The sequence below is a fragment of the Nesoenas mayeri genome (assembly GCF_963082525.1).
Source record: "Nesoenas mayeri genome assembly, chromosome: 5".
In the NCBI taxonomy this organism is placed as follows: Eukaryota; Metazoa; Chordata; class Aves; order Columbiformes; family Columbidae; genus Nesoenas; species Nesoenas mayeri.
This window is the reverse complement of record NC_137548.1, coordinates 5,299,219-5,587,576: the sequence shown is the minus strand read 5'-3', so window position 1 is coordinate 5,587,576 and position 288,358 is coordinate 5,299,219. Positions and strand designations below refer to the sequence as shown.

General features: G+C 43.1%; 6 protein-coding genes across 16 annotated transcripts; 2 read left to right on the top strand and 4 right to left on the bottom strand.

Annotated features, from left to right (window-relative positions):
• Window positions 1-25,513: 25,513 nt before the first annotated feature.
• DACT1 (dishevelled binding antagonist of beta catenin 1) lies at window positions 25,514-34,435 on the bottom strand (the record flags this gene model as incomplete). Its single annotated transcript, XM_080345638.1, has 4 exons — window positions 25,514-27,372; window positions 29,827-29,982; window positions 31,611-31,743; window positions 34,091-34,435. The coding sequence occupies 4 exons, from the start codon at window positions 34,433-34,435 to the stop codon at window positions 25,514-25,516; spliced, it is 2,493 nt and encodes an 830-aa protein (XP_080201764.1).
• A 43,047-nt stretch (window positions 34,436-77,482) lies between these two features.
• KIAA0586 lies at window positions 77,483-156,643 on the bottom strand (the record flags this gene model as incomplete). The annotated part of the gene is made up of 32 exons (XM_080344591.1): window positions 156,201-156,643; window positions 154,186-154,265; window positions 153,048-153,117; window positions 151,746-151,806; window positions 150,905-151,082; window positions 150,287-150,520; window positions 149,590-149,758; window positions 148,941-149,108; window positions 147,753-147,873; window positions 145,667-145,811; window positions 144,157-144,198; window positions 142,533-142,756; window positions 141,210-141,282; window positions 140,638-140,889; window positions 140,045-140,219; window positions 134,653-134,841; window positions 132,444-132,631; window positions 131,102-131,209; window positions 130,035-130,115; window positions 123,356-123,552; window positions 122,345-122,463; window positions 121,647-121,831; window positions 119,060-119,219; window positions 118,248-118,494; window positions 117,173-117,420; window positions 116,606-116,682; window positions 114,639-114,773; window positions 112,844-113,024; window positions 109,693-109,829; window positions 104,576-104,663; window positions 83,641-83,706; window positions 77,483-77,628 (listed from the first exon to the last, which is right to left on the bottom strand). Exons 1-32 carry the CDS (start codon window positions 156,472-156,474, stop codon window positions 77,483-77,485), a joined length of 4,818 nt encoding a protein of 1,605 aa, XP_080200717.1. The 5' UTR covers window positions 156,475-156,643.
• Window positions 156,644-156,701: 58 nt separating this feature from the next.
• TIMM9 (translocase of inner mitochondrial membrane 9) lies at window positions 156,702-165,092 on the top strand. The gene is made up of 4 exons (XM_080344590.1): window positions 156,702-156,821; window positions 161,365-161,433; window positions 161,764-161,859; window positions 164,577-165,092. The coding sequence occupies exons 2-4, from the start codon at window positions 161,395-161,397 to the stop codon at window positions 164,709-164,711; spliced, it is 270 nt and encodes an 89-aa protein (XP_080200716.1). The 5' UTR covers window positions 156,702-156,821; window positions 161,365-161,394; the 3' UTR covers window positions 164,712-165,092.
• Window positions 165,093-173,872: 8,780 nt separating this feature from the next.
• Window positions 173,873-225,777, bottom strand: ARID4A (AT-rich interaction domain 4A). Of its 4 annotated transcripts, XM_080346254.1 has the most exons (25): window positions 225,642-225,777; window positions 224,818-224,889; window positions 223,458-223,568; window positions 220,962-221,027; window positions 219,965-220,055; window positions 208,019-208,098; window positions 207,818-207,912; window positions 207,073-207,205; window positions 204,375-204,454; window positions 202,860-202,936; window positions 200,980-201,146; window positions 192,513-192,585; window positions 190,293-190,387; window positions 190,048-190,145; window positions 188,476-188,704; window positions 185,632-185,882; window positions 183,651-183,848; window positions 182,408-182,492; window positions 182,042-182,243; window positions 181,768-181,830; window positions 179,553-180,683; window positions 178,797-178,901; window positions 177,392-177,607; window positions 177,034-177,180; window positions 173,873-175,581 (listed from the first exon to the last, which is right to left on the bottom strand). In XM_080346254.1, the coding sequence occupies exons 2-25, from the start codon at window positions 224,821-224,823 to the stop codon at window positions 175,478-175,480; spliced, it is 3,903 nt and encodes a 1,300-aa protein (XP_080202380.1). In that variant the 5' UTR covers window positions 224,824-224,889; window positions 225,642-225,777; the 3' UTR covers window positions 173,873-175,477. The 4 variants fall into 4 exon arrangements, with proteins under 4 accessions (XP_080202380.1, XP_080202381.1, XP_080202382.1 ...); XM_080346255.1 differs by lacking the exon at window positions 181,768-181,830; XM_080346256.1 differs by lacking the exons at window positions 207,818-207,912; window positions 208,019-208,098; window positions 219,965-220,055; ... (2 more) ...; window positions 224,818-224,889; window positions 225,642-225,777 and having other exon boundaries at window positions 200,980-201,138; window positions 207,073-207,133.
• A 3,265-nt stretch (window positions 225,778-229,042) lies between these two features.
• On the bottom strand, window positions 229,043-251,490 carry PSMA3 (proteasome 20S subunit alpha 3). 8 transcript variants are annotated; one of them, XR_013922184.1, is made up of 13 exons: window positions 251,391-251,490; window positions 249,728-249,810; window positions 248,482-248,605; window positions 247,564-247,665; window positions 247,364-247,437; window positions 246,737-246,809; window positions 245,749-245,814; window positions 242,239-242,285; window positions 239,909-239,976; window positions 239,708-239,772; window positions 239,037-239,128; window positions 232,906-233,023; window positions 229,587-229,665 (listed from the first exon to the last, which is right to left on the bottom strand). XR_013922184.1 is itself a non-coding variant. In XM_080345352.1 (12 exons), the coding sequence occupies exons 1-11, from the start codon at window positions 251,409-251,411 to the stop codon at window positions 239,084-239,086; spliced, it is 768 nt and encodes a 255-aa protein (XP_080201478.1). In that variant the 5' UTR covers window positions 251,412-251,490; the 3' UTR covers window positions 229,043-229,665; window positions 239,037-239,083. The 8 variants fall into 8 exon arrangements, 6 of the variants coding, with proteins under 6 accessions (XP_080201478.1, XP_080201480.1, XP_080201477.1 ...); XR_013922185.1 differs by lacking the exon at window positions 229,587-229,665 and adding an exon at window positions 229,677-229,834 and having other exon boundaries at window positions 230,078-233,023; XM_080345352.1 differs by lacking the exon at window positions 232,906-233,023 and having other exon boundaries at window positions 229,043-229,665.
• A 15,514-nt stretch (window positions 251,491-267,004) lies between these two features.
• On the top strand, window positions 267,005-274,849 carry TMX1 (thioredoxin related transmembrane protein 1). Its single transcript, XM_080345486.1, has 8 exons — window positions 267,005-267,161; window positions 267,290-267,405; window positions 268,631-268,676; window positions 269,192-269,320; window positions 270,683-270,728; window positions 270,816-270,917; window positions 271,963-272,032; window positions 272,696-274,849. The coding sequence occupies exons 1-8, from the start codon at window positions 267,019-267,021 to the stop codon at window positions 272,872-272,874; spliced, it is 831 nt and encodes a 276-aa protein (XP_080201612.1). The 5' UTR covers window positions 267,005-267,018; the 3' UTR covers window positions 272,875-274,849.
• Window positions 274,850-288,358: the final 13,509 nt, after the last annotated feature.

Here is a 288,358-nt window from a genome sequence, read left to right as displayed (position 1 = left end):
GATACAGCATCCCTGAGGAGGCTGAAGTCACAAGTGCTCCAGCTCAGCCAGAACACACGTAACCGAAGCATTATTGATATGTCGCTCGCCGAGTAGAAATCTCTTTCCAAATTACTATAGTATTTTTAGAAGGAAAATTTTTCACCCAGTGTTATCAGAGAGCTGCTAAGAACAGGCAATCCTGGGTACCGCTGGGTAGGGCAGGATGGTGCAAGACATTCTTTCAAACCAGATGCAGGAGGAAACTTCTTCATTTCTTTCCATCCTCATCACGGGACAACTCCTGACAGTACACTTGTACTTTAGTATCCAGATTTCACACTATGGGACTCCAGCCATTCCCTTTAGAAAGCTATTTAATGCCTTAATAGATGTCCTTATCACACTTCTCATTTTTTGCTACCACACCATTGTTTTCTTCATTATCTCTCTCACCACCTAAAATATCCCTTCTTCCTCACCAGCACTTCAGGCTTTCAAATGACTGGAGGCTCTTACCTAATCTCTCTCTTACTCCTCATCCCATGTCGAGACTGGTGCTTAGCTAAACTATGCACATAGCTCGCTGTCAGCATCGCCACATCAATCAGTCTCTCCAGCTCCAGCACGTTGCCAGGGCTATTCTCTGAATTCCTGCCACTCGTCACCATGTCCCCACGGGAGGGTGCCAAGAAAGGGACACGGACCCTCTGGGTGGGATCAAACTCAGCAGAGAAGAACTTGCAGCTTATGTTCTCCCCAGCACAGGGCATCTGGACATACAACCTAGCCCATTGACCAGCAGTTCTGCTACTGTCTCCTAAAACTCATCCTTCGTATGATCTTCCACTGAAATTTCTCCATTCTTTTTCCAACTTCCCCATCTCATTAAAGAGAAGGTTATTTGTAGCCTTCTTATTTAGGTTAAGTATTTCCAAAGCAAGCCTTCATCTCCTTTGTTGCTTGTTTCTCTCGGTTCCTCCCAGTTCCACAGCAACTGCAGGTTTGACTGTGCTGCATTTAGCACTGAGATCATTTACAAAGGCAGTATGTTTGGCCAGATTTACCACTAATGCTGCCTGTAACCCAAGAGGCACCTCTTTCATCCCAGCCCCACATCCTCCTTAAATTCTGGCTGTCAATACTGATATCAAGGGCACATGGAGGCAAAAAGAGTTGAGTCACTTTTAACTCAGTCTTGATACATCTCACCCTTCGGGGAACTGGGGCAATCGCTGCCTCTTTTCCCATTCCCCATGACAACACAGACTGGTGTTTCATCAGTGGTGTGACCACAGTCATGGTGCACAACAATGGCCACCTTGTTTGCAACGTTGGCCATCCTGGGGGCTGCCTGGGCAGCAGAGACCCTGTGCAGGGCAATACCCATGACTAGCAGCATCAGCCTCGCCAGCCTCAGGACTTTTGTGGCCGTGACGAACTTTGAGCTGGCTTTCAATTTATGTGAGCTGCCGTATCCGTGCCACTTTGAATTGCCTGCATGAGTAAAACACCCTGTCAAGCGGGAATTCACGGGGATTGCAGTCAGTCATATTACAGCCCATGACAGATTTAATTGCAGATTAGAAATTCTGTAGCAGCAATATTACAGAAGGCTTGAAATCCTAATTGTTTCCTGTGTAAGGTAGGAGCTTAATTTTATTTTTAAACTCCTAAGTGCTGACAGCCAATATTTTGGTATGAAAAAGCTAAGGAAGCAACTGCTACCTCACTGTGAACAGGTAACAACTTCCAGAGTTTAATCTTACACCTTAATTTGTTCTTAATATTCGGATCGTGGCAGCAGCCAGGAGGCATCATCAAGCTAAGTGCTCCTTTGTGTCAATACACAGCAGTAGAAAAATTCTCCGCCCAAATGAGCTGTGATTGTTGTATCTGCTGGAAGAAAGCCACGCTCTCTCTTGTGCCATACTAATGCACTTTTAGCAACAGAACTGATTAGGATTCCTCGTTTGGATTTGCTCGGATCTAGCTTGGTTGGTTTTTTAATCTTCGAGATAAGCTGTGGATAGGGAATTAGCCATTTAGATATAAATGCATCGCTGGGAAACAGTTTGCCAGCACCCGCTATGAAATGACTTCAGTGTCTGATCTGGCGAGCGGCTGATAGATAATGAAGTGATAATGAGGGGTCTGGGGGTAGAGGGGGGATTTTTGGCTTTCAAGAAGCACCAGACATCTTTGCCTGATTGTGTCTTCACTAGCACAGAAATTGAGAGTGCTGAAGAATGTGTGCTAGGAGTTAAAATAAGCACCCTCCACTCTTCTCAGATTTAAAATGATGCTTGAGAGGGAAATTACAGAGCCAACACAGGCACAGGGAGCATTGCTGGGGCTGTTTGAATCTCACGGCTCTCCTGTGCTGTATTTTGATACGGCTGCCTAATGAAGTCTGGCAGGACGTGTGTCCTTTCCGTCTCGGCGAGGCTGACAAGCAGCATCACACAGGCGAGAGACACCAAGTCTCAGGTTTAATCTGACAACAAGCTTCTCCCATCTGAGTCTGCAGCACCTGACAAGGGGAAATGCTCCCCAGCATGTTCTCATCTTGCAGACAGCAAGGAGGTCAGGTGTGCACCTTCCAGAAGGCTTTTTCCTCCAAAATAATTCTTTTTTTCCCAGTCCTAAAAAAGCCTGACTTAGCCACCCATGGTCGGTTGCCCACCACGTGGTGGCAAAGCCTCTCGAGGCTGAGTAGGAGCCAGAAGTGACACTACATGACGATGCACCCAAGATGCCACAAACTGCTGTGACCCCTCTCCCACACAATGATCACCCCACTTTCTCCAGGGATGGCCTCAAACTGGGGAGCAGCACAGACACACAGACCGCAGCCTAAAGGTCTCGGATCCAGAAGCACTGGCCACACTCCGCCTGAAATCGATGTCCTTTCTAATTCTCATGGATGTCAGAAAGATTTATCCAGAGAGATCTTATTTTACAGCCTGTGTCTTTTGGTGTGTTTGCTCTTTCAGCACTCCAGGTTCACAAGCTACTGCACCCTCCCCAAACCCTCTCTCACCCAGGCTGGAGGGCTATAAATTATAACAACCTGCCATGCATTCATCTATGGTCCTGTCCATCATCTGTGCGTGGCATTAACCCTGTGAAACTTGGTCACCCAGATCTGCATTTCCCAAGCTTTGAATCCTTATCCCTCAGACAGCCAAAGAATGAAGCACAGAGAGCAGCCGGCATTTCTAAAGAAAACTTGATGGCTTTCTGACACCCGACACATGCAATTCCCAACAGAGTTAATTGAAGCTAATTCCTCAAAGGCTGAGATGAGAATATCCCCATAAATTATGTTCCTGCTTCATTCCAGGCAAGGACAGCATAAATGCATTACACACAACCCCCCAATTTACAGTATTAAAACTGGCAAGTCAATCAAGGAAACAGCATAAAGTCACTTGAAAGCTGAAATTCCTTTTCAGCCTCACTCCATCTGTACTGTAACCTGAAAGGTTGATTTTTTAAGGGCATCTTTCATATTTCCATGCACAGCAGGACTCATTCAGCAAGAGAAGAGCCTTCTCCATGGGTGTGACATGTTTGGGACAGCAGAGCCCCTGCTTGGGCAATGTTGCTGGGGTGCAAGTTTTCAAGATCATTATTGAGGCAGCTTTTAGACCCTTGGGTTTCCAAGACACAGAGAAAAACAGCAGGACCGAGGACACTACGTCTCTGCTGCCATCGCAGAAAGCCAGCACTGAGTATGGGAGAGGGCACACATGCACAAAATCTAACCTATGACACTGCTACTGTCAATCTGCTCTCATTAATAGAGAGTTATTTTTAAATCCTGTGTTTTTTGGACATGGTCCTAATGACAAGTTATTTTTAAATGGCATTTTAAAGAAATAAGCACGTTTTATGTTCATATCACTCTTTTAAAGACTGAAATATCACTGAATTGTACTTTAGGGATTATGCAAATTAAAGCCAGATTCAATAAAAACTGCCCAGCTTCTGTGCTGCTCAAAATCAGAAGGACTGAAAATATGATTATGGGAACTTTTACTGCCTTGCAGAAGGTCTGGAGATGTAAAAGTTGGAAATGGTTTGAGCTGTGGTCTATACTCAGCTAGTTATCTGTTGCAAGATGTATGAGTGCCTCATGTTGGATATTGGGAAAATAAGTACCCATGAGAAGCAAAGGTGAAAAGCTTAGCGCAGATCAAATAGAAAACCTGTGACAGAACCAGGATCTTGTGAGTCCCACCATGGCTTAACCCCAAAGACATGCTATAACCTGATATAGAATAAAGAATAAGACTTCAGTGTCTTATGCCATATTATGAATGTTTTTTAGGGCAATATTGCTATCTCACTTTTTCATTTATAAGGTATCTGAGACATGCACTATTTGGCAATTAACGTTTGCACCAAGTTCAAGTCCCGCTATGGTGAATCTGCAATAATTCTCACTGGAATTCATAGACTTTAGGGGCCCAGGGAGACCTTAACAACTGTCTCACCTGACCTTCTGCATAACGTATAACACAGTTTCTGCCTCAAGCCCATAACTCCTGACTGAGCTGTGACCCATCCTCAGGGAAATATGCAGACTCGACATAAAGACTTAGAAGATGGAAAATCCAACTTGTCCTTGAATCGCTGTTCCAAGGTTAGTTGCCTTCCTTGCTCCGAGTCCTCCAGCTCTAATTAAGCTGACTCTCATTTCCATTGTAACCTTTTCTGCTAGAATGAAGCTTCACCTCCTATTAGAAATTTCTTCCATAAACAGGTACTCGGAAACCACAATCAAGTCATCTCCTAACCTCTTTGATCGGTTAAACCATGGGGCTTACTGTGTAATAATATATTCACCACCGGCTGCATTGTAGGTCTGTACGTTCAGTGATGTTGCTGCTCTCTAATGAGCAGCAGTTGCCACAGGTCAGCTGAGGTTCAGTAAACGTCCACGCAAATGCCCTGAGCTAACACAGGATTATCTTTATATCTATAAGACAGCTCAACAACAGCAATGAGCTCATATAAATTCTTATATTTTCCTCTGATTGTTTTGGAAAGAATAATTCATGACTGAAACGCTCAAGTCAAGAAGTGTTAAATGCATTGACACAGCATCCCAAATATATTTAAATAAAGCAGTATTTACCTATAAGAAAATATAGTGGCTATTTAAACACAGTTTTTAAAGATTAAATGGTAAACATCGTGTTACCAGTTCAAATTCACAGAAAATAATCCACTTTAGGAAAACTCTTTTTCATTTTCACAAATGAAAGGTTGGAAAAATATTGTTCATCAATGATACTTAAGCAATATAATGTTCCATTCCTCCCTTCTACCCGAGAGGTAATGTTAATCCTTTTGATTTATTCACCGCTCCTTAACTAATACAGTAATAAATGGTATTGACAATTGAACTCCCTTCTGTAAGAAATTCATTGAATTTGCAGCACCTACAGTAAGAAATGCCTTCACACTCCTGACAGGAGATCTAAATAAAATTAAAGAGCTGAGAACAAAGGCTGCAGAAAAATCAGATAGGCATAGCTGATTAGGAAATGTGACTTGCTTATATGGGGGTAATTTTTGTATACATCTAAGGCAGCATACTGCACATAAAAATGTGAGGGGGGCTTCTTCAGTTTAAACACACGAATCTTCAGTTCATTAGCTTCCTAACATAGAGATGGCTGAGCTACTGACCACTGCACAGCACTGGCTTTGAAAAGGCTGGCAAAGACCTGAATCAATTTAATCTTATTAAAATCCAGAGCAGCTTAAAGATATTATCCCCAGTGACTTACTGATGGCTCAATTGCTGCTACAATCTATGCAAGGCTTCGAGTGATGAAACTCTATTAGTTCCTGCCTTGTCTCTCCTTTTAAAAACGGTTTCAGAGGTTACTGCTATCACCGGCCCATCAGTGCTCAAAGGAAATACTTTCAAATGCAGAACTAGAAATGTCTCCTCTTGCACTACCAGTATGTAATTAGGGGAAAGCTGCATTCCTTTCAGCTGTACACACAAAGTCACACAAAGCGTTTTCTAGAAATGGACTTTGCCAGGGTCAGACAGCAGTAATCAGCTATAACTCAAGAGCATTCAAAGGAATTAATATCGATTGCAGGTTATGAGCTAATTTAGTCATTCTTCTAAAAAGAAATAAAAAGAAAGAAAAAGATTAGAACCCCGCTCTTGTTAAAAACAGAGCACCTGGCCCAGCAGAGCGCTGCCAGCCTGCCACAAAGAGCCGCCTATTACACCCCTGCGGTGCGTATGCAGCAAATCCACAGAATCAGCAATAGCTCAGGATGAGGCACCAACCCAGGACCAAGTTCATACTATTTAAACACTGACCTATGATTATTCTCAGGCAACAGCAGCAAAAAGCAGCCGAGGGTTTGATTACTCAAAGAACACAATGTCACGCAATTGCACGACGATAATTATAATGGCCCTGAACTGCCAGGGCTGTGTCAACCTCCCTCTAAGCTACATGCTTTAGGAAGGGAGAAGATATGGACTATCAGGATGAAATCCTCTCCTCGGTGGGGAGAGGTGCCTGTGTAATTTAGCACAGCCGCCTTTCACTTGGTCCAGCAATGCTAAGCAAACACAGTGGCCGCAATCAGCAGGGTAAATTGTCAGCTTTAATAATTTTGAAGTGTGTCCCAAGCAAACCACCTCGTAATGAAACGATGTTCGCTCTCAGCTAAACTCACAATCCCACACAATGTGACCACCAGGAGCTGCAGCACAACCAAAACCTGTTGGCTTTTTACAGGCACTTATTCAGTTGTCTTTCAACAAGCACTAAGCAGTTTGTGTTTGTACCCTGTTATTTATCAAATCTGGTTCAAGAAGGAGCAGGATACAATGTCTGATTCAAATTATTCCCCCTAGAAATGGTCAGTTTTTACCCATAATGAAAAGAGAGGATTCCCAGTGCCAGGAGGGCATAGCTCAAGTCAGAGTAATCCCTCTGAAATCTCCCTGCAAGGTGATGAAAGAACAGGAGTTTTTCTGATAAAAGGTGCAATTCTCAGCACAGTCGTCATCTCTCTGCTCTGTGGAAGGATTTTTAGTCTGCAAGGAGAGGAATAACATGTCATAAACAGCAAGACATGGAGATATTCACTCCCAGCGCAACATGACATTGTCTGGAAAACTTACAGAGGAAGGTCCTGTTACAGAAAATTTGAATATTTTAGATGGGAGAAAGAAAACGCAAGCCATAGTGTTACAAATGAAGAGCTGCCCAAAACATTTCAGTTCATCAATTTGTTTCTTAAAAGGACTCAGGTGCTGAAGAAGTCATGTTGCTGCTTCTATGGAATGTTACCCATTCTGCAGAGATGTAAATCAAAATTAAAAAGGGGAGTGATGCAATATTTTCAGCCACCCATGAGGTTTCTCCCATTGAATTTCTTTGGAGCTCAGTAGTCAGAGAGGGAACAAACGTGGAGAGCGAAATTTGGGACATATTTTATCAGGAAAGGTAAGCACCAGAAGCATATGGCGGGGAAATAGATGGTCTGAGGTGTTAAAAATGACTCTGCGAAGCTAAGGACCTCTGTGCTGGGGTCTGCTGATCAGCCTGCAGGATGTGACACTCCCAAGTGAGGGGGAATGGCAGGAAATTAAAGCCAAAGAGTTTTCTGGCCACGCCACTGTCACCTCCACAGTCAGAGCATGACCAGACCCAGTTATCTCGGGATAATGTCCTGAGTTACCAGTGACACACAATGGCAAATAGAAGCAAAACCACCCCTGTGACTCATAAAATTTACAAAGGGGGTTTCTCATCTCCTTATTCTCCAGAGAACTTAACCCATCTTCTTTGCTTATTTTCATTTGTATCTCAAGGCCAGAGCCAGCCTGTTCAAGTCCTATGCTGCACCACTCACCATATAGCAAATAGTTTCACTCCCACTCTACCAAGTCCGCAACCATCTCACTTTCTTCTTCTAGAAAGGAGATAATTTCACAGCCAGCGTTCTGACTGCTTTACAGTCCCTAACAAGATTTAGACTGTTCCATGCTTTACCTCTCTGACGACATGGCAGGCTCTGCCAAGAGGAAATCTTCAAAGGACTTTGCATAATGTCATAGCAAAGTTGCAGCAACCAGCCAGATCTGGACTCAGGATCTCCCCTGATGTTATTCCTCCCCTCTGCTGCTGCCCAGGGAAGGTTTTGCACTCCTGATATTGTTTTTTGCTACAGAAGAGTGCCTGAGAAAACAAGCTGCAGGGTGTCCCAGACCTCCCAGCTCCCATTCCTTCCACAAAAATCTGGAATTTCCAGATACGTTGTGAAGCTGCTGCAACATCCTTTTGCAAGACGAGCAATCTGAGGCAGATCAAGGAATCACCCTACACAGATGCTTCTTTCCAAATACCTAGTGCTATCGTCCAAGTCTTTTAACTGAGTCCAGCGTCCTCTTGGTGATTACCCAAGGCTTTGTTAGACATGCAAATGAGACACTCATCTTGGATCTTCTTAGATGAGGACTTCATGATGCGTTCCCTGCCTTACAGTGACAATGGAAGATATTTTCTTGCTTATACTGGAGACTTGCTGAGTGTGCATAGGAGAGCAAGCCCTCAGAAACCAAGGTTTTGAGGAGCTGACAGCATTCCCGACTGACAGCGCTCCAGCTCGCCTGTTCAGCGAAACCACTGTGAGCAGTAGTGAAAAGCAGGCAGGCGGCCAACAGAGATTGCTGCCTCCTGTGCTTGTCTTCACCTTCCTTTCCTCCTGCAACCTCACTTATCCTTCCAACCAAAGCTGTAGGCTTCAGGCTGGGGTTTGCTGCCTCTTCATACATTGTTAATCTGACTTCCTAAAAGAAGACACCAGTACAGTGCCAAGTAAGGCAGAAAGTGCAGTTGCCACTTCAGAATCAGCATCTAACGTACCCAGTAGCATCCGAAACACTGGATTATCCCAACACTCCTGCTAAGAATTAGTTTTCCAGCTAACTACTGAGAAATGCTGACATTGCGAAACATATTCCCTGGTGGATTATTGCAATCAAGTTATGGGTATGGCACTGTTTAGTAGCATTTATTAGGTGATGTAATTTCAAATAGTTTAAACATTATCAATGAACAAAGCCGGCAGTTACTAGGTAATAACCTGGACCCACTAAATATTCACTCTCTCCCTGTATTATTCATCCCCCTACACCAACATTTTGTGATTCTAAACCATTTTGTTAGGATGAAGGTATTCTGCAGCTGTAGGAATGGGAAAATCAGGGATCGAGAGATGGAAAGGGGGTAGTAAAGAAGGAGCAAGTACTCAGGTAACTCATGGGCAAGTGGCAGCTCAAAGGCTGAAAATGACAAATCTATCATGGAAGTGTTTGCAAAACACCTTCCTGGGACGGAGCCTTTGCCAGGACAAACCACACTGGAGCTTCCACCGACCTGCCAGCAGCCAAGGAGATGCAGCTCTGGCCCAAAGTGATGAGACAGCCTCAAATCCCAGTTGCTCTGCGTGGGCAGCAGGATCCACACACCCAGTATTGTGCAGAGGAGATAATTCCAGCCCCCAAAGCAACACAGCCTGCCTAGCACCCACACTAACAAAACTTGCTCGATGCTGCTAAATTCTGCTCATTCCAGAGCCAACATCAGCTCTCCACTGCACAGCATCTATTTGCTCAAAAAAAACCAAGACTTAAATGCCAACACTTATATGTTTTGAGGCTGTGATGGGGTCCCCCATGCTGCATTTGAGCATTATTTGCACATGCTGTTGTGTTTTGCTAAACCATTGTGCTCATTTCCAAGAGGATCCCACGGGGGTAAGGAATTAGCCTGGGGCATGGGAAAGCTGAGCTTCATTCCTTGATCTGCCACAGAAACCCCAAGTGCCACTGGGCATATCACTCAGCGCTTGCACTTGGGTCTCCTAACTGTAAAATAGGGATAGGAACCCTGTGAGGATGTTGGCAAGAAGATAAAACGTATTACCATCTGGGAGGTGCTGCGATGCTGTGATAAGAGGGGCCATGCAAGAAACTTGGACAAACAGTTTCAAAACTGTCAGCTTTTTGGTGCTTTCTCATCCTACACTCGATGTACTCTGTGATTTCACACTGCCAGCTTCAGTCTTGTTTGCTCACAGCTTCCTAAGCTTTAGAGGTTTCCAGCCCAAATAACAGGTCTTCCCTCAAATTGCAGAAGGTTGTGAGCTTTACAATGGCAGTTTGCACCCTCTGTTTTAAAGAGGGCAAGCAGAAATCTCCATAATGCTTTGAGGCCAGTAAACCCGAGGCTTTGCACTTGGAGCACAATAACATCTGTGTCTTTTCCCAGTTCTGTCTCATCCACCACAACATTCATCCTCAGAACACACTACCAAGTGAAGCCTTTTCCAGGAATGCCACGTCTCTAATGATTTGCAAGCTTTGTTTTGCCCACCAGCACTCCAGCAGACTTTTTAGGAGCTGGAGTGAGAATTATACATAGTCATTCCTCAAAAGCCCTAGAAAAAGAAACCAAATCCTGTAAATACTTTCTAGGATTGGTGGTTTAAGCTTTCATAGACACTGAAGAACTATGAGATTACATGAAGTCACTGCAGGAAGATGTAAACACAAAAAAAACTCCATTGCATTTCAAAAGATAGAGTACTTCTAAGGCCACAGCATTCTAAACAGGATTATCTGATGCCAGCACTGTTTATTTGGTGTCTGAGGTCTCACATGCAGGGTAGCCACAGCTTATCAGAGAAGAGTTGTCACCCATTTAGAGAGAAGCTTTAAGCTAACAAATTCCTGCACTATGGAGATACCAGCCACATGTGAAAATGGGGACAACCATACTCATTTTCCACCAGGAAAAGCAGTTGCCAGCATCCCTACCTCCTTCCTCAGGATTAATGCCAATCAAACAGCACAAGGAACAAATAGGTGAGCCAAGCAGGAGTCCTAACATCAGTATTCCAGCTATCCAATGTGCATATATACACAGCTAAACACTTACTAGATTCAGTAACTTCAAAGTGCCACATTACCTGGCTCAATTAACCTCCACTTCCACCCTATTAGAGGATGCTTAAGAAATAAGAAGCTTTCAGTCATGTTCAGCAACACAGTTTTCAGGCACACTGGGGTACACCACGCACAAATTCAGCAAGAAAATGGTGTGAACGATTTTTACAGTTTCTTAAATGACTCTGCTGATGGGCCAGTGCCATTCTGCAGACTCATATAACATCAAATACCCTTCTGTCCCATTCAGAACATGTGAATCACGCTTAAATAAGCCCTTGTAGCTTGTTCCTTGATATTAACCGCGGAATTGTGTTGACATATGAAGAGTCAACTCACGTTGTGTTGCTCAGCATTTACCCTGTGCCAGCTGGGTGCATACTTGGATAATTCTGTCTAAGTAGTTACAAAAACAGCAGAACTTGGGAGAAAAGGCTCCTGCGAAGTCTGGCACCATTCCAGTTCACCAGCTAAACGCTTCCATCTGATATTCAAAACAGGCAGGTGGAAAATTATCCAGAGACACACCATCATGTTCTGCCCGAACAAATGCAAGAGGGGCTAAAATACCACTTTGGACAGTAAGTCAATTTAAATTTAAGTGTTTTCCCATCGTTCCTCCAGTTTTTCTGGAAGATGCACAGGCTGTTGTGCTGTGGAAGAGACCTGTGTGTCTAAGGGTTTGGAAGGGGGGGTGTTAATGTGTTTCCTCCTCACTCAGGAGGATTCAAAGGGAGTCCAGCTTGTTTGACCATGCCAGCCTGTCATTTTATTCCACCAGGCCTCCAATGCAAATAAAAAATCACCCAGTGGGTTTCTGGGGCCTGCTCACAACTGCGTTATAACTAATTACTCACAAAGCCACGATGATGCTAAGCAGAGCCTGCCCAAAGCTGTGTCTCACCTGACATCCATAAAGTAAACACACCTTACAAACACTGATCCCCAAAGTCAACTCCTCTCACGATGAGATGGGTTTTGCTCTCACTTAACAGGAGACATATCAGATGTAGTTCTTACAAGGTATGATCTCCACACTCAATATACTACCAGCCTCACAAGTTGCAAAGAGTCAGCAGTCATGTCAGTGCTTCTGACATTGCAATGTGCATTAGAAAGACGTATTAGGCTATATTATAAACAAACAGGCTTTGGTACAAGGAGCCGTATTTCAATTACTTAAGCCCTAATGCCAATCTTGGTCTGTTTCAGAAGCAAGATAATACAGCGCTCACATAGTATGTTATCCTTGCTTTTCAGTAGCCATAGATAAGTATCATTATGTCACTGTGAAAAAATGCACTCAATTATCCTACGTTGTTATTACTTAATCTACGTTTCAAAAAAAAGCTTTAGACTGAAAAGATGTTAGATAAAGGATAAGTATTGCAGATAAAGGCATTGCTTCACTGAATATATGCTGTAAAAGCATGAGCTGTGGTTGCACACATTTAAATGAACAAGGTTCCTCTCAGCACATTCCCATATTGGCAGAATCACAGCCACAACAGGCTGCTTGCACAAGAAGGTGGTTGGAGTGTCAAGAGCAAAATGCAGAGGTGGGCTGGGGAAGGAGCCTGCTTCATGTAGGAGAGAGGCTTTGCAAAGACTTCTGAAGCGCTTGGCATGAATCTCCTCCCCGACACATGGAGACTGAGTCCTTGCTAATATATATCACCACACATATAAGCAAGCTGCATATGGCATGACTGGAGGTGATAGTCCAGCCTGAGGCTTTCTTATCTGGGAAAAGGATCTGTATTCAGAAGAGCGTGGTCACCAGATTCCTGTTCTTTGCACGGTCATCATCGAGAGGTAGCAGGACTCTTTGGACACTCGTGTTTGGATTACAGCTGCAACCCCGTGTCAGTGCCATGTACTTTAATGGTCCCAGAAAATGAGTCTGGCACTCTGAATTGACGACAAATTGATTGAAACCAGATGTTGCAAAAAATGCCTTTTCCAAGTTCAGTGGCACATGAATGGTCTTAGCATGCCCCTGGATAATCTGACTTCTGCGCCCCAGTCTGCTGCAATAAACTAATTGGGAGGATAATATTTTGTCTCCGCATTGTGAACTCCTTGGGGAAAGAAGCTTTTTAATTGCATACACAGCCCATGACCTGCTAGGCTCTAAATCTCACTGGATGATGTGCAAAGTTATAGCAGGACCTCAGCTGAACACCCTGAGCTCATGTTTCTGTCTGGATTAGTAAAACTTCAGACTACTAAATTGTCTGTATTCTTCAGGCATTGCTGGGAGTTTGGTTTCCCCACTGAACTAAGCTCCTTTTTTTGGCATAGTCAAGAGAAGACAAACAACATACCATAGGTGCAAAAGCACAAAAGTAAAAGCGGCATCAAGCTATTGTTTGGCCAAACCAGCAGACACACTGTGGCAATATTGGCTTTGCAGGAGAGCAGAGAGGGCCAGAGCTTGCACTCATCACTTTGCAGTCCTCATTAGAACAGATATATTTACACTGGCTTCACCTAATTAACACACCCTGCCAGACCCAGCCTTGCACTCTTCAGACTGCACATGCAGAGCAAGACCCCAATTTGGTCGGCTTGTACTCCACAAGGCAGATAAAAATGACCTCAAAAGCCAAGCTTGATTCATGAACTGACATTAGATGTTCCCTGGCTGGATAATTGATTGATCCTGTTTACCTTTGGCACTGCAAGGCATTTAACATCAGGTTGGGAGAAGCACAGCTTTGTAGTTGTTATTCTAATGGGCTTCAAGACAGAGCTATTTGTTTAGGAGCATGATAAGACTTTTCAGACCGCTGGGTCCCTGAGCAAGGCTCTGCAAGTCTATAGGAGCACACACAAAGTCACAGCATTAAGTAATGCTCTGCACAGTATTACTAAGAAAACCTGCTCCTGTTATATTTCCCTGTCAAAATTACAAAAAGCCCAACAAATCCTATAGCATTCAGCTCACATCTGTCCCAAAAACTGGGGGAAGAAGGCTGCAGCTAAGGTATAGAAAAGGTTAGGAGCAGACTCTCCTGGTGACTAATGCATCCAAGATAAACATCTAGATGCCCGCTAAAACACACAGTATCACACGGTAGATTAAAGGCTCGTTCAGAGATTTTGCAAGCAGCTGGTGACTCCTACCCAGCCATCTGCCCAGAAAAGGCCTCCAACGTGTCAACCAATCCATTTCCCGCCAGTGCCACAGGCTGGGTGATACCGATCTCTGCTGCGTTTTGTTATGAGAGCTTTGATGTAGGAGTCTCCTCCTCAGCCGCAGCCCCCTTTAGGGAACAAAGCTGTGGTCTAGTTGGGCTTTTCACCAGTTGTCCAGGTATTAGGTTCTTTTTCCCAGCTTTGGGGCAATCCAATCACTAACCTTTTCCTGTGACCTTTTGCAGGGAACCTTCTGCTCGTGGCCATCTGCCTCCTCCCCTCTTTTCTTTTAAAGCATTCACCTGAGCTTCACAGCAAGCAATTACACACACACTCTGGTTTGCATCAGTCACAAAAGCTGTAAGCCTCCAATTAACCACCTCATGCCTTTTAATGATCCAACGCTAAACAAGGAAGAGAATTAGAGGGAACATCCTCAGAAGTGGTTTGCAGCAGGACAGAGCAGTCTTTATTACTGTTTATATAAGGGTAGCACCTAGGAAACTCAGCTAGAGGCTGTGAAAACAAATACAGAACATGGGGAAATGATTTAATACGGAGAATTCGTAGTCTATAGGACAAGGCAGAGTAGGTGGATGAGGTTTAGTGTAATGAGGAGAACACAACAATTTTCTAAGAATCAAAATGACCTGCCAGCATCCTTCATTTGTCACTGCCAAGTTCCTGTATCCTCCCTCCTTGACACTACTTTAAGAGTGGAAATGCTGCAGAGGGCTAAAATAGCAAAGACAAATGCATCTTTGACTCCCAGAAGACCCATGCGGCAAAATGCAGGGAACATGTTGTCCCTGTCTTCAAAAGATAGCTGAAGATACTGCACCTGCTCAGAAGGTTTCAGGCAAAACAGCATTTCAGGTGAATTCACCAATTCAGCAAAATCTCAACAAGGTGAGTCAATTTTGCCCAGGTTCCCATGAAACTCTCACAGGGCTCCAAACATCAGAAACCTGCTGAGTTTCCTGCCTGGTCACCCATCTGGTTCCTCCACCATTCAGGTTTCCAGGGCCCTGAGGCACCCTGCTGCCAAATAGGCTGCTTCATGAGAGGGGATTTCATGGCTCCCACACCTCTCAGTTTGGGGCGTCCCAGATGTTCGACCATTTCAGGGAGGAAACACAAGAGCACACACAGATGGAAAGACCATGAAACCCAGTGGAGAGGCTCAGTGCTCCAGAGATCAGCTCTTGAGACAACCCACAGCACAAGCTGCTATACTATCCGCTTTTGCAGAATTTCTCCCTGGTTGTGTTTTGCTGCACTTTGGAGCTAATTTGGTCTAATTTCATCAAAACTAAGCTTCTTCCCAAAACAGAATCAAAGTTTTAAACCCATTCCTCGCAGACACCTTCACATGGCAGCTGCAGCCGTTCCCCTCTCAACAGCAGCCTCTGCACATCATTCCACTTCCAGCAGCTCTCAGGTCAGAAGCAGAGAGCTGTATATCCTGTACAGCCCACCAGAAATACTGCGGGGCTATACAAATCAGTCAAATCTAAATTGCCTGATCTGGAAGGCAGATAATACAAACTACCTTACAGTCCCACGAGCTCCCCAAGGGAGGAGAACAAGGTAAAATCTCTGTAATTTATCCATCAGCTTCTAATGGAAATATTTGATCTGCATGAGGACCACACACCTGATACTGTGAGTGACTACAGCATCGTGTGCTGAGCCCAGGGCTCAGAGTGGTTCATCAGACTCACAGCAATTAGGAGAAGAGTTTCACTTGGAAAAGTTACCGCCTATATGACTTTTTCTAGAAAAAGGGGGGGGGGGGAAAGGACAGATTTTGGAAAGATTTGGACAAGGCAATACCAAAATAAAAGGAACTGAAGGATACTTAAAGTACATGAGAGGTTTCTTGTTCTGCTTTGTATAACACTGGACACATCTCACTGCTCACAGACCAAGAGGTAGCAGCAGCAGCTGCTGTGCACAAACACCTTTGCTTACCTTCTTCAGTCAACAACAGGCTCCCTTGGGAGCCTAATTCTATCTATGCCATGAGAAACACGTTTCCAGAAGTCCGAGTTGTTCCCAAAGACATACCTGCAATGCGTCAAGCAAGCACTGAGGCTCCTCCTTGGGATGCTGTGAAAGCTGAGAGCTCCTGATCACACTGTGGGGAAGTTCTCCTGGGAAACATCTGTGTGAGACACTGACACCAGCTGTAGGGTTATGTGGGGCTTGAGCAACAAACCATCTGTCAAGACCTGCTTATTAGGGTGTTTACTCACAAAACTGGCCTTTTCATCAGTGCACCATAAGTGGTTTCTGAAAGTAGTCCTGACCACCAAGAAAACAGTCTCAGAATCAACAGGAACAAGACTGGATCCGGCAGCCAGAGGAATGAGTTTCTAGCACAATGACTGGCTACATTTTGCCCAGCTTCACAGCTCCCATTTGTCCATTTTGCTATCCCTCCTAACTGTAGATCAGTACATTATTTGGGGTTTTAGATTAATATCAATGAGGATCCTTCAGCAGGACAAAGGGGCTTTTGTTTCTTTCCACCGTGCAAAAGAATTGACTCTCTGCTATACAGTAGGTGATTTATTATTTTTACAACTTTTGCTATGTTTCCTGTCTATATCATTACACTTGTGCTGAGAAGTTAATAAAGGAGAGAAACACAACAGAAAGAAAAACCAGCTCTCCACTCACCTTTTTTATATAATATGAAATTCATTGCTTACTTTATATTTTTGTAAGGGATCCACAAAGTTTACTTAGACCAAACAAGTCCCCACAGCTGGACGACTTCAGACAAGAGTCAACTGGACAGAGGACAAAAGTTAAATAATCTCGCTTTAGTGGCAAAGAAGAGGGAAGGGAGGAAGGCTCAGAGCACCTACATTACCATGTACATGAGCCCAAGGGACTTGCCCAAGGGACTTACCCAAGGGTGACAATGGGCATCTGAAACATGCCCAGGGGATGACACATGATCTGAATTAAAGGTCAATGGCTCAGCAAGAAAAGCCTCTCTCAGAGCTAGGACCATATTTCAAGAGCAGCAAGTCTTACCGTAGATCAACACAGGAAAAAGAAAGCAGCAGGGACCACAGCAGAGATCACTATCTCTGTGACAGGGAAGGAGTGGGGATTTAACAGTAATAACAAACATTTCTGAGAGTGCTTCCTCCTCTCCCAGCAGGACCATCTTCACCCTAAGCACTGATGGGCTTCAGGTGGGATGAGTCAGATCCAAACCTCACAGTCCTGATATCCTTGTCAGAAAAATCTTTCGGGGCAGCTGGAATTGTGCAGATACAAGGCTGCTCCAGGGTGTCCTGCACAGTGTTGAAGAGAGTGGTGTGTTGCCTTGATGCGTTGTTCCACACAAGCCCCTCAGAAGACATCTGTGAAAAATGGGTACGTTGCAGATGAGAAGGGGGTAGGTCCCCTCCCTTCCAAGCAACTGAACATCAAGGAAAACATTATCATGAGGTGTTTGACAGGAGACACAAGCCAGAACTTCAGTTTCACTCAGCGCTTGTGCTTTAATGCCAAGCCACAATTTATTTCATTAAGAAGAAGAAAAAAGCAGTAACGGAAACACTTACCAGGATGAACAAGCTGTCTGCTGTGGCCTGGAGGCATGAAGGTGGATTAAGCAATAGCAGAGCTTGGGATATGCAGGTCAATGGCCAGCGCTCCCCTTGACCTCGATGGCCACTGGGTGAGATGGCTGCTTGTGTCATGCAGCCAGGTGCTGCTCCAGTGGTTGGTTCTATGGCCTTTGCAAGCTGCTCCAACAGGATTTACCAACTGTTCTCTTATCAAACCTGATGGATTTCCTCTCCCACTCCTTTCCCAGCCCTTGCCCTGCACTGGGAGATACGGAGCACAACACAACATTGAGGAGTGTCTAAAAAGGAAAGGTCATCACCATGATTTTGCCTTCCGAGGCTCTGGAATTTTAGCAAACTCCTACTCTTTCCTGATTTCACCTTCCCGAGAGAAGAGAGACCTCAGGAAATCATGTCAGTCAAGAGTACAGGAAAGAAAACTGTAATGAGATATAGGTCTAACTCGCAGAAACGCTGGGAACGTCTCATTTTACAGTGGGCCCTTCCAAAAGGAAACCAACCCACTGTAAATAATGTGTCTGGGAAGAGAAGACAAACTTTTAACCCTTTCTGTGCCTCTACTGTTTGTGCAGGCAAACCATGACTTTCCTTGAAGCCAGGCAAAGTCTACTTCTCTATGCTTCCTAGTTCTCCAGCGCCAGGTAGCCCAGAGATCCCTCTGTTTTGCTAATCCCACTGCTTGAAACTGGCATTTAAGTAAGATTAGCCAGGTACATTAATGGGTGATGCTTCAGGCCCTACAGGTCTGGTGTCTGCGGCTGGCTCTCCCTGCCTGCATCATTCTCCCAGCTCCACCTGGACATCCAAGGGAAGGGTCATTCTGCCTCTTCCCAAATGTCATTCCCAGGACTTGCACAAAGTCCTGCTGTTGATACAGAGCACAAGCACATTCACTCTTACATAGCTCTTAAGTGTTTCTAGCTCAGTGTCCTAAAATACAACAACTAACAAATGCAGCTCTTCCTTTAAAAGCACTTTTTTCTATCACTGCTTAAAGCACGGACTAAAGATGCTGCTTCTCCCAAGTTGAGATTAGCAGCTTGAATCAAGTTTCACCATTCAGCGTCTGGCTCTTACGGGAGAGCAGGGAGTCCTTCCAACATCAGCCAAGGGAAGTCACTGGGACGGGTTGTACAAACAGACACAGGACGCTTGCAAAGACAAGCTTAGAGACCTTGATCCACCAGCATTCCTGAGCATGTGCTTAATTCACCCCAACCGCCACGTACCCAGAGCGTGCGCTGAAATGCTTCGCTGAGTAAGAATGGGCTTAATCACATGCTTAAACACTTACTGCATGAGTACTTCAGAGATTAAGATTGATTAGGTCCTTTTCCTCCCTGTACCTCATGCTTCCCCTCCTCCTCATGAAAATCTCATTTCTGAAGGCACAGGGCTCACAGAGTGCAATGAGACACAAGGAACGCATTTTTCAACAGGTTCAAAGTTTTCCAGCTTCCTGCCCTTGACCACAGAAGACTTGAACATTTTTTGGGAGGAAAACACTTCATTTGCTTACAAAGCCATTACATCATGAGGTCAGACTCCAAATCATACAGATTTTCCTTCAGTATTGTCACGAAAATCATAGTTCCCAGGACTTTCAACTCCAACTCCTTTAAAAAGAACAAAAGCCAAAGTTTTAGAGCTTGGCTCAGTGAAATCAGGTTATTAATGTTAATATACTTTATTGATCTTAAAGGAATACAGTATGGAAACAAAGGCCATTAACTGAAAGGCTCTGTTTACATTAACAAGTCATTCAGCATAAAAGGAGCAGATTCAAACTCAGGTCCCCACCAGCAGAATATACACAGTTCAAGCATTCACTTCAGCCTAGATTTAGTCTGGTCCCCAATGTCATTTGGACGAAACCCGTGCACATATTTTGACTACTCTGGGGGGTCATCATGGGTTCAGATCCCCATGTCCAGGTAGAAGCACATTTTCTGTGCCGCCGGTGTGGACCATCTGGGTTAATGTTCCAAAGGCATCTAGCTAGTGTGCACCAAAACTGCTCTGCTGTCCAAACCACTATGCAGTAAGTGGAGACAACCATGGGATTTGATTCCGTACTGCTCTGTTACTCCAAAAAAAAAGGATGAATGTAGGCATGGTCAGAGGGAGAGACGCACTCTCCAAGGACAGCAAAGTCCCAAGGCAGGGTGCAGTAGATACCTAGCACCCTGTCACTAGGATGGTTCGTTCGGCTTGGAGGTCATCAACTTTTCCTTCAATTTAGAAGCAACTGTAGGATGTAAAAATTCTGCCCAACAGTGACTCCCACCATAAGCTAATATATGACTATGTCCATAACAGCGCTTGCATTACAGGGGGACAATGTTCACCGTAACAGAGGACGTTGGCACAGATTGCCCGTGTGAAAAGGTGGATGAAATTATTCTGTCATAGGACAAGAGTGACCAGAAACACATGGCCAAGCATGCAAACTGAACTTCTTTGCAAAGCAAGCTTCTTTGCAAAGCAACACAAAACTCATCTTCAGCAGCAGTTGGAGGGGACAAAAGACTAATAAAGAGTGTGGAAATCCAATTGCATAGACAACTCCCACCAGCTACATCAAGATCATAGGAACACAGGAGCTGGTCTGCTGGGTCAGCAGGACAGTACATCTCCTCCAGCTAACAATGCTTCAACAGTGACAGGAAAAGACAATTTTTAGGGGGACCACGCAAGCCTGGCCAGTATCTCCAGTCTATTCACCTCACACTCGTCCTAGTGCCCACAGTTGCTGACTGGGATAGTAGAGCACACATCCTTTCCTACCTTCTCTAACCCCTTTGAACTTGCTGGTATTGTATCTGCTTCGCTATTTCCTGTGGCAGCAAATTCCTTGCCATGTAAAAAAGCACTTTCTATTATCTCTTCTCAATGGATTTCCCACTTGTTTCCATATATCTCCCCTCATTCCACCATTGTGGGATTTTTTTTAAACCCCAGAGCAATTGTGTCTCACCACAGTGCTCCATTTATAATGTTTAGGTAGAGAAAGAAATGTACTGTGCAAGGAACCTCAATACAATTCCTTGGAGGTTCAGAGAAATTCGGGAGAAAAGCAAGTTTGAAGGACAGACCTGGGATTTATGAATTGTCTCTGTTGGTTTGCAGTCTTTGTGTCTCCTCTGCACTTTGCACAGGACATTGCAGAGTTGCGAATAGTTTGGGTTTTTTTGTACTAGCAGCTCAGCTGGATGTATTATTGTTGGCTACTCCAAAGGTACATACTAGATGCTGAAGTTAGATATAAAAAAATGTCTTTAGCTGTTTCAGCTTCCTCAAAATGTTCACGTCCTCATTCCCTCCTGTGTCAAAAATCTCATGCTGAGGGTGAGCCATGCCCAGTGTGGCCACTCATCTGCCAAGTGATGATCACAGGTAATAAAAGCCTTTGCTGCCCTTTGTGGATAAAAAAAGGATGCAGGTCCCTCAGGGATTGCTTTGCTGGCTGCCACCTGAAGAGCATCTAACCTTTCTCAGAGCCAGCAAACATAGATTTGGGATTAGTCAAGGCACAGGACGCTGTTGTGGAGAATCTGCTGTCAGTCCTTATCCAGGATGAATCCCAAGCCAGAAGAAAACTTCAAAGGGATGGACAGGTTCCCTCTGAAGCCCCAGGACAGGCAAAGCTGAAGAGTTGGGACCTACAGGCTCTCTGCTAGCAGAGGTTGTGCTATGGGAGGTCAAAAAGAGACCTGGGGAACTGGAGCTTGTCACTTGTCCCAGTAAGGCGCTTGCAGGACTTGGCCAGAAGGCTACAGCACCTCAGCAACTCACAATGCTGATAATGGCCTTGATCACTTAAAGAGCACTGAAAGAAACGAGGCACAGTCCCTCAGACAACTCTGTTTAGCCCAGTCCAGCTTACTGAAACACCTCCTCTTCCAGCCTCTCCTGGATGTACAGATGAATCAGGATCAGACCACCCCATTCACGGGACTCTCCATTGCCACCTTCTCTCAGACCCAGCTGTCCAAATCCTTGCACCACATGGAATTTTTCACGACAAGCGTGATATCCACAACAGGGGGCCCCACGCGGTCGGGACGTCTGGGCGCAACGCCAGGGCCTCTGTCTGACCCCATGCACACCAAACACAGCTCAATTCACAATCCACTGACCCACAGCTGGTGGCTGGGGTTGGGGAGCAGAAGGCAGACCCAAAAAAAGCCTGCTGGAAGGCAGACAGCCCCTACAGAACCATAGAATCACCCCTTTCAGCTGACAGCGCCTCACAGCTCGCATGATGCTGATTCCCTGCACTGGGAGAGACGGCAATTTAGAGATGCCCAGCCACAATATTTCATACGAATCACAAGGAATCCAGCTAAAGGGGTCTGCTCTTGTGCTTTATGTTAAGCATATGCTCCTGTACTTTCTTGCACTCGAGTTATATATGGAGCACAGGTGTAACTAATCCCAAACCTCCCCGCCACAGCCTGCCCCCACCTTGAAACAGGCCCCAGTGCACTGAGGGCAAATGTTGCCACCTCAAAATTCCACAGACTACCATAAACACTGGGGATAATTAAAATGTGAACATTATGAAAAATACACTGGCAAGGACTCAAGGTTGTGGAGCTGGAAAGCCAGGTAGCTTAAAGAAGTGCCAGATATGCAACTGGTCTCCAAGACTAGCAGATGTTTTTCAACCTAACGTTGCAAAAACTTACTAACTTACATGTGTTTCCCAAATCAGAACCAGAAAAGAGAATGCATGCTGTGTATTGGGACCATATCGAGTACATTTCCAGAACTGTAAGGTCTTTAATTTACAAAAAAAAAAAAAAAAAGAAAGAAAGGGAGGAGGTGGGATGTAGAGAGAAGAAAAAATGGGCTTGTTTAAAGGATTCTGGATGTGTACCTAAATCTTGTAAGAAAAGGAAAATTCCTTCCCCAAACTGAAAAGACTTGGATGCAATTAAGATGGAGATAGCATCAGCCCATTTCCCCATCTGGTATTAAGCTATTCAACAGGAATACGGAAGAATACGGTGGTCGCAGATGATACAGTCTTAATGATATTTAGGTGGTTATTTCCTTTTTACACAATTATCACAAAAGAAACTATTCGGCAGATAATTTTTGAAAGCCAGCCTCCCCTGCCTGGTATGAGACAACTTGCTGTAGCACCACAATTAAAAACTCACCATCCCAAAGCCACTCGTTGGTTTGTCCTCCCACCAGCAGCTCCACTACAGCCAGAGAGACAGAGTGCATGTCTGAAGATCCTCTCTGCTACTCTCCTGCACCTTTGAGGAGATTTACAGGGATTTGCATGTGTTTTTCTCACTCAAAGAGAGATTATGTGGAATGATTAAGAGATATTCTAGTAAAGAAACTACTAGCTTCGACAAGCTTCTTGACATTCCCTTTGTTTGAAGTAACACACATCAGTTATTAATGGGAATGCATTAAACTGCTGCTTAGCCTTAGTAGTGCCATGTTTAATAATGAATATTACTTCTCTCCCCTCTCTCCAGTGGCATTGACCAGTAATTTCTGGATGAATCATTCTACATATATATATATATATATATATATGTGCCTTTCCATGAGTAAAGCAATGGGAGAGTTATGACCAGATAAGGCACATTAGAGCTTTTCCTGTATCATGGGAGATAGAAGTGCAGGGATCCTCTGGGTCAGTGAATCCAGACCCTTGTGACCATACTGCAAGAATTCTTACAGAAATTGACATTCCCCTATTAAGTAAAGGAAAAAACAAAAAAAGCGAGAGACATTTTATAGGTAGGTATTTTCTACACTGCAGCTTAAAAAACCAAAACTGCCGCTTAGGAAAAATGTTACTACTGTCTCAGAAGCTGCTCCCAGAGACATTTAATTCTGTGTGGATCTCTCCTTCTTACATTTGCAATGCAAGGAAACCTGAGAAAAAAACCCTGTTCTGCCTTTCAGGTGGGTGATGACAGCAGGAAGGACACAGAGAAGCCACAAAGGAAGGTGTCTGCTCAGCAGATCTTGCTATGGAATGGACAGGCTGCACACATATCCCTGAAATTCATACCAGTCACAGCATCCACGGCAGGTGTGCGTCCACCACTTCAGGGATGCCAGAGCAGAAGATGAACCTGCAGAAACCAGCTCATCCCCTGGTTTTGCTCCATCAGACATGCATAGACCACAAACCTCCAGCCTTCCCACCAGGCAGCTCCAAAGCTGTTGCTGCAAAGGGAAGCAGTGCTGCCTATAGTGAGCTCCTGTCTCCTTTGCTGGCAGAGACTCACCTCCAGTCCTATGGGAAGAAAGAGGCTGAGAACAGAGACCAGTGGGTGACACAACTGTCACTTCTTTCCATAACCTTCATCAGCATTGCGATACAGTCAGCTACCATACCTAACGAGGGCACCAGGGACAGCAGGTCTATGGTCACCTCTACCCAGCCCAGCTCCCAGAGCACACAGCTTTTGGGTATTCATTTACTGGACATTTTACAGGGACACTTGTTGCGTTACACAAATCTATTTGGTTACAGAAAACTACCATCTGCCCCCATGTTGTACCAAGCAAAGTCTGCAAGAACCTTGACAGCAAGGAGGATTAATATTACATTTCCATCTGTTCCGCAACATGAGCTGCCCATAAGCAACAACCTGAAGATGTCTCTGAGCTCCTAAACCCCAGCTTGCCCTTAAAAAAAATGCAAGTTATGGGAAGAACAAGAGGAGCCACGACAATCCAGTTCCCTCAAAACACAAGTCATATCCACAGCAACATTTTAAACTTGCTCCAGTTCCTGCATGGCTAAATGCAGGGAACATTAATAGGTCACATCAAAGAGACATCTAGGTGGTGACAATGCCAATATAAAACCGTTCACTGGGTGTCCACCAATGTAACAAACTTTTTAAAAGTATTAAAACAGACTGTTTATTACAGCATATGATGTGTTATATTAATTTACACAATGATATATATATATAAAAACAACCATTGATGATGTACAGTAAATTGGACATCAACAGGAATATTAAAACTACTGATACTCATGCACGTGACATGCATATGTTTTTCTTTTCCAAAAGAAGTTTTACACAATATACTGAAGTTACTAAGCCTTACTGCTCCAACAGTTTACTCTGAACATCACCGCCATCCGCAGTGGGACTCCCAGGAGCTGGGAGCAGAGCGCTCTCCAGAGAAGGCGACTTAACTTTGGAGACAGATAGAACAGGAGCCCTTTCCTGGTGGGGGAAGGCTGGGGGAGGACAGGGGTGAGTTTCAAGAAGAGAATCATCAAGAAAAGAAAGAAACACAGGCCAGACTGCCAGGAGAAAGAAGTTCAAGATGTGGCAACGGGAGCAGCAGAAAGGGACGACGAAAAACACGAACACCACCCACACTCCCCCACCCTTATTCCCTAAAAACTTATGACTCTAAGCTGTCAATAGCCTCTATAAGACCCAGAGTTGGAAAAACTAGGCAAGGATGATCCATTTCCAGAAACATTAGCCTTTTTTCATAGCCTTCTGATACCACACACTGGAGGCTGCTCACCACTGAAATGGCAGTGTTATGCTTGTTTTTTGTGGTTTTTTTAATGAGTATAATGGTCTTTTATTTCCACATAAAAGGCACTAGTATCCACCCAAGTTCTGAAGACAAGTGACATAATTTACCTTAAGTTTTAAATATTTGTATAAAAACAACAACAAAAAAAAATCTGTGGAAATATGTACACAAAAGCACCTTGCTTCCGAAAGCAGAAGCAGATACATTCCACCAAGTCACCTCACTAGACCGTTGTCATGAGCTTCAAGGAGCCCGACCGAAAGCGGAGGATTTTCTTCTTGAGGTTATGGGAGGCTTTGATTTTGACAAAGGCCTTCGCCGCATTTTCATGCAGCTCCGGTGCCGTCACCGTTTGGATGGGGAGTGTCTGGACAAACTGAGACCAAATAAGGCCCCCGCTCTCATCAGAGTCGCTGGTGGTCGTGCTCTCCCCTACAAACTCCACCTCGCTCAAGCTCGACTCGCTGTCTCCAAAGCAGTTCGTCGTGTAGTTGCTCTGCTCGTCCTCGCTCGTGTCCACCACGGTGGAGTGGAACAAGGACTCGCACTCCGCCGAGTACTCCGAGTCGCTGGCCACGTAGGCGTACGGGCTGACGTAGGGCAGCGGGACCTGCGAGTAGACCCCCACACCTTCCCGACGGTTCCTCCTCGCCCTCCGCAGGGCTTCCTCGTAGGAGATCTCCGCCGATGACTTCCACCGGCGGTAGTCGGCCCGCTTGTGTTTGGGCTTGGCCACCACAACCTCTCGGCCGTGCCCGTGGGATCGGACGGCGGATTTGTGCAGGCCAGCCTGCCGGCCCTGGAGACCTGACTCGGGCTGCAAGCCGCTGCCTCTCTTCCCCCGCGAGGAGGGTTTTTTCAGTTTCTTATTTGTATCCAACTCATCGGGAAAGCGGCACTTCTTGCCAACCGGCTTGGTTTTCTCCCGCAAGGTCTGTGAATTGTTTTCCAGACCGTTGGCGAGGTGGGGCCTGTGTTTCAGCGCGGAGCTTTTCAAAATCTTGACGTTTCGGGTGCCTTTGTGAAGTTTCACGCTTTGCTGCTGGGCCGGTATGTACTGGGCGTTCACCAGCAACCCATCATCCAGGCTTTGAGAGGAAGATCCCTCGCTTTTGAAATCCAGCGAGGGCCTCTCCTCAATGACAGGCGATGAGGAGCGAGCTGCCTGCAAGCCGCTCTTCAATAGGACTTTTTTGGGAGGTTGGCTGACCCTGTTCTCCGGCTGCAGCACCACGGGCTTCCCTGGGCTCTCTTTGGGAGATGCAGCAAAGACTTGGCCGCTCTCCTTGGGGACATCACCCACCGCAGCCACTGCATTGCGGCTGAGCTCCAGAGGTGCTGGTTTGACGCCCCTCGGCAGATGCTTGCTCTGAGTTTCGCTCGCCGCGCTGGGTGGGAAAGCCGCCGGCAAAGGTGCCTTCCTACTATCCAGCTGCTCACCTGCTGGCTCCCTCGGCCTCTGCTTTAATGGAGAGGGTGCCGCATGGTCCAGAGCGGTGGTCCCACCAGAAGGCAAGCATGCTTGCTTGGAGCTCTTTAGGTTCACAACGTTACCATGAGCCACCACCCCTGCAGGCTGCCTGACACACATGCTTCCATGCCTCAAGATCCCTTTGGAGGGATCAGCGTTGAGACTTGTCCTGGGTTTGTTAGTCCTTACCGCGTGAGTCTTTTTCTGAACCAGGCTTAAGATGTAACCGTCTATCCTCTTGCTGGTGGAAGGGCACGGAGCCGGCCAGGAGCCCTGCGGGAGAAAAGCGTTGGTGGATTTTCCCGAGTCCGTTTCAGATCCGGCGCAAACGTCGCTAATATCACAACCAAGCCTCTCCTCTTCTCGTTGGGGGTTTTCAGTCACGGGGAGAAGAAACATGGGACTCTGCACAGCTACGGCATGGAGTGGGCTGGGGTACCGGTAGACGTCGTTCCCATTTTTAGACACCAGATCACACTGGTACTTTGGATGTACATCTGCAACGACATCGAGGGAATTTGAGTGCGGTGTGGACAAAGAGCGACAGACAGAGCCTGCAGTCTGGTCCTCATGCTGGCCTTCCTTATTATAGTCCATCCAGCCTATGAGATCTGAAAGGCATTTTAGAAGAGTTTAGAGAGCCTGCCAGGGACAGTTCTGCTACGTTTTTCACGTGTTGTCAAGGACTCTGGTCCCATCTACACGTACGATGCAATGTCAATACAACAGCAGCGCTGTTCAAACAGGAGAAACCTTGCAACCAGGGATGCCGGTTAAGCAATATAAAGCAGCACTATTCTTAGGTGGGTCTCCCTATAACTGCATCTATGCAGGATTTGCCCCAATATGACTACATAGTTAAATAAAAATCACAGCCCTAAGGAGGACATTTATTTTGGTTCCAAACCTGTGCCTATGTTGCCTAAGAGCTTCCTATTTTACTCCCAAGCCACCCAGAAGTCCTTAAGGGTCTCTTCTGCTTATATGCTACACAGGCACCTCTAAAACTCACTGTGGGCCTCAACACGTATGAATTTCATATTTTACTTTGCTAAATCCAAAGGGAAACATAAAAAAATACAGGCAAGAGTCTGATTAATTTTTTTATCTTATTGACAAATTTCACTTCCAGATTTTTCCAAGCATATCTTGGGTAAAAAAAAAAAGCTAGATTTAATTTTGTTGTTGTTCTTATTATCATTGCTACTACTACTATCAACATAATTGTTTAATATAAAATAATGCTAATAACAAATGCTCCTTTTGAGCAATGAAGGGCTAAAGAATGAGAAACAAGCTCATCTTTCCACACAAGTACAAGGAGTGCAGGTCAATCCAGCTGACATCCTAGCCTTGGCTCTGCAAAGAGAGTTCTGTAAGAGAAATCCAGTGCGTTTCAAGATGCATGAGTCAGATTTAATGGCTCTTATTTAGGAGGTAAGCAACCTTAGGAGCAGGCCTTCAATCCAAGCACCTAAGATTATTATTTTCTTAAGCTTATGTTGCCCTTTTCTTGGGTAGGGGTACAATCTAAATGATCCTTCCAGCTCACTGTCAGTCCTGTTTCCTACCCTTGGGCTAGAAACTTCAGCCAGGGTACTCAAATTTGACTGCTCAGTGCCCATCACTTATCTATGGCTTATTTCCAAAGAGGTCTCATGAACGCTGATGAAATTAGCTGATAGAGATGATGTTCCTGTGGGAGCAGGAGAGGAAGAACAGGGAAGTTAGGAGCATGAACTTCCTCCAGATCACCTCACAGTTTTCCCATGTTTCCTAAACTCTATGTCAGAGTCAGGAAATTTTGCCAGAAAGACTTCTTTGAAGCACACCAGCTTGTGAAATTTCAGCTCTAAAAGTGAGACGGTATGATTAATGAGAGTTTTAGGGTTTCATGATGTATCCCAAAAAAAAAACAGCAATGCAATCTGCTGGTAATCCTTGTGTATGTTTTTCTTTTTATGTACGGCTGATGAATTTCACATATACCTTACAACAGGGGGCATTAAATTACCTCGAGCTGCTCAAAGGATAACTTAGAGGACTTCTCAGCATCTCACAATGAATGTATCCCAGGCTGTGTTTGCCCATTTCAGAGTTAGAAAAGCGTTAATTATTTTGTCCATGATTCACAACAAATCACTGTAAGTTAACCTTAAAGAGCAGAATGGAAATCGGAAATACTATTGTTAGAAGCAGCCTCCACAACCCAGAGTAAACTAAGGCTTTTGAATATGCAAGTTATAATGCTTGATCACAAAAGCCCTACTGAAGTATCTTTCCTGGACAACAGAGAGAAGCTGCCCTCCTGTTTAACCATCCCACACATTAAGGCTTACATCTTCAGCCTAGTGTCCAAGGGAATTCAAGAGCTCTCTGCCTAAGAGACAAAGTATTTTTTTCCCTGTTTGTGATGTCTGTTTGCCTATACTACACTAAAGCGGGACACACCTCAGCATGGTCACCTGGGGGCTGAGGACCATAAGAACTGACAAAATAACAGATGGACATGTACCCCGACCTCCTCAAACCTGTACCTAGCTCCTTAAAGGTGTTTAAAAGGTGTAGAGACAAGGTTCTTAAGGACATGGTTTAGTGCTAGAGTTAAGTTATGGTTGGACTGAATGATTTTGAAGGTGTCTTCCAACCAAAATGATTCTATGATTCTACTCTGTCACTTTAATGAAGACATGGCTGTTGAGGTATCTTTGATAATTACTATTTAATAAAAAAGATTCTCTAAAGGAAACCAAGAGAAATTAGCTGATTAATGTTTTTATGTGTGTAGGTACCACTGCCCTCTACTGGGTAGAGCAGCTGTCGTATTTTCACATGTTCTTTTCATGTGTTTCGAGTGACATATTCACATGTCAGGCTGGACCAGTGGAGGGCAAACAGTCCTTCCTTGTGACCCATGTATGTGACAGGCACTGGAATCTTTTCAGAGCATAATATGTCAAATGAAAGGAAGAAGGGTTAATCCAACCCGGATACTCCTGAGGCAGTATTTCCAAAGCCAAAGCCACCTCCTGGAGTACGATGTATTCGACCTGCTTTTACTATACCTGCAGATTTAGGGCGTCCATCTGAGATATTCAGTGTTGCCTCCAAAGGGCTGCAAAAGCAAGTGCTAGAATGGCAACTGGATAAACACTCACTGAAGACAGAGTTAGATGAATTGGAGAGCGATCCAGAAGCTCCATCACTCAGCTCATAAAATCCTATAAAAATAAGAGTTTGGATTTATATTAGTTATGACTACACAAAGTTACCATTTGTGTCCCTAGAAAAGCAGTCGAGCTCGTGTTTATGTTGGCTTACTCTATTGCAATTAGTTACGGGATTTTATTCAGTCACCCAAAAAACAGTGCACAATTTAGTAATATCCTTATTGCTATGAAGGATTCAGTTTAAAAGTGAAGTACTTAAAATTAAAAAAGCAGAACTTTACTTAGTGTATGAAATTTTGAACTTTTTTTTTTAACACTTACAGGGATTGGGGGTTTTAACCTTTACATGAGTTTTCAGATTCAGTGAGAAGGATCCAGGCTGTGTTTTGCAGTCCACTCATTTAATAGTATATTATACTTCCAAGACAGACTCTCCATCTACACTTAACTACAGATTTTTTTACCAAGTGTTTGGCCCAATGTTATCCATTATTTTCATTAAAGTTCTGGAGATAAATATGGTATTTATGGATGGCACAAAAGAAGGAAAATGGTAAATAATGTGCAGACACAGAAAATTTAATTTCCTGGTAAACTGGGTCTACTCAAGAAAAATATGACATACCATAATCAAAATTCAAATTGTACTCATAGGAATAAGGAATGCAGGGCATGTCTACAGAATGAGAACGCATCCTGGAAAACAATAATCCTGAAAAGGGCTTAGTCAGCATTGAAAAGCAGCTCAATCAAACTTAATGATATGGCAAAAAAAGCTAATGAGATTGTTGGATGTACAAAGAGACTAATGAGCAGTGGTAGGGAACTCACTTCAGCAGTCTATATAGTACTGGTAAGAAAGACATTGGAACAATGTGCCTATTCCTTGACTCCAGCACGCTTAAAACAAAAGCTGAAAAATTGGAAAGGGGCCATAAAGCTATTTAAGAGCTTGGAAAAATGCCTTAAAACAAATGACTTCATGAACTTGACCTGTTTAACTCATCAAAAAAAGTCAGCAATTACACTGTATTGCACCTCCAAGTGGAGAAAAAGCTGTGTACTAGAAAAGACCTTATTCTATGGGAGAAAAGCATCATAAAAAAAAGTGCTGGAACAAGACAAATTCCAGTTAGAAATTAGCAATGGTTTTAACAATTGCAAGTTGGTGGATTTTCCACTCTTTAGTGCCTTCAGAAAAAGTCTGGATGCCTCTAGGAAAGGTTCCTGATAGTTAAATACCACTTACTGGCTTCAATACAGTTAGAATAGGATAAAATTCAATATATGGGGGATCAAATTGTTTGATTTAATGTTCCCTTCTGGTTGTAAAATCAATTTTGACATCCTCCTCCTGCTGGTTGTGCTTCCTCTCACCATTTTTTCCTGCAGCCTCCTTCCTAATATGCAGAAGAACTAGAACTTTTTGAGCTAAATTGTGGGTGGCCTTGAAAAACAAAATGCCCCAAACACTAAAAATCTAATTAAGCTTGAAATCCTCCCCTGAATATGTTGTCTACAAACAATAACCTTTCCAGTGGTAGGTGAAATTTGCTAGTAGGCATTAATTATCAGAGTGTGAACATGCTATAGACATTTACTGCTGTAGTACTGCAACCTACAGCCAGTTTAATGCCAGATACCAAGGGAGGCTCCATTTCGCTGAATATTGACCTCACCTGAACTTGGACGGCTGTCTGTCTCAAGGTGTTCATCCGTCGTTTTTTCCACGTCCAGGCGGAGATCACTTATTTGCTTATCTAACTCCTGTAACTGATTTAGTAGGCCGGCGTCCCTCCTCCTCAAGCAGTTCTGGAAAATAGGAGGACAAACAAAAAATGATGCTCCTTCAGTGTGGCAGAAATGAAGGGGCTCCAAAGACAACCAGCCTTCTCCATCTGGTCATTGTGGAAATACCCTGCCAATACACTTTCATTCAAAAAAAAGAGAACAAAGCCCTGAAATTCCAGATAGATACTCTGGATAAATACTTAACTGAAGAATTATGCAGGCACTTCATTCCAGCCTCTTCCAGCCGGTTCTACATAAGGAGCACGCTCCATAATTTAGGAAGACCAACACACTACGTTGGCAGAGCGCAACTTTGCAGGGCCACAGCTGTAACAACAAAGCTGTATTGTACGGTATGGCCAAACCAGACCTGTGCACATGAAACGGGCCACTTCAGTGAAAGGACAGCTTTGCCAGTGTTATAGGGGATGTTCACCATCTCAGCATCGTTAGCCAAAGATCACATCTGTTCACACAATGGGACGAAACAGTTCTGCCAACAAGTGCCTGTAATGTGGGACCCGCCTTGTTCTGCTGCACATTATGTGCTTATAGTTTACCATATAGACAGTGAGATTCCCAGGGCTGGGATCACAGCCCTTTTATTAGTTTTGCAGTGTGGCAAGAAGGAAGACCAATTCTTCCTCTTCCCCCATTATAATGGTATAAAATTGCTGTGAGATGAATTTTAAGGCTATTTATGAAGGTAATTTGATGGTATAAAATGAGAAGTAAGAAATGATTTTGTAAGGCACTCATTAACCCACGGTCATCGCAATCAGTTTCGCTGTGTGTATTATAATGTTGCTTATCCATCATCTGTTCAGCTTCATACCCTTTAATTGTTCTGGCTTTGGGGAAAGTGAGGGAGGCAGGAGGAAGGTTTATCTCTCTTTTTTTTAGTGCATCATTTGATGAGTGCCCAGCGGTGCTCTGCTATGCTCATTGCAAAAAGTTTCGATGCTCAGAACTGGACTAGTTCTAAACCCATTAAATCCAGGACAATCTTTCCTCCGGGGTGGGCCAGTCCTCGGGCAAAGGGAAAGCAAATGCTAATAGTATTAGGGAGGATGTTTGAAGATGTGTTGGCATTTAACACCATCCTTGGAGAACCAAAGGGGTGATCACAGGTCTTCTCCCAAATTTCTGATGGAAGCAGGGAGCTGGCTGCCAGCCAGGCTGGCAGAGGTGATGTGTTCAAGCAGTAACGAAGTGAACCACCGATTGCCACCAGTGTCCCCCCTCCCCCAGCAAGCACCGCATCTGGTTCCAATCTGCAATGTCAAGTGCACAAATTAAAGTGCTACCACAAATCCACCCCCGCCCCCCCTTTTTTTTTGAGTAATGACTCCTTGGTCCTTCACTACAGCTCTTTAGCAGCCAGTCCCTTCTCAGCAGCAAAATCATTTCTCTTTTAAAGAAGGAAATAATCCTAAATTAGCTGCGTTAAAAGGCTAACAAGGAAAAAAGGAAGAAAAAAAAAAAAGAGAGGTTGAGGAAAAGAAGAAATCAGGCAAATAAATTACATAGTCCAACTTCTCCCTGGGTGAAAGCAAATGCTGAGCCGTGCACAAAGACCGCCAGGCACAGCTGTACGCTATTTTCATTGAAAAATGATCTGCTGCTTCATGCCGCCCTCCATCTCTTCCCACACCAGCTACATAGCGCGTCTTTCAACAAAAGCATCCCTTATTTTAAGGGGCCTGATCCTGCACTCGTTGCCTCCTCTCGGGGTAGCGACCCAGGAGCTCGCTCCCAACTTCCATTCAAGGCAACGGCAGCGCCTCTTTTGCCTTGAATGGAAGTTGGACCGCCGGCCTGGCTCGGGAAACCGACGGGGAACTGTGCAGCCACGAGCAAAACGCCGGTAAAGTCCCATCGCCACCGACTTGTCACCCACGGAGTCTCCGTCCCCGGCAGTCGCTGCTCCCTCGCCTGAGGGCTGGGGACGCTGTGCCGGCGTGACAGCGGCGCGGGCATGTACCCCTGGGGACCGCGGCCGCCCCCGGCACCTTCCTCGCCCCTCCGCGGGTCACACCGCCCCGAGGGGACCGCGGCAGGCGCGCATCCCCCGGCGACACACGCCCGCATTCCCGGCGACACACTCTCGCATCCCCCGGTGACACACGCCCCCATTCCCGGCGACACACTCCCGCATCCCCGGTGACACGCTCCCGCATCCACCGGTGGCATACTCCCGCATCCCCGGCGACACGCTCCCGCATCCCCCCGGCGACACACGCCCGCATCCACCGGTGACACACTCCCGCGTCCCGGGCAACAGACGCCCGCATCCACCCGTGACACACTCCTGCATCCCCGGCGACACATTCCCGCATGCCCGGCGCCCCCCGCCGCCCCCGCTCACCAGCTGCCTCCGCAGGAGGAGGATGTTCTCCTCCAGGAACTTCTCCTCCAGGCTGCGCGGCGGCGGTTGTCCCTCTCCCGGCGGCTCCCCGCGGCCACCCTGCGCCCCGAGCCCCGCTCCCGCCGGCCGCCGCAGCAGGAGGCTCTTCACCAGCAGCTCCTGCCGCTGCCTCAGGTACTCCAGCTCGCCTAGCCCGGCCAGCGTGGCCTCCAGCCGCTCCCGGGTGCGCTGCCGTTCCGCCTCCGCTTCGCCCTTCTCCCGCCAGCGCGCATCGGGCTCCCGCGGCCCCCCCGCCTGCCCCGGCCCCGCCGCCGCGGTGGCGGCTGCCGCGGGGTTCGCCTTCATCGCCGGGGAGGGGGGCGGCCGCCGCTGACAGGCCCTGCCCGCGGGGGGCCAAGCGCTGCCGAGCGCCGCCGAGCGCCGCGCTGCCGCCGCCGCCGCCGGTCGCGAATGGGCCGCGGGGCGCCCGGCTCCCTCCCCGGCTGCCGCCGCCCCGCGCCCGCCCACCGCCGCCCCGCGCCCGCCTCCCTTCCCTCCTTCCCTCCCTCCTTCCCTCCACGCCCGGTCGCCCTCCTCCTCCTTCTCCTTCTCCTTCTTCTCCCACCCCGCGTCTCCATCGTCCCCCGCCGCCGCGCCTGGCGGGGTGTGGGAAGGTGGGGTACGCGGGCGTGGTACCCACTGACCTCTCCAAAAACTCCAGCGATGACCTCTGGAGCCCCCGCACGGTGTAGTCACGGGATGTCAGCAACACGTTGTGGTGCCATGCAGCTTATACAGCCGGATACATCTGAAACAGGAGCATAAATGATGCAGCTAGGGACAAAACATCCTGGCATGAGGGTGTAAGGACCTTCCAAGCTCATTCAGTGCCACCTCTGCCATGAGCAGGGACATCTTCACCAGCTCAGGTTGCTCAGAGCCCCGTCCAGCCTGGCCTGGGATGTCTCCAGGGATGGTTCATCCACCACCTTTCTGGCCAACCTGGGCCAGGCTCTCACCACCCTCAGGGGCAACAGTTTCTTCCTCATGTCTAGTCTGAATCTCCCCTCCTTCCGTTTAAAAGGAAAAGGAGTGGGCAGAGAAAGGTGGGAAGCAGAGGAGAACATGGCAGTCCTTACACCAGGGTGCTGACCATGGCGTAGGCACAAGGATCAAAGTACCAGCGAGGTATTGCTTCAAAGCCAGCTTGAGTCAACTAGCCAAGAAAGCCATAATGAAGGGAACTTTATAACAGCATGTAGACTAATTGCAGCGAGGGATCTGCAATTAGGTTTTCAATGGGCACACAGTAGAAATAGGGAGGGGTGGAAATGCAGATGCCAAAGAAAAAGGGAAAATGTTAGTATCAAAATAGAGCAAAAACTGAGTTGCACACATTTGGTCGGGGGTGGAGGAGAATGGAAGAGGAAGAAGAAAGCATTGAGGGAGCCCTTCACAATATGGGGTTTGTTTAGAAAGATGTGAGCCTGCCATACAGCCGCTCTCACGGACAGTATAAGCATAATGAAATGTCCTTTCTTGCTCTCCCTCTGTTCCTCCAAAGATTATGAGTGTTTGTGATACTGAAAGGTCTCAGATGAAATTCGTCTCCCCACTCCCATCCTGTTTGCAGCAGACAATACCTTGCAGTGTGGCATACACCTACTTCATCTGTTGTAGGTGCTGGTCCTTGTTCCAAGAGCCTGTATTGATATTATTTCAGTGTCATTTTAAATCAGTGTAAAATGCTTTCTAAAAAGGAGACCCATTTTCCTCCTGCAGTTTATACAAAGCCTGCTCCCTCCTAAATGCTGGGCCAAATATAAATGAGGCCACACGCATCAGCTCAGAGGATGGTCGAAGCTAAAACTAGCTCCATTTCTTTTTGATCTCCTCACAGAGCTGGGTCACCACACAGCTGTGTCAGCACAGTGCATCTACGTTAATATTTTAGTTTGGATTACACGTGCCTTTATGAAGCAACTCTATAGATTGTTCCTTTTTACCGTGCTGTGATTCACATTGCAGAGGGATTTGAGTTGCTTTGGGGTAAAACAAAAGCAGAAGAAGGGAGCACACCTAAAGCAGTCCAGCCACTGATGGATGTTCATTCATGGACACTTGGTCTGTGGGACAAGAACACAACTAACCCAAAGTAGCACCCGTGAAATACGTACAGTGTGGATGGCAGTTCCTCGGTGCATCCATACAACTCGGTAAATCCATGCCTGCTCTGCTGTCCTGGTTGCTAATGTAGACATAGGTGTATGTGCCAGCAAAAGGGAGGGAAATGAGGCAGTGCAGGAATAAGCAGCCAGAGAAGGCAGGGCCACTTCTTTGGGGAACAATTTCACTCCTGCCAGACTCAAGAGACCATGAAATTGCTGCCACAGAGAGAACTGACAAACGCTGAAAGGACAAGGGATTGCCCCAAGAGCAAAGGATTGACTGAGGTTGCCAAGCAAAACTGGAAATAAAAACCAAGTCTCGTACCAGACCAATCTCTCTCATTTTATGTGCCTGAGCTATAAAAGGCTGAAAAGTAGGTTCAGTCCCTGTCCCACAATCTATAGACCACCATTGCTGACCTAAAAACCTGCTCCATGGCTTTCTCTCCCGCGTGGAGCTTGGCACGCAGCGCCCTCCAGCATGTTTATGCTGTAAGCTCCATTGCAATGCAGAGCTGCCTTCTCAAGAGGGTACCAGAAGGTCTCCAGATATGGAAGCAGAGAGCTTCCACATTTTCCTTCACCCTTTTTAGCCATATTTTACATGTAGCTGTGTGCCTTGTATGCGTTTGTACACAAAGCTTCATGCAATATTTATGCAAAGCTATTTCAACTATTTCTGTGCACTGTGTTGTGCACTGTGCAAAGCAGACGTTGCTTCAAAAATAAATCACAGTGCCAAATAAAATGTCTTAATGTTCAGATGTATTTATTTTGCCACTTATCATTTAGTAGATTTGTGTCCAATTCCTCCCCCCAAAAATCACCTCTTCCTCTCTGAAGGGTATAAGATGCTGCCAGTCTCCCGTGCTCCCTGCTGACATTTCTGTGTTCATCCTTCGCAGTGCATTGGTTCCAGGAAGGAAAAGAAACACAAGAACTGCCAAAACAGTCAACTGCCTATGTCACATGGAGAGGAGAATGCAGCTTCGACTGAACAAGACTCACTGTGTGGCTGAGATCAGCAAAGAGGAAGGGAAGGGGAATCTGAAGAAGAGGAGCTCAGGTTTCACCCCAAAGATGAAGGAGTAATAACGTGCCAGAGAAGCAGTGGGATTAGGAGGTTGGACAGCATGGGAGAAGATGTGTGAGTGAGCAGGCAGCAAGAGATGACAAATTGTGTGAATAATAGAAGGGAAACAAGATGTGATCTAAGGCCTCAAAAGTGAGGGAAGGTCCAGAGAAGAGTATTTAAGAACCAGGATGAAGCTCAGCAGAGTATAGGGCATGAAGACAAGGGGAGGGAGAGCCCAGAAAAGCCAGTTTTGAAGGCAGCAGAAAGACCAAAGAGAACGAGCATAAAATACAGTCCCTTTAATTTACTCAGGAAGAAAACAATAGAATAAAACAATAAAATAAAGAGCCCATAAGCAGTAAGACAAAAAGTCTGGCCATAGGTGATAGAATATAGATGAAAGAACCAGAAGAGGACAATAAGGTGAGAAGATGGAGAAAAGGGTGCCTTTGCTAGGTATCATCCTCAAGTAAAACAGATATTTTAAGCACAGAAGGAACAAGAGACTAAGATCGGTTCCTCCCCTCTCAGTTACACCGCAGTCGATCATCCCAGTGAAAAACTAGTCTGAGATAAGAGGGAGGCCCCAGTCCCCAGATCAGCTCTGACTGGGCAACCTTTGGAGGCCTTTATCTCAGCAAACCAAACAGCTCAAAACTCTCAGCATGGACTAAGTAGCAGGACTCACATGAAAAAAAATCTCAGAGTCCAAACCCATATTCTGTTTTTCTCCTGGCTTGTGGCAACAGCTCAAGGACTTGGTCTTTCACTCCTTTGTAGAATTGCTACTCCTTCACTGGGGTGATCAGCTGAAATCTTCCAGACACAAATAATCCCCTATTGCCCATCCTAAACTTGAACACAGAAACCGCAAGGAGGGAGACAGTGAGTTACCTGCAGGGAAGGAGAGATGATGATCGAGGAGCTGTGTTGCTAGGATGTTATGAGAGGCGTAATTCTGTCTGGTACAGAGGCGGTTATGAAATGGCTCATCTTTTACAGTTATCCAGGCTCATCTCTTATTATTATATTACTAAGTGATAGAAATGTTGTGTCCCCTTCCCATTCCATATATAGGGAATAAAGAGATGGTCTTTGCTCCGCAGAGGTTACAAGAAAAAGCAGGTGGCTGCCAGTGGTAATATAAAAGGAGCTCTGAGAAAGTAGTTGTTGGCATGATGGGTAGTGAATCAAAAACACATAGACAAGGGCCAAGAGTTTCTGACCCCCATCTCACCATTACTTTCCTTTCCACTGGGAGCAAACCCCTACATCCCAATGCATACATTTGTCTTTCCCTCTTCCACCCCTGCTGAACATTAAATTCAATTTAGATTAAACGAGGCCAATTAACACTTGTTACTTTTCCTGGGCTCGTTGCTGACCAGTCACACTAAAATGAGTGCAGGAAATTGCAGAAATTAGAGGAACATTGCAATTCCCTGTTTGTAAAATGAAAGCAATTGCTTTCCTTGCTTATTGTAACATAGCCCTTTGGAGGAAGGGTGATATGTTATCTGGAAACATCCACTTGGGGACAATGCTTAAGACCCACAGCTGTCACTACGCCTCTGATACTTTATTTTAATCTATTTTAATGTCAATTTTCTAAGCATTTCTTAATTGCATTGGTTAATATAATAGGGAATAAATCTTATCAGCAAATCAGACTAACATCAGTTTGTGTTACCATATTACCATGGTTACATTATTATTACAAGTGAACCTTGCGCTGGTTACTAACCACAAACAATTCTAGCAAATAGCCTAAACTGAAGCAAAATATCTTGGCAGTGTTTCCATTTTTTTTTGTCAAACAAAACAAATTTCTCTGGGTGACAGGTAACTGCAGCATACCTATGATGCATTAGACAGACTCCTCCAGCCTCCATTTATTTCCTTGCATTTGAACAGCATTGAAAATGTTTCCGTGCTGTAAACAAGACGCAGAGGGCAAGTTCCTTAAGTGTGGAATAGGATTTTTAACACAAACAAACTCTCAATATTCAGATGACATGCACTACCCCAGCCTCTCAAAACCTCACCACGTTTGTGTTGTCATGGCAAAAACTGCTAGTGACTGCTACACTAGGAACCATCGACAACTTGATCAGGTCCCTCAAGGGTCCGGTTTCTCCTTACTCTAATCTGATCTGACTGTGGTCTCCCATCAAGAGACACAGCCCTGCTTTCCCTCACCCCCTGTGCCACTGTCCCAGATGAAGGGACAGATGTTTCCTATGGGGCCACTGCAATGATCTGACTCCTCTGATGTAATATATGAGAGGGGAACACACGGTGGCACCAGGGACGACAGTGATGTTGTCCCTTTCCCTGCTCTTGACTGTTAGTTTGGGCATTTCCTACATTTGGCTGTTACTCTGCTGCAGATCATGGTCCCACCAGCTGTGTAGGGACCACGGATGGAAAACACATCACTACCCTGATCTGAGTTTGAAAAAATATCCTCTTATTTCTTTTTGTTAACCCAGATATTTCAGTGATCCACTTTGAAGTGTGAGCAGTTGAGCTGGCATGACTGAGAAGGCAGAGCTGTACGGGAATGAAGAGACAAGAGCAGGAAACCCTCCAGCAAAAAACTCCATCCAGAGGAACTGTGGAAGGAAGGATGGACTGTGTGCAAAATAACAAGTCACCCAAGAGGCCCTGGAAGAGGATGCAGAAGACAGCTGCTTGTGGGGAAGCGACATTAGAGCTTCTCCAGACATTCCTGTCAGACTACGAGCCGTGCAAAGACATTCGCTTCCTTTTTGCAGGCAGCAGCCCATCTGTTGAGTCAGGAAGAGGACTGATTTTGCTGCCTCCAATGCTGTGGTGCTCCCCAAGGCCACGAAAGACCCACTTCTGCTTATCAAAGGAGCCAGAGCAGTACAGAACCTCTGGAGAGCTGGTGATCCCCAAGCCACGCAAGGTATCGCAGTGCTGCCCACAGCAGGTGTCAAAACGGCAAAGAAGATGCAAAATTTGCTTCTAGTCCCTAGATTAGGGAAGCTGTGCGAGAGAATTGGATGGAAAGGGTGGAAAGCCAGGCAAGACCACCTCCATTTTTACCTCTGTGTGAAGGATAAGAGAGGGTCTGATGAGGACAACATGGGGAGGGAAAACATGGAGTTAAATAAAATAGTGTCACTCCTGATGTTCACAGCTGACGAGAAGCAGAGATTGAAGCTACCCCTCTCATTGTTCACTATAAAGAAGCTTTAGCGGCATTTTAACAAATCACCCAATACATCATGTCCTAATGCTACCTGATGGGGACTGCATTCCCTTCCCAGCCTATGGACCCTATTCAAAAGAAGTGAGAGCTGGACTGGTCCTGGTGACACTTTGTCATGTTTTTTTTCCTTTCTCCACCATCACCAAGCAGATGATGTCAGTTGAGCTGTGCTGCAATTACCTTTGAATCATGCCTACAGTATCATGTCTGATGTTCTTGTACTTTGACTTCATTTCTTCTGCTGGCCTGGGTTTCATATTTATATCTAAGAATGCCCAGCTTCTGGTGACATGGACTTCTGCTTAGTTTAATGCCTTCTTCCACCCATGTTGCCAGTGTTCATCTCAGCATATCAAACTGGGAACCACCCTCACCAGCAAGGCCTAAGCAGAATAATATCTATTCAACTGATGAGCCACTGGAAATGGAAGAATAGAAATTACGGGACTAAATTACAGCTTGAGATTTAGACAGTCTGGGGAAAATTCCCAACAGAATGAACTGCAACAGGCAGAGGAGAAAAATTCTCCATTGTAAGGTGTCTGTTTGGTTAGAAGGAGTAGCTGAGCATGACCCTTTTTAGCAGGGCCTGTTGTGATAGGACAAGGGGTGATGGTTTTAAACTAAAGGAGCAGAGAGTCAGGTCAGACATGAGGAAAAAATTGTTGCCACTGAGGGTGGTGAGAGCCTGGCCCAGGTTGGCCAGAGAGGTGGTGGATGAACCATCCCTGGAGACATCCCAGGCCAGGCTGGACGGGGCTCTGAGCAACCTGAGCTGGTGAAGATGTCCCTGCTCATGGCAGGGGGGGCACTGGGGGAGCTGGGAAGGTCCCTTCCAACCCAAACTGTTCTATGACTCTGTGATTCTATGATTCTATGATTTTATAGCCATGGCAGCTGAGCAGAGGACCACTCATGCTACTGAGATTTCCCACGCCTCTCCAGATTGCTAAGTCCCCCTGCTCCCCAGAAAAACCCGTCCATGTCCCTCTCTCAGCCCCACGGGTCCAGCAGCTGTGCTCAGCTCCAGCTCCCTGCCCAGGGCAGAGCGGGACTCACCTCCAGCCTTCCCGTGTTCCTGTGCTGCAGCGGATGGACACCCACGCAGGGGTGAGGAGGAGGGAGGCAACAAGAGAGGCAATGCTGGGGCCAGCTCTGCTTTGGAGACACTGCAAAACCATGGTAACATCGCTACTTAATTATATAGCAACAGCTCTCATGTTAGGCAGTAATGTAGTACTGTTTCAGCCTGTGCAGACACTTCCCCCATACAGGGTTAACCTGGTCAGTTAATTATGGTGAGTGATGAAGGTATAGCGATAGTGACAGCAGCATGAGCCACATGTTTTGTCCCACACAGATTTACACATTTCATACTTTCCCTGCTAGCTGAATCATCTCGCTGACCTCACCACACATCCCTAATAGCCACAGCTCAGTGTTCAACCCAGGACCAGAGAGGTTCATGCTCAAGGCAGTAAGCCCTTCTCAGAAGAAAGGACATAATTTCCAGCACAATTTGCATTCAAACCGCCTGTGACAAAGCAGAGCTGGCTGCAGTTGTGCTCTTTGGACACGAGAACACCTCAGCTGAAGTAGGACACGTGATGGGAGCCTGGAGCTGGGCAGAAGTGCTCACGGAAAGGCTTTCCAAGCTTCCTGAATGCCGTGGGAAGCTGAGCAAGATCAAATTGCACTCACAACATGTTTTAGCTCATACAAATCTGACAGCAACAGTAAGGACATTCGCACTTTTGCCTTTTTTTTTTACTCAGAAAACTCTAACCCCACAGCCTTTGACGTTCATTTGGTATCAACTGATGCTCATTTGGCCAAAGGCCCCTTTACATCAACTCTACTGCCAGTGAAAAATGGCCCTTGAATCAGAGGCAATCTGCACGTACCTTGTTCGCACCAAAGAGCACATTTTATGAGCTGGCTTTTAACCTTCTTTTGGATATGGGCAACCTGAGGTGGGCTGAGTAACTCAACCAGGGTCACACATCAGCGGCAGAGGCAGAAGAAATTTGGTGTACCATTCCCTGTCGTTTGGGCTCTCCATGTAAACCAGAACATGCCACATGTAAAGGAAGAAGGCTGAAAAGACCTTGTTGTAGTACTGGTCTGCTAGGCAGCCCTCAGTGCATCACTTTGCTCTCACTATCTCATCCTCCCATTCTTTGCATTTAAGAACTTAACCTAAATTTTTCAGCTTCATCTCCACACACTGTCTCTTTGCTGGTTTTCCATACTCAGATGGTTAACAGAAGTGAGTCTCATTAAGTGTATAACAACAGGTCAAGAAACCACTAAAAAAAAGCCAACGTAAATCTCTTTCCCTTTCCACTGTGCGAGGGAGAACAAACACAGAGCTCCTGCTGTTGCTCAAGGCACGTGCCTGGAGGAAGGGGGGTGTTGTTGGCTCCAGGCTTCGCATCAGTGAGTCCCATAAAACTTGGAAGGTAAGGTGTGCAGTCATGGAGCCCGCGACACGTAAACAACGGGATGTGAATCGGAACAGACAGGGCTCCGGAGGGACTTGCTGTCAGTCTCTGAGCCTTAACTTAAAACGTGAGCTGAGAAACTGCCACGTGCAAAAGGCTGGCTTTGAATTCAGGTGCAAACTGACCTGCAATGGTACCTGAATCTCTGTTGTTTTAATTTTCTACCATTTTTGGAGTATTGAGCTTCTTCTCAATGTTGTCTTAAGAGAAAATATCACTTTTTAATCTTCTTTAGTGAAGGCTTTGTCCTGGAAGAACACATTTTCTATCAACCCAAGCATCCGTAAACCTGCAAGAGAAAAAGAATGGCATTTCAATTTCCAGAAATTATTGGCCCAAAACTTTAATCTGAATCTCACGGCTGAACTGTTAATTCAGGACACGCTGCATCTTTGCCTTACCGTTTGCTGTGTGAGCATCAGATGTGCAGACAGGACCACTTGGCAAAGCAGCACTGGGGAAGTTATTTCATTTCAAAAGATGCTGGCACTGCAAATCAAAGCTTCTCCCTCGGATGGCGCTGTTAGTCACGGGACAGCACTGCCAGCCCTGTCCTGGCTCAGACTCAGCAGCTGCCTGTCCCTCCAGGCCGGGGAGAGGACATGGGGAGGAAGGGATGTGTCTGGTTTATCTGGAAAAGGCAACTCCAATCATGCGGTTTCGACTTTGTCTTTCCTTTAAAACGAAAACTGGGTTCTGATAACCATTTTGGTGCTTCTGCAGTAGGCTGAAATTGTTGCCCAGAATCACTCTTGCTTTTCAGGTGATTACCTCCAAAGCAGCTCTCAGATTCCAGCTGTTAGTCTCATGCATAATGTATTTCATTTCAGGCCTTTCATCCATGCATAAGTTTTCCGTCTATTTCCATCCTGGTCTCCAAAACTCTTTTACCTGTAAAGTAGGAGAAATTGCTGTTTTGCTCACTTTTTTCAGGAGTTTCACTTCTCTCAAACACTGCTTACCAGTTCCAGCTCTTGTGCCACCAAAACACTGTTCCAGGGGATGACATTCATACCCCGCCTCTTGTTGCAGGTTTTTGGGGACACCTCCTTGCCAGAAGCATCTACATTGGCTGAAAAGTTCACTGCCTGCAGCTACTCTCTGTTCCCTGGTGATGGATCAGCCAGCTGTGTTCCTCTGATCCCTCCCTAAACCACATCACCCACGGGGAGCCAGCTGAGCTCATAGAATCACAGAACAGTTTGGGTTGGAAGGGACCTTCCAAGCTCATCCAGTGCCACCCCTGCCATGAGCAGGGACATCTTCACCAGCTCAGGTTGCTCAGAGCCCCGTCCAGCCTGGCCTGGGATGTCTCCAGGGATGGTTCATCCACCACCTCTCTGGCCAACCTGGGACAATGTTTCACCACCCTCAGTGTAAAAAATTCCTTCTTCATGTCCAGCCTGAATCTCCCTCCTTTAGTTTAAAACCATCACCTCTTGTCCTATCGCAACAAACTCTGCTGAAAAGGGTTATGCTCACCTACTCCTTTTAACCAAACTGATTTCAGGGGCTCGCACAGCAAGGAGAAGCTGGTTACAAGGAGCAGAACAGTTGGACCCAATGATCTTAAGGGTCTTTCGCAACCTAAATGATTCTATGATTCTAACAGCAGTCACCAAAAGAGGACACAGAAGTCCTGTGTTGTGCCTCTTCGGTTGGGCCAGCAAAACAGCATCACACATTGATATCCCGGTATTACCGTGCTGGCTTGCGATCACGGATGGAAACTGCAGGAGAGCTGAACTTCTCCAGCAGTTGTGCCAGGGCCCATGTTAAGTGTCTGTAACTCCCTATCGTCTATTGCATAATCACCTGTTGGCCAGGGACAATTCATTTAGATGATCTGGAATAGCAATGAGAGTAGATTTAGAGGAACAAGACTTCAAAGCAGGAATGTGGAGCTCAGCAGTCAAACATCCAGCAGTATCTGGATGCCACTTCTTTTCCAAATCCTTTCAGACACAGCCTAAGGGGTTAGTATTGACTTTAAAAGCCAGGGGCCCTGATTCAACAAAAACAGGTAAGCACTTAATAACATTAAGCACACGCTCAAGTCTCTTCCTATTCAACAAAGCACTTAAACACACACTTTACCCCGCTTAGATGACCCAGAACCAAAACACTGAGTTCTCTGAATTTCTTCAACGTTTACTTAATTTTGGAGGAGGGACAGGAATTTGAACCTTGATCCATGTTTTTGCAAAGGGTCCCTATTTGCAAATGAGTCAGACTCCAGCTCCGGACCTACACACCCAAACACTGGCACATTCATGTTTTGGATTGGGATGTGAATTTTTCAGCTTGCACCTCACTCTGATCTATGCTTACAGTTATTAAAAAGATTGAACTGCAGGCAGGGAGCTATTAAACCACGTTCCTGTGCAAGGGTTAGATTGATGATACTTTCCCCAACTCCACCTAAATGAGATGAAAAACTGAGGCACCACCTCGGTGTATATTGTGCAGATGCTCAGCCTGGGAGTGCACAGGATTTGCAGAGCTCCTCCAGTTTGGCTCCGCTTCCAAAAACTTAAACCTGCCACAGCCCAGCTCTGTAACCCAACTCCCAGAGTCATGTGAAATCCTCAGCCTTTGGTTATTATTAAAATGTCATATAGCGTTCACTTAGCGGTTGCCTGCTGGGGGCTGCAGCCGAGGAAGGCAACTGACACCAAAGATGGAGAGACTCGATCTGCATCCGAGCTGGTGTTTCAGGTTTTCAGTAGACTTGGGAAAACGTCACCACATTGCTTTGCATACATTTCCAAATGTCATTGCTTCCTCCAACACCTTCTTTTCCTTTTTTCTTTTTTTTAATTTTGATTTGTTTATAACAAAAGCTCAGATCTTCCAGAGTGAAGCAGCAAGCGTCAGGCAAAGTGGCAAACAAATAAAGAAATCAAAACAAAAACCATCTGGGCCACGTGGCCAAATCCAAACCCGCTTCCCGTCTCACGCCAGTGCCAGTTGCATCTCAGCACGTGGAGCTCAACTCTTCTGCTTTGGCAAGGGAGCTCCAGGGCAGAATAAAGCTATGAAGTAAAAGGCCAGGCTTGCTCCATAGAGACTGAAAACAAATAGACTGCCGATTGTCTGGGCAAGCAGGGGAAGTGGTGCTCAGACATCTAAGGCAGCGGGAGGATATGAGAGCCCTCCCATAGGCATTACAAATTGCCTGGAGGAGGAAGAAAATGAACCTTGTTATAAAGAAAAGGCAGAATTCAAATAGCCGCATCGTGGGCCTGCTGGGAAGAGCATCACTGGAGGGTTTTCTTATTAAATGCTTGCCAGAAGGAGGAGGAAGGAGCATCCAGCCAAGGGCTGTAGGGCCCGTAAGGAGGCTGTTACTTTGAGCAACAAAAGGCCCAAGGAACCAGCAGGTTCTTCCTTGCTGGTCATGGCAGCAAGAACACCAAGAAAGTCAGAGCAGCTGGAGGGAATGGCTCCCTCAGGCTCCCCCACCGCTGCTGGGGAGCGACACACATCCAGAGAAACAGCTCTTGTCCTCGACGAGAGGCAGCTCGACTCAAGGGGAGCCCGGCACAAAGACTAAACGTGAGACCGGTGATGAGGAGAGACAGGCATGACAACTGCCTTGTGGGCAATACCTGCCTTCAACCTGCTCCGTTAATTGTCTTCTGCTCTGAACAAAAGCACGAGGGCTGGAGACACCAAGCAACCTTCGTTTGGGTGGCAGGTAAAGAGGAACAGTAAATGCTCCATCCTACTGAGCAGGAGGGAGAGATGGGGAGACAAGTCACCCGCCCAAGCTGACACACAGAGATGAGAAGAGAGCTGGCACATGTTCACGGAGCTTACTCATCACCATCTGGTGCTACTGCTGCAAGATCAGGCTCCTTCACGCTGCTGGATGACATGGTTAGACAGGGATTCCTCCTGGGAAAGATCAAAATTGGAAAACTTGAAGGAAAAACAAACAAACAAACACCAAAATCAACAGCTCTTTGCAGCCCAGCAGCACTTTGAGAACCTGTCATGAGCTTTTATAATTACCCTGCTGCATCGGAAGAGAACCAACAACACCCAGCACTGCTGTGATGAGGCAAGAGCTTCATCTTTCTTGGAGAAGTATACGAATGCACTAACCAGAGGGTATTTGAGATGGGCCACAGTGTTGGGGAGAACTGGATGGCAAATGTTGGTACAATAACAAGTGTTTGGCTCCTGGGTGCCACTCACTGCCCTGGTGACATTCCCTGTCCTCTCCCATCCTGCTCCGAAGCCAGAGCAAGATAAAAGGTGAGGAGAGGATGGACCCAGCCCATGAACTGCATCCAGGCCGTAGGGTGCTGGCTGGATTGCACCCATCTGCTCAGACCTTGCCCACTATTCCCCAGATCACAGGTAATTTCCCAGGGGGTGCACCAACTCTAAATGTGGGTGCCACTCCAGGTTTACCACAGCAGGGGTTTTGCCAGTGCTTCCAGCACAAAGCCCAGATGATCAACAACAGTTTAACCAAGAAGCGGGGGAAAAGCTCCAAAGACTTTTACACCCTCTTTTCTTTCCCAACCACCCACAGCGGTGTATCCAGGGGACCTTTTAACTATAGTGACAAAAAAAACATACTTCGTTCCCGTTCCCTAGCACATACGCTGGCTTATTTTCTATCCTGCAATTGCAGAGACCATCGGAAACCTGCAGTCCTTGGAGAGCACGTGGTGGCGGCAGCAGCCACCCCGGGAGATTTATGAGGGCAGCAAACTCTCCGTTTCCCTGGTCACCCTCGGAGGATTTACAGCCCCATGCATTGAGAATGAACAAAGACCTGCTGTTCCTCATCAGAGACCTTATGATTCTGTCCGTGGGGAGGAGGGCTTCAAACACAGATAACCTTTGCAAGGAGAAATAGCCATTCCTGGGTGTAACACGAGAGATAGGCAGAAATAAAAGCATCCGCAGTGCTCTGGGAAATCTCAGAAAACGAAGCTGGGAGTTCGCGTTATTTGTAAAGGTGGAGAAGAAGGATTAGTTGTTGGGCAGTGGAAGGAGGGAGGGAGGTTGGTAGCGGAGTTTTTCATGTAAATTTGGCTTATGGGACAGTTTTCTATTGGATATAATACAATTAAAAGTCATTTCTGCACAGGACTCAAGTTCCAGCTTCTTCTTCTCTCTGCAGAGCACGACACCTTGAGGTCTGCACCAGTAGCCTTGGGCTCCTGTTTTGGGTGGGCTGCGCTCTTTGACATCCAGCTACAAGGCACCTAGGGGCAGTTTTTGGAGTACAAGGGCTGATAAACTTTCAAAGGCTTCGCTTGAGCTTGTGCACTTCATCCCTCCATCTGTTCTGGGGCTCTGATCTCCCTGTAATCAAGAAGAGCAGCACCAGCAATGCTTCCTAAAAGACTTTGCTACAGAGCCATGACCCGTGTGGTTTTTCCTCCCAGCTTGTTATCCAGCCTTAAACAACTGGCATGAGACTCACTGCCGAAATACTTGTTCTGCTAATGGATCTGACCATGAATCCCACGCAGCTGTTTGCTGTACCCTTTGTATCGGAGTCATCAATGAAGGAGGAAGGACAGTAAATGGTAATTACTACGCAGATTTCAAAGAGAAGTGGATCTCTGCCTTTGGTCACTGCTTTGTTTGTTTGGCGACATCTTTACAGCACAACATGAAGGTTTTTTTTTTCCTTAACTCTTAAATTAGCAGGGGAAGTATTAATTTGTTGTGATACTAGTTGTCATATGCAATTCTTTTAAGAAAAAAAAAAACCAAGCAGTAACGCCATTCCCTGGGACTGAAGATGATACCTCTCAGTAAGTGGCTTCCTGGAGGAATATATCCACAGAGGAGCAAATTCCCATTCTAATTAAACGGAAATCTCTGAGACATGATTTTCCATGAAGGAAACAAAAAGGCAGCACTGACATGTCTAATGCATATATTAACACTAAAGACATGGAAATTAATTGGATTTATTACTAGTCACAGCTGCAAAGATGGCTCATTTCTAAGTTTATTTTACAGAAAGCAGTGGGAGGAGTGGGATTTAATAGTCATCTCAGTAAAGCTAATGAGCCAAAACTAATGGTCTCTTCTTGTTTAGAGAGGCCCCAGTTCAGTGGAGCACCTAAGCATGTGTGCAGCTCTCACCATGGTTTCCAAGGGATGCTTTGCATCTGCTGGAGTGTTTGTTGATGAGCAGGATGCTTATAGATGCTTATGGCTGGGGAGGGAGAGGAAGCATTTTTCTGAATGGCATTCACAATCAGCAATGATCTCAACTGATCATCCCATTTTATCATTTCTGTCCAGAAGAGAAAAAATTACTTTCTGGTGGAAAAAAAAAACCACAATGAGAAATCCAGTGTCATAAGGAGTTCCCCTCTGTCTTTAAGTCATTAATGTGAAAACAACAAAATCTCTCCCTGCACTTGCAGGTGATGAAGTGCGACGGAGGGTCCAGCAGGACTCACACCCTGCGCACAGGGAACAGTTGGGACAGAGGTGACGGCACAAATACAGTCAAATTAATTGCATTGCATTCCGATTGTAAATCAAAACTAAGTAAATCCAGCCTGCCCAAAAAGAGGGGTTTTGGCTGTTCCAGGAAGATGGCTGGATCCCGCAAGAAGGCTACTTGTTGGAAAGACTTGGCCTTCCTGCAGTGACCGAGCTGCAGATGGGACATCATTCCTTTTTCTCCTCTCTCCCCCTCCTGACCGCAGAGTCTTATCCCCTCCTCAGCCCAGCAGAGCACCATATTGTACTCTTTCTTTCCCCCCTGCTCCCGGTTAGTTTTCTGCTATTTTGACAAGCCAAACCAGCTTCCCAAGGGATCAGATCTATTCCAAAAGAAAGCCATAGCTACCTTGTGATAGCTCCAGCAGGTACACCAGAGATGGGAAGCCAGGAGCCCAGCTGCAGCTTGATAATGGCACCAATGTCCCTAAATCACCGCCTCTCTTGTTTCTTAGGACACATCACTTGAAAGGATGCTGAAAAGGTGCCCAGAGGACATTCAGAGGTCCCTCCTCTCCTGTAGATGAAGAAAAACAGAAGGTGTTCGATGGAAAAGCAGACCATGGAAGTGGCAAGACGGGTGTCATTTGCAAAGCACTTATCTCGCCTCTCCATGAGGTGATCTGGAGGATTTTGGTAGCTTCCTTCCCAAATTGGAAAGCAATTTTCTGAGGCAAAGACAGGCTGCCTTAGGCAGGGAGGTGTTAAACTAACAACAAAAGGGAAAGGTGCAAAGAAGGAACAAACGGAAACTCATTTAGCACATAATGAAGGTGATGAGAACAAAATTAATCAAAGCGCTGAAGGAAGTGGAAAGAAATTCTTTCATCACCAATCCGCCCAAGGTAGGTTCTGGCTAATAAACAGGAATCATGTTGTACAGGCAGAAATTTGGCCTAGCTGGAAAGATGGGAACCTGGTGGGAAGATGAGTGTTAAAATAATGGCCCTCAGGAAGGCTGAAGTGGGGACAAGATGGAGAACTGTTAGAAACAGGATCACAAGCATGCAGGTCATTGGACTCAGTAGTAAATTAATCTGAAAATTGATGGCTCAATCATCTCAAATAGAAAGCACAAAATAGACCAACCAGTATCTGCAGTGGAGCACAAAATCAAACCTGCGAACCATCTGAATGTCTCCCTGAGCAGCTGCCAAAGGCAGGGAGGGGAAAAGGGCCAGATTGTCACAGGGAAACTTCAAATGGAGAAAATGCTGCAGGAAAAGCTGCCTCCAGTGCTGAAACAGCCTCCGTATTTGTAAAGATGATGGTGATTATTTCCTATCTCAAAAGAACTCACACATCCAACAGGGGAGAATTGTATATTAGACCTTTTTTCTTGGCAGATGCTTGGCAGAATTTGATCACAGGACTAAAAACATATAGCAGCTTAGGTAGGAAGTGATTGCCACTTGAAAACATTTGTTATTTGTAGACAGAATAAAATCAAACCCAGGAAGATAGTGCCTTGCTGCTCTCCCAGGCTGCTGTTACAGATCTGAAAACAATCGCAAGCCAAATCAGTTCAGAGAAAAATGTTAAAGACAAAAAATATTAAAAAAAAAAAATGAAGAATATCAAAGAACATTTCTCTATAGTAACCAAAAGCCACAATCTGACAACTCAGAGACTATAACACTGGTTAAAACAACCCCTTCTTCGCCAAGAGAATACAAATATCCTTTATGAAACTAATGGAGTACAGGGAAGCCAAAGGCAGTCAACACAAATCAGAAAGTAGGATCTATAGATCATCCATATGGGAAACAAAAGGGCACAAGAAGCAGGAGACAGCCAAGTACAGGGAAACTTCTTGTTTTCCACACAGGCGGCAATAACCCTGCAGAAAAGGCAGCAATGTAAAAGCAATATTTTTGATGTGTGCCCTTTCAAAACAGCCAGATGGTGAGGTTAGATCATATGGGGCTGATGACATACTTTTCACTCCAGTGGTAACTAGGGTGACCGTTAGGCAGAGGCTTGATATTTTTAAATAACTGCGTTTGTACAACCTGCAGCTAGGCAGAACCGTCCGTGCTGGGCTTTCACCTCCAGATTTCCCATTGCTGCTTTGTTGACATGAGCAACGCTGGGAGTTTCCATGCAGAGGCACAGCCAAAAAGTACGTTAGGTAAGAATGGATAATGCAACATCTAAAACACTGGGAGCAGCCTGACGGTAAATCTCTCCCATATCTCCACTGGTAGATACGAGCCAGTTGTACCATTGGCAAACAGATCTTTCCTGTCCTTACAGAATCATAGAAGTTGGGGTTGGATGAGACCTTTTAAGGTCATCTAGTTGAACCCCTCTGGGTTTGCCCCTGGGATCCTGGAGATTAAATCTAATGAGAAGCCTGTGCTGTCATTGCTGGACGTTGCTCTCAAAGCAGCAAGAAGGACCAGGGTGTTGGGTGGGACAGGATCTTGCTGAGTCTCCCTTACAGCTCCTGGGCTTGGGACTCGCTGTGGGATCAAGAGTATACCTTTCCAGCTGGACACTCCCAAACCCACTTCATCTGGGTTTATTAACAGAGATTGTTTATTGCAGAGCTGGTTTAGAAGCTCCATATAAATAATCCTCAGCCTTTTCCCTGCTGCAGCCCTCAAGGGAGTTCCCAAAACATCCTCAGGGCTGCCGGAAAGGCAGAGTTAGTCACTGAAACCGTTCACTGATGGAGATAGACCCAGAGAGATGGTGAGCCCAGGACAGCTCTATGAGCACATGGCCAGGCTCACTTCCAGGACAAGGCACCACCCTGGTCTCCACCTCCCTGACTGAGCCCATGTTGACCACTTTCCCATCACAGGTAGCCAGATGGTCTTTTCAAGGTGGGGGCACTGATGCTTCATGGCATTGCTGTGTGATGGTGGCCATCCTGCTGTTGACCCACAAAGATGTCACCATTTCATAGAAGCACAGAGTGGTTTGGGTTAAAGGGACCTTCCAAGCTCATCCAGTGCCCCCCCTGCCATGAGCAGGGACATCTTCACCAGCTCAGGTTGCTCAGAGCCCCATCCAGCCTGGCCTGGGATGTCTCCAGGGATGGTTCATCCATCACCTCTCTGGCCAACCTGGGCCAGGCTCTCACCACCCTCAGTGTAAAAAATTTCTTCCTCATGTCCAGCCTACCTGCAGCTGGATGGAAATCAGCCCATGTAAACCACTCCCATGGGCCACTGTTGGCTCAACAGTCCATAGTTGAGCCACGCCACTCATGGCAGACACCCAGAGGTGTGTACCAGTTGTTATCTTCAACTTCCAGTGTCTTAAGAAAGAAGTCTATGGAGAGTGGCACAGATCTGCTGTATTTGTACAGTCATGGCAAGACAAGTGTCTAAATGATGTCCCTACACACCCACCTTCACTTTCCCAGAAAATGCCTATTACACCACTACAAAAAAAAGAAGTCAGTTATTAACTATTACTGAAAGCATTCTCCCAAGAGGTGGGAAGGAACAGGAAAGCCGATGAGCCCAACCCAGCTCAGCAGAGCCAGAGATGTGGGGTGTGCAGTGCCAAGCAGCGATTGATGCAACGTGAGTGGTCCTGAGCCAGCAAACAGGAGAGACCTGACCTGGAGAAAAGGGAGTCTGAATCCCATCGGTTTATAGCTAGAGTTTGGCTGAAAACTTTAGGACAAAAAGCAAAGAGCAAAGCTACGTACCTTGTGTCCACCATGAACCCCACTGTGCTCATCAGTGCTGCTGGCTATGGTATATCGGTTCTTATTAATCAAGACTGTTATGTAGCAGGGGAACAAGTCAATGGAATAATATATTCCAGATTCATTACTGTCATCTCTCTCAGAATTCTGTGTATTAATGACCAGATTATATCTGTTTATATAATACAAATTACCACAGAGTGACTGAAGGCATTGAAACGCTCCTTGTCTGTTTGACACACATAAATAATGGAGGAGCTCACGCTGCATTTGGTACACATGACTAACCTTTTATCCCTGGCACCCCCGGTGCAGGCTGGAGAAATGACTCGGGTTTCAAATTCCTCGCCCCAGCTGTCATTAGCCTCGCAAAGCGTTAGCGAATCGGCGGCTAATTGATGTCCTTGTTGGACATTATTTTATTAGTCAGGCCTGGTGAGCATCAAGAGGAATTCTAATGCCCTTCTATCCTTGGGTCCATGTGGCTGTAAGTGTTAAGGCTTGTAAATAATTAACTGCACTCTAAGAGCAGTTCTAGGAAGAGGTAAATCCTGCAGGTTTGGGCCACTACAGCTGCTCCTGGTGTTGTGACCAATGTGGGTTTCTGGCAGGGATGAGCACCCCATGGGGTGGAAGGAACAGCCCAGACTTCCATCCTCCAGCGATGGTGGTTCATAGAATGGTTTATCAGTGATGTCTCGGGTTCACATCATCCTTGGATGTGGATGGTCCTCAGGGAAGCTGCCCTAGGGAAGAGGGAGAAGTAGGAGTTTGCCAACAGCCTCGAGAGAAGGTTCAAATGAAGGTTCAAAGGATAAAGCTGTGCCACGCTGCCTGGTGCTCGTTGCTTCACCGAAACCACATCGTTGCATCAAGCTGTCCCCAACATGTGGTGAGGAATAAAGGATTTTCACAACCCGCTGTGAGCTTCTGGCTTGTCTGAAAACCCACGTGCCGGGTCACGGAGAGGTTGGGGTTTGATGGCTGCGTCGCTCATCAGTCGGGGCAGCGAGCGGCAACCCCGTGCTGGTCCTGAGCGCCTTTCGGCAGCGTGACCGCAGCTGGGAGACCAGGGGCAAATCAAACCCCTCCTTCGGTGTGGGGGGAAGGTTTTGCTTTGACAGTCAGCATTCAGCCCATTTTGCTTCTGCTTTTTGCCTTAAATGTGGCTAAATGACCTGAAAATTAGCACACATGTATAAATCAGGGACAAAAAATATTTTTGCTCTGGTTGAAATGACATTTGAGGAAATGTTTTCCTTTAAAAAATGTCATTATTTGGTTTGGTTTGGTTTTCTTAACAGCAGCTGGAACTCCACCATGAACCCAGACCTCCCAAGCTCACGGACAGCTGATGTCCTCAGTACTACCCCCTGCTCATCTCCTGGGATTTCTCCCCTTCTTTTTCCTCCTCTACCCATCTCTCCATAACCTCTCCAGGTCAGGAATCACCTCTTCCTACATGAGTATTCTGCATTTGTTCTCAAACAGAACCCCTGAGGTGACAGCCCAATGCAAAAAATAAGTAATTTAAAATAAAACCTTCATCAGTCTCATGAGATCCTCACTCCAGCTCTGCTGATGTACTGCATGGGCTTTCCAGGAGCGGAGTAAAAACGCACAGAGAACTTGGGCACACCAGGCTATTCATACATTAGGCAATAATTATAATGTATATTAACTGCCTGGGTGTTGAAAGAGTCCCAGCATGAGATTGCTTCTCTAATAGGAGACAGAAGTGATAAAAGACAGTAATAGATTGCCTTTCAAATGTGGAATTAAAAGCAGCAACTCATTAGATTTTTTTTTTTCACAACCTCTAATCACAAGTAGCTCCTTTTCAAGTTAGATTTCCATTTCCAAGGCTAAGCTGAGCAACACAAACAGAAATTAAAGACGGGGGGTCCTATTCTGACCTCTCCAGCATCACAGGAACGGGGAGTAACCACGTTCAGCTCAGCAGTGCTGCCCAGCCGGAGCGAGAGCCCAGGAGCCAGCCCACCTAGGCAGCCTTCTGAAGAGACCAGCATCAAAAGATCAGGATTTGGCAGCTTTCTTTTTGTTTCATGCTATCTGCAGCCACTAAATTTCCTTTTTTAAGAGATAGCCTGGAAGATAAAGCTTTTGAATCAGAGCAATCAAACAAAAAAATGAAGTTACTTCAAAGCAGTGGCGGAGATTCTTAAAAACTGACATTTCCACTTACCGATCCAGTTTGTCTCTAGCAAGGAATGCTTTCCAGATGATTTTGGCTGCTGTTTCTAAAACAGAAATATAGAAAATAGAGAAGAAAAGCTGAATTTTAGCTGAGCACAGTAAATAACATTCATTAGGTTCTCCTGGACAGTTTTAACGACTCAGAGTTTTAAACTGTTCATTCAACATCTTTACAGGCCAAAATATAGTACGGTTTCAAACTCAAATCCTTTGGCAGGAGCTGCATAATCCATAAAACATTTGAAGGGGGGAGCACAGGGGGAGAGGAACAGAGGTATAAAATCAGGCTGGGAATGGTGTTACTGGTCAAATTTCATCTAAACCAGTCACAAACTCCAGTTTTATCTGTATCGATAGCATCTGAAAAATAAGGGATTCCAGAGCACCTTCATCTTCCCACCCCCAGAGCCAGGACCAGCACAACCACATGCATGTTTTGGCTCCCAGAGACCCCAAGCAGGGGTTAACCAGGTTTTACCGCCCGTGTTTATAGTAGCCGAGCTCTTAAACACAGATGGACGATTTGGATCCAGCAGCACAAAAACTGCATTTCTTTTTTCCACTGTGGTGTCCACCCACCCTGGATGGGAAATAAGCTCATCAGCACATGATGCTTTTCATGAGATCTATGCACAAAGCCAGACCTGGGGTTTAAGTCTACTTTAAATTCCCAAAATGTCATGGTCTGTGTCCCTTTGGAGCAATCCCACTGTGTCCCCCGAATTAGGGGGCAAACGCTGCTGGTCCTGGCACCCTGGCAAGTGGGGGGGGTCTCAGGCAGCTGGGACTTGTCTGTGCCCTGATGCTCCTCCTGGGGTGCAGGGGGCATTAAAGACAAAGCCTCACAGCTTGCTCACGACTCTGCTTGAGGTGCGTGGAGATGCAAGGAGCACCCAGGAGGTTTTTGGGAGCACAGTGGTCAGTTTTGGGTGTATCCTCACGGGGCGTAGTCACAGCCATGCTCCCAGAAGTCCATCCCCTTGCCCAGCTCCACTAGGTTGAGGCTGGTGATGGTGGTTTATCCCACCCATAGTACGCTCTGATGCCAGCTAAAGGGAGTTTTCAAGGTGATTTAGTGCCTGAACGCGCAGTAAAGCGAAGTCCAAACCCACAGCCATCATCCACAGAAGCCCTCCTGGCTGACAGGTGACACGAGCTCCTGTGGCACAGACCCTGCAGCAGCAGTAAGGTGTGACAGGGACCAAGTGACACTGTCTCTGCTACAAGCCAGAGCCCCCCAGACTGAGCTGCAATGACACAGCTGAGGCGCAGCAACCCCCCAGACCCCTGCTGTGGGGGCACAGGGGGGCAAAGGGTTGATGTCCTGGGGCAGAGACCTGAGGCAACTGTGCTACACTGTTCTCCAAAACGGGATTGCAACCCAAACCCCATTGCACCACCTGGCAGGCAGGGAGCAGGGAGAGGGCCACATCTGGCAGCTGCAAAGGATGGAGAAATCATGTTGGAGCATTAAAGGCTGTTTACAGGCAACTCACTGCTGGCCCTGTCCACAGGGACACACACCTGGGCCCGGCTCCTTGCGGAAAACACCCTGTGGAGGAGATTTTAAGGAAAGTCAGAGAATCACAGAACAGTTCGGGTTGGAAGGGACCTTCACAGCTCATCCAGTGCCACCCCTGCCATGAGCAGGGACATCTTCACCAGCTCAGGTTGCTCAGAGCCCCGTCCAGCCTGGCCTGGGATGTCTCCAGGGATGGAACATCCACCACCTCTCTGGCCAACCTGGGCCAGGCTCTCACCACCCTCAGGGGCAAAAATTTCTTCCTCATGTCTGGCCTGAATCTCCCCTTTTTTAGTTTAAAACCATCACCCCTTGTCCTGTCACAACAGTCCCTGCTAAAAAGTCTGTCCCCATCTTTATTGTCACCCCCTTTTAAGCACTGACAGGCTCCAATAAGGTCTCCCCGGAGCTTCTCTTCTCCAGCTGAACACCCCAACTCTCTCAGCCTGTCCTCCCAGCAGAGCTGTTCCAGCCTCGGGTCATTTCTGTGGCTCCTCTGGCCCCTCTCCAGCAGGTCCATGTGTGCCCTGTGCTGAGGGCTGGGGGTGCTGCAAAGGCACCAGCTCAGCCCAGGGTGGGAGCTTGGACCTGAGGTGACTTTTGTCATTTTGGTATGAAGGTGCTGGGGATAAGTGTGGTTGAGGCCCAGGGTCTCACCTCCAGTGATATAAATCAGGAGTCCATCCGTTGCCATCCACGGGGAGCAGGAGCAGAGCAAGGCACTTTGTCGTGCCATTTGTCCGGCAGTGATGATAAGCAGGGAAGATGCTTTTCTGTACATCGGTTTGATGAACACGGTGTTGTGGTTTAGAGATGTCTAGGACAACCCTGCCAAGGGAAGGAAGAGAACACACGGGATTTTCCGTTTATCAGCTGTAACCACCTCCTCCATCTCCTCTGTCAGACAAGAAAGAGTTTGCAGGAAGGATCTGAGGTCTGGGCAGGAAAGGGATTTCGTCCCTATCACATCACGCCATGGAACATCAGGCCCCGAGGATGGTTTGCCTGGATCAGACACACTTTGCCCGGATCAGGCTTGCAGCCATGTGCATTTAATTGCAGCAGCATCGCAGCCCCATGCGAGTTACGCAACGCACTCACCAGCTGGATATCCAACATATAGCCAAAACCAAAAGCCCACAAATACAGAGCCTCTCACCACATTCCCGTTTGGCTCCGGTCCCCAACTTGGTTCGTTCCTCCAGAGACAAAAGGCTCAAGCCCTGTGGCCATTTACTTTATAGAAATAGGATCAAGATCTAAAAGTGTCCATTAACCCCTCCTAAAGGTCTCCATGGATTAATTTTTGTTCCCCCTTCCTTCCAGCATCCTGTTGCATGGAGAGCTCTAGTACAAAAAAAAATGCACAGCTGAAAATGAAGCATCTCCTCGAGAAAACATGGAAAACAGCCCAACCGTGAGCCCTTCCCTTTACTGCTCCATGTGCTAAATCCATTGGAGACGAGCAGCGCAGACGGAGAAACCCCAGGACTTCCCATCCTCTCGCTCTTTCATGATTACACATCCCTGCTACAAGCAGGCAATAAAATCCTGCAGCCACATCAACAAAATTAGATCAGTTCCACAGCTACACATCCACATTTTAACCTGATCAAATAATTCCTCATCCTAAGGAACCTGGGGAATAGCTCTTTATAGGGAGAGCACGAAAGGAGACAGAATCGAATTAAAGATTCATTCAAATTAAAAGGTTCAATTTTTAAAAAGGCAGCGGCTGAACAAGAAGGAGCTGGGGAATGTATTTCTTAATGAGCTCAGTGGCAGGAGTATCTTTAATAATAGATCTGATGGGGGAACCATGTAACCCAGCAGCGCACAAGGCATTTCCCTCCGCGCCGCAATAAACTGAACGGCATGTGTCCCCATGCACAGGTGGTTGTTAATGCTCCGTCTGAGCCCGAGATTAAATTTCGGTGACCAGAAGAAATGAGTGTTGTTGGTCTTACGGACAGGTCTGATGATGCTGAGCCAACAGGACGGGGGAGAAAAGGGAAGATAATGAATAGTTATAAAAGAAAATGAATAGTTCTATGACAGGACAAGGTCTCCAGTAACTTGGCTGTGACCCTGCCTGATCCTGATTTTCAAACAAACTCAGCAGAAGAAATGCTGCCTTCTTTAAAATACAGGTGAGGATTAAAAAAAGGGAAGGTTTTTCCCCAGGGTCTGGCCTTAAATTCTGGAGCAATCTCTAGGCAGCTGCTTACAGCACGTATAGGACTTCTCCTTATAAACAGATCAGGATACATAAGGTGCTTGTGCTGAGCCCTCAGAGCAGTAAAAACACAGTTGTATCACTTAGACATTGTATCCCCACAATTTCATTTTCAAAATGAGATTTCCGTAACTTTTTCTAGGCGGGCAAGCAAAAAATAAATGGTAGTTTCCAGCTGTTATCCTTTTTTTAAAAAAAATGCAAGAAATGCTTCCATTGCGAGGAAAACACAAGTTTTGCACAAAAAATGTAGTTTAAGCCCCTGGTGAGGGAGCTCTGAGCTGACAGCCTGGGCTGGGGGGTGATACCTACCCCTGCCCCATTTTGGGACCGAGCACCCCCACAGCCTCGCAGCCCCTCAGCTGGCTGCCAGCCCTCACCCTCACCCAGACCCCTCTTTGTCCAGCTCCAAGAGCAGGTGATGCTGTGTCACACAGGGCAGGCAGGGAAAGAGCTCCCGAGAAAAAAGAAATACCAAACCACTTGTTTCTAACCCACACAGGAGGCAGGGGCCAGTTTTAAAAAGCTTCAGAGCATTTATTTCTCCATTGCCTCAAACATGCCCAGAAGATGTTTCACAGCACCCAGCATCTCTGCTGGGACTGGTTGCCAAAGGCAAACCCTGCTGGGGATGGGGTGTGGGATTGTGATGCTCACAGGTTTATTGTAGTTATTACAGGCAACTTCGCCACCGTTTCAGCTCAGTTCTGCCGCTCTCCAGGCTCTTTGCCAGTCAGAGAATCACAGAGTGGTTGGGGTTGAAGGATCCTCTGCAGATCATCCAGTCCAACCCCCCTGCTCACACAGGGTCACAGAGCAGATCACACAGGTGCGTCCAGGTGGGTTTGAATGTCTCCGAGAAGGAGACTCCACACCCGCTCTGGGCAGCCTGGGCCAGGCTCTGGCACCTCCCAGCAAACAAGTTTCTCCTCAGATTCAGATGGATCCCCCTGTGTTTCCTTCTGTGCCCACTGCCCATCATCCTGTCACTGGGCACCACTGAAAAGGTCCACCCTCTTGACACCTGCCCCTGAGATATTTATCACAGTGGTAAGATCCCCTCTCAGCTTCTCTTCTCCAGCTGAGCAGCCCCAGCTCTCTCAGTCGCTCCTCATAAGAAAGATGCTCCAGACTCCTCGTTATCCTTGTAGCTCTCTGTTGGACTCTCTCCAGTATTTCCTTGTCCTTCTCAAACTGGGGAGCCCAGAACTGGACACAGTACAATTGCATCAAAACGTGCTGTCCAATATTGCATCCCCAAACAGCAAGAGCTGCCACTCATCTCCCTTTCTGAGCCAGGGGGTTGCGCAGGAGGGGGCAGTAAGAGGAGACAGGTGCTCTCTGTGAGCAGCAGGTTAGATTTATGTGAACAGTTGTGGGAGTGGAGGAAAGGGAGGCCTTTGGGGCTCAGGAAAATCTGCAACTGTTTTTGTTCCATGGCGCCATCAAGCTCATGGCTCTCCTGCCATGGCCACGCAGGCGCTTCACAGGAGGTTCTCGGGCACCGAAGTGCAGCAGGCTGTGGGAAAGCAAGTTGGCAGCAAGAGCACGCAAAAGCTTGTCCAGGCATACAGGCAGGTGGGGAAACGGGAGGAAAACAAAGCGAGTTGTGCTCCCATATCCCCAGCCACACATCGATCCTTTTTTTGACCCTTAATTTTCTTAGTTGACTTCAATATCCCTCTTTTTTCTCAGCAGTCTGGCTTATTTTCCACCCCTCATGAGAGTGATGGAGTGACCATTTCAACAGCTGCCTGCAGGCAGACTGATTGCAATATATAACACACATAGAATTATAGAATCATTTTGGTTGGACAAGACCCTCCAGATCATCGAGTCCAACCATTAATCTAACACTGTCATTAAATCGGGTCCCTAAGAACCTCATCTCTGCACCTTTTTAACCCCTCCAGGGATGGTGACTCCACCACTGCCCTGGGCAGCCTGTTCCAATGCCCGACAACACTTTCTGGGAAGAAATATTTCTTCATATTCAATCTAAACCTCCCCTGGTACAACTTGAGGCCATACATACATACATATATATATATGCACACACATAAGCATTTATATGTATACCTATATATAGGTAGTGCCCTGAGACTCCCTAAGATGTGGTTACCCAAGGCCATGGTCCCACATCACCCCGCACTTCAAGCTTCTCCCTCTCTTGCCATCAACTGGAAGGTATCTCAAAGTCAGGTTTAAGGCCTTAAATCGCTCCACTGTCCTGGAAGACCTCTCTGCCTGCTGGAAGTGGGGTCTCCATTCTTGCACCGCAGCCCTGGCCTTCATAAGCCCCACTCACCCCGATATAGGATGTTGGTATGGGCATTTTACAGTGAACAATCACAGAACTGTTTAGATGGGAAAATACCTTTAAGATCATCGAGTCCAATGAGGCAGCCCATCTATGAACAGGCAGGGTTGAGGAAGAAGCCCGAATTGTAGCTCTGGGGTTTTCACGTTACCTTATGAATAGCAGCAAAATTAGAGCCCCGCATCTCTGTCCTGGGAATGTGGCAATTGTGCCATAAATGTGGATGGGTGAATTAAGGTAAGAAAAAAAACTTGGAGAAACACCACACCACGCTAAAAAATGATATTTTAAAATGTTAGAACCTGGGATAGCATTGGAGTAAAGGGCTCAGAACATTCACCAAACCCTTCAAAACTAAATGGCTTAGGTGCCACCATGCTCTAACAAAGACCTGCGATCCAGGAGCATATTGTCACCATGTCTCACCAGCCGCTGGCTACAAAGAACAACCTGCGTCACTTGGTGCCATCAAAAATGTCACGGTACTTAGTCACTGTATTTAGTGCAGCTCTAAAGCATCATCTGTCAACCTGGTGTCACATCACACCAGCTCCTGTTAACAAAATAGAGCAAATCTTTGGCTCCCATGATGACAGGGTGAAATCCACTGGAAGGACATTAGCTGGAGACAAACAAGAAGCACGAACAATCCCGTCCTTACACACGGATTTTCTCATCCTGGCCTTCAACATTTTTTTCTATTGTTATTTCTGGGTCAATACATTATTTCTTGCTTGTTTTACAATGTGTGAGACCTGCAATGTCACCAAGGAGCAAGTGTCATCATGTCTTTAGGATCCACCAGGATGGGGACTGAGTGCAGGATGGCTGGGTCACCAAAATGCTGACGTCCAACTAAAGCATCAAGGAGCAGCTTTACCCACTGACACTTCGCTTTCCCAGCATGATTATCCCCTGAGTCCTTGAGCTAAAGAGGACTTTTGTGCTTAAGACTTTTTTGTCCTCATCAAAGCACCATTGAGGGCTCCCAGGCAGGGGATCAGCCAGTTCCCGTGAGGGGGAATAGCACATTCCCATGTGCACTCTAAAACAAACATTTTTAAAAATTTTGGCTGCTGTACGACAAATGGCCTCGGTCCCCACTTGGGGTAGGTCCCTTGGAAAGCAATTCCTAACAAGTTTTGGTTTTTAATTGGAATAAGCCTGCATAAAAAGTTATAAAGAGGCTGCTGTTAAACTATACGGTGCCGTGGGGAAAAGCCTTTGCTTTAAAGCACAAGGAGGAATCAAGCGGGTTAGAAAAGCGATAACTTCGCCAGTGTTCTCCTGATGAACCCAGGGCAGCTGAGCCTGCGGGAGATGCCAAAACAGGCAGCTCAGCTCCAACCCTCTTGCCATCACCTGCCCAAAACCACCACCGTGCCCCTGCCATGGCCATGCAGTCCCCCACTTCGCTCTTGCAAAGGATCTGCTGCACATTGGCTTCCACTCCAGGATGGCTTCAAAAGGTTCGATTGAGCAAGAGATACAGGCAAAGGATCAGTCGTGCCATCACCTCCGGTTGTGCATCCAACAGTTTCCCTCTCTCTTGCGACTCCACGTTTGCCAAGCGCAAATTGAAGAGTTACAAAGAAGAATAATGGAAATTGTTAGTTCTCATTCTGCCAAGGATCTAGGGGTGGTTCAGGGACCTCCGTGCAGGTGTGGCTGCAGTGCCACCAATACCAACCCAACGGAAGGTAGACTTCACCAGAAGTTAACCACTGGCAAAAGCTTCAGAAGGGCAGCTCAAGGGCATCTTTCCATCTCTGGTCATAGATACATTACTGGTGGTTTCGCAAAATTTCTCCCAGTGTTTTTATTTTCTTTTTTTATAGCCTCATAATCACTTAAAACCACTTATTTTGGTGGAACAGAGGGTCTCTTTTGCTGTCCAGAAGTGAGGAGTGGATTGGTGTAAGTCAAGGTGAGGACAATCCCTTTCAAATGACTCCCCATGAAACAACCAAAGCTCCTGGATCTACAGCATGATGGAGGCAGAAGTCTTTCTTTGCTGTCTCTCTTTGGAGAAATAAACACAATAAATATGATTTATACAGCAGTTCACAGGCTTAACAAAAGGTAGGTAACAGGTCAGTGGTTTTGCTGCTCCTGAAGGTGGGAAATCTGGTTAGACTTGCTCCCTTCCCGAGTTGTTGGCATATCCCAAGGGAAGCGTGATAGTCCCGTGTTTCATGGGAACAGCATAATATGACAGAGAGACCTAGAAATCCAGGGCCAGCACAAAAGCAATAAATACCAACCACAGCGCCGAGCCAATTAGGGAAACAAGAGCAAACCAATTCAGCCTTGGGTTTTCATTTAAAGGCAGCAACAGCTCTGCTGCTGCCTCGGAAGCTCTCAGGCATCGGCAGCTCTCTCAATTCACCTCATGTAAACTCAGCAGAAAGAGGAAAAATACGTTCCTGCTCTGGGCAAAGCTGATGAGAAGCTGCAAAGTGGCTGAAAGAGGAGTCTGAAGGCAGATTAATGTGGGGATCGACAAAATAGCCAGAGCAGCCAAATGAACTCAGCTGGACATGTGAGCGGATCGATATGGGTACGTGAGCAGCTCCAAGCCTGGCTGGTTAGCGGGAGCTTTGGAAAGGACAGATCGCCTGGGTCAAAAGCAGCACTTGGAAAAGGCAGACAGAAAACAGGGCTGGGGTCAAGGCTGACCTCATCTCCTCGCTGCGTGAGGAGGAACCCGACACAAAAATCAAAGCACCGCTATACCCTGCAAAAGACATGCACAAAAGCACAATCAGAGGTTTTTGTGCCAGTAGCTCTCACTCCAGCTGGAGGGATGTTTTTCAAGTTGAGAATTTAGTTCAGTTCTTGAGCTTCTACACAGGGAAATCAACACCTGATGTCCCAAGCAGCAGCTCTGATTTGCTTTTATTAACCCATAACCAAATAAAGGTTTTAAATCAGCTTTTACATGAAGCTCCTGTATCTGTGCTTCTTGGCTTTAGGAGCCATGGCTTTTCTGAAATCCTCTTCACAAAAAGAAGGCACCAGCAACAGACTTTACTGCTACATGAAGCTCTCCTACTCCAGAAGTTTGTGAGAAACCTCTCCTTCCAGTGAGAGCATGAACCCCAGCTAGCAAAAAATAGATTATGTTAATCCATATAGACACTCACATTGCAGCCAGACTTCATCAGTGACACTGACGACTTCGAGGCACCTCACTGAAGAACAGGCTTTGAAAATCCCCGATGCTGCTGTCTACGCACCCATCACCCTGGAAAACGGGGACATCTGGGATTTAAAGTAGGTTGTGGCACACCAGCTCACTGCTGTCCCAGTCTGTGGAGCACAGAGCAGCACAGCCTGAGCTGAGGGGTCGCAGGAGCTCAAAACTTCAACTCAGCGTGAAGGGAGGCTTGAACTGGTCCAAGCACCCTGACACAGGGCAAAAGGCCCGGGGAGCACTGGCACGGGAGGGCAAAGGTGATGCTGAGTTGCAGTAGAACAGGCTGAGCTGGTCACCTAACCACAGCCTTGCCAGAGCCAGCTTTTATTGCTCCACAGGTACCCAGGCCAGCAGGTAACAGCGACGTGGCACTGACATCAGCTCTCGATACAGCACAGTCTGCAGGAGATCCCTAATTCTCCCTCTAGTGGGGAAGTTCTCACATCTGGGGACCTGCTCTGTTTGAAGCCCTCCTAATGGTCCCCCGTGACTGTTTCCACAGCCAGTTGTGGACAGCAGGGACAGGAGCAGCCCCGTGGCTGCCTCGCCTGCCCCACTCTGGCTCTGCCAGGCAGTGAGCAGCAGCAGCCGCCTGCACATCCTTGGCCTCTCCCGGCCGAAATCAATAGAGTGGCTTCTCTTTTTAACCCCCTCTCTTACTTTCGGAAGCTCTCAGCCACACCCCAGCTGAGAGCTGGCATCGGTGTCATTCCCAGATATCCATCAGCTCCCAGAGCCGTGGTACCTTCTGACAGGATGCGGGCGGCTCATCTGGGAGGTGTTCAGCCAGCCTGATCCATCACGTCTCCACTATCTTCGACCAGGAGCTCTGAAATTTAAAATGCTATTTTAAAAAGTTGTTTTCAAATGGAGGAGGTTTGGAGCCAGGCTGGTTGTGGTGGCATGGACACACATAGTTCTGGACCAAGGAACAACAGGGGAGCCATGGGTGCATTGGGCAGGGATTCGGATGCTTTGCGCCATTCTCTGACAAACCACAAACCCAGGGATTTTCAATCATTCCCCATTACCTCTGGTGACCCCTGAAGGATGCAGGGAAGGACCAGATGATACCGGCAGAGAGGCGGAAGCAGGAGATCCTTTTGTAGCCATTTCTCAGCTTGGTTGGAGCAGCCGGTGATGGGGCTTTGGCACATTCATCCTCCAGACATCACCCGTATGAGATGCACAGGAACGGAGCAAACCTCCCTCCTCATCCCCAGCACCGAGTTCCCCCACCCGCCACGGCCATCTGGAACAAAGCCCTCGCTGGGACAGCAGCAGAGAACAGGGAGCGGGTGGCAGGAGAAATGATTTTATTTAATCTCTGTTGCAAGCATCAGGAATCCACGTGTAAACTGGCTTTTCAGCAACAGCACCTCTAAATAGCATTTCCTGGCTGCGCAAAAAAGCTTTCTGGTAAATAATAGACTTAATGAGAGCTCCAAAACTTTCTATTTCTAATTGAAAACCCCAAATTCTTAATTTCTCCATATGCTCACTGTCCTCCAATGCGTGAGGCATGTGATACATCTACACAAACCAGCATGAGGTCTGAGAGCTGGAACTCTGTACCCATCGGTTTGTCTGAGGGAGGAAGAGTTCTCAGATTAAAGATCAGCAAGATTTAAGAACTGGTAGAGGATTTATGGCAGTGTTTTTTGCACTCATTTGCTTTATGTACTCAACTGGGATATACTTGGAGTTGTTACTATTTGGGCTCTGAGAAGGAAGTATACGGCATCCGTCTACATTTCAATGAGACATCTGAGCCTACACCTAAATTCACCCAAGAGAAGGGTCTCACTAAAGCCAGTGCATTCATATTATTACAATGCAGGCATGTGTTTTAAATGCCTTGTGGAACTGAGGCTTGGGCGCAGTAATCCAAAATACTTTCACGTTTCTAAACTCGTCCCCAGCCCTGCTCCTTTCAGAGCTTCTCCCAAGTTGCTCAAAACCTTTGCACATTAATATTTTCCAATTTGTGCGGATCCTGTGTCTGATTTACTAGCAGCAGCAGCCCAAACAATTCAAATATCCCCAGGGACAAAGTCATGGAAAAACAGCATTCAGTCAGGTACTTGGGCTGCATCAGAAATGTATGCATTACCTTTACTCTTATTTATTCCTTGCTGCAAGAGTTCAGCTTTGCAGCCCTTAAACTATCCAATTTCTGAGCGCTGTTTTCTTCAGATGTTTCATTTGCCATGCAAAATGTAAGTATCACAGCTAAGAATTCCCATTACACGATTTGCCATGCGAAATGTAAGTATCACAGCTAAAAACTCCCATTACACCAAACACGGTTTGAAAAACACAAAACCAAACCAAAACAAAAACACCCACAGAAATAAAACAACGACAACAGAAACCCCAACACCCCTAACAAAGATACCTAGCAAGATAGAGAAATAGCTATAAAATAACAGACGAGACACAATGACTGTCATGCCTCCATCTAATTTCACACTGTATTCCGGTGGGGGCCACCAGCAGATGCCCACAGCGCAGCAAAAATCGAATCTGTGACAACTGTCTCACATCTGATAAAACCAATCTGAATTTCCAGCTAATTACCCCATGTGGGAACTCGCCTTCTAAGCCATCTCGCAGTGTACAAAATGCTCTCGCAGACAGAAGCCGGGAAGGAACATTTTAACACCCGTAAAAGCTTTGGAAGACGACTTTGCTTCCCCACAAAGCAGCCTAGAAACCCAGATCAGATTTTCTCTGCTTCTGTTTAAAAGCAGCATTCCCAGGCTGCATTTCCAGGAGGTTTTTGGTTTTACAGCTGTCATGACAGGAATTTTCTCAGCTTTGCGCGGTTCCCTCATATCCTGTTCGAACCGGCTTATCTCTGTTTAGAAGTGATGCTCCGACACGGCGTTCTGCAGGACCAGATGTTCCAGCTGATCCCCCATCACAGCGCTCAGCGTACTGCGTGGCCCCATTTCAAACAATTAGCCTGTCACCCTTGAAAGAAACCTAATGGTTGGCTACTTGTGCACTTAAAAAAAAGCAATCAGAAGTAACCTATGATTTATACTTTTTCCAAGTGTGCTAAGATGCTCTAAATTTACAGTTCATTAAAATGGCAGCGTGTCCTGGTTCAGCTGCTGGTCCCAAGATTTGTTATCTGGAGAAACAAATCTCTAGGCAAAGTGGCCTGCAAAGAGCTTCTCCAGCCACAGCAGTGACAAAAAATAAGGGAAAGAAAAAACGTAAAGAGAATGTTTATTTACACAAATCAAAAGCTAATGAATTAGCAAGGAGTGTTTAGAGCAGCGGTGCCCGCAGCTTTTTGACCACAGACTGCTGTCGACACACAGAATTTATTGTGGAATACAAGGCAGTCTAATTACTAAGTCTTTACTGGAAGATGCTCTGGAGAAGATTGCAAACACCCAACTGAGGGCCACGTACCCGTGGTTGTGACTCCAGCTGTCTGCAGACACCAGTTGGGAACAGAGTGTGCAGGGCGCTAATGCAGACCCAGGGAAACACAAGATGTGGTAAATGGCTGTAGCGCCGTAAAAGTCAATGGAGCTACACGCAGATTTATATCAGCCAAGAATTTGATCCCCTACATTAAGTGGCAACAATACCCACAAAAAAAGCAACTTGCAGGCTGCTGTAATAAAATTATCTCCCTTTGATGTTGTTGAGATTCCTCCAGCCTAATCGCACTTTGAGAAATTTATAAGAAAGATGAGGACACACTTTTTAGCAGGGTCTGTTATGACAGGACAAGGGGTGATGGTTTTAAACTAAAAGAGAGGAGATTCAGGTCAGACATGAGGAAGAAATGGTTGGCCCTGAGGGTGGTGAGAGCCTGGCCCAGGCTGGCCAGAGAGGTGGTGGATGAACCATCCCTGGAGACATCCCAGGCCAGGCTGGACGGGGCTCTGAGCAACCTGAGCTGGTGAAGATGTCCCTGCTCATGGCAGGGGGGGCACTGAGGGAGCTGGGAAGGTCCCTTCCAATCCAAACCATTCTATGATTCTGCGATCTCACGATCACACAGATCCAGACCAAAATGAGAGCGCACCCCGCACAGAGCCCATCTGCTGCCAACACATGTTCCCTATGTGTCCCTATCTGCCTTGTACCTTCTTCGGTACCTGCTTCTTGTCCTCCCCTCTTCCCTTTCTCTAAGGGGTGCACACACATGGCCATGTGGGCGGTTGAGTAAAGGCCGATCTGGCAGCCCCATGGTTGACATTTCCTGGGCAGCGCAGGGTGCAGGTAACAAGGAAGACGGCAACAACCGAGTTCCCAGCATGGAGCAGCTGCCAGGCCATGTGTCCCCGCTGACACACAGGCTGGCAACAAAAGGTCCAGGCTGCCAGGACCAGGCTGGGCAGGAACAGCATCTCCAGGACCAGGCTGAGAGCCCGGGCAGGAACAGCATCTCCAGGAACAGCTCAATAGTGGCAGACGGAGATAGGAGACAGGAGAGGGTTTGCTACAACCACAAGCTTCAATTAACTGAAAACAGCAGAGGCAGCCTGAAATAAAGCACCTTCTCATATCAGCCGACACTCAAGGCAACTGCATTTTCAACCATCAAAGCAAAACCGAAAAGCTTTGCTCTCTGCAATTGCTCACAGACCTGAGCTGGGAATTCTAGCGAGAGAAATATTTTCTCAGGCTCTTGGAAGCACCACACAGCACAGACGTGCCACGGGCATTCCCGGGTATTATACACAAGTATCAGATGTAGAAGTTCTTTTCATAAGTACATTTTACTCTCAGGTCTTAAAACAGGAGTAGCTGAACTGAAGGGCAGGAGGGGAACAGTGAAACTTTTGCAGGGACCCATCCAGTTTACTGCTAACTCCAAACACACATTTGGCAGCCAGCTCTCCTCAAGGAAAAATTGGAAGTTGAGACCTGCTCACTTGGAGGTTCTCAGGCCAAATTGGAAAATGACCCTTGGGGTGGGTTCATCTCCACCACCCCCTGATCCCTGCTGTCCAGGCTCCCTTCCATCTGCTGAAGGGAAAGAGCTGCCTTACCCCAAAGGAGGCGTCTCCAAGAGCAGAGATGACTCACATCCTAGAGGGCCTGTTCCAAAAACCACGAGGAGGTGCGGAGGGCTACCAGAGACAGGGACATCTTCACTGCCCAGCAAACTGGATCCCACCCTCACCAGGCACAGCAACAGCACCTCTGTATAGGCTTCCTTCTGCAAACACACAAATAGTTGTTTTGTAATGAAAGGCAAAGCGTAGACCCAGCGCTTATTCCCTCTGGAATATTCTTACAGGTTTCATCATTGATTAAAGGGATTTTGGGTCCCCCCCCACCGCCCCAGCACGGCCTTTCTGCCTCTGGGCTCTTGCACGTACCCACGAGGGCAGCACTCAGGGACCGAATTACCAGGGTTATAATTCTTGGCTGCGCGCTTTTAACTGCAGCGAGGCATTGGCAGAGCTCAGCACACTAATTCACCTCCATGTAAACATGATTATTTTAAATGAACTCCAGACGAGGTTTAACTGTAAAAACATCTCCAATTTTTGGAGCATTTTTAAATGTTCAACTTGGAGTTGTTTTCGTTATGGCAAGAACTTACTTCTTCAGTTCACAAAGAATATTTTCAGAATTAACGATGTCCCAACAACCCCCCAACTATAACACGACGCTTGAATGAAAGTCACAAGTCTGAAAATTCAGCTGCAGCGGGATTTCATGGTCAGGATTTTCCCTTTCTTAGCCGGCTGTTCCTTTCCTCACAAGCAGGAATGTTTTCTGGTTTCAAAGCCAAGTCGAAGAAGAGAAGTGAAAACAGTGAGAGGTATTCACTTGGCTGCATTTCTTTCCATGTTTCTGGCGCAGGGTTCCCATTATAGCTTGCAAGGAGAAGTGGCAGAAGAACATGGTGTATACACCGTAATGGTTGTACTTTGTCTGAACAGACATGCTTCCAGGAGGCGGCAGATGAAAGGACCGGTGTTACTTCAGACAGAGAAGAATAACATCTTGCCAGTTGTGTTTATTTGTAGGGAACCGTGATTTATGCTTCCCCGTTTGTAGAGGGGTTGAGAGAAATGGATCACGTGGGCTCTGTTTAGATAATCCCTGAGGAAATTCAGAGTATAACAGGCAGGGAGAGATGGAGTTTGTTCTCGTAGATGAGAGAGGCTGGGAAATGGCAGGGAGAGGCGAGATTTCCTCAAGATCCTGGAATGAAGTTCAAGGCTCCAATTTTCTGAAAAGATTGAGTCTGGGTTGTGAGAATGAAGCAATTAAGGCAACAACAAAAACAGTCCAGGTAGGCAGGGATGAACAGTCCCTTGTCATTATTTAATGGTCCAGCACAGAGGAAAAAAAAACAGAATAGCTCCTCCCTAAATGATCTTCACTGTCAAACAGCACAAGAAGATGCAAAACTGTTGCTGCAAGGACAAAAGAGGGATCTGTCACCCTCTGACTCACACACCTGCTTTGTTTTCCATAAGGATGCCTCTTCGCGGTGTGTGCCCCATATCAGCCCTCTGCACCCTCCTGGTTTTAGCAGGACTGGCAGAAAGAGGCCAAATAAAGGTCTCTCAGAACCTGAACAAAACCACTGGTGCTCCCTGCACTGAAAATATATCCTTATCACAATTAGAGAAGGCAAGAGCGCGGCTGCTTTTCAAAAGGAAATAGTTTTGTTAATTGATTTGGGAGAACAAAACAAAGCGAAACAAACTCAGCTGTTCAAAGCTTGGCATTGAAAGAGGCAATGGCACAGCAGCCGGAGCACAGAAGGGGAAATCCTCCTCAGTCTTGATTTGCAAAGCCTATCGGCCAAAGGAATCCCTTGCTCGGCAGCACCTGGCACTGTGCTGCCTAGAAAGCCGCATTAAACACTCAGCGTTAACAGCCATAAGTGCTGCTTAAGCAGATGCTGGTTTCACAGCGAGCAGCGGGTCTGATCCGTGCCTTGGTGCCCGCTGCCTTGCCATGGGTGCTGATTATAAAAACACAGCAGGGAAGGAGCCGTGGCTGTGTGGCGTGGAAGGACTGGACTAGATGGTCTTTCGAGGTCCCCTCCAATCTCCAACATTCTGTGATTCTGCGAAGGTCTTTACACAACAGATGCAGGATGCTGAACGTCCTTCTCCAAGGGCACGTCACGCGGGAAAAGCGCCATTTCCAAGACTGTCAGCATAAAAAGAAGGGCAAAAAGAAAAATGACAGGGTGCCACTCAGCCAGTAAAATCCCCAGTCACTGCATGAAACGTCACCCAGAACCCATTAAAAATAAGCTCTAAGTCATCATTTCAGTGGCAAGATTTTCAAGTGGTGATCGAACAGTTGGCTATCCAGGTGATAACAGGCTGCAGGGTAAGTACAGCTGCACATATATTAAGAAACAGGCACCAAGTGGCGGCAATTTTTCACCTGACGGTCCGAAATCGGTGTGCCGAGACGGTAGAGCAAGGACTGACCCTGGCACCTCCCTGCAGAGGGGGCTTTGCCTGCAGCCATTTCAAAGCAAAACACCTGCAGGGCTTTAGTTCAAGCCATTTCAAGGTCTTCATGATCCCATCAACATACTCGACAGCTTCAGTGCAAGACCTGTCAACCTGGAAGACCTCCAGGCCTTTGGGGTGAAGTCTGATCAGAATGATGATGCTTTTCTGCCACAAGAAAGCTCCACAGAGAGGTGAAAAAGCACCTCTTCCCAAAACGGCCCTTTCTTGGACTGGAAAAACTGGGCAACAGCCTCCTCCATGAACATGGTGCCTCACAGGCTTCTGATTCCACTTCTAATTTGACTCTTACCTTAAAGCAATGTATAAGGAAGGAATGTATAAGGAAGGAAAAGAAGCCCTGAGCTGTGAGAGTCCACTTTCTGCACTCACCTCTCAAGGCAGAGGATGAGACCAAAACGCAAAAGCAGGTTTCACATTCCACTCAAAATATAACAAAAAGCTCTAGATATGGACACAGGATTGTGGGTTTGTATCATGGCCATGACAGAAGCAGGGCCTGGGACATTATCAGGGTCTCTGCTCATCTGGCCACATCACCATAGTGACATTTCGTTTGGGATTTTTTGTCATTGTTGGGTTTTTTTGAGATTTCTGGAAAACGCTTCTTTTGCAATTGTCACCTCAATCAAAGATGCCACATCATCAAGATTCAGACAAATGTTACGGCCACATATGCAGGACCAAAGAAACAAAATCACATTCAAGTCCTAGAAGGTTGGAGGAGACATCAACGCATCATCACAACAACAAATAGTTAGAGACAACTTTTAAAGGTGTGTATCTACATCAGGAGTGCAACAGAAGAAGAGGAGGGAAGAAAAAGCGAGTTCCATAGGAACACGCCTGCCAACCAGTACAAATCTCACAATGCTTATACAATAGCTTTCAGTCCCCCACACAACACACAGTTGGACACCTATAGAAAGGATGAACTTCTCACGTCGTATCAATTCCATAGGATACAATCCTCCTGCCTTTCTGTCTTACACTCTTGTGTCGAGTGTTAACAGCGAGGTGTTAAACGGCTGCAGGGTTCCAGATCTTAAATGGCTGCATTTCAGACCAGGATGCAGCACATTTTTGCACATGCATAATTTTAAACATCTGAGTCTTTTAATTCACAGGAAGGAGGTTGGCACATACATCTTTACCCAGTCAGGACAGAAACGTTGCCCTGTAGTGAACGCACCTTGGAAAGTCAGCATGTTTTTTGCAGCTGATTTTGACAACTCCCATCTCCAAGCTATGAAGGTGAACAGGAATAAAAGAAAACCCGCTTTTATCTAATTTCTCACAATTCAGATAATATTAAGCGTGCATGTGGAATTCTCCGCTTCCTATACTGAAAACCAAGTCAATTGAACAGGGGAAGGGTGACAGTGGCATCAGACAAATTACCTACCAGCTTGTGGCTGCGGTCCTGTCCCCGAGAGCCAGGAATTGTGTGATGTCCCCACAGATCCACCTGTTCTATTTATTGCCGCCACCCTCACCATGCAGCATCTTCAGGGAAGGGGAGAGCACCTCACTTCCAAACAGCCACATTTTACTTACTAAAGTCAGAAAAAGATGCTCCGCAAATATAAACACTTCTGACGTTTCACTTTTGCACTTTTCTATCCTGCAAGTCCAATCCATGAACAAATACCCTGGTCCTCATGCTTTCCTAATGAAAGACATGAGCGAGCTTCACCAGGAATTCAGTTAAAACAAAACATAAAGCCAGGGTTTTGGTTTCCATGCTACAATCCTGAAATCCAATAAACCCCCTCCACACCCCCACTTTCTGCTGCTGAGAATTAACTGAAAAATATAGCTGTATAGAGGTGGTTTTTTAATACTTTTCCTGGATGGAATTCTATTTGATGCTGTTAAGCTTTGATGACATACCCCAATGACTTGCTTGGAAAAAATCCGTTTAGCAAGCTTGCAAATCATGCTGCTTCAGTTCTGTGAGTGCCCATGAGAAATGTGCATTTTCAATCATAAAAGCTGTAGAAACAAAATGGAACTTGGAGACACAGACAGATGAATTCCTTATCACGGCTTGGCTGTGTTCACAGAACATGTGCTTACCATTTCAAACTCCGGAAAACTATTTACAGAAATCTGAAATACAAGACTGAATCCAAAAGGAAGAAATAGATAAACTTCTAGAAGATACTTTTCTTCTCGCCCCATTTCAAAGGAAAAATTGAGACTGATTAAAACCAAAGCAAAAAAAAACCACCCCATCCCCCCAACAGCTTTTAGCCTTTCCTAGGAATATAAATACTTGTAATACGATCTATGCACAGGGTGCCAGATTTACAGAGGTCACCTTACGTTTATATGGCACGATACTTCATTTTGGGGAAGGAAAAGTAAATAGTTTGCACTTTCTTCACCTCTCCAAAATTATTTTTGAAGGGGAACGGCGGAGGGTGCAGTGAGGATGAACTATTAACACATCCCACTGCCCCAGGGCAATCCCCACCAGCAGACAACCTTTGAAGCCCAGTGCCAGGCACTCAGGAGCTTCCAAAAAGCTCCATCAGTCACATCGAGTTGGGAGAGAACATAACTCTATGGGGAACTTTCTAAACTGATTGAAAATGGCCTTCACTGGGCATTTTCTGACGTGTTTTCCTAAAAACACAGCTCACTTCTACAGGATTCAGTCAATGACAATGACAACAGCATTGATTTAAATGTGTTTGTTCCCAAGAAGAGAAAAAGAAAAGACACAGAGCAAAATGTGTGTGTTGCTGAGCACTGCACAGTAAAACGTGACATGGTTATTTTCCTGGTATGATGAGACAAGTGTCTCTCCCCCCAGCCTGGGCTGTCTCATCCCTTCCTGGGCACCCTCCTTGCCTCTGTATCCATCTGCTGTCTCCTGTCTCATCCTCCTTTTGTCAGCTCTCAGCATGTTCTAAGTTCGATTCTCGTACTTTGTTTAGCAAAGCGCAGTCCTGATCCAGGCCTACAGCTCTCGACACAAGAACAGTACAGCTCATCTGCTATTTACACTGCAACAAAGCGGGGGTCTAAATTATATATTAGCATCCTAAAACACCGAGCAGATTGACAGAGCGCTTGGAACGTAATTTCATAAAGGTTTTCTCTTTCAGGAGAGCTGGTGTAAGAAGCTCTTACCCTTCCCTTGCATTTAGTTATCCTGTCAGTTGTTTTAGTGCAAACACTTGACGCCTTGCTGTAGTGAATTGATGCAAGGTAAAAGAATATCTCCACCTTCCCCAAAGAGGCTGCTGTTTTTTACAGCACTGATTGTGTCAATAGTCCGATTGATAGTGCAGTTTCACAGACAGCAGCATTGCCACAACCTCACAGATACTCTCCCTGTGCTCCTGGTGGCTTGTCACAGCGTAAGAACATCTAAAAGCAGCTTTACCACAGGAGAAAATGTTCATGACATCGTATGTTGAAAAACAGCTCCCAGTGACGTCGTCTCATTTGTGTTTTGTTCTTTTTTTTTTAAAGTTATGTTGCATTTTCACAAAGCCTCCCACGCTTTTATCCCCCCACTCAAATCTGCTATTTGCCAATTTGCAGGTCTTCAGACACTCCAGATTTATAGAGTTTGGATGCTCCATCCCTGGAGACATCCCAGGCCAGGCTGGACGGGGCTCTGAGCAACCTGAGCTGGTGAGGATGTCCCTGCTCATGGCAGGGGTGGCACTGGATGAGCTTGGAAGGTCCTTTCCAACCCAAACTATTCTATGATTCTAAGACAGACGAGAGCATAACTCTGCAAGAGATGGTCTTTTATGCCGAATCCTCTGGATATTCCCGACCTTGAAGAGTTGAAGCTCTCTCTTTTTCCATTTTCCCTTGCAGATTCTGCAGCAAATCAACTGAACCTTGTGGTAAATGAGATCAAAATAAAGACAAACGGAACTTCTAATCTTTCTCTATTACAGAGAGATGAAATCAGTGCAGGCTCCATAAAATAAGAGTAATGGGATCTGTTCACGGTTGTGAGTATCTGCAAGAACAAAGTGCCTCTAGTCAGTGATGCAGTGAAGCTGTTCAGATGCAGTTATATGCTCCCGTGTCACAACAAGGTACAACTCAACCCAAAAGGAATAATTTTTTCCTAGCTGTTACGATATGTCTTCACGGCCCATGTCTTTGAAAGTGCCACAGTATTTCCACAGGTATTCCATGAAATATCCCATGAAAATCTCAGACTGGATGAGGAATGGAGCAAAAGCTGCTTGAGGCAGAGGGAGCACTGGAACAGGCTCCCCAGGGAGGTGTCACGGCCCCAAGCCTGACAGTGTTCAAGAAGAGACTGGACAACACTCTCAGACACAACTGTGGGGTTGTCCTCTGCAGGGACAGGAGTTGGACTCAATGATCCGTGTGGGTCCCTTCCAACTCAGGACATTCTATGATTCTACGATCCTACCTTCCTCCCCAGCTGCTGCTGGACTGACCACACCGTCCTGATTGAGGTGATAAAAATGGAGCAGTCCCGGAGAGGGTGGCAATATGTTCATGCGCTCTTTATGTTTACCGTTACTCTGGTATTTCAGACTAGAGGTTATAGGGCTCCTGAAGGGCTGAGACTGCAGCAAGCAGCTCTGTCTGATGAGAAAGAGAAATTTACATTAAAATATGTGAATAAATAACCTTACCCGCACAATCTCTCATTCAGGCATGTTTCAAGATGGGAAAAAAAAATCTTTAGGGAAACAAACATCAAAATGCTGAAAAAAATCTGATTCTAAAAAAATAAACTCCTCATAATAACAATAAAAACTCTAATGGTCTATTCTACACACAATTTTGATTTACTGTCTTGTGATAGCACTGTTCTAGGGATGAACGAGCTCTAAAGATATCTAGGAATACAATTTTTTTTGCAAGCTTTCGTTTCAAATATATTTTCCTCTCGCTCCACATTCCAGCAGTAGCGACATTATATTGAGCCACATATTTTTTTTCATCAGTGAGCCAAAATTTTGCCATCGATTTAAATACCTATCAATCACTTCCGTGTTCTTCTGTACACGCAATAAATAGTTAAATGGCCTTCACCTTTATTGACTTAAACTCACAACATTTCTGAAAGAATTGCATTTTATTTCTTTAAAAATATTTGATCTATTCACAAGCAGAATCATTACCTAAATTTATAATCATAAGAAAAATAGTAGAAAATAAACAGTACTGAAAGACCGGTATTTTGATGAACCATCCAGACTATCACGCTTGGCAGACAAATGTACCAATGACAAAATCTTCAGACAGTGACTGTCATAAAAAAGCCGTAAGCTTTAAAATGTGTCCGTCCCTGAAGAATCTGGATCGCCACATATACTACTCACACTCTGCGTTTGGTTATCTGTGTTCATGGACGGCAGCTTCACCGACACCTTTGCTGCAGAAACATCTGAATTTAAATGTGGGGCAGCATTCTCTCCTAAAAAAAAAAAGTTAGAAAGGAGAACAAAACACATTATTTCAAACAAATAAATGGTACTGAAGTCATCCCCATGTTGCATCCCCCCGTGGAAATAAAAAGTGACAGCTCTACTATCCACAGTTTTGAAGCATTTCAAAAAGCGCTGGTTTAGCCATCAGTTCTCTCTATCAGGTAACAGAGGGATGAATTTATGGGCATATATAGACTGGGTAGTATCTACATATAGATATAACATACATACAAACTCACATATACATATATAATTTCCAGTAGGCCCAGAATAACTTCTAATACATATACTGGTGTTTCCCACAGAAATGAAATGCGATCCTCATTGTATTTCTAAATTCCGTTCATATGTGGTTGTCTGTTTGCATCAAACACTTAAAAAACATTCAGGTTGTTCAATACCACATTTCTATATATAATCATAAAAAGCAAATGAATCCAAGTTGAAGCCATTGGCTACACGCCCTACAGAGAAAAACCCGCTGTCAATGCTTCAGCTGCCCAAAACGCAAGTGAGAAGTCGTTTTAGCTCTTCCCTATCTCCAACCCATTTCCCTGACTCATTAAGGGTCCTTCTTTCTACTCCTTTGTGGTTTATCTCCCTTCTTTCATCCTCTGACAGACTCCAGAGAAAACATCCCCCCCAGAGATGTGGCTTGCAGGACTTTACAAGCCACATTCATCTTCCAGCAAACCCGAGATGACCCTTGGCCACTTCCCATTCTTGCCATCTGACCCTGCAAAATGTGGGGTGTCCTGAGAGAGGAACAAGCCCCCTGCACAGCCCAGCCAGCACCTCTTCACCCAGAGGGTGCTGGACACTGGAACAGGCTTCCCAGGGAGGTGTTGTGGCCCCAAGCCTGACAGTGTTCAAGAAGAGACTGGACAACACCCTCGGACACACGGTGTGAACTGTGGGGTTGTCCTGTGCAGGGACAGGACTTGGACTCGATGATCCTGTGGGTCCCTTCCAGCTCAGGACATTCGATGATTCTGTGCCAGCAGTAGTGGGGACACGTCAAGCACCGGCTGTTGAGCAGCTGGGGGAGATCTCCGCAGGGCTGGGAAGTCCCCACATCTGGGAACGATTGGAGGGGTGGGAGATGGGAAGGGAGAAGGGTCATGGGCAAGAGTTACTATATTTAGGCAGAGGAAGGAGATAAGATGAATCAGTTCATGGAGCTGGGGGAGGAAGACATCAACCAGGCTACAGACACAGGATGAAGGAGGACAGGAGAAGTGGCATTGAATGAACGGCACAATATTCATAAAGCTACAGAAAGAGCATTTTGAGATTGCAGTTGTCCTTGGGACATTTATTCTACCTGCAGCAGCTACAAGCAAAACAAACACATGGGTCTGTGTACAACAGCAAAGACTCTCTTGGAGTTTGCTCTGATTCTGATAAGCTCCAACAATTCTCCCTTCCTCTGTGATAGATTAGGTAATTAAACCAGTAATTTCCCAATAAAATCAAGAAGTTAGGCTTTCTTTCACCCCAGTTAATTATCTCCAATGTCACTGTACTAGTAAACTGCTTTCAACTGCCTTGCAGCAAAGCATGCTTCAAATGGCTAATTAAAACAACAAAAACCCACTGCTAAAATAAAATTTCATCCCGTGTTTTTCATGCTAGAAGAGCTGCCAACAGCCTGGAAAGTCAAACATGAATGAGGCCAAAGACAGTAAAGCCAGGACATGGAGCAACTTGTGCCAGCCAACGCTCCTGCCCCTCGGGAAGGCAGCAAGAGCACGAGAGCATTTTTTGTGTCCCCAGGGAACCAAGACATCACCTGCCTGTCACAGCTGCTTACACACTGTGCAAGAAGCAATGTCCACACTTTCACTAGACTGTCCTCACTGCCTGGACACCCTTCGTCACTCCCAGGCTGAATTCCTCGGGAAAGCACAGCTGCCAGCATCTGGGTTGGCATGAGCCCGAGCAAACCTCACACACACAGTCACGGAATAGTTTGGGTCGGAGGAACCTTCAAAGTTCACCCAGTGCCACCCCTGCCATGAGCAGGGACATCTTCACCAGCTCAGGTTGCTCAGAGCCCCGTCCAGCCTGGCCTGGGATGTCTCCAGGGATGGTTCATCCACCACCTCTCTGGACAACCTGGGCCAGGCTCTCACCACCCTCAGGGCCAACAATTTCTTCCTCATGTCCACCCTGAATCTCCCTGCTTTAGTTTAAAACCATCACCCTTCGTCCTATCACAACACGCCCTGCTAAAAAGTCTGTCCCCATCTTTCTTATCAGCCCCTTTTAAGCACAGAAAGGCCGCAATAAGGTCTCCCTGGAGCTTCTCTTCTCCAGCTGAACACCCCAACTCTCTCAGCCTGTCCTCCCAGCAGAGCTGTTCCAGCCTCGCATTGTTTCCGTGGCTCCTCTGTCCCCATGACACACGAGCACACGAGCAGTAAGAAGACACGAGGAATTCTACATCTTCTGAACACGATTCAGAAGCACATTTACAGTAACACCACAAAGATGGGCAAGGAAAATGTTTTGTTTTTTCCAGAGGTACTTCCAAAAGCTGAGTCTGCAGCCATATTTGAGTGATAAAAATAGGTTATTCAGATGGGGAACTGAAAAAAGGCAAAGTGTTTATTTGGTTAGACATGAAGCTGACACACAGTAAAGACATCAACGTGTAATGCACGAGGAAACTTTGTAAATCATCCTAGACACTGAAGCAACTCTCCAACACTGCATGTAGTTTGATGCTTTCAAAGCCTGACTTTGTTAATAATTTCCACAGTCATGTCACATTCTATGATGTCATTGTTTCAACAGCTGTTTTCAGGTTTCTTTAAAAAAAAGAGGGAAAAAAAGATAATATTGCCTTATCTCAAGGCTCTGTATTAAATTCAAAGTATTTGATTTTGGGGTGCTGAAAGAAAGTTTCATATTAGCATACATTTTTCCTAACACATACGCTAATATATTTTATAGATATACTGTAGTTCAATTTTATGATAGACATAAAATGCTGAAAGAACAGAAAAATTAAAAGAATAATTCCATCTACTTGCTCAACAGAAAAGTTACCAGGTCCTGAGGTATTGAAATATCCTGAAAGATAAGCTTAAAAATAACTGAAATAAATATTTCCCTTTTTTTAAAGACAGAAAACCGAAGTCTTTGATTCTGTTAGATGGATTCTGTTTATTGATGATTTAGATGAGTGGATTGAGACCATCATCAGCAAATTTGCTGATGACACCAAGTTGGGAGGAAGTGTCGACCTGCTGGAAGGCAGGAGGGCTCTGCAGAGGGATCTGGATAGACTGGAAAAATGGGCTGATTCCACTGGGATGAAGTTCAACAAGGCCAAGTGCTGGGTCCTGCACTTTGGCCACAACAACCCCCTGCAGCGCTCCAGGCTGGGCACAGAGTGGCTGCAGAGCAGTCAGACAGAAAGGGACCTGGGGGTACTAATTGACAGGAAGCTCAACATGAGCCATCAGTGTGCCCAGGTGGCCAAGAAGGCCAATGGGATCCTGTCCTGTATCCAAACTAGTGTGGTCAGCAGGACAAGGGCAGTGATCCTTCCCCTGTGCTCTGCATTGGGGAGGCCACACCTGGAGTATTGTGTTCAGTTCTGGGCCCCTCAGCTCAGGAAAGAGATTGAAGTGCTGGAGTGGGTCCAGAGAAGAGCAACAAGACTGGAGAAGGGACTTGAGCACAAGACCTATGGGGAGAGGCTGAGGGAGCTGGGCTTGTTTAGTCTGGAGAAGAGGAGGCTTAGAGGTGACCCCATCACTCTCTAGAACTACCTGAAGGGCAGTTCTAGCCAGGTGGGGATTGGTCTCTTCTCCCAGGCAGTCAGCAACAGGACAAGGGGACATGGGCTTCAACTCTGCCAGGGGAAATTTAGGCTGGAGATTAGAAAGCAATTCTTTGCAGAGAGAGTGGTCAGGCATTGGAATGGCTGCCCAGGGAGCTGCTGGACTCACCGTCCCTGGAGGTTTTTAAACTGAGATTGGACATGCCACTTAGTGCCATGATCTAGTCAATGGACTGGAGTTGGACCAAGGGTTGGACTTGATGATCTCTGAGGTCTTTTCCAACCCAGTTGATTCTGTGATTCTGTGAGGCAGATAATACAGAACCTGGATTTTTAGCATTTTCACTGTAAAAAAACTATGGCTATCCTACTACATGGGAGATTCTGCTCCATGACTGTAACTTTCCAGACTAGGAAGCCGCTAGTCCTGAAATTCTACATTGGCCCAAAAATACAACTAAGTTGTATTCCCGCTCATGTATGTTATTTACTGCTGTCTGTATCTGCCTTTTGCTGCACACCGGTGACGACACTTGTATAGCCCCTGGCCAGCTCCTTCATTAAGAACGTGATATTCCATTTTATCTCTTCACCCCATCAGAGAACATCTCATAACCACTATGAAGATGTTTTCCTCTTCGACACTGAGCTCTTCACCGCCACAAATATGCAAATTGCAATGGTGCTTGTAATCTTTTGATATGCTGTAAAAATGGAATGGAAAATTCCTCCATTTCCAAAGCAGTGCGAGCAGGCAGGTAATCTTCACAGCTTTTTTCCTCTTTACGGGCTCTGGAAGTACTCAGTGCAATTTTGTAATCATGCACTTAGCTGTATTTATAAAAAAATGTCCTTGTTAAAATCCAATAAATGGAACATGTGGCCTGAGGTGACCTCCAGCTCTCCAAATTCATTGTCACCATCTAAGATAATACTTTCATAGAAACTGTGCAAACCAACACTCTTAATAAGCGTGGAAGGGTCCTTGACTGGTAGAAACTCAACAGTGACTGAAAACATCTTAGTGACCCACTGATGGAAAAGGTCAGATTTCAGATCAGAGATTTTTCCTGTTCTTGGCAATGTATAACAAATTCATGTACAGTACTAAATTTCCAGATCTTTGCTTAACAGAAACATAAAAATTAATGGTGTGTCAACCATCCGGTGACCTGTGAAGGGAGTTTTTTTCTCTAAGAGGTACTGTCACACACAGAGTGTGCTCTATGCAAGTGTCTTGTGAATGTATGCCAAATGGAAAAGGAATTAAAGACACTAAAGGGAGGTTTAGTTACTAATACCATATGGCAACAATAAGAACAAAGAAAAATGTTTTAATCTTTCTTTTTAGATTTTTCTATTTGGCAAAATAAAAAGACTAAACAAGTCTGACTTTTAAGCCAAATAAAAACCATGTGCTTTAACTCCTTCAAGTTGGTGTTCATACATTAAATAAAACTTCTATTTTTAATCTATCCGGAGGTAAGCCAGACCTATAACATAAGTGGAAAGGGCTATCTTCAAGACAGTAAATAGGGAGGGATTTGAAGGATCAGGACCCAGGTTATTGTTTCAGTATAAAACCAGAGCCATCATTACTGTAGTTACCTACATATTACTTCCAAAAATGTAAGAACAACCATCACTCCCTAGCAAACCTCCCTCTACTCTCTAACGTAACAACTGAAGCAGCAAACGTCTAAGAGCAAGAATTGAGTTCCAAGCATACGTAAAAAGAACCCGGAGCAGTGCTCTCGTTCCTTTAATAGCACGGGTTGATATGAATGGCTTGTTTCTTCTTCTGCCAGATTCCATCTGCTTCACTTTGTTTATCACTGACTTCAAAGTTTAAAACACTGTCCCAACAAATAACTTCCTCCAGATGGCATTATCTCCAGTGTTCCGAGCACTGGGGATAACACAGCACCTGCAGGGCTGTTACTCAGCATCTTAAAATCTTCAATGAAAGTGGTTTGGTTTTGTTGTTTGTTTGGTTGGTTTTTTTCCTAGTGTCATTCCCCCATTTTGCTTTTTCCCTCCAAAAATGATTTTCCATCTGGGATACAGTTACAAAGACCATTAGCAGGGAAACAGAGTTGTCAGAAATTCTTTACAGTAGTGAATGTAAAGTAAGGCAGAAGAATACACAGAAGACCAAAGGTAACAGAACCACTATCTGCAGAAACACTTTATCTGGTCCTCTTACCTGTAGGTAAAGATGTGAGATGCGTATTTGTGCCAATCTGTGTCCAACCCATGTCTCCATGGATACCTGTTGGGGACCAAAGAAAAATTCACTTATTTTCATACCGGGTTGTACAGGCAATTTATTGAGTATAGCAACCCAAGAAGCAGCGTTTTTAGCAAAATCAAAATTATTCCAGATTTGCTGCGCGAACATATACTGCTAAGAAACAGCCATATGTTGATGGAAGCAATTCTGAGGGCTACACTGAAAGGCAAAAATACACTGCAATGTCAGTCATGCTGCTAATTATAAGGAACAATATTGCCAGTCCAGACTCATGCCCAGCTATACCCTGCATATTGGCTACATAACTCAATGCTGCTGGAATTTATTGACTTAGACAATTGTGAGTGGCTATGGTAATGAACTGGCCACATGGCCTCAGGATGGTAAGGAATACAGCATTGTCAGAAATTAGCATGACCATCGCATTTTTCAAATAATGCAATTGTTTGGACAAAATGGCCTCGAGTTGCACCAGGGAAGGTTCAGAGTGGATATTAGGAAACATTTCTTCACAGAAGAGCTGTCAGGCATTGGAACAGGCTGCCCAGGGCAGTGGTGGAGTCACCATCCCTGGAGGGTTGAACAGAGATGAGGTTCTCAAGGACATGGGGTAGTGCCAGGGTTGGGTTATGGTTGGACTCAGTGATCTTAATAGTCTCTTCCAACCAAAATGATTCTATGATTCCATGAAAATTATTCTCAATTCATTAGAATCAGGAATAATATCACTCTTCCACTTTTCCAGCCCTGGCACATGACTACCTTGAAGCTCTATGGACATTCATGTTATTGTGGAGGTGGTGTCCTCTCAGCTCTGCTATAAATGAAGGGAAAATAAATCATCTTCAAGCAGGTGGGCTTTTGAGGGCAGGGACTCTGTTCTCATTGTGTAAATGCTTTGCCAAGCGTTGTGCCCCTGGTGCAGGTCAGAGCGCTGCCTTCCACCCGGACAGAAACCCAGAAAACAAGAACAAGATGCTCCGCAAAAGCACCCACTTCTCTTCTTGGAACTCCAAATCAGATTGCCCCAAACTTCCACGACAAACAGAAATGACTCTAGGCCAACTCAGGCCAAATTTCTAGGCTTGAGTTACACAAAAGGGATAGATTTACAATTAAAACACTTCAGTTGTTTTACAGAAATGGACTGACATCTGCAGGACTCGTGCCAAAAATGTCTGGATTTAAAAGCATGAGGCTACTGCTTGTGCTGAAAAAACACAGTTTCATTCTCAAAGGTTTCAGCCAACTCATAAACCTCCATAAGTGGGTCACAGACACCAGCGGAGACAGAAAGCTATATAGTGTGAGTTCAGCTCAAGTTTTGACCTAAACTTGCCAAATTCCAGCTTGAGATGGTGCAATGTACTTACAGAAACACTGCATGCAAGCACACAGAAAATAAACATGCATACACACACACTTTTCTCTTGGCTTGTTTGTTTAAACCCTAATGTATATCTTAGCTATAAATATTTTTGAAAAGAAAATAAATTCAGATCCCGAGTCAGTGAAGGAGGGTGGGACGCAGGCTAAGCAGCTAACAAATTTTTCAAAGCAGAATATTGGAAAATGATTTTTCCTCCTCTCAAGTCTGAGTTCAAGGTTCAGTGGTTTTCCAAAACATCTTATATTCCCACCAACAGCAACACTAAACAGAACAAAAAGTAGAAATACATAAAATAAACTAGAACCAGATTTTTCAAAGTCCAAACACAGAGACCGGTAGGGAAGGGCAGACAGAAAGCAGCTCCGAAAACATCCAGGAATGAGATTGCAGAGTTTGCTAAAGAAATATTTCCTTTTGGTGCCTAAAATCTCCTCTGCTCCTTCAGATCTGGCACATTTTGCTCTGCAAAATATCTCATGGCTTAATAAGTTTGTTCCCTGGCCACAACTCTTGCTGTTGTTTCCCACTAAATCACTTCCAAGAGATGTGCAGCGATCTTTCCAAGTAACTACAGTATTAATACTGAGAAGAAATACTAAGTCAATTTGGTTTTTCCACACAGATGCCTGTGATTTTTGCATGTGCAGTTGGCTAGAAACAAATAGGGCTTTTTTCATTTTTAAGCACTGCTGTTTCTTGACTGAAACCATTTTCTTGAGGAGAACTGAGATGAAGGGTCTGTGGTCAATCTTGAAGCAGCAGCTTCTGTTTGTAAGTAAAAAAGGAGAAGGAGCTGGTTCATTATCGGTCCAGAGTCTTTGAAAAACACCGGGAAAATGTGTATCTTGTGCACGGGCTGAGAGGAGGAGTCATCTCTAAATCCACAAGAGGCAACCTAGGTAAGCAGCTGGTGGACTCAGGAGAATCTGTCAAGTGATAATTAAAACACGGCATATCTAATGGTGTAATTAATATTTTATTTGTTCAGTTAAATTAACTATCACCTACATAGCAATCTTTTTCTCATTTTCTGCAAAACCTAACAGGCAAGTGGTCAGGAAGGTAATTTTAAAAGTATGTTTGTATAACATACTCAGCTCTGTTATTCACACCTTCATGTTTGGGGATGCAAAAGATATTGTAATGGCAGTATCTGAAGCAAAATAAAGCAGCTCAAAAAAAAACCACCCATGAATGATCGATTCTGGGAATTCACACTAAATTCTAAGATAAAGTTATGCAGACTTCCCTCAGGACGAAGAATTATTCACTGCAAACCTAGCAGTGGGACTGGCTCCACCGAGACCTCGTATCTTAACAATATTAATTGCAGCAATACTGCCTCCAGCTTATCTACATTGTACCACAGTACTAGACATAATAGCATTCATAGCCTACATGGGGAGTGGCAAGTGGGAGAAAAAATAAAATCAAAGCATCTTTTTAATTCTTAAAAGTTACATGGCCTGTTTTTATTTTAAAATCATTAATTTACACGAGTAATTAACGTTGGACAAACAAATGCAATGATGTTTCATCATAGATTAGGGTTTGAAAATGAACATGTTTCCAGGTCACTCTTACAATGAAGATGGGTGTCCCAGTGAGGGAACCCCCTCAGTGAATGGTGTTATTTGTAATGGATGGTGCTGCCAGGACACGTTGGGTTACTCTGGAGTCCCCTCCTGCCCTCAGCTCAGTTGGGCCCAAGCAGTTCAACTACCAACAGTCAAATTATCAAGAGTTACTCCACATGCTGCTCTTACGTGGTCCTTGATGCGCGGTTGTCCGTGTCACTTGGGACGCACGTGTGACAATCTCTATTTATCAGATGGGTTCAGCGTGTTGCAGGTCAAGCCTGAGCACGTTTATCTGCAGCGACGCTTGTGCCGCACGTGCTCACCAAGCATCGCACGCCATCCAGCCCTTTTAAATCCCCAGCGAAACAACTGTTAAAAAAATTATTAGGGATGGAAGAGGCCAACTTTCAGTGAATCAGAAGACACAAGGTACTTCCTATCGCTTGAAAATGTGATGGGAGGCCTTGGTGAGCTCTCCGTCCAACAGACAAGAGGGTTTCCTGGGCAAGGAGGTGACGCCCCCTCCAGCCACGGCAGCGACCTACACCCACATTTGAATGAAAACCAGGGGATGGGCATTGGGGTGGAAACGGTAAACTTTCTGTACTGTGGTGCCCGAACAGCAGTGCTGCAGGGCAGGATTTCCTCACTGCAAGTCACTTTTCATGTATAACGGAGTCACTAAACTATTCTTATAAAACATAAACTATTATTCTTATTAAATCAAATAAGATATACTCAGCATAAAAAAACGCTGTTCAAATAACAAGTGTTTTTCTACATGAACACAAACAAAAAAGCTGTATTTCTCTATTCTGAATACTTAAATATCACCTGACCCTACGCATTTGTTTTGATGATTTTCACTTACAAAGTCATGGGATTCTCCCTATGGAAACGGTTTGCGTTGGCTCCTACCGCTGAACTACCATCACAAAGATCTGGCACATTAAAATGCTTACACCTATAGCACAATTACTCTATTTTTATAATTACACCTTTTAAAAAGGAGATTATTAATGTTTACCCCAGGTAAAACAAAACAAGACAGAACAAACCCAGCCCTATAGAGTTAGCATTTCCCAGTGATGTTCTAATAAACACCAGGATGGCTCTACACACATTTGTAGTAGATACATCAACAAACTTGTTAAAAAGCCCTCTTCTCAACCATCTATTTATCAGCAGAAGGTGGCCATTACAGGTCTTAGCATTTCTGTCTATCAATTCACTTTGAAAAATGTATTATAGGAATGAGCAATTCTAGGAAATTTTGAGACACAAGCAATTTTTCTATTAGCTCAGAAAGGGTAATGTAGCAATCTACATAAGTAAGCATAGGTTAAAATAAGGAAAACATTAAATATCTGTACTGGGAGATGGCTACTATGTAAGTGTCCAGATCCTATTCTGCCAAAGACCTTTTAATCCTTCTGAAATGAGCACCTGGTGCGATGACAAGTAACGTTGCCTCTACAATCTAATGCACAGGACCAGAAACTTGGAAAAGTCTGAGAGTAAATATATGTTTTTATCCTGTGCTGTGTTTAAACTTTGTGCAATGAAAAGAAGAATTCCTCCTGGTAAAACTAAAAAGAGTAAAACCAAAATTCCTTTGTAACACCTGGGTGAGTCTGAGCTCTGAATCAGTAGAATTAATGAACTGCAGAAACGTATTGCTGTAAATCTACGCTATCTATTCAGCATGCTACGCCACCTTAACTCTCTCTCAGGCACATCGCTGCTGATTTTAACCTCCATCTCTGCTAACTGCTATAAAAAGCAGGGGAAACACTGCAGACTGCTCCCACAACACTGTGCCTCTCCTTGAAGGTTTCACTACCCACTGCTGGTTCCCCAGCAGCGACAGTGAAAGCGATAACTGATGTTAGCAACACAGCTGGGCACAAATCTCAGAGATGCAGTGAGGCAGCACCTTCCAAGACACTGAACATCCTCACTGACATCATGTTTTCATCTGGACAGATGTTCTTTACCTCTGAAGCTGTGTACACACACAAACAAGTTGAAATTTGGAACGCCGGCTGCATTAACTGATGGTGACAACTCCCTCTTAGCATCCACTTCCAACTTATTTTAGAAAGCACTGCAGCTCTTTGACATTCACTCTTCCCAGTTCAAGCTGTTGGTGCCAAACCGGGTTTGCACTCGGGTCATCAACAGCTTTCTTCATTGCTTTGGGCCGCAAGAATGATTAATATTGCCCGTAGGCAGCCTGAATGAAAATCATTTATCAGTCGCCTTGGTTTAAGTATTCCTGGCCAAAACACAGAGAAACCTGCAGTGCAAAGTGTGTGGAAATGTGTGGGAGCAGCGCCCTTGCGGAGGGGTGGGCTGCTGCGTGTTGATGGGACACGGCTGGCGCAGGTGAACGGCACAGGAGCCTCAATTAAGAGTTCTATAGGATCCGCAGGAAGAGCAATTATGGAAAGCTCCTTAAGAAAGCAGCTTTTGCAAACCCTCCACACACCTGACAATGACAGAAACAATTATTTAGCACAATCGTAGTCTGCCACACGACACCCAGTGTGTAGCACAAGTACAAAGGCAAAAAAGATCTTTTCTTGTGTGTCTCATAGAATTTAATGGTTCTCCAGTATTTTACTGGAAGCAAATTCATCCATGGTATATAGACACGCATGCGCTCCCAAGTTCAGGAACACTTACTCTGCAAGTATTAATCAATCCGCTTTCTAGCACCTTCTTGGACACGTTCACAGGGAGATCAGAAATTTTAAAAACAATATCCTTTTCTTTTTTTCTCTCCCTCTCTAAGTATCATGAAAGAACAGAGTCTGGAATACACTTAAAATTCAACACATATACAACGTGGGGAGAATGCTTCCTCTCACCATCACTCTGTCACTGAGAGTTACACAGCCTACACAAGCAGAAGCGAACAAATGCTTAAAGATCATCTTCCTTTATACAAGACAATATTTGAATGTCACTGTTATTTGATGCAATTGTTTTTTTAAAATCTTGGAGGACGAGAACACATATGTTGCAAGGTCTCTTGGACCAGGACTGTCTCCTACCATGTAGGAAGCTGGGCGGAAAGGAGCCTGGATCACAGCTGAGGCCTCTCAGTGATTCCACAATGCAAACCATCACATAGTTCTACTGCCCAGGTTACACACTAAGTTATCCAATTCGTCCTATTCCTTCAGAGGAGAAATAAACAGGTTAATGCAGCGTTGTCTGTTGCTCTGTATTTTTAGATAACTACTTGCGAAGCGAGTAGCGTAGTAGCCAAGGTGCACCATTATTCACACAACCTACATTTATCACACACAGAAAGTTCCCTGGAAATGTATTCTAAATCTGATAAGAAAAATCCTCATTAAGAATCATTTGCTTGTTTAATTTTCACTTATTGAGCTTTAATGTACCATAAAAGTAAGCAATAACAACAGTGCCTTAAATAAATATTGCTTGTCCTGTACTCGTTAATGTTTTAGAAGAACACAAAGCTGCCTGTAGATACAGGAAGCTTCTGGAAAATAAAAACTAACCAATCACATAAACTAAAACGAGAGCTTTAAAGAATTTTTTGTTGAACACGGAGTTCAACAAAAATGTATTCTGTTCACTGTACACACGACACCAATGGGAATAAGAGCCAGTTCAAGTTCTAAGTTACCATTACTTGGGTAATAGTTTCAAGCTGCAAGGCACAGCTGTACGGGCCCAGCCAGACAGGCTATCACAGCAATGCTTTGATAGCATGGGGCCCTTAAGTGTCAGGATATAGAAAAGGCAGCAGTTGTTGGCTGTGAAAACAGTCTGATACAAACCAGATGGGGACTTACTTGATGGGCAACACAAAGGAAAACAATTGGCTCATTCAACAAAGTCAGGCCACTGCCCCAGAGAATTAACAGAAGACAATAACAGTCAACCAGAGTCGATGCAAACAAGAAACAGCCATGTGGTTACGGTTTAAGGAATTGTTTCTCCTCAGACTAAACATAAAGTTTTGATTTCTAATTCTTATATTCATTAATTTCAGTCTCGTTTACAAGCCCCCCCCACCCCCCTTTCCTCCAAAGTCTTCCGTATAATTCATTTATGTAGTACCCGCTTTCACACACCTACTTAAACAAGAAAAAAATTACATGACAAAGGCAGCTCTATTAATCTAACGTTTCCTGAAAAATGCCAAGACCACAGACAACTTTCTGAACCGTGTCAAAACAGCGTTACAGATACACAGCACACAGTGTGTTATTAGACACATTTGCATGCATGTGGCAGTGGAGTTACTGGTTCTTTTTGATTCGAAATGCATAAAGCCCAGTAGGTCACATGCCGAGTTACCCAAGTACAGATGTCTTCCAGTTTTGTGAAGAGCTCTTCTGGTTTCTTACTTAACTTTTTTCAGAAGTAAACTTCTGACCAATTATGTTACCACATAACAGTTTGGGTTGTCAGGCTGCAGTTAAAAATATACTAAATTAGCTATTATACCCAACTTCTTGTGAAGCAATCAAAAATTTAAAAATTGGCTACTTCAGCCATAGCTCAAAAAAAATCCCCAACCCGTTCATTTTTAGAAGCTTGTAGAACATTATGATCCAAAATCTTAATTGCTCTTGCTGTTTTATTACAGGAAATATAAAAGTGACATGTGCAAAGGTATTTTGATTACAAATTACTTACAGAGATTGCACAATAAGTCAGACCTCTAAGGGCTTTCTGCAATTTCACTCTCAGACTGAAAACATCTGAACTTTCTTTTCATATACTTCAAAATATTCCCTCTGGCAGGTTCTGCGCTGCAGCGCTCAACACGAGTGCCAGCGCTTGGATGGCACATTCTGAAACACAGTCACATACTCGGATACCCAAAAAAGGACGTGTACAAAATGCAGCGACACACAGATGTCATGGATGCCTTATGGTGGCTAGTTCACAGATTTCTGAGCTAGCCACGTTGCATGGTGAAAACATCTCCTAAACACATCACTCGGACCTACGATGGGTACATAGGAAGTCTACTCTTCCATCTAAGTGCTTCACCCTCCACGCAGACTTGTGAGAAGCAGCTGGGTATAAAGAATTTAATGTATGGTTCTCATTGAACAGCCCAACTGGACCTACAGAGCAAGGGTGTTTGTCCTTAAAGAAAGAAAAAGACCACATGAATCCCCTCTACTCTGCCCTGGTGAGACCACATCTGGAATATTGTGTCCAGTTGTGGCCCCTCAGTTCCAGCAGGACAGGGAACTGCTGGAAAGAGTCCAGAGCAGGGCAACAAAGATGCTGAAGGGAGTGGAGCATCTCTCTTATGAGGAAAGGCTGAGGGAGCTGGGGCTCTGGAGCTTGGAGAAGAGGAGACTGAGGGGTGACCTTGTTAATGATTACAGATATATAAAGGGTGAGTGTCAGGAGGATGGAGCCAGGCTCTTCTCGGTGACAACCAAAGATAGGACAAAGGGTAATGGATTCAAACTGGAAGACAAAAGGTTCCACTTAAATTTGAGAAGAAACTTCTTCCCAGTGAAGGTGCCAGAGCCTGGACCAGGCTGCCCAGGGAGGTTGTGGAGTCTCCTTCTCTGCAGACATTCCAACCCGCCTGGACACCTTCCTGTGTAACCTCATCTGGGTGTTCCTGCTCCATGGGGGGATTGCACTGGATGAGCTTTCCAGGTCCCTTCCAACCCCTGACATTCTGGGATTCTGTGTGATTAAGGAAACATAACTGCAGGCCCTAAACATCATCTTAAGTGATTCTAGCTTTTCACTGCTGGGGTGCTCAAGTATGAGCATGGTTTTATTTAAAAAAAAGACTAAAATGCAGCCTTGGCTGCACTCAAAACAACCGCCATATATTGTAGGTAGAAAAGCAACTTTTTTACTTCAGTTTCCTGTTGTAAGCACAGAGCCAACACTCCAACAAAGCTGTTGTGTGCTGCTCTGTGTCTGAGCTAAAACATCTCCCCGGCTTATTTCCAAAAGTGCAGCCAAATTCTTGAAACCTCCAATGAAGGGCTGGGTTGTCACATCGTTGCAGAGAAGATTTTGCCTGCAGCGCTGCTATTACTCATTTTTCACATCATATATATTGAGGTCAGAACACTTTTTTTTACATACAGCTGCAATTTTGGGCTGAGTCTCTTCGCTAGACCATTTCTAGAAGATTACGAACCTTGGGAACACAACGGCCTTTATCAAGCCTTAACCTCGGAGATACCGGCTGTCGCAGGCTTGCGTTTAAAAGCAGATGAGAGAGGAGCAAAAACCTCTTTAAATCCCAGGTCTGCCTGGAGGGGCAAGAGCTCCAAACGCTCTTGTAAAGATGGTTTTGGACATGGTTCGTCAGAGAACGCCTCCACAAAGGATGGCGAGTCAGGGCCAGCTGGAGCAGGGGAGCACGGCTGCCCGGCTGCTGTTACAGCGACGACTCCAACAGGAAACTGCTCCCCCCTTTCTTTTCTCTTTTTTTCCTTTTTCTTTAATCAGGAAGGAAGCTTCGTCTTCAGAAACAAGCATTCCCTGTGTAATCTCCCTGCTTGCCTTGTCTCCAGGAGCGGTTCCAATTACTGAAATAAGCAACATGCGAAGCAACGCGAAGTTAATCGTGTATTTGCACTGTAACTCGAACCAGTAAATATTTCCCATTTATAGTTTTGATTTACATATCAGAGTACAATGCAGCTGTTAAGTAAATAAAGCTATTTGCTCCAGATTACTAATTATGGTTTAAGAAAAAATAAAATTAAGCAACAGCTAGCAAATTCCACGCTTTTTACTTCTACTGAAGATACAATGGCCTGACAAGGAAAGAAACTGCAGCTGTTTGACTGTCTTTAAACAAGCACAGCCCTAACGCTTGCAATATGTACAGTGCATAAAACAAGGCCACAATACACAACCCTGAGATTATTACTTCACTATAACAACCTGAGTTAGGATGGAGATCAGTAGATCATCTCATATTAAGTCCAACCTGCATTGATTACATAATTTTGAACCAAAACATAAATGTAATTCCACCAGATGCAGAAAATGTGAGATACACGTTTTCATTGTTCGCGTATGGTCGGTGATTTATTATTTTGCATCAAAACTACATGCCTACCTGACATTAAAAAAGAAAGAGCTAATGAATGTCAAAGTTGTGCCATAGATGAAGTCCCTGTGGCCAAAGCACTGGGGGAAAAAAAGGCATTTTACATAACTGCTACATATTTTGTGTCACACACAACAACTTTCACTCAGGTTGTTTAGAACTGTACTTTAAAACAGCTCTTCCCTCTTTAAAAGCAAAACGTACATTTTAGATTAGAGAAGAATGGCAACAGAGACAGAAAAGTTCTAAATCTAAATTAAGTTTTTCTAGGTGTACTTTATTTTCCTAATGACAGCGGTCATGATAAAAACCAGAACACAGTAGTTCACAGACGAAATTTAACCCATCTCCATCATTTACTACTGTTCTTTGCAAATGCAGTCACCAAAAAGCACACATTTGCAACTGGTATTTCAGAGATGAGGATTTATTGTATTTTACTTTCAAAATTAGTTTTATGGAAGAGGAAAAGGGTTTGAACTGAGTTTTACGTTTGCACATTATTCAACGTTGTTACAAAATGCAGTCCCATCTGCAGTGAGCAACAGGTCACACTTGACAACTTTAATCTTCACTCCCCAGTCCTGACCCTATTTTTAAGAAGAAAGCTGCTTTGGCAGACTCATTTCTCAAAATCAGCATGTTATCAAAGAGGAGCATTACCATTATTTATATAGTGTTCTTCATTTGGAAGACATCCTAGATAACATTCACTCCATGCTGTTGCCTTATTTGAAGGTTTCCTGGGCTCCTAGTCTTAAGAAATGAATCACACGGGCACGAGAAACATGTATTTATATTTAATTACAGGCCAGCTTTGTGTCGCTGTATTGAGAAGCTGGTGCTGGAAAAACTTGGCCTCTCTTCAGTGCATAAAAGTAGAAGGTCTTTTTAGTCCTAAAGTATCTGGATAAATAAGCAAATAAAGTAATTTGGTAACGACACTGTTCAAGAGTATGAAAACTGCTGGTAAATCAAGCCTGCTCACAATGCAATAAGCAGTAAAATTAAAAAACCAAGATTACAATTTGACTGTGGACACCAATCATCTAAATATCTGTCTTTATTGGCTAGTTAAGTTCTATTAATGATTTTACAGCTATGTCTCGCCTCTCCTAGCCGTGCAAAAATTTACGAAGCATTAAAAAAGGAGAACAAGTTTATGGCTGAGAATGACAGCTTTTGTAAATCCCCCATCTCCTTTATAAAAGAAGTTTGGAAACAGATAGTCAGAACCTGTGGGTTATTCATGGCTCACATGAAGCCACCTCCACTTGGCATACAGGCTCTTGGTCCGGTAGTTTCTCTTTTGCCCAGTTACTCCCCACACAAACATCTGGTTCCTTCCCATTTTTACAGAGTGCATTAAAAACCTGAATTGAGAGCTCTTAACAACAGGTAAAGCTGAAGGGTGTCCAGCTGCCTCTGCCCAAGGATCACCAAAAAACACAAGGAAAGCAGAAGCTGTTCCTCGTGCTGCCTCGCTCTCAGACATACACAAGCCACTGAATTATGAAGGGCAACATCTGCCTTCCCTGCCAACCAGAAAAATAAAACAAACCCGGCATATACTGAAGACAGAAAGGCTACATTTCTCCTATCACGGTGCTATAAATGTTTCTCCAAGTTGAAATATGTGTTTGTAATACTCCCTGTCTTCACCTGTCACCACACAATATCCGTGCAACGTGTTGCCAGCATCCAAAGGCATCAAGACTTCCTGGACTGATACTGATGCCTTTTAGAAAAGAAACGCAAATTTCACACTAAAAAGGAAATGTGAGATAAGAGGCCTCCTTAAATGACTGTTAATCCAAATGAGAATGATAATCCTGAAAGATCCTGTAGTGCACGTGCCAGTGGAACTAAGACATTGGGCAGCAGGTCTACCTGGGACGGCTGGAATGGCTCCTGACTTCGGCTTAGCTGCTGTTCACGTACCAGGATAAAAAAGATCATGACTGAAGAATGGAAATACGTCTTATTCAGCAAATGGTCCTTGCAGGCTGTAATCTCTGGCATTGCTCCTGGAGGTAGTAACTCCAACCAAATGCTCTGCTGAATAGGACAATGCTATTTCTTACAACACGTCTCATTATAGTGACATACTGAGGCACATCACTGAAGAACAACTAGGAATGTCAATTTAAACTCATCTGCCATTACTGCTAACAAATAGGCACGCGAATTAAAGTAGTATAAGACCATAAAAATCAAATGCCTCTTTACAATGTTATGACAGAAGATGATGTGTAAAGGGATTTCAGACTCAATTATATGTATATAAATGAGTAGCAGGTTCAGGAGAGACTATTCTGATCGTTTTCCATGACCTACCACAACACACAGGCCACAGAACAGCTCAGCACACTTACTTTCTAGATGCACATCAGTTCTTTCTTATTAAACCATGGGCTCAGAGCTGTGGAACCACTAATTTGTGAGAAACTTCTCCCTCCAGAGAAGAACTAACTGGAAACAGCCCTCGGGCTGAAGAATTAAGTACATGGGGAGTCTCTGTCCTTAGGTGGCTTGCCCAAGCCCATTAATTTTGTGTGTGTGTGTGTCCCCCATTTATATAAGCAATGTTTGCATGAAAGGGGAAAGCAGGTCAGCCTAGTCAGCTTGCTACCATCTGCTTTTATTCAAAGTTACTCAAGATCAGTGCCAGTGGGACCGGTGCCCATTTAGGGGATTTATTGTGTGTGTTTATTTTTTGCTCTTTACAATGAAGGCAACAGCAATTACTGTAAGTTTGTAAAAGTGCACACAAATCATAACACACAATACAAAGCTGCTTCAGTCAGATCCTTGCGTGTTTACGAATCCTGCACAAGCTGTGAGAAAGGCTGCTTTGGCACAACAATTTGGAAAGATTGCTGAGGAGCGTGTTAGTGTCCAAGAGATCTGCGACTTTATATCATACTTGCTATCAAGGCCATATCCTGTTTGCAATGCACAGCGACTCCGACTGATTCACCACCCTGCGAGAATCTTGTGCAAAAGAAAAAGCATCACGTTCCAGCTTGGCTGGATGGGTTGACAATACATGGATTTATATAACTGAAAATTGGTAAAAGATCAAAGGTGGACCATCAAAGTGGAAATAGCAATTTAGGGCTCTCAGCTTGTACATTCCAACTCTTAAGAGCGGATATGCAGCAGCAAAAGGTACTCTCAATGAGAATTCTTCCTAGAATATACCTGGCCATTAGAGACACAAGCTACAAAAAAAAGCCACAACCCCAAAATCAACCCAAAACCCCCTTCCAAACTGGCAAAAAGGAAAAATATAGAGAAATTCACATTGCAGGGATGAGGCAGCGGTGCTGCATGCAGAACTGCCTGGATGTCTGTACTGCTTTGCTTCCAGCAGGTCGTCACCATCGCTTGAAAAGCAAATGCAATTATGAATCGAATTTTTTTTTAAGAAATACTAATAAATTTGGAAGTAAAATCCTTTACACTGTTAAGATATAGCTAAGAACAGCAGATCCTCAGAAGGCCCTGGTGTCTGTGTGATGTGCCACAGACAGCAGACGCTCAGCAGGCACACACACTGGGCACTACAGGATATTTGGAGGCAGAAAGGACATACAAACTCCAGAAGGTACATTGCAGGCTCGATGCAGCAGCACCAGGGGTTTTCAGCTTACCAGTATGAAAAAGAGACTTGTCCCTTACAATTTGCACATTACAATCCCCATGTATGAGTGAAATACCAGGCTTAATTTTGTCACCGCTCTGAACTTCAGGTTTATGATATATAAAATGCACTTTGAGGGCCACTAGAATAGATCACCTGCAATCCTTTAAAATCAGATGAGATTTCTGGATATCTACCTTGAGCTCCAGTAAATCTGAAAAAAGACAAGTAAAAACCCAAGTATTCAACAACCTCCATAGGAAGTAATCCTTTAAGTAGCGATCATGTCAGTTTGAGTAAGTTTTTCTTTCCCTTTCCCCAGAAGAAAACCCAATTGGTGCCAGAATTTCAGTGAAAATCCCTGTTGCTGTGTACAGACCAGAGGAGGGACTTGGCACAGAAACACATGCTGAACTTCAGCAAAATAAATGTACTTTAAACACAAAGATCTCGTCAAAAGGGAGAAAGAAGCAACTCTACCTGCTTTGACCTGCTCAAGCAATGGGGCTATAGCAGCCAGCCTCACCTCCTGAACGTAAAACTTCTGTGCAGAAACACTCCTGAAACCCACACTGGAAGGTTTCCTGCTTTATTCTTTTTACTGTATGAAAAGAGGTCAGTAGGTCAGAGAGGTTCTCCTTCCCCACTACTCTGCCCTGGTGAGACCACACCTGCAATATTGTGTCCTGTTCTGGGCCCCTCAGTTCCAGAAGGACAGGGAACTGCTGGAGAGAGTCCAGCACAGGGCAACAAAGATGCTGAAGGGAGTGGAGCATCTCCCTTATGAGGAAAGGCTGAGGGAGCTGGGGCTCTGGAGCTGGAGAAGAGGAGACTGAGGGGTGACCTTATTAGTGTTTACAGATATCTAAAGGGTGAGTGTCAGGAGGATGGAGCCAGGCTCTTCTTGGTGACAACCAGTGATAGGACAAGGGGCAATGGGTACAAACTGGAACACAAAAGGTTCCACTTAAATATGAGAACAAACTTCTTCCCAGTGAGGGTGGCAGAGCCTGGAACAGGCTGCCCAGGGAGTTGTGGAGTGTCCTTCTCTGCAGACATTCCAACCCACCTGGACACCTTCCTGTGTAACCTCATCTGGGTGTTTCTGCTCCATGGGGGGATTGCACTGGGTGAGCTTTTGAGGTCTCTTCCAATCCCTGACATTCTGTGATTCCCCCCAAAGATTAACCATACACACATCCAGCATGGAGCAGAAGCCAGTTCTTATGCGGACTGTACAAGGGAAACTTGAACATACACAAAAGTGTGCAGATTACACGATGGGTATAAAACATCATCTGTATGGGCATCAAAGGGAGACTAAAAGGGGAAATTTTCTGCCTTTGCACATACCTCCCACAGCAAAAGCCTCTGCAGAAGGTCAGGAAAATGACCATACACAGCAGTGAGCGAGCTCTGTATCCCTCTGTGCCATTCAAGGAAGTGTGAGTAAGAGAAAAACTAATGCTCAGTCTCTAAGAAGCTGAAGGAAATTGCCAAGTGAACAAAAACCCTAATGCATGTAGATCAGAAAGGAAAGAGCCAGGTGATACATGGTGTGGAACTGGACTCCAGAGGAGAATGACTTCTACCTACAGCCAGTCAGTAGGAAATCCTCAGACTGCAAGGCAGTCTGAGCTCACCTGGTATAGTTTTTTTAAGTATAAACTGTTACATATATATATATATATATATATATATAAACTTTATATATAAACTTTAAGTATAAACTGTTTTTTTTTAATTCTTCTTTTTTTTTTAAATCTTGACTACTTGGTTTTCAATTACTTAAGACACCTCAAAAAATCAAATAACATTCCAGGAGTCTAAAAAACCTACCAAGGAGATTTGTGCTTCACCTGCTCTCTACACTTGTTAGTAGTTCCTATTGTTCGCACCTTTTGCATGAAGAAGCAAGAGAAAGAAAGGTCTAGAAGATAAAAGGGTCATTTCCCAGAAAGGGACCTTTTGGCAATGGGTGCCACGAAACCCGCAGCAATTCCTGGTGCTTGGTTTCCCAGTATCCAGACCCGAAGCAGCAGAGCACACCCACAGCAGAAGGACATTGTTGTCTACATTAACAATTCTATACAGGACTTTCCCTTCAGCTATTAAAAAAAAAATAAATCAAAAGTTCTGTTTTGATATTTTGTCTGAAAAATATGTGGAGCAACTCAGTGGGAAAAGAAGCAACCACTGATATAAATTGCACTTCTTAACAGATAAATAATACTTACGAAAGCCAAGAATTTCAAACCCCCTGTTTTAAACATAACACAGCTAAACACTGACTTACAGTAATTTAAACTAGAAACTCTCAAGTGTGGCTACTGAGGGGTTTACGTGGGGATAATACGCAAAATGCTCTTCAAATGCGTATTTTCTCATGCATGGGCTATCACATAACTGCTATGGTCACATGTGCAGAAAAAGCTCATGCAAACTCTTTGAGAAGTGGTGTTCTAAACTACTTGGAGCACCTCAAAGCCAATGGCTACATATAGAAAAGACAGTGTTTCTGTGGGAAACACAGCTTTGCATTTCCAGTTAATACATTTTACATTTGGCCAAGTCTGAATTTTGTCAACAAGCCATCTGATATTGCGGAGACGTAACTGTATAGCAAAACCAGAGTCAAAATAGATTAGAAATAAGAGTTCTGAAGAAGCACTGAAAAACTTATATAAACCTCTAACGGGACATTTGCTTGAAAAATGCTGTAATTATAGCTAAGTGATGTCATTACTTCAATTCTGAGATCTTCTCTCAGGAATTAGTCAAATTTAAGGAGCAATGTAGGCTACGTAAAGCATTCCCATCTCTCAGGTTGTGGTGGTGGTCTCTCCAGTGTGAAAGAAAACCTGTTTTGCTTCACTAGCTGATGTTTTCAGGGCAGTACGGACAGTCCTCAGCAAAAGCCTCTAGTGAAATTCAGCCCCAAACCAGAAACAGCAGGATATTAAGGAGAAAGTAAACTTTCAGTAGAATAGTCGTTCAGATTTTGACCAAAGCAGTTCCAGTTCCAAGAAAAAAATAAAGACCTTTAGCCTTATCCTAATCTTCTTCCTTCCTTGAAGCATCTGTTAGAGATTTGCCTCATGCCACAACAGTTTTAAGAAAAAAGAACCCAAAATCTAACTCAGAGCAATTTCTGGCTGAAGAAGAGAGGCAAAGAAATATTTACTTATATCCAGATTTTCAACATTACAGTTTTCAATACAGCATAATGTCACTCTTAACAGAGAAACAGCCCATTTTCAATACCGATCAGGGACTCTGAAAGCTTTATTTTTTTAATACAGGTTGTTTTAAGGGCTTCTTGCTCTCTTATTCATTTATTGCACAGATCATCTCCTTCCACGAGCAACTGTGCAATCTCTCTGTGGCAACAAAGCCAATTGCTTAGTGTCCCAATATTACTTTCCCATGTACTTACGGCTGCCTGAATATAATCCACTAGCTGGAGATAAAACGGAATTACTATCATGAAGTTGTGCTCTCTAGGTCATATTTTGAGAGTCTGTGCTGTAGAAAAAATAATTAAGTGAAGATACATCTACCCCTTGGTTCTGAGCTGCTCATATTAAATTTTAAAAACGCTCTGCAGTCAAACATTGCCACCTGTTCTTTCATTTTAATTTAAAAATCCTGAATCATGTTAACATGAGCCCAAAAATGCCTCTATGCTGGAAATACGTGAATTCACCAACCACAACAATTATTATCTTATTAAAATTATGAAGATATATGAAAGAATGGCCCAAAGATTAAAGGGTATGATAAAACCAAAAATATATATGCATGTATATTATATCGTACGAATATATGTTTTCAAACCACTGTCTCCACTATGTCTAGAGAAGGCACACATTTCAATTAATAATACATTCAGGCTTTATTTTCAGTTGTAACTTTCAGGAGACATTACCCTTTCGGGCATGATATTGTAACAGTCCTACTGAACTTCAACTTTCATTAGGAGACATCAATCAACTTGCTTTTACTAAAAACACATGTTCACTGTAGACCACAAAAATTTCTCAAACAACAAAAGAAAGCTCTATCGTATATACATTTATGACCATAGACAAAAGAGGAATCAAATCTTGTAATATATTTATCAACTAAATGAAAAAGGGTTTTTTTATACCCAGCTCTAAGGCCAAAACGATTTCCCTTTTCTCCCAATACCCTAAATTCACACTCCATTTCAGGGCTCCTGATTTTTCTAAACTCTAATACCCATGCAACCACTTGCCCTTTAAACTCTGAAAAAATACCTAAATGACCCTGCCTCTGAAATGCTTCTTCATTTTCAGGATAAAATTGTCTCCTTGTCCACTATTTCTATAAAAGCAACCGCCTGACATCGAGTTTTTATAAACAGGGTGCTTTGAACTTACAGTAACAGATGTGCTTAATTTTAAAATGTTGTATTTACTTAAACCCACGTATGCTTATCATGTTGCCAGTTTTCATTTTTCTTTCAAATGATTCTTATTAATTTTTAATCAGTCAAAAAGTTGAGCCTAAGTTCGCTGTGGTGCAGCTTATAGAGACGAGACCTTTTGCTTAAAACTGACAGGCAGCTGTTTCCATTTGCAAATCCTCTAGATTTTTATTGCTTCATTAAATATGTATACTTTGAATGAGATTTAAATTATTCTGATCTATAAATCATCTTTCTTGGTCGTTCCTCTCAAAGAAAATCGACTAGTGCCATCTCGTGGTCAAATGTTTTCATTTGACACCCAGACAGAGTTGAACTGTGCCCAAATACCTGGTTTTACAGTATGGGTAAATTATTTAAAGATAATTATTCCAGAAAATAACTACTGCAATTAAAAAAAAAAAAATATTACTTTATTTCCAGCACTCTCTACCACCCTACTCAGTGATACAGGATAGAAATGCTGTGTTGTTAACACTTTAAATTGAGGTGTAAAAGCATGAAGTGCAGTGTTAGGAATAGTATCCCCTCTTTCCGGGGAAGAACAAGAGGAAAATGAAGATTCCCATAACCACTATTAAGGAAACCTGCTTTTAAAGATGGGAACAAATTGATCCTGAAAGGCACATAAATTCGTTTTTGGCGATTTCAACAAGGCCAAGTGCTGGGTCCTGCACTTTGGCCACAACAACCCCCTGCAGCGCTCCAGGCTGGGCACAGAGTGGCTGCAGAGCAGTCAGGCAGAAAGGGACCTGGGGGGACTAATGGACAGGAAGCTCAACATGAGCCATCAGTGTGCCCAGGTGGCCAAGAAGGCCAATGGGATCCTGTCCTGTCTCCAAACCAGCGTGGTCAGCAGGACAAGGGCAGTGATCCTTCCCCTGTGCTCTGCATTGGGGAGGCCACACCTGGAGTATTGTGTTCAGTTCTGGGCCCCTCAGGTCAGGAAAGAGATTGAAGTGCTGGAGGGTCCAGAGAAGAGCAACAAGACTGGGGAAGGGACTTGAGCACAAGCCCTATGGGGAGAGGCTGAGGGAGCTGGGCTTGTTTAGTCTGGAGAAGAGGAGGCTTAGATGTGACCCCATCACTCTCTAGAACTACCTGAAGGGCAGTTCTAGCCAGGTGGGGATTGGGCTCTTCTCCCAGGCAGTCAGCAACAGGACAAGGGGCCATGGGCTTCAACTCTGCCAGGGGAAATTTAGGCTGGAGATTAGAAAGCAATTCTTTGCAGAGAGAGTGGTCAGGCATTGGAATGGCTGCCCAGGGAGCTGCTGGACTCACCATCCCTGGAGGTTTTTAAACTGAGATTGGACATGGCACTTAGTGCCATGATCTAGTCAATGGACTGGAGTTGGACCAAGGGTTGGACTTGATGATCTCTGAGGTCTTTTCCAACCCAGTTGATTCTGTGATTCTGTGATTTAGAGCTCATAACTTATTGGAAAGTAGCTTTCCTTTGGCAATTTGGATTTTCTGAACGCTAGAGGAAAAATACCTTTCTTTTTATTAGAAAATATCACTGCAATATTTTCCACCAATATTAACTAAAAGAGTTAATCCCCATTTTTAATAAATTAAGTCTTTATTTACCAACTTTAAAAACACGTGTTGACAAATGTCCCTACAGCAAAACACATACATGCACTATGGTTGGCCACTGCAGTTCTGAAACCTTTTCCACTCCTTGCCCATAGATGCCAAATTTCACATTATTCTCGACTTTCTTCATACAGAAACCATGAGGTTCCAAGTCTCACAACCAACAACAACGGCCCAGGGCTTTGTTACCACTTATAAATAGTTGAAACAAAATAATTCCGTCAGAATTACATATTAAAAAAATGTATGGAAGAAATTCAAATAATTATTTTAAAAGGGCTTGAAAGAAGAATTTGTCTATACTAGAGTGGTGCAATTATAATTGTGTATATTGTAGACATGCAGGTTTTTAGATTCCTGTTCTTAGCACATAAGATTCAAACTGCTCCATTCTCACTCTACCACCTCCACAAACTTATTATCCATTAAAACAATTAAATATGGCAGTATATGCACAGTTTATGTTATTCCAATGCTAACTTGAACTATAATAAAAAAATATTCTCTCCTCCTCTTGTAATATCCCTAACACTTTTAAAAAACATTGATAAGTAATCTCTAAAAATAGCACGGCTATGCATAGATAATACACAGTGCCCTTCAGAAACATAAATCACTGTTACACACTGCAAACCAGGCCATTTTAACACTGAAAATCTCTGTATATTTTTCCACATTTGCATGATCTTATGTTATCTTTCAGTTCTCCTCTAGTACCCTTGGGTATTCTCACACGTATGAACCACTGCCATCTAGTACTACATTATGAATATTTTGGTTGCTGAACAGCATTCTGGAAAGCAATTAAGATTCAGTTGACTACATAACATGCACATTGTAATGCTCTTGGCAAATAAACAATTAAATAAATACTCAATTGCAAGGATTCTGATGACTTGCATACAGATGTATTTCTAATCCTTTCAGTGTACCCCAACAGGATCATAACCACGTACAGAGATTTATACACACTATACATAAACATTTGGAAATTTGAGGAATTTGGCAGTAATAAAAAGAAATCTTTTTTAAAAATCAGAAATTTATTATATAGGAGTGTACAACAACATTTTAAAATTATGTGATTAACTGAAAGAACTATGTTTGCTTATTGACATTGATTTACCTTCTTGTTGCATCTCTTCAGACTTGCTTCTCACGTGAATAACTCGGGGTCTCACAGTCTGAACCTGTGCAGCTCCTCCGCTTTCCCCCTACAAATCATACATTAAAATCATATTACAAAGCTGACTTTTGATGTAAAAGCCCAGTGAAATTCTGTGGAGCTTCAAGAGGTTTTTAAAGATTCATTAAGGGATATGCACTTGTTCTCCTTCCTTTGGACTTCCAAAGAATTCTGATGTGAATGAGCCTATTGCAGTGTGTGTGGCAAAGCACCAGTTGGACCTGAAGACACAGGAACCCTCCAATTTCTACTCAAAACAAATATAAGACAGAAAGAATATAAGATTTCTCTGCCTTCCTTCAATACCCAGGACTTCTCCCAAGGTATTATCCTCCTGAGGAAAAAGAAAAGTTGGAGACGAAAAGTAACAGGTTGGAAAACCCTTGGCAATTATAAAATCTGTTCCCTTGACCACATTTTTAAAACCATTTTCTGTTCTTCCTGGAATTCTCTTCAGGATCAAGGTCTACAACGATGCCAATGGGAAAAGTTACTTAGAAGCAACAAATGCTCTGTGTGTTACAACAGAAATATCATATTTATCGAGTACATTTCTTGTCTGATGCATTAAGTGGAACAGGGGTTGTGGCTCAAGGAATTCCACTACATTTAGATGGGAAACATAAAAAGTCCAAATGAAGTCACAGAGACCTACCCTGTTTCCCCAAAAATAAGACAGGGTCTTATATTAATTTTTGCTCCAAAACTCATTACTTTTTTACATGTATAGCTGCCTGGACGCTATCTAAATTGACTTTTTAATGAACTGTAACTAGGGTTTACTTTTGGAGTAGGACTTATATTTTGAGCATCCTCAAAAACCCTGAAAAATCATAGTAGGGCTTATATTTGGGGTAGGTCTTATTTAGGGGAAACAGGGTAGATGACTTCAGCATTCTCTAAGACAAATAAATGTAATGTCATCAGTTATGCTGTTAATACCACAGAAGCCAAAAATATAGATGAAAAGAAGAAAACCTTTATGTCTGGCAAATAAGCACGATGCCAACTACGCAATCAGAGCTTCTGACTTCTCTCAGCCAACAACTGTCTCCTACAATAACCAGAATGGCAACAATAATGATATTGTTGACAAGATAAGAAAGAGTTGAGGTGACTTTCTGAAAGCAGGAAGGTCTCATGGAAACATGATCAAAGGCCACCAATGCTATAGAACATTAAATGTTCTGTACAGCACAACAGAATACTTGTGACTTCATTTGAAGTGTTTTGGTGGGGTTTTTTGTTTCGTTTTGGATTTTTAAGGCAACAAACCAAAAATCAGTTTAAACTGAACTGATGTGCAAACAGAAGTTGAGAGATAACACATAGATTCACAACCCACAATTATGCATTCCTGGAGGACTAAAATAAAGTCTTTTGAAATACTAAAAATGTAAGCTGATGAGAATACCAAAGTGACAATCCCACTTAAAAAATGTTGATTGCATAGAAACATTCATACTTACAGAAGAACATTATGAAAATATTTTGCAACTAACTGATTTTCTAAGATTTTAACAATGCACTTGGGACTTCAAATTATTTAGATTTACCATATTTGAAATGTTTAGCTGCACAAATATGACTTGCAGTGTTCAAGTCCCTCCCATGATCAAAATTATTTATCTAGAATAGAAACTGCCCAGCTTCCCTATGGTCATCTCTTGGTTCTTAGAGATAAAAGCACAGGGGCAAAGTGGCCACAAATAACATTTAATTCCTGTATTCTTGCACAAGAATGGACAGAAGGGGTCAAACTGAAGATGCATTCAGTCTGGGACTCTAACAGTGGCTAAAAGTGCCCATAAATCTCACAAAAATCCAATGCCAGAAATGGAGGAGCAGCCAAAGAATTTGGGTAGATAAGAAAATTCCTGCATGACTTAAGCCATTTGTTTTGGCATGAGTGACCACACAGATTTTGCTTTTCATGACTAGAAGGTGGCATTTGCTCCTGCCCTACATGAAAAGACAAAGCTCTTTCTGTTGGTTAGAATCTGACCCACACACCCATGACAGGGAGCAAACAAGTGGTTTATATACGACAGTTCCACAGTGCTGCCCACAACCTGTCCAAAAATGAGGATCCTGTTAAGACGGACTAAAGAAACCACCCAAGCTTTACCATAACAAGTCCTAACATCCAGGAGGATCGTTCCCAGTTAAACCAGAACAAAGCTCTACCAAACCCAAGGCCTAGCTGGATTCCATTTGAAATACTGGGTGTTTTCTTCAGCCTCTCAGCACACACTATGAAAATCCTAGTTTTGCTGCTAAATGGATTAGTCTTCTTGGTTTGTATGTAGCTGATAGAGTTTTATTTCAATAAAGGCAAAACACTGCCTAGAGATGAAAAACAAGAGGTAAAACAACTGATGTGAGAGTCAGTGACTAACTTGGGAGGAAATCTTTTAAGAAGTTTAAAGTTATTATCACCTTAAACATCACATAGAATGAATCACTCTGAAAGCCTGAGGACTTTCTTTGCTCTCTTGGCTCATATAATATTACCAGAAATTCTGTTTCCCACAGCAGGTGACGAAGCAGATCCAGCCATAGATCTGAATACAGATGCCATTCCTACTAGAAACTGGGGGAAAGGTTCATCATTGTTACATGGTAGGTAGATGCTGTCAAAACAAGCTTTCAAATCAGCTGGTGCAGAGAATGAATTATTTTTTCAGAAAAAGATGTACAGATCTAGTAGATAATCTAATGAAGGATGGCTTTGCTCCATCCAGGATATACATTACTTGGGTTATTGCTTATAGATATGGTCACGTCCTAGAAAAGCTAAAAATTTAGCCTCTGAGAAACAGTGATTCAGAGTTTTACATCAGGAACAGCCATGTAATAGAAGATACTATTTGGTTTGAGGAAAAAACAAACACACGTCACAAACCAAACCAAACCAACCAACAAACAAACAACAAAAAACTCCAACCAACCAACCAAACCCCACAACAACCAAACCACACACACACAAAGTTTGAGGGTTTGGTTGTTGGTTGGTTGGTTTGGAGGGAGGGTGTATTTTATATCCCAGCATGTATATAAGCATCTGAACCCCTGCTAAGGGTTCAGATGCAAGAAAAAGTTTCTAAAGATAACATAATACATAACTAGCTGCATATGTAAGATAATATATAACTATGTATTTTCTATGAAAGATGCTATGTCAGGTGACCTTACATTTCTTGTGAAGGTAAGACTATGAACATGATTGACCTTACACAATTTGCCTATATCCAGGCAAACAAAAAAGTCCATCGTAACCCCATCAGCTAATTCTCCAGAGCACAACATGCAGGCATGACTGGGTTCTTCATCACAGCTCTCGGTGCTAAAAGAAGGAAACACGTTTTACCCACTCTGTCCCTTTTACTTTTGGCTAGTGAAACGATAACAAGGATATGAGCTTCACCCCAACAGAATCCAGTCTTGCCTGTGAACAACAATTCCAAGAAACAATATGTTCCAGTGATCTCAAAGAGGTGTAACCTTTAAAATCCTCTTTGAAGATGCAACACATCACTTCAGATGACATATTTAAGAACTGCTCAGATGCCAGTGGCACAGTATGCATCAAAGCTCAAAAACACAAAAGCAAAGACAGATCAACACAAGAAACTTTCAGTTATTTTTAATATAGAACATGAGGAAAGGACAGAATGCATCCATGGTTATTACTTTCAGTATATTATTACTTTCAAATACGCCGTGAAGCTTAACATATTAAAGAGCAATCTGTCACCTCGTTTTCAGCTTTTGCCACTTGCTATTTGAATTTTTCTTCACTTAGTGAGTAAACCATCATCTCTAGGTAACAGCACATACTAATGAAATAGCAATGGATTAACTCTCTAGGTTTCCAGCAGAGATCAATAGGATCTTCCTCTGCCTTCAAGTATTCTGAGGTACATCATCATCACCACCTGTCCAACCCTGCTCCTATGAGGACAACTGAAGCTCCTGAAACGCTGAACCAGTGGTTTACAACTGGTGAGGCCAAACCTCCACTGTAGCTCCTTCTCCCATACATCCATCATGTTATTCTTCTGTATTTGAAGCACTGTGCCCCTAAAACACTGGAATGCCCTATCTGACCTGAGGATGTATAGCATTACACCCTGTGAGACCAGAGAAGCTGTGAGGAAGTGCAGAAAAGGTAAAAGAGAAGGTCTGAGCCCAACAGAAAGCGGATTGTAAGGATTCCATCCCAGTAAACACAACCATTGTTATTACACACATGTACTTTTGACCTCAGTTTCTCAGCTGAATGTGTCACTTTAAACGTACCTATCCTGGTTTTGTTAAAAAACAAGTTTCTCTTTTAGTGAATTCTGCCTGTCAGCTAAAGCTTCATATTAGCTGCATTTTCCTGGAGAATCAGATACATTTTTTGGTAAACATATCAATAACTTCGCATTCCATTGCTAAGCACAGATTCACATCTGGTGAGTGGGGCAACGAGAAACAGGTGACCAAGAAACTGACCAACTGTGTATAACATAACATTCATGTGAATACTTCATATAAAAGTGGGAGATCATGAGGATCTTGTCCTTTTTTCATCCCTTTTCCTTATGGCCAGCATTAGAAGAGGACCCTGCTAGTCGTCCCTGTGAACTGAGGCCAGTGAGAGACTGAATCCAGCTCCAGTTGGCTGCAGAGTCCAATCCAGGACTTTGGGTGCCAGCTCTGCAGTTGCTGAGACTTTCAAGATTGGTTTTGTATATTTTGTATTATTTTCTCTATTCTTATTAGTAGCATTAGTAAAATATTTTTAATTTTTCCAACTCTCTTCTCTCTGTCCTTCTTTCCCCCCTCGTTGTCTGTCCTTAGTGGGAAGGGGGGTGGGGGGGCGAAGGGGAAAGGTGGGGGAGAGGAGGTTAATAATACATCTGCCATGGTTCTATTGTCACCACGTAATCAAAACCCTCAACAGTACCAATTCTGTGATGTCAATCACCACAGGGAAACAGGAAAATTTATTTTCCTAGGTTTCAGTTTGCATTTTCTGAGCAGTCATAGAAAAGATCCTTTGAGTTTACCTGGGACAGACCCTCTGAGAGAGATGTCGCTCTGCAGCTTGGTTGGGCTGCTTGTAGAACGGGATCTGAAACTGATGGCGACTCCAGTTCGGCCATAAGCATTGGACCATGGCTTGCATCTGTATCTCCAAGTATTTCTGCTGAGAGAGGAAAAATAAAGAGAAAAAAATTGCTTGATGAGCTGGAGCAGTAATGTCACGGTCAGCTCATGTGGCAGGATGTGGAGTCTTTCAACAATGGGACAGGTAATGTTAAAGTGAATAACTTCATCCTTACACGGCTCATTGTGTATCCCTTAAATTGTTCTTGTGGGGAAAAAAGAAATAAGAAATACACTTCTGTGGAAATTGAAAAAAATAAGTCAGTTTTATCGCCCGTAGATTTCTAACGTGGCAAGCATTTATGAGAGCTTCAAAGCTATAGAGTTCATCACACCATTATATGCTTAATGAGCTTTATTCACTCGTATTGGAAAGGCTTCTTCATGAAGATGTTTCACTGTTATGTGAAAGCAAGGAAACCTGTATATAGTCTTTTTGAAGGGATAATTTGCTATATAATCCAGCATTTATCATGCTGTTGCAGCCTGTGAGTGTGTAAAGCATCTTTACGAAAAATGTACTGACAGCTCATGAACTAACTTTGGCCTTCTGCTATCATAAAGAGCCAAAGAATTAATTTTAAACCTAATTAACTATAACTATTGCTTATTTAAGTGTAATTAAAGTTCACTTTAAGACTAAATGTGCCATATTTCATTTGCATGTTCGTTTTTATATCCACGACTTTAAGCACTGAAAACAAGGATTGATAAATGAAAGACTGATCATCAAGATGCTTTTATATACCTACATAAGCAACACCTTCTCCATCTTACAAACAGACATCACGTTTCCATAGTACAAATAAAAACTGGTCACAAAGCTGACGATACCCATAGACACACAACCCTCAGAATTCTTACAGATAAATCTGTGACTCGTTCTGACAAAGAAACTGAGTATCCACTGCAAGGTGATATATACACAGATATACAACCTGATATATATGAACTGTAACTATTATTTACTTTTACTCCTAAAGATAATTCTGAAATAAACTGATGGACCTGCACTGTAATTGTTGTGGCTACCAGAAAACAGCACTTAGTCTTGCCTTGCAACAGACACAAAAGATTTGGAAGAAAAGTGGAAACGATCAAAGATCATTCCTTCTCCCCTTCCACCTCCCACCAAGAGCAGATTGTTTCCTGTTCAGCGTTGACTTCGCTATCAAAAGGACTTGGAAACAAGATTTTGTGTTCCTCCTTGATATGAAAACACTTCTGTCTCGAGAGTAGATCTTAGCTGTTAAACAATCTTGTTTCCTTAGCAATGTCAGTGAATCCTGCGCTGTGTGTTCAGAGCTGGGGAGGGAGGTTAAAAACCATCAGAATGCAACAAAGCTCAGCCTGGGATTATTACAGACTGTGTAAAAGCACGAGGCATTGCCTTATGGTAGTACATTCAGGTTCCTCGTCTCCTCTAAAAAACACTGGAACAGAAACAATACTGCAAGATTTAGAGACTTAGGGTTAGAGAAATACATCACTCCTAGATTACTGTCACATACAGGAGCTGTTTTAGGAAAGTGTTAGGTATTTACACAACAAAGTGCATCCTAAGTTAAATTAAGTAGACTTTTTAAAAGTATATAGAAGAGATACAAACATGTTATGCTACATACAGCTATGGACAGTCTGGGTAAGAAAGAAACAGATCCTCCCAATAACTTGCATCTTCTTACTCTCTAGATGGTCCTGAGCATTACCAGAGACTCAAAACTGATTGATCTAGATCACTAATTCATTCCCATGTCACCACGTTCTTAATGCTGACTGACATCTAACAACACAGCGTTAAACAAGTGACGTGGAGAAAGGGATAGGAGCCTCACCTTGTCCTTTGCCAGGAAGTCTAACATAACAAATCTCCAAACAACAGTCAAACAACCGCTTTTGAGCACAAGTTTGATAATATTTAATGTAGCAGAATGTATTTTCAAGGCTGACAGTGGTGTAGCTGGTTCAAAACCTTAGGTAACACCTCCCTTAAAAAGCTTACTCTCTATAGAATCAGCTTAAATGTGAATCAGTTCAGAACTAAACAAACATTCTTATTTCTCAGAGATAATTTTTGCCACATGTTGAACGCATTTAATTTCAATCCACTTCCTACTGGTCACGGGCTGATAATGTGAGAAATGTTGCTCTTGTCAAATTAATTGATGTGAAAATTAAAAGGACAGAAAAACAGCTGTTTGAACACTTCAGTTTACACAACTTTTGATGAATCAGTGCAACCACACTTGTGTTGTAACAGCTTAAGAATAATTTCAGTTTCTTTAATCATATTTAAAACCACACTCAGGAAAAATAAGAGTTTCTATGAACTTGCAGCAGTTTAATTAAGCAAGTATAGAAGTGCATTTCCAGATAACAACAGAGAAACTGGGATAAAAAGATAAGGGAGAGGAAGGATGGGCCAGTGGTTACAGCACTAGCTTCAACTGAAAAGAAGTAATTACCCTGCTTTACCACAGCAACATATTCTGTACAATTACTTTGTACAAGTCACTATGTGTTCGCCTCAGCTACTCATTTGGGAAAAAAGAATTTCCATATCGTTACAGGAGGTAGAATATATTACCAATTATGAGACATTGCAGGATCACCTTGATGGAGTGAAAAAAACAATGAGGAGGAGTGCTGTGTAAGGGGACAGAGAGAAGTAGCTTGAACTGCTGGTGTTAATAGCTGTCCCATGGAAACCGACTTCAAGAATGGTCAAACTAGGTGGTTTGCTCAAACAAAGTGGTTTAGAGAACTGAATTTGGCTTAAAAGAATATAATACATACTTTACAATCAACTTTTCTACAGGCAAGTGGGCACTTGGCATGATTTTTCTCCAAATTGTAGAACATTACAAAGAAGAGTGAAGAGTGAAGATCTGGTTGTCAGAACAGGAATGTTAATCATTTCATTGCAGCAATTGCCTGTACATTTTTAATACTGCATTTTGAACATACTCTGAAATTATTTTAGAGACTGTTGCACAAAAAACTAAGAAACCACATAAATATCACAGAAAAGATGTAACAGTCTAATTGTACCTCCAATTTGGGCAAGCTGCCCTGGCGATGGAGAACGAAAACCCTGGTGTGGTCTGTTCTCACAAGTCCGAGCAGTTGGACGGTCCATATAAACCGAATGTCCCATTAGGATTCTCTCTGCTACTCTGGTCAGTCTCGGTCTTTGACCTTCACTGAGCTCCCCAACACTGTCATCAGAATCCTACACAGAACAGCAACATCAGAACAGCAGGTATTAAAAAAACCCAATGTATTTCTTCCAAAACCACCATTATTACACTAACTACATTAAGCCTTAGAGCATATATAAACTTAAGTCTATACTATTAGCACTGAATAAAGAAAATTGAAATGGAAGCAATATCATCTAACTGTGTTTGGAAGCAAGATCTACATCAGTACTGGACAGAAAAGAATCAGAGCCAAAGAACATCACTTATTTTGTTAGTGGTTTCCCACACATGATCAGAACCAAACTTATATTTTTAGCACCTAAAGTCTTTAACGTTACACATATGGCTATTGTTGGCTGCCTGACCTCGTAGCATTGGAAGTATCTAAAAGTTATTGACTCGCTGTTATACAGCATTTCAGAGAAAAAGTTCAATTTTTAAGTAGGTTTGGATGGCACTTAAAATAGGGCTGGTACTGTGGATTCTGACTTTCAAAGCTGCGGAAGAAAAACAGATTTCAGGAAAATAGGCTGCATACACATACACACAAGTGCACAGTATGATGTTAAGACAATACTAGTAACATCTAGGAGAATATTATTTATCTTCTAAATGAGAAGGTATGTTTGCGCACACCTTGCCAGAATGTGAGGGTGGGGGGAAGTCTCTTAGTGTCTTGTATGGACAGACCGAGGGGTCTGTGACCATGGGAAAGGGAAAAAGCAAATTAGAGATGCATTTGTGCTGATGAGAAAATGTCACTACAATTACAGTCAGAGTCAGAGCTGACACTGCAGGAAGCTTTTCACTAAATCCATCCACCAGAACTCATTAAGAAAAATACAGACAGACATAGGAACAGTTAAGGAGGCGAGTGAAGTTGGTAATTATTTAGACTAAACTGACCAAGATAGAAGGAAGAAACTGCATATGCATCAATAAAATCACAAAAAGCAAGATCTGCCATAAATAAAGGTGTTCATGAATCATATTGCAGTGTTCAAAGTTCACTTCCTTTAAACATCCCTCCAGCTATAGAAACCCAGGCCAAACTATTATTCTCCACATAGAAAATACTTAGATGTGTGATAAAAAAATGACTTCTGTCCTTTGTGATGCAGATAGTTATATTTTTCTGTTAGTCTGTTTTTTCTGCCAACTTCATATGAGTATTTGGAGGTTTTGTTCCAAGATCAGTATCAACAGCATGTGTAAAAGTGTATGTAAACACTTGTTGCTTCTTCATCCCTCTCTAAAACATTCATATGGCTGTTAAGTGCAGTGAATTTGTACTGTTAATATAAATATACCACCTCTGTTGCTGAAGTGACAAAAAAAGTCCACGGTTTTCAAAACGACAGGACAAATCTGCTACAGTGGAACAGTCACATACACACTTCGAAAAGCAGGTACACACGATACTATGTACAGCTAAATTGTTTATAACAACACTTAATCTTCGGTGGTTTTAAAAAGTTTTACACGAGAACACAGTCAACAGAAGTGGGATCGCTTCCAGCAGTGAATGAAGTGTATGAACCTGTTCTACAGCCAACAGGAAGGATAAACTTGGAACTATTTTATCTAGTTTTGAGTAAAAAAGTACAAAACCACTGTTTTGGAAGGAAAAGGACAGTATTTACCTCCGAATGGTGCATTCGTTCTTGTGCAGTAACAGGTGCTTGATTTAATTTGGCTAAAAGAGCCAGGACAGGATCTCTGTGACAGCCTTTGTCCAGTCTTCTTACCACTTGCCCTTCACTGGGAGGATCATAATCCTAAAATAAAGAAGCAAAATCCATATAATACGTGATCCAAGACTCTTTTTTTGTAGTAACTTGAATCAGTCTTAATTAGTTCACAATTAAGCATTTTTCTTTTATAAAGGAACTTGTTACAGTTCCCACATTAAGAATTTGAGTCATAAAAATGTCGGCATTTAAAAATAAGCAACCTGATGCACCGTTTTCTCATTTTACCCACAGACACGCATTGTCTTTATCTGATATATAAGACTGCAATACATAAAGAACAACGTCCTTTAGGCCTTCAAAGCTCACTGAAACAGACAAACCCTCACACACACTGCTTGCTAGCAACAATCTGGCTGCAGAGCTGCTCTCACCAGCAAGGATTTTGCTTCCTCAGCCAGAGAAACTTATTTGAGGATGGAGGATTATTGGAAGGAGTTACGATCCAGCTGACAGAGGGAAGAACATCTTTGCAAGCAAGCTTTCTAACCTGATGAAGAGAACTTTAACTTAGGGTCACCTGATAATGGAGTCTTGAGCCCAGAGTTTAAGAGGGGGCATCCAAAGGGATGTTTTACAATCCTGATCAAGAGGAAGGGCAATCTCCTCAAGGGCTTATAGACTTACGTGACAAAGTCTGGACAATGGACAAAAAGATCTGAGAGTTCATGGCACACTCTTGCAACTATGACATAAATGAAATCATGGAGAGCTGGTGAGGGGTCTGGAGCACAAGTGTGATGGGAGCAGCTGAGGGACCTGGGGGGTTCAGCTGGAGAACAGGAGCTGAGGGGAGACCTTCTGATCTCTGAACTGCCTGAAAGGAGGTTGGAGCATGAAGGGTGTTGGTCTCCTCTCCTGAGTAGAAAGTGATAGCATGAGAGGAAATGGCCTCAGGTTGCACCAGGGGAGGTTTAGATGGGATATTAGGAAAAATTTCTTCACCAAAAGGGTTATCGAGCATCAGAACAGGCTGCCCAGGAAAGTGGTGGAGTCACCATGCCTGGAGGTGTCTGAAAGGCACGTAGATGTGGTGCTTAGGGACATGGTTTAATGGTGAAGTTGGCAGTGTTAGGGTACAGTTGTACTTGATCATCTTGAGGGTCTTTTCCAACCTAAACAATTCTATGATTCTGTCTTCCAGAGGAGCAGTCTACGAAGTTTTTAGAAATCTCTCTGGAGTTCCCTTCCAACAAATACTATTACAATTTCACTATCAATTTGCTTATGCTTTCATAATGAAAACGGTTTGGTTGAAGCATAGTATTACTCTACCCAATACTATCATTTCTATGACAGTTATGTCCTACTGAGAGGCATTACACAAAGTCAGAGAGAGAAAGTTCAGGCATTTGAGGAAAAGTGTTAAAAGAGAAAGGGAATGGAGAATACCTTGACTTGGGAGGCTTCCAGGACAGTGGACTGAAATAGATGTCAGATAAGAAGCTATACTGAAGTTTTAAGCAGCTTTAACTAACTCCTGCCTCAGCTAACCTACTTTAATAATTTAAGCACAGAAGCAATTAAAAGATGGTTCAAAGCCGAAACAGTTCAGAGCACAATAATGTTCTATTCTGCTTTAAACACAATAAAGAGATGAAAATGTGTATCAGCTATCTCTCACCTACAGAAGTATACAAACCATTCAACTTTAAAATATATATATATTAGTTTGTATCATGTGGGTTTTTTTTTTCCTTTGGAGCACTGAAATTTGAACATTCTTTGCAAATGTACAGTTTAAAGGCATAGATTTAAACAGTTTATAAGTGAAATTGCTTAAAGCACATCCAATTTGTAAAGATGGTCAAGGTAGAATACCACACTAACTCTGTTTTCCTTGTGAAACATTTCCTTACCATTTCATTGGCATCTCGTAAAGTACTTGTTAAGCTCTCAGCAAGGTTTGGAAGAGACAGTCCTCCTTCTGCTAATGCTGTAAAATATAAGTTACAAATACTAAAAACCATGCAAGTTATACGAAAGCAAGCCAAGGTCACATTCTTTAATAATTGCAACACAGTGCTTTAGTAAAGTTGGAAATCCCTACTACAGGATGTGTATTATGAAGACATATTTTCAGCTTCCAATAAAATCACTCTTATACTTTGCTTTCAATAAAAACTTAGCACTTAGTACCACATGTACTTGTGCAAGACAGTTCCAAATATTTCCCAAGTTGATCTTATGACAAAAGGGCAGATTTTATCTCTTCTTATTAGTCAGCAGAAGCATTTTGTTCAGAGACAAGCAAAAGAGCAATGAGGTCTCTTAAATCCAAAACCACGAACTGAAAGTTAAAGATGAAAGTTTGCAGTTTTATCAGAAAAATGTATGAAATGCAACTTCAGCAGACTGGAAGAGAACTTTATAAAGGATTTGGATTAACTCTTTTCTAATTTCCACAGATTTGTCTAGTGAGTTACCTCTTGCAGCCAGCTTCTGTCCATAGCTGAAGAGCACCTCCCCTTCTGAGATGGGTCTGTCTGCGGTTTCTGTTTCTGTCTCAGTGAGGGTGAGGCTGCTTTCCTGCGTGGACTGCTCAGAACTAACTGTGGGTGCAGGTGATGGAAGCTGCAGATCGCAAGGAAGCGATTCGACCGGCCTTGCTGGCGGCTGCCGACATGGTAATACCAAGGCCTCTGGTTCCTCATCATTCGCCACTGACATCTCACTGTAATGTAAGAATATGCATTATTAATACACTAAAAAGCACTGAACAACATAAAGTTTTAAATAAATACTGAAAAGTCATTAATTTGCAAGTATTTTTTCAGATGAAAGAGCGCAGCATTCTACAGAATAGTCCAAGCATCAATATGGTTAAATAACATTATTAGTGAATTTCTGGTTATAACCAAAAATTACCACATGTATTCCCGCTGAGGTAATACAAAAAATAAAATGCTGAGAATACAGTATTCCATTGTCGCTACATTTATTAATGGTAGTTATAACAATATCAGTTCACAATGTCTAAAACTACCTGAAAGGAGGTTGTAGCATGGAGGGTGTTGGTCTCTGCTCCCAGATAACAAGTGGTAGGACAATAGGCAATGGCCTCAAGTTGTGCCAGGGAGGTTTAGATTGGATATGAGGAAAAGATTCTTCATGGAAAGGGCTGTCAGGCATTGGAACAGGCTGCCCAGGGCAGTGGTGGAGTCACCATCCCTGGAGGTGTTTAGATGAGGTTCTTAGGGACATGGTTTAGTGCTAGGGTTAGGTTATGGTTGGACTTGATCCTGAGGGTCTCTTCCAACTGAAATGATTCTAATGTTCAAAAGGACAATGAATAAGGACCAACAAAATCTGAGAAAGGTCCTGATTTCACATTTTTCTCCAAAATATAAGTCAAGCAATTAAAAAAAAGAATCCTGGCTTATCTCAATGCCTCCGATATACACATTAATAATTTCTCTACTGACTTTTTGAGGATATATGTAGAAATAATATATTCATTTTTGTAAGAAATGAGAAAACGGTGCAGCCTGTTCAACTCACACAGCCTTGGGAGGGAATGGATCTTCAGCTAAAGGACTGGGCTTCTCTTCTTCCAGAGGAAGTTCTGCATCATCCCATGGGTTTGGAGGCTTTGGACTCTCCATTTTTGCAGCTTCGGAGACCCACTGTGAGGCAGGAGGGCTTGGTGTGGCTGTCCTAGGAGGCGTATTGACAGGGGTAACCACAGGTGTGCCAACACGACCAGCTGGAATCTCAGCTCCTGCGTACATGAAGCCAAATTTCAGATCAGAAAGTAAAGGAGGAATTAAATCCCAGACAAAGAGTTAGTCAGTTCCACTGAGCCCTTGTAGTGTTTGTGACACCTTCTGATCGTCATGGAGACAAGGCTAGATTAAGACTAGTTTCTTTTAAGTAGTGTTGGCAGCTGAAGGAGCTAAAATAAAACCTCAATTATTATACTTACTTCCTTTAATAAAGGAGACTGCTCTGCATTTTAAAAACTAAGCTCCTTTACTTGAAGAGTGTAAATTTGGCTTAATTCATGTTAGAAATACAGGAAGAAGCAAAAGAGTTATTTTCCTGATATGAAAAAGTGTGGAGGGGTTGGGAGGGGTGGAAATCACACAGACCATAAAAATGTGCATTAAATTTGAAAACAGAACCATTACCAAATAGATGTTTGCTTTTTACATGCATTAGCCCATAATTTTTGTACTACATGAATTCCCACTTGAATTATAGCCTCAAGAATATTTCTCCTGAGAGGTAACATGTCTTTGAAGAAAAAAAATTAAAGACAGTAGATGAAAGCATATTTGCTACTTCTAAACTTCAAGTACTGTTTTCACTACCTGTTTCTTTAATTTTTTCATGTTCACGAACATCCTCACTGATTTCTGTAAGAGACAGAGAAGACTCTGGAGTTTTGACCGGAGGCAATTCTTTTTCTGAAGGTGGTGTTTGTGGTGGTGTGGCCTGGGGTGTTGGCAATGGAGTAGGTACAAGAGACTCCTGAGGGGAAAAAAATAAATCATAACCATGGTTATTATCTCAATGCAAAATTCTTATCTTCTAAGTATCCCCAGAGTTAGACGAGGAAGAGAGAAAAAGGCAGGTTATCACAGAACAGGAACACTTGTTGCTTAGATACGCGCTGCATGGATCTAACTCTTCCATCTAAATATAAAGCTGCATCAAGCTAAATAGTACACCTGGACAAAATAAAATACATTTTAAACCAGTAAATTATCACATACTAATATTAATAAAGTATTTGATACATTGTTAAGCAAGAAAATATTTTGTGACATGGACAAAATTGAGTCAGTGTGATAATTTTAAGGTAAGAGGATCAGCTAAAGAGAAGATTACAAACAAAGCAATAGCCAAGGCAGTAAAGCACTAAAATAAGCACAAACATAGTTGAGATGCTCCTTAAAAAAATGACAGTGATGCAGATAAGTCTGACAAGCAAGTATGATGGATGTCGTTCAGCCTGCTACAGAGGATTATGACAGACCTTTCCAGGCTTTTTCCAGCCCTGTTCTCTGGCATTTAATAAAGAAAACAAGAGAATGGGGCTAAAGGAAGGATTCCAGGCTAGTTTTTGATGAATAAATCCTCAGACTGATCATATTTTATTAAAAACACTTATGAGAAGTGGAACACGCTAACACATTTGGCAGTTCACACACAACTGTGTGACGCTGTGAACACCAAAGAACTCGGTAACTGAGCCGCTGAAGTTCTAGTCAGGAAACGTTACTGTAAGAAGGGGTAGATCAACAATGCACAAACTACACATTCAGGAACTTCTGCTATCAGTAGAAATAGAAAAAGAGAAGAAAATTATGAACGTACAAGTTATCCAAAGGATGACTTTTGGCCATGAATGTGGAAAGCCTTCAAAACAAAATAATTAGTGACCTGAGATTCCAATAAATGCAGGAGAGCATCACTACTACAGCACAAGGCACTGAGGAAACCCCATCTTGCAGACTACTTTATTATTAAATATGTGTATTAGCATATTAATATTACCCATGGCCAAGACAAATTCAAACTGGATAAAGTAAGAGTGCTGCCCATCAGCAGGAGTTGAAAAACGGTATGCGTGCAGACAATTGCTTTATATGGCCTAATCAAAGTCCAAATGGGACAAAAATAATCTCCAAAAGCATGCAAATGAGTATATATAGTAAGAAGAAAACCACTATTTCAGCCTAAGGACATTTCACTTTAAGCCGGTACAGAAACACAGAGGCTTAAAAGGGCCGTTGACCAATGCAGAATGGTTATTAGAAGAGGTTTATATGTATCAGAAGATCAAGCTCCAAAGAACAGCGCTCTTTAACATTACACCCTCCTTGGTCTAGGTTGGACATGAGGAAAAGGTTCTTCACACAGAGGGTGCTGGACACTGGAACAGGCTCCTCAGGGAGGTGTCACGGCCCCAAGCCTGACAGTGTTCAAGAAGAGACTGGGCAATGTCCTCAGACACACGGTGTGACCTGTGGGGTTGTCCTGTGCAGGGACAGGAGTTGGAACCGATGATCCATATGGGTCCCTTCCAGCTCAGGACATTCTGTGATAATCTGCAGGGGAGGGGGGAACAGCTCTTTCGGTGCAGGATCGCTGTATTTAAGCCTGCAGCAGTGAGATGATTCCTTTCAACTACAGAACAATCTGTTGGTCACTTACAGCAGGCACTAGCTGGTATTTCAGTCCATATGCACCGTAGCAGAATAGAATAATCAATCAACAAACCTGTGCATATTTAGATTTCTAAGCGCAGCCATTTCCACAGTCATCCCAAAGACATTACACCACACCGGACTGTAGCACAGCTAAGCTGTTATCCAAAGAGCCAAATGCCATTTGATTATCAAAGGGAACAGAGAAAATTATCCTGTCTCACAGGAAGCTCTACTAATCATTTAAGCATTTACTGAAAACTACTGAACTCCAAACTTAGAAATAATTAATACTCATTTTTACAGATATTAAAGAATGGCTGCAAGCCCATACGATGAAAAATAATATCATTGTCAAACAGAGCGACATATTTCATTCTTGTGACTTCGTAAGAAAGTAGTGTAGCTATTTTTTGCTGAAAATACCACAAGCTATCTTTTGACAACATTAAATTACTTACCAAGTCTTTCCTTTAGAAATCAGTTTCATGCTCAGACTTAAAGTAAATAAATAAATATAGCATGTTGCATGCAGCACAAAAGGAGTTCTTTTTTTTATGAAATAGATTTAATCTTTTTGCTTGGTGGGGTATAATAAGGAATAATTGAAAAATGCAAATCATGCACATTCAGTTCTCTGGTCTTTTTCTGTCATCTTTGTCTTGGACATGGTTAAACCATCATGCCTCAAAGACATGATCCCCTAAAACGGCAGTAAGAAAACTTAAATAAAATGGACTCTTACCACCTGAACTGTTGTACTTGGAAGAACATTTGTGGCAGGAACTGCTTTCTGAGCCTGCTTGTTACCCAGCATGGTCGCAATTGTCTCACTGAGAGCTTCATTTACGAAATGACTTATCATTTCTGAGTCCACAGGGACACCAGCGTTGATAAAGAGTTGAAATCCTCCACCACCTGCAACTTCAACTGGAAACGGAGAAACACAAAGCGCACATCCAGGTTTCACTTCTTAAAATGCGTGTACTGTACCACAGGCACTCATTTTTATCCTTTATGAACTTTTCAACATTGCTTTGCAAAAAGTGATATTTTTAATTTTACAGATAAATCAATGCATTTGTTTCCCATTCTTATATAAGGGACATAATTTTTGACATATCCACTAACAAAAGAAAGGCAAACAAACATTTGGGCTTCGCAAAATGTCATGGAGAACCACAATCTGATTTAGATTGCCAATAACAGAAGTTGATTTGCACAGTGGTGTATTTTATGTGTTCTCTTCCTTTTTTTATGTAGTTTATTTCAATGGCCTTATAATGCTTCCTCTGTCTCAAATTAAAGCATGCACTTCTGCATAATATAGTTTCACTGGTTGAGCATTACTGACTCTTCGGCTCAGGCAACGGCTACATAGCCTGTTAAAATTAGCCAAAACCTGAGATAATCCATCTGCTGAGAAAAATAACTCCTACTTACCAATGTCAGAGGTTACAGTCTCATTGTCTTCACTCTCTGAGGTGCTAACACTGGGCACTGTTTCTTTCTGAGCTGGATACATCCCACTGATAATTTTTGCCATTATTTCTTGCTCCACCCTGGCAGAATAAAACCTGTTTCATTATCAGCAAACACCAAGACACCTAAAACTATACAAAAGAGTTCTTGACATAAAACACAAGGCAGCTCAAAGGAAAAAGGAGAAGGGAAGGAAGTGGAGATGGAGAGGAGAAGGGGAAAGGGACCTGGGGGTCCTGGGGGACAGCAGGATGACCGTGAGCCAGCACTGTGCCCTTGTGGCCAGGAAGGGCAATGGTACCTGGGGTGGATTAGAAGAGAGGTAGTTAATAGGTTGAGAGAGGTTCTCCTGCTCCTCTACTCTGCCCTGGTGAGACCACATCTGGAATATGTGGTCTGGGCCCCTCAGTATCAAGCCCTTCAGTTCCAGAAGGACAGGGAACTGCTGGAGAGAGTTCAGCGCAGGGCAACAAAGATGATTAAGGGAGTGGAGCATCTCCCTTATGAGGAAAGGCTGAGGGAGCTGGGGTTCTTGAGCTTGGAGGAGACTGAGGGGTGACCTCATTAATGTTTACAGATATATAAAGGGTGAGCGTCACGAAGATGGAGCCAGGCTTTTCTCAGTGACAACCAATGATAGGACAAGGGGTAATGGATTCAAACTGGAACACAAAAGGTTCCACTTAAATTTGAGAAGAAACTTCTTCTCAGTGAGGGTGCCAGAGCCTGGCCCAGGCTGCCCAGGGAGGTTGTGGAGTCTCCTTCTCTGGAGGCATTCAAGACCTGCCTGGACACCTTCCTGTGTAACATCATTTGGATGTTCCTGCTCTGGGAGGGGAATTGCACTGGATGATCTTTAGAGGTCCTTCCAATCCCTGACATTCTGTGATTCTGTGAAAGGGAAGGTATTCTTATGGAGTCATTCCTTTTTCCATCTATATTCTCTTGCTGCTTTGATATACTGCAACTCACCAGTTTATCAACCTGTTTTCTATAGTTTCTCTCCTTTGAATCAGTTCATCCAAAATATCAGAAGACTGCTGAGGAGTAGAAGCCACTGGAGGAAATAAAGGACCGTTGTATTTTGGTGAGGCAACTTTGAGCTCTCCATTAAGCTCCAGAAGAGGCTCAAAGAATTCTGGAATTTCATCCCTCTCCTCTTCTTGATCCTAATAAATAAGTAGTAAATTAAGTTATGGTGCATTTCTGGAAGGCAACATCATTGAGGGAACTGTCAGATTTTTTTTCTTTAAGAAATATTTGTAGATGTGTCATAGCACACAAACCACATTTTCCATTCTTAGTACGTTGTAGTTAATTGATACAATTTTAAACTTAGCAAATCATAAATCTGTAGAGGTAGAAAGCTATAGAAACTGCTAAGTAAAACATGATTTGGCTCATATTTCCTGCCTGTGCTGCACAGGGCAGGGAGCCAATGGTCATGTTAATACTCAAGAAATTTACTTGTGGCTTAGTCAGGTTTCTTTAATATATACTCCAGAAATGCTTCTCCCTTAAACAAAAATGTTTTGGAAACTTTCTACAGTTACTTTTTAGGTTAGATTGTTTGGGTTGGGTTGGTTTTTTTGTTTGGTTTTGAAAATAAACTTTTACTTTAAGGTCTCCTGTCTGAAAAGATACATTCCCAAAAGTTAACGAGTGTCTAGTAAGCCAAAACTAATGAAGTTGCCAGTGCTAAAGACTAGATATTAACTGTTTACACATATGTTACATGTATATTTACACTTTCACTAACTTCAGCAGCGGAAAGTTAAAAGTTATTCCTGGATAATCAATTTACAAGATCCCCATAGACACTTTGAATTTAACCTTAATGTGCTATTTCTAAAAGTTACGGAGGTTACTCAGTGTGGGTTATAACATCTGACTGTTTCCAAAGATGCCATCCTCCTTTTTCCCCCCAGCATATACACAGCATTGAGTCGCCAACACATCATATTGCAATGTAACACTTCAGAAATGTCTCCTGATGGATGAGAACCTGCATCCTTCAATCATAATGTTAAAAACAAATGTCTCTAATGGTAATACGACTCTCTAAGAAGAAAATTTGGCATGCTAGAAAGAGGTGAAGAGCTGAGCCCTAAATTACCAGTGAAAAGCATGTGGTGTTGCATAAAAGAACTTGCAGTAAATCTGCATTTACTAAGATTAATTGCCAAAACCGTGAAAGGAGAAAAAAGTCTTTTCACTTATATAAATGAAACTTAATTTTAACCCACAAAATAAAAATCCCACTATATATTTGCTATTAATAAAAGAAGAAATCACTAAAACCAGAAAGAACAAAAGGGAAAAAAAAAGACAGTAACATTTTCCTGTCTCCTTTCCCAACCCAGCATTAATATTTCTCTCCTACTTTAATATACCTTAAAACTGCAAAGTCAAATAGGTCCATGATGGGTATTACAACAAAGAGCTAGAGGGGAGCAGGATCCTTCTGAATCTTTCAAGAGAAATAATTCTTCAAAGAAAAGCTATAACTTGCAAAGCAAGCAAACCAGAATATGTGTATTATTTGGGTGACAAACAGAGATCCCCAAACCATTCTGGGCATAGGAATAAGACAGTAAAGTTAAACTTGAAATAGCACTGGATGCTTTACAGGCTGATAAGAGGTTCATTCTGTTCGGATGTACGTATTCATAACCATAATTCATTCTGACAGCAAATGTAAAGATGTCTTTGTCCAGTGTTTCATTATGCATTTTCTTCTGACTGCTTTACTCCATAAATTTTCTTTGATGTTACCTATTTAATATAATCTTTTTTGAAAGTATGCAAAATACAAACATCTGGATTAAATAACCAAGGACATACAATAAATCTTACACATATTTAGTAATCTGACAAACTGTTGCAGTTCTCCTGCATTCCTAAACTATATGCAAAAATATTTTATATTTAATAGTGCCCAAAATGAAAAGAAAATTATTTTCATTTTGGGGTGATATATTATCTTTGCTGAAGTAAAAAAATAAAATAATAGTCAGTATTTGATTATACAGACTGAACTTGCACGTGTATCACTTTGTAGACCAATCCTGAATAATCTGCACTCAGTTCTGCATTTTACCTCCCTGGGGACTGTTGAAAATATCTATCATGACTCCAAATCAAATTATGGCATAAATTAGAAAGTCTTTCGGATATGATTGGAATATTAATCATTGTACTTTATTATGAAGTATCAAGCTGAAATTCTATTTCCCAAATTACATTAATATAATTAAAAGAATGTTTGAAATGATTAGGTGGTATAGATTTTGTTCCATTCTTACCAAACATGTATATGCAGTCTTTTATTAAAGCCATCCAAAACTTAGTCGTGGATTTCTTGAAAGATTTGTAAAGCAAAGGTCAGGCCAGATTGCAGGTGCCACCTGTGAGCGTTTGTCTGATGAGTTATACATGTATAAAAATCATCGCCCAAAAGAGCAACCAGGGATGAGGAAAACACATTTACTCTGATCTCCGGTTACCTGAGCAAGCTTCTGCCCTTGAATAAGGCAGGTCCATGCAAGGACTGGCCCTACAAAACCTCCTGTGTTCAGAAAGGCTGAATCTACTATTTTTCTGAGCACGGGGCTTCCAGGGGATTGCACGTCCAGGTGCCAGAGCTGAGGACGGCAAAGATCCAGGGCCAGCTACTGGGTAGACTGAGCGTCTAATGCTGCATACTGGAGGAATCCATACTGTGAGTCTTTGTATATCATGTGTACACACAAGGCTCTTCAGCTCTGAGAAAAGGAAGGTGAGGGGAGACCTTCTTGCTCTCTACAACTACCTGCAAGGAGTTTGGAGCATGGAGGGTGTTGCTTTCTTCTTCCAAGTAGCAAGTGATAGGACAAGAGGAAACGGCCTCAAGTTGCACCAGGGGAAGTTTAGATGGGACATCAAGAAGCGTGTATTCACAGAAAGGTTGTCAGGCATGGGAACAGGCTGCCCAGGGCAATGGTGGAGTCACCATCCCTGGAGGGGTTTAAAAGGCATTTAGACGAGGTTCTTAGGAACATGGTTTAGTGCTAGAGTTAGGTTATGGCTGGACTCAATGATCCTGAGGCTCTCTTCCACCTGATTAAGGGAGTGGAGCATCTCCCTTATGAGGAAAGGCTGCGGAGCTGGGGCTCTTTAGCTTGGAGAAGAGGAGACTGAGGGGTCACCTCATTAATGTTTACAAATATGTAAAGGGTGAGTGTCAGGAGGATGGAGCCAGGCTCTTCTGGGTGACAACCAATGATAGGACAAGGGGTAATGGGTTCAAACTGGAACACAAAAGGTTCTACTTAAATTTGAGAAGAAACTTCTTCTCAGTAAGGGTGCCAGAGGAGGTTGTGGAGTCTTCTACTCTGGAGACATTCAAAACCCTCCTGGGCACCTTCCTGTGTAACCTCATCTGGGTGTTCCTGCTCCGGCAGGGGGACTAGACTGGATGATCTTTCAAGGTCCCTTCCAATCCCTGACATTCTGTGATTCTGTGATGCTACAATATATACATACATATACACAAGCACACATGTATCCCAGACCTCCATCCTGAACTGTCGGAGCGGGGAAGAGGAGCAGCACGTTGGTGCTGCCACCCCGTGTATGTTCCAAATGGACACAATTCTTCAAGATGAGAACAATCAACCACAGGAATAATCTCCCCAGGGAAGTAGTGATTCCACAATGTCAGACGCTTTTAACATTCAGCTGGGCAGGGTGTTGGGCCATCTTGTCTAGACCGTGCTTGTGCCAAGAAACGTTGGACCAGATGAGCCTTGTGATCTCTTAAATATGTATCTTCTAGTAGAAAAGGTAAAACAAATAGAAGGAAAAGGAAATGCCTGGGACAGGACCCTGAGGCCTTTTTGTAATATCCACCAGGGAAGAGAAAAAGTGAAGAAAGAAGTAAAAAGAGGGACATTTCACACAAATACTTATCCTCTTCAGTTCTAACAGAATTAAGTTTTCATAATAAGAGGGGCAAGGGGGGAAGACAATAATAACCTATTTTTCTGTATAGCATTTTATGCATATTTTTTCATTAATCTGAAGCTTCTTCTATAACAATAACTTCGCTTTCTTTTGATGTCTTAAACACCCCTGCCACTCCAGAGGTTGATTTTATGCTTCCACATTGTGTTTGCCTTGCACATTCTTAAGAACATTGTCTGTGTGGTCACAGGCCAAACATATGCTTCACTTGGAACATTTTTTGGTATTGTGGTTAAAATATGCCTCATTGCCAAAAATAAAAGATAAAAGCAATGCAGGAGAAAAATGACAAAAGAAAAGATGAATAACTATTATTCACATCTAAAAAAATGTAACACTGCAGCATTTTTTGTTAGTTCATAAACCGATTTGTTAAGTAGCTTTCCTATTTATTTTTATAAAATACCTCTTTTTTGTGCAAACAGAAGAAACTTGTCGAAATAGTTTTAACTCCTCACCTCCAATAACATAAGTTAATTTTGAAACTAAAAATGAATAAAGCATTTCCCCACTTTTGATAGGTAAAGCACCCTTTTAGGACTGTTTTAACTCACTAACAATGTTAAATTATTAATTCATTTTAAGAATTAATCTACCATACTGACCCATAGGTCATAGAATATTTGATGTACACTCTAATCCGTGGATCAGGAGTACATAGAACAGGTGAAAATTATACATTTTGGGGTAGGTTTTGATATGTGCACAGCAAGTCTATCTCACTGGGAAGAAGCTTGAGGAAAAAGCACTTCAAGAGAAATACCAGCCGGCAACAGCACTTTCAAGCTCCTGGTATTTACTGAGCCCTAAATGCGGCAGGAGGTGGGAGCTGCCGTGTTGTAGAGGCAAGATACTGCACAAAGCCAGGGGGGCAGCATCTCGCTTCCTTCAGAGGCAGCTTTTCCCACCTACCACTGAGTTTCTGCATCTGCTCTTCATCTGGAGCAGTGCAATGCAGCCTGGATCACCAACCCGGAGCATTTGTCAGCCCCAGCTCTTACTGACAAGAAGTCACCAAAGGACCAGTCCTGTTTAACATCTTTATTGACGATTTAGATGAGGGAATGGAGACCATCATCAGCAAATTTGCTGATGACATCAAGTTGGGAGGGAGTGTCAACCTGCTGGAAGGCAGGAGGGCTCTGCAGAGGGATCTGGATAGACTGGAAAAATGGGCTGATTCCAATGGGATGAAGTTCAATAAGGCCAAGTGCCAGGTGCTGCACTTTGGTCACAACAACCCCCTGCAGCACTACAGGCTGGGCGCAGAGTGGCTGGAGAGCAGTCAGGCAGAAAGGGACCTGGGGGTACTGACTGACAGGAAGCTCAACATGAGCCATCAGTGTGCCCAGGTGGCCAAGAAGGCCAATGGGATCCTGTCCTGTATCCAAATCAGCGTGGTCAGCAGGACAAGGGCAGTGATCCTTCTCCTGTGCTCTGCATTGGGGAGGCCACACCTGCAGTACTATGTTCAGTTCTGGGCCCCTCAGTTCAGGAAAGAGATTGAAGTGCTGGAGCGGGTCCAGAGAAGAGCAACAAGACTGGTGAAGGGACTTGAACATAAGACCTATGGGGAGAGGCTGAGGGAGCTGGGCTTGTTTAGTCTGGAGAAGAGGAGGCTTAGAGGTGAGCTCAGCACTCTCTAGAACTACCTGAAGGGAAGTTATAGCCAGGTGGGGATTGGTCTCTTCTCCCAGGCAGTCAGCAATAGGACAAGGGGCCATGGGCTTCAACTCTGCCAGGGGAAATTTAGGCTGGATATTAGAAAGAAATTCTTTACCAAGAGAGTGGTCAGGCATTGGAACGGCTGCCCAGGGAGGTGGTGGACTTGCCGTCCCTGGAGGTTTTTAAAGTGAGGTTGGACATGGACATGGCACTTAGTGCCATGATCTAGTAAACAGACTAGAGTTGGACCAAGAGTTGGACTCGATGATCTCTGAGGTATTTTCCAACCCAGTCGATTCTGTGATTCTGTGATTCTGTGTGACTTGCTACCTAAAAACATTAAACTATAAAAGAATATCTCCAGTAAACCCATGTTATCATAATCCAGAAACAATGTTGTTAAAGGTGTACGGACACGCTAACGAGACATGCAGCAAAACAAAATCTTGTCAAATCTTAACGGGATCCATGAGATGAATAGCACCTGTTGTACATATATACTCGCATACATGTACATGATATTTTGCTACAGCATTTTAGAACCTCAAAGGCATATGCAAATTGTTCTATACCAAAATTATCTCAAAGAGAACCCTCAGAAAATACTTTCACATTTTAAAATACAGGTCACCTTACTTAAAATCTGTAAGATCATCTTATATATGCACTACATTTAGAGATTGAAATTGTGAGATGTGTTATAATCACTGTTGATTTTAGAAAACTACTTTTACTTCTAGTGGATTCTGACATATCGAAATAAAAGGTAATTTTAGATTTTTATTGTAATTCTTCAAAGGTCCTTTACTTGGTAACACACAGTAATTTCTAATGTTGTAAATAGTTTAGCTTTGCTCATACTGTGTATTTTTAAAGTTGCTAGTAAAATAATTTTCTACATTGTGCCTTCAGTTTTGACAGAATAATATAAAACAAATATAAAAACATTTAAAAGGAAAGGACACCTCGGCAATGCAATTACCTGCATGACATCAGTAACATCGATGAAATTAGTTCCTGGTAACTTTGTGTCTTCCTCCTCACTATGTATATCTTCTGGAGCCTTATAAAGACATATTGAAATTGTTAGATATTTCATATTGGGGGGGGGGAAATGCATTAGCAGAAAAACTTCATGACAAGAATGCAATTAAATCACCAGTCGCTGTCAATAGCCTGAATCCAGAAAAAATGCTTATCCACCTTAAATGTTAGGAGGAATTTTTTGCATAGCATGAAGTGAGATTAGCAGAACGTTTTCTTGTATGCTGAGAATTCAAACCTGCTGTTACCATATCTAGTGGAATATCTCAACATCAAAAGTTCTACAGTAACACCTGTAACTCTTATTAAAAAAAGAAACAGCAAAACAAAATGCTGTAAAACATGGCACGCAAGAGTCTAGCAGTGTCTTAAGCAATTTATTTATGTGGGATTTCTACAGTGTTATTTAACATAATTTTAAAATAACATTCACTATTTTAGTCCACTATCTTTGTGTTATTCAGTGAATACCTTGACCACAGGACTGTGGAGGACCTACATCCCAAAGTCAGAACAGCAGGTAAAACACCCAGGGAAAAACAGAACAATAACTAAAACAGTACAATAACTAAAGGAAAACAATCACTGGACCATTGCACGGTGCTTTCACACCGTCCAGTCTGTGCACATAAATGCCACCAACTGCTCAAGTACAGCCAAGGAGAAGATGAAGGATGAAGAACATCCTCCGTCTTCACACCACAATGCTGAATTCAGTATGAGTAAGCCAGACATTGACCAATAAAGGATTAACAACTCTTAGCAGGATAAAGAAACACTGGGGTTTTTAGGGTTTTGCCAGGATGATTATTTAATGTTGGAAGAAAAGCATCTTGCCGCAATTTTCCATTTTCATAAACAAACGCCTCACATTATAAATTCTTCAGAATAATTGCTCCATTTTTCCGGGAACTGTCTAATTTCTCTAACTAAAACAAGATAATGAGATAACATTTTTTCTTTTTTAACAAATTTGAATTCACAGACATTTAAACCAATCAATACCTGTATTACAGCACTGACAGGAGGAAGAGCAGGTTCGGACCCTGGGGGAACATGGTTTACACTGACACTGTCACTTGAAACACTGTCAATATCTACGTTTGGTAACACCTAGGACAGAAAAAAGCATTCATTTGAAAATCTATGTATTACCTCAGCTATCACTGAACCTTTTAGATTCTTTCTTCTACTTGCTACTGAGGCACTAAACTTGTGCCCTTTTTTCTCACACCATTATCTGATTGTAACTTGCTTCTGAAAAACAAAATATTGTCATGTGCAAAAACTAACCCCAGAAATATTCACCTCTTTTCTTGTAACTCTGTATTTCTCTTGCTCTCTAATTTTCTGATGCTTGGCCTTGCATGTGAAAAAGGTGACTATACTCATAACTATTCATACAGCAAATGTGTGTTTGACTTGCAATTCATTTACACTATGTGGCCTAAAGCCACCGTGCAGGCTGGTTATTGGTTTCATTTTGTGTTACCTCTAGTAGGGTCAAATAAAGGGATAATTGTATTACAATATAGCTTGTAATAAAGGTATGTCCATTACAGTATCAAAAAGCTTTGTTTTCTTTTTTTTGTTTTTGTTTTTGCTTTTAAGAACAAAGATTTAAATGCTTGCTTAATTCTTTGGGGGGAAAAATTTTAAAATCACCTTAAACATTTAAGAACTGGGTGAAATAACAACAAAATGCATGTGGGTGGAAAATAGTGATACAGCAAGGGAACAAGCCACATATTAAACCTCTGTTTAACTTGGAGTTCCATGAATTATTTGTATCTGAAAGGTGTGTGGAGAGAGTCTGTATATTCTTAACAATTTGAATCCAAAATAATGAACATGTAAGAAATATCAACTTCCTTGACAACAGATTCATGTAAAATAAAAAAAACCCAACCCACTAGGTAAGGACACTTATGGTTGATTAATCAAGAGTAACATTCTTGGGTTGACTGTTATGCTTGAAACAGGAATCTTAAAGGCTAAAGTATTTACCCAAGGAAACTGACATTTATTTAAATACTTTCTTTTTTTATTCAAAGTTTGTTCTTGCTCAAAAATCTCATTTAAAAATAAAATGTGACATAGAACCGTTCTACAAACACCCTGTGTAGGTGACTTACAGAAGAAATAGTTTTCTATTTGGTTAAATAAAGGCAGTTGCTGGAATACAAATAAAAATACTTGCATAGTGTGACAACATTTTGGCCCCTCCAGTCTATATGTTTCTAATGCTTTACTGAAAACCATCTACTGCTGTCTAAGTTACTGAGGGAGGAGACTGTCTTTAGCATTTATGGAAAACAAACAAATAATCATCACTCTTGACACCTACCTGTACAGACAGTTGAGGTGGATCCTTTTTCTCCGATCTCATCTCTATTACAGCTATGTTTGGTTTTTTGGTCTCATCTGGTGGTTTCGGTGGCACTCGAGGAAGGGTGGTGGTGACCGTCACAGGGTGTGGTTTACCTACAACTACTCCAGCGGGCTGCACTGGGGTGTCGCTAATTCGGGTTTGACCTTAGGAGAGTTTAAAAATAAAGATTTATATAAATCTCCAAAGTCAGTGGATTAATCAACTAATGAAAATTAAAATCTGGGTGTCTGTGTTTCACATGAGACAGACTGAACAATTACGGACCAATTAAAAAATCCCTTATTAATTATAGTGCTTCACCAGGTGAATTTAAGGCTATACCAGCAGAAACTGTTAACACTGCCATTTTTTGGAATGATTAACTTTTCTTTACTACAGTGACACCTACTGCTAAAAACCAGAATAACTACAATGTGTTTGCCGTTCAAAAATTACATACTATGCTTCTTCCCATAATATACTTGTCTCCCATAATATACTCCTGCAAAAGCTGGTAGCCTGTGGCTTGGACAAGTGCACTCTACGCTGGGTTAAGAATTGGCTGGAGGGCCAGGCCCAGAGAGTGCTGGTGAATGGGGCTGCATCTAGCTGGCGGCCAGTCACTAGTGGTGTTCCCCAGGGGTCAGTGTTGGGTCCAGTCCTGTTTAACATCTTTATTGACGATTTAGATAAGGGGATTGAGACCATCATCAGCAAATTTGCTGATGACACCAAGTTGGGAGGGAGTGTCAACCTGCTGGAAGGCAGGAGGGCTCTGCAGAGGGATCTGGAAAGACTGGAAAAGTGGGCTGATTCCAATGGGATGAAGTTCAATAAGGCCAAGTGCCGGGTGCTGCACTTCGGTCACAACAACCCCCTGCAGCGCTACAGGCTGGGCGCAGAGTGGCTGGAGAGCAGTCAGGCAGAAAGGGACCTGGGGGCACTAATTGACAGGAAGCTCAACATGAGCCAACAGTGTGCCCAAGTGGCCAAGAAGGCCAATGGGATCCTGTCCTGTATCAAAAATAGCGTGGTCAGCAGGACAAGGGAGGTGATCCTTCCCCTGTACTCTGCATTGGGGAGGCCACACCTGGAGTACTGTGTTCAGTTCTGGGCCCCTCAGTTCAGGAAAGACATTGAGGTGCTGGAGCGGGTCCAGAGAAGAGCAACAAGACTGGAGAAGGGACTTGAGCACAAGCCCTATGGGGAGAGGCTGAGGGAGCTGGGCTTGTTTAGCCTGGAGAAGAGGAGGCTCAGAGGTGACCTCATCACTCTCTATAACTATCTGAAGGGAAGTTATAGCCAGGTGGGGATTGGTCTCTTCTCCCAGGCAGTCAGCAATAGGACAAGGGGGCATGGGCTTAAACTCTGCCAGGGGAAATTTAGACTGGATATTAGGAAGAAATTCTTTACAGAGAGAGTGGTCAGGCATTGGAACGGCTGCCCAGGGAGGTGGTAGACTCGCCGTTCCTGGAGGTTTTTAAAGTGAGGTTGGACATGGCACTTAGTGCCATGATCTAGTAAACAGACTAGAGTTGGACCAAGGGTTGGACTCGATGATCTCTGAGGTCTTTTCCAACCCAGTCGATTCTGTGATTCTGTGATTCCTCCACCTCACGTTTTCTGAAACATATTCAAAATACTATTACCCTCAGTATAGCATCCCATAAATTTTCGAGACATCTTTTTTTTAATAATTATCTTCTTTAAATGCCAATGTAATATTAACCATTCCCAAAACTGGGCCTATATAAAGGTTCTATCGGAGGTCAAAAAATACAGAAGCCACACAAACAAATTTAGTGTGTTTGGCACAATCCTACTGAAATCGCAGGGCTGAAATCACCATAAATGTTGGATCCAAGGGCCAGTGATTTGGTTTTGCTTACACAGATATCAAACTTAGAGCCAGAACAAGAAACCTAGAAATGTAAAGTGTACCAAAGAAGGTATGTACGGCTAAATGAATAATCGTTCTGTCAAGATGTCGCCAGACATCCAGCATGAAGAATGAGGAGAACCAGCCCATTTTAAACTGTTCTCCCAGGTAGATTTCCCATGAGAAGGGCAGCTGCAAATCTCCTGGCCCAGAGCAAATCACTGACTTAAGAAAATGTAAGTTGTATTTCCATGAGTAGCAGTAATTAACCTTCGCACACCCCTTCTACAAGTTAGTTGCTCCTACCGAGTGGAACAGCCATAGGAATGAGGTGACCTTCAAGCGGGCCGTGGATCGCAGGTACATCTTGGCTTGGACTAAAGAGATACTGATTTTCTTGGGTAAGTGCATATAAAGGATGCTGTTTCTTGGGGCTGGTGACAACCTTCTGCATGTGAGAACAGGTCTGTGTTCTTGCTGACTTCACCTTTGTACCTGAAACAAGAGCAGATAAACCACATGTCATCAACACACGCACAGAATAATAATATAATACAATACAATACAACACATATAATCATTATTCTGCCACTAGTTTAAGCCCTTCAACTGAAATGATTATAAATTTTTGCTGTGGGACAAAGGGAGCAAGGGAGGGATATAGGAAGAGTGGAGCCTAAAAGTGCTAAGTTAGATGTCTCAGGATTGACAGCAACAAAGGAATTACAATTACAATTTTTGAACATTTGAATCTAGCAAATAAAGGCAGAGAAACATGAAGAATGGGACACAAGGATGGTAGTAAGTTGAAATAAAGTATGTGATTTAGCAGGTAAGAAGAAATCCATGATTTAGGTTTGAAATACAGAATTAGAAGAGCCTGCAAGTCTGGCATAAAAAAGAGAGAATATACAACGTAGTTGAAATGATCTCTTGTTCATCTGATTAACTACCTCAATTTTATAAACATGCAGTTTGTCTCCAGCCACAAGACTGATAGGTACTCAAAGAAACAGGTATAATCTACAAATTCCTGATTTAACAACTCACCGCTACTGGAAAATAAAGCCTTAACAAATACCCTTAAGTCTTGACTTCCAGCATTGAAGAAGCACCAATTTTTTAGTACCATTTTGACCATGTACTGTTAAATAGCCAACCAGAATTAATTTGTATGTAACAATGCCTGAGCATATAGTACAGGAGAATGCTTCTTGCAGTGTTACACTTCTCGCTACACAGTCACGCAAGGTCTTATTCAATCTATATCCTTTGCAAACAACAGATATTATTAGGGAAATTATTAACTTTAATCTAAATGGATAAGAACATCCTTCAAAAAGGAGTCAACAATTGTGAATCAAACAGAAGTGCTTCTACTGCTACTTTAGGAAAACGAACCTGGAAAGAATCACATTGGTAACCAACTCCATATCTTCACTATAGCTGAAAAATGCCATCTTATTCCTCTGTTGTTTCTAATCATCACCCTTCCTGTATCACTGGCCAGTTAACACATGGCAACAAGCGCTTTTTAGCTCTGTTCACATTTAATAGCTTTCTCATTAACTGAAGAATAAAAATTATTATAACATTTAGGGATAATAAAGATTGATAATGTGACTTGCAACACATGCAGACAAGCAAGTAAAACAATTCACTCAAGAAGTGGCGTTTTTGTACACACAACTTATGGCTTATAAGCCTAGAAACAAAACCGACAAGTCATAACTCTTAAATGAAAAAACACAGGTCAGAAAGAAGCGTCTCTGAAAAAGACTTTAAGGCCACGTTGGATAAGCAACGAGATGAGAAATCGCAACACAATGGTGTGGTCAAAGGGATAAATGTAACCTCCAGATGTCTCAACAGGATGCCAGTGAGGTGGAGCATGAGAAGATGTCCATATATGATAACACTGCATTCCGTATGAATTCTCTACCTCTGTAAATACTAAAATTGGTGGGACATTAAAACGCCTTATTCATTTTTTAAAGGAAAATCACATGGAAACTGAAGTAGCTGTAAACTAGAGCCAAAACCTCACTATAAATCAGATAGAAAATTTGAAGTGCTCCATTTAGTTTTCAACCATAAGGTATCTTGTCATGGGAAGAAGGAATTAAGGGCAGGATTTCTAATGTCTTTAAATGACGAGCACGTGCCTTTCTGCAAAGCATACGTTAGCCAGAAAAGTTGTTCTTTAGTCAAAGACAAATAACTGGACTCTGTAACATAAATAGATACAGTTTAGTGGCTTGTGATTTAGCAGAGGTCGTAGCACATGATCTAAGAGTCTCCCCTGGCCTTGAACTTTTGAGTAAAAGCAGAAATTGGCAACATATCTGTAATACCGCCAACTTGTAAAAACAAGGTTCTCACAGTAAGAATGATTAAGTACTGTATACACACAGCACCTCATTTTAATTGCTTTCAACTTTTCATTTCCCCCTGAAAAGTTTATTTGCACTCGGCAGAAACTAGACACTTAATTAAACTTAGCTTTAAAAACCTAGTGTTTTACATGTATTTATCAGTTCAAGCTATGCAAGAAAATAACTCCAACTTTTTTTAGAAATGTTCTCTTACTCATAAAAGTATTATTTGGATTTTTTTTCCCTAACTTCCCATAAGAAACCAAGCATTAGTCACTGCACTTTATTTGCAAAGAAAACGGCCGAGTTATAAAATTATTGAAAAGAGACTCTCCAGATGGCCATCTCAGTCTTAAATAAACATCCTTATTCTAACACTAATTTAAAACAAGCTCAGTGGATTGCTCTAACAAAACAGAGTCATTTAATAAGTCTGGATTTTTCCAGCCAAACAAACCCAAGGCCAAGGACTCCCAATAATTTTTAGGCCTTTATCACCTGGTACATCAAGGCCAGCAAGGGAACCTGTGGGTGCCGATTCGCGAAGGAAAAACCAACCATGCCTAATGTGAGCAAGTTTTCTTTCTTTCTTTTCTTAAGAACCTGGTGCTTTAAAGTGCTCGTTCAACTTCATTTTATTTACACTCCTACCACAGGAGTGCAGATCTGTTTCTAATTTTATTACTTATACTTTCCTGCCATAACGGCACCTTTCAGAATAGCAGCCCTCAAAAACGTTCAACTATTTTGTTTTCATGAGACCCATGTGAAACACAGAATATTACCTTTGGGTTTTATTGGCATGATATAGGAAAGCACAAAAATTAAGCAGCTTGACCAACTGTCTTATATGAAGAGTCAAAGACAAGTAATGCCAGTATCAAACAAAGGCTGACCTCAGTCTAAAGCCATTAAAATTAGAAAACCTGGAAACACAACACATATTAATTGAAGTGTTATTCTTCTAAGCAACACGCAAAAAATTCTGTATTCTTCCTTTCTTCCCTTAGATAAGAATACAAGGGGGTGTCTTTATTTGCTGTAGAGATAGAGACACAAACATAACTTTCTGTAATTGCAGTTTGATGTGAAATAAAGCAATGAAATTTATGGTGGCATTACCATTGCAAACACATACGTTGCTGTACCGCTGTGGTACGACTTAAAGACTTGGAAAAGAATCACTGTGGGTAAAGGCAACCCAGAGTTCATCCTGTTTGTAAGCAAATAGCTTTTAAACTCTATTTGTCACATGCAGGAGTTCTGCACGATCAAATGCAGCACAGATCCAGTACACGGATTTCTCTTTCATTTCTATTCATCTCCAACAGAAAACAAGCCAAAGCACAGGAGCAGCTTATTACAACTGCACAAAACCTCTGCCTTTACATTTCACTGGCACTACAGAATTAAACACGTTATCAGTAGAAAAACAGTAGTATCAAATGACCAAACAACTTAATTACAATGAGATTGGGGTGGGGGGCACTTTTCCTGCCAGTTCACAAGGTATTGTTTCTAGAATGATTAGATTGGCCTCCCTGGAAAGGTTGCGACCTTCTATAAAGGACAAGAGCCCAATAAATATGGAAAAAAAATGTCATTTAGGACTCAGCAAAAGCAGAACTGCTGATGAAGTATTTTTAAGGAAGTGTCTGTTCTCAATCCAAATCTTAGAAGTCAATGTATCTTGTTACTGCTACAGTAAGTGCTTACTAGCACAAAGCTTATGTAAAAAAATCTGTACAGAATAAACTAAATTACAGGTGTGCAGCAGAGTCAACAGTCCGAAAGAGATGATCATGCTGGTCTTTCAAATGAGTATACCGGTGTTTTTCACAAGGGAAAAAAAGAAGCATTTCAAGAGAGGTAAAATAAAATACACAAGCAACAAGACTAGTAGGTTTCATATACCAAGTTCTCACCTTTTAAAAATAAATTAAGGCTGGGCACAAAGTGGCTGAAGAGCAGTCAGGCAGAAAGGGACCTGGGGGTACTAACTGACAGGAAGCTCAACATGAGCCAACAGTGTGCCCAGGTGGCCAAGAAGGCCAATGGGATCCTGTCCTGTATCCAAACCAGCGTGGGCAGCAGGACAACCAAGATGATTAAGGGAGTGGAGCACCTCCCTTATGAGGAAAGGCTGAGGGAGCTGGGGCTCTTTAGTTTGGAGAAGAGGAGACTGAGGGGTGACCTTATTAATGTTTATAAATATATAAAGGGTGAGTGCCATGAGGATGGAGCCAGGCTCTTCTCGTTGGCAAACAATGATAGGACAAGGGGCAATGGGATCAAGCTGGAACACAAGAGGTTCCACTTAAATTTGAGAAAAAACTTCTTCTCAGTAAGGGTGACAGAGCACTGGAACAGGCTGCCCAGGGGGGTTGTGGAGTCTCCTTCTCTGGAGACATTCAAGACCCACCTGGACATGTTCCTGTGCAACCTCACCTAGGCGTTCCTGCTCCAGCAGGGGGATTGGACTAGATGATCTTTTGAGGTCCCTTCCAATCCCAAACATACTGTGATACTGTGATACTGTGATACTGTGATACAAGGGCAGTGATCCTTCCCCTGTGCTCTGCATTGGGGAGGCCACACCTGGAGTACTGTGCTCAGTTCTGGGCCCCTCAGTTCAGGAAAGAGATTGAAGGGCTGAGCGGGTCCAGAGAAGAGCAACAAGACTGGGGAAGGGACTTGAGCACAAGACCTATGGGGAGAGGCTGAGGGAGCTGGGCTTGTTTAGTCTGGAGAAGAGGAGGCTTAGAGGTGAGCTCAGCACTCTCTAGAACTACCTGAAGGGAAGTTCTAGCCAGGTGGGAATTGGTCTCTTCTCCCAGGCAGTCAGCAATAGGACAAGGGGGTATGGGCTTCAACTCTGCCAGGGGAAATTTAGGCTGGATATTAAAAAGCAATTCTTTGCAGAGAGAGTGGTCAGGCATTGGAACGGCTGCCCAGGGAGGTGCTGGACTCATCATCCCTGGAGGTTTTTAAACTGAGGTTGGACATGGCACTTAGTGCCATGATATAGTCAAGGGACTGGAGTTGGACCAAGGGTTGGACTCGATGATCTCTGAGGTCTTTTCCAACCCAGTCGATTCTGTGATTCTGTGACAACCTAAAATAAGTGAGATACACATCAAGCAAATCTGAAAACCTAGTGTTACTTTTTAGTTTTGGAAAGAGCATCTTTTAACCCTATTGTATATGCTTAAGCTTTAAGCTGAAGAGCAGCTGAATTACAATTCAATAGTTTCATTTATACATGGAATTTCTAGTAGAAAAATTGGGAAGGAACACCTCGTTCATATCAAACAATTACTTACCTCTAACACACTCTATCACCTTGGGTCTTTGAAGTTTAGATTTGGGAGAGGGAGAGCTGAATCTCAGATATGGTGCTTTTTTAAGCGTGCTGCGGTGGCCCTGGTAAATCGGTTTCCCGTAAACTCGGCACAGGTAGTCTTCATTTTGTACCACTGCACTTCCATTCACAGGTCCCTGACACACACATAAAAAAAGTAGTTTACCATTCTATGAAAATTTGAACACATCAGTAGTGTTGCAAAAGTCTAGAGGAAAAAAGTAAGTTCTGCAACAAACAGTATATGTTGCAAGCACCCTTGAAAACTTACGTATACAGAATACATACAAGCAGCTTACCAGCAGCTGAATAAAATAACAGGTGCTGGGTAAAATAAATTCATAACATGACAACGAATTCCACACTATACACACTTAGCCGAGGCTTCTACAGCACATGGAAACAAGGACAATTCAGACAACCGAAATTCACAGGACAGGGCTATCGCTCCCATTTAAAATTATCACAGTCATACATACAATTTTTCACAGGAATACTGCAATCTAAAGCATAACAGTCACCACCAGAAAAGAAACCAACTACTTAGGAACTCACATCTGCCCCTTTTTCTTTCCTTTCAGAAGAAAAGTAAGTTTTAAGCCTCTGTTTGCCTGTGTTATCCGCTGCTTGCTTCTGCAATGGCTTCGCTGCAGATAAAGGCTTCTTTGTCGAGCATCCTTGGATTTTTTGAGGTTTCGCTTTAATTTCTTTATTGGTCTTCACAGCCTTGATGTTTTGGGCTCTCTCAATCCATGGGAACTTTTGATTGGTTTTTACTTGATCCAAATCATTTCTTGCCATTTCAGCCTAAGGATAAAACATAAACGTAGTAAAAGGAGATTTTATCTTCAAGGCTATGAGAAAGGTCTGTGGCTAACTTTGAAGTTCTAAGAAATGGCCTGGTTTTCATGTTAGCCAGTAACTGCGACCAGTGATTTTCATTAAGCAATTAAAGTTTTAAAATAGAGTTAAATATTTTATTATAGGATACTATATGTTAGTAATAATAAGCAGCTTTCTCATGTTTTCAAGTTGTGAGTGAATTGTGTTTAACTATTGATGCGAAAGAACTATGTAAGGTGGAAAAATATAATGCAAAAAGCTGAACTCATTATTTCCAGCCGTACCTGGATTTCTACGCTGATTGCCTTAATCCACTCATCCACAGTCTTTCTGATACGAATCTCTTCCAATACATCTCTGAAATAGAAGAAAGAACTATTTTAGGTCAGTGCTTCTTAAATTGTACAGATGTGCTCCTGGGAAAGTAGTGACCTATGAACACTATAAAAAGAGAAACACAGAACACAGAGATAGTAAGATTATGAATGTTTACAGTCTCCAAAAGGTACTAATCATACTCTGTTCAAGTTTCTCAAACCTAAATCTGCTCTTATACATGATGCCACCTGCAAACACCACCTCACCCAATGGTATATACTAGCTTTATTTCAAACATCTGTGAATTAGTGGCAGCCAGGTGTCGGTTGATATTTTGATGGAAAACTGAAAAAACAAGGCAACAAAAACATTCCAACTCAAAACCAAAAAGCAGATGACAAAATTACTACTTCCTCTAAAAGATAATCATAGCAGATATCATGCCTGCAAAACATCTTTACAAGAAGAGAATAGTTACCTTCCTCAGGAAAACACAAGATTAAGGAGCATTTTTATAGGAGAACTTCCATTATGATTCAAGCAGGAATAATGAACATCACTAAGTAAAAGTTCAAAAGCCAAAGATCTGCTGTAGGGTGACTAACTCTGTAACATTTACAGGTTAATGAAACATCTTCTGTTCAGACTTATGAAATGACTGTTTAATTTTCCTTTTAATGCAAGTTTGTCTATAAAAAGCTAAATGCCTCCTTGCCATGACAGCAGAGCAGTTTGTCCAGACGATTCAGCCTCAGAATTTAGATTTAAGTTCTCCAGCATAGATCATACCAAGAAGTTTCAGGTACTTGTCAAAAAATTCACATCAGGAGGGTGAAAAAACATTCGAAGTTCAAGACAATTGCCTCATGACTGCTAAGAAGAGTCAATAAATACTTCTGCAGGGAGCTGTACTGATTCTTCAATGATTGGAATTGAAAAAAACACAGAATCACACAGAATCGACTGGGTTGGAAAAGACCTCAGAGATCATCAAGTCCAACCTTTGGTCCAGCTCCAGTCCATTGACTAGATCATGGCACTAAGTGCCATGTCCAATCTCAGTTTAAAAACCTCCAGGGACGGCGAGTCCAGCACCTCCCTAGGCAGCCGTTCCAATGCCTGACCACTCTCTCGGTAAAGAATTTCTTTCTAATATCCAGCCTAAATTTCCCCTGGCAGAGTTGAAGCCCATGCCCCTTTGTCCTATTGCTAAACATTAAAAGACAGGTGATAAAAGGTGAGCATGTACAACGAGCAGCCACACAAAGCACTGAATAATAGGGTCTAACCTGTTTGTTGTCAAGGCGTTAATAAAACTATACGTGGCACCCCCTTCTTTTGCGCGAATAACAGCTTCCAAGTTTTCTTCAAGAATTTTTTTATTGTTTTGAACTCCTCTTAAAATCCTTTCAGCATCCCTCAGTATAGATTTGGGCACTTTAACATTTTGAAGGATGGATGGTTTATTGAGCTGTTGATGTTCAGGAAGATCAGATGCAACCGTCCTTTTTGACTGAAATTGAAACAGAACTACTAGTGCTTAATCAGAGATTGTCATTTCAATTTTCTACACACTGGTAAGTCTTCCTATTAATCTACTATCAAACCAAGGCCCAGCATATGGAATATCATCCACGTGTACTATAGTCAACTGCAATTAATCAAGAACATTCAATATGTTGCAAATCTATTTAAAAGTCAAGCAAATGGAAAGAAAACCAAAAGCTCACAAACACTAAATGATGTAATGAAAGGGAAGCAATGCTAATGAAGCAAATAAGCATGTGAAAAGATGCCAATTAGACACATGAAGTATTACATGCAAATCTCTCCATGTAACAGTATTTAAGTGTAATTAAAAGGATATTAAAGTCATCTAAATATATGCACTTGCTTGGCATCAAACTCTTCAAAGAAACAGCAGACAATACACAGAAGTTTTAACAACAAAATAAACCCCACAACAGCACCGTGATCCTGTCACCCTTTTGCTGATTTTTACTGAAGCAACTTTTAGCCTTTACTTTGCAGAATCCTTTTACAGAGATAAAGATCGAGCATATATTAGCTGCTAAATACAAAATGGACCCGAGTACGTGGGAAACAAGGAGCCACACAACTGAAGTTCTCACATTCATTCTCGTACTCCTGACAAAATCCAGAGGGCCCCAAATTGAGCGCTTCATTTTCCAGAAAGGAAGTGGAAAAATGGAAAAAAAAAAAATATATATATGAAAAAAGAAGCCTCAAAACAAAACCAAAATGCTCCAACTCGAGTAGACTTAGAAAGCATTTTCTGAATGAACAGAAGAAAAAAGTCTCACAGATCAAGAATCAGTTTTGGCTTTAAGGCTACTCTTTATCAAATGAGAAATAAAGGTACACTCTACAAAGCCCAACGGACACAACAAGAGAGAAATCAATGCATCGATCCCGTGATTTTGGTTTTGCCTGGTGAGAAAAGGACATTATACCAAATTATTTACCAATTTTATATTGGTTTTCATTTTAAAATAAAGCTTTTTGACAAATACTACCTCAGTAAGACAGGTGAAATCTGTGAGAAAATTTAAGAAATACAGATACATGTTCAACTGTAAAATGATGGAGACTTGCCAGTTAGACTCAAACCATGACATGGTAATTGTATTAGGAGCCCATACCATGTCCGTTTTGAGGCAGCAGCTTTGTGCCAGACATCTGTATTAATCCCTCAAGACAGCTCACCAAGACTGAATAAGTCAAAGAACAAGTTAAATCTTACTTTGGGTAATGTTACCTGTACATAACAGGTAATATAGGTATGCAATAGTTACTGTAGCATTATTGCAAGCATATTCAAAACTTTTTCGGTATTACAGTATTTAAAACAAATAAGATACCCCAAACAAAACATAAAAATTCAAAGTGTACCTTAATAAGATCATTCATGTCTGATTTCCATGAATTTGCTTCCTAAAAAGACAGAAGAGGAGCTGTTGAAACTTATTTAAAGACAGATCTGTCAAGGTAAAATCTAGAGTAGATATTTGATCAATGTAAATGGGCACAATTAATTCCTTGTGAACTAATAAACCTCATTGCGCTTCTTTTGGGTTACAGCACCACCTTCTGTTTCATCACAATCTCAGTTCGTTCAGGCCCTTCATTTCTTTGCATGACAAAGCTACTGGTCATTTATCCCAAGCATTTATTTTCTCCCACTACATATCTCTCAAAGATAAGAAGTCAGTAGCTCAGTATCTAATAGACTCTCATGTCATCACGCCTTTCTTCCTACTGATCTTTCTCATAAGAAAGAAGATATTTGAATCCATTTATGGCTCTGTGTCTCTCGCCTGCCATTCCTTCTCCCATTTTGTCCTGTTCTGTGCTGCCTATCCTAACGTATGCAATTCAATGTAAGGTTTTATAATAGCAATAGTGGTAAGCAAATATTTGCAACATAAATGGCGCACATGGCATGGACTCTCTTACTTAGTAAGAACAGTTAAATGTGTAATCCACTAATATCTTTAAAAAATCCATGAAACAATGCATCAGCTGAAGCTATGTTTTGTAAAGACACAGCAACAAATGAGTGGCACGTAACACAGGGTATTTTTAGGGAAATACGCCAGCTGAAACCTTCAACCACAGAAGCAAACCAACAGAACCAAAGCTATTATGTTCCAAGCCAAGCCACAAACCCTTGAATTCTCCAGTCTTTCTTCTTTCCCACCACTTATGTTTATAAAAGAACAAAGGAGCACAGCAGACAGGCTAAATGATCAGTTATACCTTGTTTCCACGTGGAACCTGGTTAACAAACGGATAAAAGCTTCAATTTTCAAAAGCTAGACAAGTTACACGCTGCCAGCACAGAACTATTTTAGCATCAAAGGTACAAAATCATTAGCTTGAGAAACAATACAATGATCTATCACAGGCAATTCTTTAGGAACAGCACTTGTTACAAAAAGAAACAGCAAAAAGAGAAAGGAAGTAGCTTAAGTCATCCCTAAAATTAACTGCAAATAAGCAGAACTAACTTCTTTCCCAAACGGGAATGTTACATCAGCTCTGTCGCTCCAGTATCACAGAGAGACAGCCAGCAGAAAACGGCCACTGAAAACGTCCAAAACCTTCAAACAAAACAATAAATAAAACATCTTTTTCTCTTTTCCTTTTCTGACCTGTTTTATACTTGGTAGAATGGCAGTAAGAGCCTCTGCACTGCACTCTCCTTGAGATATCGTTACTCAAAGCCCTTTCACACACAAAGACCGCAATATTTCAAGTAATTGTGAACAAATGTCAGTCTTTTTACAAAGGTAAAAACAAGGGCAACATTTTCACTGATACCAGACTTCTAAGTTTTCTTCACCACATTTTTTATTCCCCTTATTCACACTCTTTGTCATTGTGATAACACGGAATTTACCTGGAGCATGTCACGCATTTCTCTTCTCAGTTGGCCAAGATCTTGAAGTAAATCACCTGCTTTTTTCACTGTTTTCTCAATTGAATTGCCATTTTGGAAGGAGCTTTCAAAAGCAGGAAACGAGTCTGTACGCAAAGCGGGATGCCTGATGGGAGAAACAATCTTGATTAAAAGTCCCATGGCTCCTCATGTGGCCCAAGGAAGCAGCCAACTTTGAAAATGAGAATGAATTTAAAGTGGAAGAAGACCAAACCTTTATATAAAATGGAATTGGCTTTTTCAGCTGAGGTTAAAGACAGGTTATTGGGTTTTCTCTGTTTACCACTTAACACCTTGAGCAGTATCCTTGTATTTTGAACAGTGAGACTATATCAAAACTTCAAAGAGCAACATTTAAAGTTTGGATACCTTCCCATTTGAAACAATTAGCAACCTAGTTGCTAAGTTGAGGAGGTGTGGTCTAGACAATAGAGTAGTGAGGTGGGTTACAAACTGGCTTAAGGAGAGAAGCCAGAGAGTGGTAGTCAATGGTGTGGAGTCTAGTTGGAGGCCAGTATCTAGTGGAGTGCCTCAGGGGTCTGTACTGGGGCCAGTATTATTCAATATATTCATTAACGATTTAGATGAGGGAATAGAGTGCACTGTCAGCAAGTTTGCTGATGACACTAAGCTGGGAGGAGTGGCTGACACGCCAGAAGGCTGTGCTGTCATCCAGCAAGACCTGGACAGGCTGGAGAGCTGGGCGGGGAATAACCTAATGAAATTTAACAAGGAAAAGTGTAGAGTCCTGCATCTGGGCAGGAACAACCCCAGGTTCCAGTATAGGTTGGGAAATTACATATTAGAGAGCAGTGTAGGGGAAAGGGACCTAGGGGTCCTGGTGGACAACAGGATGACCATGAGCCAGCACTGTGCCCTTGTGGCCAGGAAGGCCAATGGCATCCTGGGGTGTATTAGAAGCAGGGTGGTTAGTAGATCGAGAGAGGTCCTCCTTCCCCTCTACTCTGCCCTGGTGAGACCACATCTGGAATATTGTGTCCAGTTCTGGGCCCCTCAGTTCCAGAAGGAGAGGGAACTGCTGGAGAGGGTCCAGCGTAGGGCAACGAAGATGATTAAGGGAGTGGAGCACCTCCCTTATGAGGAAAGGCTGAGGGAGCTGGGTCTCTTTAGTTTGGAGAAGAGGAGACTGAGGGGTGACCTTATTAATGTTTATAAATATATAAGGGGTGAGTGCCATGAGGATGGAGTCAGGCTCTTCTCAGTGGCAAACAATGATAGGACAAGGGGTAATGGGATCAAGCTGGAACACAAGAGGTTCCACTTAAATTTGAGAAAAAGCTTCTTCTCAGTAAGGGTGACAGAGCACTGGAACAGGCTGCCCAGGGGGGTTGTGGAGTCTCCTTCTCTGGAGACATTCAAGACCCACCTGGACATGTTCCTGTGCGACCTCACCTGGGCGTTCCTGCTCTAGCAGGGGGATTGGACTGGATGATCTTTTGAGGTCCCTTCCATTCCCAAACATACTGTGATACTGTGTGATTTTGTCTATACTATTATAAATAAGACAGTATATATGTAGCTGTTTCTGTAGTGAAATTATGACATCAAATTTTTGCCTGGGGGCAACATGTTTTAGAGTGGATGTCCCGTAACATTTCCTCACTCACTCTAAAGCTTAGAAATAATGAGGCAGTTGCTGCTCCTTCCCAAAGCAGGCAGCTTGGGGTCCCATTGACAAAGGCAACCCCACATTTCCACAAAGCCTGTACAGCTGCCTCCCCAGCACCGCTGCCGAGCTGCTGCGATAGAAGAAACACACTCAGAAGAACACTCCGAGTGACACCCACTGACCTCTGAGAAAGGTGTTATGAATCACCCTTAGCAACAAGCTTTCATCCACCTTCAGCATGACTGAAATGCAGAAGCAGCATAGAAATACCAGTGCTGCGGGGTTTTACTGCAAGAGCAGCTTTGTCAGGCTCAAGGGCCACACCAGTGACTCTATTACACCATCAGTATCTTTCTCAATTTCATTAAAAACAAACAAACAAAATAATCTTAATTTTGGACTGTTGGGTCTATTTACCTGTCTCTCTCAGAGTGCCAGCTCATTTTATTACTGTTTAATGCTGCCACCTTGGAAGACTCGATTTTCCTCGGTGGCATTTCTTCAGAATTCGGAATATGCTCAACAAGTTTCCCTTCACCTAAGGCAGAAAAAAATAAAGTTAAGTTTCTTCTGCATATTTAATACTTTCTTTTGCTTTCCAGATATTTCACCATTATTTAACACCAAGGATAGTAAAAATATTTTTTAGATTTTAAAATACAAATTTACTTCGGATAAGTTTCACAAAACTGCTCACACTAATCTACCTTACTATGACTGATTTACATTAGCAAAGTCAGAGAAAAGATGAATGAAACTGTGATGGTAATTAACTGAGTCACAGGAAAACATTCTGTCTATAATGTCACGGATCTGTTCTTCTTCTTTTGTCACATTTAATTTATTTGTGGACCCAGACAACAACAGGAGTATGTCACAGCTTTGTAAAAAAGAGACAGAAGCAGCAGTCTAAGAAGGATCTGATGAAGACACAAACAGGCATTTTGGCTGTAACACAGTACACTGACTGGATCTTTTAAATGTTCTTCCTCAGTCTAAGATCCTCAAGCAATTCTAAACACAACTAGCTAAAAAAAAGATGCTTTTTGATTAAATCTTCAAGACTGAGTTTCATGCCACTAAGTTGATTAAAAGCAGCAAAAGAAATTTACTTCCTTTGCTTTAGACATGCTCTTTTCATTAAGATGGCCTAGACACCTTATGAACGCGTGTTTTTGTGAAAAAAATAAATCAGTTTAACCAATGATAATGACTCAGTTATTGAGTACATCCTAAGTTTTTCATTATTCTAATATAATCTTCCTTAAACCTGACAATGAAAGGTCATTCAACTTTTCATCTGAGAAAATATTTCAGTGAGCAATCATGTTGAGACACTATCAGTTAAATCAGTATTGTCACTAAGTCTTTAGTTAGTTAAGAGTGACTTATCCACAAAACTAACCCTTCCCAAATATAAATACATATATTCAGAATATATGTATTTAAGTGCCAGCAACCCAACAGCTCAGGATAGGTGAGGATCACATAAAGTGAACCCCAGGCCATACTATTCATGCCAGTAGAGGACAGGAGCGTCTTACTCAAATACCTTCTCCTGTGGATTTGGGAATATCTTCCTTTTCTGCTAGAGGGTTTTCATACCTTCACTTGCAGATTTGGGAATATTTTCCTTTTCTGTTACAGGGTTTTCTTTCTTTGAGATTTTCACATTTTTTGATACAGGTTCTGGAGCGTATCTCCGAGGAACTGGTGTCTGTAGGGAAGACTTTTGTGTATGAATGCCACAATTTTGAAATTGGCTTGAATATGCTGCAGAGAGGAAAACAAAAGTTATACAAATGTTAATAATTCATAGGAAAACAAATCTAGAAAAAAAATCATACCAATATTACAAATTTCTTCACAAAAAATCAGAACATTATAGAACTAGATAAACAGGAAGAAAGTTTCAGAGTTACAAGTGCTGTTATAAAGGGATCAAAAAAACTGACCGCCATAGTATAAGCGAGTTCATTACAAGCTTCTGCACAGGTTACTTCTCAATAAGATTATTTTACGTTAAGTCTAGGCCTCTCTCGATACAGACAAAACAGTTATTAAACATCAAATTCTCCCTTAAACTGGAACATTTTCAGAATAAATGGTATATAGAGTATATTAGGCAATAAAATCAATTATACAGAAGAAATGTGTACTACTCATTACTGATGTGATGTACAATCCAATATTAGTGGAAGAAAATTAATGCATAACTAACACTGGAAGTAAGATATTAAGAATTTGTCTTCACCTTGGGCATGTGCACCACTAGTAGGAAATAATCCACTCTGACATGAAGATGCTTCGTTAATAAGCAATTGCTGTTCTGGCTTCTCAGATTGTTTTGTCACAAGACTGGAGGAAGGGACATGAATTTGCTGTAACCCCCCTGTGCTGACTGCAGAGCTAATGAGATGAGACTAAAAAACAAAATTACAAAGTACTTAATATATGTGCTAGTTTCCCAATTAAAAATCTAAACATGAATACTTGCCGTATAATCATATTCATCAGATTTTCAGATGTTACTTGGGAGAAAAGTAATTTACAACAACCTCAGAACACAGACATGCTTGGACATTATTCCACCTTTCAAAAAGTGAGGAGGACTCTCCAAAGAAACAACTTACACCTCTTCTTAGATTTTTAATCTGACTGGGTACTTATTAAATGAAGGTTTCTTCAGTTAACACAGGTCTAAACAATTTCTTAGTGGGAATAAGAGCATTTCACGATTTCTGCATTTACTTTCCACAGACACAAAAATTAAGTAGGGGAGAGGAGCAGATATCTGGGACAGAGCTAGAAATAAAACTTCCCCAAAAGCTCCAAGCTCATGTGCTGGCCACTGGATCTTTCTTTCTAATACTAAAATATAGTCCAAATTACTACAAAATTAACACAGAAGAAATTATTAAGTTAAAGCCTCTGCATTGCTACTTAGATACCTGAAAATTCATCTGTTGCTCCTGTAACTTTTCCAAATGCTGAATCCGTTGCACCATGAAAGTATTAATTTGTTTTTCAAGCTCACTGACTCTGTCGTGACAGTGGGGCTTCTCGTGTTGAGTCCTCATGTTTGTTTGCTGTTCAGCAACATGCTGCAGTTGTCTGTCTGTCTCCTGCAGTTTATGAAGTAATGCTGAAACTGAGTTAACTTTTGCTTCCAAATCATTTTGAACCTGCAAGAGAGGAGGGAAAAAAATAAGGAATAGAAAAATCCTTTCTGTGAGGTGCAAGCAGGAAGAGAACAAAACATTCTTCCCATCATCATGGAGCGATTTGCTTCCCAGGAGACACAAATAAAATACCAGTTGACACTAACATTTGGTGGTTTAGCAAAACTATGAATTCTTCTAAAAGATAAATCAAACATTCTCTGTCCATTTTCCCATTTAGCCAAATCCAAATTAGTTCTCTTTGGTATATTGGTCAATAAGTCTGAGATCACTAACGCACAGAAAGCAGTGAGCAGACACATTCAGTTTCTCTGGCTCTACTACCAACAATTTCAACATTTACTATTTTAAGCGGACAAAAAACTAATATTACCACAAAATACTTACTTTGAGAAGCGGAGCCGTAGTAGCAATGGCAGCAGCAGTTGCTGCTGCAATGGTTGTCGCAGAATCAACTTCCATGTGTGTTGACCTGGTGTCTTGACCAACACTTGCCTTTTTTTCTGTAGAGGCATTTCCTAAGAGCTGGACCTTCACCTCCTTAGGTACAGGAGTATTTTGAGTTCTATAAAAATAAACAAGTGCCTGTAAATAGCACTGTCTTCTCCACATCCCCTCCAAGCAAATGATTTCCCACAGGTAGCACTGGTATCACTACTTATATAAGCATTTCTCCTTGAAGTTCTTCATGCCCAAGAAATTATTTTATTCTCATTTTTCAGCATGACATGGGAAGCTTCTCAGGATTATGTTACAGATTCTAATATAAAAGTCATTTCCCTGTCATGACTGCAACCACAACAAAGAATATGTTTACAGGTTGTATTTTGCAAAGTTCAATGTACTAATAGCAAAGTCCAACTAAATTTCTAATGTTCAAGTTTTCTGGCCTATGGATAAACACGGCATGTGTCCTTATCTGTCTTTAAAATACTATATGGTTTTGGTATGAAATAAATTATCAGAGCAGATCTTGTCTGACTCCTGTATCATGAAATCACTAATTCAAATAATCTAAAGTCATTACCAAAAACATGTAAAATAAACAAGATACTCCAGTGAGCTCTGAACAATAAAATAAACTGAAAACACCTTCATAGACAAAGAATACTAACAGAGAACTATAAGAAATACTTTTTCCTTACCACCTATGCATTTTGGCAGAAACTGAAGAAGTAGCATAGGAGTAGACAGAGCAGCTGGGACACTAACAACACCACATACTTACTTTAACACCGCTCTCAAAGCCTCTTTCTGACCAGTAGCATACTGAGAAATAAAAACATCATCTGTGGGAAAGGAAGGACATGAAATACACTTTGTCAGGTTAATTGGCACAGAATGTCTATTTTAGAGGTACACACAAAGCGTTATTTCAACAACATGTGCAATTTTGCTGCAAAGAATCTGTTGCATGCATCAACCATTTTATCTATTGCAATAATAAACTGATTCCCTTCACTAAGTAGCAGATTTAAATCATGATGAGAGTAAGGGTAGGCTTCATTTAACACAACTTTATCTAGTATTGAATGTCGGTATCAATAAAATCTATTTTAGTATGCTGTGAAAATGACAATACCTCACCTTCATAAAATCTGGGGAAAAATGCCACATAAATGGTAACTTGAGTTCACACAAACCATTCAATAAAACTCTGAAAATTCTAACTTGAAAAAAATATATATTTTTTTTTTAAATAGAACTGTGATATGAATATTTCCCTGCAGTCATCATAAATTACAACAGATTCTCTTAATAGCTTAAAATTACGCCAAAAGGATTGCGGCCTCTCCTTCATCCACGGTTTCCTGGGCAGAGCAAAAAACTCAAGATGTGGCAGGTTTGGTGTTTCAGAGCTACTGCTAATTACACACAGCTAGTAACTAGCTGCTGCCTCTTAAGTATAAAAAAGGAAAGTACAGTACTGCTTTTCGGCCTTAAGTGGGGGTATTGATTTGTATTTCTTTCCTCTACACAACTACAGGTATCCAAGAAACCTGCAGAAGTGTATTTTCTTTACAAAGTCTTCACTTCTCCAAATCTGACTGAAACTGACAGATTCAGAAGTTAAAGGCATTGACAATGCAATATCTTAGATTCTTAAGGACTAAAAATACACTTTTTATGGTGTAGCTTGCTTGCAGAAAAATATGTATTTGTAGTACCATTACTCACAACAGGAAAATGCATCCAAACAATGTGTTGCCCCACTAAATTCTCTGTTCAGAGACATGAATAGTTTGATTAGCAAACAGAATCGCACCATCCTGGTGCACTGGTAGAAATCCCCGTCGGTTAATCACAAGGGCTACATAAGCTGGTGTAATGCCAGAAGGACTGAAGTAAAATTTACAAAATTTAAGAATGTAAACTATAATCATCATCTTTTTATTAAAGAAACCTTTGACTATTTTCAGTCAAAGTTTCTATATTGAAGAAAAATACCTAAGATAAAATTAAAGCTCCCTTTTCCTCTAATTAATCAGTTTTGTTACAAAAACAAGGGCTGCAGCAGTACATTGATTACCTTTAGGTCTCCTGCTGTCTTCCAGCAGCCGTGAAGGATCTTCTTGTACTACAGCTTCTCCAGGATAATCCTTTAGAACAAGAAGAGCAGAAAAGCATATGGCAAATGGTATCGGTGGCCAAAATTTTAGAAGCGCATGGCATTGCTGAATATACAAAAGGAAGCATCTCCACACACTAACACAAAGTCTTGGAACAAAATCTGTCAAGATCTCTACCGTAGAATCATCTGGACTTTGTAATCAAGAACTCACAGGATGTTTTAGGGACAAAACCCTAGAAACACAATTCAAACTAAAAGTATACATTCTGAGTGCTGATTAAGTGTATTCTCCTCAGTTATGGCCAAAGAAGTAGTAGTGGAACTACACGTGTTTAGGTGCTAATCTCAAACAATTCAGGATTACCCACACACACAGAATTAAGCGCTTGTATCACTGACCGCAGAACTGAAGGGACAGAGTTGAGTTTTCATGAAGTGGAATCCATGAATAATCAATGTCTATGAGGAGCCATAAAGGCAAGTCAGGAAGGTTAAAATCTCTTAATTAACCTTATTTGATGGTGGAGAACTCCACCGTCCTTTTGAGACTTTTGTTCAGCTCACTAGGTCTACTCTGAGCCATGCAGAGATTTTGCTGCTACCCTTTCACAGCACAGGTTAATTTTATCCTCATGCATGCTCATCACAGTACGTATGCCCAAGAGACAAGTCTCCACTGCAGGTAAGATACAACAAACAAATCACAAGGAAATAAGCCTTTTAATTTTAAGTATTAGAGAGTTCCATATAAACTGATGTCCATTTCATTATCTACAATATGAAGTGAAAAAAAATACAAAAAGTTTTAGGCTTTTCTGATTAATATTGTGCCATGTATAACCACCTTTTCAAAGGAAGAATTACGCTAAAATTTAGAAACATACCTTGGTATTTACTATGCAACAGGTAAACAAACCCCCTCTAAACAGTTCAGCATTAATATCACATTAGCAGCAACTCAAAGAGGAAAGAAGATGCACCATTGTGCAGAAGCTAAGCCAAAGGTTTCCTCTACTTTTACAAAAGCTACAACTTTTTGAGAAAAACGCTGTTCTCTTAGTGTGGGATTGCAGGAAGCAACAGTAACTTTTCTTACCATTTGCGATAAAAACATCGGCTTCGTAGAATCTTCTCCTGAAAGCAGATGTTCTGGATGTCCTTTAGTACTCAGGACTCCTAAAATAAAAGTAGTTTTACTGTGGTCATAATGATTTTTTAAATGCAGTAGGCTGACTAAGCCAGACCTCAACCTTTCCTCTGCCTGTATACCTGAATGTAATGACATTCATAACACAAAGAACCGCAGCTGCCAAGCTGAAGCTTACAAAAACTAATTAATTCTGTGAGCCTAGACTACAGACTTGTTTCACAATATACAAAAAAGTCCCTGAAAAAAAGAGCATTTAGAAAAAAATAAAAGGAAAAAAAAAAAATCAACTTTTGGTCTCTCTTCCAGTATAAAACCACAAAATAACTCAGAAAATTCCATGAAAACACAAAGAAGGCCCAAATATTGGGACTCCTCAGAGATGTCTCTTGGCAGGAGCAATATTCTGTTAAGTACAGATTTCCTTGCTGACTACACTTTGAGCATAAAATTGAATAAATATTTATGGTGTCTAAAAAGATAAAGTACAAATTGCATTTAAACCTATGACACAATGGAAAAGTCCTGTCTTATTTCATAGAATCACAGAAGAGTTTGGGTGGGAAGGGAGCTTCCAAGCTTCAGTGCCACCCTTGCCATGAGCAGGGACATCTTCACCAGCTCAGGTTGCTCAGAGCCCCATCCAGCCTGGCCTGGGATGTCTCCAGGGATGGGGCATCCACCACCTCTCTGGCCAACCTGGGCCAGGCTCTCATCACCCTCAATGGCAAAAATTTCTTCCTCATGTCCAGCCTGAATCTCCCTCCCTTAGTCTAAAACTATCACCCCTTGTCCTATAGCAACAGACCCTGCTAAAAGTCTGTCCCCATCTTTCTTATTGGTCCCTTTTTAGTATGGAAAGGCCACAATAAGGTCTCCCCTGCACTTTTCTTCTCCAGGCTGAACACCCCAACTCTCTCAGCCTGTCCTCATGTACTTCCACACATACCGTTCCATCCTGCCTAAAGCCTTCCTGCCCAGTGTATTTGTGAAAAGTCATTATAACAGTCATGACTTCTCTTATAAAGATGAGAGTTGCCTAATAATTAAGGACGAGGAATTTGGAGCCAAGAGTGTTGTTCTGTTAACAGAGCATTGACTGAAACCTAACCCTGCACAAGCTGCTTTTTGTGTGCAAAACGAAGCCAGGGAAACCAGTCAAACGCAAATTTTGAAAGAGTGTTGATATTTGCAGTACCAAAACACAAAGATACCTTCATTATAAAACCACTACATGACTAGGGGTGCTGGGGGACAGCAGGGTGACCATGAGCCAGCACTGGGTGCTTGTGGCCAGGAAGGCCAATGGTACCTGGGGTGGATTAGAAGGGGGGTGGGTCAGTAGGTCAGAGAGGTTCTCCTGCCCCTCTGCTCTGCCCTGGGGAGACCACACCTGCAATATTGTGTCCAGTTGCGGCCCCTCAGTTCCAGCAGGACAGGGAACTGCTGGAGAGAGTCCAGCGCAGCCACCAAGATGCTGAAGGGAGTGGAGCATCTCCCGTGTGAGGAAAGGCTGAGGGAGCTGGGGCTCTGGAGCTTGGAGGAGACTGAGGGGTGACCTTATATAATGCTGACAAATATATAAAGGGTGAGTATCAGGAGGATGGAGCCAGGCTCTTCTTGGTGACAACCAATGACAGGACAAGGGGCAATGGGTTCAAACTGGAACACAAAAGGTTCCACTTAAATTTGAGAAGAAACTTCTTCTCAGTGAGGGTGGCAGAGCCTGGAACAGGCTGCCCAGGGAGGTTGTGGAGTCTTCTACTCTGGAGACATTCAAGACCTGCCTGGACACCTTCCTGTGTAACCTCATCTGGGTGTTCCTGCTCCATGGGGGGATTGCACTGGATGAGCTTTCCAGGTCCCTTCCAATCCCTGACATCCTATGACTCTGTGAAAACACACCACAGAGTGATTTTTACCTCAAACCTAAGCCGAACACCCACCCACGGTAAAGCCCGCACCTGGGGTCGCGCCGCCGGCGGCTCCGTGTGTCGCTCGGCTCCTCGGAGCCCTGTTCGCCGCCAGGGCCGGAGGAACGCGGGGCGCCGGGCGCGGACAGACCCCGTCACGCAGCTTCTTCACAGCGATCGTCACTTTCTCCCCGCGGCCGCCGGCTCTGCTCACGCTCTCAATGGGCTTCTCCCTGTGGACACTCGTGGAGTGAACGAGCACGTCGGCCGCCGTGAGGCTGAGCAGGGACTCCTGGCTGGGGCTGGGGCTGCCTCCCGCCGCCATGCGAATCCCATCACGCAGCGCTGGACAGGAGTTCAGCAGCAGCGCCCTGACTAAGAGACCGCCCCCTCAGCCGCCTGGCCCCGCGTAGCTAAAGTGGCCTGAAGGCGCCGGGGGACGGTTCCCCGGCGGCCTGAGGGACAGAGAATCCCGCCGCACCGCTCTGAGCCCCGCACCGGAAGCGCCCGCTGCCATAGCAGCGGCGCCCGCCCGCGCCTCTTCACGCCTGCGCGGGGTCCTCTCCTCAATAGCGTCCGGCAGGAAACCCGCGCCCGCTGCCGGTAGCGGGGGCAGCTGAGGGCGCTGCGCCGCGGGGCGGAGGGTGGACGCGCCGGCTCGTGGCGGTGCGGGTGAGTGCGCGCGCGGGCGGTGGCGCCTCCTGTGAGGGACCGGGCGGGGAACTCGGGATGGCTCTGGCCTGGTCCCGCTGTCTCCTGGCCCGGCGGGGAGGGACGGCGTTGGGACGGCGGCAGGCCCGGCGCCAGCCGCCAGGTGCGGCCCTTCGCGGGGGTGGGCGGCGCTGGGCCATGTGGCGCAGAAAAGGTCCTGCGAATGAAGAGAAAATCGCCACTTTTGGGTTATTTCCCCAGTGCCGGGGCGTCTCTTCCTCCGCCCGCATGGAGCGGTACCCGCCTGGGCCTGGCCGGGGCTGTTGAGCCGGGGCTGTTGAGCCGGGTCTGGGCTCAACGAGTGTCTCCCTGACAGAAAAACTCAAGGTGCCCTTGAAAGCGTTAAGTTAAGGATGTAGTAAAACAATTTCACCTCGTTTTTTTTTGTTTTGTTTTGTTTTTTTAATCTCCAGCTCAGGTTTATGATCTTATTGGGTCACAAGTATCAGCCAGGCCTAATTTATCTTCTCGAACAGACCCCCTTGCGTGTGTTCTGTCTGTCCAAGAGGCTCTCGGGGTGTCTGGTTTCCAGCTTACTGTGTTAACTCACCTTCCACATTACAAGACCTTTCCTGCCATTGATCTTTTTTTTTCTTCAGAGCCAGTTCTAACCCACAGCCATGATATCGTGAATTATAACAACCTGTGTACCAGGTACATCTGATTATCTGACCAGTCCCTGCCTTACCCCACCATGCGCCTCTGAAGGCTGGATGCAGCGTGTGGAGCAAGAAAACCTTTGTGTAACCACGTTGCAAGCACCAGTCTAAAGGACAGTGTGAGGGAAACCTTTGTGTAACCACATTGCAAACACTAGTCTGAGGGAGAACGATAAGAAAACGTTTGTGTAACCATTTTTCAAGCACCAGTCAGGAAAGCACCTGGACCCGCTTCAGAACTGGGGCAGAGCCATCATGGCTGCCGGCCCACAGCACCGGGAGTTTGGTGTTAAATTCCCTCTTGCCCTGAATTTTATGTTATTAGTTTAGCAGCCTGCTGGTTTCATAGCTACTTGTAGTTTGATTTAATTCAGTAAAAGAGTTCTTTAATTCAATGAGGTGGGGTTTTTTTCTGATGTCAGTCAAGTTCTAGCCTGGTAATTCCCAAGGGTAGAAAAACCCTTTCTTTACAAGCTGTGGGTGCTTTATCTTGACACATTTCTATTCTGAATATACCTAGTATTGAACATAAGGAGGATTTGAACACCTGCGCTGGACAGCCAGTCTCATCCATACGGTCCAAATACGTAAATGCTACTCTTTTCCGAATTAAGCCACAAGCTCAGTTGAATTCCCAATATCTTTATTTTTCTTTGTCCTATTTACATACATTCAGAAACACTTGTCTGGTGTTCTGCATGTATAATTAGAAGCTAGAAAAGTTGCAGGCTCCTCTGTATAGAATAGGCTGTGCCTACGCTTCATTCAGATTGTTAATTCGGATAACAAGTGTGATGGATTTATGGTGTATCTCCACAGACTGTTCCCCGGGGAAAATGTAGCTCCTCACAGACAAGCTAAAAAGAAGACAACCCGCCCCCCCCCCAAAAAAAAAAAAACGAGCCACAGGGCTTGTTTTGTTTCCATGGCAAAAGTTACTATTGACTCAAGATTAGGTAAGAGACTCTAATGTTGATTACATCAGTGGAAAAAAAAACTTCCTTGCTGTAGTTTACAGTATGTGTTTCACCTGTAGGAACTCCAGGCTGTGAAATGGAGGAAGGTGTTTCAGCCACCCAGCAGTACAGTAATTATAATCAAAAGCTCTGTTCCAGGTGTTAGTGCTTAGTAGTAGTTGTGTTCCTGAGCCCTCAGATTCCAAAGGGCTGGAGATGCAGCTGGGGAAGCTGTAAGCCCACACGGAGGAATTTTAGAAGAGCTCTTGCCTCTAGTTCTGGCTGCTGTTCCTCCCGCCATGGAAGCAGATAAGTGATTGACTCAGCCTAGCTAGGAATCATTAACCTAATATTTTTATTTCATAAATGAGCTTTAGCTTTTTAAACGAAGCTGTCAGTCTGTAGTGATTTCATGTTTCCATGGCAATGGGAGTGGCAGCCACAGCAGAAGGAAATATTAGAAGCATTTTCCAGATTCTAAAACGGGGCTGGGAGCTGGGATGGATCTTGCATAGAGAATAAGTTTGACTGACTAAAGCCTTTATTTATCTTTGGAAAGTGGATGGAAAACCCATTATGCCTAACTATGAGAAATGAAAACCTCAAGTTATCCTTAAGTGCTAGTTTTCTTCAAAGAGGCTTATCTTTAAAGAATGTCTCTTTAGAACATCCAAACATATTTGGAAGGGCTCCAGGGCCTTTGGAGAAGGGAGATGTCCTGCCTGTTGCTGCTCTTCTGGTGAACTAGCACATCCAGACCATATTGCAGTGGTTTATTCAGAGATATTTTTTTCCTTCAGTGTGATGTGTTTAAAAGTGCAATGCCGAATTTTCAAATCACATTCAGCCCAGAGGAAAGTAATCCAGACTACGTACCCTTAAACCTGAAGCACGCTTGGGTTGTTTGAGCAGCTCTATAAGCAGCTGTGTGGTGTGTTAGTCAAGCTGCCAAGCCCCATAATGGGCTTTTTCATCACTTTTTTTTGCTTATTTCACAGGCTGGAGGGAAAGGGGACAAACAACAGGAAAACTTGAAACTATACATTTAACCTATTTTAAGAAGAAACCACATAAGCACACTTCTGGGAATGTTTAGGTGGTGCATTTGTAGATGTTAAGGCAGCTGCCTGCAATTTGTAGCTACTAAAGAGGTGCAGCTGAGCCATGTAATTTCACTGCCTGCTGTGTCGAAAGGGTAAAATACCTGTACAGGGACAAGTGCTTCAGACACTGAAAAATCAGATAGTGCTGTTGTGCTGATTTAAATCTGAGCTATTTCCCAAGTGCAAGTATAAAAGCTTTGTGGAACTACAGTTCAGTAAAACTGTAATTTTAAGCCTGCCAAACTAGTCACCAAAGATCAAAAGATCAGGTTTGTTATAAACAAGCATAATGAAGCAATACTGAGTGTGAGAAAACGGCACTTTCATGACTTGAAGCTTTAGCTTTCTGTGCTTGGGAGAGGATAAAAGTCTTTCCTGTTCTCTCTTGTTTTTAACTCTGTTTAATAATCTACTTATACTGACTTTATAGAATTGTCACTGATTATTCTTCTAACAGGCTGAGAAATGAGACAGTGGAGGCACTATTCATTTTCACTAGCTGTTCTGCCACATAAGTCACATCCATCTCACCTAGAACAAGTTAGAGGTTTACATTAACCTGACTAACACCTTGTTTCTTTTGAGCAACCATATATATCCTATAGGATATTATTCCACTGTATATTATTCCACTGCTGGGAGGGGGTGTGGGGAGAGCACATGCATGTGAGAGTCCATGGTGTTATTTTTAGTTGCTTGGTTTTCTTTCTGCTGTAGAAATAATTAGTGTCATTTTGTTCTTGTTCAGAAGGCTTGCTCACCCTCTCCCCTCTGCTGAGAGGCTGGAATAGTTTAAGCTTTCTAAAACATGAATGTCTTGCTCAAAATTTGGCAAAGCATAATACAGATTAGTTACAAGTAGCCCTTGCTAAGGGGTGAAATTAACTTGTTTTCACAGAGGGATTACACTTCAGTGTTAATTTTTCTCCCACAGGTTGATGTGAATGACAAGAACATGATCCTTCAGTTTAAATGTGCAATATCAGCTTGCATTATCATCTGTGCGAGGTCTTAGACAATATATAAATGAAGGGAAAAGGAAGACTTACCTTTCAGTATTCTTCTAGAAAACTAGCAGGGATGCATTCAAGCCTTAACTTGTTTACTGTGTTAGATCAGGAATGTGAATCTTCTTTGAGGATGTTTGCTGGAATTCTTGGATCTGTGGCTGTTCATTCTTCCCTTGTTGTCTGTTTCACTTCCTTTAAAGCCATTCTCATTCTTCTATGTTTTCTTGTCTTTAATTCACTGTATTCAATGACCAGAACATTTGCTCTAGTTTAAGTGTTTGGTGAGAATGCAGCTACATAGAAACCAGGCATCTGCTTCTCCGATGCGAGCTGGCTCATGCCGCATCTATTCAGAGTTGCTACTATTCTGTGCTTGCCTTTTTTCCTCACTGTTTTTACAGATGACATCTAAAGTCACTAAACTGTCATGCTAGAAAACGTTGTTGGTTGCTTCTCCCCAATCCTGCCCTAGTCTGAAAACATAAAATACTGTGGTTTTTTTCTTTTTTGGTCACTTTAAATGCTTGAAATTCTTACAGTGTTTAAAGAACAGCAGTTAACAGGTAGATTTGGGATGGTTTCATACCTGAAATTGTCTTAGATGTTCTTTTAACTGAATACATTGCATATAGATAACTTTCCTTCAAGTGGACGGCTTGAAACTTTGCTAGCAAAGTTACATTTAAACACACTTCAAGAACATAAAACTGTTCTGTTGTAAAATGCTGGAAGTTCCTATGTATGCTTTTTGTTTGAAACTCAACTTTTATTTTCAGAATAGGTGAGTGAATCACAGGCAGTAGAATATGGCTGGACAAATATCGGAATCTGATCAGATCAAGCAGGTAAGATGCTGTATTCATGGGTGGTGGCTTTGAAGATCTTGTATTACTCTGTCACACAGAGTACAAGGTGTAGGGCATGGAAAATGACATCTGAGTTAAGACTAGTTCTGTAGCAATCAAAAATTAAACATTTGACCACTGACACACAGTATAGTATCTGATTTGAGTGCTAACAGCATGCAGTGCTGAAGTCTTCTGACCGATAGTAAATTTTTCTAGTGACTTGTCCTTTAAATGTTATTGTCACCAGATGGCCCATGCAGCTGTGTGTAAGAAAAATTAATGTAGAAATTTTTTTATACTCATTGTCTCTTCATTTTTTATTTACAGTTCAAGGAGTTTCTTGGAACATACAATAAACTTACAGAAAACTGCTTCCTAGATTGCATAAAGGATTTCACTAGCAGAGAGGTTAAACCAGAAGAGGTAGGTAAAAGTTTCCTATGCTTTTAATGACCCTTTAGTACAATTGCTGTGTAGCATTCAAATTTCCTAAGCAACTTAGAGTTTTGATCTTTCAACTAGCTAAAAAGCTAGGTAGAAGTCTTTAGTGGAGTATAGATGTCTGGCATCCAGCTTCCAAATGTGTTACTGGAAGGGAAATAGTTTGTCTGTAGTTCTGCTTCTCTAAATACGACCAAAGCCGATGACAAAGGCTTCTTTGCACTCTAAGAGTTTGTTTACAAAAAGAAAACAACCAGCCAACCGAAGTCAAGTGCGTTTGATGTGTTAGATCATAAGCTACAGACAAACCATGGGCTAAGACCTCACGAGGTTTTGTCATTGTCATCTTTTCAGTATGTGCACACAGAGGCAATCTTCCCAGTCGTGCTGCTGAGTACGGTTGCTTATTGTAATTCCATGTATTTAATTCTCTGAGCTAACAGTGGAGGTTCTTGTGCCTCCGCTTCTCATGGGTGGTATCTTTATGGACATGGAAGCTGCCCTCCTACAGCCTGCGTCTCTTCCTTTGAAGGTAGAATCCTACTGAAATACTTGTTTACCTCCCCACATTCCCTGCATTGCAGTGAGTCACAGAAACATGGGCCTCCAGAGCTCTGGCTGTTAAATCCATTTCTTTGCATTGCAGGGAGCTCCATCACATCATCGTCTGCAAAAAAGATTAAGCTCTCGATAAGATTAGTTGCGTGGTTTTTGCCTTTCCTCTCCCATTGAGAGGCTGTTTCAGAATCTCATAGTTTTCTTGGTTAAAAGTCTAATAACCTTTGCTTGACTCTGCTGGTGAGAGGAGGAAAAAATCCTGAAGTTTTAAGCTAACTATTGGTTTTGAGCATTTTCTGTCTCCTTGGAGTTTAACTCCTCAGTGCAGGCAAAACTCATGTCTCCTTTCAGCTTTTGTTTTGCTGTGCTAAACAAAGCTCTCTCAGCTTCCCAAGGCAGATTCCTTTCTTCTCTGGTCTTCTCTGCATCTGCTTTAGTGGAATTTTTATAGACAACAGGAGGCCAGAATTATTTTGGATAATTCCTTGTCGCTGTCTTTTACCAACTCCTTTTGAATTGCTTGAACAATACAAGGAGTGTCAGTTAACAGAACTGACAGAGCATTAGTGGCACAACCTCTTTACCTTTTTGGGATGGTATTTGATTTCCAGTAGAGGATTATAATTATTTCTTCTGCTACCCACAGCGTTCCTAGAATGTCTTTTAAAATAACGGTTTATATAGTCTTTCATTAAACACCTGGGATTGAAAACCAAAGAATGCTCATTAGAGGAGAATTAAGATTAATTTGGATACAAAAAATATTCTCAGATTCCGATCTGTCTTTTGCTTCTGTGCTCTGCAAAGGGGCCACATCTGGCAGTACAGGAGCCATCTCTTCATGATGGAGGCTAGGAAGAAACTTTCTTATGGGAAGTTTTATCCATAATTAATCATTATGGGGTTTCTTGCAGAGCATCTGGCTCTTGCCCTTGCTGGAAACAGGACACTGGTCTAGACAGACCGCTGGTCTGATCTGGTGTGGAAATGGCTATGTTCCTATTTAAAGGTGTAGTTTCTTATTAAATAATTAAGATGAATACCTCCACGAATTTCCTTTCGGATTCTATGTTTGAAAAAACAGCTTCTGACCTCTTTCCCTACAGCAAGACTGCGCTGCAAGTCTAGACTTCCCTGGGCACTGTATCACAAATATCACACCCTCTGGAAGAAGCAGCTTAGGGTAGTTCTGGAATTTGTTTCCTAAGTCAGACTTAACTCCTGCTTAACAGGTTTTGCTGTAGCTGATGCCAGGTCCAGGAGAAGGGCCGGTGGTGGGTGGTTTGCAGAGCTGCATGGCTTTTTTTGTCTTGCTTATTTTCAGCTTTTCACGTCCCTTTATACTGAGCAGAATCAAAGCAATTTCTGGTTTTCTAGTAATCATGCCAAGTGCTTGTCTTTCTATCTAAATTTGTTAACTTTTACAGTGATGGCAAGGCTTAGAACCATGCTACAGAATATCCAATTGGTAGAACTGTTGCTCAGAGATAATCTCATAACTTTCTCTGCAGTTAAATTTAGAGGTTTGGGTGGTTTTTTTTTTCTTGCTTTAAAAAATAATACCGTGGGTTGAATAGGCCCTGGTATTTATTTCCCTGTCCGGCTGACAGATAGAACTTCAGAGAGTACTCTGGTTGCTTTTGTGAAGATTAACCAAGGAAGTACAAGACTGATGAAGCTAATAGGAACAAGGTCAAAAGAAAGGTTAAAATGAACTAGCACATAGTTGACCATATTTGGCTGTCAAAAATAGTATGTGTTTGTAAACAGAATTTTAAAAGTAAGATACTAATTGAATAGATTTAGTATTTATTGTGAAATAAAATGCATTATATACTTCAATTTCACAAGATGTGCCCACAGATGAAATGGTAATATCTCCTGGATCTGAGATGTATTCCATGAAGACTTCCATGTAAGAATGAATATTAGAAGATGTTTCAGACATCCCTCAAATACTAAGCTTCATATTTTCCGGTGCACACAGAGGCTGTGCAAAATTAGACGCCCCTTGAGGCTTAACACAGAATATGAGATGCCATCACCTAATCGTTTATCCCCGTATATATTCATATTTTGGGTCCTGTTTGGGGAAGTGGTTTAATTGCTGTTTGAAGCCTTTTGTTTCCCTCTTCCTCTAGATGACGTGCTCAGACCACTGCCTACAGAAGTATTTAAAAATGACACAAAGGATCTCCATGAGATTCCAGGAGTACCATATCCAGCAGAACGAAGCTCTGGCAGCTAAAGCAGGACTGCTGAGCCAGCCTCGTTAGACAAGAGCGCTCTGATCAGACTTTACAAGCAGTGCCAGTGTTCACTGGGCAAGAACACACATTTTGGATTTTCTGCTGTCGGGATGTGCAGCTTGGAAGAGATTTCTAAATGCTGTTCAGACAGTGGAAACCATGAAGGGTTAAACAAGAAGTTAGTCATGGTGGACTGGCAATGGAGTCTGTTTCTGAGGCCCTTTTCACTCTACGGTGGAGTAATATTGATACAAACTTTTCCAGGGCCCACAGTCCTGTATGTTTAAATTGCAAGGGGGGTGGGAGGGTTATACTTCCTTTCTGCTAGGACTGGTTCAGATGGAAAATGTGTAATATGGGAAATACACTTTTTAAAATTTAATTCAAGTGAAATAAATGGGAACTGTACACTTGTAGTATGTTCTTTCCAAAGATAATTTTAGGATGCTGCTTGAGAGCAGCAATTTGTTTGGTGTGGTCTCATTCTTCCTCGGCTACTACAGAGTCCTGTTCATTCGCTACTGCTTCAAGTTGCTGATAGGTAATGGGATCAGTGACTTTGTTTCAGCAGCTGGGGATTTGTGAATTTGTTATTTCTCTCCATTTGGGAAGAAATTCCATTAAACCACCCTCATTCTGACTCTCCTGGAGTGCTGGGTGGTGAGGATTAGAGTTTTAGTTTGAAGTGGCAGAGAACTGCTGTAACTAAGGAGCTCCGGTAGGCAGGGACGCTCTGCCAGCTTGTCCCTAGGGTGTATTTGCCTCATGCTTCACCGGGTCATTTACAAGGGACACGAGTGTGCCCCAGGCACTTGTAGACACTCCTCATTTCCCTTGGGGAACCCCAGGGCTCCTCCAAAACCGGCTGCCTTGCCTGACGCAAGCGGCATGTGCTCCAAGCACGGAGCTTGCTGGCAGCTTTCTCTCTTAACAACAGAAAGTACAAGGTATGCACAAAACAATGGCTTTTTTTTGGCTGCTGGAGAGAGAAGTTTGTGGAAGCGAACAGTTCTGATGTTATGGTTTTGCTTTAGAAAAAACACCAGACCTTGGAAAGGATCTTGAGCTAAAATGCTGCAGATTGTTAGGACAGTAGAATGATAGCTGATAGGCACATTTTACTTTAGATATAACTAATAAAATACAGTAACAAAAGGAACCGAACGAAATTACCAAATCGATTTTGAGATTTCAGGCAATGAAGACTGAAACAAAGCTATTTCACGCCAGCTGCCACGTTCTGTTCTTGGGTAGAAAGGCAACAACAAAGAACAGAAATGGCAGGATCCTCCATGCCCACATGCTTTTTATGTTGTTACTTCCTCTGTAGCTTTTTCTTTCCAGCAGCAGTTTGAAAGAACGATTTCCTGCCTGGTTTTTATTTATTTACTACTCAAACTCCAGGCTGTGGATGCTGAAGTTCTGGCCCCAGCACGGTCCATCCGCCGCTTGTGCTGGACGCTGCTCTGCTTGCTGCTCTTCAAAGCTGCCCCAGCTCTGCACAGAAACCTGTTTGTAGGTCCTTCAAAGGTGGAAGAAACAAGTATGTTCCTACAGTCTCATTTCTGCATGTTTTGTACTGGCCCTATCACGGCTCCTTCCTACATAGCCCACGCCTTGTTACCTTGGAGATGGCTCAGAGCTACCTAAAATAGGAAAGGCTAAAAAAGAGCCCAAAGAAGGCAGCAAATCTCTAATGTTCTGGTTTTTTCAAAGGAATAACAGGCAAACAATATCTAGGTAGTTTGCTAATATTATGCCACAAATGCTATGGCCAATTAGAAATAATATATCGATAGTAAAGATTTAAGGCTGTCTTTAAAGCAGCCTTTGTGTTAAACATTTGAAAGTATTGAAAGTATTGATTGAAATGATCCCGTTTTCCATTGTATTTTAGTGTGCAAAGGGAACAGTTGCTCCGAAAAGTGACTGAAGACCTTAATTGATATGACTGGAGCATGCGCGTGTCTTCTGGGCAAATCTTGGGGCTGGAGTAAGGGGGGGTTAAAAAAAACCATCCTGTTTTCCCCCCATGTTTCAGTGTTTGGGGATTTGAGGATAGGAAGATGTTAAATATTTAAGATAGATTCATTGTACTAAAGCAAGTATTAGAGGGACTTAGTTAATAAATTACTTTCAGGTTCCCCAGTTTCCTTTTACTCCAGTTTTAAAGCTGCCTTAACCCACTGTTATCCCAGGAAAACAGTTATTCTTGAAATATTAAAACCCCCCATCCCTCCCCATGCTCAATGAACAAATTGTTGGGATGAAAAGCATCACTGGAAGTACAAGCACAGGGTTGAAAGCTGCTACCCTGACATGAAGCTGGCCTGACAAAAACTCCTGACTTCCACAAGAGCAATGTGCTTACGGCGACTGCAGTTTGTCACTGATGTGCCTGTTAATTACGATTATTTCGAAGCTAATGAGAGCGGAAAATAAGTTGCAGTGCTACTACACAAAGATGAAGATAAGGATGGAGTCACTCGCTCTTTTGGATGATCAGTTCTGCCCCAGCTCTGTGTCACTCAAAAAATGTTGCACTTCCCACATTTTTCAATCCAGGCAAGTGAAAAGTGAGACAAATATATTTTAGCTTGGCAATAAAGTGCATCTATGTAACTAAAGCATCCAAGTGCTGCAGAAAGCAACCTCCGTAGAAGGTTAAATCGTCAAGCTTTGACTGCCCTTTGGTTCCTTGGTGGGTTCACATGTCCAATAAGCTCGTTTAGAAAACAGCACCCTGTAAGATTTTTTAACCAGACGTGGGTTGGGAATGATCCACGACACTGAAGGGATCTCAGTGTCTCTCACTCATGTTTATCAGCGGGTATTGGCAAAGTGTTGCAGCTGCTCTGTCCTCCTTGGAGCAAGATCTCCCAGCATCTGATTCTCAAAAATACTGAACTACAAATGCAAGAAATCAATATTTCTGCAGCGCCTGGATGGGTGTCCACAGTGAAGACTGGGAACGTCCACGGAGACGGGCCAGGCCATGGGATTTCTCTCCCGGTGGAGCATTCTGACCTCCATGACATAGTTTAATCTGGAGTGTTTCTCCATCTCTCCTCTTGAATAGCTCCACGTTTGTGTGGCGTAATGAAACGCTCAGTCCGAATTAGAACAAAAATGAGAATGCAGCTTAGTCTCTGGATCCCGACTGAAAGGCAACAGTATTTACAACAAGGAGTGTGGAGAGCGGGTGAATCGCCTTGATGAGGCAGGTTAGGTGCAGGAATGGAACCAATTCTGATGGAGGGAAGAGCAAAGGGTGAAAAATGGAGTGCTGCTGAGCAAGCTGTGGAAAAAGGGAGAGAAGGCAACAGGAGTGCAGCCTGCCAAAAACTGGCTTGATGAGACAGGGCTAATGAACAGACACTCGTTTGGAGGTGACGTTCATTGCAGCAGAGACAGAAATGCAGGCCCTTCTGTCTGAAATGGGCATCTGAATGAAAAGTTGACCAAAAGCTCGCAATTACCAGTCAGCCCACAGAAAACAGAGCAATTTCAACAGTAAGGGTCAAATGAGAGCCGTGCTCTAGAATGCTCCGCGCATCAGTGGTACTGGCAGAGCGATCGGATCAATCATATAGATGATTATAATGGAGATTCCTTGAATTCTCTCAAGGTTAGAAGCAAAAATCCTAATTTCTGTAACTTCACTGACAGCTTCAGCTACTGAGCTCTCATCTGGAAGGCAGGGAAAGGATGGGACTGCAGCTTTCTGTAAGGAAAACGGGCGGTTTAGGTATTTTTTTAGGTATTTACCTAATGCCCAGAGACAGGTTGTGGCTGTGACTTGTGTGCAAGGCAGCGTTCTTCTGTACTCTTCAATACCCAGCCCTGAGAGCTGCAGTTGAATGAACAGCTCCTTTCTTCAGCATTTTCTATTAGCTGGGTTAGGAAGTGTCACGGTCCATTCGGTGATGGACTCGTGATGGTTCGTTTACCTTGATCTCGAAGTGCAAAATTAAGGCAACCAAAATGCCAAGGGGTTATAATTCAATCAAACAGTGTTACTATTTTGCCCGTGAAGTGGCACATGATAAAGGGAAAGAAAAAAGGGGAAAGCGGGTTGGTTACCACCACGGGTCCAAAGGCGTCCCTCTGGTCTCAGGTCCCATAAGAAGAGTCCTGCTGATCCTCCATGGTGATCAGGGATCCTTTGGTGGGGAGATCTCAACAATGTCCAGTCGGGAATCTTCTTTTATGCTTCTTCACCCCCCCTCGCTCCCATGGATTGAGGCCAATCTCCGCCTTTGTTTCACAATCCAGGCTTAAACTGCACAGGCCTAAAAAGTCCCCACTTTACTTGCCAGAACCCATCTATGCGTGCAACGCTTCGCATTCAGGGGTCTCTTACTGGTCCCTTGGGTGACCTCAAGACCCTTAGTGAGCCTCTGCGCATGCTCTTCTTTGTTGGCCTTAGGAACAGGGAGGAGGTGGGGGCAAGTTTGGCTGAGGCAGCAAGAGAAGTCCATACAGCAGCTATTGTTACCGGTAGCCCCCCAGGTTGGAGAGACCTGTGCAACACAATTCTTTTCCTCACGCCCCTCTCCAAGTCATTGTCCATCTGTTCTACAAGTCCCTGATGGCGATGGTCAGGGAAATACTGTTTGGACCGACTCTTCCAGGAAGTCAGCACATGGCACTTGAGGAATCTCGTTCAAATCCTGGGAAGTCCATTAAGCTCAGCTCCAAAATTCCTTGAATGAGTCTGGCTCAAACTCTACGTGTAAAAGCAATTAGAGCTTGTGACACCTAAACTTACATTATGCTTGCACCCTCGGTTTCAAGAAGACGGCATTAAAAGAACTCTTAACAATTCTGCTAAATATTAGATTGTTTAAATTATATTTTACCTTAACTTGACACTCTTTGGCATTTTGGTGACAGGTTCTTTCTGTAACCACAACAGCGAGCATTCAACATTCAAGCTTTAGTAAGTTCAGGACTGTAAAATGATGGCCAGGTCTGTTTCCCAGGATTTCTCACATACAGAAACAAAAGCAACTGAAAGACATACGAAAGACCCTAAATCACTCTTAAAAAAAATTCTATACTTATACAATGTTTGAACAGACTACGGCTGGTTACAATTTTTTATTCTGTAAATCACTTTGATCTGAGGGAAAGGGAAAGGGAAAGGCTGCTGAGGAGCTGGGCGTGCTGTATGAATATTTAAGGTGGTATACTTGACATACCACCATTTATTTCAAATAATTGATGGAGAAATCCAGTTGGTGGCTATTTCTGTATTTCACACATCCTGCCCTTCCTGGGATATGGATTTAGGGACCCTCTTCCTGCCCAAGCACATTGAATTTCTGTGCGTGCTGCTGCCCTGGGAACTCAACAGGAACTCTGTTTTCAGTCCGGGCTGAGGGGAAGGTTTCAACCTCCTTCTCAGCCGGGCACACTCCAAGCCCCTTATTGGTGGGAAAGGGGGGTTTTCCACCTCTCCTGCCTTTTTTTTGCAGCGGGGCTGCTCAGATCTCTGGCACCAAGTGCCTTTGTGCCCCACGGAGGACACGGATCCCGCGGGTACATGGATCCCACTCCAGGCACCTTCAGTCCCGCCACCTCCTCCCAGCCATGGGGAGAAAGGCTGCGATGGGCATAAGCTGAAATGAAACAGGAAAAAGGGAAACAAAACCAGGACATAATGCAACAGTGAAGAAAACAACAATTAAGTGACCCAGCTCAATGCTGGCAATCAAGAATTTGGCTATAAAGAGCAAACCTCCATGGAGAAGCTGCTGACTTGGCACACTGTAGTCACGGGGTAGCAAGTTGAGTGTAAGCAGAAGGAATCAAGATTGGTTTTGTTTTTCAATATCTTTAAACCTTACCCATTCGTAAGGGAAGTAATTTTCAGGAAATGAATGAGCATCAAGGGACAGAATTTTAAGCCGTGCGTACACGTAAACAAGTTGCCTGTTCAAAAGAAAAAACCCAACGCATCCTTGTGCAATGTAACAAAGTTCCATGCAAATTCCGCATCTTACCGCTCCTTATGTAACTGGCAGGATGATGCAAATTGGGTCGAACTGTACCCAGATGAGGGATTAGAGAAGGAATAGTTCAGAAATAGCTGAAGAAAGGGACGGGGCTGGACTGGAACAGCTGGGTGACTGGAGAGCAGGGGGACGTGGCCAAAACCACAGAATTCTGTCCCTCGCTGACAAGGGTTGCGGGAGAGACCAGCAAATGTGCTCCTGGTAACCAGCCCGCAGGTTTTCACAGCTGTAAGGGAGCTCCAGGGCTGGTTTTCTTTGCTGGCAAGGACTGAAACATAAAGTGAACATCGTCAGTGCACTGGTGAATGAAAGCCAAGCGCCATAAACCAAACACAGACACTTTTTCACCTTTGGAAACTACTACTACAGCGTAACAGTGGTAACTAATATAAATATAGCAGGTAGTTCTAAACACGAAGCAGAACCAACCAGCACAGCCTGGCTCCGAAACAGAAAGTAGGATCTCTTTGAAAATGGGAGGAAGCAGGAATAGCAACGTAAACAGGGCTGAGATCATTCAAAACGAAGAGGAAACCAGGAAAGTCCTATTCTTAGAAAGGGCAAGAAAGAGTCTGCTTTCAAAATTCAGATTTCCTGACCTTCTCAGTTTTCTTCCAGCGCCAGGGCAGCGAGTGTTTGTCATTGGGCTGTGACTAATCACAAAATCCACCGCTGGACTGCATTACAAGCACATATTCAGGCCAGTAACACAAACAAATAGATCTACATATTCCTCTAAAGCACTGGATGAGACTAATAAATGCTTGTGGAATCTGGGGAACTCGGAGGTTTCTAAAACATCGCCCCTCCCAATAAATACTGGCTACTTAGTGATGACTAATAAAGGTGAATAAATTCTCCCAGAGGCCTCTTAAAAATAATCCTATTTGCTGGAAGATAATAGAATGACATTTTCTCAAAATCTGAGGGCAACAGCTTGGTAAATAATGTGAGCTAATTATAAAATGTGTTTTTCTTAAGCCCTGGAATTATGGTGAGTCAGTCCCTGGCAACATCCCCATTGGTTCCACTGCTTCATTACGTTCCTTCCATCTCCAGAGATCGTCTTGATCCCGCATGTTGTAGCGAATCGTAAAATCCCAAGTAGGGAGAAGTAAAAATAACCAAGATTTTAGTGCACAACATCTGGAAAACGCAAAGATGCAGTGAAGTAAACAGCTGGACATAGTTCTGTTAACATTCAGCTTTTGTTTCGGCTTGTAAATGTGTCTTCCGGCTCATCTGTCAGATTTATTTCAAGCGATTGAACCAAACACGCTCTTTTCTTAAAAACCAGCGTTTCTTACATGTAAATGAACTCCAGCAAATGCTGCCCAGAAAACCCATTTGGCTGCCTCAGCTACCCAAGGGTTTTGTTTTTTTTAATGGGGAAAAGAATAACGTTTTAGGAAAAAATATTCATATTTAAATGTGAAATTCCATGTGGTTGACAAACCTCTCTGGAGACAGAAGGTTCTCTCTGGGGTGGACGGTCTGACCGAGACACAGCGGTTGACAAGCCCAAGATTCAAATTCTCTTTCCAGCTCCATCCTGGGTAGATTTAGTAGCCGTGACTATGCGTAAAATAAGAGTATGTATCAATTATAATAACTTCTGCCTAGGTTATTTTAATGCTGCACCTTTAAAAAATAACTAGAGTCAAGTAGAACTTGTGCAAAATACCACAAACAGGTGATTTAATCACTGTTCTACTGCTGCCCTTCAAATTAAAAGGTCTTTGCTGCTCCTTGGGAAGGTCAGATACATTATGCTTCATGAAGACAGACACTTTTATTTCCATTATGCTTTTCTTCCGCTAATTACTACTGTAAATCTGGTTAACCTCTGCTGAAATAACAGCTTGTTATTATTGTTCCAACATCTTTGCTTCTCCTGCCTGCTCCGTTCCAACAGATTAAGCAAGAGAAGGTTTCTCAAACACAAACAATCTGATGGAGGAGCCAGAAACAAGAGGAGATTTAACTGGTGTTGCTCAAGTGACACATTAGACAGAACACTTTACAGAAATAAAACTAAAACACGGAGGGAAATGAACCTTTTCTTACCTTATATCCTCATATGCAAATGTTTCAAGGTTTCTCCAACTTTCAGATATATGCGAATACAAAAAGAAATCTACCAGGAATCTGACAATTCTTTGTATGAATTGCAGGAGGTACCAGGAGAGTTTGAGTTCTTCTACAGCCCTGTTATTTTTTAACAGTTCTAGCAGTGTTTGATCCTATAGATATAAATATATATATATATATATATATAAATATATATAACCTCCTAAGCTTGAAATAACATCATTTTGAGAAAAAACTAAAAGGTTAGAAGACAGGAGAACAGCATGAAGATTGCCAAGAGGGTGTTTGATTTTTGACGGCTCTTGCAAACACTATACCTAATCTCTTATTAAAATAAAGACAATCCCAATTCAGTATAATCATAATTACTGTGTCGTCAAGAGCATAAACTTTCATTCCAAAGACACTTTGGAACTGGTGTTCTCTATGTCAAGGAGTAACCATCTGTTAGAATGGGTTTCCATGTTTGTGGAACCGTTACCTTCAGTCTTCCATGCGGTGTTGTCAGTGTTCCTGGGAGACAAGGAGACACATCTGTCTTGCCAACATCTGTCCTGTCAACATCTGTCCTGCGGTTCCTGTCAACATCTGTCCTGCGGTACGTGCGGGTACGAGCTCGTCCATCCCCTCTGCGTGTTGAGTGCGTGTATGTGCCTGTTTAACATCTCGCCCAGTTTGTAGACTGAGCTTAGATATCTGCAGAAAAGATAATTAATCCTATTATTTCATCCAATTTAAAATGTCCTTCTTAGATAATCTTGGGAAATGTGACCCCGTGTTATTTCCTTTCAAATGAGTGTTGCTTTTTATTCACAGCTATTGTAAGATGAACAGTGAAAGTTAGCTCTGAAAAAATGCTTTACAACAATTGATGGAGATTAATTTTCCTATTTAGTTAAGCCCAGACATTTACAAGAACGATCACTTAAATAAAAATAGAATATAAAGCCTATGTTTAAAACATGGCCTTTATTAATGCTGTCTAGTGAGCTCCATATTTATCTTACATTGAAATAGTTCTGCTTTGCTTAAGAAAAGACAGAAAAAGTGCATTTACAAGAGTACTTTTTCTTTAATTTTCTGCGAAAATGGAAGGGATTGGAATCACAAGTTGACAAATGTAAAATGAAACTCCAAGAAACATCGATTTCAGTAATGCTAATGCCATCACTAGTGTTTCGTTCTTTCTGCCGTGTGAACCAGAATATCCTGATATACAGTCTAGAGCATCTATGTTATTACTCTACAGCATATTAAACACAGAAAAGGGGGTGAAGAACCCCCCTCAATGTACAAACATGAATAAAAAAATCGATAAAAAAATCACTTTTATACATAATGTATATGCAAACTGCTTTAAATACATGGTTTTGCAAGAGTTATTTACAACGCGCCCGTGGGACAATCCACAGACCAAGCATACACAGTTGCTTTACTTTATTGTTGCATCTCAACTCCGGGAGATATAAATTCATTCGGCAGTACAGCAAACAGTAAGAACTCGCGACAAAAGTATCTTAAGGGCAACCCAAAGAAATTCTGTTCCTCAAAACAATGTAAGTACTAGGACTGCCAAAGTTTCCAAATAAAGTCATAGTTGAATCCAGATGCCCGCTGACAGATGTAGGTTGCGGAGGATGCGTAGACAGACCCATGGAAACACGGGCACAGCTACTGGGTAAAACCTCCGTAAGAGCCGTAACTGAGAAGTATATTTTGTCGAAAAAGTGAACTAACCTAGCACTTTCTTTTTTTTTTTTTCCAATTTTATTAATATTTTAAAAAATACATAAAAATACAACATCCAATGTCTGAATAAATATATTTAACAAGTCGCAAGATACCTTATTTTACACAAAAATTTCAGCTTTAGAAATCTTGTTAAATAAGTTCATCGTTGTTATATATTTCATTTTTCGTCTTTTTGTAACAAAATAAAAACTCTGAAATTACATAGAAAAAAGACAAAATATTTTTGTCAAGGGATAAGATAGTCCACTGAAAACCTATTCACAATTCCACTGTAAACATTAATAAACATTAAAATATTTGCATAATCGTGTGCTCAAAAATCCTATAAAAAGTGGAAGACTTCTTACAACTGTAGTTTTCAGTCAACTACACTTCCTTTCACAATTTATTTTGTCCCATTTACACCTTTAGAACTGGGCACATTGCTGAACACGTACTTTGGCAGTTCTGTATGGCAAGTGCTTCCACAGAGAGGAACTCGTCATCGAGAGCCGACGAGCAGCTCGGTGAAAGTGCAGCAGGTACTCGGTTCTTTCTGATAACGCTCGATGTCTGCTCGGCGCACTTTCCTTTCCTAACATCTCCCTAGAACACCTGAAACGCTTCATTGGACATTGCAAATTTGATAAGTGCCCTTTCTCTGCATTAATAATAATAATAATAATAATAAAAAATAATAAAACAAAAACGAACACAATGACAAGCATGTCACATTGTGCCTACAAACCTTCAGTTACCAATGAGCTTAATTTCTCCGAACAGTAAATTAAACGAAGGGAGAGGGCGGGAGGGGAGAACAGGTACAGTCCAGCAGTGGAAGTGTGTACAGAATATACTTGGCAATGTCAAACCAGTTGAGTGCTTTCTGTGGCTGAATTTCAGGATTTATGTCCATGGCAGCAAGTTGCTGGCAAGGCAGAGAAATGGGTATCACCTGCATTCGACAGCGAGCACGTTTTGCGGAGGAGAAGATGACGATGGGCTCATTCCAGTGTCCGACGAAGCAGATGACATGGACGCTCCTGTATGTGACACTGAATACATAAAACAGATCAGCATCAGATTATCAAAGGATGTGTCAGAATGAAGGTTTGTTTGTTATTAGTTTGTTTAAAAAGACCTCAGAGACACGGCACAGTGACGGAAAAATCGATACATGCTTTTTGTCAATCACTATCGCTGCTATATCCATGTATTTATATACTATCTTAAATAATTCAGATAAACTGGATGAGTGACCTTACCCTGTCTGCAACACAGACCCATTGAAAAGACAATTCAGATGAGTCCTTATGCTGATTGAAAACTCAGACTCAGCTTGCAATACAAAGTCCAAGCTTCTATTGCACAGTAATAAAACGGCCAGTGACTGTTTTCAATAGAATCACAGAATGTCAGGGGTTGGAAGGGACCTGGAAAGCTCATCCAGTGCAATCCCCCCATGGAGCAGAAACGCCCAGATGAGGTTACACAGGAAGGTGTCCAGGTGGGTTGGAATGTCTGCAGAGAAGGAGACTCCACAACCTCCCTGGGCAGCCTGGGCCAGGCTCTGCCACCCTCACCATGAAGAAGTTTCTTCTCAAATTTAAATGGAACCTCCTGTGTTCCAGTTTGAACCCAGTGCCCCTTGTCCTATCATCAGTTGTCACCAAGAAGAGCCTGGCTTCATCCTCCTGACACTCACCATTTATATATATATATATCTACATTAACGAGGTCACCCCTCAGTCTCCTCTTCTCCAAGCTCCAGAGCCCCAGCTCCCTCAGCCTTTCCTCACACGGGAGATGCTCCACTCCCTTCAGCATCTTGGTGGCTGCGCTGGACTCTCTCCAGCAGTTCCCTGTCCTGCTGGAACTGAGGGGCCACAACTGGACACAATATTCCAGGTGTGGTCTCCCCAGGGCAGAGCAGAGGGGCAGGAGAACCTCTCTGGACCTACTAACAACCCCCTTCTAATCCACCCCAGGTACCATTGGCCTTCCTGGCCACAAGGGCCCAGTGCTGGCTCATGGTCATCCTGCTGTCCCCCAGGACCCCCAGGTCCCTTTCCTCTACACTGCTCTCTAATAGGTCGTTCCCCAACTTATACTGGAACCTGGGGTTGTTTCTGCCCAGATTCAAGACTCTACACTTTCCCTTGTTATATTTCATTAAATTTTTCCCCGCCCAGCTCTCCAGCCTGTCCAGGTCTCTGGATGGCAGCACAGCCTTGTTAGGTTCAAGTTCTGAAACGCCACAAACATTCCTTCTAAATATCTATATACAGAATCATAGAATCGTTTTGGTTGGAAGGGACCCTCAGGACCATCGAGTCCAACCACAACCTCACCTAACTCTAGCACTAAACCATATCCCATAAATGAGATAAACAGGTGCTAACACTTTTTTTCAAAAATACTGTCAATTAAACTCGAGTTGCTTTGAGTTGCGTATTTTCAAAAAAATTAACTTATCATGGGAAGCATAAAGAAAATCTCAAAGTTACCTTCTCTGTCTTTCTTTTTTAATCGTTTTCTTCTCCTGTCTATGGTTGCTACTTCTGACTTCAAGGACATGTAGTATTTTCTTATTTCCTGTAGTTTTTCTTGCAAGAAGGAAATCCTTTCCGTGCTGCTCATATTGTCTAGTTCATCTTAAAAGTGGGAAGAAAAAAATAGCTTAATCAAGGTAATTTTAAACAAATTAACAAATTCTTAAGAGTATACAAGATGCAGCATGAAAGATAACACACGTCCATAACTATGCCATAAAAGGCCGGTACTTAATTTAGAATCCCCAAATTTCTTTCAGGACAAAATTTTCTTGTGAATTCCCTCTATTTGAGTCACTTAAAGGATTCTTACTGAGCTGAAAGCTCCATTTGTATACTCGAGGCGACGCATTCTGGTGATGGTGTTTCTCTCTGTGTTTGTCCTTCTCGCCGTCTTTGATGTGAGGTGAAATCACTCTCGCAGGAGATCGAGAAATCTTCTGGGGTTTGGATGCATTAATGTGTTTGACAGGAGTACATTTACTGGAACTGTCCAGGACTGGAAGGTCCTCACTGTCACTACTTTGTCCTGCAAGAGAAAAGATTAAAAAATGAGAATGCTTGAAAAGAATGACCAACCTTGACCTGTTAAAAATTGTTGTAATCAGAAAAAATGATTGAGAAACAACTGCTCCTTCTTCCTCAGAAAACTCAGAATGCAAAGAAAAATCAGATTCAATGTATAAACCTTATCAGACACAACAGGGGTTGAACTCTTGATTGTACTGATCGTCCATGCAGGAGAAGCCAAGGCCTGACTAGGCCTTTAGTTAAAAAGCAATAGTCTTTTTTCTGTTATAGGAGCAATAAAGAAGCTTATTAAAATCTTAGAGCACTGATTAACTATCTCACATCACATATTTTTGCGTTCTAATATAAAGCAGACACGAGAATCCCTTTTTGAAAGATTAAAACTGTATTAATATAAGTAGGTAGCACTTGATTGCGTGTATTTACCAAACTACTTTACACATATAACTAAAACTACTTTACACATATAACTAAAGGAACAGCCTTGACACGTGACTAAAAGCATAAAAGCTTTAACATGTGAAGTTTAAGCCAATACATACAAATATTTTACATTCCCATATGTCTGAATATTGCATGTCAGATCATTCATGTTTTAGTTTGGTATTTAAAAATCGTAACAATGCTGCCACGGGGTCTAAACATATCGACTCATTCAATACAATGATCACCCAAAAATGAGCTACAGAAACACAAATATGCAGATTTTGATAGCAAGTTAAAAAAGTCACATACTTGAGATAAAAACACGATTCCTTTGGCTGAAAAGTCATTATTTAGCATCAAGCATCTTTTTTCTGTATGTCATAAATGTACTTTTTCCCATGAGAAACACCTATTGTAAGACTTTAAAGGAGATGTTTCTATTCAGAACAAGCTCCCCTTTCCCAAATTCATAACCAACCCAATATATAAAAATCAGCATCATGGCAGATAACTGCTAATATACACAATTATTGAAAGGTTTTCTTAACTAAGTAATTTAAAATAGCCAAGAGATTTCCCAGTAATCCTGCTACCACACAGCTGGTAAGTGCCCTCTGGTCAACACCAATCATTGTGATGAATAATAATGAAAAATCATGAAGAGGAAATCACATCCAAGAGAAATAAAGGGTATGAGAAGCAGGCCCTTATACATGTTTATAGGATAGAACCTTATCCCTCTCCCCTGTCCGGGAATGTACCTGTTCCATTCTTCTCATTTTTGGCTGCAGCACTTGTTCGCTTTGGAGTACGCTTTTGTTTTTTTGCCAGTGTTCCACTATTGCTATCACTGGGTCTTTTTTGACCTAAATGATGAAGAAAAAAAGAAAGACACCTCAAATATTTCTGCTACTGACAAGCCTTTTTTCTTAATAAGTGACAGGTGTCCAGAAGAGGCTACAAAGATGGTGAGGGGTTTGGAGGGGAAGCCGTATAAGGAGCAGCTGAAGTCACTGGGTTTGTTCAGCCTGGAAAAGAGAAGACTAAGAGGAGACCCCATGGCAGTTAGAACTTCCTCACAAGGGGATGAGGGGGTCAGGCACCAATCTCTTCTCTTTAGTGACCAGTGACAGAACCCCAGGGAATGGCAGGAAGATGTGCCAGGGGAGGTTTAGGTTGGACATGAGGAAAAGGTTCTTCACCCAGAGGGTGCTGGACACTGGAACAGGCTCCTCAGGGAGGTGTCACGGCCCCAAGCCTGACAGTGTTCAAGAAGAGACTGGACAACACCCTCAGACACACGGTGTGAACTGGGGGGTTGTCCTGTGCAGGGACAGGAGTTGGACTCGATGATCCTTGTGGGTCCATTCCAGCTCAGGACATTCTATGGTTCTATGACAAAGGAATTTAAAATCAGAAGACAAAAGAAACCAGCAATTTTTAGCAGAGTAACACCAGACTTTAGGTGGCTTCAGAAATCGTGACAGCAGAGCATAACTCTTCCCCAAAACGCTCACCTTTCTCCCCGATCTCTCTCTCTTGCACGGCTATGCTACAATTGCTCGACGTCGTACTAGCCTCAAATCCATTGGCAGACTCGCTTTCACAGAGACCTTCTTGAGACTCCTCGGCCACGCTGTCCACTTCAATAGTCAGGTCGCTCTCGCTCTTGATACTGCGCGACTCATCCTGGCTGAGAGTAAGAGGCGAGGCCACGGAAAAACTTGACGGGACGGTGGGGGGTAAGGCGGACGGATTTGAATTTGAAGCGTTAAGGTCAGGCTTTTCTGATATTGTGTCTTCATTACTGCTCTTCTCCTTTTCATCCAAGTCATCCAGGTCGACTTCGTGGCAGAGCAAAGTTTCAGGGCCAATCTGCGGCATCGTGTCATCTTCATCTTTTAAGGGAACGTTCTCACGTTCTTCAGATGGACGTTCAAAGGTCTCGTTCCTTAGCTCTTGACCGTGCTGAACCGATTCTGCCACCAAGGACGGCATTTCCTCGTGTTCAGTTCTGACGGGCTGCTCGGCGTTCAGCCCTCGACATTCCTCTGCTCCGGTACATTCACTGGTCCTCTCCTCAGCTACAATATTTGGCACTTCCATCTCACTCTCTCGGCGATTTCTCTTCTCAGGCGACGCCTGTTCCAAAGTTTTCCTTTTCAAAAGCTTCTTATCTTTTGTAGAAGGTTCTGTTTCGCTTTCAGTAGTGCTGGAAACTTCTTTACAGTCCAAGGAAGACACGTCTAATCTTTCAGGTTCTGTAAGAGATTCATTGGCCACTTCTTCTTGGCTTCCTGGTGAGATCTTTGCATTGTCTAAAGAGGGATCTTTTGTCTTGCTCCTCCTCCCTTTTCCTTTAGGTGATTTTTCAGCTTCTCTTCTGATTTCTTCTATTTTGTCCGTTTTATTTCCAAAAAGCTGAACAATTTGTTCATTGTCTTCAACTTCCAGTTTCAGTGTTTCTAATGGCTGTACTTGCGTCCTGTCATTTTCTTTCAACGCATGAGGAATCTTTGGGTTTTCTTCATCTAGCTTCTCATTATGTAATTTTTCACTTTTTTCCAGTTCTGAACTTTCTGGAGAAAATTCTTCATTCAAATTCTTTTCAGATGACTCATCTGCTTCGCTGTCAGATGAGCCAGAGTCTGCAAAAAATTGTCAAGAAAAGAAGGAAATAGCACCATAAATCATCCATTACAACACAATCTCTTTCTTCAAGCACACAACAACTTCTTTTTCAGTCATCTACGGTATTAACACCAGTTTACAATAAACAATGTCATACTTAAATGCTGTGTTATTCACCACGCTTATACTGTTCTTCTGTTTACTCAAATTTTCTATGAAACGATAATAGTTGCAGCACTATCAGAGTTCAAGGAGCATCTGGACAACGCTCGGTCAGATGACTTAGTCCACGTGTTAGTCCTGTGAGGAGCAGGGAGTTGGATGTGGTGATCCTTATGGGTCCCTTTCACCTTGAGATATTCTATGAATCTATCATTCTACTACTAGGACTTGCCAAATGAGCTGATATAAAGGAATTACATAGTTTTACAGATTCCCCTGATCTGGTATCTACCTGTGGATATTGCCTCCCCCACCCAATATTACAAAAATACAAACCCAAGATTCTTCCCTTCCATGTACTCCCAAATAGGAGAGAAAAAAAAGATAAAACAAATAAACAAAACCACCAAAAAAAACCCAAACCACAAAGCCAAAACCCTTCCACACCACAATATGGACATTTCATCGCTAAACTATTGTACCAATCACGCACCATATACAGAGCAACCATTATTACGTTACCAGAAGATTATTCAGGGACCTGTACTATAAGGAGACAATGATTTCACTTCAGTTGTCCACAGAGGCTTGGAAATACCAAAAATATTGCTGCCATTCGTCTATAATTAACAACTCCGCTGGATGATGTAGTTCTGAGGTTGAGGACTTAATTACCCCAACAAAGACTATCATTATACCACTAGATTTGGTCTGTTCAAGATTAGGACTGAAAAGCTCTGACTAAAGGATCTGGAATGAACTGCGCAATCATTTCCACGCCATAGCTGTTCTGTGAGCAAACTGTGCTGCTCAGCAGTGTCACCTCAATTCCTTCCTCAATAAAATCCATAGGGAGAGGAAAACAAATAAACAAACAGAAAAATCAAACCTCTTTCGAAAAGGTACTGAAAAAACCTCCAAAGCATACACAGGACTCACCGTTTGATCCTCTATCAGAATCAAACATTCCTGAGCTACGTCTCGTCTGCCTGCGAGGTGTTGCTAAAACCAAAATCGAAAGCATTAATTTGTTTGTAGAGTAAAAATCTGTGCCAAAAATGTATTTTCTTATATCGCTTGCACACTGACGGGTTACAAAGGGCTTTAAAGCTGCTGCCAGCACTGCGGTCGCTGCAACTGTCATACGAACGCGCTGCGTCCCGCCAGCGTTTACATGCACGGCCACGCCAGAACGCGAGTGCACCAGATGTACCTTCTGTTCCGTTTGGTAACGGTGAGGAATCTGACAAGTTGATCCGTGCACTCCTGGCTCCTGATTTACCTTCGCTATTCGGCGTTTTGGATAAACCACAAGAGGTGTTTGATGGAAGAGTGGATTTCAGAGGCGGTCGCCCACGCTTGGACTTTTGTTTCTCCTCATCCTTCTTCTCATCCTTTTCACTGTCGTCTTTATTCTGAGGGGAAGACAATGAATTTTTATTAAGAAGTCTCACTGCTGATCATCAAACCTTCTTCTCATTTTGCTCTACGCTTCTATTAAAAAACTAGACTGTGGACTGAATAACTTTTTATGATATTAAGTATTATAGTACAAGGAACTTATTGAAATAATCATTACTTTTGTTTTTTTCTTCTGTTTTCTCTTTGGTCCTCCTTTGTCCACAGGCCAGATAATCCGATCAGCTTTCACCCATTCATCATATCTGAAAGCGAGTTAACAACATAGTGGAATCACTACATATAAAGAAGTAGTTTGCAATATGAGGGTTAAAAGACTGAGTTACAGAAACTATTTATTAAACAGAGGTAGGAAAGCAGAGCACATATTTATAAACACATGCGGCACCTGCAATTAGGAAGATTAATTACACTTCTAGCCCATAAAAAACCCCATGAGATGGGGGAATGGAGGTGCAAAGTTCCCCGTCTCTTGCTGGCAAAGCACTTGAACTTGGGGGCTCAATCAGCTGGAACGTTTGTTGATTCTTTCACATCGTGCACAAAATGTACCTTTTTTTTAAAGGTTAAGTTTTTAAGTTATAGCAACAAACAGAATGAGATTCTGAATAGCACAAATACACTACTAGCGCTCTTCAAAATCTCCTGTGTTATTCATAAGGGAAAAGGATCCATGTAAGTATTTGGGGGATACCCCCTCCCACATAAACTTCTATCTTGCCACATAAAGAACTCTGCTTAGTTTACTTTGGAACGTATGGATTTGGAACATCTCACACTATATACCAGAAGTGTTCTATTTTCAAAAATGATCGATTTTATGATATTTTGGTCTACATCAATGCTCTTCAAAACAACCACTATAAAAAGACATTTATAGAGCGGCACCAAACATTAAGCATGGCTGCCAAGAGAAGCATTTGATGATTATTTTATCCTGTAGTTGTTTGCTGCCCAGCCCTCGCTATAAGTAACAACCCTCTTTATAACATACATTCAATACAAGAATAAACTTTGTTCCCAAAATCTCAGTGCTTGACACACTTAACTGTGGATGTTTTCCCCATCATCACTGGCTCCTTAAATAAAAAGTGTGATAGTGCTACCAGCAGCTGACGCAATAAACTCTGGGGATACTCGTGTGAGGAGCGGCGATTACTCACTTTAAACCAGTTGGAAACTGAGAAACATATGAGTATATTCTGAGATTTCAATGCAACGGTGTTATACCATGAGCAAAATTACTAACACTGAGAAGTCTAACACAGTCAGAGCCCGTTACCACGTCAATAATTCAGCGTGGGGTCAAGTCATTGATCAACTTTTTTCTTCAAAGCAAAACTTCTTTTGCGAAAAAATCCTTTTAGAAAACACAGAAACGAAAGGCAATTTGTTATCCTCACCTTACATTCCAACCGTAGTAATGAACTAAATATAAAACTTCTCCATCATCAATTTCTGTGCTTTTAATACTGGCTTCATAAATTTTTTGAGTCTTTCCACGTCCATATTTTACTTTCACTTTGGTTCCGGTCAGGCAGGGTTCTGCGTCCTCCTCATCCTCTTCACCTTCTGATTCGCCTTTGTTCTCCATTTCCTCCCTGCAGTAAAATGTATTTAAAATGCCCACTAATTAGTGATAATCAGTGTTCTAACATTTAACTAGTGTAGCCACGCTACTAGAAAAGAAAAGGACTGCAAGAAAAGAATTATTTCATTTTCTGCATCCTGCGCTGACTCTGAAGCTTGGACACAGCTTTTAAAATCAAGAACAAGACTTAAGAGACAACAGGAGTAAGTGCCAAAAATATCCAGAAAAAAACAGATGGTGTTTTAAACACAATTTATTGGGTGTACAACCACCTCAAAGGTTTATTTTAGTTTTGCTTTTAATGAGTATTTTGATAGTAGAAAAAGAGGAATAAGTTAACATGGTGTTTGGTTCCTAAACGGGACAGGAAGAACTAACTTCAGTTTATAGAAGAGACTTAATTTAAACACAGCATTACATTAAAGATTCTTTCTCCTACAGTTCACTTATTAGGCTGCAGTTTACTAACAGCACAGTGAACACAGTGATCCTCTCATGGATGCAAAACCCCATATTGATTACAACAGTGTTTAACCAAGACTCGAAGCGTCTACACAGCTCTCATTAGTTATATATATTTTATACATATATATATATCTTATTATATATATCTCTTATTATAGCTACACCAAATATTTAATTATTCTACTTAAAGATATTTTCAACCATTACAATCTAACCTATTTTTACCTATGCTTCTCTCCCTATTTTATAGTGAATTTAGCCTAATGTAAAAGTTAAACTACAAAAAAGTCTCCAAGAAAGAAAATGCTGAAGACGACTCTGGGTTTACTTTTAATGAAATATATTTGGTAGCCTTCAGTGAAAGAAGGTACCCACACTGCACGTTCATTTGAGCCATTTGTGCATCCTATGGTGTTCTCCAAGATTATTTTTCTGGACTGCGCACTCACACTTTCTTTAAAAGACCTGTGTATGTTTCTCACTCTTCAAAGCTCTTTAGAAGAAAATACACCATACCCCCATCAGGCTTTATTCAGTATCAACTTTTGTCCATGTTTTCGCCACATGGACAGGAAAAACAAGGTAGGAAAGGCAGCTTAAACATGTGAGATACCACCTGTGACCACAGCCCAAGTTAACTGAGAAGAGGTCAAGTAGTCATAAACTGGTCACCTGGTCACGACTCCTTTGCAACCAGGACTATAAATCTAATTTAACTTGCCAGTCTTGGTCTCTGGATGCTATTTTCCCTTGACCCTTCCAAGTCTTTCCATCTCCTTCTCTACAACCTACCTCCAGGTTTCATTCCAACTCCCTCTTTCCTTCTCTGCTTTGTTAGCTGATCCCCTTCCTGCCTACGATACATCAAGTAACAATGAAAACACACAACCTGTAGGTTCAACAGCCATTACTAAAGACTTAAATAAAAGCATGGGAGCAGAAGGGCGCTCTTTTCCATTCATATTTCACCTGCTGCCCAGAAAAGTCTGTCCAAACAGTCGCTCACCATCCAACAGCACCTGCCGTACTTACAGCCCAGTCTGTGCGTCCTAATGGGATAAAACATCAACACAAACTTGGCAACATATTCAAGAAAATGAAGCTGAAAAATACTGCCTGGCACCTACCAGAAAAAGACACTTCTGTAAACTACAGCAGACTCTACAGGCTTGAAATAAAACTTCCCTTTTCATGTCTGGCTGAATTAGGTCCCCAATTCCCATGTTTTAGTTGGTAAAATCTCCAACTCTGTGCATACTCCTGTGTGGAGCGCGGCACAATCACGACACAGACACAGCGGTACGACGGTGACACAAGTAAATGTTTACCTCTCCCTCTGCCTCTCTTCTTCCTCGTCTGACTCTTTATCAGAATCCTCCTGTTTTTTGAGTTTTTTCTCTTTTTGCTTTGGTGTACTTTTTCTCCCCAGTGGAGTTTCATTTTCTTTCTTTTCTGTGTTCTCAGGTGTTTCCTCTATTTCTTTGTTTTCTTTGTTACTGTCTTTTAACTTGTCCTGTGTTTTATCCTCGTCACCATCTTTTTTAGCAGGGGTTGTGTCTCGGGCAAGTCGTCTTCGTCCCTAGAACAGAAATAAGATCAGTTTAGTGACTCCTCTCAATTGTCTTCTGCATAGCTTCTGCAAATCGCGGCTAAAAGTGAAACATACAGTTATTGTATGAAAGGTTGGAGATAACACCACAAAGCAAAATACTCTAAAATCTTAAAATACAGGCTTAAAGTTTTTTATGAAGGCAGGAAGCAAAAGAAAGCCATTCTGCTTGGTTTGGAATAAAGAAGACAAGTTTTGGATTAACTTTTGAAGGAACTTCAGGACATTCATTTCACAGAATCACAGAACGTCAGGGACTGGAAGGGACCTCAAAAGCTCATCCAGTGCAATCCCCCCATGGAGCAGGAACACCCAGATGAGGTTACACAGGAAGGTGTCCAGGCGGGTTGGAATGTCTGCAGAGAAGGAGACTCCACAACCTCCCTGGGCAGCCTGTTCCAGGCTCTGCCAACCTCACTGAGAAGAAGTTTCTTCTCAAACTTAAGTGGAACCTTTTGTGTTCCAGTTTGAACCCAGTGCCCCTTGTCCTATCATTGGTTGTCACCAAGAAGAGCCTGGCTCCATCCTCCTGACACTCACCCTTTATATATTTACAACCATTAATGAGGTCACCCCTCAGTCTCTTCTTCTCCAGCTCCAGAGCCCCAGCTCCCTCAGCCTTTCCTCACACGGGAGATGCTCCACTCCCTTCAGCATCTTGGTGGCTGCGCTGGACTCTCTCCAGCAGTTCCCTGTCCTTCTGGAACTGAGGGGCCCACAACTGGACACAATATTCCAGGTGTGGTCTCACCGGGGCAGAGCAGAGAGACAGGAGAACCTCTATGGACCTACTAACCACCCCGCTTCTAATCCACCCCAGGATGCCATTGGCCTTCCTGGCCACAACGGCCCAGTGCTGGCTCATGGTCATCCTGCCGTCCCCAGGACCCCCAGGTCCCTTTCCCCTACACTGCTCTCCAACAGGTCATTCCCCAACTTATACTGGAACGTGTAGGGTCTGTTGCCCTGATAGAAAGGGCCAAAATTCCTTACTCAACTACAGCAATAGCTTTAACTAAAGGGTTTGTATAGGACTATGGAGAGAAGGAACCTTCCTTGAAGCATCTCCAATCCACAGCCACCTCTTGATTCCACAAAACAGAAATTTGTCAGCTTTGGAAAAAGCTGGAAGTAGCACATTTTTTAAAGGCACTTTGAGTAGCTGGATAATTTCCATCTGGGACTATCTACAACTGGTAACTCGGCCATATAGTAAAGGGTTATCATTTTACTTCTAAAAGGCTCTTGGATGGGGTCATTGCTTTGCCATCAGAACATTTTAAATATATTATGAATGCAAGATTAATTATTTTGAGGCCATCCAAAGATGAGAGTATTTAAAGGACTATCATAATTAAAATTCACAGTAGTATAATGGTAAATACTTTGGAACAACAATAATTCATAAATAGCTGGTGACTGGATTAATAAAGTAATATAATATATAACCAAATAATATTTAATTGTAAACAAATTAAAATAGATAGCAAATTATAAAGACAAAAAATTCTCTTGTTTCTTTGTCCTGTCACCAGTTTCCTCCAAAACAACCCCAAATGAACAAACTAACAACAAAAGCCAGTGTCATGCCAGAAAGTTCATACAGCTCGGGCAAAACCCTTGCGGTTAGATAGAAATAGAACAACTAATACAAAGCTAAACTGATGTTTACACTCCATCTTTTCACCGATTAGTTTAAAGGCCACCTACTTGCTTGAAAAGCTGGTTTGCAAGAGGTACTTTAATAGAATTACATGTTAGTTGAACAGAATCCGTACAAATTGAACAATTTAAGAAGTAGCAATTGCTTGTCCTTCAGTAATCACGCTCTATTAAGGAACACAAAATGTCCTTTTAACAGAATTAACAGGAGTGCTAGAGAGTCATATTCCAACACCTTAAAAATATTCTTGTATTCTCCGTCAGGTTCAGTATCCATAGGCTGATGGGTCATTGATATTATCTATGTAACTACTAACACAACTCTGATCTCTACAGCAAAGACAAAGGAAGACAAAACTTAAGTGTTCCTCCCTGTGCTTTTGTCTACGCATTGTAAAACTGCAGTGTTACTTTTATTAAAGTAAGAGAGATTGTGATAAAAAACAACTCAGAGAAATGGGTCTTCCTTTGATTCTTAAAGCTGCAGCAGTCCCTTGAGATTCCTGCTTCTTGCTGGAAACCTCCAGATTCCATTTTTCTGTGGAAATTCTCACCCACAACCAGGACTGTCCTGCTGAGTTTCGCTGTTCTGATGATTTAGAGCTCTCAAGAGCTCCCAAGCCATCCCTGAATTGAAACACATCTGACATCCAACACAGCCCAAGCAAATCCCACGGACTGTTTATAATATGAAGAAATAATCAAAACTAATTCTATTCACAGGTAGAACATAATTAACAGTTAACACCAATTCAGTGTGCACAGAGCCCTGTCCCACGCTGCACAAGTGCGTCAGCTCCAACATGCAATCAGCCCAAGAGGGAAAACTCGTTATGCAAACTGTTCACTATACAAAGAGGTTTTGTTAAGTGCTAAAGAGAAATCAGTTCAAACTACTTACCCTCGGGGATCTTAGCTCTATTTCTTCTTTTTCACTTTCACTGCTGGAATAATTTTCTTCTGCTTCTTTTTTAACTTCTGTTGGGGGCATTTTTTGTTCCTCTTTCACACTTTCCTCCATTGGTTCCATATGTTTCTGTACGTCTTCTACCACTTTTGGTTCATTGTGATGGATGGTCCTAAACTGAATGTTTGCGGAACGGCAGTACTCCTCAAAACCATAAAGATACCTATAGACACAGATAAAGTTCCATTCGTATTTCATGTGTTACTTTATATTTATTGAATTGCATAAAAAAAATACAGAACCAGATAATATTTTGAAACGAAACAATTATGCACACAAGTCAAATGGTGAGAAAGAATCCACACAGGTGTCTCCCACAAATTCAACTCCATCCCAAACCAATTAAGAATTCGTGACAGTAAGGCCTAAGAACACGTACAGTGTTTTGCAAATGCATGACAGCTAAAAATCAGCCTAGTAGTAGAATATGAGCGTACAACAAGTCAGCACACGGTCAGAAATCACCAGGCATCAGCTTGTTCTCTGTGCACATACCCTGATCCAGTTATAGGTGAGAAAAATACAAACCCATTTATTCCTCAGAGAATAAACAGGCAAGTTACAACATGCTATCATGTGCCCATACAACATCATTATTTCCACTGTAACAACAGCGTAGTACATATTTACCAATTACTCTTCTTATGATACTATTCTCTGTAAAATACAGACCTTCAATACGTGCCCAGTTCAAATCCCACTGAAGATAGTCTGAATATTTTCATCTTCATCAACATTAACATGAGTTGAGTCATTAGTCATCCCTATTCAATCAGTCAAATTTCCTTAGGTTCGAGTCAAGAGAAGCTCATTCTTCCCTTCTACTCAAAAAGCCCAATTGTTTCTTGTCAAACTTCCAGGAGGATAAACAATAAAAATAATTTTTATTTAGACAATGAGCTCGAAAAGTGTCATTCCTAAAAGGTTTCCACTTCTAAAGTTATAAAACAACTGAAAACCAGAGGTGAGAATATGAAGATTTAAGCATTTTCTTCATTACAAGCAGTGATTTTACTACTTAATACTGTAGCGTCCACCATAGCCACGTACATAGCTGTGTCCTAAAGCCATTATTCTACAGATTGCATAAAGGTATTTAAATATGCAATCTGAAACATGCCTATATCAACGTTTTTCAGGAAGTTAAAGAAACTGGTAAGAAATTCTCTTTGCTGCACACAGCATCTACAGGCAGAGGACAGAGTCTGTTCTTGTTAATCGCCATAAACAGCAAAACTGAATTTGCCAATTAGTTTCATCATTGTACTGCAAAATGGCATCATCACATGCTGGAAGTGAATTCTTCCTGATAAGAAAACAAGCAGAATTCTAATGTACTAGAGCAACAGGAACTGATGCAGCCCTATGTACTCCTTTCCTCCACCGTTTCAATCCTCAGCACTGGAAAATGCTCAGAAATGCTCATTAACTGAAGAATGTCACCTAATGTTTCGCTAAACTATCAAAGGAAAACTGTTTTCACCATTATACAATACGAGAACTTACTTTCTATAAGCAGTTTTTACATTGTAGGAAGCAGCCGAGTTCAAAATAGGAATGCCAAGGTCCATATAAATTTGCTTCCATACAGCACCACTCTCAATCTTTGGAGGGAGGAAAAAGAAAAGAAAATGAAGTTTTCAGGGTTTTGTTAACCAAGAACATTAAGGAATGATATCTAACAAAATCACAAGCCACGGCCTTTAGAATGAAAAGACATATTTATAGTTCAAGAAACATCCAACACTTACGTTATCACACCCACCCTGCTGAAATACCAGTCGAAAAAGTTTGAAGAGATTGAGGTCCTTGTAGCCCAGAACAGGTGGTTTATTGATAGGAGTACCTAAATAAAACAAAACCAGAAATAAGAAGTTACCACAAAGAACTTAAACTGCTTCTTTCATTCCTTTGGCACAACATTTGATTACTAGTATCTTTCTACATTTTAAAAGCTGCATTTAATAGTTCTAAGATTTGTCACAAGTCAGTAGTTTCCAATGACTAATTAAGGCGTCTTTTGCATGCAACACTTATTTCTGGGTGGTTTATCAGCATACTGGCACCAGCTGCTGGAGAACTATGATTTCTCTGCATCCTTTTCAGGTTTGTGCAATGTTGGCTGCATCCCACTGTTCCTCTCACAGCCAGAACACCCAATGGATGCTGGAACATGGCAATGTGCAAAGAGATTAATTCAAAACAGCGTGGTCTGAAAGGCACGGGGAGGAAGCAGAAATGTTGGATTAGAAAGACTTGCACGGGTAAATTGTCAGAATGTGAAAAAACACAAAGCCCAAACAGCATATGAGTATTTGGGACAGTTCAATGATATAAAGAAGAATAACGAGGACAAAAGGAGAAACCAAAAGTGACTTGAGACACAAGTGGCTGCATATGTAGATTCCTCTGTATTCCTCTTCCCTGCTACTCCTCATCTTCCTTCATCTTCATGCAATTATATTTGGCATCATTAAAATAATTTGATAGGACTTTGGGAATGCTGTCACAATTCCATGAATCAAAACATTCACATTGAAAGAACAGAATGTAGAACAAATCTGGTGGGAACAGAAATCTTGAAAGCAAAAAAAAACCCACTGTAGACAGGCAGGGGGAAAGACCTAGTCCTGAAAAAGTCCTGTACATTGCTCAACCAACACACTAGCTTAAAAAAAGCAGTTTCTGGACTGACTCTTCAAATTCAGTGCACAAATCCTTTCTTCTTTTGCTTCTGCAAGTCCCTGACATGATCCCTACATGGTCTGTAGTCTAAGAGTGCTTAATGAAGGGAGTGAGGATAGAGGCAAACAGAAAAGGGGAAGAATCAGGTTACTAGAAAGGAAAGAAGATTTTGGATTATTTCAGCAGCACAGGGATTTTTGTTTTCTCCGATATAGCTTCTTATTCCCTCAAGGCATGTTATTCTCCAGAAACACTGGTTATACACAGGAGCCCTCAAAATTACACTGGATGAACTCCAGTATGCTTTTCGATAATACAGGATCCATTTCTAAACCTGTGATAATCACTGGCAATGTCAAACAGTCATGAAACTGTTCTTTTACCACCCTGTGGTCTAGAACACACCTACCGTCAAAAGGGATGCAGAACCTCTCCTACAAAGGTAATCTGATTTTCCCCTCCATTTTAAGCCCCATGAAAACTCCATAGTTTAAAAGAAAGTGGAAAAAGTGGAAAAAATAAAAAAGGAGTGGGAGAGCGTGCAGCCACGGAACAGAAAACCTTCCATTTTAGTGTCGGTCTCATCACAACTGCAAACGTGAATGGCTTACACAACAGTTCTCCCCAGTCAGCAGGTACATCCTGCTCTCTACACATCATCGCACATGCGCTTTCAACGTAGGGCTTACGCCAGGACTTTATTCCCCATTTCTAGCGGTCTCACCTAATTCTGTAAAGACAGACATTTAAAATATGCTGTTTTCTTGTTTTAGCTGCTGGACAAAGTAGAATCTTTAAAGCTGTCTCTTCAGGTGAGTATCACCTGCATGTGGTTCAGTCCGTTCCATAAGGAGCCCTGAGGACGGTGCATCTCCCATCCTCTCACCACCCATCAACGGCCTCCTCAGGTTCCAGCCCAGAGGAACCTCAGCAGAGCTCCCAGCCACGTTTGTCACAACAAGAAATCGACCAAGAGCTTCTTTAACAGGGATTGTTAACATTAAAAAAGGTTTTATGAAAGCAAAACAAAAAGAAAACACCTCAGGGAGGATTTTAGTTTCCTTTGCGCACTGTGCTTCAAAGTACTGGAAGCAGAGCTGCGACGTGAAAATGGGGAAAAGCGTTCTTCCTTGCACCAGACTAGCTGTTATCTTTTCTTATGGGCTTAAGAAAATGCTTGTAATAACATCCATTACATTTAAAAGCAATTTTTAAAGCCATTTAAAAAGTGGGTTAGATATTACCAAAAAAAAATTAAAAACAACCCCCAAAAAAATCAGTGTTACCTCTGTCTTCCATAAACTTGTAAAGCTGTTGGAGGAAGTTGTCCCTCTCTTCAGGATCAAGCTCTTCCTCAGGCTGTGAAAACAAATGCAGTCACAATGAAAACATGAAATATGCAAAGCAATAAATTATTTGTACAAAAGCCTAAGAGCAAGAACTAAACCCAAACCACTTCCCATTTGGCCCTGCACCCATATGATGGGGAAATATGCAGAAAATAAAATGGAGTGGGGAGACTGAGGTACACACCTGGAGAGGAGAGAAAGGAAATGCAGGTCAGGAAAAGCCTCAATCCTTGTGACCCTCACAATGAAAACAATAATATACTTAACATATTGTCCTAATACAGAAAAGGTTTGTTATTTATAAGACTGAAGCAGTTCACAGATACTCTGTTTTTGTGGGTTTTGTATGTGTGTGTGGTTTGGTTGTTGTTATTTGGGGTTTTTTTTACTCATCTTCCTTATTCTAACTATAACTAATATTGCAGAACAATTATTTCTCCACATGTTTTGATGCTCCAGACAGCATTCATTTTGTGACTTATCTCCAACGCTCAATTTCAGCTCATATTGGGAACACATTTACAATCACTTCCATAATCCCCTGAACACACATCTCCATAATTTATTATTACAAATTCCTTAGTTTTATCTTTACGACTTAAATCCCTAAAGAAACAAACGCTTATGAACTTTATAGCAATCAGTCCACAGCGTGAAATAAAGATTTGATTTTATGTGGGTGGAAAATATGAAAATAAAGTACATATATTTGGGGGGAGGGAAATAATTTCTACATATACACATATATAATGGAATTGTAAGATGCTAGGAGAGAGCAGAAAAAAGAAGTCTTCTCCCTGCAATGCTTTACGTATGCCACTTTCTTCCTGCCAGCCTGGCAATCACAGGGATTGCTGGTTTGCACAAGGAAGACCGCAGCTGTCTTGAAGAAAAGACGTACAGTACGTGTCAAAAAATCTTACCGTTACGTTATTAAAAATAACAGCAAAAGTCACCGGCAGTTCCAGAAGGAAACCAGAACGGCAATTTCAATTTCAGCCCTCTCTGCATTCTGTAAACTTGATGCTTCAAGGCGTGAAGAGGGGCAGGGAAATGTAAATGTATGTGCTACTGCCGCCTTCACCAGCGATCTGCTCAGCGTCACAATGAATCGCAGCCCTGCCCGCTTCAGGGAATTCTGAGCTTCAGAGCCCAATGGGGATCGCCCACCATCCGACACAGACACGATCTGTTTCCTTATTTTCCTATTTTTTCCCTCGAGAAATAATTTGAGGAAATTAAATGAATAACCGCAACGCTGTACAGCGCCAGTTACCATCTGCTCATACGGCATATTACAAGGATTATATAAACAGTTACCTATAGAATTATTATGTTCTTCCAGGTTAACAACTGATCCATTGCTATAGAAACCACAGCTTTTTTCTCTCCATTTAGCCTGCAAACCAACTTCAAGATCGAGAAATTTCTACCATGTACTGTAATGTTTACTGATTAAAGGCCACACGACGCAAACTGTGCAAACTAAATATATCTAAAAAAGTAAACATTCAGGAATATTTCTGAATAGTTGAATTCAAACCATTTCTTTCATGTGGGCGTGATGCCAAATGAGAACTGTAGGTTGGAACGGCAGAAACGTAGGTTAGAAATAGCACACTGCAGACAGAACGTTAACCATTTAATGGATACCAGGTATGAGAGGTGACCCAAATAAGACCCATGTCACCAAGGAATAAATCATGTATGAGATCTTTCAAACTCTTTTTCTGCTACTGGTCATAATGACAAAGATAAATCCTTCATATGGTTATTGCAACACTAGGATAAATGGATTTTTATTAGGGGCCAATTTTCATCGCAGTTATTTATAATTGGACATAATGATTTCCCAGGAGTGTCCACTGTTCTGAGTTAAGAGTTTTATTTTAAATACACCAACCATCAGCTAAGCTGCTGTATCAGTGACCTTAAAAGCTGCACCCAAAGCGAAGAAAATACCTGAGAAACATCGATGCCACAATCTGTCACCACCAGGGAGTGACTGGAGAGCTAAAACTCCCAACAGTCTTCTGAGCAGGGACAGGGCAGCGCTGCTGGGTCCAAAGCGCTTCTGGCCAGATGCGTACGCCTATTTTAGACTGGGCATAACTAAGCTCACAGTGACTAAAGAATCACAAAATGTCAGAGATTGGAAGGGACTTCAAAAGCTCATCCAGTGCAATCCCCCCATGGAGCAGGAACACCCAGATGAGGTTACACAGGAAGGTGTCCAGGCAGGTTGGAATGTCTGCAGAGAAGGAGACTCCACAACCCCCTGGGCAGCCTGGGCCAGGCTCTGCCACCCTCACCAGGAAGAAGTTTCTTCTCAGATTTAAGTGGAACCTCCTGTGTTCCAGTTTGTACCCATTGCCCCTTGTCCTATCGTTGGTTGTCACCGATAGGAGCCTGGCTCCATCCTCCTGACACTCACCCTTTACATATTTATAAACATTAACGAGGTCACCCCTCAGTCTCCTCTTGTCCAGCTCCAGAGCCCCAGCTCCCTCAGCCTTTCCTCACACGGGAGATGCTCCACTCCCTTCAGCACCTTTGTGGGTCTGCGCTGGACTCTCTCCAGCAGTTCCCTGTCCTGCTGGAACTGAGGGGCCCAGTTCTTCAAAATCGGTTTTCTTAAGAGAGTTCTGTCTCTCTGTTTCATTTTTTCCTACATAGATGTTGTGAAAAAGGGAGACTGTATGTAAAGACAAGCCCAAGTGAGAGGCAAAACAATATGAAATTCTGAAGCGGCAGGAGTTCAAAATTGAGACCTTTCTGCTGTTTGCCCACCACCCAGAACTAAATGTAACATGAAGATTTTTGTTTGTTTGTTTCGCTGAATTTCATTAAAAAACAAATAATCTCCAAGATGTGCTGTTTTACTTAAAATTAAAAAGCTGAAATTGTATGAGTTTGAGATTTTTTTTCCTCCTTTCTGACTAGCAGGTCACATCAGTCAGAGAACATTGCAAACAGTAAAACAACGCATTCGGTGATGAACACAGGATCTCTGTATCATGGACATACTTCTTTCCCAACTCAATTTCTTATTGTCTTCCAATTAATACAGTGGAGAAATTATTTTGTGAAATTATTTTGAGAATATCAACCAGCAAATAAGCACAACATAACCCCCATAGAAATATGTAGAAAACTCCTAACTTGCTTTGCTTCATGTGGTTTCAAGGCACTTCACTCCCCATCAGTTTTGCCCCTCTCTCTAGCATGATTTTAAATAAGAATTTAGGGCTGTTATCCTGACTCATTCTTTACAGAAAGATGTTAAAGCTTCTGTGGAAACTCACCCATGGAAGAGAGAGCAAAAAGGATTAAGTAGGTTATTTTAGAAAACAAATAATTAATATCTACTTACAAGCATGTAGCACCATATTCTCAATCAATATGTGGCTACCAGGGACAAGCCTTTCTTTTATGTTATTAATAGACTGACAATACCATAAACTCTTCTGTGAAATAATGCAAGATAAGGGGAAGAAAAACATGTACAGGATTTGTGGTTCAGAAGAGTTTATGATCAAGACAAGCTGCCGGAATGAGAGTTACCATAATTTCATTGTTTTAAAGTGCTTAAATGAGTTTTCATCACTTGCACACTTGCTTTCTGACGCCGAGTTAGAACACTAATTAAGGAAATGAAAAGAATTAAAATGATCGCAACAAGTTAACAGCTTTACATCATGTGGAGATGAGAGCGGTCTGAAAATGTTGATTTCTACCAACAGGAACCAGGAATCCAACCATCCTTCAACAGTGACTCACTCCAGAGCTGCGCCTCAGTTTGCAACTTCTTCGCTCCTCTTTGAGGAATATTCTAAGAACGCCTGTTAGCATAAAATGGTGAGCAATAAGGCCTTTTTAAAGAACATTTGTGCATGGCGTGATGCAGGCCATGCTTCACAGTAGCCCAAACTCCTACAGATACACGCACACATGAGAAGGATGATTAGCTAATCAATCTCTAGCTATTTTCTAAAGGCTCTTCTGCATATTACACATCACAGCTGCTTAGGGTTTTTTCAATCTATGTAAATGAAGCACTTGTTTCTAGATACGATGCTTCGTTAACTTTGAAATTACTGTATTCCTGTATTTATTTGTTGGAGTCAGCTTTTTCAATGTTATCTTAAAATACACATAGGTTGCAATAAAAATGGACAATTCATGTATCATTTTATGTGGTCTCCCACAGTCATTCATAGAAAAGACTCAATGGGAACCCAGAACTGCTTTAAAGCAGTTCTGAATATGAATATGAATATTAATATGAATATTAAATATTTTAACAGACAACTACTGATCATTTGTAGGAATCTTAAGCCTCCTAAAACATGTCATGGACTTCATATACTCATCCATCCTTTATGCTGAGAAAATATTTTGTAATGACTTATCATGAGAACCGAAATCCTTCCTTATTTGCAGAATAGGTATATTGGAAAATGCTTCTGGTATTTTCATTGCTCAGCAACGTAAAGCAACTCTGACTGATGTTTCTTTATGACATTGCGATGTAAGAACACTAAAAACTTTAAATGAACGCACACTATTAATCCTAACAGAGACACATCCTTCAGGTGACTGTCAAAATGAAGACTAAGTGAAAATTCCTCTAATTACATATTAGAGGTGCTGCAACTGTTTCTTCAATGAGAGATGGAGACCGGCCGGCTACAATTTTTCCTGAACATTTTTTGCATGTTCGATTAGTTTGGGGGAAACAAGGAACTGCTATTAAAGTGATGTAGTTACGCTGGAAAAGAGTCTCTCAAAGATGGTGTTATAACCAATTCTACAGGTAAGAGAGAAATTCCTTTTCCCAGCTCTTGACTTTCTAAAAAAAGATGGAATTTCAAAATTTGCAAAATTCAAACTCTAAAGAACAAATCTCTTACTTTTAATTTTATGAGAATGTAACTGTTAAGAACACACACAGAAAATATATTTCAAATACTGCGTGTTAAATGATGATTCTGTTAGAATCAGAATGGCCTACAGGGAGGCTGAGAGACAAAACCAAATGTTGCCTACATGCTCCCTTGTAGAAAGGGGAATATTTGCCTATTTAACCCCAAGACACAAAGAGGTACGATTTCCTCCCTGACAGAACAACTTAAATACAAATAAATACAGTAGTCTGTATAGCCTGATTTTTAATGTTCCAAAACCTTCCATTTCTATGTGGAGATACTGGAGTTTAGATTTTCTCCTTCCTTTTAGCTGCAGCGCATTCTTTGACTGCCAAATGCACCCTCAAAACCCAGTTAATTCTCATATTCCGACATGTTGAGAACTGGATAAGAATCAAAAGCAGTATTCAGATTTTTATCTGGATTCAAACCAATAGCCCGATCCTTTAAATTTTCATCTGATAAACAATTTTCCTCTATAGTGCCTCCAGAGTTTTCACAATTATTGCCAAAAACCCAACAATTTGACCATATCAATGACAAGCAGTCTCCACATTTTCCTCCCTTGTAGCCAACTCTGGACCACACGATTTACCACCGATGAGGAGTTGCTACTCACCACCACCATATTGGTTCCCACTCCTTTGCTTACAAAAGACGTCAAAGAACAACCACAAAAAGCCTGGAAACCTTGTTGTACCAATTCTATCGTACTCTTATGATGCCATGAAAGGCAGCGCAATTAGAAAGACAGTCTCTGTCAAAACAAAGTTACAGATCTTAACCCAGCTAACTGGAAAAATGGTTGGATCTATTATTACTGGCTACAGTAGGTCTCCCTGCTCCATTATCATTATAACAGATACTACTTCAGAAAAACAGGATCCAGAATTGGGCTTTTCTGACTGACTTCATGCTCTCATTATATATGAAGAAGGCCTATGTACATTTGATTTAATGAAGGTCTGTCAGGGCTGGTCAGGCCTCGACAGCATTTTAAAAGATGGGGGTGGGAGGAGAAAAAAAAGACTATTAAATCCAAAAATCTCACTCCCCTCTTCAATAATATTAACAATTTGCAGTTCTAAAACAAAAGGTCCACTGAGAATGTTCCGGCAGAAGATGGACAGAAGCTGTTTTGACCTTGATTAATAATGGAGAAACTCTACAAAACATAAATGCACAGATTGAGTAATTCCAACATTTGTAGTCAAAACACAAGGCAAGAACATTCACTTGTCGATTCTCTCCGCAAGCAGCATTACTCCCTTTCTAAGGGAAAAGAAACAAGAAATTACAGCAAATTCCTTAAGTGCTCTCTAATTGTAATATCTACCATGGCCCATAATTAGAATAAGAATATCTACAGTGACAGCTGAATCAGGAATTTGCTTTAATGGGCTGGAATGACAGTTCTGCTCTGACATAATCAAAAAAGATTAAGGTCTGTCCTCTGCTATGTAGCTTCAGCATCCTGATGCTCACCTTATTTTTACATGCATACTTGTCACCTGGAAATCATTTATTCTACAGCTTTTCCTACCAGCACATCTACCTGTCTGGAATCCTTTGCTTCACCACACTACATGTAGATCACTCTTTAAAATAACCTCTATTTCTTCTACATGAATGCCTTTTTCTTTTTAAAAACCACCAAGCTCCCCCCTCCCCCTTCTTTGTTTGAAACACACAGCACTTTTATGCAAGAGCCATGAAAAATTATATTAAAATGGATACCAGAAAACTAGTAGAGCAATTCCCAGTTTTTAGTGACTGATAGTTTGCAATTTTAGCCAACGTTAATACAAACAGACCAACACGGACTGCAACAGTTCACACCCTGCAAAATGTGGCCTATTCAGTCCTTTTCACTGCAAACAGAGGAAAAAACCCAGAGGATTTTATATTCTGCACACATTCATCCTTATATTTATCTAATCATACCGCTACCCTCATACAGACATCTACTCCATTTTCCAGAATACTGTTATCAAGGCACAAAATTAACACCTAAAAATAGATTCTTATTGTCTTTTTATTTTTTTAACCTGGAAAGATCTACCCTGGCACCACCAGAGAGATCAGAAATCTCAGTCAAACCCCCATTCTCAACCACCACGTTAACGTTAGAGATTAAAACACGGAATCCTTACCTAGGAGCTGCATTCTTTCAAATGTAAAATGGTCTTAACTTCCTTTCTATCTAATCTGCCCACTGCCTGGACATAATTCAGCACGGCTTCCAAATATTTGCCGGCTTTTCTCTCTCCCTGCACAGCATCCGCAGTTATACGGCATTACTTACATTCTCTTCCATATATTTAAGAAAAAAAAAAATGAAAAAATAAATTAATAATTAAGGGAAAAAAATTTAAAAAGCTCAGACATTAGATGAAAGGCAAAGAAAAGAGCCGGCCCATCTCCCAGCATCTGGCAAACCTCCCCCTGGCCGCCGGCCAAGCCTCGGCTCCGGCGCCCGCTCCAACCCCCCCCCAGCGCATGCGTGGTACCGGCCAACACGCGGTTGCCGTGGCAACGCCGCCGGCCATTCTGTGGCGGGGCCGAGAAACCGCGGGTTAAGCCGGGGGGGGGGCGGGTGTTGAGGGGGGGAAACGGCGTTCGACCTTCCTCACAAAACAAACTCCGGTGTTTCATTTCTCTATAGAACGTTTCCGAGCGTATTGTGAAAATCACACAACGAGAAAATAAAAAACAACAACCAAACCAACCCTACGACCAAGCACCGCCTCCCTCCCACCCCCCATTCCTAAACATGAAGGTTAAAACCAAAAATAAAAGGATAAAAATTCTGTGAAATACGGTTTTGATGACAGGCTAACTTGGTGGAAAAGGAGCCACTCGAAATATTCCAACGCAGAAATCACATCAGTGTGAATATTCAACACAAAGTCCATCCACATTGCTGCATATGGTTCTGTGATTCCCAAACCCGTGTGGAGAAAACTCACATACTTACAAAAGTGATTCCTGTACGGCTCTTAAATAGCGTCTTAGCCACCAAATAGCTTTAAAGACACTGTACATTAGCTTATTAGCCTATTGCTTTTGCTTTAATAGCCTTTTTCCTTTTAATCACACTGTTCACAGCAACAAGTTACTTTGTATATAAGCCACACACATGGCACAAAAGAAAAATACAAAGTTACTTCTAATTATTTAAGCTTAGATCAGCGTCCATTTTTTTGGTTATGCCTCTCCTGACATTCTGTCACTGTTCTCTGCCTTAAATTCTTAACTTCTGAGATTTGTGCCCAATTTCTGCGGTGGATAACACAAGGCAATCTGTCACTGCTCCCAAACCCCAATAAAGGGGAATGGTAGCAAAGGAAAGATAAACAGGTCAGGAAAGATAAACAGGTCTGATAAGATGTTGAAGTAAATAAACCAAGTCTGAGAGTGAAGTTATGAAGTTATTAAATTATCTTTGAAGAATGAATGAAATCGCTCAGACTTACCGCCACTACTTCTGTTTTCTCTTCTCTCTTTTCTTCCTCTTCATCAGTTTCTGCAGCCGCTCCATCTTCCTCATCGCTGCTGGAGGACTCCAGAATTTCACTGATGTCCATTTTCCAGTTCCGAGGAACACCCCTCGTGCTGAGAAACGCGCTCGCCTCCTGTAGCCCTACAGAAGAAAGGGCCCTGATTTTACCTCATCCCCGGTATTCAGAATCACAAAGCATTTTTAACTTCCTTCTCACGTTCTTGTAAATCACCAACTTGAACCAAAAACTGAATTGATAAAACAGATACTTCAGCTTTAAACGCTTATTTACGCACTTTGAGAGTAGAGAACATCCACCCCACATACAGCATCCAGTTCTTTCTAGGCATAGGTTCCCATGAACACTGCTAAAGTTTACACCTATGTATGTAAACAGGACCAAAGCGAGGGACCTATACTTATCCACATACATTCTGTGCAACTGTGTTCTGCCTCTGTATGAAAGAGATAAATACTGTAACGAAGCTACTTAAAACAGCAAACCCATCACAGTTAGATCAAGTACCACAACTTACCTTCTTCTTTTCAAAAATGTCGTAGTGTCTTAAAAGTTTAGATTGCCAAAAAAAAAGCCAATGTTTTGTTTAAGAGCATTGTCTGAAGAGATGGTACAGGAAAAATAAACTAATGAACAAGGCAGTGATGGCACTGGGAAAAGTCACACTTGTACAATGGAAATACCTCAAATTCTTTTCCTTGAAGTGGCTCTCCAAGGGGGAAAACAACAAAGCAAAACGAACCCAGATAACCCCAAAACGTGTCCCCTGGACACAATAAAAAAAGAGGAATCAGAATACCCAAAAGAGGGACGTGCTGTAATGAACAATTCATAGTGGAAAAGAAAAGGCACCAGGTTTTAATAGCTGCTGACATAGTATCCCCCAGAAAGTTGCCTAAGCTCTTCTTGAAACCATTAATACCTTTGGTTCCACAATATTCCCTCATGGCAGTGAATGTCACAACCCAATTACGTTCTGCATGAAAAAAAATCCCTTTCTTCAATTCATCTTAAACCTGTCATCTGATCATTTTTCGGCTCTTTTAAAGTTCTTGTACTCTGAAATAGTTACTATGAAGAAAGGATATGGGAAATCAATTAAGAATTACACAAAGCAACCAAAACCACCTCAAGCTTTCATTTGTGAGAATCATGTTAAATCTTTACTTGTTAAGGAACTGTTGTTCCACATCTTTACTCCAACCAGAGGAATCGTCGTTGTTGGGTGGGGTTTTTCTTGTTGTTATGTTGCCTTTTATTTTCCCTTTCTAATAAATACAATTTAAGTATTTTTCTCCTTAACAAATGTTGTGGTTTTAGGTCTGACTGGGAAAAATAACACTAAGAGTTTAAGAATTATTTACATTAATGTGAGAACCTTGGCCTTTTACAAGGCCTCTAAAAACATGAATTTTTAGTCACATCATCCATCCAGAAATCAAGTTCTGTAATTGTACTTTCAAATCAAACACTAATCACAGGCAGGCTGTTCTAATAAAGTTTACACCTTTCTATCTGGGTATTTTTATTGTGAAGACAAATAGCACAAAATTTGGTTTCAGGAGAGGTAACTATATATCCCATTGGTTCAATGACATTTCAAATACTGTACCTTGAAAACATTCTATTCCCTTTCCATGGATTTGGAGTGGATCAAAAGAAGGATATAAAAAACAACTAACACTTCTACTAATTGCTACTTGAATAATAAGGCAGTCATATCCAAAGTTTCTCTCATTTTTCATCTATAAAATTGTTTGCAAATCATCCATGAGCAATTGTCAGAACTCAACAGGCTGTTGTTTTTAAATACCTAGAATTTTTTTCTAATTTACCTTTTTTAGGAGAGGACTCAGATTTTGGTAAGTTTTGAACATCTAGTTCTTTAATGTCTTTTCTTGCTACTGAGTAACTGAAAAAGAATAAGGTTCTGGGGTTATTTTTAAATCACAGTAGAGCAAGCATTTTACTTAGAAAAACAACAATTCCTAACATTTTCAAGGTCCATAATTCACTTTCAAAGTCCATTCTAACAACTAAATGCACAAGGTGCTTGTTATTGTAGATCCTAATACAAGATTCAAACTAAAGTAACTTTCAAATTTTTCTTTAAAATTCAGACACTAAAAGAACCCTTATAATTAAATAATGAAGAAAGGTTTGTAAGGCTTCTTGGTCTTAAATATTCAACCTGCACAAATTCGCAAAGGTAAAATACTCTACATAGGCAAAAACACATTTTCTAAACTGAAAATATTGACATGGATCACCAGTTGCTACCCAAACTGGCAATCTAGCTAAAAACAAGCTCTGTGTCTTCAAAATACATTTCTACTAGCACAGCACAACAGTGAAGTCAAACTCACCCATCTGCATTGATAAATAGTTGATTTTTACTTTTAAATTACAAAAGTGTTCTCCCAGCAAAATATTCTACCTTCAGTATATAAAGAACCAGACGTATCTAAACAGCTGATGATACACGTCTATATTAAGAGGCCAAAATGCATTAAGTCTTCAGTTACTTTAAATATGTTTCAGTGATCAAATACTCGCAGCCCACTGAAAATCACGGCGATTAAAAAGAAAAGCAAAGCACAAATCGTTCACTTCAAAAGAAAGAAAGAGGAGTGACAGCTGGCCTTCCACAAGGAAGTTTTTAATTGCAATATGTTGAGACAGATGCATTAGAAAAAAGGGAAACAGCTGTAAAGAAAAAACAGACTTTGTATTCTTTTGAATATATTAATCCATAAGTAAGACACACATCCCTCTCTTCCTCCTCCCCTCCTTATTGGGGGGGCATGGACTAATAGGACCTTTTCCCAGGAATCTTCGTTCAGGTTCTATACATATTGTAATTAAACAGTAACTTTACATTCACTTTTCTATTACAAAAGTCGATTGAACACTTTAAAACGTGGCTGTTTGAACAGCAGTGCACATCTGGACACTGGAGGTAACGAGTCAATCAGAAATTCAAACTACTACAACAAACACCCATATAGATGTAATAATTAAGACGTTAAGCGAAATAATTAGAACCAAAACTCAGGCTTCAGAAAACAGGAATCATCTGAAGTGGTAACATCTGGTTTTTCTGAAGTTGTTGATTTTTTTTTTTTAATAAACACCAGAAAATTTACTAATCCAGTGAACTCTATCCATAGACACAACATAAAGTGGGCGAATAAGCACAGAAGTTGCTGGAAATGACAAATATGTACAAACAACAATACACAGAATTGTACTCTTTCCTTCTGGAAGAAATAATGTCTTCAGAAACAATATGTGACCTGTTTGGGAATTTTTCTTCCATGTATATCTAAGGAAAATAAGCCTTTACTTACAATTTGGAATCTGCAAAGGATCGAACTAAACACTGGTCCTTTTTCACCGTGACATCGTCATTACAGCTGGGAGACACAACCTGAAGTTTCAAATAAAACACTTTTTTAAGGGGAAAAGAAGAAAAAAAAGCTGATCTTGAAAAGAAAGAAAGATGGACAGCAGGAAAATGGCCATTTTCCTGTTGCTTCTACTATAATTTCCAGTTCTGAGAAAAGAAACCTACTCCAATTTACACTACTAAGACCAACAATGACAAATTTCAAGAAGCAGTTTACCTCAACCTGTTAATTATTATGTATAAGCCAGAAAAGTTTCCATTTTCATCTGTCAACTCAAAACGATCCTATTGGGGTGACACCATAAGATCCTGTTCATTCACTCTGCTTTTCTTTCCCTCTCATTCATACAAAACCTGTTTAAAGCATCTATTTAAAAAGCCACAGACCCACTTATTTTATATTAGCTTCTGATCTTTGGCATTCAAACCGAGAGGCAAGTAGCAGGATTTTTTTTTGAGGTGTGGATAATATAACCCAGCATGGAATCCAGCACATCCTTCCACAGCAGTATCATATCTAAGTTTAAAAACGTGATAAAAATACATTTGTACTATGTGTATTACCATAAATACAACAAGTTTACTTGTTGCTCTAGACCACATACAGACAGAAAACATCAAATGCAGATGAACTTCTGGATCCAGAAGGCTGTGCTGCCATCCAGCGAGACCTGGACAGGCTGGAGAGTTGGGTGTGGAAAAATTTAATGACATATAACAAGGGCAAATGTAGAGTCTTACACCTGGGTTGGATCAACTGCAGGTTCCAGGATAAGTTGGGGAATGACCTATTAGAGAGCAGTGTAGGGGAAAGGGACCTGGGGGTCCTGCGGACAGCAGGATGACCATGAGCCAGCACTGGGTGCTTGTGGCCAGGAAGGCCAATGGTACCTGGGGTGGATTAGAAGGGGGGTGGTCAGTAGGTCAGAGAGGTTCTCCTGCCCCTCTGCTCTGCCCTGAGGAGACCACACCTGCAATATTGTGTCCAGTTGTGGCCCTTCAGTTCCAGCAGGACAGGGAACTGCTGGAGAGAGTCCAGCGCAGCCACCAAGATGCTGAAGGGAGTGGAGCATCTCCCGTGTGAGGAAAGGCTGAGGGAGCTGGGGCTCTGGAGCTGGACAAGAGGAGACTGAGGGGTGACCTCATTAATGTTTATAAATATGTGAAGGGTGAGTGTCAGGAGGATGGAGCCAGGCTCTTCTTGGTGACAACCAATGGTAGGACAAGGGGTACTGGATACAAACTGGAACACAAAAGGTTCCACTTAAATATGAGAAGAAACTTCTTCTCAGTGAGGGTGCCAGAGCCTGGCCCAGGCTGCCCAGGGGGGTTGTGGAGTCTCCTTCTGTGCAGACATTCCAACCCGCCTGGACACCTTCCTGTGTAACCTCATCTGGGTGTTCCTGCTCCATGGGGGGATTGGACTGGATGAGCTTTTGAGGTCCTTTCCAAACCCTGACATTCTGTGATCTACCAGGACTCAGCGGAAGCTGTGCCACCCCATTCAGAGGAGTTGGAATTTTACCCTCCAAAGAACAAGGCAAGAAAAGATATTCCTGTTTCTCAGGCATCAGAGAACAGAACAGGCAGAGACTCTAGTAACTCAGTTCCCTAGTTAGAACCATGTTAAGTTAAAATCTGCCCTTAGTAAAGGGCGATACAACAATCAGAACACATACAACTATACCACATTTCACATGTTAAACTACAGCTGGGTAAGTCAATGTCATCTCTTCACCCTACATTTCACCACAAAGTTCTTTAAGGAAGGGAAAACACTGGCCTGTGTAGCCAGTTACTGTTTGATCCCAGATTCACACAGGGAAATTAAATGTTAAACTAAGGCAGAAGATTCTAACAGCTGAGCTCATTGCAGCCAACCCCGAAGACTCACAAAGGACTACAGAATATACAGGTACGTAACTCAAATCCTCAAAAATAAGTGAACAAAACCTGCCTATTTAATGCTCCAAGTATTTTTTTTTTAACAAACACATCTCTGATGGATGCCAGAAGATGTGTATTCAGCTTGTTTGACAATACCAAAAGTTTAATAAAGAAAGCAGCTTTTAATAAGCATCCCTAAATTTTCCTGTATGTATCTGCAAAGCGTCTACCTTTACAGTACAAATCTACTCGTACTTGAATTTATTTAATATATATTTATTATCAGCTATGGTAATGAAGAGCAGTATCGTACATTGACAGCCAAATAAAGATAACAACTAACCTCGAATGCTATAGTAACTGTCCATTTATGTAAATACAAGCATGAATAATATTTCATTAAAATCAAAAGCCTAATAAAAAGGCAATCATTAAATACAATAAGATGAAAATTCTACTCCTATTAAAATTAAAACATCTGGTTGTTCTTAAATTGCCTGGGAGTGCAACTGCTAACATATCGTGTCATTAGAAAATATTGGGACGTAACAATCATTTTATGTGCAGTTTTGAAAGACTTAAGAGCTATAAAACTGTAACTTACACATAAACATTAATCTTTGCTCTCTTACTTTAACCATCCTATCAAGGAAAACCACTGCACAAACACAGGTAACAAGTCAGATGGTGCTCATATCGAAAAAGGTATTATTAGTATGACACTAGAAATGTCAACATCTTAAGCAACTTACCAAAGCTGGGTACCAGTCTGCCTTCTCAGAGTTACAGGTCACACTCACAACCTTGCCAAGCAATTCATCGTTGAGACGCCTTTTATCTTCATCCTCCTCTTCACTACTTTCCTCTTCCTTTTCATCTTCAGTACTAAATTATTAAAACATACAGTATTTTAAAGTTTTTGTCTGATGTTAATATTTGAAAGCAAATAAGCTTCCAACTAGATGTTTCTTCCTGTTCTGAAAAGCTTCAAAACCCAAATTAGAATTTTAAGAGATTAAATTGCCTGAAATACACTTAAATATTAAGTGCACTTCTATAAGAGGAATTTTGTAGATATTCTTTCCAACTAGTCGTATTTATAACAGCATCATGTTGGAATTGGAGGCATGAATCAGGATTTGATTGTGTATAGACATTAAACAAAGAGAAATGGTGTCTACCCCAGAAATTTAAATCACCCCTTTTTTCCTACTTTGTGCAGTATGAATAAGGTCAAAAATTCTACATTTTCCGACGCACGACTTCATGTTACACAAAAGAATTATGAACATTCTTAAGACTACTCTAAGGAAAAAAACTACATCCATTTCATACTACTACTAACATGGGAACATGTCTGCACTAACAGAATTATCTAAGTCCATAAGCTGTGTACACAACTCACGTGATAGAGCATTACAGCTTCAATAGTACAACTTTGGTTTTAGCAAAGGGCACTGAAGGAATGGAAAACAACAAAGCATTATCAAAACTCACACAGGAAGGGAAGATCTTCTCCCTCTATTAGATTTCTTCCCAATAACTGGAGTTCCAAAGTGCTCTGGGTTGGTTAGTGGCAGCTGATCAAGTGTCTGCGTGGAAAAAAAGAAAAGCAAAATTAGTTTGCAGTTTCTGGTTATTGAAAAATAATAATAAATTAACTAGTTAGTTTTCATTGCATGTCTACCATTGTCTTACCTCACTTTCTGCAAAGTGCCTTTCTCCCTTCAAGCATAATGAAGTTCGTCTCAAGGTCCTTTCATCACCGTCATCAAAAACTAGTACAAAGCCAAGAAGACACATTGGCACAAGATGATCAGATCTCTTTCCCAAGCTGACAAAACGAGTTTTCTGTTTATCTCACAATTTAGAATATTATCTAAAACATGTAAGACCTCCATTTAAACATTTCTTTAGTTCACAAGCAAAATGAAGAGTGGTGTTCAAGATCCAGCGTAAGAACAGGCAACATTTTCACACAGAGATTCAAGCCAGTACAAAGTAAAGCTTTGGGATGCAATAGGCTCAGTTTAATTTAGACATCCTTCTTTACAATACACTCCACACTTCAAACCACAGCTACTGGCTCCATATCAGTTACTGTTATCTAACAATCCTAGGGTTTTGTTTGGTTTTAGTTTTTTGGGTTTTTTAATTTTTCTTTTTACCAAATCCATTTATTCCTTACTTATACCACCTTTGAATCGTCTTGCTACAAACAAACCCAGCAAAAGACAATATGAATGGAAAGAGAAACAAGTGTGTGATAGTTTTTGCTACACTATCAATACAGTGCTGCCAACAGACTGGGAGTACTGGAAACCTGCAACTCTAAGTCCGATCTATTTATAAAGAATACTTAGTAGACATGCTGCTCTCTTAAAACTCAGTTCCATTAGTTGCCATCAATACAGAGCTGAAGACTAGAAGGCTATTGCAAGCTTTACCTGAGAAAGACCTGCTCCTTAGACAGTTTAAATAAAGCCTTTTCACAAGAAATTCCTTGAAGAGAAGATGAAAATGTGACTATTTCCCCCGCACTGATTCAGATCCCACTGTCTGAGCCGCACAGACGGGCCCTTTGCAAAGAGCAGATACCAGGTGGCTGCAGTCTGGCATTCCAGTGGGGTAAAAGTTCATTTGTATGGGTCAGAGTACAAAATACCACTGTAGATTTAAACCACTTGAGACATGCTTTGTTCAGCAATAACTTAAAATTCAAGAGATATCATGATGATAACTTGTATTAAAAGGAAATCTCTTGAGCCAGCATGAATATCAAATATATGTGTGTTGTAAGCGAAAGCACAAATTGGTTGCAACAAGAAAAGTACTCATTCATAAAATAACTGAATAGAATAGTCACAATCTTAGATGAAAACCACAGACTGCAATAATAACTATGTAAAAAGGCATGAATACAAATTTAATTAAGCTTAACAAGATCAGCTTTAAGGTTGCCCCATCTTCAGAGCAGAGATACCGCTGTGGTATCTCTGAATTATCTTAATGGCTTATGTTATAACACCCGTACACACAAAACAACTAACTTTTCCCCCTCCACAAACCTAATATGTTAAGAAAGGTAGACACTTACATGCCTAATTATCTACACTAATTAATAATATTTCCCAAACTAACAGGGAAAATGACGAGTGAGCTCTTCCCTCCCCATATCACTAATTCAGCACTGGCACCCATCGATCAGCCCACTGCAAAAACCAGAGTGCTCAAAATCATTCTGAAGTTCCATGTTGTCATAGGTTTAGATTATTTTAAATATATATATATATATATATATATATATATACACACACACACATACATATATATACACACACGTATGTTTTACTCATGCCATCTCTTTGAAATTTGAGTTTCATTACCCATTTGAAATGTGCCACCCATCAGCTCTCTGTACACTTTGATAATATTTCATTGGTATATTTTTAAGTTTTAGGGTGGTTTGGCTGGCTGGGTTTTTTGGTTTGTGGTTGTTTTGTTTTTAAAAGTTGGACCCTACAGCGTGTGCCATTTCTCATCGTTCTGATTTACAAGCAGATCAGCATCATGATCCTCTGCTAAACACATTCAGAACTGAAGTCAAAGTACTAATTTTTCACAAAGAATCATTTTAGGGGACAAATGGTTGGTGATTGTATTAAAAATGCCAAGAGAACAGGATACCTGACAGCAAATAGGTAAATAAATAGATAACAGTCTAATTTATCTCTGATTTTGGAAGCTCTACCTATTTAATTAAAACTAGTATAGTAGAGGAAGAAATCAAGCAAACCATAAACCAGATGAAATATGCCATTTTTTCATCTCTAAAAGGTAGATTATTATAAATACTGAGTATTAAGTAAAATACACTAATAAAACACACTAAACTCTGCTTAAAACTAGCACAGGTAAGGAAGTTATGAGAATTGAGAAGTGTGTGAAATATTCTGCTGTCCTCAATTACAACAAATACACTTAGAACCTCAAAAGTCACATCATCAGATATTCCCAAACAATATGAAGCAATTATACACTCCAAAAACGTCAAGTGCCAACTTTATGAATTTATCCTTCACTTCCATGAACAAAACAACAGGGAAGAAAAAAATAATTAATGCTGAATAATTAAGTCTTCCTCATCACCCCTCTGACCCAGACACAACAGAAGCACGAGCAGCTTTTGGAGCGGGGCAGTCACGCTTTCAGTCCTGTTCCCAGTTTCACACCTGAACGAAGACAAATCTACCACACACCTCAAAACCAGCCCTACAAGCTTTTTTGAGCCCTTTATTTCCATTTTCTCTAGTTGAAAATACAAAAGTGGCTTGTTCTGCAGAAGGTGCTTGTCCTTTGCCATACAGGGAAAAAGTGCTAAGCCACTCCACATCTTCCAAAAGTGATACAGGTGGACTACAGAAAGGAAAACAAAAACATAACCCCAAAGGCCCCTCTGAAACCCCTCTCCCATCACTAAAATGAAAGCCACTCTTTCCAAAGTGATACTTTATTTTATATGAGATGCAGTTATCGCACAACCTCAGGAAAGGAAGGTGGAGAAGCAAAAATTCTCAGGCCTCCTTCCTGAGCTGCATCAGGACAAGGAGTTGGCATAACTGTTAAATAGAAGTGTAGCAAAGTGTCTGTGTTCAGCAGCCATGTGTGAGCGTCCTGCCTGGGGCAATGAAACGCACGGCAGAGAGTAAGAGTGTGCGACTCCTTCAAAGTAAGTAAGTCCAATGTGTCCTGTTTTACCTTGGTAATTTTCTTCTAGGACTGAAGTTTCTCTCCCTCTCGCTTCTCAGGTTAAAAGAATGGACAGAGTCAGCATAACCAACTCCTGAGAGTCTCACATAAGTACATGTGAACACATATATACACATACCAATGACAAAGCTTGACATTTCTATCAAGTCTGTGTGGTTGTCCCTACAGACGCCACCTGCTCAGTACAGAAAATGCTTTTAGACAATTATAAGACAATTCTCAACAACAAAAATTAAGTGGTGGTATACACAAGGCAATACCATAGCTTTATCATTACTTAAAAAGACTTTGCCTTTATAAAATGATTAACACAAAAGTGGCGGTTGTATTTCTATCGTGATGGGGACTAGTAGGGACAGAAGTAGGACCAGGCAGGACAGAAACAGATGCCAATATTTTTTGTCTTTCAGAGTCATTTAATCACTTCAAGGATAACCCAAACCTTTCTTTGACCACGTAAGAGTTATTAGATAAGTAAGAAATTGCTCATTCCACAATTATTTATGTCACAGAAATGTGCAACAGCGACTGCAACCGACAGCATTGCTGCACAACTTGGCGCAAGACAACGTTTGCAGAAAAAGTGTTTAACAGAGCAGCATAAGAAGAAATACTTCCTTAGCTACATTAGTGATCACTTTGTAAAGCGTCAATGGAGAAAGAGAGCAGCATTTTTCATATGAAAACATCAATTATTTGAATTACTAAAGCGGTAACAAGTAAGAAGTCTCCGAAATTAATCAAAATGTATTTCCTAATTGTAGCTACTTTAAACTTCTCTTCTAGGGAAAACACTTGTCTGTAATTTATTAAAAGGGTAATGAGAAACACATATCGATAGCCTCAGGACCTTTAGAAACATACACCTTCTTTAAACTAAGCAGCCCTTATGGCTTCCATCTCACTTTTAAGAAACTACTTCACAAAAAGTCCCATTCACATTACTGTCATCCTATGCATGACTTTTTAATGCTGATCCTAAAGGCTTTACGAGAACGCCTTTTCAATGTACAGTATCATATATTAAGGATTTCATAAACATAAGCAGCAGGGCACTTTTTTAGCTCTGTGATACTTTGATACTATGACAGGAGTCACGTCAGAAGAACTTAGCACACTTTTAGAATATGCTCTAAGCTGCAAATTCATTCCTCTTTTTAACCTCATCCAGAAGCAAGACTGCTTAACTCTGCTTTAAATGCCTAGTACTACAGACTAATTAAAAACTGTCAAATTGCTGCTGAATGACTTGCATCAATTACTTAGTTCTTCCTTAAATACATTATGGTTACAACTCCAAACTCTCCAACAGCAGAAATTCTAGAGGCTGTGTGCTATAAGAAAGCGTTTACCGAACACTATCAGCTGTGTTAAGAGGGAAGGAAACAGGAACGGAACACAGAGAGATATCTCCCCACACACATATAATACAGTCATCTGTGCTTATAATAGCACAATACTTATTTTAGAAGAAGAACTTACAATCCTGTCCTTCCATAGGAACAAAGTAGGAAAAAGCAGAAGCCCTTTAAGTGCTACCATTGCCTAATTTTCTAGCAGGCACGTACATATTGGGGAACGAGGGCGTACTTCAGTAAATACTTCTGCAAAGAGAATATGATACACACTAGCCAGCAATCTATATACTAGTATTTAAAAGTCAACATAAAAGAGTTGGAATGACAACGAAAATCAACCTTTCTGCTGGCCAGAGGCCTTTCTTCCAAATATGTTGCTCCATAATGAACACTGACAGAAGGGAGAAAAGATGACTAAGCAGCACAACCTGGAGAAACAGTCTCTGTTATGCTTGTTCTAGCCCCAAGAATGGAGTTCAATATGCTCCACACAGAGCCTATTTAAACAGCTGAAATAAAATGGAAATTTTCAGAATTTCGCTGTATCCCAACCTTATTGATAATAATGGGAAAGAAACACAACTGATTTCTTTTTCCCTGCTTGTGGAAGCACAGGCAAGCCAAAGATGTGACAAAAATAAAACTTCCCAATGGGAATCAATGCAATACTTCCCAAAACTTTGGAAAAACAAACCTCAATTAGAAGTTGAGTAGCTCAAAGGTGCATTAAACAGCACAACTTTCGACTCACTACTGATGAGCAGGTATCTTCCATTCCTGGTCTACAGCAGGTCTGTACATGCCATTAACAAAAACAATACTAACCCTGTCCTCACAAAAATTGTCTTGACATTGGTTCTCATTTATTTATATAAGAAATATTCACAAGTCCACTAATCAAAATAATTTTTAGGAACTGTGAAGCTTGCCACAAAATACTGCAGATCTGTTTAACTACATCTTGTTTAGAAATATGCCTAAGATTAAAAATAAAACAAACAAACAGCCAACACACTAGCAGTAACATCCTCATAATAGTTAGGATATTACTTATACACAGAGCAATCAGTGTTAGCAGAACAAGGCAGTTCTGTAATAGACAAGTGAATAGGGAAAACAACCATCAAGGCCGCATCTGCTTGCTAACTTCAAATCCAACAAGTTCTGTTACTGCTGCTGCCCAAAGGAGGAGAGTTTCTACACTGCACAGCAAGTAACACATTTTTATCTCATTCCCCATCCCATTCAGAAACTCTTAAGTCTACCAAAACAATGTAAGTACATACCGAGAACTAAAAACTGCTCCAGCGTCACTATGCACACTTAATTATTTTCACTATCTGCCTCACAAAGTAGTGATTTGGGAGCTATCAGAGATGCTACCTATGAATGTCTCGATGAACGTGTGCAAGTTTTGCAGATTTTTGTTTTTCAGCTGTGGCAACAACATAGAAAGAACCAAGAGTAAAGCAATACTTGTTGAATGACCTTGTACACAAGGACTGTACTAAGTACTGATTCATCACTGTAGGAGGGTTTGAGAGCAAGATACCGCAGTGTACTGTGCTACTGGAGAGACTACAGAACTCAATTAAAAAACAAATCCTTTTAAATGAGCTTTAGTTCCTGTACAGAAATGTATATGAAATATCACTGGCAACACAGAAGTGCGACCTTTGCGTCTATTCACAGAAAACTATCACCTCACAAAAACCTACGGTCTGAAACTGCTTCTTCTGAGATGTTACAGTAATCTGACTATTGTTATGTATAAAGAGATTAGAGAAAAAATTCCACCTCCTTCCCTACAGTACCATTTGAACACATTTTTTTAACACTCAGTCCACGTTTTCACAAAGGTGGTTTTATAAGCCAAGGCTCCATCTCGTTGGTCTGTAATAAGGTTCAGTTAATATACTTTTTCACCATCACATTCGCTCCTCTAACTGCAATGTTGCCTAAAAACACCTAAGTACAAAATGTGGCGCTATTCTTTTTTTTCTGGATTCTCCAGAAAGCAACCAACACACCTATTGCACAGTTTCTATGTGCCACAGGTACACTTAAACAATTATATTATATGGAAGGACTCCAGGCAAATACAGGGTTTCCTCAAAATCCACCCAAGCAATATTTTGAAGATGTAAAGAAATTTATGGTGGATCAGGGTGGTAGAGAAGACCAGCAAAGTGGGGACAACTGGGCAGTTCCCCTGCTGCACTTGTGGTTTCAGATTCCTGGATGATACACGCGCTGCCAGGTGATGAAGCGATGCTTCTGGGATGTAGAACTCAACAGGATGTTGGGAGGAACTGGTCGAACCAGCCACACAAACGTGACTACTGCCTTGTGCATACTACAAACCGTGTGCTGTTGAAGTTATAAAAAGACAAACGGACAAGCCCCTGGCATGGACGAAATCAAGTGACTGCGGTGGCACTGATGGCTTTTGTCACCCTTCATGCAGGAATAGGACGTGTCAGGAGCTCACAGTGGTAGTGGAGCCGGAACCAAGTCAGTGTTTCCTGTTAGCACAGTATCTCCACACGGCATCAGAAGAGAAAAACTGTATTAAAATAGGAAAATGTGTCTATAAATAGGTCCTGTTAGCAACCTTGCTCCTGAAAGGCCCAGGACGTGAACTGTCGGTTCTTTTTCTGATAAACATTCTCAGCATTATGAACTGGAATTTCAAAAACCCATGCAACATGAGAGAGGACTAACCAAATACTCAAATACCTTTTGTTTCTGTCACCTGCGCTCCTAAACGCTGCACCCCAGCGTGATGCAACTGGTGGCTGAGACTACGCTTAACTTCCAAAACAACTCGAGCAGAGTACCCAGAACTTCCCTTGCACAATATGAGCGCTCAGGTATCCAACTTCTCTCAGCGTCCCCTGCAAACTGTCACAGCAACTCCATGGGGAGGATGTTAGCACCAAGTGAGGAGCAGCACCAGCAGAGCTACGGGGCTCAGAGGTGTCTCAGAAAGTGGTGTCTGGCTTTCAGCACAGGCAAAGCTGGGCCGTGTGGATGCACAACGTCGTACAAGAGCCAAGAAGGAAAAACTCCGATGGCTTTGCAGACTCGTGTGACGGTGGGAAGAGTGAGAAAATTAATGCTTTACTATTTATGTTAAAATATTCAGCCATTTCACGATAACTTTTAAAACAAGAAGACATGTCTCCTCTTACACTGAAGTACTAGATGAAGCCTTAAAGCCATCATTCTCAAAAAAATAAAGATTCACGCTCCCTTTCACTCTAAACAGTATACAAAGCCCTACTCTTGACATCAAGGTCTGCTAGAAACTACAAATGTCTCTCACTGTTTTGTTTTAGTTCTTTCCTCCCTGTTTCCTACTCACTTCAGGTGAAAAAATACTGAAACTTAACACGTTTTCTCTTTCTCTCTAGAAAAACTTTGCCATGATTTTGTCTAGTAAAATACAAGGCTCAATGTATTTGATATGGGTTTTTTTCCTTCTGTTTGAAGCTGTAGATATGCTTAGATTATATACACCTAATGAGAGATCTAAGCACAAACAGATTATTGACCTGAGTTTTGTCAAGAGAGAGATGACACTTTTGTTTTGATGGGGCAATAAGAAAAGGCCACTCTAACAGCAGCTCTTCAGATGCTTTCTCAATTGAACTACTGTTTCTTGCTTTCATATAGACATTATATTGCTTCTCATTCTGTATAGAAGCGATACCAAAGTGTTTCATTAAAGTACATATATGTAAGGATTTCTGTTTTCCCAAATTCTGGTAATGCTTGTAAGATTCCAAAGAATGTTAAAAAGGGAAAATACAACTATGCACTTTGTAAGGTGTGGTCTGGGTTTTGTTCTGGCTTTTTAAGTCATTTCAGACATTAATTCAGTATTACCTGAAGCATTTTACAAGTTAACAGAGAATCAGCTGGATGGAACGCTAAGTAAGCTGTAATTCAAACACGGCTCAGCTGAAAGCAGATCTGATAGACCATTCTAATGCTCTGCAATTATCACCTCACAACATCTTCGGCACTTCAGAAGTATCAACGCAGCACCTGAAAAATTTGTAAATTAAGTTCAACATCCAACCGAGCCATGTGCTATCCAAAGAACTTCAACTGCTATTACTGTCATCCCACTTCAGATGCAATTGAGCAGATGGGAGAGCTGACTTGTCCAATGGCATTTTCCAGACGTGGTTAAACTTTTGCTCCGAAGAGCTTTTGTTTCTTCACCTGCTTACACTGAAAAGCTGAATTTCAAAGGTAATTTCAAAAATATCTCCAAATCACAGCTGAATATTTCAATACGACTACAGAAACATTATTTTTACATATAAATAGGTGAAAAAGTGATTCCATGGTAGCTACGATAAAAATAAATCCTTATTTATTTTAGGTACATGAACACCACTAATAGACAGGAGATACTGTTATAATAGACTAACCGGTCATCATCGTGGCTTTTTGTTATGTTGGTGGCAAAGCAGCCTACTAGAACACATTCAACATAGCGTTTCAACTAGTTCACCTTATTGAACAAAGCAAAGTTGTTCCAACTTTGTTTCTTCTTTAGGGATCTATCTGAAATAGAGAACCTGATTTGCAACAGCGAACATCATCACTTGTCAGTAGACAGGCATATGGTTTGTTTTGGTGAATTTTTTAGATTTTTGTAGTTAATACTTTGAAAACATTTATCTGTATATATTACTCGTTTCCTTATCAGTCTACTTTTAGATCACTGAGAACGAGATGTTACTAAAACAGAAAATAAATTGTACAGGGAAAGCATAGAACTACCAAAACACAGGCCTTCCCTTGTGCTTTCCATCTCAAGCTTGACCACATTCAGGAAGACATTCTACAAACCTGACAGTTGTTTAATCCACTTCCCTCTCAAGCATTCAGCTTTGACTGAATCAGTCAATAAGATCACCAAGCAGCACGGCCGACCATCAATTCAAAAGGAACCAATTCAACTCTTTGCTTCACAGCAACATAAACAGACACCTACTATCTACCCAAAACTTTCTACAAAGATAGAATGGACGCAACAGGCAAAATATAAGGCTTATTTTTAACACCTCTGTTTCTGTACTCAAGCTGGAGCATTGCCCCAGTTTTAAAAGAACCATCTCTTAAGACACAAGCTTCATGATCTCCTTACTTTAGTCAATGTCACCTGTGCTTTTAACATCAATTAACACACCACCACATACAACTCACAGAATCATTAATAAGAACTAAAGACAATTCCAATGTCTTATAATTGTATTTTCATAGTCATTATATCTACTCTACATGCCACTCTACATTACTGCATGTTAATCTCCTATAAAATTATCTAATCCCACACATTCCTCCAGCTCCAATTTTTTTTTACAAAATCCTAGCAGTTTTTATACATTTGCACATGGAAAACATAGGAGTTTGTTTTCCCTATTCCACCTGTCAAAAAATATTTGGGGGGAAAGAAAATTACAATAACAAATTAATCCCCTGATTCAAGTTTCTGAGGAACTGCACTTTAATAAATATATGAAGTAAAAATCACGGTATGCATGATTTATTTTTTCCATTATTGGGGAAGAGTTCAACAACCTGTTAAATCTAAATAACAACACACTAATTAAGGGTAGAGCATGTGTTCACCATTCAAATTACCTGCTCATCAAATGGAAGTGTATTGCACAAAAAGAAACAGAGAAAAAGGACAAAACTCACCCCCAAAACAGGGGATTTAAAGTTCACCTGTCAAACGTAAGAAGACAAACATGTTCATCAAGTAATAGGTTAAAGTGGTTTTTAGTCACTGTAGGGTTGGTTTACTGATGTAAACCTTCTGGTCCAAATTCAAACAGAATTGGCTAAAAATGCTACTTATAAGGAAGAGTTTTAAAACGGAAAGGCCAGTTCATAAGCCATGAAGTTATTAGTGCAAGACTGTTTCTCATCTCTTCTGTATCACAACAGTGAACCTCTAAGTCAATAGAAAGCAAAGTTGAAGGTCCAGTGCTCTTCATTCAATAGATCACATCATACTACTAAATCAAGGAGATTTTAAGTCTTCTGCACTCCAAAACGATCCTGCCCTTCCTCCCCGACCTGACATACACCACAATATTACAGCTAAATCTACCACTTTACAGCAAGGTTATGATCCTGAAGAAAAATGTAAAGAGCAGTGAGCTTTGCCAACTGGTAAGTCGACTGTCATATTTTAAGGACACAATAACAACAATAATAATAAGGGATAAATCTTTCCAAATTATCTGTAGCGAGAGCCTTATCCTGATCCCACCAAAGATGACATAATCTCACGTACTGCAATGGAAGTGTTGTATTACTGAAAATATCTTATTTATATCTTAAAAAAAAAGTTAACGAATCAAAATAATTGACACTTTATGTATTAGAGGACTGCACAAGAGAGCATGGAGGAATATGAAGTAAAGCCGAATACATCCAGTATACAAGGCAGCTAGTAAGAAACAATTTAAATGTACAAGTGCTAATCTCAAAAGCAATGCTGAAGAGTAGCATGTACAGGACAATTAAGAGGAGCACGTTCCCTTCATGCTACTATTAGTGAATGTAACGCTCCACTGCTGTAAGAAAGTTGCGCAAAAAGGATGGGCGCTTGTAAAGCTCTACCATTCAAATACTGTGGGTTTTTATCTAGTATTACTTGAATGTTGTTGAGTTTTGTAATTCTGCTGTTAAGGCTGTTTCAGAAAAATCTGGAGATCAGAAGCAGCATTTCTAATTATTCAAAATAAATTAACGTATCGTGTAATTAATTATTGTTCAACCTTCAAATTTTGCTGACCCTACATTCTGAGGTCTCTATTTCAATAACCGAAACGCAAATGAGCCTCTAATATGAAAAGCAAAGTATTTCTATTTCACTTTAGATATAACTATTTGAAAATTATTTTAAAGCAAACATTGTAAGTGAATGTCCCCCTTTTATTTTTAAGGTGTGACGGACCAATTCTTTTCTTAAAAAAAATAAACCCTTCTTTTATATTGTTTCATACAAAACACGACCCTCAACTCTACACAAAACAGAGGAATGATTTCAGAATGCAGAGCTGTACGACTGATTTTTTTCTTGTGTACAAGATTACACGCAGGGAAAGAAGGTTTGCACTTCAGTCATTCACTATGTGCCATAGGTTTTCAGCTACAAGTGCAATTACGAGGTTTACGTCTTAAAATGGGCACAAATTATTCTGAATTCCAGTGAGCAAGACTGACAGCAGTGAACATACGTTGTGCCAAATAAAACTTGATTGTTCAGCCCTGCAATTCCCTTTGCAACAGTCCTCCTGAACATCATATAATTATTAGCCTATTATAAATGGAAAAGGAAACAATACCTGGAAGACTTTAAAAAGTCCCCTCCAAAAATCTCAGATCTTAAAACATGGGATATAATTTGTTACATAATTATCTATAATTAGAAATATATTGTTCAAAGATTAGAGACTGTACATGACATGTGGCTACTCACCTACAGTATACCAACTAGCATCTGTCAACTTGCTGATAACGGCTTCTTGAAAGGATCCATCGGGCATTTTGGTTTCAACCATTGCACCAACCTGCAAAAAGGAATATCTCAAGGTTACATGCAGTCCCAAACTCACATAAAGGAGAAGACGACATGCAGACATTAATTCTTTCAGCAAGCTGCTTTTATTTTTAAAGACTCATTTTAGCTGAATGATACTTCGCAAAATTTAGTTACTTAGCCGCTAAGAACAAAAGTCCTTAAGCATGAAGGCCGAACTGCGAGTAGACAGTAAAGCAGTAAGAAACTCAGAATATCTAATTTAAGAGTGATTTGCATCATCACAAGAAATAACAGAAGGCTAACTGGGAATAAATATTCAAATATTCAATCAAAGCGATTATTGCTTTATCACCGACGTGTATGGAATGACTACTATTTCTTATACTTTAAACACTCTTATACTGTCAGCTAGATCAGAATTTCAGTAGCAGCCAACAACGTGCACTGGTGTTCTTGCAGCAGCTACAGTGGAAAGACAAATACAAAAAAACCCTATAAACCCCAAAGACCTCTATTTACAATCAATGTTTTATAATGCAGCTATGTATTTTAGCTGACAACTGTTATGTATCACAAGAATACAAATCAATACATATTCTTATATAAAATACATCAACTGTTTTAACCAAGTTTTCCATTACTTATAAGAAGTTTCAACATCTCATTATGTACAAGAAGCTTTGCATCTTAAAAGAAGATAGAAAAATCGCTGTGTGTGCAAAACTGCATATACTACATGGAGAAGTATAAATAGCTTCTAAAAGCTACAAGAGTTAAGACTAGCTCATCAGAACTGATCTGATCTAAAGCAATGAGCAACCTCCTGTTGATTTAAATTCTGTTGAACACATACTCACCTAAATATGACCAAAATTTAGAATTTTGCAAATCAAGTATGTGGTTAGAAAAAGAAAAAAGCATGCAATATACATACTCTTAGAGGTCCTTTGACTTGGTCATCTTGTACTAACTGAGTTGAGTTATCCCCTTTCAGGACCACCTGAAAGATATTCATAAACTTTATCATATATATCTTCTTATTAATAGTATACAAAAAGCATATGAAACTGTATTTATAATAATGCTCATAATCTGGAAAATAAGATGTTCAATCAATCAAATGGACGCAAACATTATTGAAAACAAAGCATTTGGCGTGGATGGTTTTACTGACGGGAAGCCCCAAGTATCACACTTAATATTTAATCTTAAATGTCATAATTAAAGAATGGGGCAAATCAAGCATCAGCCATTCTGAGGCAAAGAAAAATACGTTTCGATGCGAGTTTGGATACTGATGGAATCCAGGGCATACCTGGAATTAGGCTTCCAGACCAGCAGTTTAAACAGACTTTTTCTCTCCCTCTATTTGGCACTTTATTAACACCACATTGAGTACTAAACTACAACCAAATCAAAAGCTCCCTTCATTAAATATGTCTTGAAAAATTAACAAACTGACCACAATACCACCATTTCTGCTAACTAGATCAAGTTTATACGGTAAAGATGTGAACCACTGCAAGTGTTACGAAAATAAGGATCAGTGACAGCAAAGTAAACCCTGCTTCTCCCTTTAAAATCCTTTTTGCGAAGGTAACACTGATGAGATGGACTGAATGTAAGCCGCTGCAATTTCAGTCCCAAGTTTGCAGAGATTCAGTTTAGAAACATAAAAGATGAATATTTAGATGTCAACATCATCAACTGTTTTACTGTCATTTCTTATAGCAAAAACACCTGTAGTGTTTTAATAAAAAAGTCCAAAATTCCTATTTATTTTCAGGAATATAAAGCTCCAGGAGCTTCTTTTCCACCTATAAAGACGTCCAGTTTTCCAGCTCCCCCAACCATAATCTACATGTAGCCATATTTACAAATACAACACTAGTGGCATGTTAAAATACAGCTGGTATTAACCCCCATTCAGGCTAATAATGCAGCTTATGCAATTTTTATTTAAGATTTTATATTGGTATTGAGGTGAATACAGGTTGTCCTGCTACTCAGGAAAAGACACCTGGACTTTTCGGACTCTTTGCACTCTTGGCAAGCACACCAGGGTGTGCCTAACGCTCTTAATTACAATATCAGGCTCAGCTTGTTAAAACTTCAATTGTTATAGTATAACTGAGATACAGTGACAGGAATTTCCACCAAGTACACGGCGGTTTCATATACTTCCAAATCTTATCCTGGAGCAATAAAGCATAAGATTCTTAAGAGAAAAAGAAACTCACACCTATTAACAGACTAAATACTCTATCAGACCAAACATACGGATACAAAATCAAGGATGTCAGACAAGAAAGGGCAGCATGCTGCTTCCTACAGAGCTTCTCATTAACACACTTTTCAAAGAACATCACAAATTTCTACAAGTACTCATTAGAAACAGGGGAAAAGACTCCAAGATCTGAATTGTTCTTTTTTTCTAATCATGAAAAGCACTCTGAGAAAGTGATATGATCTCTATATGTAACTGAAGAGGCTTGTTCTACTTGATCTAAGCATTAAAGCACACAAAAACTTAGATGCGTAGCTATAAAAAGCAGCTTTCATCTCTGTTTGTTAGGGGTTTTTGGGTCACTAATGCCTTATTTACATATCTTGGACAGCAGACAAGAAAGGAGGAAGTGGGAAGATTCTGACAAAACACAGCAGAAGAACAATTTCTATATTTACTTTGAATCCTTAACTTTCATTTAACTACGTTTTATTCTTTTTTTTTTCCCTTATAGCAGCATTTACTGCAACACCAAAATAAAGACTTTCTTTTTTGGTTGTTTTGGCGTAAGACCTGTAAAAGTGAATTACTACTATGTGCCAGTACTACATGTGTGTAGAAACTCAGCTACGGCCACAGCACGTTGGTTTAGAAGCAGCAGCAAGATGCCCAAAACTTAACAAAAGTTATCCAGTCTAAGAAACTAATTATTGCCACCTTTTTTTGATCTTCTGTTGATTTTTTTCTTGGCTCTGCCTCTTAAGTTTCAAGCTAAAAACCCGAGAATGTCAGCTGGGATGAGATGGAACTTTTGCTTCTGAAGAGGTTGCTCTTATTCCTCATTACTCATGTAAAGCCATAATCCTCTATTTGTGACATCAAAACTGATTGCTGTGAAACTGATGCATTAACAAACGGAAGACAACCACGATCAGGAAAGAAGTAGCAAGAATAGGTAATTGGAAAAAATCATTCTTGTTCCAGCATCCTCCTCAAGAACGAAAAAACAAGATTCCCCCAAAAAGAGCAAAACAAGGAAACAAATTCCCCCCAAATCCAACACCAAATTACAAAAAACAGCACTCAAGTGTTCCTTAAAATTCATACAGTGATGAACATTTCCTAATCTTCAAGACTTGGATCTCCCCTGACAGTCCTTTCAACACAATCCTTTAATAAAATCAGCAACAAGCGCAGCACTACCTTGACTTTCACAAGCCTCTTCACTGTCTTAATCTTTGCCTCACAGAAGGCACCACGGTACTTGGCACTGACATCAGTTCCCACTGTCAGGTAGGCAGGCTCATCCGCTGCCTGGTAAGAAACAACAAAAAAGTAAGAATAAAGTTTAGTTCTTCTTATTTATTTTTATAGCTACATCGTTATTTATTTAATTCTGCATCTTAACTTTTAAAGCTATTGACTTTTAACTGATAAACAATGTACATGGAATTGCAATCACACTGTTCTTTAAGAGAAAAAAACAAAACCAAAACAACAAACAAGTTACAGGAAGTTTTGTTATATCAGTGATGTTGCCCCCCCCCCCAATTTTTTCAGCATAATTACTCTCCCAGAAATACCTTTCGGGGTATTAAAGTGATATTTAGAACACCTCCTTATAAAAAAGGGAATAACATATAGTAGTGACCATCAATTCAAGCAATTCCTACGTAGTATACAGAAGCTGCAAAAAGGCAATAAAACAATCGTTCTACTTTTTTCAGCTATAAGCAACTCAATGACACGAGTTATTTAAAACATTCAAGACTCTCATCGTAATACTTACAATTAAGTCTATAACGTTCTACATAAGGGATTTTTTTTTCCTGCTGACTAAAAGGAGACCTCTAGAGAAATCTGTTGTAATCTTTCAAGCAGCTGTTAACTAGTACTTTTCTTTCCCAAAATGCCCTTATCAAGGCTTAATTGCTTATGTATTTTAAGAGAGAGAAATATTTTTCATCATGTTTTCCTTAATCTGAACTTTATTACCGAACATTTCACTTTACTCTGCTCGTAGCAACTGATGAACAAGGAAAAAATTACTACGTTGAAAACGTCTATCAAGACAGGAAATCGGCACGGAGTATTAAATAACTGTTTTCCTGTGGGTCTTTCTTTAAATTGTTATTATTTCTTCAACTGAAAGCAAAAAAAAAAGAAGTTTTTCTCTCTTTTGTGAATTATACTGCAATTGTTAAGCCTTTGTACTGAAAAAAATAACCCGGCAGCAGCTAAGGCGGGACAAAAGCTGTGGTTTTGCAAACTTGCAATAGCAGCTGCCGATACAGGAAGCATTTAAAGACAGTGGCCCAAAGGACAACAACTCGGAGACGTTTGTGAATTTTCAGACTTAGAAGAGCTTCGCTCACCCACACCTCAGCTGGAGAGCAGAAACAGGATTTGCAGCGTGCACCGAAACCCGGGCCAGCGTTATCCTACTGTTGCTCAGCCGAGACGTGCGATTAAAAATGAAAACGCCAGAGCAGCTACCGAGGCAGGGGGGGGGGGGGGGGGGGGAGTTATGAAGGAGCCGCTCCCCGCTCCGGGGTTACCCTACCTTCATCTTTAGAGGTTATTTGAGGGATTCCAGCTCCGAGACTTCTCCTCCCCGCCAGCACACGGGAAAACGCTGCAAAAGAAGTGGGGGGAGCACTGAAGGTTCGGCCCCTCCGGCGCGGGGGTGTGAGGGGAGCCCAGCGCGGGCGGGTGGGACCCGCCGCTCGTCCCAGCCCCGCCGGGGCCGCGGAGGGAGCGGAGCCGCCGCCGCCTCCCGCCGCTTCCCGCCCGGCGGCCCCTCGGTGTGTCACGTCGCCATTGCTCCCGCTCCTCGCCTCGGGGCGGAGGGGCCGGGAGGCGCGTTCTCAAGCCCGTGACGGGGAGAACCCCCCGCTCCCCGCACGGGCAGCTCCTCGCCCGGGGGGATCGGCGGGAGCCGCCGCCGCCGCCTTCCCCGCCCCTCCCCGGCCCTCGCAACTTTCTGCGGCCCGCGGAGGGACGCGCCGCCGAGCCCCTCCTCCCCGCCCCCCTCCCCGCCGGCCGGGCGGACTTCTGGCTCCCGGCCCCCCGCCTCCCGCAGCCCGGCAGCCCCGGCCGGGGCAGGGGGCGGTGGAGCGGGGCCGGGCCGGCGCTGCGCCGCGCAGGGGGCTGAGGGTGGAGGGCGGCCAAGCGCCGGGGCAGCCCCGCGGACAGAGGGAACTGCGGGGAGGAGTTCGGCGGGGAAGGGAGTTCCCGTCCCCGCTCCCTCAGAGGGTGGATGGGCACGCTGCTCCAAGGGGGGGTGGGGAACGGGGGAGCTCCCGGCGCCGCTCCGCGCCCTCCTCCCCCGGGACGAGCGGCGGAGTTGCGGCTGCCGAGGCGCCCGCCGCCCTCGCCGCCTCCTACCTGGAAACTCGTCGCGAAGTGGGCAGCTCCGCGCCGCCCGGCCCGGCCCGGCCCCGCCGCGCTCCCAGCGCCGCGGCCCCTCCGAGACGACGACAGCCCCGCGAGCGGCGGCGGCTGCTGAGCGCGGCCCCGCTCCACCCCCTCCAGCCCGGACTCGCACCGAATCACCAGCCCAATAACAAGCTGTTGAGCAGAATCTGTCCTGCTTGAACTCCCATTGGCCCCCTCCTGACGCCCCGGGGGCTCTGCCCCGCCCGGATTGGGCGCCGCGGACAGCACCCCCATTGGTCACAGGGAAGCTGGCAGAGGGCATTGGCCAGACGTCGACGCAGGTAGGGCCACGGAGACTTTTGATTGGCGCTACCCTGGAACGCAAGCCGATTGGTGGAGGTTGAAGTGAAGTCAGCGTCTCCCGCGGCTGATTGGTAAGAGCTGGATCCGGATGTAGCTCCGCGCGCGGCGATTGGTCGAGACCGAAGGACCGGAAGAACAACGGCGGGCTCTGATTGGTGCGGGCCGTCTCTTGGAGACGCGGTGGGGCGGGGACGAGCGGGAGGGAGGGGGGCGGCGGGAGGCGGGGACCACGTCCTGCGGCGGCGGCGGCCCGGGGCACGCGGCGCGCATGCGCGGCCGTCAGCCTCCCGGCGCCATTTTGTGTGCGGCTCTTTCCCATTTTAGGCCGCGGGAGGGAGGCGGCGGGAGCGGTTGGCGTCTCTCCCGCGGGGGGAACCCGGGGGGCTCGGCGGGGAGCTCCGAAGAGACCGCGCCTCGTTCTTTTCACCACGGCCCCGACCCCACGTTGGATCGCGGCGGCCGCGTCGCCGTCTCTCCCGCTCGGCGGCGATGGCGCAGGAGCGGGCCCGGCCGGACCCGGAAGTGAAGCGGCGGCGCCTCCTCTGGCGGCGGAAATGCCCGCGGAGGAGCCGGCGGCCGAGCGGCCCGGGAGGCGCGGGCCCGGCGAGCTCTCCCGCCCGGCGCTGCGAGCGCCCCAGCAGAGACACCGCCGGGGCCGCAGGTAGGGGCTGCAGGCGCCGCCCGTGCCGCGTTGCCCTCAGCCGGCGCGGGCGGGCGGCGGGTGGTTGCGCTTCCCTCAGGGGAAGGCGTCGCTCCGTGGCCGTTACTCATCCCCTGCTGCCCGTGACGCGCTCGGGGCGAAGCGCGGGGATGGGGACGTGACCGCCTGTTGCCGCCCGGTCGCTTCTGCACGTGGTGCTGGCGGCTGAGTCACCTCTGCACAGGGAGGATGCAGCGGAGAAGGGGAAGAGCAGCGGTGACGGGACTGAGCGCTTTTCGGGGTGCGCAGGGGGAATGTCGCGCTGTCCGGTCCCTCTGTACCGCGGGCGCTCTGAAGGAGCAGCCTGACATGAAGAATGTGAGCAGAGATCTTTGCTGTGAGGTGCCAGAGCCTGGCCCAGGCTGCCCAGGGAGGTTGTGGAGTCTCCTTTTCTGAGGCATTTAAACCCGCCTGGACACGACCCGGTGTGATCTGCTCCGGTGACCCAGCGTTAGCAGGTGGGTTGGACTGGGTGATCTCCAGAGGTCCCTTCAACCCCAGCCACCCTGTGATTCTGTGATGTGGCAGGGTGCACTGAGAGAATTTGGTCTTGGGTGCTACTAACTGAAACCTGTATTAAAATTACATATGTATTTTTAACATTAATGTAGATTCCATGTTAGTGCTTGCTTGGAGGTGGTTTTTCTGTTGTGTTCTTTTGTTTTCATTAAATATAACGTTTTGGAAAGCAGTAGGCAAAAGGACGGCTCTCTAGGGAGCTTATTGAGCAAGAGTGAATAGTGTAGATAAGCTCTGCAGGTGTAGTGAGGTGTAATGCACATGAGGTATGTTTAGTATTAACTACAGGAGATTTCTGACATGGGGGAGAGTAGCTCTAGAGTTCTGGTGTTTGGATCTGGATTATAAACATAAAGAGGCTTGAACATGTAGAAAAGTTTGAGGTATTTCTTTTAGTACTGAGGGAAGTTTGATGCTGTGCTGTAGTTCCACTTTATGCAGTGGATAAACTGAAAATTATTGTTTAGAATATGTTGAATCTAACCCAAATATTAACAAAACTTCAGAAATTCAATTTGAATGCGAACTTCTCATCTAACTATGGAATATATTGGTTGAATCATGACTTAAACTGTGAGCTATTTTTGAGGCACGAATTGTATCTCTGTACTAAGTATAGAACCATTTAATAAATAACAGTTTGTGACAAAACTAACCAGTCTTGTTTCTGATTTCTAGCAGGAAAATCCCATCCCCCTGGATGTATCTGTTGCAGCTGGTGTGCTTAGGAAGTTCATGGCACTTCACCCATCTAGCTATTGTGAGGAAAAGGACTTTATTTCTGTACAGCCTGTCAGCAGGAGAGGTGACTTGTTCTTTTATGGTATTTAAAGCACCTAAGAATGCCCAGCAAGGCATCTCAACAAAGAGCGCAAACATTCTCACACATCTTGAGGATGATGTCTAGTGTAATGGAATGGAAAAGCTGTGCTTTTGGCAAGCCAGGGAAAGGGTCTAATTTTGGTTTTAAAGAGCTTTTTGTTGGAACGTGAGCTTCAGGACTCATTATGCCCTGAGTTTCAGATTTTTATATCCTAAATGTATGTCCAGCCAAAACAACTTTATGATTCTATGTCAGTGTTAATTAGCCCTGAGACTTAGACAGCTTGGCTGTACTGGATCCTCGCAGCTGTGCCCCTTCCCCAGCCCTTATAGGGAAGCAGTTGACACGAGTGGAAGAAATGAGCAGCGGACTTTTCTGTTGTGAGCCACTTTGTAAAGTTACCAGAGCGACTCATGATAAAGTTAACCCTTTAGAAGCTCTGGAATGAGATGATCACAATGAGTCCTTTTTAGTATCTAATCTCTCTTACATGCTGCAAGGTAGAGAAATGTCTAACATCACTGTTCAAAGCAGCAGGACTTATATTATGTGTACTTTGTTAGTAGAAAAGGTCTTGTAGATGTGGTATGGGAGATTCACCCGGGGATATGCATTTTGGTCTTAGTTGGTGCAAATCAGCACCAGGCTGCTTAATTTAAAAAGTTAACACAAAAGCTTCAAGCCACTGTAAGCATGACACTGGTCTTTGGTCATATGTAATTCTAGAGCTTAGGTGATGGCTGTAAATAAATCAGAACAAATGTGTACTTCAAAATGTCTCAGTTGTAGAATATACAGAAATTTAGCCTAAAGTCTTTATATATGTGGCATTTGATAGGAAAAGGCAAGTATAGGAATGTCTGTATCTTACAGTATTCTTAGTAAGAATAGCAGTATAAATAGCAGCTAAATAAAACTGTTGTGTGTATCATGTGGCTTCCTTGAGGAGACAGAATAATGAGAAGAGAGATTTCTGGGATAAGTAAGATGTTTTAATTCTGTTCAGTAGTCACATACTGCTTTTGACCTATTCCATTTATAGAGTAAATAAAACAATTGGGGAATAAACATAGCATCACAGCCAAAATATTCTAGAAACATTAAAAACACCGATTCTTGTTTTAACATTGAACTGCTTTCTATGTTGTGAAATACTGTGCTGCTTTATGTCAGACTTTGCAGGTGTTCAGGAGACTTTTAGCTGCTCTTATTTTTGTCTCAAGTGTTTAGTTCTCCTTTCTTTTTATAAGTGCTCTTCCTCTTGGTGTTTCTATTCTGTAAGTAAATAGGCAACATTTTTCCAGTGGTGGTTGAGCAAACGTCTGCCCGCAGTTGAAACTCTGCCTGCGTGGAACTGCTGTATTTCTGCACAAATGAAGGTCAGGTGTGTGTTTCCCACAAAGCTTTATCATCTAAGTGATTGCAAACTACTCAGACAAGAAACTGTGAGGTATTTGGTGTGCAGGTCTAAAGGAAAAGAAACCCAACCAATGCAAAGTTGACAACAGAAAAGCTCAGTCATTAATACCTGGATTATAAAAATGGAAGGTCAAACCTTTCCTAGTCTTGGAGAAAATTCTGCTTTACTGTTAACTATCAGCAGTAAGTTCCTTCGTATTTATTATCATCTGTGGGAGAGAGAAAACAAACAAAAAACCCCACACCTGTTAGTGCTAAATGCTCACCTATAGTTTCACAGCTCTGGAACATTCCTGCTCCCATATTCAGAAAAATGGATATTTAGTTATTCAGACAGAACTCTGCATGCTGTTTTTCATCATTTCCATGTGAATATTGCTGTGGGAGAAGACACAAAGTTTAGCAACCCATCGGATGCCTGAATTAGTGCATTACATCCACTGAAGTTTAGTAGTGGTTCCTTGGGTCTGCCGTGGGTATGTTTTGCAGCAGTGCAGTATCTTTGTGTGGATAATCATGAAAATATTTATGACGTAGAGTATTCTATGTTAAATATATTTGTGTGAGAAAAATCTCAGAATTGGGTTTCCTGTCAGCTCTGCAGCTAACAACAATACTCACTTTGTAGTTGCTTTTTCCAGTGACACGAGTAAAACGCTGTTACGTTCTCAGCTTGTCAGAGCAGTTCTTGTTAGCGGCTTCAGAGATCTCCAGGGAGAAGTAGTCCCATTTTTACTGAATAAACTGTGTCCAGACTTTGTTGTGCTTTGTGGCTGCAGATCTTAACTACAATCCTGTGTTTTATAAAATGTGTGCAGAAATCGGTGATGCGTTAACTGATGTGTGTTATTAGCAGCCTAGCAGCAAGAGAAGAGGTTTAAGTTCTCAGCCAGCATAACTGCTGCTTTCATCCCAGCCCGTTAGTGCTGTGGGGGCGTTTTGGCGTGTATCATGCAATCTTTACATTCCAAACGTTAAAATGTTCCTTTTTTAAAGACTGATTTGGTAATCTTGTGTTGGGACAGAGTAAGAGCTGTGTTGTAAGAGGCTATTTTTACTCTTTCCGGTACATAATTTTCTCTTACGATAGCTAACATATTTCTGTCAAATGTTAATGTTACTAATTTAGCAACTATGGAAGAAGAGCGCTCATTGCTAGGGTTTACTTAAGATTGGATTCTAAAGCCAGTTTTTTCATGTGCTGTTAAATTATCTGAGTATAGTTGTTTAATTTCTGTTGCCTAGCAAAGGGATGCAAGAGATGGAATTGATTACAGATCCACTTAACTTCCTGTACTATTTCTACGGGCTACAAGTTCACAGTCGTGACAAGAGCGAGTCTGTTACAGCTACGCTGGGGAAGTCGTGCAGTGTTGTGAAACAATAGCGCATGACACCACAGAGAAGCTGAAGATTTGTACAGCAGCTTTAATTTAGATGTGGCAAAGGACTTTGGTTGTCATCATCTGCAATCAGGTGATGAGTCTGTCAAAACATGAAGTAGATGCTTGAAGTTAAATGAGAAATCAGTTATAGCTCTGGGTAGCAATGTGACTGCTGAAGGAGAGCATCCTTACGTATTTTTTCAAAGTAACCGTTGCTGAACAGCGACTAAAGGCGAAGGATTAGATCTATTAGTGAGTAATCAAACCTCTTTCAGGCTTTATATTTTTTTTCTGTGACAGGCACACTAGTTAGTACTAGAAATGTATCCTATACATGTACACATAATGGCTATGTTAGTGCATCAGTGATTCCAGTATTGTAAAACTACTCTCTGTACCTTTCAACTGGCTTCCAAAATATTTCTACAGCATGCAGCTCTTTCTTCCTGGCTTCTGAGCTGTAGGCATTATTACTGAGATATTTATCCGTGGAAGTTTTGATCTTCCAAGGTGAGATGAGATGTTTATTCTACAGGATTGGGGGAGTGGTTTTCTGTGTAAATAGTCACCAGTCTACAGAGCAAATAGGCTTTTAGTGTTTCAGAAATAAGTTGGAAACATTTAAACTTTCATATGAATCTCTAAACAGTCTGTATTCTTCCTAACAGAGTAAAATCTTGTGTATAAATACTGCTACTTGAATAATCTCCAGTCTAAATCAAATATACAGGGTGAAACTTGAATGCAAACCCCATGTGTTTTTGAGAGTGGCAATTACCTACTTTATTGCTATGAAAACTAACAGTTTTAACATTTAAATGGGGTTGCATGTTGTATTTTAAGATCCTTACTGAGTTAAGCTTCTGAAATAGGTATTTCCCCCTTAAATATTAACTTCTCATATCTACTTTGGAGCAACAGTGTGGTCACTTTTTCAGCCTTTTGTGATACTGGACGTGTGAATGTAAACTGGTGTCTAATGCTGTCCATATCTCGGATGTTGATTGTGGCTGATGTTGGAGAGCTGAAATAGGCTGTTGGTTCACTTTAGCAAAGAGAACTAACTCTGGTTGGATTAATTTCTCAATACCTGCGTTAATAGATTCAGGTTTTTCTTGTCTTTCAGAAGTAGTTTTGAGTGATCATGGGAAATCTGAAGTAAGACTCTTCCTCGCTTGCGCTGCCTCTTTCTAGTTTGTACCTTGGAAGGCTTTTATTTTCCTCCCAATATGACTTCTTGCTGCAGAAGTAGCCATGTTAAAAAGCACAAGAAGGAAAATAGATGTTAAGAGTATGTTCTCATATATGCAAGCTTTTTCCCGCACTGGTAAGTGGCTTCTCATTTTTTTCCTAATACATCTTTCCATGCTTGTAGAGATATAAAACAGGGTTCTAATACTGATGGTGAGTCCTTAGACGTGGTCCACCTGCCAGTGTAGGTGTCACTCTCAAGCTTGTCATCACTGATAAGCTGTTGATTGAAATGATGGACTGTTACAGATGTAGAGCAATGTGATCCAGCTGAATCAGGACTACAGACGCACAATTTTTCCTTCTAACTACCCTCTGGAAAGCAATGTGTGTGCTACTAATGGTTCACAGCCTGGCACAAAGCAGCAAGCGCTGTTGCTGCAAAGCCAAAGAAAGCTTGTGAAGGCAGTGGTTACTGTGGCCTCTCTTCTAGGGCTTTTGCTTGTCCAAATTACTTTAATCACTTAGGATTAACTTACTTTTCAGCCTCAGCTAACAAGAATGCAGTTGGTCAGTATTGATTCTTTTTTAAAAGTATTAATGCCCTCAGTCTTTTGTATGAAGTGGTTTTTAGTTAGAAGTAGCTGCTCTCTGTGACAATTTACAGTTCAGCTGGTGATTAAATTCTGAATTTTTTTCCTACATAGCCACCTTTTCCAAAAGATACCTTTGATTTGTGTATGTTGTTTGTAGGATATTATTACAGGTACCTAGTTTCCAGGTGGCTGGGGACTTGGCTGATCAATCAGCACTGTGTAATGCACACTTCACCTGTGAATTAATTGCAAGACTCTACTGTTTGCAGGTTTGTACCTTCAGGGATGTGCTTTCCCCTGCAGCGTTGTTGTGTATTCTGTCACCTCATTAGTTACAGCAGTACAGCTGTAAACAGAACTACTCAAATGAGCTGTGGAGTGTGGCATCCAGAACTCTGAAAGAACAAAATACATGTCTTTTTGGAGTTCAGTTATTCAGGATCAATGAAAGAGCTTTTAATAGTGTAAGAATGATCTCCTTGCAAGCTGCACAATGGGGGACAAACTGGTATTTGTGTAGAAACAAGCATTTGGCTGGAGGAAATAGGTGGTTGTTAAACAGACTGACAGGAAACACATTAAGCTCAATTTTGATTCTGCCTCAGTATTACAGATTTGTTTCTATTCCTGATGTATATAGAAAAGTATTTGGGAAAAACAGCCTCTCAAGCAGTGTGCTTTGTAGACTGTGGAAACACCTAGGATTAGTGCTGAAATTGAGCTTTATGCAAGTATTCTGCTAAAGTCATTTTGCGCTTCCTTGGCTGCTCTTGACACCTGTTAATGCAGTCTAATGTAATAGGTCTCTGTCCTTCCCCTAAATAATGAAATTAGCAGATTTCCTGCTTTTCTAAAAGCCCTGCAAACAACATAAATTTAAATTCCAAAAACTTGGGCATCACTTAGGTGTGGTTTTGGTTTTTTGTGTGTGTGCATTTGGAATATATTGGCTTCTGGGTGAATTTGCTATAACTGAACCTACTGTTAATCTGCTGAAATTGGAATCTTAAATGTATTTTGGATGTGCAGACAATACATATATACCAAATGATATTTAACTTGATGCAGCAATAAACTGCCCCATGTTCTTTCCAAACTTTTACTTGGCTTGTCTTACCTAAAATGGTATTTTCAGTGAGTAGATTTTATACTGTGTTAAGGGGAGACTTCAGGGGATTTCAGTTTTTCCTGATCTGATTATATGCACATGTTTGCACTATAACCTACGTGATGCTGCTGCCTGCTTTATTCTACTTGTCCATTTTTGGTTGGCACAGCAACTTGTAAGAACCATTTTTAAACAATTGTTTCGGAGTCCTTTAATAGCAATGCACTCAAGATGAAAGAGCACTGCGTGGCGATTACTTAGTCTGTCTGGAAATAAAAGACTTGGTTTGAGCTCGGTTGTAGATCCTGTGTTCTCAAATACTAGAGTGTATTTACCGCAAAAGCAATAAGGCCACACTCTCGCCACTTCTACTACCTGATTTCTGCAACTCTGTATAATCAGACATAATAGGTAGCAAGATCTTCTAGGATGGAAAATTACAAGCAGATAATGCCTCAAAATAGCTCTCAGTTCTTAAGTAAAAGTAACTTCTTTGCTGCATGTAGCTTGAAAAACTGGTGGGTGGAGGAAAAGCTAGTCCTTGTCTTACAAGCCTATGCAACCGAAGGAGGAAAATAAGAGGTGGGGGGAAAACAGTCTCCATACCCTATTTTTGGTGCCAATACAGTCTCAAAATTGTCATGACAACTAATACTATTTTTCTCTTCAGAATCTTGAAACTGTTCACTTTAAGGTCATCATCTTCTAGCTGATAAATGCTTCAGATGCATTGCTGAATTCACTGTTTGGTGTTCCCTTCTATGGTTACAGTTTTATCTTAAGGAAGAGACATGCAAAACAGCACATGTAGTTATTCCAAGTCCCCTTCCTTGAGGGTGACTTGGACTCTACAGCCAGACTGCATCTCAAGCAGTTTTGCGTCCATATGGAGAGTCACACTTTCAGCTTGCGGCGTTTTTAACCTTAGGCCATCAAGCTATTTTTGGTGATGAGAAGGAAGCAACAGATGATTTGATGCTTGGCGTACTTCAGATCTGCGCAAGACAAATTCTGTTTGAAATGTTTCCTTTCTGAGAGTCAGCACCAAATACAGCTTAATATGATTTATTTTGGAGATACCCTAGGGATATATCGCACACAGGAAATTTTACATGAGTTACTTCTATGCACTGCTTTCCTATGTGCTTCTAACAGCTCAATCTTAACATAATTTCATCAGCAGTACTAGTCAGTTGTAGCAAAGGTATTATCCAAACCAGTAATATTTATGGCCATATAAAGGTAGTACAAACAATGGAAATTGATTATCCTAGTGTAGTAGCCTAAACTGGGTTTTTGAACTCTGCAAGTCCAGCTGCGTATTCTAAAATCTGTTCTGGTGCAGTCATGGGGATGTATGCAAGTAAACTAGCTATTGAAATCTATTTTATTTTCAATTTGTCATCTGCAGTTCACCCGTTCTTAGTTCTCTTTAACTAGGCTTCTGTATGTGGACTTGCTGACTAAGTAACAGGGAATGTGACACATCCAGTGCTATGAAATATCAGAGCAGTGAGTCATCAGGTGCTTAGTAACAGTCAGTGGATGTATGAAACTTAAAGGGAGAGGAAGCATCTTGCTGTACATCCTACTCCTACGTCATTGTTGGAACGATGTATTTATAAAATACTCCTTAGTGGAGGGATGACTTTAAGCTAAGAGATGAGTTGGTCGATACAGTCTTACTTTCTGGTGGTCTGTTAAAGCCTGTGCTAAGCAACAGCACATGCCATTAAAACTCTGAACATGAAATATTTCAGCATGGCCAGGACTGCAGCTGTGCATTCCAAGTGGGTATTTGACTTTCTGCTCTATTATGTATTCCCATAAATAGACAGAATCTGGACTAAGTAGGTTACTCGTGGAGCCTGAAGCAAGAAGTGCTTCTTGGTATGGACTAATTATACTTTGTCTGATATCTTCAGAACTGAAACTTCCCAGTGCTTTGGGCAGAAACAATCCAAATGACTCTTAAGAACCACCTCTTTCTCAAATCTCCAATTCACCTACCCTGCCCATGTGTTAGCCTTGCAATGCATTTTCACATTTCAGTGTAACACTGAAATAATAATTGACCATTTCAAGCCAATTATAAAAGCTCGTTTTCATTTTAGGGAAGGGGATCCAAGCCCTGCTTTTGTAGGAAGGCGTGTGCTGCCCCTGGTGCCAAAGGCTGGTTCTGGGAGCCCTCAGAGGTCGCTGTCACAGACACTGCTGTTGATGGGTGATACTGAGCTTGCATGTGTTGCAAGGAGCTTACTCAAAAATAGTAAGGTTTAAGTAGAAGCACATGCTATCTTCTGTCTCAAGGAACAGCTCTTCTGGAGCTTCAGCTCTGCAGACTTACACATTCTCCAGATGTGCCTCACAGCTGAAGCTACAGGAGATAGACTGGTAGCAGCTTTGAAATCTTTGTTTTAGCTGTCTGATTAGTTGCTGGGCTCTGGGCTTAAATCAAACTCTTCCTCCTAGAATATTGTTTAAGACTGGAGGCTGTCTACTGTACAGCTAGATTATTTTTTTCCTAGTCCTGTACTTGAAATGGAGACTCTGCTAAAAGTAAGCTGTGTTGTTGCTGTTGAGATTTAGTATTATTTTCTCTTGTTCTGTAGTGGATCAGTTCCTTACTTTAATCTCAGATCCAGCTTGAGCCCTTTTGGAGCTTGACTTAACTTTCACCAAGTGATTTACCTCAGACAGCTCTGTATAATATATTTAGAAAAAGAAAAACCCACAGTCTTCAGTATTTAATCAAAGTTTAATGATGGATGCTGGATTGTCCCAGTATGTTTTTAGTCTTTGTGTGGTCAATGTTGCCATGAGTAGCCACTTCCTTCTTTTGGATGATTTCCTTCCCTGCTCAGCTTCCACTGTTTGCCACAGCAACAAGTAAACACTAGTTTTCCTGCTGAGAATTAAAGTTGTCATTTAGCCTAGCATGTGTGGACTAAATTAGTAAAACATTATGATGGATACCGCACAAATGTATAATTAAATTAAGCATTCTTAACTAACTTCAAATTAAGTTACTTGTTCAATGCAGCATGGTTGTCTCATTGGCTACCTCAGCTGGAACTGCAACTAGGTTAAGGCTACAAAAGTAGCTGTAATAGTAGTTTTTCTGTTGAACTTCAAGTCCTGGACTAGGAACCTATTCTCATGTTCCCTGGGTGGTGGTGTTAAAGGGAGCAATGCTTGCTTTCAGATCAAATAGAAGCCTGCTAACTTTCTGTTTTTATAGTTAAGGGAAATTTCAATACTAATGTAGCTTATTCACTATTTTCATGCTTTTTAAAATCCTTGGCTCCCCTCTCCTGAATAAATGTAAAATTTTTTCCCCACCTTCTAATGGTGACTTTTTTCTTCCTTCCCCATCTGCAGTCAGTGGAAATAATATGTTGTTTTCCTTACCATAGATAAGGATCAGTTCTCATAAAAAGGTTGAAAGTATATTCTGTTAACTTAGTTATTTAATTTGGAAAATAACCTGACAGTAATAATCACCTTGGTATTGTTTAACTAAATCTTGCTATGACAGACAAGGCTACTGTGCAGCACTTTGTATGTACTACAATCCACACACTGCTGAATTGCTTCTCATTGGACTTCATTATATATCTTTCCACAACAAACAAAAAGAATTAGAGCACAGTTCCTCGAAGGAACTATTTAGGTTGCCATGTTATCTAAGTAGTATCTATTTGGAAATTTTGAATAAGGAAGTAGGTGGCTCTGTTCCTACCTGTATCTCTTCACATTTTGTGGAACATCTTCCTTGGACTTTGTTGTAAACATACACAATTGATCTTCTTACTTAACAAGAATTATACAAGTCAGGTGTCAGGGTTATGTTTCCTGTCCTTAATTCTGAATGTCTGTCACTGAAAGGTTGGGATGGATGTGTGTAGCCACACATGAGGATTGCTTTTAGTTTCCATTTAGCAGTTTGTCAGTGATGTTTCAGGCATAGAATAAAGACAAAGTGAAGAGAATCAAGTAGGCTCTCTGCTGTAGTATACAGCAAGTGGAAGACCAGCCCTCAGCTACTGCCTTAGAGTGCTGATGAGAGTTTCCTGACTGGCACTTGCTGATGAATCAAACAGCTGAATCAGCAATAAACTTCAGAGGTAAATTCAGTTTGGAGAAATGCAACTCAGCTGAAAGGCTGACTCAGTGTGGCTGCTGTGCTGTCACCTCAGGACCAGGGCCTGGTCATGATCAATGTTGGCTCAGGCAGCCTGATCAAGAGGTTCAGCAGCCTTTGAAAGCTACACCCAGCTGGAGAGGCAAGAGTTTCAGGTAGCTTGACTCCAGCTTAGATGGGTCTGGCTCAGGTTTAAGCCTATATTGACTTGCCTGTGTCACAAAAAGGAAGTAGAACCTGTACCTTCTAATCCCATTAAAAAAAGAGAACAACACCTGTAGGCCAGGTGTTCTTTCAAAAGGAAAAAAGAAAAAACAAGCATGTATGGGAAAGCTTTTGTTTTAAAGTCTTGTCAATCACTATTTTGTAGTACTAAAGGTGAGCAGTCTGATGAGAAAAGCATGCATTTCAGATTAAGGTGACCATTAGAATTTTAACTGCATGTACAAACAAGGCTTTAATTTTTACCTGAGTTTTAAGGTGGTGAACAGGACAGTTTGTTACCTTGGCTTTCAAGACTTTGAAGTAACTTAGAATGGACAATCTTTTCCTAGGAAGTGTTGGGAAAGCAAGCAGGAAAGCTTATTTTCAGTTCCCAGAGAGGTCAACAATTGATAAAGCTGATTCAGAAATGATTTAAGAACCCTCAGCTGAACAAAGCTATTTAAAAATAGTTTAACACTTCCAGCATTAACTCCAATTATATTGCTTAATATATCTCACAGCTTTAGAACTTAACAAAAGCTGTTTTACAGTGAGGTATCTCTTCTGCCAAAAGCAATCACAGCCTGTGGCTATGACATAACTGAAAAGTGTGATAGAGGTTAATCAAGGAATAATCAAGTACTATTTTTCATATTAAACTCTGCAGTACAAACAACACACTTGTCAAATTTCTAAGCAGACTGTTTTTCTGTACCTGGCCTGGCTCAACAGTGTGCTGTAGTAAGAGGAAAAACACCAGCCTAATAATATCTTTCTTCCTTAATTTGTGTTTTGATAGAGTACAGTTACTTCTTGATGATTCTGGCCTGTACTCTATTGAAATAAAAGCTAACAGACAGTAAAATGGAAAATTTATTAGTGCAAGTTGGTCACCCAGTTTTTTCCAGCAAGTATATGATAGCATCCCATGCTTAATACATTATAAACAAACCTGTTGTAAGTTAACAAAAGCTGTACTTGTCTTGAAGTAACAATGTGTTACATATTGTCATCATCTGATTCATCTTCCTCTTTCAAAGATTCCTATTAAAATAAAAATGAAAAAATAGTTTAACAGTTGTTTTTTGATTCTGTCTATAAGCAAAACAAGGTTTGCTGTAGCTTTACAATCCTCTCAGTCTGCCCAGAGCCTGGTATTCAGCAGGCTAGTTCATATCTTTAGTGGGTAATACTAAGCACTGTCATTACTTTTAAAGCAAATGCAGATGGTTATCTTTCAAAACTGTTCTAGGCAACATGACTTACTACCTCTCCTACTCACACTATCATGGAAGAGTTAATACATTTACTGTTGAAGGAGAAACACACCACTTGTGCAAGGCTGCTGAATTACACTGGTTTTGTAAGAACAAAGCCTGGATTACACTGTTAACTTCACTGTTCCCCCTTGAGAATAACATCAGCAAATGCTAATATGTGGTATCACAGTATGTTTGGGATTGGAAGGGACCTTGAAAGATCATCTAGTCCAATCCCCCTGCTGGAGCAGGAAACTATACATTTTCTAGTCATCAAAACAGTAGCAGCCCAGCTTTCAGTTAGTTCCTTCCACTCTAGGCTTACCAAGTGAAGCACTGAAACACCACCAAAGTCAGACCTTACCTTGGCATATTTTTCTGCTTCCTCCCTGATGTCTTTGGGAACAATTTCATGTTTTCCATTGGTTACTGCCAATAAAAAGAGTACATCTTAAGTAGAATTCACACAGGGACCTTAACACACAGAGTGAAGAAGCAATTTTTTACTTTAGTTACACAAAGTTACAAGTTTTCTGGTGCTTATAGAAATTACAGAAATGCTTACTTTCTCCAACCCAGCTGAGTTCCAACTCAAAAGCTTTATCCTTTACTTCATCATGGACTATGTAGATTCTGTAAAGAACAGACAAAAGTACAGATTAGAACAGATCAATCAATAGGCTAAATATACTTTCTTCCTTTCACAGATTTCTTCTGTTGAAATACTCTTATGGTTAAAAGAAGCTCTCCACATGCTTCTTCCCCTGCCCACACACACAAATAACCATCAGAGAATTTTCTGGGCTTAATTGCTAGTATGACAATACAGTAAATGATTACAGCTAAGATGCAAGTTGAGATGTTCAGGTTATCCTAATCAGAACAAACACTAAGATTCAAATACTGCAGAACTACTACATGCTGCTGCCAGCTTAGTTATAATACAGTTAGGAGTGTCCTATACTTCCCCTGTAAATCTTATTTCAGTTTACAGTTAAGACTGAACTCCAATACCACAGTATCTTGTGTCTAGAAGCCTGTACATAGATCTCCATATAGACTGCCATGCTTATGGCAAACATGATGGTCATCAGAATTAAAACTACAAGTGGTATTATAGCATATGCAGTACCATCCAGACTAGTAAAATTGCTCCTTAGTCTGTGGGATAAGAATGTCACACACTAACAGCAATACTGCTTTGACTGCATCATAGTATTCAGTCCTCAGTGGCAGAACATGTCAACAAACCATAACAACCCTGAGCTGAGACATAGACTTCAAAACAATAGCAGAACTTGGAATAACCTGTGGCTTCGCTTGTTGAGAAGGCCACATTCCTTAGTTTGTTTCAGGAGGTATTCATAAATCAAAAGATGAAAAATACCAGCTTTTTCTAGCCAACATAGAAAGCTTGGAGATAGTGGAGGCAGGAAGGATACCTTCTGCACCACACAGAGTACTTCCAATTAAAGTTGTATTAAAGTATTGTGAAACAAATATAAAGAACAAAGTTAACATTGGTGTCCAGAGAAATACCACTATATGCTTATGTTCTTCTGACACCCTTTTGTCATTCTTAGACTGGACTTACTGATCATGGCTTAAGATGGTCTTTAGGCTCTTCTTACGTGTTCAGCTGGTTACAAGCCTTTTGCAAAGTGTACCATGACAAGCTCTTGAAAAAAAATGTTCTGCTTGACTCTGGGCAGTTAAAAATGATTAAAATCTTTGCTGTCTTGCTACTTGAGCTGAGGCAAAACTAAAGAACAGAAGTATTTTCATTATTTGAAAATCTGTGCCTTATTTGTACCATTTTAGAACCGCTTTGAGGTCCTTCCTAGTTTTTAAGACAGCTGCAGACACAAACCATGAGATTGTTTCACACCCTGCAATACCAATGATAGAAATGTATTTATTACTTCTTTATAACCTTCTAAGCAATAGCCAGAAAATACTGAAGATTACCATTTTGCAGCTGCAGATTATTAAACTGTTGCCAAAGCATTAAAAGGAAGTGTTGTAGACACTTGAAAGAATACTAGTATTTGGTACTAATTCACAAAGTGTTTTCAAGATCGTTTACTACTGGCCAACTGATACTCAGCAGAAAGTCTTCTCTCTTCCCAATGTCTTCTTTTCCCCTCAGTAGTATGTGCCTTATGAAATGGTACCTTTTTTCCTGTAAATTCACTATCCTCACATAGCATTTGTGGGATAATACTAGCAACTACAGGCAATTACATCACTGATGTCTTGTCCTAAATCGCATCAGTGAACAGCAAATGGTTCAAATTTTTCCATGTGGCATCAAGCTTTGTCATTTAAATGAGACCAGCTATACCCTACACACATCTTTAAACATGGAGTTAATACTTGGCTCCTTTCCTAAGCACTTGAGTCTTGTTTTAGGCAAATAGGAAGTCTGGGTCAAAGACCTCAGCTTCATTTCTGGACTGCTACTTAATGTCTGAAGCACCAGGTCACTGTTCAATCTGTGTAACAAAGTCTACAGCTCTCTCTTCGGAATCAGGATGCCAAGGAGCTTCCCCGATCTGCCACCTGGTTTATATATTTTAAAACCAGTGACTCTATTCAGACAGTTCTAACTTTAATCCACTGGTGCTACAAGTTGCACCTATAGAAAGTAGCAGGTGAGATCAAAAGGTGTATTCTTCATATCCTTCAGCATTTTTTTCAGTACTAAGTAGCATACCCCATCTCACAAGAAGGGGAAAAAATATTAATAGCAGAATATACTAGAGTCAGCATGAGAACTTATCTAGTAGAAATGAAACCTGGTACCCAAATTAAAAGGAATAACTTCGATTTGAAGCACATCAAGCTCACCAGTACGGATTTTAGTCGAGATGGAAAAATAGGTTGGAGACTTACATTTTTGCAACCTCTTTAACAACGTCACGGCAGGTCATCTCCTTCATCTGTACACAAAAAAATACACAGCTTAAGAGAATATACTGTTTTCCACAAAGCCAGAACATAAATGCCTGCACAGATGCATAATGAGCCTTCTGTTCAGCACTGATAAAAGTGACAAGATTCTATGAAAAAACTGTTCTGTGGAAACCTCCCCAGTCTAAACCTTAACATCATAAAACCCTGACTTGTTATTAGATGCTTTCTGATCAACTGACATAAAATAACCTCATGTACAAATTGGGGAAGCACCATATTTTCATGTATAATATATCCTTTCTAGGTAGTATAATAATACTTTCAGCTTTACCAACATTTTATGCAAGCAATATTGTCTTTTAAGTAATGCCCTAAGAGGATAATCTTGTTCTAGTGTTTAACAACCAACTGCATGCCTGAGCAAGGTAAGAGCATCTCATTTTGTATTTTCTCACAGTTACATCAGTCTTCTGGCAGTTTCACAGTTAAAACAAAATCTCATGCCAATTTCCAGGACATAATAAACTTATGTTCTGTGGGTCAAATCTCTTGCCAGTCAACTCTTCTGGACTACAAAGTAGTAATATATATATATTTTATTAATGCAGAGATGAAACAACATTTGCCTCATTTCCTTTCTCAAGGTTTCATTTGCACCAACCAGACAGACATCAGCCTTTGATACTGCACTCACAAACCACGCCCATCATTACTCATTGGAATCAACGGGACATGTGTCATGAAACACAGTGCAGTACACTTCCTCTAGCGTAAAATGATTTTCAAGTTGAAATTCCTTTATTTCCCAATTGTTTACACTGAACTCAGAATGTAACCCATTAATTATCATCTCTGTCCGATGCTCAAAAAGTTTTCAAAACCATAGTACAGTAGCTAGTTTTGAGATACCCAAGAAGGAATTAAGATGAGACCCATTGCCTCAGCCCTTAATTTGTGACACTCCATCCATAACACACACAGCACCAGCTGCTGTGTACAAATAGAACTCGGTATCACCCAAACATTTAAATTACTCTGTGTATTTACACTTAAAAAGTTAGTGGGGAAATAGGAAAACCCAGAAGTCTGCTACTATCACGCGTATTTACAAGAGGGAAACTGAAGTCAGTTTATTTTGTGCCATTACCCTTTTCCCATGCCAGGTATGTTAATTCTGCAGACAATAAGAGTAAACACTGTAGCAGTTTATCACAGGAGTTAATGACAATTATGTCCATATATCAAAAACGTGTACGTAGCGTCAGAGCTCCATGAGAAGCGCTGCAGAAGACACTAAGAGAGTCAAGTACTCTCCACAAGACTGCCAGAAATGTTTTACACTGCGGGTGGTGAGAGCCTGGCCCAGGTTGGCCAGAGAGGTGGTGGATGAACCATCCCTGGAGACATCCCAGGCCAGGCTGGATGGGGCTCTGAGCAACCTGAGCTGGTGAAGATGTCCCTGCTCACGGCAGGGGTGGCACTGGATGAGCTGGGAAGGTCCCTTCCAACACAAACCATTCTATGATTCTGTGATTCTAAGTTTTCCCACAGCTGAAGATAGCAGACATTCACATAAGATACGACAGATGTGATCAGTGCAGTGTTTCCTGCTTGCACCCTCACCTCCATACGAGGGTTTTGCACCCTGTGTCCCCTCCCGGATACAGGATCTGCTCTGCAGTACCTGTGACGTGGGTTTAAAGTTCTGACCACCTGCTTGCCTCTTTCTCCACCTGAAGTCGTGTCTTCCACAGGAACAAGTCTTAGCTGACAGCAGGTGGTATCACCCCACAACAGCTTTTGTACTCTATAGTCTTTTTCCCACTTCAGTTTTTACAAATTCATCTCATCAAAATTAAGCCTGACCTTGAAACCCGCCCTGTCTACAGTTAACAAAAAAGCATCAGCATGCAAGACTGGACTTGCTTCACATTGCTGTGACAAGATCATACACATTACTGAAGACATTCTGCAAACAAGCCATTAAATAAATAAATGCAGTTGGGCCATACGACAAACCACTGTTCCCATACACTAAAGTTTACAGGCTCTACTGTAAAGTTCTAGCAGTAAACATACTTATTAGCTGTACAAAAATCAGGGAATATACCAAAAGTTATTTTAAATCCCAGCACTGGACAGAAAATGAAATTTTGGGGGTGGATGATATATTACCCACCATATCATTATGCCAGTTGACACACGTGGAAATTGAAATTATGATTTCTCAGACACCAAGATTCCTGTATCAGTATCAAGATCAGATGATCTTGTAGGCTTCCTACTTCTGATTTGGTATTCAAGCATCTGACCAGATTCCAGACTGAATGAAGTAAGTTTAGGAACATCTCTATTTTTCCTGTGATTTTTCAGTTACAATGCTACAGCACCATAAACAGACTATTCTTAAAAGCACGGCAGCCATATGAAGTCTGAACCTTTCCAAGAGCAGCTGCGATGTACTTCTGCAGACCAAAACCATAAATAAGATGCAAGCAGAGAATCAAGTAAGAATTACATGAGACAGACCAGGTCTAGGGGTGTCCCATATTGTCTCCAATTCCAAGGGCGTCAGCTATCAAGATGTAAGGACAGAAGTCTTTCGGGATCCTAACACGGTTCTAGGTCAGCTCAAGGCACACCAGTACATCCCAGTAGTCTTGTCCCCAGACTGGTTTTACACAGCCAGCTGTTTGCATGCTCCTTCAGAAGGCTACAAAACAACTTCTTGGTGTGCGCTTACAGAACTTTACTGTGAACTCAAGTTACACTATTGTGCAAGCAGGAAATGCTGAGCAGAAACAGCTCCTTTTGGTAACAATAGTGCACCATACAGTTGTACTCTGCCTGGTGTTCACAGCACTAACACCCTTTCAGACATGTAAAGATGCTTTGAGAGGTGTATGACAGTCAGCAACAAGCTCATGAACGCGTCTTTTGAAAAAAGGCCGTACCTCAACACTAGCCAGCTGGGAAACACCATCTTACCTGTCAATGACTTTATTTTTCTCCATTACATTTACAGAGTCATAATATTCCAGCGGTCATTCAGTATCCTGCAGTTCCACTCACTGTCCTTAATAAGACCAGCCTTTTTTTCAACTTTTTAAACAAAAGGATCATCTAAAACCTTTGGGAAAAAATAGATTATACCACCCTGTACGATGCTGCCCTAAGGTTTTCATTCACAACTGACAACTTAGTTACACTTTTAATATTCACTCAAATTACTTTGCTCACTCGCACACATGGAATTGGATGTTTATGCTTCCTCTTTTAACCATGTGCACTCCCTGTTAACTACACATTGCCCAGGGGCAAGGCTTGAGAAATACTGCTGTGGTAGAAGCTAAAACATCTCCTAGAAGGTACAAGAAAATATTCCATCTGCTCCTCTTGGATTTTATACATTTTAGGCATCCAAAAAGGTAACATAATAAGCTAAGAATATTTTTCTTGCAATAGCACAACAAAACCATAACATCATACCTGAAGTTTTTCTATCTCTGTTTTTGCAGCTTGCCTGGCTTTACCAATGGCACACCCCCAATAACCCTAAAAAGAAGAAACAAAAAATAGGCAAATTTAATTAAATACTAAGCCCTCTGCAGTTCTTACTGTCACTTAGCATATGCCGACCCCCATCCTGCTCATACAGGAGAGGCTAACACACAGTAAACCTTGGTACTGTTCTCTCTCTGGCATGTTCCCAAATTGTTGAATGGATTCCAATTACTAGATGAAGTACTACCACTGCTGACAGAACAGAGGAGTGCTCAGTAGTTCCTGGACAGAAACATATCTGTTCAATTTTTTTATTGTTATTACAGTAAATGGAAGAGCAAACTAGAATTAGAGAAGTCCAACAAGACAAAAAAAAAACCACCCAAACCCACATACCATGAAAATATATTGAAGCATAAGCACATAAAGAATAATTTCTATTTCCCTCAACAGCTGTGGTATTGGATAAATTGAAAGAAAACTTCAAAAGATCAGAAGAGTATGAGCACGTACCATCCTGTGTGTAATACACAGCTGAAGAGGCAGCGCTAACAACAATTAACAAAAGTATCTATTTTGGTTTGACTTGCTGTTGGCAGCCAGTGTCAGAGCAGCAGCCCTCACATCTGAACGTATTTTCTGAATGGGGTATCACTAGAGCACTTACTCTTTTTGGGCAGCGCACGGGCCTTTTCATTGGATATAGCTAGGTGGAATGAACCCCCAAATTTCTTAGACAAGCTTTAAAACTAGTTTCATGGAGACTGAGATACACAATGTGCGTTTAACAAGGACAGGCAAATGAGCAAAACCCAGCTCTGTGCATTTTTAAGCAGCGATGCACTAGAAATCTTCCCAGGCACAAAGAGAAAAAAATGAACAGCTCTTTTGGAACAGCACTTAATATTCTCCTAAGTAGGAACTTTTAAAAGTGGAACTTATGTCAAGATGGAAACATTTTTGACACACTCACGTATGAAACTCCTGATGGATCAATCATATAAAGTTGTGCACCGTCATCCTCATCGTAGGACCCCAACATGAAACTGGAGGAGAAAAGTGAAATTAGAAACATTTCTACCAACCCACACAGAATTACAGAGACTACACCAACTCAGGTTTCTTGCTACATTCTACTAAGCTATTTGTCAGAAGAGTTCAGTGTTACCATGACAGCCCAGCACTCCGAGGCTGCCAGAATCGTTTTATTTATCTCTAACTAGAGAGCAGATCTCAGTTACTTAGTCCCTTTGTACTAGAACTGCATAGTAGTTGTAACCTACTCTTTAGCTACCAGAGCAAGCAGGATGATTGCAGAGGAAAGTTCTGCTTTCATCACTGTCATCAACTTAATAGCATCAACTCTTCAAAACTTAAAAATTCAGGGACAAACTGTTAATCTTGGCATAATATCCAAATGTGAATTCTTCACCTAAGGTTTTACATGCACACACAATGAGAAACGGGAAGGGAATCTGTTTATAAGATGAATTGTAGGTTACTTACTCAAAGCTTAAAAAAAGCTCTCAGACAACCTAAGTAGTTTGAGCAATTGTGAAACAAAAGACAGTTACAAACAGTGTATGATTCCAAGAGTTACCTGCAACCAAAAGGCCTGACAGCACTGTACAGCGTGTATGCGTGCACATACATGGCCACTCTGTCCGCCAGGTGCTAAAAGGAAAAAGAAATCGAAAACTTTATTTATAGAATTAAGTAAACCTCAAGTAATAAAACTCAGTTCTCCATGTCAAGACTAAGAATGCCAGAAATCCTGAGTGAACGGCACCAATTTCTTACCTTCAGTGGAATATCGTAGCCATAGTTAGATCTAAAGTTAGAAGCCTCTTCTCTAGCTACGTCTGCCAAAGAACGAGCATCTGCCAGAAGTCCTGCTACTGCCTGAAATGAGAATTACCATCAGCTAGGCCAAACATACCTTGCAATGATTTAATAAAATAAATGGATGAAAGTTTAATTGTGTGACTTAACCAAGATCTTTACTGAATTCCATGTACTACAAGTGAATTCAATCAAACTATCCATCTGCTAGCAAGCTCAAAACATGTCAATATGATTCTGTACTAATACAGTATGCAGTTTTTCACTAGGAAATGTCAATAAATTGTCTTTGTGCTAAATAGCATTTCATGATTTGCCACAACTACACTAACCTAAACAATGCTTCATATAATATATATTCAACAGGTAACACCAGGTATTTCTATTCCACAGTAACCACTACTTGACATCATTGTCACATCACTATTATTGATTAACTGGTAATTATAAGGCCAGTCTTTAAAGAACTCAGCTGACTCTCACACTGCTGAGAAGAGAGTCTTCTATGCAGCATCTTTTCTCCTTAGCACACATTATTTGTTAGTTGCATTAAAAAATTACCACTTTAATAGCTGTGTTTAGATTTGCATTCAAGTTTGAAGTGGAATGCTGAAAATCATTCAAAAAACTTTAAAAACAGCTTCAAAAATATGTATACCTTCTATTTTGAATTTGAATTTTACTTATATACGTGTGTGTGCACTCAAGAATATATTACAAAAAACAATCAAAAAACCCACTGGTGTTTCTGACTCTGTACACAGAAACATAAAGATTGATTTCTTGATCTACTTATTGATTCTCTGATTTATAGACTTCTGCTTTTGAAGGGGGTCTCTTTCAGTTATTAAAAACCAAAATTAAATAGCACCTTACCATTCCAACATGTCGATCGACATTAAAGAGACGTTTATTGGAACCCTCTTCGTAAAGTTTGGACAAAACTAGTTTTTCTACTCCAAAGACAACACCGTCTTTGCATCTTATCCCAATTGCTGTACTGAAAGACAAGATAAATATAAGTTTCTCACACAGAAGCAGAATTATAGTGCAAAATACGTAACAGAGAATAACAAAATGCAAGAAACAATGACAGTAGCTCCCCATAAGTACATTTGTTACAGCTCCACTTTAGCACTGAGGACAATAAGCGGGAGGAAAAAGCCAAAGCTCATTAAACCTACAAATATTTTCTTAAACAAAAAACAGGGCTGCCACAAGTCCCTACCCAGAGAGATCTGAACATACTATGTGCAGCAGTGACATTGCTTGGAGCGATGGCACAGCCGCTGCCCCATCACTGGGCTGAGTGATACCAGTACAAAAACCACAGCCCGTATAACCTCTCTTTTTGGTAAATTCACTGCTGACCTGGGAGATGTGACAACTCATTCTCTAAGCCTCCAAAAGTGCATCATTGGGCAGAAATTACCAACCATGGCATGAGGCTCTACACAAGATACTTTGACCGATCCTGTGGCTGCGATCAGACACATGGGTGATCCAGTCCACCCCTGGCTAATCAATCATCTCACTGCTGCTAGAGCGCAGTTGGGATTTTTAATTTACAAGATTCCTTTGCCTATACTCAAAGGAAGACAGACACTCGCAGAGAAGTTGAAGTAGCTTCAGCAGGACATGGATGTCCTGTTTTCCAAGGAATGCAATGAAGTTACTATGAATTTATGAGGCACTGAGCATGTCAGGCTTTCAGTGCCTCAGTTCACATCCATAAAATGGGCTTTTAAGTGCTGCCACAACAGCTTTACTACCATAACAGCCAAGCACCTAACACATTAATGAGACCTATGATCAGATTTCGCCCCAAAGCATAAGATTTTTATTGCCCTCAACACACATGAATAAGTTTACTGCCTTTCCATTCTCCACAACATACCTGTTTCTAGCAAGCAAAAGTGATTTCTAGAAAGCATGAAAAGCAATTTCCAGCAAGCAAAAGTAATTACACTACTTTTGCACTTAATTTGAACCTAGGACACAGTTGCTCAGAACTAATTTTAACAACAATTTTATCTGCAATGCCATCATGCTTGTCTAGTCCAATGATGCTGCTTTAAACAAGACCAGCCAACAGACAGAGATGCAGATATTTGTATCTTACCTACTATTCTCCACAGCTTTCATAGCATATTCAACTTGGAATACTCTGCCATCTGGAGAAAACGTGGAAGCTGACAAGTCGTACTGAAAAAGAAAACACACTACTCAGGAAAAATGGAACACATTACATCCCAGTATTTTCAGAAGTTTATTTATTTATAAGTGTATGACTGGCACCCGCATGACATGAATGGCTTCTTTACACAAGGTGCATGAACAGCAGCAAATATACACTAACAACTCTGAGAAGTCATCACAGCAGGACTGGATACACGCACACTTCAAACCCTGTCAATCCAGACATTGCACAGGTCTGCAAGCACCGCACGTTACAAAATACTTAAAACCTATGGGAACTGTCTGTATGCCTTTGAAATTTATATTATTAGTTTTGAAAAAAAAATAAAATAAAAATCATAGAATCATAGAATGTCCTGAGTTGGAAGGAACCCACAAGGATCATCGAGTCCAACTCCTGTCCCTGCACAGGACAACCCCACAGTTCACACCGTGTGTCTGAGGGTGTTGTCCAGTCTCTTCTTGAACACTGTCAGGCTTGGGGCTGTGACACCTCCCTGGGGAGCCTGTTCAGTGTCCAGCACCCTCTGCGTGAAGAACCTTTTCTTCATGTCCAACCTAAACCTCTCCTGGCACATCTTCCTGCCATTCCCTCGGGTTCTGTCACTGGTCACTAAAGAAAAGAGATCAGCATCTGCCCCTCTTCCTCCCCTTGTGAAGAAGCTGTAACCTCAATGAGGTCTCCTCTCAGTCTCCCCCAAGCTGAGCAAACCAAGTGGCTTTAGCCACTCCTCACACAGCTTCGTCTCCAAACCCTCCACCAAATTTGCAGCCCTCTTCTGGACACTCTCCAGCAGCTTAATATCTTTTTTATCCTGTGTCTCCCAGAAGTGCACACAGCGCTCCAGGTGGGGCCGCAGCAGTGTGGAGTGGAGCGGGACAATCCCCTCCCTGCCCGGCTGGCGATGCTGCGCTGGATGCTGCCAGGACACACTGCTGGCTCACGCTCAACTTACTGCCGGAGTAGCACCTAAGCACAGAGCTGCGGGTCGGGACAAAGGCAGGAGAGCGCAGAAGCTCCCTCAACTCCTGCCGAAGGTCCCGTGGGGCTGCAAGGCGACGGGCGACGGCGGCTCAGCAGCCACCCTGGCAGGTGGCAGGCCCTGGGTGACAACCGGCCCCAGGAGCCACCATGGCGGCGCGGTCTGACCCCGCCAGCCCGGGGAGCCCCGGGCGAGAGCTGCATCGCAACCTGAGCGTAGAACAGAGCGGCCCCTCCGCGGCTCCACACCCCGGGGCCGCCCCCAAGCCCCGCACCGCCCGAGCCAGGGGAGACCCGATCCCCGCCCCGGTCCTCCCAGCGGCTCCGCCCCCGCCTCCGGTTCTCTCGGCCTAACGGGCCGCAGTGACTCAGCAGCGGCTCCGGCCCGGGCCGCTCTGTGCGGAGGAGGCCGAGCCCACAGGCCGCCCGCACCCCGGCAGCCCCGCAGCGGCCGCGCTCCCTGCAGGGGCGAGCGCAAGGGAACAAGGGGGCGGCTGCTGGCCCCGGGCCGATCCAACACCCCCGCCTGCCGCCAGCACAGGGGGGACCGTCAGACGGGCGCTGTGCCGGGCGCGCTGCCGCGGGCCCAGCGGGCCGCACTCACCCCGGTGCCGATGGAGCTCATGGCGGCGCCTCAGCACAGCCGGACGGAGCCCCTGCCCCCCGACCTCGCTCACGCTCCCGACTGCGCAGCAACACGCGCTCCAATTGGCCCTCGCACCGGCCAACCACCGGCAGCCGAGAGCCGGGAGCAACGCCCAGCGCTTCTCCGTGCGGGCGGGGCGGAGCCGCTGGGCGGGGCGCTGAATGCAGCGCGTCATGTGCTGAAGGAAACGCACCAAGAGGCGCTTCCCAGGGCGCCCGGCTAGCTCAGTCGGTAGAGCATGGGACTCTTAATCCCAGGGTCGTGGGTTCGAGCCCCACGTTGGGCGGGTGTGTTTTTGGGCTTCGGTGTCTTTTGGCGGGCTCTGGGCCGTACGGCTGTGGGACTGAGGGGAATTCCAGCAGGGGAGCCCCTGAAGAGGTCGCACTTGATGCTGCCACAGCCGGGAGAGCTTTGGCAATGGCCGTAATAAATGCAATACAAACTTTTATAAATAACGTGGGTAGAAGAATCAAAACGTACCTTGACAAAATAGGTGGATCTGTGGCTGCAGTCCTGGGCAGAGACGTGGTACAGAGAGATGTGGGTGGACTACAGAGCTGCACACCCACCACCAACTGACTGAATTTAACAAGACTGAGTGCTGAATTCGCCACAAGGACACAGTACTCCTGGCTATAGAGTATCCCCTGACAGTGAGAGGGGAAAACAGGGTGAAAATCCTCTTTGTCATCACCGGCTGCTGCACTGGGGAGACCATCGAAAGTGGAATGCTGCCAGTCTTGGTGGAGGGCAGTGTAAAGGAAAGGGACGTGAGGGTCCTGGGGCACAGCAGGATGACCATGAGCCAGCACTATCCTGGGGCCAGGAGGCTGGAGAGCAGCCCAGAGGAAAGAAAGAGATGTGGGGGTTTGGGTTGATGGGAAGTTGAAGACGAGTCACCAGTGTGTCCTGGTAACTCAAAGAGCCAACGGTGTCCTGGGGCACACCAGGCACTCAGTCGCCAGCTGGGCGAGGGGGACATTGTCCCGCTCCACACTGTGCCACAAAATGTGCATCGAGCTTGTGCACATGGATCAGCTTGTACTGCACGTGCATGGGGCACTGCTCACAATCACACCCCTTTTCTGTTTAGTGCCTGTAAAACGTGCACACATATATAACAGAAGAATGGCGAGGAGATTAAATGTAAACACGCTACTGATAATGTCTGCCTGAAAGTCTCATTTCATTCCTCGAGGAGATGAATGGGACAGCAGATTTAAAGCATAATTTTAGAAATATTTTTTGTTTTCCTGTATATGTTTATTGTGTGTCTCTGTAAGTTGCTCTGTGCTACACCTCACAAGACCAAATAACTCTGGCTTTGCTGGCCCCAGCAGAAGCTGTCACTTGAGCAAGGGGGTGGAATGTATGGGAACATAGCGGAAGAATGGCGAGGAGATTAAATGTAAACACACTCAGGTGACTTGCAGCTGGGGTGGAGAAAAAGCACATACATCACATCACTAATAGTTTTATTGGCCTTGTGTGCTTGACAAGTAGAACCTCTGTAGTAGTTAACTTAGGCCTGTGAGAGACTCTAAGGCGCCTTAGCATTATGCCTGAGATTCCTGCTTTGTTGGGAGAAAGCAGAAGGCTGCTTGAAGCCTTGAAAACACAGGTGAACACAGCAGGCCCAGTGATCTTCTACCAGGGCTGAAATCTGCAGCGCCGGTGTCTTCGCTTGTGTCACCTGTGCCCAGGAGCTTAGATGCTGTTTCAGAGATGTCCTGGTAGTGGGCTAACTAAAATAAATTTGCTCTTTGCAATTCCATTTGAGGCCTCTGGCTGCTTCTTGTGATGGGCCTGTGTTGGCTCACACATACGGGGGTTCTGGAGTTGTCCTCTGTGACAATCTGCACACAGTGCCTGTGTTCCCCAAGAAAGCGATGCACAGACACTCACAGATACGGCATTTGTTCAAACACAACTTTTATTGGCAACTCCGCACAAAGTAAAGCTCCCAGAAGGAATGGACTCCCTCAAAGTCAGGGATGTGGTTGCTGTCCAGTTGGTAACGGAGTCCCTGTCACAAGCCTCCTCGTGACGGCCTCTTCAGCTGCATCGGGTCCCGCTCCCCAGCGTGTGCTTTTGCTGGGCAGGAAAGGTGCAGCACCACTTCCCTCTGCCTATTGATCAGCGTGTTCCCTGTGTCCAGCGTGCTCAGTTCTGTGGCACTGGCTCCCCGGGGAGTGTCTGGGGTGGGCAGAGTGTCACCCAGACCCCAGGGGACACACAGAGGCACATGGAGCGGTGCCTCTCGCTTGGTCCCCGCCCCGTCAGTGCTCTGGGCCAATGTGTAATCGCCGCCACGGCCCTGACAGTGAGAGGGGAAAACAGGGTGAAAATCCTCTTTGTCATCACCGGCTGCTGCACTGGGGAGACCATCGAGAGTGGAATGCTGCCAGTCTTGGTGGAGGGCAGTGTAAAGGAAAGGGACATGGGGGTCCTGGGGACAGCAGGATGACCATGAGCCAGCACTGGGCCCTTGTGGCCAGGAAGCCAATGGTACCTGGGGTGGGTTAGAAGGGGGTGGTCAGTAGGTCAGAGAGGTTCTCCTGCACCTCTGCTCTGCCCTGGGGAGACCACACCTGGAATATTGTGTCCAGTTGTGGCCCCTCAGTTCCAGCAGGACAGGGAACTGCTGGAGAGAGTCCAACACAGGGCAACAAAGAAGCTGAAGGGAGTGGAGCATCTCCTATGTGAGGAAAGGCTGAGGGAGCTGGGGCTCTGGAGCTGGACAAGAGGAGACTGAGGGGTGACCTCGTTAATGTTTATAAATATGTAAAGGGTGAGTGTCACAAGGAGGGAGCCAGGCTCCTATCACTGACAACCCATGATAGGACAAGTGGCAATGGGTACAAACTTGAACACGGGAGGTTCCACTTAAATATGAGAAGAAACTTCTTCACAGTGAGTGTGACAGAGCCTGGCCCAGGCTGCCCAGGGAGGTTGTGGAGTCTCCTTGAGACATTGAAAACCCGCCTGGACACCTTCCTGTGTAACCTCATCTGGGTGTTCCTGCTCTGGCAGGGTCATTGAACCAGATGATCTTTTGAGGTCCTTTCCAATCCCTAAATTTCTGTGATTCTGTTTCTAGTCTGTTTGTTGGCGACACACCCCAGCTAGAAAAAAGTCTATTATGGAACTTATTGTTGCCACGGTTGAGACGGACAAACGACGTAGACTGAGTTCTTAAGTACAAACAGCAGTCTCCACTTATGGCCACAAACGCCGCTTTATACGGTCTTTACAAGTTCATGTGCCTTGTTGCTATTGGTTACAGGCTGCAATAGTACCATATCATTGGCTAATTTTGCTATGGTCAAAGTTACTCCTTTACTCCCGTCTTTCTCATGGGTAGTCCTTTATATCTTCGAGCCTAATTTCTGTTCCCATACGCTCTGTCGTGGAATACACGGACCCACTGTAGTTTCCCATAATTCCTCGTAAGTTTTCAGCCTGCTTCTTGATGGCCTTTTGAGGATGGTCAATCAACTGCATGTAATTCTCATTGGGAGCCTGTTCAATAGTCGTAACTGAGTTGGCTGCTTTGTCGGTTTCAGGCACCTTTATCAGAGCTCGATACGCAAGGTCTGCTGACTGCCTCAGGATTTCAGAAACTAATAGCACCTGTAGTTGCGGTATGCTAATTGGTGTCTCTTCCAAAAGCTGGGGGATACCTGCCCCTTTCACCAAACCCCCATTGTTCTATCCTAAATGATCTATAGCTGTTACATGGCATAGGTCTAATTTTGCTTGAGTCTTTCATGGTTTCTATCTGGTCTCGGGGCAACACATACACATGCTCCTTTTCTTTTCCTTTTAACTTTTCAAGAGAATGCTACTACCCTCATCCAAGCGATCAGATAACGCAGAATTGAACAGTGCTGGAGAATCATTAGTAACAGGGGCATTTGGAACAGTGCACATTTTCATTTTTTATTCCAAATCTAACCCAGAAAAGCCACCCCCCCTCCACTGTCTCTGCCTGTTCCCGTTGCTCTTTTAATCCTCTCAAAGTCTCTAGCAACAAGTGCCATGTCGTTAACAGTTCAGTTGTTTCCTTGGATCTTTGGGTAGTGCTTTGCCCCATAGTAATGTGCTTTGCAAAGTCACTTTCAGAAGGCTAAGAGCCCGTATTGTCTGCATAAAATTGACATTTGGAGTGCCTCCCTGACACCTCGTCAGGGGAAATTCAGATGGGACATTACAAAGAAGTGCTTCCCTTCGTGAGTGGTTGGTGGCTGGAACTGGCTCCCCAGGGAAGGGGTCATGGCACCAAGACTGTCCGAGTTCAAGGAGTGTCTGGAGGACAGTCTTAGTTATATGGTTTAATTGTAGCTAATCCTGCGAGGACCTGAGTGTTTGAACTGGTGATCCTTATGAGTCCCTTCCTACTTGAGATATTCAGTGATTCTATGATAATAGCCGGAGAAGCATGCAAGGCCGGGATGTTTCCTGGTAAGGCAAGGTGCAGGGTGGCAGAACAGGTCCCGAAAAGGCAGCTCTGCTGGCAGACCAGGGCAAGAGTGAATGAATTCTTAATCTTGCCCTGCCAGGGCATGTAGCTCTTGCTTTACCGACTAAGCTGCCTTAGCTCAAGGCACAAGTTTTCCCACTTCTACCCTTCAGATTCTCTCCACTGTGCCACTGGAGGAAAGGGCTTGAGCAGCTGTGTGATGCCAAGCTGCCTGCTGGGATGAACCCGCAACACCTGGGAAGCCAAAGCCAAGTGAATCATGAAACCAGAGCCCGCCACATCAGCTCTTCTGCAAAAGGTTCCCTAATTCTGCGGCAGCTCAGCAGCGTATTGGCTTTGTGCGGCAAGGTCTTAGTTGCCAGGGATTACAGGGGTATCTTCTGTGAGAACCTGCACCCTATGCCTGTATTCCCCAAGAAAGTGATGCACAGACACTCCCAGATTCACCATTTGTTCAAACACAATTTTTATTGGCAACTTTGCAGATGGCAAAGCTCCCAGAAGGAATGGAGTGTCTCACAGTCAGGGGTACAGTCACTGTCCGGTTGGTAATGGAGTCCCTGTCACAAGCCTCCTCGCGACGGCCTCCTCAGCTGCATCGGGTCCCACTCCCCAGCGTGTGCTTTTGCTGGGCAGGAACATTTCCCGCTGCCGACTGATCAGCGTGTTCCTCGTGTCCAGTGCGTTCGGTTCTGTGGCACCAGCTCCGTGGGGAGTGTCTGGGGTGGGCAGAGTGTCCCCCAGACCCCAGAGGACAGACACATAGAGGCACATGGAGTGGTGCCTCTCGCTTGGTCCCTGCCCCGCCAGAGCTCCCAGCAAGAGTATCTGGGCCAATGTGAAATTGCCACCATGGCCCTGACAGTGAGAGTGGAAAGCAGGGTGACAATCCTCTTTGTCATCACCGGCTGCTGCGCTGGGGAGACCACCAAGAGGGGAACGCTGCCAGTCTTGGTGGAGGGCTGCTGAGCAGGGTGTTCCCTTTCCGTTCCGTGCCCTGCATTCTCCTCTCTTTTTGCTTCCTGGAAGACACGGTCGTCTGCCAGCAGCTGTGACCTGTGCAAACACAGCTCTGTGCAGGAAGACCTCTTTCAGCGTCCGTACATCAAGAGTCCCCGAAGCTCTCTCAGCATAAACTCTAAATCAATGCGTGCTTTCTCATAGTCCAGGAGCTGGCAGAGGTTGAATGGTTCAGCCGTTCGCAATCCCAGGGGCAAGTTGATCTCCTCAGGCACGTTCTCATTGCCGATGAAGAAGTGGTTGAAGCATCTCTCCACCAGGCTGATCTGCAGGTGCTGCGTGATGTCCTCCATCCGCACCAGGAAATTACACTTGCGCCAGTCTGACAGGGGCATGGTGGTCAGCAGGTGCATCACAACCGTCTTCATGATATAGTTGTAAAAGTCTCTGTCCACCAGGTGGTGGGCGCAGAGCTTCAGGCATCTGAGGTGGCAGGTGTCACCCTGTGTCTGGCTGACAATATGCCTGAAGAACTTAATCTCTGCCACAGCATAGGTCACTGGCCACAAGGTCCTTGGGGTGTAGGCAGCCTCTACACACTGGTTGCTCAGGAAGAGGTCTGAGTCACCTTCCTGCACCCCAAACATCATCTCAACAAAGAACTTTTTATCCCAGTCTTGTGTCAGCACCTGGAATTTGCAGGAGCGCTCCGAGTACACTGGCATTAGGCGGTGTGTGGCTGACTCAGGCAGATCCTTCCAGCAACGTCTCACCATCTTCTTGAACCATTCAGCAGTTTTCTGCACATCCAGGTAGGAGTCAGTGCAGAGGTCGTCTAGGATGTTGGGGCCCTCCTTCCTACTCTGCTCCTCCTCGGGGTTGTGGAGGAAGCAACGTGTCTCTCCTGCCGGCTGCTCCATCTCACAAGTACACACCAAGTCCACACGGATGCGGAAGTTCCTCCCCGGCCACGAGGGACGTGGCTCCAGGTAGAAGATGTGTCCACGGGGGGGCTTCAGAGACACAAGCAGGGAGTAGGGCAGGTCTGCTTCCTGAGGACTCCAACCTTCGAAGGCGCTGCCCACCTCAATGGCATTTTCCAGCACAGGGTACCAAGTATTGGAGACATCACGGTTGAAGAGATCGATGAATTTTTGCACCAGGTTCTTCACAGCCTCGCGATCTCTGTCCCGCTTCCGAACTCGCCTCTGTCTGGGACCCTCAAAAGGCCTTCCTGGGTCATTTGCATCGTTATTCTCTTCTCCATGATTCTCCTTCACCACGTTGTTACCGGAGCTCTCCTCTTCTCTCTCTGGCTCACGGCTCCGTTTCCTGAGCCACCAGCAGAGCCCAAAGAGCAGGACCAGGACTGCAGCAACGGCCCAGAACTGCCAGTGCTGCAAGGCGGAGAGGAGCAGGGATGCCCAAGCAAAGCCACTCTGCTCCTGGCTCCTCTGCTCCTGGTTCATCCGCTCGACCTCCTGCCACAGCCGAGTCATCTCCCGGTTCAGCATCTCCGCACGCTGCTCCATGCGCTCGCGCGTCTCCTCATCCAGCTCATAGCCAACCAACTGCACATTTAGGGTAAGAATTTGCCAAAGTCCGAAGACAATGTCCAAGAGAGCCATGGCCTGCAGGAGAAGGGAGAAAAGGGGGTCAGTGGGGCTGGGCGGGAGGGAGGGGGCTGGCGGTGTGGGAGCGGGGCTGGGGTCCGCAGGGAGCTGGGGGCAGGCAGGAGCGGGGCCGAGGCAGCTGGGAGGCAGCAAGGGCTGCCCCGGCCCCAGCGGCAGCGGCTCCGTGCCCTGGCCAAGGTGCTCCCGCGAGCGGCCGGGCCCTCCATGCAGGGTGAGAACCCACCCCCGGGGGCCGCGTTTCTGCCCCGGCCCCGGCCAGCCCGGCCTCCCCCCGCCTGCGCACTCACCACTGGCCCAGGCCGGACTGGGGCAGCGCTGCTGCTGGCGCCCCTGATAACCGCCCCGTGGGGACTCGTCCCCTGTGATGTCACAGGTGCCAGAGCACATCACAGGCACGCCCGCCGGCCCTGCCCGTCCGGCCCCCTCACAGCTGCCCCACTGTCCAGGTGAAGGCTGGGCCAGAGTTCATGTTCTTCACGGGCCCCTGCGTGGTGCTTCACGCTGGGTTTGTTATCCTCTGCCTGCCCATGGCAATCTCATAATTTTGAACCTAGAATAGAATCATAGAATCATTTCAGTTGGAAAAGACCTTCTGGATTATCGAGTCAAACTATAACCTAACCTAACTCTAGCACTAAACCATGTCCCTAAGGACTTCGTCTAAACGCCTTTTAAAGCCCTGCGGGGATGGTGACTCCACCACTGTCTTGGGCAGCCTGTTCTAATTCCTGACAACCTCTTCCATTAAGATTTTTTTTTAATATCCAATCTAAACTCACCTGTTGCAACTTGAGGCCACTTCATCTTGTCCTTTCACTTGCTACTGGGGAGAAGAGACCAACACCCTCCATTCTACAACCTCCTTTCAGGTAGTTGTAGACAGTGATAAAGTCTCCCCTCAGCCTCCTTTTCTCCAGGCTAAACAGCCCCATTTCCCTCAACTGTTCCCCATTAGGCTTGTGCTCCAGGCTCCTCACCAGCCTCATCGCCTCCTCTGCACTGTCTCCAGCACCTCAATATCCTTCTTATGTTGAGGGGCCCAAAACTGAACACAGGATTCAAGGTGGGGCCTCACCAGTGCCCAGTACAGTGGCACAATCACTTCTCTAGTCCCGCTGGCCACACTATTCCTGATACAAGCCAGGATGCTGTTGGCCTTTCTGGCCACCTGGGCACATGCTGGCTCATGTTCAGCTGGCTGTCAGTCAACACCCCCAGATCCCTCTCTGCCAGGCACTTTCCAGCCACTCTTCCCCGAGTCCATAGCACTGCCTGGGGTTGTTGTGACCCAAGTGCAGGATCCGACACTTGGGCTTGTTGAACCTCATACAATTGGCTTCAGCCCAATGATCCAGCCAGTCCAGATCCCTCTGAATGGCCTTCCTACCCTCCAGCAGATCAACACTCCCACCTAATTTGCTCTCATCTGCAAACTTACTAAGGGTGCACTCAGTCCCTTCAGCCAGATCATTGATAAAGAGATTAAACAGAACTGGCCCCAATACTGAGACCTGGGAAACACAACTTGTGACTGGCCACCAACTGGATTTGGCTCCGTTCACCGCAACTCTTCAGGCCTGGCCCTCCAGCCAGTTCTTTATCCATTGAAGAGTACACCCATCCAGGCCATGAGCTGCAGCTTCTCCAGGAGAATGCTGTGGGATACAGTGTCAAAGGTTTTACTGAAGTCTAAGTACACAACAGGCACAGCCTTTCCCTCATTAGTTAGGTGGGTCATCTTCTTGTAGAAGATCAGGTTGACCAAACAGGACCTGCCTTTCGTAAACCCATGTTGACTGGACCTCATCATATGGTTCTCTTGTATGTGCCATGTGATGTCCCTCAAGATCATTGCTCTATGACCTTCCCTGGCACTGAGGTTAGACTGACAGTTCCCTGGATTGTCCTTCCAGCCCTGTGTCTGGACAATCGGGTAGTAAGGTGGACTGTGAACTGGCTGAAGGAAAGAAGCCAGAGAGTCGTGGTCAATGGGGCAGAGTACAGTTGGAGGCCTGTATCTAGTGGCGTCCCTCGAGAGTCGGTACTGGGACCAGTACTATTCAATATACTCATCAACAACTTGGATGAGGTAATAGAGTGCTGATGACACCAAGCTGGGAGGAGTGGCTGACACACCAGAAGGCTGTGCTGCCATCCAGAGACCTGAACAGGCTGGAGAGTTGGGCGGGGAAAAAATTAATGAAATATAACAAGGGAAAGTGTAGAGTCTTGTATCTGGGCAGAAACAACCCCACGTTCCAGTATAAGTTGGGGAACGACCTGTTGGAGAACAGTGTAGAGGAAAGGGACCTGGGGATCCCGGGGTCAGCAGGATGAACATGAGCCAGCACTGGGCCCTTGTGGCCAGGAAGGCCAATGGTACCTGGGGGGAATTAGAAGGAAGGGGGTCAGTAGGTCCAGAGAGGTTCTCCTGTCTCTCTACTCTGCCCTGGTGAGACCACACCTGCAATATTGTGTCCAGTTCTGGGCCCCTCACCTCCAGAAGGACAGGGAACTGCTGGAGAGAGTCCAGTGCAGAGCCACGAAGATGCTGAAGGGAGTGGAGCATCTCCCATGTGAGGAAAGGCTGAGGGAGCTGGGGCTCTGGAGCTTGGAGAAGAGGAGACTGAGGGGTGACCTCGTTAATGTTTATAAATATGTAAAGGGTGAGTGTCAGAGGGATGGAGCCAGGCTCTTCTCGGTGACAACCAATGATAGGACAAGGAGCAATGGGTACAAACTGGAACATGGGAAGTTCCACTTAAATTTGAGAAGAAACTTCTTCACAGTGAGTGTGACAGAGCCTGGAACAGGCTGCCCAGGGAGGTTGTGGAGTCTCCTTGAGACATTGAAAACCTGCCTGGACACCTTCCTGTGTAACCTCATCTGGGTGTTCCTGCTCTGGCAGAGGGATTGGACTGGATCATCTTTCAAGGTCACCTCCAACCCCTTAATTTCTGTGGTTCCGTTTCTAGTCTTTTTATTGGCTACACATTCCAGCTAGAATAAAATCTGTTTTGGAACTTACTGTCTGCATAAAATTGACATTTGGAGTGCCTCCATGACACTGCATCAAGGGTGTGAGAGACTACGGTGGGTCTGTGGATTCCCTGACAGAGGGCATGGCAGCAGAGGTCAGCTTTGAAGATATTAAGGTTTACCCGTGAGAAAGATGGGAGTAAAGGAGTATCCAAAGATTTTAAGGTGTACCCGTGAGAAAGAAGGGATGTACCTGTGAGAGAGAAGGGAGTGGAAAAGTAGCATTGATGATAGCAAAATTTATTGGAAAGTAAAATGTGGGAAAGCAAGATGTGCGGTTCCAGCCACATGGAGGATAAAGGAAGATCAATACTAACATGATCATCTGGACGATCAGAGACATAATACTAAAATAATAACATAGAAAGGGCCTTGGACAGATTATTTTGAAGTACATTTCTCATAACTGTAAAAAGTTATAGCCCAGACTCATGAGAATGGTATCTCGGGCTGGATAACCGCCCCCAAGTGCACGGGATGTGTGAATGTCCTTGGGCCTGGTCTGTGAATGAGTGGAAAAACAAGCAAGACAAACATCATATGAGTTTAGTGTGTTTTTAATAACAATTAGTGGAAAAACACCTTTTGTAAACATCTTAGCCCAGGCCCGTACCTGTAAATCATATAAATTGTCTATGGTGAATAAAGAAGGCGGCTTAGGTCAGCTCTCTGCTTGGCCAGGCTCTGTGCCTTTTTCCACAACAAGGTCTCTGTCTCTGCACGAATCTCTGTCTGCGTCCTGGTATGCGTTGTTCCTAATTGCCGCAAAAATTAGCCAATAAGGTGTTACTACTGCAACTTGTAACCAATAGTAAAAAGACATCTGAATTGGTAAAACTGTATAAGAACTCACTTGTGGCGTTAAATGGTATATATTTGCGTCTCAGAAGAACTTGGCCTACGTCATTTGTCTGTCTCAACCACAACACAGGGGAAATTCAGATGGGACATTACAAAGAAGTGCTTCCCTACGTGAGTGGTTGGTGGCTGGAACTGGCTCCCCAGGGAAGGGGTCACGGTACTAAGGCTGTCCGAGTTCAAGGAGTGTCTGGAGGACAATCTTAGTTATATGGTTTAATTGTAGCTAATCCTGCGAGGACCTGGGTGTTTGAACTGATGATCCTTATGGGTCCCTTCCTACTTGAGATATTCAGTGATTCTATGATAATAACCAGAGAGCCATGCAAGTCCAGGATGTTTCCTGGTAAGGCAAGGTGCAGGGTGGCAGAACAGGTCCCGAAAAGGCAGCTCTGCTGGCAGACCAGGGCAAGAGTGAATGAATTCTTAATCTTGCCCTGCCAGGGCATGTAGCTCTTGCTTTACCGACTAAGCTGCCTTAGCTCAAGGCACAAGTTTTCCCACTTCTACCCTTCAGATTCTCTCCACTGTGCCACTGGAGGAAAGGGCTTGAGCAGCTGTGTGATGCCAAGCTGCCTGCTGGGATGAACCCGCAACACCTGGGAAGCCAAAGCCAAGTGAATCATGAAACCAGAGCCCGCCATATCAGCCCCTCTGCAAAAGGTTCCCTAATTCTGCGGCAGCTCAGCAGCGTATTGGCTTTGTGCGGCAAGGTCTTAGTTGCCAGGGATTACAGGGGTATCTTCTGTGAGAACCTGCACCCTATGCCTGTGTTCCCCAAGAAAGTGATGCACAGACACTCCCAGATTCACCATTTGTTCAAACACAATTTTTATTGGCAACTTTGCAGATGGTAAAGCTCCCAGAAGGAATGGAGTGTCTCACAGTCAGGGGTACAGTCACTGTCCGGTTGGTAACGGAGTCCCTGTCACAGGCCTCCTTGTGCAGGACGACCTCTTTCAGTGTTCGTGGAGAACCAGTTTACGAAGCCAACATTGCAGCACCACAAAATCAAGCCATGCCTCCTCATAGGCGTCAGGATTGTGCTCCAGGTGCTGGAAGATATTGAGCCATTTAGCCCTTTGCAGTTCCAGGGGCAAGATGATCTCCTCAGGCACGTTATCATTGCCGATGAAGAAGTTGTTGAGGCCTTTCTTGTTCAGGCACCTCTGCAGGTACAGCATGATGTCCTCCAGCCGCTCTGTTAAAGTGTCCTTGCGCCAGCGTGACAGGGGTATAATGGTCAGCAGGTGCATCACAACTGTCTTCATTGTATAGATGTAAAAGTCGCTGCCTGGCAGGTTGCTGACACAGAGCTGCAGGCATCTGAGGTGGCAGGTGTCAGGCTGTGCCTGGCTGGCAATATAGCTGAAGAACTTCATCTCTGCCACAGCATAGGTCTCTGGCCACATCGTGCTTGGAGTGTAGGCAGCCTCTGTATACTGGCTGCTCGCGAAGATGTCTGAATCGCCTTCCTGCACCCCAAACATCATCTCAACAAAGAACTTTTTATCCCAGTCTTGTGTCAGCACCTGGAATTTGCAGGAGCGATCCGAGGGCAGCACCATTAGGCGGTGTGTGGCCGACTCAGGCAGATCCTTCCAGAAGCACCTCACCATCTTCTGGAACCAGTGAGCAGTTTTCTGCACATCCAGGTAGGAGTCAGTGCAGAGGTCGTCTAGGATGTTGGGGCCCTCCTTCCTACTCTGCTCCTCCTCGGGGTCGTGGAGGAAGCAACGTGTCTCTCCTGCCAGCTGTTCCATCTCACAAGTACATTCCAATTCAACATGGATGCGAAAGTTCCTCGCCGGCCACGAGGGGCCCCGCTCGAGGTAGAAGATGTGTCCACGAGGGGGCTTCAGAGACACAAGCAAGTGGTGGGTGATGTCTGCTTCCTGGGGACTCCAACCTTCAAAGGCGCTGCCCACCTCGATGGCTCTTTGCAGAACAGGGTACCAAGTATTGGAGAACTCATAGTTGAAGAGATCGATGAATTTTTGCACCAGATTCTTCACAGCTTCGCAATCTCTGTCCCGGTTCTGAACTGGTCTCTCTATGGGACCCTCAAAAGGCCTTCCTGGGTCATTTGCATCGTTATTCTCTTCTTCGTGTTCCTCCTCCTCCACGTTGTTACCGGAGCTCTCCTCTTCTCTCTCTGGCTCACGGCTCCGTTTCCTGAGCCACCAGCAGAGCCCAAAGAGCAGGACCAGGACTGCAGCAACGGCCCAGAACTGCCAGTGCTGCAAGGCGGAGAGGAGCAGGGATGCCCAAGCAAAGCCACTCTGCTCCTGGCTCCTCTGCTCCTGGTTCATCCGCTCGACCTCCTGCCACAGCCGAGTCATCTCCCGGTTCAGCATCTCCGCACGCTGCTCCACGCGCTCGCGCATCTCCTCATCCAGCTCATAGCCAACCAACTGCACATTTAGGGTAAGAATTTGCCAAAGTCCGAAGACAATGTCCAAGAGAGCCATGGCCTGCAGGAGAAGGGAGAAAAGGGGGTCAGTGGGGCTGTGCGAGAGGGAGGGGGCTGGCGGTGTGGGAGCGGGGCTGGGGGCCGCAGGGAGCTGGGGGCAGGTAGGAGCGGGGCCGAGGCAGCTGGGAGGCAGCAAGGGCTGCCCCGGCCCCAGCGGCAGCGGCTCCGTGCCCTGGCCAAGGTGCTCCCGCGAGCGGCCGGGCCCTCCATGCAGGGTGAGAACCCACCCCCGGGGGCCGCGTTTCTGCCCCGGCCCCGTCCAGCCCGGCCTCCCCCCGCCTGCGCACTCACCACTGGCCCAGGCTGGACTGGGGCAGCGCTGCTGCTGACGCCCCTGATAACCGCCCCGTGGGGACTCGTCCCCTGTGATGTCACAGGTGCCAGAGCACATCACAGGCACGCCCGCCGGCCCTGCCCGTCCGGCCCCCTCACAGCTGCCCCGCTGTCCCGGTGAAGGCTGGGCCAGAGTTCGTGTTCTTCACGGGCCCCTGCGTGGTGCTTCACGCTGGGTTTGTTATCCTCTGCCTGCCCATGGCAATCTCATAATTTTGAACCTAGAATAGAATCATAGAATCATTTCAGTTGGAAAAGACCTTCCGGATTATCGAGTCAAATTATAACCTAACTTAACTCTAGCACTAAAACATGTCCCTAAGAACATCGTCTAAACGCCTTTTAAAGCCCTGCGGGGATGGTGACTCCACCACTGTCTTGGGCAGCCTGTTCTAATTCCTGACAACCTCTTCCATTAAGAATTTTTTTTTTTTTTAAATATTACATCTGGGCCGAAACAACCCCACGTTCCAGTATAAGTTGGGGGACGACCTGTTGGAGAGCAGTGTAGGGAAAGGGACCTGGGGGTCCTGGGGGACAGCAGGATGACCATGAGCCAGCACTGGGCCCTTGTGGCCAGGAAGGCCAATGGTACCTGGGGTGGGTTAGAAGGGGGTGGTCAGTAGGTCAGAGAGGTTCTCCTGCCCCTCTGCTCTGCCCTGGGGAGACCACACCTGCAATATTGTGTCCAGTTGTGGCCCCTCAGTTCCAGTGTTATAGTTAGCTGCATTTTGCTTCGTAAACTGTATCCAAGATTCTTACCTTATCTTAAAAACTATGCAGGTTGTATATGAGTTTCATATTTTAGAGAACTAAAAGTTAGTACTTATCTTGAGAAGATAGGATGTGCTGAGAAGGTACATTTACTATCATCCAAGAATTTATATAATTTTGTAAAGAGTGCGCATGTGCTGTGATGAAAGGTGAAAAGTACACTAGTGATGAAGACTACTTACTTCATCCTGAAGACCCCCAAAACGACCACCAGAGGACACTGCGCATGCTTAGGGTAGTTCCAAGGTGTTGCAACTGATATTGTGAAATAATTGTGTAACCTAATGAATATGCAGTATTCACGTTGTAACTCTAATGAATATGTATGTAACCAAACTGTATAAATGTCGTAGAGTTCAAATCAGTGGTGGAAGCCAGCTTTGGGTGCGAACCCCTGGTTTCCCAGCGCTGGAATAAAAGCACCGCATATAACTACGTCCGTGGTTATGTGTCCTTTTTGCTAACACCAGCAGGACAGGGAACTGCTGGAGAGAGTCCAGCGCAGCCACCAAGATGCTGAAGGGAGTGGAGCATCTCCCGTGTGAGGAAAGGCTGAGGAAGCTGGGGCTCTGGAGCTGGACAAGAGGAGACTGAGGGGTGACCTCGGTAATGTTTATAAATATGTAAAGGGTGAGTGTCAGAGGGATGGAGCCAGGCTCCTATCGGTGACAACCAACGATAGGACAAGGGGCGATGGGTACAAACTGGAACACGGGAGATTCCACTTAAATTTGAGAAGAAACTTCTTCTCAGTGAGGGTGGCAGAGCCTGGAACAGGCTGCCCAGGGAGGTTGTGGAGCCTCCTTGAGACATTGAAAACCCGCCTGGACACCTTCCTGTGTAACCTCATCTTGGTGTTCCTGCTCTAGCGGGGGGATTGCACTGGATGAGCTTTCGAGTCCCCCTCAGCCTCCTAATTTCTGGGATTCTTGCCGGGGGGTGTCTACGCGATGCTCTTTCTGCGCATGCGCCGAGGCGCTGTGAGGCGGTGCGGGGCGGTGCCAGCGGGAAGGCGGAAGCGCGCGGGTCAAGATGGTGGCGGCCGGTCCGCGCTGCGCTCTGCTCTGCTTGGCGCTGGCGGCCGGTTCGGCCGCGCTGGGCAGGCGGAGCCCTGTGAAGGTGCTGTCGGACGGCATGTGGCAGGAGCTACTGCAGGGCGAGTGGATGGTGGAGTTGTGAGTCGCGACGGGGTCGTTCGCGCTGCCGGGGAGTGGGCGGGGGGGGGGGGGGGGCGGGGCGGCCCGCTCTGAGGTGGCGGGGGCCCGAGCGGTGCCCGTTGGTGACAGACCTGCGCTGCCCGCAGCTACGCCCCGTGGTGTCCCGCCTGCCAGAGCCTGCAGCCCGAGTGGGAGAAGTTTGGCGAGTGGGGCGAGGACCTGGAAGTGAACGTTGCCAAAGTGGATGTCACGGAGCAGCCGGGTGAGAGTCCGGCGGGGCCTCCCGTCACCTCGGGGGGGATGTTCGGTGTATGTGCCCTTAGATTGAATCAGTAGGACAAATAAAGATCTTTTCCCGATCTTGTCTAAAGGCACATTGTTCCCCTCACACCAAGAAAGCCCTTGAGATGCTGGAGCGAGTTGAGAGAAGGGAACAGAGCTGAGGAAGGGTCTGGAGCACAAGTGTGATGGGAGTGGCTGAGGGACCTGGGGGTTCAGCTGGAGAACAGGAGCTGAGGGGAGACCTTCTGATCTCTGAACTGCCTGACAGGAGCTTGGAGCCAGGGGGAGATGTTGGTCTCTTCTCTGAAGGAACAGGTGCCAGGATGAGAGGAAACAGCCTCAAGTTGCACTGGGGAGGTTGAGGTTGGATCTTGGGAACAATTTCTTCCTGGGAAAGGTTGTTGGGCATTGGAACAGGCTGCCCAGGGCAGTGGTGGAGTCACCATCCCTGGAGGGGTTGAACAGACGTGGTTCTCAGGGACATGGGGTAGTGCCAGTGTTGGTTTAATGGTTGGACTCAATTATGTTGAGGGTCTTTTCCAACCAGAATGGTTCTGTGATTCCATATAGACTAAGAAGTCTTGTCTTTTTTGGTAGATAAAAGAAACAAGAAGCTTTATCAAGAAAGTAACTTAGAGAATTCCAAGGTTACTGATCTTTTTAAGCATCATACAGAGCAAAAAAAGCGTTTTTAGCCTTCCCTGTAGTAGTACCATTCTTTGTTGGCAAAAGGCAGTACAAGCAGTCTGGTGTCCCTCAGCTGAAACTCACTTTGCTGAATTGCCCTTGTGTGTGTGGAGTTCATAAAAATGACCTTCTCCATGCTGATATTTTCCTCCAAAGTCACATAAAAACTTTTGAAACTTGCCTCACTTGGGTTATTTTCTGCAAGCACTGGAGTTTCCAGATCATGCTGGAAAAGGAGAGTATCTCTCTTTCAATAACTACAGCCAAAATAGTCAAGTAGAGCCGTTATCCCAGACATCTTTTTTTTTCTTCCCCATGGTGAAACTTTCTTGCTCTTTGTCCAGGGACGTTGCTTTACACTGTATGCAGTACTTTGATATGCACAGGTGTGTGTGTTTATTCATAATTGAAAATTGATACCTGGGGGCAGCTGGTTTTATTTTGGTGTATAACAAAATTTCTTGCTTTTTCTTACCCAAGATTGCTCTACTATTCTGAAAATAACTATTTTCTTACAGGATTAAGTGGACGATTTATCATAACAGCTCTTCCTACCATCTATCAGTAAGTATGCAATGCAGCAGGATTTTTTGGAGGAGAGAGGACTTCCTTCTTCATTTTTGGGGGACAAATGAATATTTACCATGCTTTCTAAGAATGTGAGTTACTTTACACAGAGATGACTGTCTTACCCATTGTGACCTTACAGCACTGCCAGCTGTTTTATTTTTTCTTTTCCCTTTAGGCCTTATTTATTCTATGTTTTTATGCGTGTCTCCATTTTGCAATCTTTCCTCTGTAGGCTGATCTTAATGCATTTATGTGGCAAGTGCATTGAGAAGATCATTATCTTTTAGTGGAATCGCAACCTAAAGGTAGCCAAGATACACATGGAGTCAAGATCCTAGAAATACTTGTAGTCAGGAGTTCTGTAAAACATTTTAGAGCCAATATCATCTAAAGCAAAATAAAAAAGAAAAAAAAGACAAGGTGGTGGGAGGAAAGGTGTTGAGTGGAAGCAAATGGTGCATGCTTGGACAGTCTAAAATAAAGGACTTTTTTGTTGGTTTGTTTTACAGTTGTAAAGATGGAGAGTTCAGGAGATACCAAGGGGGAAGAACCAAAACTGATTTTATAAATTTCATCAGTGACCAGGAATGGAAATCTATTGAACCGGTTTCATCATGGTTTGGTCCTTCCTCTTTTCTGTAAGTTTTGGTATGTTTTTAATAACAATTAGTTGTCAAGCATGCACATTTTGGGATAGATCCTTAGATGTGCTGCTTCCTTGTGGACAGCTTAAGGTTTACTTTAAGGCTTCATATAGTTGGAGGTGGCTGTATTGTTTTACTAAACTCTTGTAGGTAACACTTGAAGTTCTTTTTATATAGCAGGAAGATGTTTTGCCCAGCAAAATTCTAGGAAATTAGCAATAAAAACTGGGAAACAATGTAGGAGTGTAGTTGTGAGATACAGGCTGCCATTTAAGAGAAGACAAAAACAGAGTGGAAGGGTGAAGGTTCCTTACTGAAGGAGTAGTGAAGTGGGGAGACTGTCATCTGAGGAGAAACACTCTCTTTGGTATTCTTTCTAGTTTTGAGGCTTTGAAGTGCTTTTAGTTGTTCCTGCACGTGCTGTGTGGTGGTTTCAGAGTAGTTGAGTAACTGTGGGTGATAAAGTGTGTTGGGGACACCGTTGGTTGAGGCAAATGAACCGAATAGTTCATGATTTTTCAATGAGCAATGATGGCTGAAACACCTCTGTAGTAACTGTGCTGTAGCAGTGCTTGGTTTATGAAATGCTACATTTTACATGTAGCAGCAGCATTATAGGAAGCTCAGCATTGTTACTTTGTCTACTCACAGTGCTGTTTGAATCTTCAGGCTGTGTGGTTGATCTAGAAACTGTTAGCCCACACCAAGCAATGTGTGAAAAGGGGAATAATTTTAGGATTAATAAGTTTTCTGTTACAAGTGCACGGTAGCAGCTCCATTTTTTGCATATACTGAAACAGCATGAAATGGGCTTTTTCTGTGGCTCAGCCATTAGCAGCTTAGGTTGGCTTAATGTTTCAAATTCTCCTTTACAGATAGCAAATACCTAATGCTGAAGTTTCGCAATAACAGGGAAGTGCCAGAGTTAGCAGGATGTACATGGCAGATAGGCTGGTCCTTTTCACCTGTGTGTAAGATATAGCAAAACTTAAGTGTCTAGACATCTCTCAGTTCTTATATAACCTGATTATTTAACAGGTTGTTTTTTTGTTTTAATTAAATATCCAGATGCTTAATTCTTATTATCTTGAAGAGAATTCCAGTTGGCTTCTCATAGACTGCTGGTCCAAATATAAGTTAAAACATAACCAAAATTAACTGAGATTCATATGTCAGCAGATCCACATCAAGGTGGTTTGTGAATTCATACTTGTCCATATGTGAAACGTTGTATGTGCCGATGTTGGTATGAAGGTTATGAAGTAGAAGATAAAAATCAAGTCAGGCAAACCAGAAGGTACAGGTATGTGACTGGCTGAAAAATGTTTTCATTTATTTTTTTCTGTTTTGTTTCAGGATGAGCAGTATGTCAGCTTTGTTTCAGTTGTCAATGTGGATCAGGGTATGTGCTTAGATCTCTGTTTTATTTTAGTTTAACAGACATAATATTCAGCTATTCTTGAAATGATTCTCTTGTCTTATATTCCAGCACTGCCATGGTTATTTAACAGAAAATGTTGGACTGCCAGTCTGGGGCTCCTATGCTGTTTTTGTATTGGCAACTCTATTCTCGGGACTGACACTGGGACTTGTAAGTGACGCACTTAGCTCAGATTGGCTTATGACTACTGTGTATTACACTGATTCTGCCTCAGTCTTTAATAGTAAGACCAGTTGTTCCTGGGGTACACAGCCCCCTGAGCTGGAAGACCGGGAGCAGAATGAAGCCCCAGTGATCCGAAGGAAAATGGTTAACGACCTGGTGCACCACTTAGATGCCTCTACAGAGGGATCTGGACCAGCTGGATCAATGGGCTGAGGCCAATTGTATGAGTTTCAATGAGACCAAGTGCCGGGTTGTGCACGCAGATCTCAACAACCCTATGAACGCTACAGGCTTGGGGGAGAGTGGCTGGAAAGTGCCTGATGGAAAAGGACCTGGGGGTGTTGCTGACAGCAACTGAACATGCGCCAGCATCTGCCCAGGTGGCTAAAAAGACCACGAACATCCTGGCTTGTATCAGCACTGGTGTGGTCAACAGGATCAAGGCAGTGACCGTCCCCCTGTACTGGGCACTGCTGAGGCAAAAACCTCGAATCCTGGGGTCAGTTTTGGGCCCCTCAAGACAAGAAAGCCCTTGAGGTGCAGGAGCAAGTTCAGAGAAGGGAAATGGAGCTGGTGAGGGGCTGGAGCACAAGTGTGATGGGAGCGGCTGAGGGACCTGGGGGGTTCAGCTGGAGAACAGGAGCTGAGGGGCGACCTCCTGATCTCTGAACTGCCTGAAAGGAGCTTGGAGCCAGTGGGGTTGGGCTCTGCTCCCAAGGAACAAGCACCAGGATGAAAAGAAACCGCCTCACGTTGCACCAGGGGAAGTTGAGGTTGGATCTTGGGAACGATTTCTTCCTGGAAAGGGCTGTCGGGCATTGGAACAGGCTGCCCATGGCAGTGGTGGAGTCACCATCCCTGGAGGGGTTGAACAGATGTGGAGATGAGGTTCTCAGGGACATGGGTTAGTGCCAGTGTTGGGTTAACGGTTGGACTCAATGATCTTGAGGGTCTTTTCCAACCAAAATGATTCTGTGCTTCTAATGTGCAGGATGTTTGGAGGTTTACTGTTGTCTTTCTTTGGTTTCAGGTAATGGTATTCTTGGCAGACTGTATCTGTCCATCCAAAAGGCACAGACCACCACCATATCCTTATTCAAGTAAGCCCACTGTAACTTCTAATTCAGAGAAGCTGTTTGGTAAATCTTATTTAATAAATATCAGTGTCTAACTTGTGTCTGCAGGACATGAGATTTAGCATAAAAGTTTACACTTGTGATTGGTACATTGCTTTACCTGCAGCAACTTGTCCTTGCGGTTTATAGTATGTTTGTATTCTGTAAAAAACTTTTTTAGGAGTTAAAATGTTTTTACAGCATTTTCATGCCTACAAGATAGGAAATTCTGTATGTGCAGGGAGGTAGAAGTTTTGATTGGAGCTCTCAGTGTTGCGAAGGTGGGGGTTTGCGTAAGTTTTAGGGGCCAAGCGAGAATTAAAAGTGAATTTGCATTTCTGTGGATGGCAAGTGATTCAGTTTGGGGTTAGTTTCTGGAATTTTTCAAGGTAATCTTAAAAAGTCATGGAAGAAGATCTGAATGCTGGTTTATGGTTTGTATGATCCTGACTCATTTTTTTCAAAGTTGGAGGAAGTTTTATATTAATTTGTCTAGGTTATCTGTTCATACTTGACCTGTGGGTAACTTCATGCTAGCAACAGGTACTACCTGGCTTAAATTCATTAAAGTGCTGCAATGTTAAAAAAGTGTATTTCACATGGTAAATGGTACGTGTTCATGTATGAATATTTTCCTTTCTCCTTAAGGAAAGCTACCTCCAGAGTCGGCTCAGCTGCTGAAAAAGCTGGATGAAGAGCAAGAAGCAGACAAGGAAGATATTTCAGATGATGAAACGGAGGGTAAAGAGGTGCCCAGCAGAAACTCATCACCAAGTGCTGTAAGGCAGCGCCCAGTGAACCCTGCTCCTACGATGGATAAATCTTAACTTTATTTCCATGCAGGATTAGTGTTTGAGTCATCAACTCGAAAGGAACTAAATGTCAAATCCTTCAGTTGAAGAGAGGGTTGACTCCTGTCATGCTAATATTGATGCATTTAATGAATTCAGAAAAAAAAAAAAAGAAGAAAATATTTTTTGGTTTCAGGTATTCAAAACTAAAACATGCTGTTGCAAGTGGCTGAAACTTCTCCTGTGTGCGGAGAAGTGCAAAGAAATTATAAGGCTTCATGAAAGATTTGTTCCACAGGGATATTTTTTAACAGAATGTAAACCAGTGTACTTGTTGCATTATGGAACATTAGCAAGGAAAATGCACTAACCTTTTTGCTGTTACAGTGTTCAAAAAGGTTTCTCAGTATAAATCTTATCTAATTGTGCTCTGAGGAAGTGCTGAGGGGAAAGATTCCTTCAGTTATGGGACCCGTTCCAGGTTTTTTATGTGACGAAACCTGCTTTCTGCTATGACAATGAGTGCTACAACCCCCCAATAATCTTTCTTCTTCCAAAGAAATGAAAGTTGCTCTCTTCACTTAGGGGAAGAGAATTTCCTTCTGAACAAAAGTCTTTGCTGTCCTCCCAAATGGAAGTTACCACAAGCACTCTGTGTAGTCCGAATTCTCTGGCGGACCCGAAACCTATTTCTATCCATTTCTTTTAGGAAAGGCTGTAGAAAAATATATGAGCTTCATGGTGAAGTAATTCTCTAGAAAAAGTTGCAAGTAGCTCCATAAAGTCGTTTGTCTCAGTGACTCCGAATCACATGGGAATAGTTTACACGCAGGGTTCTCCGCCGAGTGCAAATCCTCATCCATTCCTCCTGCTGTGTGGCAGTAGGACTCTGCCTATTTTTAATACATCATCAGTGATGTCTGCTTAATTGAATTTTACTGCAAATCTCATCAGGTTGTACCTGCTCTGAAGCTGAAATAACTGCTGCTTAATTTCTTTTGCAGAAAGTCATCTTTTCTGTTTTCACAAAACCCATCTTAGGGGTTACAACGTACCCTAATTCTTTAAAAAAACCTGTTTTCTGTATGATATTTGTTTTCACTCTATATAGAAATAAAAAGAGTGCACCTGCGCATTCAGCCAGTGTTATCTCGCATTGCTTGTAAAGAATTTTCCATGTTTTTTCAGTTAATTTTTGAAGTATTTGCAGAGGAAGAGTTAGCCTAATGCTTAGTTTTTTTGACAAGCTTGTGCTTGCTGGGTATTTTGCTGGTTTTGTTGTTGTTTTAGTTGGTTTGTTTGCCATTTTTTATTTGGTTTTTTTGTTTGTTTGTTTTAAATTCATCTGAGTGAGTTTGCATGACTGGCAGTTGATACGTCTTTGTCAACAGTAAACTTGGTCGTGAGTAATTAAGACCACAAACATAGAAGTGGTCTCAGTGATGTTTTCACTGCAGCATGGCTTTTTAAATCTGGGCTCTCCTTGTGATTATTGAGAAGACAGAGCATCAAACAAGGAGCTTGTAGTGAAATCCATGGGATTTGAAAGAAATACTGGGAAAAACTGAGCTCTTGCAGGTGAATCGACTTGTAAAGCTGTCAAGAATACGCTGTGTTTTTTGTCAGTCTTCAATGCTTCTTTGTAAGTTGCGTTTTAAGTATATCTTGACAGATCATAATTCATCCTCCATGTAATGAATGGAAACAAGTGATTCAGCTCTCCAAATATCTGAGTGAATCTTCCAACAATTTCTTAGATGAGTAAGAATGATTTGTTATGCAAGATGGAACTTCCTCCTTTGACTCTTTTCTTGTTTGTGAACGCTGGTGCTCTAGAATGACTTATGACTTCAGTGCTGGGTTAATAATGCTTGAAAGGGTCCTTTTGCTTAAAATTTGAGTGGTTTTGTCATTTTTTTTTTTTAATACCGAGCTTTTCCTGGTGTTTGAATGAAGACAACTGTGCTATAAATGCCCTTAAGGTCTTGGTCTTGTGGGGTTGCCTTAAATTCTCTAAAACTTTAAATCATAGCCTTGTCACTGGTAAAATAAAGCAATAAATCTGTGATGTACGAAGGAGAACTAGTAGCACCATCTTTGATAAATGGTGCATTTTTTTAGTTTGGAGAGTGCTTGAGGAAATGGGTCACAGAAATGCTGAATGCCCTTGTGAGGGACGAGTGATGAATTGTTTTAGAAACTGAACTATATGGGCTAACTCCACTTGGAATATATTTAAATGTAGCTGTTATAAATGCAGGGTTTTCTAACTTTTTAGTTACTTTAAACCTGTTTGTGCGATACAGAAAGTATATAATGATAACTTTTGGCAAACTCTTCATTTTAAAAGAACGAACCACCTTTTGTTTTTTCTTGCTGGCGTTCTAGACTCCTGGTTTATCCAGAATTCCTAGCGCTAATTTACCTGGCCTTTGCCTCCTGCTCATCTGCCTGTTGTTACCGCCTCCCTGCCTTAGACAAGTAACCGAATTCCAAAACCGTCTCTCAGTCCTCGGTGTTCCGAGCTGCTGGAATCCAGCCTCTGCATGACAGACCTGTGCTGTGAATCATGTCATTTCTGCTAGTTCCATTCTCATTGTCCACAGACAGCCTGTGTTGGCTGATCTCTGTAAATCTTACTGTTCATATTGTTAATAATCTTATGGGTTTGTCCTATATTTAAGTTTCTTGATAGATTTTTTAAAAATCTCTATTCCAAAGATGTTTGTTAAGGCTGAGTGAAGGTTGCAATGTAACAAATGTGCGTCAGAGCCTGTCCTTTGTGTGTATTGATGATGCTTGAATATCAGTTTTGTGAAAGTCAGAATGCCCTTTCCGTAGCATCACCTTGACTGAGGATGTCAAATTTAACCCAGGAAGAATCAATTAACTGTAACAATGCTTTTTTTTTTTTGGATGTTTTACAGAGTCTTCAAGTAAAAAACACCCTCCAACTTTGGATTCCTGTATGTGTGTCTTGTTTGTTTAAGACAATATCTTGCTGTTTAGCAACGAAACAAAACTGCAGCTATTTCTGTGGGAAAAAATCATAACACTATAGCAAACAAACTATTTGTGATAAGTCTTTTTGGAAAGACAAGTTGGACTAATACTTTAAACTAAATCTGGACAGAAGCACTTGTGGTTTTCAATTGGGAGTGGCTTGGGTACCTCATGATAGCGTGAGCTGACACTTATGATTTTGGTTAGATGGTTTGTTTTATGGTTTGGGAAGGAGCTTTTATGCCTACTCAGCTTGATAGCGGTGGTAATAAAATGGGTGCTTGTGTTGCAAAAAGAATATAGGTTCGAGTTGACAAATTATGTTTAAAATGCAGTTCTTTGTAACCTTTTTCTGTATTTGTGTAATCAGCTACAGCTGGACACCTCCCCTCTGTTGTATATTAGATCTTACCAGTTGAAGGGGTCAACATCAGTGGGTTTATTTTGGAGTGGGAAGCTTAATTCAGAATTGTATGAGTTCTGGAATGAAAGAGGCTTCTCGAGGAGGAAACAAATGGGGACAAGGTGGGCTCAAAGCACCGCTGAGCGACAGCTGGCCTGGTGCAAATCTTGTCCATGGAGACTCTGTCTTACCTCTTCCCTTGCGCTTTCTGCCATCTCTTCTCTTAGGAGTAAGCACTGAGGACATGGTAGGTCTGTGTGTGGGCTCTCAGTCCGAATGTGTGGAGTTTTAAGTGCATGAATACTCTTGCAGTTCTTCCCCAACAGGAACAAGGAATATGGATTCCCTCGAGAATCAAGTGGACACTCATAAAAGTCTCACTTCCCTACTCTTCCACTCAATATATTACGTATAACAGAAAACTATAGCCAGCCAAAAGGAAAAAGAAAAAACAAAAGGAAATAAAAAGTCAAGCTGAAGTATATTTAAATAGTTAAAATTATTGAGACTAGCCTAATGAGAAACAAAAAAGCAATTATGCGTAGCTGGCAGTTGGTGTTTGCCAGGTCAGCCGTAGGTTTGCTTTTGAAACAAATAGTTTTTAATTCTGACAAAGATCCGTGAGGAAGGAGGAATTCCAGTATGCTACAGCACTGTTTTGATGTTAAGAAACACCGAAGTACAATGCTAATGTTAATTTTAAGGCTCCTTTGCTTTAAAGAAGAGGGAATCTGTTTCCTGCACTTGTCTTATCTCCTTGTTAGTGTCAGCTGGAGTTGGTGGTTTGACCTGAACAGCATCAGCTCTCCCCTAAATTCTGTTCTGACCACTCTTCTGGGTCAGCTTTTCTGCCTCAACCTGCTCTTTTTCCTCACTTCTCCACATTTAGCTCTTTAAAACTTTCCGGATACCAGTTTCATTTCCATTTAGCATTGCTTATATTTTCTTAAACTGCAAGGCAGATCTAGACAGCCAGTTCTTAGGTACCCATCTGACATTTAACAGCTACCTTAAAGGAAATATGTTTATTCCTTTAATAGATTCATCTGGTGAAGTACTGGAGTACATACATAGCCCTGTTCTAGCACTTCTTGTATTTGACCTTCTTGCATACAAAACCAGCCTTCCAAAAAGCTCCTGGAACATTGTCCTCTTTCTGACAATACTATCGCCTATGTACTGGGATTTGATTTTTGCTGATGGAGAAGTTCTCTGTGCCGTGATGCAGCTCTGGCCAGAGAGAACGCACTGATAATTGTAATAACTAAGGTATTTGGGTTAAGTGAAAGGTGGATCCATGACCAAACCTTTCCTTTTGGAGAGCCTCAAAGTGCACTAGGTTCATTTATAAGTTAAATTATGCCTCTTATATCAAGAAGTTTTTAAAATGCTACATGAGAAACCATTAATGCAAGATTATCAATAAATATAATATATTTTTTAGCTGTGCTTTTCCTTGCAAAGTCTTTACACTTTGCTGGGCCTGGACCTCAGTGTCTTTTCCCCCTCCTCCCCCTTGTGTGACTGGTAGTTTCTCAGAAAGATTATGTCTGAATCTTCCTTAAAACTCCTTAGTATGTGGGATGGTTCCTCCCCTCTGCACTTGCTTTATCAAGACTATCAACTGAATGGAAAACGCTGCTCAGTTACAGATCTCTCCTTGCCCGTGGCTGCAATCGCAGGGATCCAGGATGCCGTTTCCACAAGTCAAGTTTAACCAGTGTGTACCTTCCCAGCTGTATTCCTGGCACAACCGATGCCACCGTGGTGACAAGGAAAGACTGCTCACCCTGTTCCTGTCACCGCACCGGGTTTGTTCTCTTTCAGTGAAGCTCAGACCTGCTCTTAGCCCTGCTGATGTACATCTCTTCTACCTGACTCTTCAGATGAGCAAAGATCTTATTCACTGGCAGACCATGGCACGTATTTGTCTTGGAATTGCAGTTCAATCTGTTAAAAATAAAAAAAAGAGGAGAAAAAATGAAACCCAAGGAGGCCAAGTGCTGGTTATTTTTTTGGTTTTGAATTCCTTTGATTTTTCTGCCTCAATGGGAAGAGCCTGAACATGAAGAAATGGACAGGATACAAAATGAACGTGGTTCGCAGCTGTACCGCAGGAGTGAGAGGGGAGCGAGGACCCATTTGGCTCTCAAGATCTGATGCTGTTACTGTCAGAGAATGAACGCCGGCTGAGCAAAGCCTTTCCTTACCCGTGCCTGCAGAGCTTGGCTGCTTTCTACACGTAGGCTGTCTCAGTCCCAGGAAAATATCACACATTTCCCCTGTTGAATCTTCCTGACTGTTTACAGGACTACAGAGCTGATTTCTTTGATGATTTGAGGAGTGGTTCTCCAAGGATAAGTAACCCTTTCCTCCTTTTCTTCCTCTTCTTCCCATCCCCTTGTCAAGTATTTGGGAGGGATGTGAAGTGAGGTCCTATGCAGAGCTTTTTCAAAAAAAATTAATAAAAATTCAACAGGACTTTGTTAACTATAACTCAAGATTAAATACTCAGCATTAAGCAGATGTTGGTGTGGGCCTTGTGTACATGCAGCTGAGCAGAAATAGACATTATATCTGATGTGTCCCCCTTAGGCTAGAGCTTGTGCCTGTGGCACAAAAAGGTTTTGAGATGCTGATCTGTTGTGAGTGGTGACATGAGAACACAAGAGCTGATCAATGAAAGCCTGTGTGACAATGAATAAAAGCAAAATGTTTCTGAAATATCTCTTGTTCAGGGAGAATAATCTGTGTGCAGTCTCTGCTACGGTATATTTTTAAATACAGTAGTTTGTAGTCAGTTTGATATGTGTGGTGGGTGTCATTGTGACAGGTTTCTGAAGGAACTGTCTGGTTTGGTGCATCAGACGAGGATGATCCATCCTCTTCCAGATCCGTCAAGGCTCCAGCCGGTTACCAGCCCAGCAGGGAGCGATTGCTGGGGCCAACCAGGGCTCCTCTAGTGGGATCTGAGTTTTTCTTGGAGGTTTCTGTATGTTTTCTGAAGCGTGAGAGATGACAAGAACAAACCCTGCCAGGAGCTGTCAGATTTGTTTGTCTGGATGCTCTGCTCAAGTTCCGCAGCGATGACTAAAACCACCATGGGGTGGTGTAGCGAAACCTCGCTGGGCTGGAGGAGGCTGCCAAAGAGATATTTTTATTATTATTCATGCTGCCTGAAGTCCCTCAGGTTGTCCATGATATCTAGATGTCCTACGGTCACCTTAAACACCTCGGTTTGTCTTCTGTACACCTAGAAAACCGAGAAGCCGGCTCCAGCCTGCTCCAGGGGTTTCAGCTCCTGCTGAGACTGGGACTGCAGGACTGTGGGGGGAGCACACTGGTGGGTTCCCCCACCTCGGGAGGAGCTCAAGGACATGGCTTTTTGGTTTTGTCAGTTATAATTAAGTAGCTGACCAAGAGCTAAAGCTCATCATGTTGCTCTAAGAACCTCAAAGGCTCCCAACTAGAGATCTGCTCCGTTCTGGGTACGTATATATAGATATATATTTTTTTAAATGTAATTTTTTGAAAAGGCTTTGGAGCACATCTCCCAAAGAGCTGCTCTAGCTTTACTCCAGAGAGTCGTGGAAGAAGTTACATGGCCAAAAGGAGAGGAAGCAAGAGGAGCCGGGTGACCACATGGTGGCAACATGGAGATGCTACAGAGAGATGGCTTGGACCTGTGTTAGAAATGTTCCTTCTACAGAGGGACCTGAGGTGATTTCAGAGCTTAAAAGAGGATGGTAAAAGCATGAAGTGTAAATATTTTGGTTGTTCTAAAGATGACAATAGGTATCTGTGCTTTGTTTGCTTTCTGGAGCAAGGGGCTGCCTACAAACCGCCGCTGTGGTGTTGCCAAAGGCAAGAATTTCTCAAGCCCCCCCAGGCCACAAAGTAATTGAAACAGCAGCAAACTGCTGAGTGGCAGCCTCTGAGTCTTGTATTAACTATAACTTATCATTTATCACTGTATTTTAACTGTTGAGCCTGCAACTCTGCTCCAGCACAGGTATTTATACACTTTAAATACTCCAGTATAAATTGCCAAATAAATGGTATACAGGAACATACTGAATAATCCTGCCCCTAAAGGAGAATATGAGAATGTAGCCTTGTTACTTAAACCCATAATTTCCAGGTTTGGAGATAAGATCTGCTCCATGGCATATTTTGCTTAAATAGATTCCTAATCTGTTTGCTTTAATAACTGTGAATAGGTAGAGGAGTATAACAAACCAGTTCAGCATCACTTCCCATCAGAAATACAGTTTTTTAGTAGATTTTTAGGAGATCTGTTTTTCCCTTTATTTGCTTCACCATCTCTCCTCAATCCTGTCTTGCCTGTCATTTTCTTTTCGTGGCTGGATTTGCAGAAGTGGTTTATTTACAAATCTCTCCAGAATTGGCCTCTTATGGTAAAAAGTGAGGCGGGTGTTGGTTGAAGAAAAGCTGATTTTTGACAAACTCAGCATGAGAATGAGAACAGATGGGGACTTTGATGAATTAGATATTGCTAAATGTTGTCCTGCAAATCAGCTTGGTTCTTCCCTATTAGCATAAGAAGCAGGAAAAAGGATTTAATTTCTCTAAACATTTCCCCTTAATGATCTACCTCTCCAGCTTAGAGATTTATATTGCTGCTTATCAGCAAAGCAGCTGAATTTCTTCCACGGAGAATCGGCTACAATTTTGAGTTGATTTCTGGCACTTCTCCCTCTCTGGAATGAGAACTGTGCTTAGGAGAGGTGGTTGCTGTTTTTAAATGGTATCAATTCAGGGGATAATGTTTTTGGTTGATTTAATGGAGGTGGGTTTTTTTCAGTTTATCTTTTAACAGGTCCAGAGGAGGCACCAGCACATCCTGGAGATGCTTTGGGCTCTTTGCCCTGTCTGGCAGTGCTGCCGGCTCTCCTGCGCCCTGATGCCTTTGTCGCGGTGAATCGCAGCACATGTGGGATGGGGTGACACTCCTCACTGTCCCCGTGCTTGGGGACCCATCCCGCAGCATCCCACACTGATGCAGGGCATCACTTGCGAAGGCTGATGGGCATCATGGGAGATCTTGTCCCACTTGCGCTAAGTGCTGTCCCTCTCTGGTACCTTTTCCAGGTGATCTGGACTTCTAGGGTGGAGGTTTGTATGAACAGTGATGTGGCTCCTGTGTTTTGTCCTGGAGGATTTACAGCCTGGCTGGGCAGAACCCAATAAACATTGAAGACAGCAGAGTAGAGGGGCGTGAAGTAGAGCTGAAGCTGCAGTGAACATCTTTATGGGGGAAGGATGCTGCGCTCAGTAGCTTATTGCTCTTTCTTTGTGGCACCCATTGTCCTTTCCATCACAGGTCAGGAATACAGTCTTCAGGTGAGCAGGCGTGCAGGTCTCCTGAGTTTCACGCTTTTTCCTTTTCACTTTTTGGAGGCCATATTGTGGCCTTTCAGTACTTAAAAGGGGCTGATAAGAACGATGGGGACAGACTTTTTAGCAGAGCCTGTTGCGATAGGACAAGGGTTGATGGTTTTGAGCTAAAGGAGGGGAGATTCAGACAAAATTTAAAGAAGAAATTTTTTACATTGAGGGTGATGAAAGCCTGGCCCAGGTTGGCCAGAGAGGTGGTGGATGAACCATCCCTGGAGACATCCCAGGCCAGGCTGGACGGGGCTCTGAGCAACCTGAGCTGGTGAAGATGTCCCTGCTCATGGCAGAGGTTGGTCTGGATGAGCTTGGAAGATCCTTCCAACCCAAACTATTCTGTCATTCTATGATTCCTCCATGTCAGTGGGTGGGTGTAGGTCATCTTGCTGGGATTTTTGCAACTGCAGCGGGGGCTGTGAAGGGGGACGAAGGCTCTGCCATGCTTGGGGATGGAGGAAAGCTGTTGTAGGTGCTCTGGGATTTATCTGCTGTGTAGGCAGGTGGCTGAGAGAAGGAAGCTGGAGCAGGGGCAGCCCCTGGGGCTCTGCCAGAGCTGCTGGCTGTGTGGAGCTCCACTAGGTTTCACTGCAGGCTGTTGGCAAAGGCTGGAACGAGCACGTTGTGGGTGCTCTAGCACTTGATGCTGAATGCTGTTTTGGGCTCTCTCCAGCCCATAGTTTGGCAAAAGCTATTTGCTTTTCTACTTCCACCTTGGACCTTCTCACATCTCCTCCTGCCCTGCCTGCCACCCAAGCACTGAAGAGATGCTGCTCTGTGAATGCCAGATGTAGGCACTAGGTTTGCTAGTGACACTGGGGATGGCAGAAATGACCCTGTTTATCTTCTCCATAAGGACTCTGGAGTCCCAAGGGAACAGCATCCTGTGCTGTTTCACTGTCCCCATCAGAGAGAGGGAGTCTGCAGGGGGATATTTTAACAGCGCAGCTTTGACAGTCCCTTTTGCCACTTGTAGGTCTGAGCATGGATGGTAAGATGAAGCAGCCAGTTGCTGATCCCTTGAAGGAACCCTCTGTGCAGGTTGGCAGCACTGCAGGGACTGTGTCAGTAGCTGGGGACTTGCACAGGCTGTGAATGGTGGCTTGTGCGTGGGAACAGGGGGAACTTCTGCACCCTCGGGGTCCCATCTGCCCTGGGGGGCTGCAAGTGGGGAGGACCCACCGGCTCAGCCTTCCTGAGAAGGACACTGCCTTTCCTTTCACTTCTGGGACTAAAAGCTCTAATCCTTCATATTTTTATTTTATTTTTTTTAATTCTCCTCACTGCTCTGTTCCCCTGAAACTGCACAGCTCTGATTCATCACGTTGGTCACGCTGTCTTTAGCCCTGTCCATTAGTTTGAAACTACTGTCATCTTCTGCAGTGTATTAGGTACCGCAGCATCTCCGTCTATATTATCCTGTCTTACCGTGTCGAGTCGCTGGATAAATGGAGACTGAAGCAAAGCTGCTGCAGCCAACTGTCTGGTAGGCACTTTAATTTCATGTGCTTTAGACTGCCTTGAGCACCGGGAGGGAGCAGAGACTTTCTCTTCCTGGCTGTCACTGGGGCTTGGTGTAAGCCCTTGGTATCTCATAGAATAATTTGGGCTGGAAAAGATCTTTAAGAATTTTTTTATGCTGAGGGTGATGAGAGCCTGGCCCAGGTTGGCCAGAGCGGTGGTGGATGAACCATACCTGGAGACATCCCAGGCCAGGCTGGATGGGGCTCTGAGCAACCTGAGCTGGTGAAGATGTCCCTGCTCATGGCAGGGGTTGGACTGGATTAGCTTGGAAGGTCCCTTCCAACACAAGCCATTCTGTGATTCTATGATTTGAAGTCCAAACCTGAGATCATCTCCCATCCTGCCTTCTCATGGCACCTTCTTGGTGGGGCTGGCAAGGACTTGGTGCCTCGTCACTTGCTGGTGAGCAGATGAGGGTCTTCTCCATGCTTTGCTCTTCTGCTCCCCAGGCTGTTGCCAAGCCCAGACAGTGCTGCCCATGAAAATCCCCCTTGCCCAGACCTGTGCCTTCCTCCATAGCAGAGTGGGCAGGTCCAGCACGGCAGCTCTTCCAGACACCCAGCCCTGCAGGGGTTGCTCTGTGTGAGGGTCCATAGCCTGGTCGCCACTCTTTTCCCAGGGGAGGGCAGCTCTTTTTGCTGTTAAGTACTGAGTTTTGGTGGCTCAGGAAACAGCTGGGCAGCAAGTCCCATTTTTGGAGGCTGCACCAGCATCAAATCCCAACTGGAGCTCAGCGTGCTGCAACCACAACCGGGGGCTGCTAATCCCATCAGATCTCTTAACAGCTCCAGAAAGCGACTCTGAAGGCTCCTTTGGTGTTAGACAAGACCTTCTTAATTGAATTTCTTTGCTATTTAATTTCACTCAGCTAGAAGTAATGGGAAGGGGTCCAGGCAGAGACTAATAGCCTTGGTGCCCACGGCCGCACGCGTGCTTGCACAGGCGTGAGTCACGGCTTTGCATGCAGACGGGTGATCCCCAGGCCTGAGGGCACAGAGGCTTTGCTTTACTATTGCCTAAGAACCCCCATGGGGCTCTGGTCCTGGTTGCTTTCCTCCAAAGGCAAAAAGCCTGGCTCCAGAGGTCTGATGTCACTGAGAGCAGCTTGTCTCTGATGATGGCCATGCTGTCCCCAGGGCTGATCCTGACACCCGTCTGCCTCACCGCAGAGCAATCATCTTCTCAGGCTCTCATTGCTGCTGCAGACAGGGTTGCAGATTGCTGTCGGGCAGATAAGTGATTCTGGAGAGTTGAAAAAGCAATCTTTTGTTTCTTGTATTTTCAGCTTTACCTACGTGTGCTGGTGGCACAAGCAAAGGGGAATTGCCCTCAAGTAGTCTTCTCCAAGCTGCCTTAGTCCTACCTTTTGCCCTCTGCCTTGCTCAAACCATCCTGGAGAGCATCCTGCTCTGCCACGGAGGGATGCTCCCTGCTGTCCTGTGGAAGGATTTCTGAAGCGACGTGTTGAAACATGCAGGTAAATAGAGAAATGGGAGATATGTGCTGCTTCTTCCAAGTAGCAAGGGATAGGATGAGAGTAAATGGCCTCAAGTTGCACCAGGGGAAGTTTAGATTGGATATTAGGAAAAATTTCTTCCTGGGAAGGGTTGTCAGGCATTGGAACAGGCTGCCAGGGCAGTGGTGGAGTCACCATCCCTGGAGGGGTTGAATAGATGCAGAGATGAGGTTCTGAGGGACATGGGTTGGTGCCAGGGTTGGGTTATGCTTGAACTCAATGATCTTGAGAGTCTCTTCCAATCAAAATAATTCTGTAATTCTATAAATCCACAGGAGACAGATCCACCTGGCTGGACTGAGGAGCACTCAACTGGTTTTTTGGCTCGGTTCTCTGGCAGGGTGTTTTGAAGAAAAGACAGCCTGCAAGATTAAAGGTTTAGTTAATGACTGCACAGATGTCTTGGACATCCGAGATGGTTCATCCAAGCTGTGGCTGTGGAAGTTCCCAGTGACAACTGGAAAGGGTATAGATCATCTTTCCTCTCTCACCCGGTGCCTAATTTAGTCACAAAGGACACTTGTGCATCTTGGGAGCCATGAATCACTCTAATGGGTAGGTTTTAAGCCGAGATGGCAGGCTGGTGTGCTGAGATGGTATCACGTACACCCCTGATCATCTCTTCAGTGGGAAATGAGGCTTTTGTGCATGTGTAATGTGCGTGTGTACAGGATAAATGAGTCAAATGGGCTCTTGCTAAGAAATTTTGCTGTTTTAATCCTGAGTTTGGTCCATGACAGTTGTTATTCTGTATGAGATAAGCTGGAAGAGCAGCAAGCTTGTTCTTCTAACGGGGGAGTGGATGATTCTTGATCAAGACTTCAGCATGCCATCTGTATTCACAACAGCTTGTCTGGCTTCTCCTCCCTGGGTTTTATGTCTGCTTTTCTGTTTTAATCATTTAATTGTATTGGATTTTCTGGAAGGAGAAAGAGTGCCTTTATATGAACTCCTCCTATAAGACTGAAATATGGAGTTTAATTATCTCCCCTTTATTTATTTATTTATTTAAACGTCATGGGCTTGCAGTCCTTAGCAGGTGCTTCTGCAGCGCTGCTCTCCTCCTCGATGGGATGCTAAAATGAGAAGCTTTCAGGGGAACATGAGTCATTTGCAATGTGAGTTACTTGTTCTGCGCGGCTGAGAGCGGAAGCAATATCAGAGGAGACGTGATTACTCGCGGCTGCTCCTTCAGTCGGCACCGAGCTCAGAAACCAGGCAGGCAGCACAGGCGCGATCCGGAGCGTGGCTACATGGTGAATTATTGATAAGGGAATAATAGCAACTGGAGATAATCTCTCTTGCACAGTATGGGGAGTAAATATTTTCTGCTGTACAGGGAGTGAGTTTCCCAGTTAGAACTCTTCCCAGCCAAGGGAATAATGGCAACAGGAGGTTTTGCTTGATGGAAGAGCATAGAAAGAAGCTCTGGGAACTACATGCAGCGTTGCAAGGAAGTGATTTGGCTGCGATCAAACCTTTCTACCACCTCTCTGAGCAACATATTCCAGTGTTTCACCAACCTCATTGTAAAAATGACATGGATGCCCCATCCCTGGAGACATCCCAGGCCAGGCTGGATGGGGCTCTGAGCAACCTGAGCTGGTGAAGATGTCCCTGCTCATGGCAGGGGGGTAGCTGGGGGAGCTGTGAAGCTCCCTTCTCACCCAAACTATTCTGTGACTCCATGAAAACGAAGTGACAAGCCCGAGGTTTTTGCAAGGCACCTGAGAAAGGGCTGGAAAGAGAACTCAGATCTAACAGGCTTCACTCTGGGACTCATAACCAAAACACACCTCTCGCTTCTGCTGACAGTGGGTTCTGCTTGGCTGTTCTCCCAGGTTGATCAAACAGCCCTGTGTACCGTCTGACTGAGGAGCCTTTGCTCTCTGTGCCAGTGTCTGGGCTCCAGAGAAACAGGCTAATTGCTTGCTGCATCTTGCTGTGGCACTCCAGAGCTGGATCAGAAGATTGCAGCCTGATTGAAACTAGTTGAGTGGTTCTGAGTTTTTCTTTATTTATTATTAGGCCCTTTGCTCCCACATGGGAGACTAATTGCTTCTCAGCTTCTCACTGCCGTCAGTGTTGTCTTTGCAGGAACCAAAGGATCACTGCATACCCACTCTGCCATTGCAACCATCTTAAAGGGTGGTGTGTACTGAGGGTGTGAGCTGGGTGGGCCTCTGTGCCAGTGGGTGCTTCTAATACGAGTATTTGGCCGTAAAGAACACAATGATGCCAGTGTCCCAGCTGGGGTGTGTGCACCCCCTGTCATCATTGATGCATGGAGGGTGTTGGTCTCTTCTACCAAGGAACAAGCAACAGGATGAGAGGAAATGTCCTCAAGTTGCACCAGGGGAGGTTTAGATGGAATATTGGGAATAATTTCTTCCTGGAAGGCGTTTTTGGGCACTGGAATAGGCTGCCCAGGGCAGTGATGGAGTCACCATCCCTGGAGAGGTTGAACAGACGTAGAGATGAGGTTCTCAGGGACATGGGTTAGTGCCAGGGGTGGACTTGACGATCTGGAGGGTCTCTTCCAACCAAAATGGTTCTGTGATTCTATGACTTTTGCAACTGCAAGGGATGTGTGTAGGTGAGAAATATGGGCTTGGTGTGGATCAAATTAATCTACTTCCAACATCCCTGCTGCAGACCTTCACCGTCAGGGCTGGGCTGGCCCCTCCAGGCTCTGCTGCCAACCCCGTTTGCTCAACTCCTTGGCTGAGTGTTTTCGAAGCGTTGTCTGTCACTGTGCGTGGCTGGAAGGGGTGCTGGGGAAGTTTCCCAGTTGCAGGGATAGTCATTTTGGGGGTTGTGGCTTGGCTGGGCTGCTGCAGAGAGCCACATCTGGACCCTGTTTCTGGGAATCCATAGAGCTGAGCTCTGTGTTCTCACTCAATTACAGTGGGACACTTGTCAGCGATTTCTTGTTTTTGTTTCCTGTGACTTTCCAAGCTTGTTTTTCTTTTTAAAAAGGAAAAGAAAAAGCAGGAAAAAAAACAAAACAACAACCAACCAAAACCCACAAAAAACCCCAACCAACACAAACTCCAAAGCACGACATGGGTCTGAAGTGTACCAGGAATGGACTTTTTCCTGGGTAGGAATGACGACACTTCAGCTGTAGTGTGGTGTGTGCAAGGAAAACAGGCTTCCTAGGGAGGTGTTTGATGGCCCAAGCCTGTCAGCATTTAAGAGGCTTTTGGACAATGTTCTTGATAACTTGCTTTAACTTCTGGTCAGCCCTGAAGTGATCAGGCGGTTGGATCACTGTGGGTCCCTTCCAACTGAAATATTCCATTTCATTCCATTCCTGCTGTGGATAAGAGAGGCTCTGTGACCTGTTTGTGGGGCAGAGCCCAGGAGCATCTTCAGATCTTTCAGGACACAAGTGGCCACCGAATGAGGCAGAATCTGCCCCCTGATACCCTGGTGCTTGCCTGTGCTCTGCGTCACCCTCTGGGTATCCGCACAGGAGATGGGACCATCATTTACCCAGACCTGAGCAACACAAAATAAAGGTCCAGTAATCTCTGCCTAAAAGCATGTAATTAATTCTGATACACTGAGATAGGAACTTTAAATTGATTAAAGAGCAGGTGTAAAAGACGAATACTCAAAGTCTGCTGACATCTGCAGTTTTCACTGCCCTGATACGC

Coding starts and splice junctions, on each gene's coding strand:
- TIMM9 (XM_080344590.1), top strand. CDS start 161,395: ATGGCTGGACAAATATCGGAATCTGATCAGATCAAGCAG. Junction 161,434..161,763: donor AATCTGATCAGATCAAGCAG/GTAAGATGCTGT, acceptor TTTTATTTACAG/TTCAAGGAGTTTCTTGGAAC. Junction 161,860..164,576: donor GAGAGGTTAAACCAGAAGAG/GTAGGTAAAAGT, acceptor CTCTTCCTCTAG/ATGACGTGCTCAGACCACTG.
- TMX1 (XM_080345486.1), top strand. CDS start 267,019: ATGGTGGCGGCCGGTCCGCGCTGCGCTCTGCTCTGCTTGGCGCTGGCG. Junction 267,162..267,289: donor GGCGAGTGGATGGTGGAGTT/GTGAGTCGCGAC, acceptor CGCTGCCCGCAG/CTACGCCCCGTGGTGTCCCG. Junction 267,406..268,630: donor GGATGTCACGGAGCAGCCGG/GTGAGAGTCCGG, acceptor ATTTTCTTACAG/GATTAAGTGGACGATTTATC.
- PSMA3 (XM_080345352.1), bottom strand. CDS start 251,411: ATGAGCTCCATCGGCACCGGG. Junction 248,606..249,727: donor AAAGCTGTGGAGAATAGTAG/GTAAGATACAAA, acceptor CTTGTCTTTCAG/TACAGCAATTGGGATAAGAT. Junction 239,977..242,238: donor GTTAAAGAGGTTGCAAAAAT/GTAAGTCTCCAA, acceptor TGTTCTTTACAG/AATCTACATAGTCCATGATG.
- ARID4A (XM_080346254.1), bottom strand. Junction 190,146..190,292: donor AGCAGGGTGGGTGTGATAAC/GTAAGTGTTGGA, acceptor CTCCCTCCAAAG/ATTGAGAGTGGTGCTGTATG. Junction 177,181..177,391: donor CAAATGGAGCTTTCAGCTCA/GTAAGAATCCTT, acceptor CCCACTTTTAAG/ATGAACTAGACAATATGAGC.